The sequence below is a fragment of the Coregonus lavaretus genome (assembly GCF_964263955.1).
Source record: "Coregonus lavaretus genome assembly, chromosome: 5".
Lineage (NCBI taxonomy): Eukaryota > Metazoa > Chordata > Actinopteri > Salmoniformes > Salmonidae > Coregonus > Coregonus lavaretus.
In genome coordinates, this window is record NC_139992.1 from 68,324,571 (window position 1) to 68,567,021 (window position 242,451).

Here is a 242,451-nt window from a genome sequence, read left to right on the forward strand (position 1 = left end):
CTCACCTGGTAACCTTGACCAAAATATACCAAAAACCTCACCAGGTGAGGAACTGAATACAATCAAGAAATATCTCATCCAGCACTTCCAGTGCACTGACACCAATTCAGGAAAGTGCACTGACACCTTGCACTGTGATTTACAGTGTACCTTACTATGGTTACTGTACTGTACAGTATACATTGTGTTCCTCAGAATATATGAAATAGATAAGTGGGCACAGACACAGTAGCCTAGGTCTTACTCCTGTCCTGGCTGTACAACCACATCAAAAAGCAACACAATAGCACACTCAAAAAACAAACATGTACACAGGGCCAACAAAAGGTGATGTTGCAAGGACAACAACAAGCCAACAACCAAATGCAGCCTGACAAGTTTTCAAGGCCTGGTTGAGCTCCAGCAGATTACAGAGATATTTATCTTTCCATAAAACGGAGTGCAGCATTTAAGTGCCAATGACTGAGAATACAATCTGAATTGTAAAGCGTGTCACAGCCGTTCCATGGAGCTGTAGGGCAGTAATGGTGAGAGTAATTGTGTGATGACAGTTTCAATGCACAGTGGTGTTCTCTGGGGCATTGTGATCATCCCTGACAGGTGATACAGCGCCATTGGGAATAGGTATATCTTACAGCAGGAATCTTCCCTTCACAAACACTCTCCCTATCATATCTGCATCTCTGTCAACTCCACTCCACACATGCTATGGCTTTTCAGTACAGCACTTCTGTATAAGTTAATTAGGTATACTTCTCCACAGCAGCTATGTGAAATACGGGAGCATCAGGGGGCAGATACATAGGGAGAAAGACAGAGACAGGACTTCTCTCAGAGTGAAGGCCACAATTGCTAAAAAATCAAAACATGCTGTCAGCGGCTCACCTAAGCAGCAGAAAATGCCCTGACTGTAGAATAAATTGGTGAAGTAATTGCTCTGACAAAATTACCTTCTGTGTGATGAGCTTGGCCACACGTCTCTGAGGCATGGACGTTGATAGTCTCAATGTCGTGATCCTCTGCTGGGCTCAAATCAAGGGCTCTGCATTCAGAGAATAATATGATGTTAATGGGGGGAATCGACAATAAACATGACATGTCAGACAGTGGTGTCTCAAAACAGATCTCTGGTAAGACACAAGTCCAGTGGTTTATCTATCTGGTTGCCTAATCACTTTACCCCTACCTATATGTTCCATACCGAGGTAAAATGTGTTTTATAGTGGATATTCGGTGGATATTCGGTTCTCTCGACAATAGCTCTTACACAAAGCGTGCCATGACTATGAAAATTATATATTATTAATCAGGGGAAGATAAAGAAAAAAGCGGCCAATGACACTAACCACATTTCCATCCACAGTTTTTATGCAAGTAAAGTCAGAGCGAATAAAATTATAATCAGGACAGCTGTGATGGAAACAGGAAGTTTCGGAACAATTTTATGAATGCTGACAGATAATTGGTTCGTTCGACATGGTGGGATTGTTTTGTGTCTGTCAAATGTATTATGCGCGAAATGGCGGTGGAAACGCCTTTATGCGCAAATATTGATATAAAAAACATAATATCGAAGTAAACTTGGAATTACGTGATGGTATGGTGCGTGGTCCTCCCACTACGACTCAGGAAACAATGCAGTTTATTAGGCTACAGATTAAATAATTTATGATGAACTTCACAGGGTGGTGAAAGTGCAAGGTGATCTTGATGCTCCTTTCCAATAAATATTGAGGGTCTGATTCTGGTGAAATGATGATCGATGCTTGACTGCCGTTTGACAAACAAAAATATTCTCGCTCTTATCCATAATAATCTCATCATGTAGACTAGCCTACCCTCACAGCCTTCCCGCACTGTATCTGCAAACTATTGGCTACAGCACACGTGCCAAGAGCAGAGTTGGCACATTTGCTATTTAACACAACAGTTTTTGTAACAAAACCATCAGTAGAGTTGAAAATGCGATGGAAACACATTGAACTTTAGATTTTTATTCGGTAGACCTACCTTAAAACTTAAGCGAAAAAAGTACATTGTGTGTGCACTACTTCATCACGCACAGATTTCCGTTTGGTAGAAACACACCACTGGTGGGAAAATGCACGTTTTCTTTATGCAGATTTTTGAATATTCGCATGAAAATCTGTCAGCCAATTAGATGGAAACCTAGCTTATGAAAATGATATATTTTGAATCAGGGGAGGATGGACAAAAATCCACAGGTTTTTATGGAATTTTTTTGTGGATTTTCGGCTTGCCTTGTGCCATCACCAGGCGGTAAATTAGTTAATAGACAAATAACAAAACCGTTCCAAACCTCTCTGCCAATAGAGAGCTATTTCCATAATCATGGCACGCTTTTTGTAAGAACTACAGTGGGGAGAACAAGTATTTGATACACTGGCGATTTTGCAGGTTTTCCTACTTACAAAGCATGTAGAGGTCTGTAATTTTTATCATAGGTACACTTCAACTGTGAGAGACTGAATCTTGTCAGAGCAAAAATCAGAAGGTAATTTTGTCAGAGCAATTACTTCACCAATGTATTCTTCTTCCATATGTTTGGGGAGTCTCCCACGTGGCTTTTGGCGAACACCAAATGTGTTTGCTTATTTCTGTCTTTGTGCAATGGCTTTTTTCTGGCCACTCTTCCATAAAGCCCAGCTCTGTGGAGAGTACGGCTTAAAGTGGTCCTATGGACAGATACGCCAATCTCCGCTGTGGAGCTTTGCAGCTCCTTCAGGGTTATCTTTGGTCTCTTTGTTGCCTCTGATTAATGCCCTCCTTGCCTGGTCTGTGAGTTTTGGTGGGCGGCCCTCTCTTGGCAGGTTTGTTGTGGTGCCATATTCTTTAAATTTTTTAATAATGGATTTAATGGTGCTCTGTGGGATGTTCAAAGTTTCTGATATTTTTTATAAACCAACCCTGATCTGTACTTCTCCACAACTTTGTCCCTGACCTGTTTGGAGAGCTCCTTGGTCTTCATGGTGCCGCTTGCTTGGTGGTGCCCCTTGCTTAATGGTGTTGCAGACTCTGGAGCCATTGATTATAGAAAAAAATAAGCAAACATGTTTGGTGTTCGCCAAAAGCCATGTGGGAGACTCCCCAAGAAGGTACTCTGGTCAGATGAGACTAAAATTGAGCTTTTTGGCCATCAAGGAAAACGCTATGTCTGGGGCAAACCCAACACCTCTCATCACCCCAAGAACACCATCCCCACAGTGAAGCATGGTGGTGGCAGCATCATGCTGTGGGGATGTTTTTCATCGGCAGGGACTGGGAAACTGGTCAGAATTGAAGGAATGATGGATGGCGCTAAATACAGGGAAATTCTTGAGGGAAACCTGTTTCAGTCTTCCAGAGATTTGAGACTGAGACGGAGGTTCACCTTCCAGCTGGACAATGACCCTAAGCATACTGCTAAAGCAACACTTGAGTGGTTTAAGGGGAAACATTGAAATGTCTTGGAATGGCCTAGTCAAAGCCCAGACCCCAATCCAATTGAGAATCTATGGTATGACTTAAAGATTGCTGTACACCAGCGGAACGCATCCAACTTGAAGGAGCTGGAGCAGTTTTGCCTTGAAGAATGGGCAAAAATCCCATTGGCTAGATGTGCCAAGCTTATAGAGACATACCCCAAGAGACTTGCAGCTGTAATTGCTGCAAAAGGTGGCTCTACAAAGTATTGACTTTGGGGGGGGTGAATAGATATGCACGCTCAAGTTTTATTTCTTGTTTGTTTCACAAGAAAACATTTTTTGCATCTTCTAAGTGGTAGGCATGTTGTGTAAATCAAATGATTAAAAATCAATTTTAATTCCAGGTTGTAAGGCATCAAAATAGGAAAAATGCCAAGGGGGGTGAATACTTTCGCAAGCCACTGTAGGGGTAAAGCGAATAGGCAACAAGATAGATAAACCACTGGACTTGTGTCTTACCGGAGATCTGTTTTGAGACACCACTGTCTGACATGTCATGTTTATTGTCGATTTCCTCTATTAACATCATATTATTCTCTGAATGCAGAGCCCTTGATTTGAGCCCAGCAGAGGATCACGACATTGAGACTATCTACATCCACGCCTCAGGGACGTGTGGCCAAGCTCATCACACAGAAGGTAATTTTGTCCGAGCAATTACCTCTCTAATGTATTCTACAGTCGGGGCATTTTCTGCCGCTTAGGTGAGCCGCTGACAGCATGTTTTGATTTTTTAGCAATTGTGCACTTCACTCTGAGAGAAGTCCTGTCTCTGTCTGTCTCTGTCTTTCTCCCTATGTATCTGCCCCCTGATGCTCCCGTATTTCACATAGCTGCTGTAGAGAAGTATACCTAATTAACTTATACAGAAGTGCTGTATTGAAAAGCCATAGCATGTGTGGAGTGGAGTTGACAGATGCAGATATGATAGGGAGAGAGTTTGTGAAGGGAAGATTCCTGCTGTAAGATATACCTATTTCCAACGGCGCTGTATCACCTGTCAGGGATGATCACAATGCCCCAGAGAACGCCACTGTGCATTGAAACTGTCATCACACAATTACTCTCACCATTACTGCCCTACAGCTCCATGGAACGGCTGTGACACGCTTTACAATTCAGATTGTATTCTCAGTCATTGGCACTTAAATGCTGCACTCCGTTTTATGGAAAGATAAAGATCTCTGTAATCTGCTGGAGCTCAACCATCCCTTGAAAGCTTGTCAGGCTGCATTTGGTTGTTGGCTTGAAGTTGTCAAACCTTGCAACATCACCTTTTGTTGGCCCTGTGTACATGTTTGTTTTTTGAGTGTGCTATTGTGTTGCTTTTTGATGTGGTTGTACAGCCAGGACAGGAGTAAGACCTAGGCTACTGTGTCTGTGCCCACTTATCTATTTCATATATTCTGAGGAACACAATGTATACTGTACAGCAGTGGAGGTTCCTCAGAGGAGGAAGGGGAGGACCATCCTCCTCAGTGAATTTCATTTAAAAAAAAAGTAAAACATGTAAAAACCTTTTTAAATAAAACTATACTAAATATCATCACGTCACCAAATAATTGATTAAAACACACTATTTTGCAAAGAAGGTCTACAGTAGCCTCAACAGCACTCTGTAGGGTAGCACCATGGTGTAGTCGGAGGACAGCTAGCTTCCGTCCTCCTCTGGGTACATTGACTTCAATACAAAACCTAGGAGGCTCATGGCTCTCACCCTCTTCCATAGACTTTCACAGTAATTATGACAACTTCCTGAGGACGTCTTCCAAGCTGTCAGAGCTCTTGCAGCATGAAATGACATGTTGTCCACCCAATCAAAGGATCAGAGAATTAATTTAGTACTGAAAGCATAAGCTTCAGCTAGCCAGCACTGCAGTGCATAAAATGTGGTGAGTAGTTGACTCAAAGAGAGAGAAAGACAATAGTTGAACAGTTTTGAACAAATTAATTTCTTCCAAAATGAAGGAGACGCAAGAGAGAAATATACAGTGCATTCGGAAAGTGTTCAGACCCCATGACTTTTTCCACATTTTGTTACGTTACAGCTTTATTCTAAAATTGATTAAATTGTTTTTCCCCATCATCAATCTACACACAATACCCCATAATCACAAAGCAAAACAAATTTGTGAAACAAATTCAAATAAACTGAAATATCATATTTACATAAGTACAAGACCCTTTACTCAGTACTTTGTTGAAGAACCTTTGGCTGTGATTACAGCCTTGAGTCTTCTTGGATATGACGCTACAAGCTTGGCACACCTGTATTTGGTGTTTCTCCCATTCTACTCTGCAGATCCTCTCAAGCTCTGTCAGGTTGGATGGGGAGCATCGCTGCACAGCTATTTTCAGGTCTCTCCAGAGATGTTCAATCGGGTTCAAGTCCGGGCTCTGGCTGGGCCACTCCAGTACATTCAGGGACTTGTCCCGAAGCCACTCATGCGTTGTCTTGGCTGTGTGCTTAGGATCGTTGTCCTGTTGGAAGGTGAACCTTCACCACGGTCTGAGGTCTTGAGTGCTCTGGAGCAGGTTTCATCAAGGATCTCTCTGTACTTTGCTCTGTTCATCTTTCCCTCGATCCTGCCTAGTCTCCCAGTCCCTGCTGCTGAAAAACATCCCCACAGCAAGATGCTGCCACCACCATGCTTCACTGTAGGGATGGTGCCAGGTTTCCTCCAGACATGAACGCTTGGCATTCAGGCCAAAGAGTTCAATCTTGGTTTCATCAGATCAGAGAATCTTGTTTCTCATGGTCTGAGAGTCCTTTAGGTGCCTTTTGGCAAACTCCAAGCGGGCTGTCATGTGCCTTTTACTGAGGAGTGGCATCCATCTGGCCACTCTACAGTAAAGGCCTGATTGGTGGAGTGCTGCAGAGATGGTTGTCCTCTGGAAGGTTCTCCCATCTCCACAGAGGATCTCTGGAGCTCTGTCAGAGTGACCATCGGGTTCTTGGTCACATCCCCCAATTGCTCAGTTTGGCCGGGTGGCCAGCTCTAGGAAGAGTCTCGGAGGTTCCAAACTTCTTCCATTTAAGAATGATGGAGGCCACTGTGTTCTTGGGGACGTTCAATGCTGCATAAATGTTTTGGTACCCTTCCCCAAATCTGTGCCTCTATACGATCCTGTCTCGGAGCTCTACGGACAATTCCTTCGACCTCATGGCTTGGTTTTTGCTCTGACATGTCAGCTGTGGGACCTTATATAGACAGGTGTGTGCCTTTCCAAATCATGTCCAATCAATTTGAATTTACCACAGGTGGACTCCAATCAAGTTGTAGAAACATCTCAAGGATGATGAATGGAAACAGGATGCACCTGAGCTCAATTTCGAGTCTCATAGCAAAGGGTCTGAATACTTATGTAAATAAGGTATTTCTGTTTATTTTTAAGAAATCTGCACAAATTTCTAAAAACCTGTTTTCACTTTGTCATTATGGGGTATTGTGTGTAGATTGATGAGGATTTGTATTTATTTAATCAATTTTAGAATAAGGATGTAACGTAACAAAATGTGGAAAAAGGGAATGGGTCTGAATACTTTCAGAATGCACTAGAGAGATAGTCATTTTTTTTCAGTTTCACTTACTTAGCTAGCAAATGCAGCTAGTTTAGCATACTGAAACACCCTGCTCAAACAGAGGGATGCTATGTTAGCTAGCTGACTATGACTATCCAACACAACACTGGAACTCTTCCAAGTCAAGGTAAGCTTTTGGTTTTACTAATTTATTGCCACCGGGGCCTGGCGGTGTAACTACTTACTGACTGTACACTGTAACGTTACTGCATGATTGTAGCGGGTTTACTAACGCGTTAGTTCTATTAGCTATGCTGACTATGACGTTACATTAGCTAATATGGTGACAACAATGTAGGCTGTGTGTAACGGTTTGGCTTGGAAAGGTTTTTTCGCCTGGTTACATACAGTTGATGTGTTGTGCATTGAAGTCCACAAGCGAAGGGAAAAGGTGAGAGGAGGAGAGCGCATAGATGTGAGATGGAATACAACGTGGCTGTGTGTGTTTATGCGTGAATAGGGGTGTATTCATTCCGTCGATTCTGTTGAAAAACGTTTCTTAAACGGAACAAAACGGGGATAAACATACTTGAATTTGTCCAATAGAAACTCTTGTTTGCAACTGTTGGACTAATGATTACATCCTACATCAGCTAGATGCAGGCAAGACTGTGCAAGGCGGTATTGAATGTCACTGTCTGTCCATGTGTCACTGTCTGTCACCTCAAATTTGTCTCTCGACCTGTGTGCACCTACGTTGTAAACTTTCATTCATAGGCAAGGTTGTAGCAACCTCATGATGGGTATAGGGACATTTCGAGTATCATGTAGTTGCCTAAACCTATCGCTGTTACATTGAACTGGGTGAATGGAATATGCTGTAATAGAAATAAGGCCATGGTCATGAAAAAAAATCATCCTCCCTCATCTTAAACGGCACTGACCGTCACTGCTGTACAGTACAGTAACCATAGTGAGGTACACTGTAAATCACAGTGCAAGGTGTCAGTGCACAAAAAAAAAAGCTGTGGATTTTTGTCCATCCTCCCCTGATTAAGAATATATAATTTTCATAGTCATGGCACGCTTTGTGTTAGAGATATTGAAGTAAAATGTAATTTAAAAAACAAAAAAGCAGTGGATTTTTCTCCATTCTCCCCTGATTCAGAATATATCATTTTCATAGTCATGGTGTAAGAGCTATTGAAGATTGAACGCTGGAAGAATGTTTTTCTTCTTCAAAATGTATTCGACAAAAGAAAAACCTTGGATTTTGTCCATCCTCCTGATTCAGAATAGACCCTTTTCCAGTACACGACACACTGACGTTACGCAGAGATGCGTACCACTCTTGGCGTCAGTAAGAAGCAATCGCCATCTGCGCCCATTCAACATAACCTAGATTTAAATTTGTATTACTTCTAAAGTCGCTAAGATTATATTTGGTTGTGATCTTTTCAAAATAACTATTTTGGATGCAGCAATTGTTAGCTAGAATGCTAACGCTCATTGATGTAAGCTGTAGCAAAAGCTAGCCAAAGAGCCATTTTACTGGTTGAAGTTGAAGTGTTTTTTAAAAGTATAACGCAGTTGATTTGCGATGATGACACAGACATTATATTAAGCAGGATATTCATACGAGCCTTAAAATCCAATTATAATCCAAAAGTAGTGTGAAATGCACTCATAAACAACATGTAAATAAAGCTGTGGATTTTTGTCCATCCTCCCGATTCAGAATATATCATTTTCATAGTCATGGCATGCTTGGTTAATAAATAAATAGCTTTTGACAAGAGAAAATCGAATATCCACCGAAAATCCAATATAAGACTAATTTTACCTCGGTTATATATACCTCAAATACCTCACACCCCAGCACCTCGAATTGGCACTGGTACCCAGTGTATATAGCCAAATTATCGTTACTCATTGTGTATTTATTCATCATGTTATCAGTAGCGGTGTGTGGGTAAAATCACTGGGGAAGCCAGCAAAAAAGCCATATTACAACCTACAGTGAGGGAAAAAAGTATTTGATCCCCTGCTTATTTTGTACATTTGCCCACTGACAAAGAAATTATCAGTCTATAATTTTAATGGTAGGTTTATTTGAACAGTGAGAGACAGAATAACAACAAAAAAATCCAGGAAAACGCATGTCAAATTTTATAAATTGATTTGCATTTTAATGAGGGAAATAAGTATTTGACCCCCTCTCAATCAGAAAGATTTCTGGCTCCCAGGTGTCTTTTATACAGGTAACGAGCTGAGATTAGGAGCACACTCTTAAAGGGAGTGCTCCTAATCTCAGCTTGTTACCTGTATAAAAGACACCTGTCCACAGAAGCAATCAATCAATCAGATTCCAAACTCTCCACCATGGCCAAGACCAAAGAGCTCTCCAAGGATTCAGGGACAAGATTGTAGACCTACACAAGGCTGAAATGGGCTACAAGACCATCGCCAAGCAGCTTGGTGAGAAGGTGACAACAGTTGGTGCGATTATTCGCAAATGGAAGAAACACAAAATAACTGTCAATCTCCCTCGGCCTGGGGCTCCATGCAAGATCTCAACTCGTGGAGTTGCAATGATCATGAGAATGGTGAGGAATCAGCCCAGAACTACACGGGAGGATTTTGTCAATGATCTCAAGGCAGCTGGGACCATAGTCACCAAGAAAACAATTGGTAACACACTACGCCATGAAGGACTGAAATACTGCAGCGTCCGCAAGGTCCCCCTGTTCAAGAAAGCACATATACAGGCCCGTCTGAAGTTTGCCAATGAACATCTGAATGATTCAGAGGAGAACTGGGTGAAAGTGTTGTGGTCAGATGAGACCTGAAATCGAGCTCTTTGGCATCAACTCAACTCGCCGTGTTTTGGAGGAGGAGGAATGCTGCCTATGACCCCAAGAACACCATCCCCACCGTCAAACATGGAGGTGGAAACATTATGCTTTGGGGGTGTTTTTCTGCTAAGGGGACAGGACAACTTCACTGCATCAAAGGGATGATGGACGGGGCCATGTACCGTCAAATCTTGGGTGAGAACCTCCTTCCCTCAGCCAGGGCATTGAAAATGGGTCGTGATGGGTATTCCAGCATGACAACGACCCAAAACACACGGCCAAGGCAACAAAGGAGTGGCTCAAGAAGAAGCACATTAAGGTCCTGGAGTGGCCTAGCCAGTCTCCAGACCTTAATCACATAGAAAATCTGTGGAGGGAGCTGAAGGTTCGAGTTGACAAACGTCAGCCTCAAAACCTTAATGACTTGGAGAAGATCTGCAAAGAGTGGGACAAAATCCCTCCTGAGATGTGTGCAAACCTGGTGGCCAACTACAAGAAACATCTGACCTCTGTGATTGCCAACAAGGGTTTTGCCACCAAGTACTAAGTCATGTTTTGCAGAGGGGTCAAATACTTATTTCCCTCATTAAAATGCAAATCAATTTAAAACATTTTTTACATGCGTTTTTCTGGATTTTGTTGTTGTTATTCTGTCTCTCACTGTTCAAATAAACCTACCATTAAAATTATAGACTGATCATGTCTTTGTCAGTGGGCAAACGTACAAAATCAGCAGGGGATCAAATACTTTTTTCCCTCACTGTATGTTGTGATAATTGCATTGTTTGCTCTATAACCCATTAGTTCATACGCCACCGTGATATACAATAAGGCTGAGACAACAAAAAGACAACAGACACACAGTGGCGGAATAAATTTAACCACATATAGTTTGTTTCATTACAAAACCGGAGAGCAACATATGTCCGGTGAAGTCCACAAAGCAAATATTGCGTAACAAACAGTTACATGACCTACAACAAGGTCAAGCAAGTTAATGTTTCCGACAGTTTACTAAACAACTACTGATTTAGAACCATGGAGAGTTAGAGCAAGACAGCACAAAGAAAACAGGAGCTCTGCCTTTGCTATTCCATCACCATTTCTATACACTCACTGGACAGTTTAGTATGGGGTCGGACCCCCCTTTGCCTCCAGAACTCAGTTGCTGCAGATTGGACGGCGATACATTTATGCTGCTATCAACCCGTTCAATCTCATCCCAAAGATTCTTTATTGGGTTGAGGTCTGGGGACTGCGCAGGCCACTCAAGTAAAATGAACTCGCTGCCATGTTCCAGGTGATGTTTTTCAACTCCTCAATTGTCCAGTGTTGGTGATCACATGCCCACTGGAGCTGCTTCCTCTTGTTTTTAGCTGATAGGAGTGGAACCTGGTTTGGTCGTCTGCTGCAATAGCCCATCCGTGACAAGAATCGACGAGTTGTGCGTTCCAAGATGCTGTTCTGCACACCACTGTTGTACTGCACCGCTATATGTCTGTTTGTGGGCCGCCTGTTAGCTTGCACAATTCTTGCCATTCTCCTTCGACGTCTCTCATCAAACAAGCTTTTTTCGCCCACAGGACTGCCACTGACTGGATGTTTTTTGTTTGTCGCACCATTCTTGGTAAACCTTAGACACTGTTGTGCATGAAAAGCCCAGGAGGGCGGACGTTTCTGAGATACTGGATCTGGCGCGCCTTGCACCGACGATCATAACATGCTCAAAGTCGCATAGGTCACTCGTTTTGCCAATTTTAACGTTCAACTGAACAGTAACTGAATGCCTCGATGCCTGTCTGCATGCTTTATATAATAAGCCACGGCCACGTGACTCACTGTCTGTAGGAGCGATCCATTTTCGTGAACGGGGTGGTGTACCTAATAAACTTGCCGGCGAGTGTATATGATTAGTCTAATACAGTGAAAACAAACTTAAAGATACCAAAAACAATCAACGATGCTAAATATTATGTGGCTGTCCACTGATTTCTGTGTGTGAGCACACGCACAAGTAGAAAAAACATTGTTGACTGACCCTACTTGTAGACTAGATGAACGCCAATGCCATCCTCCTCTCTTTCATGTTGGCAAAATGGTCTTTGACTGTCATACAGTAGTATACGCGTTTAGTTTTTTATGTCCTAGACTTGGCTACCTGGCTAAAATGCTTGCTAGCCTAACTTCCTCAAATGGGCAACAATAAACCACCCAAATAAGCTAGCTAGCTAGTTAACGTGAGCATACCCCATCTAGGCTACATATTGAACTCTAATTGTCTCAGGCCAGTGGCACAATTTATGAATTTATGGTTAGATCAGAATCGCCATTATAATAATTGGCCTATAGGGGGTCGGAGAATTAGGTAAAAACACAAAGTCCAAATCCCCATCTCCATCCATGGCTTAGGAAAGGGCCGATTTAACTAGCTAGCTACTGCAGGACAACAACACCTCACAATCAGACCAGAAACATTAAAAAAATTCTGACAGTAACCATGTTTCCATCCAACATTTTCATGCGAGTAAAGTACGTTGGATAAGAAATTGAATGACATGCCTGATTGAAACAGAACATTTGTCCTTAAACTTTCTAAATGTCAACAGAACAAAATACTCTAGACAAGGTGGGATCTTTTTGAGTCTGTAAAATTAATTATGCGAGAAATGTCAGTGGAAACGCTTTTATATTTTAAATATTGATATAATAACCATCATATCAAAGTAAACTTGGAGTCACGCGATGACATGTTCTGTGGTCCTCCCACTACGACTCGTTGGGAAAGCATGCAATTTATTAGGCTACAGATTAAATAAATTATGATTTATCTTCACAGGCTGGTGAACGTGCAAGGTGATGAGCGTGATACTCCTTTCCAATAAATATCGGGGGTCTTATTATGGTGACATGATCATCGATGCTTGGCTGCCATTTGACAAATAAAAATAATCTCACTCTTTTGTCCATAATAATCTCATCATGTAGGCTATACCTGCACTGTATCTGCGAGCTGTTGGCTAGAGCACATGTGCCAATACCAGAGTGGGCACATTCGCTATATAACGCAACATTATTTGTGAGAAAACCATTAGTTGCGTTGAAAATGGGATGGAAACCCATTTAACTTGTATTTTTTATTCGGTACCTGGGAATTGAAACATAAATGTGCACTATGTCATCACGCACAGCCTTTTATCTGCAACAAGTACATTTGATGGGAACACATCTCTGGTGGGAAAATGCGTATATTGTTTTTATGCAGATTTTTGAGTATTCACATTAAAATGTGTCGCTAATTGGATGGAAACCTAGGTAATGACGTCAAAGATTTTTGTTCTATCTGTGATGACATTTTGCTTTTGATTTGATTGGTGTGATGCCAAATCCAAACTGGGTTGCGTTCAGTACGTTTTTACGTTCTGGAACGTTCAATTGAATGGGAACGATGCTGTACTAAACAACCAGTTAGAAAACCGGGAGGGGTTGGGTTGTGGGTTGGGAAACGCTGTCAGCATGGCCACTGTCCATTTAAATATGTCACTCATTGCTTCAAGCCACAACTCACCACACCCACCAAATGGGAACAAACCATCGACTATCAAAATATGGACAAAGCCATCGATGACGCCACCCCATTGTTTCCTATGAGAACGCTCAGTGGCGCATTTGATGATCAGGAAGTGTCATTTCAGCGTGTCGCCATCTCGTTACATGGAGGAGTTTTGGAAACATAGCATGCGCAGTTTGAGCTACTCTAGGAAGTGACGTTACAGGCTAGCTCAGTGTTGCCCCCCATCTCATGGAGTAGCTCAAATTGAAGGCCGATTGAGGTACTGCAGGGTGCCATTTGCAACTAAATTACCCTTAACTTCATCTGTGTGTGATTTTAAAGTAATCGTTTCAAGGACATACAGTGCATTCAGAAAGTATATATACCCCTCGAATTATTCCATATTTTGTTTTGTTACAGCCTGAATTCAAAATGGATTCAATATTTTACAAAATCTCAAATTTTTCTAATGACAAAGTGAAAACATGTCTTTAGAAATGTTTGCAAATGTATTGAAAATGAAATACAGAAATATAAGTATTCACACCCAAGAGTCAATACTTTGTAGAAGCACCTTTGGCAGCGAGTCTTTCTGGGTAAGTCTCTAAGAGCTTTGCACACCTGGATTGTACAATATTTGCACATGATTCGTTTTCAAGTCTAGTCATAGGTTTTGAAGGAGATTTAAGTCCTAACTGTAACTCGGCCACTCAATATGCCTTCTTGGTAAGCAACTCCAGTGTAGATTTGTCCTTGTGTTTTAAGTTATTGTCCTGCTAGGATTTTGCCTGTGCTTAGCTCCATTCCGTTTCAGGAAGAACACCTGTATCTTTGTACTGACTAGGTGTATTGATAAATAATCCAAAGTGTAATTAATAACTTCACCACGCTCAAAGGGATATTCAATGTCTGCTTTTTCTTATATACCCATCTACCAATAGGTGTCCTTTTTTTGCGAGGCATTGGAAAACCTCCCTGGGCTTTGTGGTTGAATCTGTGTTTGAATTTCACTGCTCGACTGAGGGACTTTACAGATAATTTTATGTGTACGGTACAGAGATGAGGAAGTCATTCAAAAATCATGTTCAACACTATTATTGCACACAGAGTAAATCCATGCAACTTACTGTATTATGTGACTTAAGAAAATAGGCTTGCTATAACAAAGTGGTTGAATACTTACTGACTGAAGCCATTTCAGCTTTTAATTTTTAATTAATTTGTAAAAGTTTTGAAAAACATAATTCCACTTTGACATTATGGGGTATTGAGTGTAGGCCAGTGACAAAAAATCAAAATGTAATCGATTTTAAATTCAGTCTGTAACACAACAAAATGTGTTTTGCTGTGCCAGGACAACCGACAGTTGAGCTCAGCTCAACGCTAACTGGCTAATTATTATTATTTATTTTTTCTGACGGAGGCCATGTCATACTCATTTTGTCCAGTCAGCATCAGACACATGGGTTAAACATATTGAGACAGAGGGGTGCCGTTTCCCTCACTCTGATGATTTCAGCCAATCGCGAATTGAAGGAAAATTATCAAAACACAGAGAGGAAAGATAAATTGATTTATAACATTTTGGTCCAAAAAATGTGTATCCATGAATACACGCCACTGCGTGTTAATATTTGTCTATTTTTCTCTCTGCATTGTTGGGAAGGGCCCATAGGTAAGCATTTCACTGATACTCTACACCTGTTGTTTACGAAGCATGTGATAAATAAAATTTGAAATAATTTGCATAGAGCCCCAAATACTCACATAAGATCAGAAACAAGACAACTGACATACATGTAGTGGATTATTTGTACATGAACCTATATATATTTTAAGACGAGCACACAACACATCTTTCATAAAGCTAGACATTAACCCAAAAACTATCTTCATTTATTGTAAAAAAAAACAATTATCCAGATAGATGATATTCAGGTAACTGACAAAATAAAGGAAACACCAACATAAAGTGTCTTAATAGGGTGTAGGGCCACCACGAGCCACCAGAACAGCTTCAATGCACCTTGGCATAGATTCAAGTGTCTGGAACTCTATTGGAGGAATGCGACACCATTCTTCCATGCAAAATTCCATCATTTGGTGTGTTGTTGATGGTGGTGGAAAACACTGTCTCAGGCGCCGCTCCAGCATTTTCCATAATAAGTGCACACACACACACACACACACACACACACACACACACACACACACACACACACACACAAGATGAGGGAGGACAATACTTTTTTTATGAACATGGCCTTATTTCTATTACAGCATATCCGATGACTGTCATTCATATTCCATTCATCCAGCTCAATGTAACATCGATAGGTTTAGGCTACTACATGATACTCACATTTTCCCTATACCCATCATGAGGTTGATTACAACCTAGCCTATGAATGAAAGTTTACAACGTAAGTGCACAGGTCGAGAGAAATTTGAGTAATCAAGGTGACAGACAGTGACACATTCAATACCGCCTTGCACACTCTTGCCTGCATCTAGTTGATCTAGGGTGTAATCATTAGTCCAACAGTTGCAAACGAGAGTTTCTACTGGACAAGTTTTGTTCCATTTGCTTCCATTTAAGAACGTTTTTCAACAGAATCGGTGGAATGAATACAACTCTGATCACACGCAAACACAGTTCACTTTCATAGCAGCCACATACAGTATGATCACTTTGATCGTTGTAGCTATAATTCCTTCTCGCATCTACGTGCTCGCCTTCTCTAACCTTTTCCCTTCACTTGTGGACTTCAGTGCACAACACATCAGCTGTCTGTGACCAGGCAAAAAAATATTTCCAGGCCAAACCTTTATATCATAACCGCTAACCACTACACACAGCCTACATCATTGTCACCATTATTAGCTATCGTCATAGTCAACATAGCTACTAGAACTAACACGTTAGTAAACCCGCTACAATCATGCAGTACAGTGTAGTCAGCAGGCAGTTTAGCAGTTACACCGGTGGGCCCCGGTGGCAAAAAATAAATACAACCAAAAGCTTACCTTGACTTGGAAGAGTTTCAGTGTTAGATAGCCATAGGCAGTTAGCTAACATAGTATCCTCTCTGTTTGAGTTGGGTGTTTGATTAGGTTAAACTAGCTAGCTGCATTCGCTAGCTAAGTAAGTGTAAGTGAAAAAAAAGAAATATAGCTAGCTCTCTCTCTCTCTCTCTCGCTTCTCCTTCTCTGTCCAACTATTGTATTTCTCTCTCTTTGAGTCAACTATTCACCACATTTTATCCACTGCGGTGCTAGCTAGCTGTAGCTTATTCTTTCAGTACTAGATTCATTCTCTGATCCTTTGATTGGGTGGACAACATGTCAGTTCATGCTGCAATGGCTCTGATAGGTTGGAGGACATCCTCCGGAAGTTGTCATAATTACCGTGTAAGTCTATGGAAGGGGGTGAGAACCATGAGCCTCCTAGGTTTTGTATTGAAGTCAATATACCCAGAGGAGGACGGAAGCTAGCTGTCCTCCATCTACACCATGGTGCTACCCTACAGAGTGCTGGTGAGGCTACTGTAGACCTTCATTGCAAAACAGTGTGTTTTAATAAATTATTTGGTGATGTGAATATATTTAGTATAGTTTTATCTAAAAAGGATAACTTTTTAAATATTTCACTATAAAAAAAGAAGGAAATTCATTGAGGAGGATGGTCCTCCCCTTCCTTCTCTGAGGAGCCTCCACTGCTTGGTCCTCTGTAGCTCAGCTGGTAGAGCACGGCGCTTATAACACCAAGGTAGTGGGTTCGATCCCCGGGACCACCCATACACAAAAAATGTATGCACGCATGACTGTAAGTCGCTTTGGATAAAAGCGTCTGCTAAATGGCATATTATTATTATTATTATTATTAAACCCCCTATGCTCCTTTGAGACCCCTCTTTCAAAGTTTCTCAAATGACTGCCTCGCCTGGTTCACCAACTACTTCTCAGATAGAGTTCAATGTGTCAAATCGGAGGGCCTGTTGTCTGGACCTATGGCAGTCTCTATGGGGGTGCCACAGGGTTCAATTCTTGGGCCGACTCTTTTCTCTGTGTATATCCATGATGTCGCTCTTGCTGCTGGTGACTCTCAGATCCACCTCTACGCAGACGACACCATTTTGTATACATCTGGCCCGTCATTGGACACTGTGTTAACAAACCTCCAAACGAGCTTCAATGCCATACAACACTCCTTCAGTAGCCTCCAATTGCTCTTAAACACTAGTAAAACTAAATGCATGCTCTTCAATCGAACGCTGCTGGCACCCGCCCACCCGACTAGAATCACTACTCTCGACGGGTCTGACCTAGAGTATGTGGACAACTACAAATACCTAGGTGTCTGGTTAGACTGTAAACTCTCCTTCCAGACTCACATTAAGAATCTCCAATCCAAAGTTAAATCTAGAATTGGCTTCCTATTTCGCAACAAAGTGTCACGGTTTCGGCCGAGGCTGCCTCTCTTCCTTGTTCGGGCAGGCTTCGGCGTTCGTTGTCTCCGGAATACTAGCTGCCACCGTTGTATGTTTCATGTTCGTTTGCTTTTGTCTGTTTGTTGTGACACCTGTTCTCGTTTAGCGTAATTAGTGTCCTATAAGTTTCTCGTTGTGTTTGTCTAGTGTTGTGTGTGATTGATTTATTCCTGTCGTGTGTTGCTTGTTATTTGCATTCTCGCTCGGTTGAGCTTCTCTCCACTGCGTTGGAGCATTTTCGCACATGTTTAGTGCGCCTATATTTTTGTCGCCTTCGTGCGTAATTTCGCCTTCGGGCAAGTGTGTTCGCATTTTCCTTGTTGGAAATAGTACTAAAGTCTTTTGGACTATACTTCGGTGTCCTGCGCTTGATTCCACCACTACACCCACCTACAGCACTCTTGACAGAATCACACACCTTCAAGATGGAATCAGCAGGAGCCGCAGCAGCCCAGGCGACGCTGGAGGACAAGGTCCGGGAACAAAGTGACCAGATCCTGCAGATGGGGTCCGCACTGCAGGAGGTGATCACCACCATCCGAGGCTGGGGGACTCCTCCACCGCCACCCTCCCTGCCAGCACCATCGGCCAGTCAGCCCATTCCTGCTCCGGAACCCCGAGGAGTTCGACTCTCGCTCCCGAGGGCCTACGATGGGACCGCGGCCGGGTGTCAGGGATTCCTTCTCCAGGTGGAGCTGTACCTGGCCACCGTGCACCCGGCGCCCTCGGGACATGAGAGCGTGTCCGCCCTGATCTCCTGCCTTTCCGGGAAGGCGTTGGAATGGGCCAACGCGGAGTGGAGGAGGATCGACGCGGATACCATCACCTACGACAAGTTCTCCCGCCGCTTCAGGGCGGTGTTTGACCATCCCCCGGAGGGGAAAGCGGCGGGGGAGCGTCTGGTCTTCCTCCGACAGGGGAGGAGGAGTGCCCAGGAGTTCGCCCTCGAATTCCGTACTCTAGCGGCAGATGCAGGGTGGAATGAGCGGGCTCTCATCGATCACTACAGATGTAGTCTTCGCGAGAACGTCCGTCGGGAGCTGGCCTGTAGGGACACCAGCCTCACGTTCGACCAGTTGGTCGACATGTCCATCAGGCTGGATAACCTGCTAGCTACCCGTGGACGTTCCGAGGGGGGTCCGTCCATTTCACCCTCCAGCGCCTCCGAGCCGTGCCCCATGGAGCTCGGGGGCGCTGGCGCTAGAGAGAGGAGGGGTCGGCTTACGAGGGGGTCCATCTCCTGCACCAACTGTGGTCGGGGAGGACACACCGCGGCTAGGTGCTGGGGATGGCCTCCTAGGGGAGAGGACGACAGGTCCCGCACTGGGGATTCCTTCCAGGTGAGTAGGCGCCCCACTCACCCAGAGCTCTCTGTTGCACATTTCTGTATACCTGTGCGTTTTCCACAGGTAGCACCTCATTCCCAGCATAAGGCGCTGGTAGATTCAGGCGCGGCTGGGAATTTTGTTGATAAGAAGTTTTGTTTAGCCTTAGGGATTCCCCTTCTTCCTGTTGATGTCCCTTTCCCCGTTCATGCCCTAGATAGCCGTCCGTTGGGTGCGGGCTTAATCAGGGAGGTCACTGCGCCACTTAGGATGTGTGCGCAGGGGGGTCATCAGGAGATGATTCAGCTATTTCTGATTGACTCGCCTGCGTATCCGGTGGTGCTGGGCATGCCCTGGTTGAGTACCCATAACCCATCTATTTCGTGGCAGGAGAGGGCTCTGATGGAGTGGTCTGCCCAGTGTGTGGGTCGATGTTTGGGCGTTTCCGTAGGGGCTACCTCGGTGGAGAGTCCAAACCAGGTGCCCGCATTGCACGTTCCCCCTGAGTTTGGGGATTTGGCTATTGCGTTTAGTAAGTCGAGGGCGACGCGGTTGCCGCCCCATAGGCAGGGAGATTGTGCGATAGACCTCCAGGCAGGAGCTGCGCTCCCACGGAGCCATGTGTATCCTCTGTCTCAGGAGGAGAAGAAAGCTATGGAGACTTACATAGACGAATCTCTGAGACAAGGTTACATACGGCCTTCCACTTCCCCTGCGTCCTCGAGTTTCTTTTTTGTGAAGAAAAAGGATGGTGGTTTACGCCCGTGCATCGATTACCGTGGTCTCAATCAGATCACGGTGAAGTATAGTTATCCACTCCCGCTGATTGCGACCATGACTGAGTCTTTGCATGGGGCGCGTTTCTTCACTAAATTAGATCTCAGGAGCGCGTACAACTTGGTGCGCATCAGGGAGGGCGATGAATGGAAGACAGCCTTTAGTACCACCTCGGGTCATTACGAGTATCTTGTCATGCCATACGGGTTGATGAACGCTCCGTCAGTTTTCCAATCATTCGTGGATGAGATCTTCAGGGACATGCAGGGGCAGGGGGTGGTTGTGTACATAGATGACATTCTCGTGTACTCGCCTACCCGTGTCGAGCATGTGGCCCTGGTGCGCAGAGTGTTGCGGAGGCTGGTGGAGCACGACCTGTATGTTAAGGCAGAGAAGTGTCTGTTTTTCCAGGAGTCGGTCTCCTTTTTGGGGTATCAGTTGTCTGCGTCAGGGGTGAAGATGGAGGTAGACCGGGTGTCAGCCGTGCGTAATTGGCAAACACCAACCACTGTGAAGGAGGTGCAGCAGTTTTTGGGGTTTGCGAATTACTACCGGAGGTTTATCCGGGGTTTTGGACAGGTGGCAGCTCCCATCACGTCTCTTTTGAAGGGGGGTCCGGTGTGTCTGCAGTGGTCTGCCGAGGCGGACAGGGCGTTTGGGAGGCTGAAGGACCTGTTTCCCTCGGCCCCGGTGCTGGCGCATCCGGATCCCTCTTTGCCATTTCAGGTAGAGGTGGACGCGTCTGAGGCCGGTATAGGAGCCGCGCTTTCACAACGGTCAGGCGCGCCACCTAAACTCCGCCCCTGTGCTTTTTATTCTAAGAAGCTCAGTCCGGCGGAGCGAAACTATGACGTAGGGGACAGGGAGCTGTTAGCCGTGGTACAGGCCCTAAAGGTGTGGAGGCACTGGCTTGAGGGGGCTCAACACCCTTTCCTCATTTTGACGGACCACCGTAACCTGGAGTACATCCGGGCAGCGAGGAGGCTGAACCCTCGTCAGGCAAGATGGAGCATGTTTTTGACCCGGTTTACATTTAAGATCACGTACATCCCTGGGTCACAGAACGGTAAGGCAGATGCACTGTCTCGGCGGTATGACACGGAGGGGAGGTCCGTGGAGCCCACTCCCATACTGCCGGAGTCGTGTCTGGTGGCACCGGTAGTGTGGGAGGTCGATGCTGAGCTCGAGCGGGCGTTACGCACCGACCCTAGTCCACCACAATGCCCGGAGGGTCAGAAGTACGTTCCGCTCGAGGTTCGGGATCGATTGATCTATTGGGCTCACACGTCACCCTCCTCTGGACACCCTGGTATCGGCCGGACAGTGCACTGTCTTAGTGCCAAGTACTGGTGGCCCACGTTGGCAAGGGATGTGAGGGTTTATGTTTCCTCCTGCTCGGTGTGCGCCCAGTGTAAGGCGCCTAGACATCTGCCTAGGGGTAAGTTACTACCCCTGCCCGTTCCACAACGACCATGGTCTCACCTCTCGGTGGATTTCCTTACTGACCTTCCTCCTTCACAGGGGAATACCACTATACTGGTCGTTGTGGACCGGTTTTCTAAGGCCTGTCGTTTGCTCCCCATGCCGGGCCTTCCTACCGCCCTGCAAACTGCCGAAGCACTATTCACCCATGTGTTCCGGCACTACGGGGTACCCGAGGATATTGTGTCTGATCGAGGTCCCCAATTTACCTCCAGGGTCTGGAGAGCCTTTATGGAGCGGTTGGGGGTCTCGGTGAGCCTCACCTCGGGTTACCACCCGGAGAGTAATGGGCAGGTGGAACGCGTGAACCAGGATGTGGGTAGGTTTCTTAGAACATACTGCCAGGACCGGCCGGAGGAGTGGGCAAGGTACGTTCCCTGGGCCGAGATGGCCCAGAATTCCCTACGCCATTCCTCCACTAACCTAACCCCTTTCCAATGTGTGTTGGGTTACCAGCCGGTTCTGGCACCTTGGCAGCAGAGCCAGATCGAGGCTCCTGCGGTGGATGAGTGGGCGCGGCGCTCGGAGGAGACGTGGAACGCTGCACACGTCCACCTGCAGCGGGCCCTCCGACGTCATAAGGCGAGCGCCGATCTCCACCGCAGTGAGGGACCGGTGTACGCACCTGGTGATCGAGTCTGGCTCTCTACCAGAAACCTGCCCCTCCGCCTGCCCTGTCGGAAACTGGGTCGGCGGTTTGTAGGGCCATTTAAGGTCCTGAGAAGGTTGAACGAGGTGTGTTACAAATTACAACTACCTGTTGAATATAAAAGTATTAACCCCTCGTTCCATGTGTCCCTTCTCAGGCCGGTGGTAGCTGGCCCACTCCAAGAAAGTGAGATCAGGGAGACTCCTCCGCCCCCATTGGACATCGAGGGGGCACCGGCGTACTCCGTGAGGTCCATCTTGGATTCGAGACGTCGGATGGGGGGTCTCCAGTATCTAGTGGAGTGGGAGGGGTACGGTCCGGAGGAACGGTGCTGGGTGCCGAGGAGAGACATTTTGGACCCGTCTCTCCTGACGGAATTCCATCGTGGGCACCCGACGCACCCTGCTCCGCGTCCTCCGGGTCGTCCCCGAGGCCGGAGTCAGCGCACGTCTGGAGCCGCGCGTCAAGGGGGGGGTACTGTCACGGTTTCGGCCGAGGCTGCCTCTCTTCCTTGTTCGGGCAGGCTTCGGCGTTCGTTGTCTCCGGAATACTAGCTGCCACCGTTGTATGTTTCATGTTCGTTTGCTTTTGTCTGTTTGTTGTGACACCTGTTCTCGTTTAGCGTAATTAGTGTCCTATAAGTTTCTCGTTGTGTTTGTCTAGTGTTGTGTGTGATTGATTTATTCCTGTCGTGTGTTGCTTGTTATTTGCATTCTCGCTCGGTTGAGCTTCTCTCCACTGCGTTGGAGCATTTTCGCACATGTTTAGTGCGCCTATATTTTTGTCGCCTTCGTGCGTAATTTCGCCTTCGGGCAAGTGTGTTCGCATTTTCCTTGTTGGAAATAGTACTAAAGTCTTTTGGACTATACTTCGGTGTCCTGCGCTTGATTCCACCACTACACCCACCTACAGCACTCTTGACACAAAGCCTCCTTCACTCATGCTGCCAAACATGCCCTCGTAAAACTGACTATCCTACCGATCCTTGACTTCGGCGATGTCATTTACAAAATAGCCTCCAACATCCTACTCAGCAAATTGGATGTAGTCTATCACAGTGCCATCCGTTTTGTCTCCAAAGCCCCATACACTACCCACCACTGTGACCTGTACGCTCTTGTTGGCTGGTCCTCACTACATGTTCGTCGTCAAACCCACTGGCTCCAGGCCATCTATAAATCACTGCTAGGCAAATCCCCGCCTTATCTTAGCTCATTGGTCACCATAGCAGCACCCACCCGTAGTCTGCGCTCCAGCAGGTATATCTCACTGGTCATCCCCAAAGCCAACACCTCCTTTGGCCGCCATTCCTTCCAGTTCTCTGCTGCCAATGACTGGAACGAATTGCAAAAATCTCTGAAGCTGGAGACTCTTATCTCCCTCACTAACTTTAAGCATCTGTTGTCAGAGCACCTTACCGATCACTGCACCGGTACACAGCCCATCTGAAATTAGCCCACCCAACTACCTCATCCCTATATTATTTATTTTGCTCTTTTGCACCCCAGTATCTCTATTTGCACATAATCTCTTGCACATCTAGCATTCCAGTGTTAATACTAATTGTAATTATTTTGCACTATAGCCTATTTATTGCCTTACCTCCATAACTTGGTACATTTGCACACACTGTATATATATTTTCTGTTGTATTTTTGACTTTATGTTTTGTTTTACCCCATATGTAACTCTGTGTTGTTGTTTTTATCGCACTGCTTTGCTTTATCTTGGCCAGGTCGCAGTTGTAAATGAGAACTTGTTCTCAACTGGCTTACCTGGTTAAATAAAGGTGAAATATAAAAATAAAAAGTCACTGAGATCTCTTCTTCTATCCACGGTAGCCAAAATAGTGGACAACTGGGCATTTTTATACATGACCCTAAGCATGATGGGATGCTAATTGCTTAATTAACTCAGGAACCACACGTGTGGAAGCACCTGCTTTCAATATACAGTACCCTCATTTACTCAACTGTTTCCTTTATTTTGGTAGTTACCTGGAGCTGTCTATACAAAGTAATACATTAGTGTATGTGAGTGTCAGTTTGTTATAGAGCTCCAGTTTGGGCTGGAGCTTCTAGTTAATAGTGAGCCCCCAGATCCAGTGCCAGTGCTCAATGTGATTTATCTCAGTGTGGATAGTGAGTGTTAAAATGTCTCACATGTCTGTGATCTGATGAGGATCACCTACAGTACCAGTCAAAAGTTTGGACACACCTACACATTCCTAGTTTTGTATTTATTCTTACTATTTTTTACATTGTAGAATAATAATGAAGATATCAAAACTATGAAATAACACATATGGAATCATGTAGTTACCAAAAAAGTGTTAAACAAATCAAAATATATTTTATATTCTTGTTTCTTAAAATAGCCACCCTTTGCTTTGATGACAGCTTTGCACACTCTTGGCATTCTCTCAACCAGCTTCATGAGCTGGGCTCCCGAGTGGCGCAGCGGTCTAAGGCACTACATTTCAATGCTTGAGGCATCACTACAAACACCCTGGTTCGATTCCAGGCTGTATCACAACCAGCCGTGATTGGGAGTCCCATAGGGCGGCGCACAATTGGCCCAGCGTCGTCCGGTGTAGGCCGTCATTGTAAATAAGAATTTGTTCTTAACTTACTTGCCTAGTTAAATAAAGGTACAATTAAAATAAATGAGATAGTCATCTGGAATGCATTTAAATTAACAGGTGTGCCTTCTTAAAAGTTAATTTGTGGAATTTTTTTCCTTCTTAATGCGTTTGAGCCAATCAGTTGTGTTGTGACAAGGTAGGGGGGTATACAGAAGATAGCCCTATTTGGTAAAAGACTAAGTCCATATTATGGCAAGAACAGCTCAAATAAGCAAAGAGAAACGACAGTCCATCATTACTTTTAGACATGAAGGTCAGTCAATACGGAACATTTCAAGAACTTTGAAAGTTTCTTCAAGTGCAGTCGCAAAAACCATCAAGCGCTATGATGAAACGGGCTCTCATGAGGACCGCCACAGGAATGGAAGACCCAGATTTACCTCTGCTGCAGAGGATAAATTCATTATAGTTAACAGCCTCAGAAATTGCAGCCCAAATAAAAGTCACAGACACATCTCAACATCAACTGTTCAGAGGGGACTGTGTGAATCAGGCCTTCATGGTCGAATTGCTGCAAAGAAACCACTACTAAAGGACACCAATAAGAAGAAGAGACCTGCTTGGGCCAAGAAACACGAGCAATGGACATTAGACTGTTGGAAATTTGTCCTTTGGTCTGGAGTCCAAATTTGAGATTTTTGGTTCCAACCGCCGTGTTTTTATGAGACGGGGTGTGGGTGAACGGATGATCTCCGCATGTGTAGTTCCCACTGTAAAGCATGGAGGAGGAGGTGTTCTGGTGTTGGGGTGCTTTGGTGGTGACACGGTTTGTGATTTATTTAGAATTCAAGGCACACTTAACCAGCATGGCTACCACAGCATTCTGCAGCGATACGCCATCCCATATGGTTTGGGCTTAGTGGGACTCCAGGCTGTGTAAGGGCTATTTTACCAAGAAGGAGAGTGATGGAGTGCTGCATCAGATGACCTGGCCTCCACAATCCCCCCGACCTCAACCCAATTGAGATGGTTTGGGATGAGTCGGACGGCAGAGTGAAGGAAAAGCTGCCAACAAGTGCTCAGCATATGTGGGAACTCCTTCAAGACTGTTGGAAAAGCATTCCAGGTGAAGCTGGTTGAGAGAATGCCAAGAGTGTGCAAAGCTGTCATCAAGGCAAAGGGTGGCTATTTGAAGAATCTCAAATATAAAATATATTTTGATTTGTTTAACACTTTTTTGGTTATTACATGATTGCATATGTGTTATTTCATAGTTTTGATGTCTTCACTATTATTCTACAATGTAGAAAATACTAAAAATAAAGAAAAACCCTTGAATGAGTAGGTGTGTCCAAACTTTTGACTGTTACTGTATATCAGACTGAAAGGTGATTTCAGAGCGAAATCGTTCTCCAAACTCACGCTGCTTGAGCCAAGAGCACATTTTACCAGCATGTTCACAAACATGTAATTTCCATAAACACGTCCAGTAATTGACAGCTTGATTTGGGCTCTGCCAGGGAGCGAACAGCTAGGCAGGCAGGCCCGTGGCGCTGCTGGGCTGTTTTAATGCTAACGGTACCGTACCACTAGCGGCTCAGGGCCTCGCCAGGCCATAATGAGCTTCACAGGGCTTTGTATGGATTAGGCCACCTTGTGGTGAATGATGGACGGAGTCAGGCGCAGGAGTAAAATAACCGGATGCAGATTTATTCCTTCCAGACATACAATGCGCCTACAACGGCAATCGAAACAGGTACAGGGGAAACAATCCTCCCTGACCAAACACAGTCTCAGAAAATACAATAAATGTAATGACACAGGGGAAAATCAACCCTGGCAAAATAAATGAGAGAGTATCTCAACCGAGCTACTCTCCTCCCACATAGAACAATCACTCACAAAGACAAGGGGGCAGAGGGAACACTTATACTCAGACTAATTAGAGGATGAGCACCAGGTGTGTGTGATTGACAAGACAAGACAAGTGGAGTGATGAGAATGGGAGCGGCAGTAGCTAGTGAGCCGGTGATGACGAACGCCGAAACCTGCCTGAACAAGGAGGGGAGGCAGCCTCGGCGGAAGTCGTGACACACCTAACACATTGGTGCAAACAAAATCTGATAAAACATCCCCATCTAATATGCTTAATTTTATTGGATTAATGCACCGCTATTATTAATGACATAATAGTAATAGATAAACAGAGTGGAATTCAAAGAGAGGTTTTGAGCTCTGTATGAAGTTACTGAGCTTTATATTCAACAAATCAAACATTGATTAGTGAGTCAATACTCAGAGATTTAGGGATCCCATATATTCATACAGTATGTGATCTTGGTACGATATTCTCCAATAAAGTATGTGAAGAGGGGTTTAAGTAGAAATTAACTTCAAGTAAAGAAGGGGCTGTTCAAAGAAAGCCCATAGAGTGCACGGTAATATCTGGTATCTTAAAGCAAAAGCATGTTGTCTCAATATTAGCACTGAAAGACACGTGTATTCTGTTTGCCAAAAAACCTTCCCGGCTCCAGAGTACAGGGAGACGACTGTGCATACAAGAGGGAAAAATAGAGTCTGATAAATCTGTATTGAACACTGTCTGAAGAGTGTTAATACATATTAATGGTGACAGGAGGATTTGCAAGTGAATACACTACCAAAGGGATGAAACATAACTCTCCATAGAAGGGGAGGTATCATCACTCCCATTCTGGCGTGGGACTCTGCCTTATCTGATGCATCCCCAAGCACACAACCAGCAAACACTAAACCCTTATCTCTCCACTGGGCCTCTCTGGAGAGTTTACAATTTCTCGCTTCATTGGAGCCTGAGCTGAGCTTGTTACCGGGACAAAGGCAGAGAGGTGGCCTGGTTGAGAGCACAAAGCCCCTCTCACCTCTGAACGGACACATTTCCCTCTGATAACAGACGCCTTGTTGGACAGCGCCTCCGTATCCCCTTACCTCCGTATGAAAGAAACCGTTACCTGAGGCAGGGAGACATGAAAAAAAATGACAAACAAATAAGTTGCAAAAGACCAAGGTTAGATACATCAAAATAAGTGTCCAAATGAATGAGTTGACTTTGAGGATGAGAGGTTGAGAGACAGTGTCCTGGTCCCAGGCTGACTGTTGCCTGCTCCACTCTGCCTGGTGCTTGTTATGGTATTAGTCAGAGGTTTGTCTGAGGACAACAGCTGATTCACTTGGTCCCTAATGGCATCATTAACAACAGTCATATAACACATAATTCAATTACTTCTTCACACCCTACTACACAAAAACCAACAGCCAGATAGACTTACAGTCTTTCAGGCCTTTGCTGGAAGTGCACCATTGATTATTTTAGAATATGCTTTCCCTGTGCTTGCCTAGTATGCGCAGGGGTTTTAGTTCAAGGCCCATCTCTGGCTGTCTCACCTCAAACTCTACAATCAATATGCTTTCCTAGTGCGCCATAATGTGCTATCTAAATGATAGAAGTTGTGAATTTGGTTGTGTATGTTTTAACTAGGTAAGCGCATCTTGGATTGATGCTTTCTCCCAACCAAGCGTGAATACCAGTCACAGCAATTTCAGCAGACATTAAAACAGGCTTGCTGAGACAGCTCCGGCTTTGTTTTCTTGTGCTCTGCGAAATTATATTTTCAGTTTTACTTGGTGCAGTAATTATCTGCATTGTTGGGGAGAATAAAGAAAATAAAGTGCATGAATATGTGCCGGTCAATTGGATTCTGTCAGTTCAAGCTGAATTGGGTACACATGCAAGCAGCTTGCCAGCTTGTAATAACGATGGTGTTTGCGTGGAACAATTTCCACTCTAAACAGCTCATCAACAGGAGAGAGAGTCTGTCACCCGGGGTACGGAGTGACATGTCTTCCGCGTCGACGTCTGTTATTAACATGTCTCTTAAGACAAGCTCAATTATCTGACACTGCCCGTAATTTCCATTCCTTTTCTGACACAATGTAAAGTTCCTCTCCTTTCTTTTCCAAGCTGCTCGTTTGGATTCAGAAACACTGATATAAGACATGAGTGGGAGGAAGAGAACTGAGAGAAGGCAAAGTGAAGCAGTTCCAAGCTTGCTCTGTTGGCCAAAATCTCACATCTATGCTGTGAGGTTAGCTGGTAAGCTTTTAAAACAGCATCACTTTGTCATATATAAATGAGCCAACTTCAACAAAATCTGACATTTAGACAGCCACTGAAGCGATAAGAACTACATTATATTTTGCAACACATTTCTACAATCACTAGTACTACACGGTTCTGTCCCTCTTCACAATTTAAATAGGGGGTAGAACAAAACTTGTCATAAACTTTCAATGTGTTTATCATAGAAATAGAATGAATAGAACGGGCGTCCCCATTCAAGTCAATGATGGCAAAATGGGTGGACTGGCAGCCATTGCTAGTGTAAATATAGGAGCAAAGCAGGAAGTAAAAGCAGGAAGTATTTCATCAACATGTGCAGTGATTTTTGATTCAACTCAACTGACATTACAATAAATACATTCCATTGCATGAGCCACATCATTTAACATAATTTGAATTAACATTCTACATTACCATGAAAATTATTGCATCACAATACCAGGCAACCATTGCAAGCAAGTGCACCCATGAGTTTACCAGTTAAATTGCCAGGGTTAGAGGTTCCAGGCCCGTTATATTCATTCTATTTCTATGGTGTTTATTGCATTGTTTCTTATTTGGAGGGAGCATGGACTTACCATGAAAAAGAAGACGTGAGCTTTGCTGCAAATGAGAGTATTAAAACGACAGTGCTACGACACTTTTACATTTCTGTTCTGCATGGCTTTAAGTGGGAGGGCCTGGGTTGCCGTGGGAACGTTAGGGGAAGTGGTAATGATGACAGCTCTAACTCAGTGCAGGTGCAGTAAACCGTGGCAGGTTGGTCAATTGCCCAGAACCCATTACTTCTCCCTGGAGACTAACCATCGACTATAACTAACCACTAACCTAATGTGCTAGGTACCTTCTGTAAAGGAGCGACCTTTTGTCAACATTGAAATCTCTTTCATTTTAAAGACAGACTAATGTAAGAGACAAGGTTACAGGGACAGTAAAGTGCATGTTGGACATAGTCTGAAAAGAAGCTGAAGTTTGCTCCCAAGTATGGTAGTTTACATACAAATGACATAGGCTATTGCTAAACACAGGCCTCTGTGATTTATTCAGACTGCATATTAAAGGAAGAGGTCCGCTGGCAAACAAAGGGCATAGCATATCAGTAAATCAGCATACTACTATTTTTCAGCTGTATTGGGGATTAGTTTATTGGTAAGCGGCTGGGTCAGGATTCTCTGGCCTGTGGGCCCAGAAGAGATCTCAATGCACAGAATGATGAAGATAATGGGATGACCTTGGGAGTACATCAGTGTCATCTGCAGACAGTCAGTGTTTGACCACTATCCACCACAATGCCACTTGTAACAATAGTGTAAATGGGACTAAAATTGGGCTCACCTTAGAGTGCAGTCCTCTCGAAGGCTGAAAGCCGAGGATGAGCCCGGTGCGCAGCGGCAATTCAGAGTTCTTGTTTTGCTCCGAGACGGAGACGTGTGTAATCAGAGAGAAAGTCCAGCACAGATTACGGGCTTCAATCAGCCAGGGAGGAAAATGATATGTACATCATTGTTGCCGGCGCACATATCTGGCTCTGTTAGACTGCATGTATATTACCTGTGTCAAAGCTATCAGGGACATGACGAGAGATACTGAGAGCCATCACCGCACCGCCACTCAGAGGGGTGTCGAGTCTCACCGCCTCCTTAGCCCGAGCCACCCTGCCCATGCGGACTCCACACTGACCGCTGGGATATTGTTGACACTGTCCAATGTACATTTTCACAGACATAAACTGTAATGTTCTCCACTAAAATATTTCTCATCAAGCTGAATATTATTAAAGACCAGCTCTTGTCACTTGGAGAGAGCCTAGCACATATATATAGAGGGCTTCGCTGCTCCTCTGCATTCCTAGTTGAAACAATTTTCATGTTCATACCGGACCTTCAGCATCAAGAATAGTTTAGCTTTAGAACACAGGTCATCACCAACATCAGAACATATTGGCAACACTATGGTAGCAAAAGGAGGAGAGGCATGAATCCACCATAAACCCACTAAAAGGATCATGAAATAGTCTATTTTTTTTTTTTTTTACATTTTAGTCAATTAGCAGACACTCTTATCCAGAGCAACTTACAGTTAGTACCATTCATCTTAAGATAGCTAAATGGGACAACCCCATATCTCAGTCATAGTAAGTACATCTTTCCTCAATAAAGTACTGTAGCTATCAGTAAAGTCAGTGCTAGTAGGAAACAGTTAAATGCGAGTGTTAGTTCACAAAAGGCAAGGGTGGTAGTTGTTTTAGTTTTTCAGTCAGACCTATAATGAATTTTGACAGAATCTATTCAGTAAGAAACTGAAAACACTCACAAAACACAGCTTTAAAATACTTGTGAGATGTCACTTAACAACTGTTAAATAAACAAGGATGACATAGAATAATACTATTGAGATTCCTCCTTCCCGTAAGAGAATAGCGATGCAAACCAGCAATTTCCCTGAAACAAGAAAGCACCTAATTAGACCCTGTGAATAACACACCTCGCACTGCTGGGGGAAGCTAGATGAAACAATTGCAGCTGGGCTGTTCCCCCGACAACCACCCGACAACCACCCCACAACAAACCCCCCTCCCCCTTTCAATTTAACATCCACCCAGACACCTCAGATAAACGTTGAAGACAAATAATGGCAGGAAACAGGAGCAAAACAAAGTGCGGAATATGGCCGCCGCTGGTGGCTACTATCAGGTTTGCATAATAGCCTCCCTGTACCACCCCAGGTATCTGTTCACCTTGAGGAGGCCAACCCTAAACACAATGTCAACACAGCCACTCTCTCCCATAGCCCTGCTGAGACTCCAGAGGGAGGTCACCAAATTGTTTCTGGAATAAATAAAAAATCACTGACCTACTGCAAAATTGGCCATATTCAGTAGACAGGGAATATCAGGTTATTGAGTCGATCCATGCTGTGTTTCCTTGCCAGGGGAAAATGATCTGCTGTCTTTTGCAGTTGATCAAGGGCAAGAGTGTGTCTGGAATGTAAAGTGGAAAGGGACCAAGCAGGAGACTTTCAGAGTTTTCACTTTCATAACTGACTCAGAAAGAGAGTGCCCTATAGAACAAGAGGTACATTGAACAGCACATTGCATGCTACTCATAAAGCAGTCATATACCTATTCATTTTTAAAATAGAAAATAAAAAAATGACTTTAAATGCTATGTGTGTTAGCAGCACAGTATTTCAACCAATATACAATGTTAAATGAGCACAGCTGTTGTGCCTCAATGATTCTAGGCACTGTCCTTTGGTGTTGTTGATTCTTCCCTGTGAAAAGCGGAATAGTAGTGATTTTGTCAAATTGCAGGCAAGTCTTTCAACAACACTGTGGGACATAGTTAGTCAAAGGGCCATGGATAGAGATGAAATGCTCCTCTTTTTGAAGGGTGCTGTATCTTTGGGACGGAATAATGAAATAAGTCATTTCTGCCAACTGTTCTCATTACCTCCCTGTGGCAGAGATCCATAATCCCTATGGTATTTAAAACTTCTATCACAAATAGAGTGGGAAATGTCATTACATTATTATAGCATGTGGCCTTCTTTATAGTTATTTATTTGTTATAGTATTTTATTATTTATTTATTTTTCACATGAATTGGAATGACTGAAGTTGAGCACCATGTACAATTACATTGCAATTCAAATAGAGGAATCGATCACATCAAAGCTATTTTGCACTACAAACAACAAACAACTTAAAGGATGAAGACTTGGAATTATACCTTTCAATCCCAAATCACTGACTAAATTGCAACCACTGGAAAACCTTTCCTTTTACTCTTTAAGTACGCATCTTTTACTTAAGATGTCCCTTGTCAACAGATTCCTAGACTGTTTCACTTCAGCGGTGTCATTCGTTTCATAACATATTTACAGACCAGTATTATACATAGGAAGTTTCATTTGTGTGACTTTGTGCTAGTCTTCTACAGTCAATCAAAGCAGCAGATTGCCCTACCTGCACCAAATGTTCTTCAATGTCAACAGGATAGTAAGTGCCCATCTCTTTAAGTACAATGGTTTCAAATATACTCACAACCGAGGTACTTCAATGGCAGCATCATCTCTCTACAATTTGGGACTGAAAACTCTCAGGGACAATCAGTGGATAGAGCACACACCATCCTGATGGGTCCTGTGTTTTAGGCGAAACAGCTACAGAATACAGCTAATATAGCCTTGAATAGCTCCTGACCCTTGGTGGAAGGTCAAGACTGTGTTAGGAAAACAGCATTGTCTCTCCTCAAAATCTCAATGTCTTTGAATTTCAATTTGATCTAAAACCAGAGATGATTTATTTTTGTAAATGAAGAACCTTCCACTCCTATGATAGAATGAGTGGTTCAGGCGAGGCGAATGAACATCATCTGCAATACCAAGTGAACTTTCACAAGACTATAAATGCTTCTGTAGAAAATGAATGACAGCATATAGTCCGGTGTCATGCTCAGCTACGCATGGATCTCTATTCCTCCTTCACCCTTCTTACTGAGCTGCCGAGGAGGATCGTTCGGTGATGGCAGCTTTTATCTGGGAAGTCCAGCAGACATGTTTTCTCCTCGGTGGCACTGAAGCACTTCCACTTATCAGTGTTGTTGAGGTGCTGGCAAGTGAATACCTACTTATTTTGGGTGAAAGCTGCACACCACCAACACAGGCAAAATGAGTGCAGAACAGAAGGATGAAATTATAATTTATGGTACCTGTAGCGCCTCTCGCCACCCCTGATTTTATAAAATCTCACATAGATTGCCCAAATTCAAATGAGCAATATTGGCCAACTACTTACCAAACTGTGTCACTCAACATTTTACCATCAGATCTCGCATATTCTGTCACTGAATCCCAGACAGTTCCTCTTAGTAGTGAATGAGCATCCCCTCTTTCTTAAGATTTTCCAATAGCAAGCTGTTATAAAATACAAGTTGTATTATACAATGTAGGAAACCAATAATAAAGGATATAGCAGGTAAATCTTCAAGATGCTGTGTGCCATGACTGGAAAGTCTATGATTCTCTAAGCAGATTGCCCTCTCCCCACACCTCGGTGTATCGCATATTTCATTCCTGGAGGGAGCAAAAGATTATTACAATAATTAACATACAAGTAAATGATGACACCGTTAACACATTTCATTAGCTCAAACTTTCATTCTATGTTTGTGGTGCACTTGGTATTGCATTACAATGAATCGAATTCATTAAATTATGCAAATGACAGGTACCACAAAATGGACGTGTCCTTTTAACATTTATAGACCACATTTTCTGACTCCCGTTTGCAGCAAATTGACTCAGACTCAAAACCATATGCGCTTTTCACTCTGATTTGTCGGATATAGGCATTCATACAGCAAGCTTTTAATTATGTTCCTATGGAGCACTGCGATAACGGTGGCCAGGCACAATGCACATGCATTTCTATTAGCTCCAGAGAAAAGGCGCTATGTAACACTATGCTGGATAACTTTTTCACACAAACGAGAAGTTACAAATTAAAACCACGACAAAACAACCTTAAATTGTGGAGCAATCTAAAATAATCATGTCGAGGCATGAGTAATAGTGTGACTGATTGTAACAATGCATACTCTGCTTTCAGAGTTAAATTAAAGTGAGCCTCTTTTAAAACCACTAATCTCATTTGAGAACAACACAGATATTCGGCCAATAGCCTGCATTCTTGCAGGAAATATCTATTGCATTCAATAAAGCACTGTTAATATGTCATTTGTACGACACCTTTCAAACACTTCTTTGCGACAAGGATTGAGAGGAGTGCTGCAAGGATTACTTGCATTTTGATAATATATTCTTAAACTTTCATTCATTTGTATGAAAAAATTTATCTATCCTATTATAATGATTCCTCACGAAACACAGACAAAAAAATACCATGATTTGGGGGATTTTCACAAAATGTAATCCATAGAATATTCCTTTGGAGGAAGCCTAATTGAGAAATCATTCATAAAAGTTGGCATATGTATGACATTTTGGCCTTACCCAGGACACCATTGTTTCTGGGTTTCGTGAGGAATCACACTATACAGAGTTGAAGAAACCTAATATCATGTTCAAAGTCGTGAAACAGGAATTCATATACTAAGAAAGGCTAGATGAGTGAAACTGCAGGGGAGTCTAGGAGGGTCAGAAGGTCAGTTTGTCTCCCCTCCTGCTCCTTTGGCTGCAGTGACATCTACTGGACTGGACTGCCAACAGAGAGAGGTGTCAACACTTTAAGTCCAATGACAATGTGCAGAAACATTTATGAGAACTGCCGGCCCTTGCAGCACTACTCCAATAACATTATTTCACAAATACTGAATTTCTCGTTTCAATATGATTATAACACTTGGATGCCGTCGTAACCCCACAGCTGGAATGCATTTTTGACCAATCAGATTGCCGTTTCATAGTATAAGATACTATAATAATATAATAGTACAATAAAAACAAGACAACTTACTACCAGGTAATGTTTAGTCATTTTAGTATGAAATAATGTGCTGCGCACAAAAAGTGGACAGAATAAAATACGTGAAATGAATACCAAATGTTACAAAATAAAAAACCAAGGATTTATAACATGACAAACATCCAGATTTAAACTTTTTGAGATTGTCATGTTCACTTCAAAATGTGAATCTGTGAGGTATAATAGTGTTTTGTTAATGACCACACAGTGTATAGTATAGTTCAATTATATGATGGTGGGCTTAAAGCTACTCAGGGCCTTATGAGTTCAAAACAACTTTCCAGAACATCACTACAACAAACAATCCCAGCAGCAGATACAATGCACACAATTCACTTTCTTCAATCTCACATTTCATAATCTGAATAAAAACATAGATACGTAGATATATTACTACAGGAAAGGGAGTCAAAACCTACTCCAATTAAAAATATATATAAAACAGAGAGAAACATGTACAGAGATAAAAGAGCATAACCAACACAGTTTCATGGGCAGTATACAAAGAGTTTTATACAAAAAGATCATTATCAAACTGCAGGTGAAGAGAAGAGTGCGATTAAAAGAGTACCGCCTACTGCGATACAGTGACACCATTTCACTTGTCTTAGAGGACTGATTGATTGAGGCGCGGACACAGAATGGATCTTTTTACCTAACTATTTCATAAAGGGGGGGGGGGGTTGTCATCTAAAGACTCTTGACATATACAGTTTATAGAGCATAGGTAACATGGCGACAGCATAATTCACCTTGGCTTTTGGTCCATCGAATAACACATCTTCTACACAACACCCCACAGCAGCCCTAGGGACTACAGGGGAGGATTGCTCTACCGTGCAACCTGACAGTACTGCATGACCAAGTCACCCTGAGATTACAGTCAAATTTGGCAATTCAACACCTAAGCATGGCTTTTTTTTCTCATGAAAATGACTCACCTTTTTTGAAATTGGGAATCATTTAGAAATTGTTTTTACAAAAGAAACACATTTGAATATTACACTATACACATTTCAAAAACCATTTAAAGAATTTGGACCTTGGAATACCACAAAACCAATTTACTATGCAAAGCCTAATATAAAGAGCTGTAACACTCAAAACACTTGATTTGCAAGAAATGCATATTACATCATTAGATCAATTGTAGATGTTAAATAGGAATTATTATACAACATTCTAAATACACTATTGTTTTCTTTTTGCCACCTGCAATATTATTCAGGATGCAACTGAGCAGGGTGGGGGTGAAGCTTGCAGAGTTTTAGGCAAGCACAAATATAACACAAACAATCAGGAAGAAAGTACAAAACAAAATAAAGAAATGCATACTACAAAAAAGTGAATTACATTAGAACATTTACATGAAGACACATCTGGACGTAAGCAAGAAGTTACTTCAGGAAAATAACTGGAATCACACTCAATGTTAACTAACGTTTTGCTTAAATCTGACAGACCTAACCATGGCTGTCATTAAAACACATATCAACAAGGGCTTTAGACTGGCAATATCCAATCGCTTAATTTCTGTAACAATATTTGTATACACATTTAACTCAAACCTTTAAGCAATTGACAGTATCTTAAAAACCACATGCTGTTCCACCTTTTCAACTCCACAATATGATACAAAATAAGGCATTTTAGTGGGTATGTATTGTAACCACATTTAATGCTATCATTCTTCTTAAAAATATAATATATATTCATGTTTGTATATAAAATAAAAAAAAGCGGGGAAAATGAATGATGCAGAAGTTCATGAAGAGTTAATGAGTGTCACTGTGACTCGGCCCTCTCCAGGACTTCTCCGGCTGCTACGGTGACTAGCTGCAGGGGGATCTCAGCATTGGCCAGGATGTCCTGGGCATTACTGGAGCCCTGCTGGATGTTGGTGAGGATGAGGGTAGTGCCGCCCGCCGTGATGATGCTGTCTGACGAGCCCGCAGACTCCATGGAGGCCACCACCGCACTGCTCACAGAGTTCATGACTCCTTTCTTGTTCAGGTGTGTTTTAATGTGCTTGGCCAAGTGGTCGCTCCGCATAAAGCGCTTAGAACACTCCGGGCAGACAAACTTCTTCTCCCCTGTCACAGACAGAGACCAGACTTGGGTTAATAGTAGGACAGACCATACTACACTGAACAAAAATATAAACACTGAACAAAAATATAAACACAACATGTAAAGTTTTGGTCCCATGTTTCATAATCTGAAATAAAAGACACCCGAAATTTTCCATATGCCCAAAAAGCTTATTTCGCTACAATTTTGTGCACAAATTTGTTTACATCCCTGTTAGTGAGCCTTTCTCCTTTGCCAAGATAATCCATCCACCTGACAGATGTGGCATATGAAGAAGCGGATTAAACCGCAGACCACGTGTAACCATGACAGCCCAGGATCTCCACATCCGGCTTCTTCACCTGCGGGATCGTCTGAGACCAGCCACCCAGACAGCTGATGAAACTGAGATTGCAATCAAAGAATTTCTTCACAAACCGTCTCAGGGAAGCTCATCTACGTGCTCGTCGTCCTCCACCAGGGTCTGGACCTGACTGCAGTTCGGTGTCGTAACCCACATCAGTGAGCAAACGCTCACCTTCGATGGCCACTGGCACGCTGGAGAAGTGTACTCTTCACGGATGAATCCCAGTTTCAAATGTACCGGGCAGATGGCAGACAGCGTGTGTATGGTGTCGTGTGGGCGAGCGGTTTGCTGATGTCAATGTTGTGAACAGAGTACCCCATGGTGGTGGTGGAGTTATGGTATGGGCAGGCATAAGCTACGGACAATGAACAAAATAGCATTTTATCGATGGCAATTTGAATGCATAGAGATACCGTGATGAAATCCTGAGGCCCATTGTCGTGCCATTCACCCTCCGCCATCACCTCATGTTTCAGCATGATAATGCACAGCCCCATGTCGCAAGGATCTGTACACAATTTTTTAAAGGTATTCCCAGTCATGTGAAATCCATAGCTTAGGGCCTAATGAATTTATTTCAATTGATGGATTTCCTTATATGAACTGTAACTCATCAAAATCTTTTAAATTGTTGCATATTGCGTTTATATTTTTGTTCACTGTATATCACTTTAAATCACTACAATGTACTGTAATGCTACTGTACTAAATTATATATTTCAGAAGACAGAAGAGGATGCAAGGTGCAAATTGCAACCTACAAGGTAGGTTTTCAAATGTAAAATGTAATGCAAATGTTGATGTGAGTGAGAGTGCACCTGTGTGTGTTCTCCTGTGTCTCTGCAGCTCGTCGCTACGCGTGAACTTCTTCCCACAGTACATCCAGCTGCAGACAAAGGGTCGCTCCCCAGAGTGCCAACGCAGGTGCGCTCGCAGGTGGGACGTCTTCCCGTACACCTTCCCACAGCCCGGAATGTGACAGATGTGCTGCTTCTTCTTGCCCATGTTGGATCCTCTGAGAGAACACATACAAACACACTAATATATCAAAGAAACACACTCATATACTGTACGTATAGCCAAATAGACTTGAATTTGCTCTGTATTTTTGGCCTTTGCGCACCAATGCTGGTGACCGGTCAACAGTCAAGACGTGCAACTTTTCGGGGGCTAATGGAAGACATAAGATTATTTTGAGAAAGGAATGTTGTTACAGTAGGACTGTGTTAGATTGAGGGGGGTAATTGAGGTAATACAAAATATATGAAAACATTTATATTTCACATTCAGACCCCAAAACCTGTAATTTAAACATAATTAGTATAGGAAAGATTCCATCCAGTGATTTCTGACCACTATAAGCTGTTGAGCACTCTAACAGTAGCCGATATAAAATGAATTCACTCACCTCCCCCCAGCCTCTTTGCAGTTGGGACAGGTACAGGCCACCCTGCGTAGCCTCTTGCCTCCCTCGTCGAGCTGGTCCTCCTCATCCACTAGCCTGACACGCAGGTGGGACAGGTCACTGGTGTTCAGAGTGGAGTCACTGCCCAGCTGCCAGTTCTCTGAATCTGGCTCCTCCTTTATCTGGATGTCTGGAGGGAGACCAATCAATCCACACATCAATATGAACACAAGCATTAACAATTGCACGCTAAATGGATTGCAAAAGCCACACAGTGAAAAGTGCTTTTTCGCTAAATGCTTAAAAGATTTTCGGACAGTTTGGCTATGAACAAATTCAAAACCCTTGTTCAAACTTGACAATGTGTGGGATGGATAGCTTGACAAAACCATTTGATAATTAACACTCCCTTTAAATCTTCAAAGAATTAATAATATGCTTAAATTATATCTCACAGATCTATAAAAAGGGTGTTAATTACATGGTCAGAGAATTGTTTAAAGACCTGCAAAGTTTAGTGTTCTATTGTTAAATGTGTGTACATTTACAAGTCTGAAAATAATTTTCTTACAAAGAAAACAACAACGTGACATACAGCTAATAATCTTCACCAGACCAGCGTAACTAATGCCTTATACCTCAGGAGGCTCCTGTCCGATGACTCAATACTGTAAATAGTACTTCCTGCAGATTCTCTTTTTTTTCCAGACCCCCATGGTTTCCTATATACAACCAACAGTGTTCTACACTATAATGGTGGGCATGTCTTATTGATGATTGAGGAGGAGACTATACCTCCAGGGCTATCAGTGTCCTCTGCCTGTTGGAAATGAATGCCTGTCTGGGCCAAAGAGTTGACTGTCACAGTCTGCAGGTTGGGGATCTGTTGCGCTCCTCCCTGGCCCAGAGACAGGGCCTGCACTGGGGCCAGGGTGATCTGCTGGGCTGGGTTGGTGGGCAGCTGGAGGTTCTGCAGGTTCTGGACCCCCTGCACCTGAAAGGTCTGCCACTGGATCTGGCCTGAGGGTGTGACGGTCTGGGCCTGAATTATGAAGGTCCCTGGGTTGAAGAGCTGCACGTTCTGCCCACCTGCTGCCTGCACCACCTGCCCATCGCTGGTCTGGACCGGCACCTGCTGCAGCTGGATGATGGACTGGCCTGAGGACACCTGGATGTTCTGAACTTCGTTTTGCTGAATGTAGCTCTCCTGGAGACCAGAGGGATCCGTCTGCTCTGTGGCTTGGGTCAGAACACCCGTCTCATCTATGGTCTCAGGCAGCTGGGCCGAGGACGTTGGTACATACATTTCTGTGTTAGCATTCGAGTCATTTACAGATAGAGTTTGTGAGAGTTGGTCAGCTGTCTTCTCCAAATTCTCAGAGCTGTCTACAGGCTGACTGGTCATGATCAGCTGGCCATCAGAAGTGACCCCTGTTGCTATAGTCTGAGCACCAGAGAGGCCCAGGGAGTCCAAGTCCACACTGTTAATGGGGACAAAGGTGATGTTCCCTGGCAACCCCATAGGCACATTAGTGACAACCTGACCCTGGTTGTTAAAGGTGGAGCTGCCGATAGAAACTCCCTGGATCTGCTGGACCTGACCAGTCTGTGATATGAGGTTCTGGTTGTTAGTAAGGATGTCTCCAGCCCCTGTCACACTTATAGTTTGAGTTCCGCTGGGCAAGATCTGGATCTGCCCTGTGGCATCTTGGCTCAGAGTGGCCCCCTCCACACAGGAGGTGGAGAAGCTTAGTTGCTGTCCATCAGCTGTCTGAATGTACTGAATGTTAGGCACTGCGTTGGCGGAGGTGTCGCTTCCTGATGTTACAAAGATCGGTTGGCTCTGAAGGTTCTGGAGAGGAAGAACATACTGTCCGTTTGATGTCACAATCCGTTGACTCTGGATTTGGACCATGCCAGGTTCCTCGTTCACTGCTGTTGTGGGGGTCAAAACCTCCCATCTATCTGGGTTCCCTGTTAACTGGATGGATGTTAGGTTTGTAGTCTGTGGAAGAAAAAATATTGTTTTGGTGAATAAAACAATGCATTTGCATAGAAGATGCAGATTGCAATGTTGTGATTCATTATGTAATGTTAATGTTAGACATAGCAGTGAAATATTGACTTACATAAACTGCAAGCCAAATAGTTATTGTATTCAGAAATCTAGCCAGTTGGAAAATACATGGCATTAAGAGTTATTATTAAATACAATTTAAAATATATCATGTATTTGCATAAAAATCAAACGTTTTGAGTTTGGTGCTGCTTGTTCACACGATTTAGCAACAGATTTGAAGATTGGTTTAGAGGCGTTTCATGACCAGATTCATGTTTGTCTAGAAGGTGCATGAGAACCCTAATTTATAGTGTGTGATCAAAATATGAGCACACTGCATGAGTGCCTTTTGGGAATATCTCATTCACAACAGCACACTAGGCTGAACTACAGCTCTGCCGACACCACTCGCGTTCTATTGAAAAAAGATATCTAGATTTTGGGGTCGATTACATACATTCTAGCAGAGCCAGAGGTGGTGACTTACCACTATAGCACCGTTATCCCCCTCTGACGATGGCGACCCGATCTTGCTGCAGGTAGCTGCCAGCAGAGCGAGCGGTGATGGCTGAGTGTCCTACCCACAATGGGCGGGTTTAAAACGAAGAAAGTGGGTGGCCGTTAGTCCGGAGCCACACAGGAAGTTCGACTTTTACTACAAAATTTAAAACGTGTGAACTTCACAAAGCACCACGCACTTACTGAAACCCTGACCGAGAAGCACACGCGGACAATTTCTAAACAGTACCTGGTCTCCTGTGCCACCGTCTTGCTGCAGAAACTCGCGTTGACAGCTGTCTAAGGCAGCCATTTCCTCTTGTTTCACTGGCTGTTCTGGGGCTACACATCACAGAAAGAAGGAATCGAAGCAAAACAAACCAGAGTTAAGTTCAATCTCCACACGGAAAAAGGCAGCACATTGGTTTTTAGTTATTCCACTAACGTTATACACTTCAAGCTGGACTGACCTCCGTTACAGTTGCGGTTGTTGAGTTGATGATCAAACGGAAGCCATTTAGCTACGAATCATAAGTAGCTATGTGATAATTGTTGTGGCTAGCATGCAGGCTAACGTTTACTGTTGGCTAAACTGTTGAAAACGATTAGCCAGTTAGTTAGCTAACATTAGCTTAGCTAAAGGGTACACAGACATACCGATGTTATGTTGAATATTACATACCAGTCATTGCGTGAATTATTTTATTTCGCAGAATCTCGGTATTATCACACGCCAAACATGATTACATTAATCGATGGCAGCTGCAATCGTAGATTCTAGTCAATTTTTTCTGTTTTGATTTACTGTGAGGGAAACACAAAGGGTGGGGCCTCCAAGAGTCACGTACAGGAAATCCCGCCGTTCTTCTTAAACCCAATTGGCTACCGTCTTTTATTCTCTGCATTATCATTCACCAGTGTTCATGTCAGTCATTTTCTGACGAATTCCTTTCCTGTGTATTATTCTTTCAACAATAATAATATGGTGCCAGGAGTTGTGATGATGGCCGTTGATAATCGTTCATGTATTGAAGCCTTCTGCAGCCACAGTGGATTTTAAACATACTCTCAATTGCTTTCACTTACCTCAATTTAGATAACTTATATTGCGCTAAAGTAGATAATTAAAACTGTCATTGCATGGGGATTTCAGAGGCAAGTCGACCCTTCGTTTTTCAGGATAAGATGTGATGGCTACATTTAGCCAGATACTTACCTTGTGTTGGCAGCTGAACAAAATAGATTGGCCCAGTGTATATGTAAATGTTCACTCATAGCTATCGATTTAATAATGTCAATTGTTCATCACAGTGAGGTTTGGACTGTGGTTGTGATTATGTTCAAAGGAGCACCAAAATAAACAAACATAATTGTACACTGTTATACTCTATGTACATTTTATATTTTGCTTTCTCTAATTAATAAACTGTTCATTTATATAATGGAATATGGCTGTGGTATTTTAAATTCACGTTGATTTTGGAATTCTCATTGGGGTGAGCTCATGGACGAAAGATTACCTTTAATACAGTAAGCTGATACATTTTACCATACTTGCCATCATTCCTAAGGAAAGGTAATTTCCACCTTTTGCTTCTATCATTAAAATTAGCACAGAGGTCCTTGAATAAGACTGGTAGGCATTAGGCAAGGGAACAGTAGATAAACAGCTTATGTCCAGTTAATTGCTAGTGCTTTTCTGTAAAGTGAGTTATAACCTGTATCAAATTTCCTCATTAACTATACTGAACAAAAATGTAAACGCCACATGAAACAATTTCAAAGATTTTACTGAGTTACAGTACTTATATGGAAATCAGTCTATTTAAATAAATTCATTAGGCCCTAATCTATGGATTTCACATGACTGGGCAGGGGCGCAGCCATGGGTGGGCCTGGGATGGCATAGGCCCACCCACTTGGGAGCCAGACCCACCCACTGGGGAGCCAGGCCCAGCCAATCAGAATGAGTTTTTCCCCACATAAGGGCTTTATTACAGACATAAATACTCTTCAGTTTCATCAGCTGTCCAGGTGGCTGGTCACAGACAATCCTTTAGGTGAAGAAGCCGGATGTGGAGGTCCTGGGCTGGCGTGGTAACACGTGGTCTGCGGTTGTAAGGCCGGTTGGACGTACTGCCAAATTCTCTAAATCGATGTTGGCCTCCTGGCTTATGGTAAAGAAATTAACATTCAATTATCTGGCAACAGCTCTGGTGGACATTCCTGCAGTCAGCATGCCAATTGCACACTCCCTCAAAACTTGAGACATTTGTGGCATTGTGTTGTGTGACAAAACTGCACATTTTAGAGAGGCCTTTTATTGTCCCCAGCACAAGGTGCATCTGTGTAATGATCATGCTGTTTAATCAGCTTCTTGATATGCCACACCTGTCAGGTGGATGGATTATCTTGGCAAAGGATAAATATTCACTAACAGGGATGTAAACAAATTTGTGCACAGAATTTGAGCAAAATAAGCTTTTTGTGTGTATGGAACATTTCTGGGATCTTTCATTTTAGCTCATGAAACATGGGACCAACCCTTTACATGTTGTGTTTATATTTTTGTTCAGTATATCTTGTACACAGAATACTATATTAGCAAGATTTAATTGAAATATAATATCATTCTGTTCTCCTCTATGTCTGTGATGCCAGGCCCTCACCTCTTCTCCATTATTTGCAGTATGTCAGTTCCTCACAGAGTGTGACCGGAGTGGGGCCATTTCTCTCAACCTTCAACTCAAACTTGGCCCATTACAGGCAGACTACAAAAGCACTTTCCTGGCACTCAGGAGCTCACGCCTGTGAATGGTGGATATTTCCAATCACTCTGCTGTCAATCCATGTGTCAGGTAAACATAGGCCTACGGAAACAGCCTTTAGAAATTCTTGCAGCTATGTCTGTCTGTCTAACCCAAGGAAAGTTATCAGCGATTTCAACAAACACCTCCACGTTAAAAGGAAAAGTCGAATATACAGTACATCCTAATAAGAGGATACATCGAATACAACCTCCTAGAGGGCATAGTGCACAAGACAGGTAATTGCTAGAAGATTTGTCCAAGTGTTTGCTTGTTTGAAACTGCACCTATGATAAGGAACATTAGATTGTATTGGTTTTATTGACTGGTCCTATATCCAACATTCACCTGCTGAGAATGCAATGGGCAGACTAACAATACTTTTCATAGCAATTACCCTGTGGAAGTTTTGATGGAATACAGTTTATATTATTTTTATATATTTGAACAGCATCACATTTTTCACTAATACTGTATTTCAGCACTGCAATAGATTGCATAATCTGTAACAACAATAATAATATGCCATTTAGCAGACGCTTTTATCCAAAGCGACATACAGTCATGTGTGCATACATTTTTACGTATGGGTGGTCCCGGGGATCGAACCCACTACCCTGGCGTTACAAGCGCCATGCTCTACCAATTGAGCTACAGAGGACCACAATAGACCACAATAGGACCACAACAATAGCTAACAAAGGGTTAGAAGTGCAAACGAGATAAGAACAAGGTTAAATGATGCTGGATAAGATTAATCATATTAATTAAAGCAGTCAACCCCTGTACAAATCTGTCATTGTCCAGAATTAAGCTAATCAATGAGGCAGAGCATGTTCTTGGTCAGCCAGGGTGAAAATAACAAAACACACAGGCCATCAGCCTGACTGTGTGTGACAGCTGTGAAGGTGTCATATTGACAGTTGTGTCCCTGAGGGCCAGTCCAAGAGAGAGGTGACCCCATGGTGAGAAACTGCCATGCTGGAGACACCTTTTGAGACACTGTAAATGGGACCTCAGAGGGAAAATTGAAAATGGTGCAGGTGGGAGAAGTGTGGATAGAATACCAAATGGATCTGGATGACAACTTTGAGAAAGGCATCAATATGGACACAGAAACAATATACTGGGTTTCTATGAGGCACTCAGGCTCAGCTTTATTACACGAGCAAGAGCTCTAAAGTGTAGGTACTTATCTACTGTACTGTAGCAGGTTTGACCCTTTATGAAAGTCACTCCCTGATTGTCATCTACGCTCAATGGAACCCAGTTTACTATAAATAGGGCAAACAACACAGGCCTGTAATGTGCACAACAGCCTCCTTTCTTTTAATAAATTGAAAAAGGGCTATATTCTGGAGTGATGTGCCTTTGGAAAAATAATCACATTTCCTTCCATTTTGAGCACCGGTATACAATGTTACTTCATACTTTCTGCGGGAGAATCATATTCAAATTAATTCCATCCCTCTGTCAGATCAGCCTGTGACCTTTGGGTCTATCAATAAACAAACAGCTTTCAGTTGGTTCATGTAAAGGAATTCTTAAAAATGAATAAAAAATGAAAATCACTTTATTTTACATTTTTTACATTTACGTCATTTAGCAGACGCTCTTATCCAGAGCGACTTACAAATAGGTGCATTCACCTTATAGCCAGTAGTACAACCACTTTACAATGTTTTTTTTTTTTTTAGGGGGGGGGGGTTGGGGTAAGCGGGGGGTAGAAGGATTACTTTATCCTATCCCAGGTATTCCTTAAAGAGGTGGGGTTTCAAATGTCTCCGGAAGGTGGTGAGTGACTCCGCTGTCCTGGCGTCGTGAGGGAGCTTGTTCCACCATTGGGGTGCCAGAGCAGCGAACAGTTTTGACTGGGCTGAGCGGGAACTATGCTTCCGCAGAGGAAGGGGAGCCAGCAGGCCAGAGGTGGATGAACGCAATGCCCTCGTTTGGGTGTAGGGACTGATCAGAGCCTGAAGGTACGGAGGTGCCGTTCCCCTCACAGCTCCATAGGCAAGCACCATGGTCTTGTAACAGATGCGAGCTTCAACTGGAAGCCAGTGGAGTGTGCGGAGGAGCGGGGTGACGTGAGAGAACTTGGGAAGGTTGAACACCAGGCGGGCTGCGGCATTCTGGATGAGTTGTAGGGGTTTAATGGCACAGGCAGGGAGCCCAGCCAACAGCGAGTTGCAGTAATCCAGACGGGAGATGACAAGTGCCTGGATTAGGACCTGTGCCGCTTCCTGTGTAAGGCAGGGTCGTACTCTCCGAATGTTGTAGAGCATGAACCTACAGGATCGGGTCACCGCCTTGATGTTAGCAGAGAACGCCAGGGTGTTGTCCAGGGTCACGCCAAGGCTCTTCGCACTCTGGGAGGAGGACACAACGGAGTTGTCAACCGTGATGGCGAGATCATGGAACGGGCAGTCCTTCCCCGGGAGGAAGAGCAGCTCCGTCTTGCCAAGGTTCAGCTTGAGGTGGTGATCCGTCATCCATACTGATATGTCTGCCAGACATGCAGAGATGCGATTCGCCACCTGGTTATCAGAAGGGGGAAAGGAGAAGATTAGTTGTGTATCGTCAGCGTAGCAATGATAGGAGAGGCCATGTGAGGATATGACAGAGCCAAGTGACTTGGTGTGACTGTGTGTGACTTTATTGTACGTTTGTTCTGCCTGAAGGTGACAGCAGTAAATCAAATGTAAGTTATGCTCTTCCTGTTGTAACAACCTCTCAATAGAATGTTACTGTGCACTGGTTTTGACATAATGACCTGTTTGGGGGGTAAATGTCAATGTGTGCCTTATTCAAGTCATTACTTTCATCTGATTTTGACTCCTAGTCTGAAGTACAGAATAACCTGGGCGGATCCGTCATTTGGATGTTTGAAGATGATTTTATTTGTGTGTTAAGTAAAGTATTATTTTTTGTAATTCCAAAACAGACACTGGGATCCCCTCAAGAGCCATTGAATGCAATAATTCTTCAGTATCCATTGAATTTCCAAACATGTATCCCTCGTGTGTCCATTGTTTGTACTCAACATGTCAAAGTTATTTATGTGTTCATTTATCATCCCATAAATTCTTTGTAATTTCTCAAGTTCTTTTGGGGTTAAAGCTGAGCTATTGTGATTTACAATAGCAGGCTTTGGTCTTTCATGACTGCACTTTTTAAAGCTGTCTTTCTACTCTGCCATTCTTGGTTTGGTGCCATTGTGGTTAGCCTCTGGGCGGAGTGGCACCACGTGATTGATGATGCTGACAGAACATTTGTACCAATAGACAGAGGGCCCCACCAGCTACTAATCACTGTTAATATCCCTAGATCCAACTACTGTGTTTCAATCTGTAAATTCATTGGATTTGATCTAGACTTTAATAAATATACAGTGGGGAGAACAAGTATTTGATACACTGCCGATTTTGCAGGTTTTCCAACTTACAAAGCATGTAGAGGTCTGTAATTTTTATCATAGGTACACTTCAACTGTGAGAGACGGAATCTAAAACAAAAATCCAGAAAATCACATTGTATGATTAAGTAATTTGCATTTTATTGCATGACATAAGTATTTGATACATCAGAAAAGCATAACTTAATATTTGGTATAGAAACCTTTGTTTGCAATTACAGAGATCATATGTTTCCTGTAGGTCTTGACCAGGTTTGCACACACTGCAGCAGGGATTTTGGCCCACTCCTCCATACAGACCTTCTCCACATCCTTCAGGTTTCGGGGCTGTCGCTGGGCAATACGGACTTTCAGCTCCCTCCAAAGATTTTCTATTGGGTTCAGGTCTGGAGACTGGCTAGGCCACTCCAGGACCTTGAGATGCTTCTTACGGAGCCACTCCTTAGTTGCCCTGGCTGTGTGTTTCGGGTCGTTGTCATGCTGGAAGACCCAGCCACGACCCATTTTCAATGCTCTTACTGAGGGAAGGAGGTTGTTGGCCAAGATCTCGCGATACATGGCCCCATCCATCCTCCCCTCAATACGGTGCAGTCGTCCTGTCCCCTTTGCAGAAAAGCATCCCCAAAGAATGATGTTTCCACCTCCATGCTTCACGGTTGGGATGGTGTTCTTGGGGTTGTACTCATCCTTCTTCTTCCTCCAAACACGGCGAGTGGATTTTAGACCAAAAAGCTCTATTTTTGTCTCATCAGACCACATTACTTTCTCCCATTCCTCCTCTGGATCATCCAGATGGTCATTGGCAAACTTCAGACGGGCCTGGACATGCGCTGGCTTGAGCAGGGGGACCTTGCGTGCGCTGCAGGATTTTAATCCATGACGGCGTAGTGTGTTACTAATGGTTTTCTTTGAGACTGTGGTCCCAGCTCTCTTCAGGTCATTGACTAGGTCCTGCCGTGTAGTTCTGGGCTGATCCCTCACCTTCCTCAAGATCATTGATGCCCCACGAGGTGAGATCTTGCATGGAGCCCCAGACCGAGGGTGATTGACCGTCATCTTGAACTTCTTCCATTTTCTAATAATTGCGCCAACAGTTGTTGCCTTCTCACCAAGCTGCTTGTCTATTGTCCTGTAGCCCATCCCAGCCTTGTGCAGGTCTACAATTTTATCCCTGATGTCCTTACACAGCTCTCTGGTCTTGGCCATTGTGGAGAGGTTGGAGTCTGTTTGATTGAGTGTGTGGCAGGTATCTTTTATACAGGTAATGAGTTCAAACAGGTGTTCTTACTGGTTGGTAGGTGATCAAATACTTATGTCATGCAAAAAAATGCAAATTAATTACTTAAAAATCATACAGTTGAAGTGTACATATGATAAAAAATTACAGACCTCTACATGCTTTGTAAGTAGGAAAACCTGCAAAATCGGCAGTGTATCAAATACTTGTTCTCCCCACTGTAACTACTTTCAACACATTGCATATGAATATCAATGTCATACAAGATATGATAACACCAATGCAAAGTGTGATATATAGTATGAAAATTGGAAGCATTTTACAGTAAAGCAAGAAGAGAGATCACTGTAACATTGAAGCTGTTTGCCAATAAAGTATAATTGTTAAATTAGACGGCTTGAGTTATTTAGCTTCTGCTAATGGACACTTTTTAACAAGACATGATATACACTGATTTTTGGTTTGATTGATTAGGATCCTCATTAGCCGATGCCAATGGCGACAGCTAGTCTTACTGGGGTCCAACATATAACAAAAAAGACATTACAGACAAAAAAAGACTTTACAATTTACATACATTTAAAAACATTAACATGTAGTGTGTGTGTGTGCATCTATCAGTTACACGTACATGTCAGTATATACACACAACAAGTAGGTCACATGGGGGAGAGGCATTGTGCCGTGAGATGTTGCTTTATTAGTTTTTTGAAACCAGGTTTGCTGTTCACTTGCGCTATATAATATGGAAGAGAGTTCCATGCACTCATGGCTCTATATAATACATTTTACATTTTAGTCATTTAGCAGACGCTCTTATCCAGAGCGACTTACAGTTAGTGAGTGCATAATTTTTTTTATTTTTTATACTGTACGTTTCCTTGAATTTGTTCTGGACCTGGGGACTGTGAAAATACCCCTGGTGGCAAGTCTAGTGGGGTGTGTGTGTGTGTCAGTGCTGTGTGTAAGTTGACTATGCAAACAATTAGGAATTTCCAATACATTAATGTTTCTTATAAAACAAGTGAGGCAGTCAGTCTTTCCTCAGCTCTCAGCCAAGAGTGACTGGCATGCATAGTATTAATATTAGCCCTCTGATTACAATAAAGATTAAGACGTGCCGCTCTATTCTGGGCCAACTGCAGCTTAACTAGATCTTTCTTTGCAGCATTTGACCATAGGACTGGACAATAATCAAGATAAGATAAAACTAGAGCCTGCAGGACTTGCTTTGTGGCGTGTGCATCTCTTTATTACGGACAGACCTCTCCCCATCTTTACAACCATTGAATCTATATGTTTTGACCATGACAGTTTACAATCTAAGCTAAGGTAAAACCAAGTAATTTAGTCTCCTCAACTTGTCTAACAGCCACACCATTCATTACCAGATTCAGCTTAGGTCTAGAACTTAGGGAATGATTTGTACCAAATACAATGCTCTTAGTTTTAGAGATGTTCAGGACTAGTTTATTACTGGCCACCCATTCCAAAACAGACTGCAACTCTTTGTTAAGAGTTTCAGTGACTTCATTAGTTGTGGTTGCTGATGCGTATATGGTTGAATCATCAGCATACATGGACACACATGCTTTGTTTAATGCCAGTTGCAGGTCATTTGTAAAAAAATAGAAAAGAGTAGAGGGCCTAGAGAGCTGCCCTGCAATACATCACACTTTACATGTTTGACATTAGAGAAGCTTCCATTAAAGAAAACCCTCTGAGTTCTATTAGATAGATAGCTCTGAATCCATGATATGGCAGAGGTTGAAAAGCCATAATACTTACGTTTTCTCAACAACAGGTTACGGTCAATAATATCAAAGGCTGCACTGAAATCTAACAGTACAGCTCCCACAATCTTCTTATTAACAATTTACAGAGAAATAGCACTGTATTTGGTCAAACACCATTTTCTCCAACGGTTTGCTAAGAGCTGGCAGCAAGCTGATAGGTGTGCTGTTAGAACCAGTAAAGGCCGCTTTACCACTCTTGGGTAGGGGAATGACTTTGGCTTCCCTCCAGGCCTGAGGACAAAGACTTTCCTCTAGGCTCAGATTAAATATATGACAAATAGGAGTGGCTATTGAGTCAGCCACCATCCTCAGTAGCTTTCCATCTAAATTGTATTTAAGAGCATTGTATTTGGAATACCTATGTAAGAATGCTGTTCATTGACTATAGCTCAGCATTCAACACCATAGGACCCTCCAAGCTCATCATTAAGCTCGAGGCCCTGGGTCTGAACCCCGCCCTGTGCAACTGGGTCCTGGACTTCCTGACGGGCCGCCCCCAGGTGGTGAAGGTAGGAAACAACATCTCCACTTCGCTGATCCTCAACACTGGGGCCCCACAAGGGTGCGTGCTCAGCCCCCTCCTGTACTCCCTGTTCACCCAAGACTGCGTGGCCAAGCACGCCTCCAACTCAATCATCAAGTTTGCAGACGACACAACAGTAATAGGCTTGATTACCAACAATGACGAGACAACCTACAGGGAGGAGGTGAGGGCTCTGGGAGTGTGGTGCCAGTAAAATAACCTCTCACTCAACGTCAACAAAACAAAGGAGATGATCGTGGACTTCAGGAAACAGCAGAGGGTGCACCCCCCTATCCACATTGACGGGACCGCAGTGGAGAAGGTGGAAAGCTTCAAGTTCCTTGGCGTACACATCACTGACAAACTGAAATGGTCGACCCACGCAGACAGTGTGGTGAAGAAGGCGCAACAGTGCCTCTTCAACCTCAGGAAGCTGAAGAAATCTGGCTTGGCACCTAAAACACTCACAAACCTTTACAGATGCACAATTGAGAGCATCCTGTCGGCTGTATCACCACCTGGTACGGCAACTGCACCGCCCGAAAACCGCAGGGCTCTCCAGAGGGTGGTGCGGTCTGCCGAACGCATTACCGGGGGCAAACTACCCGCCCTCCAGGACACCTACAGCACCCGATGTCACAGGAAGGCCAAAAAGATCATCAAGGACATCAACCACCCGAGCCACTGCCTGTTCACCCCGCTATCATTCAGAAGGCAAGATCAGTACAGGTGCATCAAAGCTGGGACCGAGAGAATGAAAAACAGCTTCTATCTCAAGGCCTTCAGACTGTTAAATAGCCATTACTAGCACATTAGAGGCTGCTGCTGCTGCATATTGAAATAACTGGCCACTTTAAGAAATGGAACATTAGTAACATTAGTAACTTCTTGCATTACTCATACTGTATTCTATAATATTATACTGTATCTTAGTCCATGCCACTCTGTAATTGCTTGTCCATATATGTATATACTCTTAAATTCCATTCCTTACTTAGATTTGTGTGTATTGGGTATATGTTGTGAAATTGTTAGATATTACTTGTTAGATATTACTGCGCTGTTGGAGCTAGAAGCACAAGCATTTCGCTACACCCGCAATAACATCTGCTAAACACATGTATGTGACAAATAACATTTGATTTGATTTGATTAAATTATCAATGCCAGGTTTGTCATTATTGATCGATAACAATCATTTTTCCACCTCTGCCACACTAACTTTACAAATTCATATTTACAGTACTTTTCTTTCGTTATTAGTTGTTTATGTATGAATACAATGGCTCACTGTTCGTTGTTGGCATTTCCTGCCTACTGTCACGCCCTGGCCTTGAGAGACCGGTTTTCTTTAGTTGGTTTGGTCAGGGTGTGTATTTCTATGTGTACATTCTATGTTTGTAGATCTATGTTGGCCGGGTGTGGTTCCCAATCAGAGGCAGCTGTCGATTGTTGTCTCTGATTGGGTATCATACTTAGGTAGCCATTTTACCTACCTATGTTGTGGGATCTTGACTCTTGTTTGGCTTGTTTGTGTGTAGCCATTGTGAGCTTCACGTTACGTTGCTTTTGTTGTTTTGTCGTGTGTTAACTTTGTTAATAAACATGTATGCATTCCACGCTGCACCTTGATCCAATCCTGTACTCAACGAACGTGACACCTAAGTTTGCCCACTTTGCCAATAAAGTAAAATAATTGGCAACTTAAAATGGTTTTGTAATGTATAAGCCATCTGATTTGATGAAAGATGGAGTTGAATTTGTCTTTCTGCCCATAATTTCATTTAAAGTACTTATATAATTGATCTTGGCTTCATAATACAGTTTATTCTTCTTTATGTTGAGTTTAGTTTCATCATTTCTCAATTTTCAGTTAGTCAGCCAGTCAGATGTGCAGCCATTAGCCACTCCTTTTGCCCCATCTCTTTCAACCATACAGTTGTTTAATTCCTCATCAATTCATGGAGCGTTAACAGTTCTAACAGTCAGTTTCTTAACAAGTGCATGTTTATCAATAATCGGAAGAAGCAATTTCATAAATTCATCAAGTGCAGCGTCTGGATGCTTCTTATTAATCACATCAGACCAACAAATATTTTTTAACATCATCCACAAGCAAAATCTTTTGTATGATCTCTTAGGCCCAGCTTTTGGAACTTCGGCTTTCCTGGATATGGCCACTATATTGTGATCACTGCATCCAATGGGTACGGATACTGCTTTAGAGCAAAGTTCTACAGTATTAGTAAAAATGTGATCAATACATGTGGATGATCTTGTTCCTGTAGTGTTTGTAAACCATGGAAGGTTGATTAATAACCTGAACCAGATTACAGTTACTGGTTACAGTGAGAAGCTTCCTCTTGAGCAGACAGCTTGATGAAAACCAGTCAATATTCAGGTCCCCAAGAAAGTAGACCTATCTGTTTTCATCACATACACTATCAAGCATTTCACACATATTATTTAGATACTGACTGTTAGCACTTGGTGGCCTATAGCAACACCCCCCAAAAAAAGGCTTTAGATATGCCAGGTGAACCTGCAACCACAACACTTCAATAACACTTGACCTAAGATCTTCTCTAAGCATTACAGGGCTATGGCTCTGAATATATACAGCAACACCTCCCCCATAAGGATGTCTGTCTCTTCTATAGATGTTATATCCTTGTATTGCTAGTGCTGTATCATCAAATTAATTATCTAATGAGTCTCAGAAATGGCTAATGTATTGATGTTATCTGATGTTAGCAAGTTTTGAATTCATTACCCTTATTTCTAAGGCTACATATATTAATATAGGCTAGTTTCAGCCCTTTCCTTGTAGCTTATCAGAGATATACATAATATGGAAAAGAGCAAACAAAGCAAGATAAAAAAATATACATTCAGAAGTCCATTAATCAGTTGGTGTGTGTAAGCGTGTATGTGCCGCGGGGTTGAAGCTACGAACCCATAGGCTTGGCTCTCTCATCCCTTCCAGGTTTTTGGGAGGGAGGGTGGACAATGAGCCTGTCATAGCAGATGTAAGCAATGTCCCCACGCGCTCTGACAGCTTTCATTGCTGGGATAAGTTATTTCCTCTTCTGGTGCACAGCTTCAGGATAGATGTATGTTCCTATCAAGTTCTTGGCTCTTTCCAGAACTGCTACCATTTCCTTTAACCTCAGGAACTTGAACGCTATCGGCCTGGGCCTGTCATCTGGGCCGGTGGTGGGTTTTCCAGTGCTGTGGGCGCACTCCACCTCAATCTTCCTGTGGTCCATCTTCAGTTTCTCAGTGATCATTTCCCTCACTTTGTCAGACTCTGTTCAGGTCTCATGTGGAGATTCTGCAATTCCGCCCACAACAATGTTGTTCTGCCGTGATTGTCCCTCGAGATAATCTGATTTATCTGTAATTGTTATCATGGATTCACATACAGAACTGATGTCCTCTCTCAATGACTTACAGATTGCTGTCATCTTGCCGTTCTCATGTTTAAACTCATCGAGCAGACCCTGGGAGAACTACAAACTGTTCTTCAGGTCCTGGACCTCTCTGGTCAGGTCGTCTATTATTTTATTAGTTGACTTCACCAGTATTTTCTTGTAGTTGTAACAACTGCTTAAAGAACTACGGTAGTCCCGCCGGCTTTGGTCTTTGTCATGGTAGTAACATACGTTACGCTGTTACTCCTCACAGTTCCAGACAGGGCAGTTCTTAGGGAAGATTGGAAACAACAACAACAAACAGCAGGGATCAGTTCTGGAAGTTTGCTGACAACACAGCAGTGGTAGGCCTGATCACCGACAATGATGAGACAGCCTATAGGGAGGAGGTCAGAGACCTGGCAGTGTGGTGGCAGGACAACAACCTCTCCCTCAACGTGAGCAAGACAAAGGAGATGATCGTGGACTACAGGAAAAGGAGGGCCGAACAGGCCCCTATTAACATCGACAAAGCCTCCAGTCACCCAATCATAGACTGTTCTCAATGCTATCGCACGGCAAGCGGTACCGGAGCGCCAAGTCTAGGTCCAAAAGGCTCTTTAACAGCTTCTACCCCCAAGCCATAAGCCTGCTGAAAAATGAATAAAATGGCCACCCTATTTACATTGACAACCCCGGTACCGGAGCGCCAAGTCTAGGTCCAAAAGGCTCTTTAACAGCTTCTACCCCCAAGCCATAAGCCTGCTGAAAAATGAATAAAATGGCCACCCTATTTACATTGACAACCCCCCCCAGACTATTTACATTGACTACCCCCCTTTGTTTTTAGACTGCTGCTCGCTGTTTATTATCTATGCACAGTTACTTTACCCCTATCCAAATGTACAAATTACCTCGACTAACCTGTACCCCCGCACATTGACTCCTGTATATAGCCTCGTTATTTTATTGTGTTACTTTTTATTTAATTTTCTACTTTCGTTTATTTAGTAAGGTTATATTCAACGCATGTGACAAATAAAATGTGATTTGATATGATGTAATCTAGACAGCCACAAGCCCGGGACAAACCGTGGTCCCAGCCACAATGGCTAAACGCATCGCGGGCTGCGTTCAAGCCCTCAAGTTTGATAGGCAGCTAGCTTGCTAGCAGCTAGGCTAGCTGCTACGCCAAGCAGCTCCTCAGACCCGGCCTTGGTCGGCAGGATTACTGGACAGATAGTAGCGGTCCCAGCAACTGATGCCAACCACGTCGCAGGATCCAAACTCAAAAGGTAGCTAGGGATTAACCAAACTTTTTCAATGGACTTTCAAAACAAAAAACTTTCCAACAAACTTTCCAAAACAACTAACCGAACTCTCCCTCGTTCCGAGTTTTGTACTGAGTGTACAAAACATTAGGAACACTTTCCTAATATTGAGTTGCACCCCCTTTTGCCCTCAGAACAGCCTCAATTCATCGGGGCATGGACTGTACAAGGTGTCCAAAGCGTTCCATAGGAATGCTGGCCCATTTTGACTCAAATGCTTCCCACTGTTGTGTCAAGTTGGATGGATGTCCTTTGGACGGTGGACCATTGTTGATACACACAGGATACTGTTGAGCGTGAAAAACCCAGCAGCCTTGCAGTTTTTGACACACTCAAACCGGTGCGCCTGGCACCTACTACCATACCCCATTGAAAGGCACTTCAATCTTTTGTCTTTCACATTCACCCTCTAAATGGCAAACATACACAATCCATGTCTCAAGGCTTAAAAATCCTTCTTTAACCTGTCTCCTCCCCTTCGTCTACACTGATTGAAGTGGATTTAACAAGTGACATCAATAAGGGATCATAGCTTTCACCTGGATTCACCTGGTCAGTTTATGTCATGGAATATGCAGGTGTTCCTAATGTTTTGTACACTCAGTATACAAGCAGATGTGGAGTTCCCTTACAGAAAGGAGATCAAATTAACTCTGCTCTGGCCCTTTGATAGCCAGCTTGTTGGTATTAAAGCCTAAAATGACTACTTGTGACATGATTAAAGACCAGAAGACTTTTATCGTGTTCTGTCTCAAGGGGTACATCTGCATAATTCTAAATAACTTAATTACTGTTCCTAAGAAATGTACTGATACTTCATTATATGAAAAACAATACACTGGAGGCAGACCACAGAGCTCAATTTGCCAATCCAAGGCCCTTATAACTATTAAATGGGCCTCAATGTTGGGTTTGGGGGTTGGTTAACAACAACAACACCACTCTTGCCTAAAAAGAATGGGATTTAATGTCTTTAGCCCTCAGACAATGATTAAAGGGATACTTCGGGATTTTGCCATTTATCTACTTCCCCATAGTCAGATGAACTTGTAGATACCATTCTTATGTCTCTGTGTCCAGTATGAAGGAAGTTAGAGGTAGTTGGAATATAGAACATACAGTAAATGGCGACTATGATGGCTAGTGAGAGTTGTTGATTGTTCTTATTGAAACTACTGTATGAGAAACATTTGTAATGCTGCACGACCTATTTCCTCAACAACAATGATAAATTACGCTAACTCTAACCTATACATTGTGGAATGCATGCCTACATTGCTTTAAGTTATAAAGGTACTTTCCCTGCCCCCAACATCCCCCATCAAACATGATCTTATATCTTGAAGATAGTAATACAATTTTATTTAGATGCCAAACACCATGCTTTGTAGTGTTTGTGAAGTCTTTGTTTCGTTAACAACAACTTTTAAAGCTAGTGCATGCAATACCCTTCATGAGAAATGAAATATTTTATTCAATCTTTATGCCTCCATCTGAAGGCCATTTTGTTCTCTGCAGAGAGGGGGTATTTATAGAGGCAAGATATTCAGGAAGGGAGCTTGATCCCCTCTGTGTTCTCACTCCTGTGGAGCACGCAATCTCACTTTGCAGCACCGTACGCAGCGCCAGCCATACCATTCTATCAGCATAAATGCCTCAAAAACACTTACACACAAAGTATACAGGCAAGAAAAACACTACTTCAGTGGGACTAGGAATGTTTTTGTGGGTTGTGGTTCTGAATTGTGACTTCTGTTTCCTTTTACTTTTCAGAATTTCATATAAATAAAGACTTATGTGAAGACTGGAATGGATATTTTTTGGTTTAGTTGTTGCGTTTTGTCCTCCTATCATTCAGTGGCATGGAGACACAGGGGAATTTGACAAAAACAGCCTTCAGGCATACCTACATTTAGTGATAATAGCTAATGGCACTCTCAATAATAATGGGGTGCACATTTATAAGCAATCTCTTGAAATACAGAACATATCAGAATACCAGGACTCAACTAAGAGCAGGAATAACCATGGAGAGGAAAGGTTAATTCAAACACAATTTCACCTGACCAATTCTCTTGTATGAAATAATCAGTATCCCACACTTAGCCCTCTAAAATAAGAATCACTTTACAGATACAATTATGTCTGTCCCCTCTCTGCCAGAGCCACTGTCAACTGTGTCTTTTAATTCTGTAATCAGTTGCCAGCAGGACCTACTATCGCCGCCTGCATGCCGCGCCAGTCAATACAGACATCCCCAAACACACACCGGCTGGTTTTGTCAAATGTTTTATTGAGTGTAGACATCTGGGCTACTGTAAAACATGCATTATCTCTGGAAGGAGGAGAGGAGCAGGTTGCATTGTCCCTGCTGTCAGCTGTGTCAGGCCTGGCACCAGTGATGGAGATTAATGAAGTATCAAGAGAGTAATACTCTTCTTCAAATGCTCCTACCATTTGGAGAGGGGGCCCATCCTGATCTTAAATAGCAAAGCTGTCAGTGTTTAGTGGACCTGTGCTTTGGCTAGGGGGATTGTATGGAATTCTCCTGGACAGAAAACAAACAGGGATAATGTGGCAGTGTGGCCAGTAGGTAGGACTGAACCGACCTGGCAGGTAGCAATCAATCGGCAGCTTCATTCTGTCTAAAACAAAGAAGATGATTTCTCTAATAGCACGGTCCATTCTGGTAGCCGACAGACGGCGACTGAGTCACTTCTTAGTCTTGGGCTGGTTTGGCGTGTTGAATTTGAAAAATATGATTTCTCCGTCCTCCACAACGTAGGTTTTCCCCTGTTGTCTGTATTTCCCTGCTGCCTGTAAAATAGAGAAACACAACACCTCATTAATGACAGTTATGAAAAATAATAAATAGCAAATTAGCAATGAACACACGTGCAAATCATCTCTCTGTCTTACACACACACACACACACACACACACACACTGACACACACACACACGGTCATGTTTTATTCATGGTGTGTCTAGAATCCCACTGAGTGAATAACCCTCTTCTCTGTCAATTTCCATTCATATGTACAAGTAACATTTTAATAACGCTCTTTCATTATAGCATCCTCATACTTCTCAAGGAAACAAAATAAGTTTCCACATTTATTTTGTATACATTAGATGTGTTTGTTCCCCTTCCCGGGCAAACTCAAAATAATTGACTTGAAGTGCTAATACGGACGGGTTTATGCATTCTGGTTCTGCACAGAGCACAATTAATTAGAAGAATCAATGTCCCTTTAAAGGCTCAGGAGACCATTTAATCCAGACTCAATAGCACCAGAAACACTGCTTGGAGAGGGAGACAGGGGGAAAAAATCAATGGCTATTTGTGATTCCTGAGTATGTATTAAACCAGACACGTCTAACTGGTTCATTTGCACTTGAAAGCAGCCATCTGGAGGAGCAAGCTTGGCTTAAGCAGATATGATTACTAATAGTGTGATATCCCAATACACTGGCCTATTCAAACAGTTCATTCCCACAACTGGCATTAAATAGCATAGGCCTTAATGCAGCAGTCATAAACGCTCCGTGTTCATATATATATATACACTGAGTGTACAAAACATTAGGAACACCTTCCTAATATTGAGTTGCACCCCCTTTTGCCCTCAGAACAGCCTTAATTCGTCGCGGCATGGACTCTACAAGGTGTCCAAAGCGTTGCACAGGGATGCTGGCCCATGTTGACGCCAATGCTTCCCACAATTGTCTGAAGTTGGCTGGATGTCCTTTCGGTGGTGGACCATTCTTGATACACACAGGAACCGGTTGAGTATGAAAACCCCAGCAGCATTGTAGTTCTTGACACACCCAAACTGGTGCGCCTGGCACCTACTACCATACCCCGTTCAAAGGCACTTCAATCTTTTGTCTTGCCCATTCACCCTCTGAATGACACACATACACAATTCATGTCTCAATTGTCTCAAGGCTTAAAAATTATTATTTAACCCGTCTCCTTCCCTTCATCTACACTGATTGAAGTGGATTTAACAAGTGACATCAATAGCTGTCACCTGGTAAGTCTATGTCATGGAAAGAGCAGGTATTCCTAATGTTTTGTACACATTGAGGGAATAAGGGATTAGAAAGAAAGCATGCAGCAGGACCTGAGGCTCTGCTGTCAGGCTTCCATAACATCAACAATCAAACCCCCAGAGCCTGGCACATTTCCCCTCTACTGACACTTTAGGAAGTAGTAACCGACAATACATTACAGATCAATTATATACATTTTACAAAGACCTGAGGTGAAATATTGAATTTCAGTATTGAATGTAATATTCAGATTATTTATTTTGTATTTCCTGATGTGGATCCCTATAGGGCTAGTTACAGTGGGGAGAACAAGTATTTGATACACTGCCGATTTTGCAGGTTTTCCTACTTACAAAGCATGTAGAGGTCTGTAATTTTTATCATAGGTACACTTCAACTGTGAGAGGCGGAATCTAAAACAAAAATCCAGAAAATCACATTGTATGATTTTTAAGTAATTAATTTGCATTTTATTGCATGACATAAGTATTTGATCACCTACCAACCAGTAAGAATTCCGTCTCTCACAGACCTGTTCGTTTTTCTTTAAGAAGCCCTCCTGTTCTCCACTCATTACCTGTATTAACTGCACCTGTTTGAACTCATTACCTGTATAAAAGACACCTGTCCACACACTCAATCAAACAGACTCCAACCTCTCCACAATGGCCAAGACCAGAGAGCTGTGTAAGGACATCAGGGATAAAATTGTAGACCTGCACAAGGCTGGGATGGGCTACAGGACAATAGGCAAGCAGCTTGGTGAGAAGGCAACAACTGTTGGCGCAATTATTAGAGAATGGAAGAAGTTCAAGATGACGGTCAATCACCCTTGTCTGGGGCTCCATGCAAGATCTCACCTCGTGGGGCATCAATGATCATGAGGAAGGTGAGGGATCAGCCCAGAACTACACGGCAGGACCTGGTCAATGACCTGAAGAGAGCTGGGACCACAGTCTAAAAAAAAAACATTAGTAACACACTACGCCGTCATGGATTAAAATCCTGCAGCGCACGCAAGGTCCCCCTGCTCAAGCCAGCGCATATCCAGGCCCATCTGAAGTTTGCCAATGACCATCTGGATGATCCAGAGGAGGAATGGGAGAAGGTCATGTGGTCTGATGAGACAAAAATAGAGCTTTTTGGTCTAAACTCCACTTGCCGTGTTTGGAGGAAGAAGAAGGATGAGTACAACCCCAAGAACACCATCCCAACCGTGAAGCATGGAGATGGAAACATCATTCTTTGGGGATGCTTTTCTGTAAAGGGGACAAGACGACTGCACCGTATTGAGGGGAGGATGAATGGAGCCATGTATCGCGAGATCTTGGCCAACAACCTCCTTCCCTCAGTAAGAGCATTGAAGATGGGTCATGGCTGGGTCTTCCAGCATGACAACGACCTGAAACACACAGTCAGGGAAACTAAGGAGTGGCTCCGTAAGAAGCATCTCAAGGTCCTGGAGTGGCCTAGCCAGTCTCCAGACCTGAACCCAATAGAAAATCTTTGGAGGGGGCTGAAAGTCCGTATTGCCCAGCGACAGCCCCGAAACCTGAAGGATCTGGAGAAGGTCTGTATGGAGGAGTGGGCCAAAATCCCTGCTGCAGTGTGTGCAAACCTGGTCAAGACCTACAGGAAACGTATGATCTCTGTAATTGCAAACAAAGGTTTCTGTACCAAATATTAAGTTCTGCTTTTCTGATGTATCAAATACTTATGTCATGCAATAAAATGCAAATTAATTACTTAAAAATCATACAATGTGATTTTCTGGATTTTTGTTTTAGATTCCGTCTCTCACAGTTGAAGTGTACCTATGATATAAATTACAGACCTCTACATGCTTTGTAAGTAGGAAAACCTGCAAAATCGGCAGTGTATCAAATACTTGTTCTCCCCATTGTATGTAGTGTATGAGTATCTGCCAGACAGAGGATTTGGCTGGCCATTGAGTGAACTGAGGGAGGAGATCTCCTTGGTGATAATAGGAGTCAGCAGGCCAAGCTCTCACTGCTTGCCAGTGCTAATCACACATCTCCTGCACAGGATGTAGAAGGGATTAGTGCCTGATACTCATCTAGAAACTCTGATCTCCACTTTGTCCACATCCCTAATTGTTTAATCCATATATTTTGAAACAAACACACTTTTAGACCTGCTACATTTTAAACAGAACCCGGGACAATTTAACAAGTAAAAAGTATCCAATTACATCATGGTTTGATCTCATCAACAGCTATTGGCTGGTGGTCAAGTTTAATGGCGTTTGAAGTTTAAGTACCAAGACTATCTACATAATAGCCCTGTGAAGTGCTTTGTACACACTATAATAACAGATGCCAGTCAAGGTTCTGGAGGTAAACCAATAGAGGCACTTCCTCCAGACGCGTGCTAACCACTGACACTGACACATTCATGTCCTGCTGTTTCAATGGCAGGACCATACAAGACAAACCAACAGCATCAGACACGCTAAGTCACGCTGGGTGTCGGGAAACTGCTCCAATCCATTGTGTGACATAGAACACTTTGGAATGTTGTTCTTTGCCCCGAGCTTTCTTCTGGGGGAAAAAAATAGAATTACCTCAACCAGGCGGATGAGAGGTGTTACAGATGAGGCCAATGTCTTACAGTTACCCTGAACATTAGCACACACTCACTGAGGGATAAAAAAAACCTTTAAAGCATTCTGTGACGCTACCTGCTGTATTTATCGCAACGCTATTGTCTTCACAAATTCACCATGAAATACAGTGATTATATTTGACAGAGCAGCGCCCATGTAAAAGCCACATCCCAGTAAAAAGGTCAAAACAAACATCAGTAGTAATAAAATAAGATTTGCAGGTCACATTTATGTGCTGTTCATCTATACAACAGTCCTGATGTAAAGAATTTCACACTTTATTTAACTTGCCTCTTTATATCACTGTCACAAAGAGTGCCAAGCTAACGGTCTGCTCTATAGATGTGGGCTGGTGGGGTACAGAGAACTTCCTCTGAGAGGCTGGTCTGAGGTATAAGAAAGGCCTACCATGAGCCTGTTAGAGCAGATTGTGATAAAGATATACACAGCAGGAGTAGAATGGCAGTGTTTAGAGATGGAATCAGCTGGCTTGTCAGGTGTGCTGGCGGAGTGTGTGCAGTAATTTCTTCCCCTGGCTAAAGGTGAAGAGTGTTTGCAGTGCAAGCAGTGTGGTGACTGTCAGCTCCACTGATCACAGGAGACTTCCCTCATCTCCTGGCGCACCCTGACGGCTCACCTTGACAGCGTTCTCACTGCCTCCCTCTTTAAAATCCTCGAATTTCATTACTTCAGCCATAATGAAGCCCTTCTCAAAGTCCGTGTGGATCTTGCCGGCTGCCTGTGGAGCCTTGGTTCCTTTCTGTCAGGAGGAAGAAAGAGAAAGGACACACAAGGTAAATCAATTGTTTTGGAGAAGATGGATTTCAGCACAGGACTGACATGCTGTTTGATAGGGGGATGGTGAAGTGAGCATGGGTAGAGGGTGTGTTGGGGGGTATTCTTGCCTTGCTCCTGATTTTTGGATAGCACGCCACACGGTTGTGCCTTGCTAGAGCAGCCATGAGGCCGATAAGGAGGCAGCGCTGCTATCAATGCCCACCAGCAATTTCTGATTCCGTGGTGCTATTGATTTCTGTCCAAGCAATCTTGCCTCATTGTGGGTTGCTACTCTGGCCTCAGGTCGTCAGAGAGGGAGAGAGGCAGGGTTGCAGTTGGAGACACACTGTATTGACCTTGCTGTATCATACCTGACCATTTTGAAATGGAAACTTTCACTACATTTTATATACAGTGTATGCGGTATATGTATTTGTAGAATTTAATGCCTTTCCCCCCTTTAACATGTTTGAACTTCCTCAAAATGAATTCCTAGCACAGAAGATGATTGAAAGGAAATTTAAAGGATCCCTTTATGGAATATACATTCAAATTTAAACGGAACCAACAGTATAACGGAATGACCATGGAAAATATGAAATTGGTTGTTTTAGATGTCCATTCCAAGAACAAAAAATAACAGTTTATCCCTAACTTGTATAAATTCTTCCTACATTAAATCCCATTTAGCACCAGAAGTCAAAACGGTCTCTGATAAAATTCGCAATTTATATGCATTGAAATAATGCCGGGGAAAATGACAAATGACCCAAATAAGTGACATCCCTGCTCGGCATCATTATGACTTGTGCCTGTTGACCTCCTCTCCCTCTCTCTCTGTGCTCTGCAGCACTGTGCACCAAAACTACTGAGCACTCTTAATTATATATATAATCAGGTTGGGGTCAGCATATTTCATGCCAAAAGAATTATGTGTATTTAATGACTCCAATATATTACCATCCCTGTGCAATCTCATTGACGGAGTGCTTGTAAGTTTAACTACCATTAATCAGCATCAAGGTTTGTCTAGGTAGAGAAAATAGATTAGGGGCTGATTTTGTCCTATGGCGCATTACAAGAGATACACATCAGAGCAGTTAACAGCTATGCAGAGCACCCTGATAGATAATGGTCACCTCGAGGTTGCCTAATAAAGCATGCTAAAGGTTTGGCAGCACTATGTTACAGTGTCGTTTTTACAATGTAAGATGTATTGGGTTAATATAGCTACTCACTGATGCTTACCTGACTAAATGCCTCACACACGATCAAGGCTAGCTGTAATCAGTTATGTCAAAGGAGACAAGCCCATATGAGAGAAAGGCTTGGAGGAGTTCTGTTACTTTCCTAAACACACTGAGGACATCACTCATGGCTTGGAAAAGGGGGCTCATACATTTAACCACTATGATGTCACCCAAATAAAATGTTCTGTTTATTATCAATCTAAAACTTGTATTTTTCTTAATAACATACATACTTTCAGTTTAGTTAGTTGTCATAAAAACTGCTCACACTCCCTACATGCCCACAGATAGACAAGTGCATCAGTATGCAACTCCTGACAGGTAAAAACCGTATTATGACTGCCCTTAATCTTTTTAACATTTGCACAATAACAGTGCGCCGAGCCAACATCTGTATCGATGTAAATCCTCCTGTGATTCAGTGTCACCCAGGCTCTCGGCGGGATCAGTAAACTGATACACAGAGAGGAGGAGCCCCCGGCAAGGCCCACAAACGGTTGAATAAAAAGCCACATCAATTTCAGCACAGACAACCCCCGTCACACAGATTAGGCAGACACAATGCTAGGGCCCCTTATCTCCCACAGCAGGAGGACGGCAGGCAGATCTGCGCGGGATGGAAACATTCTCAGGAAGTAATGGGCAAAATCAATTGTTGCCCTCCTCAATCAAAGTAGCCCCCACTTTCACTGTTCAGCAGCTCAGCAGTAATTGAAGTTATCCTTGGCCTGTAATGACTAGCTAAAGCCGGACCATGACAAAGTTGAAAGTGGCTGATATCAGGCTGGATGCCAGCAGGGTGGAACGGTATGCGGCGCGGCCGGCCGCGGGGGCAGGGTCTTACCCGGATGGTCCACGCACGGACCTCGTCTGGTCCAGCTGTGAAGAAGTACTCCAACTGTAGGGCTCCATAGCCAGCCTTGATGATCCTTCTCAGAACGCTGTCGGAATAAGCAGGGTGAAAACAATTTCAGTTTCCATGTTGTTCGTGGTGCTGTAAATGCTAGTTCTTTTAGGATATTTTAGTGGTGCTTTGATTCGTAGCCAAAGTTCACCTCTGTGGCAAGCCTGCATCAATTCCAATATATAAACTAATTAAATAAATAAAATAGGGTCACTTGGTTTAACATTGAACATTTAATTATCCAGGGATTCTTTTGATTAATTGGCATGCTTGCCGTCTCATTTAGCACCTTTAAGAATTCATCCCAACGTCTCTCTGAGCTCGGGAGAAAAAATCTGCTGTCACGATTTCTCTTCCTCCATAGAGGTTTTCACATACGAACAATACACCCAAAATGTCCAAGTTAGAATTATACCTGTAGATGACAGATGACAGTTCAAAACTTAATTTAGAAGAAAACCCTTTGACTGAGTTGTTCCCGTATAGAGAGGGATTCTTGCTTTATAATGGTAATTACTCTGCCATATATTATTCTATCAGCACACGCAATTAAAGGAGTGCGTGGAGGACACAGTTGATAAAGTGTGGGGAGACTGAATGCTAATTAACCTCTGAGTCTTGTGCTCGGTGCAGTACTTCTGAATCTCCTCTTCACTCATGTCCTGCAGGATACTCTCCACTCCTCCGCTGAAGGGGATGACCAGCGCCCCGGGGTCGTGACTGTCCACCCACTCCTTGATTTTCACCAACCTGGACAGTAGACACAACAACACAGGCACGTTGGAGCTTCATGGTGTTGGTGTTGACTGACAGGACAGAACAGAGCAGCGTTTGTTATCTGTCGGCTGGCCTATGCATATTCATGAGAGAACAGCCGTGCCTGTTTACCGTGCCGTTTCGGAACATTGCCTTCCCAAGGTTGCTCTGCGATTGCACAGTTTCACTTTGTTACTGAGTTTCCCTTATTAACAAGTTGCCAGTTCAGGAATAAGTTTGCCATGTCACGGGTAGGTATGAATACATGCAATGACATCCCATTAAGAAAAAGCAGATTGTTGACAATTATCATGGTTAAAATAGCAGCGTTTAACCCCAAATCCACTTCAAGGTTACAGCTTTACTGTTAACATTTTTAAGCACAAGTATATTTATTTCAAACAGTTAGTGCCCAGTCCAGTAATTTCCCTAAGGCCTGGAGGATGGATGTAAGTATAATATTCCCACTTATGAACGTCTTAGTCATTCACTTCCTTTAAATCCCTTTTAAGAGTGTTTTTCTGCCCTGCGACTCAGCGGGAGACCTGACATTGCAGGACAAAGATATCCTCACAGTTAATGGTAACTCTCTGCCAGAACAATGTGGGGGGGGGGGGGGTCGGATAATTATGAGATTAGCCCAACTCGCTTTCAGATTGGCCTGGGATTGGACGAAGCCCAACGAGCAGCATCATACAGACCCATTTTCACACATTGGGCCTGACAGAGAGAGCTCCCAGGCTTCTGGATTGATTCTAAAGGTTCGTCATTATCTGTAATCCTAGTTTCCTGTTTACAAAACCTATAAGAAATCAAAGGCTGGGAGAGACCGCACAACCTCAATACCACAGCTATTCTAATAACAATGTCACCCGTTTATCATCTAGCTATTGGATCACTGGTTCAGTCATTCAATCTCTGGTGTCTTTCTACCACTTACAACTGAACAATACACTCAATGCTAAATATCGGAGAATAATTCCAACTTCTGGGAAATGTCATAGCAGCTTCATAACAGCTGCAGTTGCTTGGATGCTTTTTTGATCATTTGATTTATCTTACTGAGTGATGCCAAACGTGCTTCAAGGCAGGCCATCAGTGTATTCTCTCTGCAGTAAGCATAACCATATATAACCAATATTTCACTTCCTGCTAACACCGAGGCTGTGATGCACTTAAACTAGAGTTGAGGATTTGACAGGTGCCACTATGAGCTGGTCACCACTTCTCATGAAGGGAAAAATGTACATTTAGTGGAAACTCAAACTCGAAAGCCAAGGAGATGACTGCCTCTCCAAGTAGGGAAAAGAATCCAATCTGGGATAATAACAGCTGTAGTTTGTCACTTTTAGGAGCCCAGCCGTCTATTCGCTGGCAGATTATTTGCATTCCTCAGGTATCACGTTCTCTACAGGCGACTGAATAATGATTCACAAATCACTCTCCCGACACCAGTCAAGGGCTGTGATCCTGTGAATAGGCCATTGTACCTGAGACTGTAATTGGTGAAGACTTGACAGAATCGAGCATTGTCAGCCAAGAAACAAAGAGGCTCTTGGTGGAGCGCTGAGGGATGATTTTAATAATGTGGAAGCCGAGATGGAGAACGTGAGCGCCAAATGAGCATGGGGGTCCCTGGGTCCGCGCACTGAGTGACACAGGAGCAGACAAACACCTTCCCACAGGAACAAGGTACACCCCCTTCCCCCAACAGAGGGAACGCAGCACTGTCAAATGAGATTTGATGTTCTGTCAACATGACTTTCCTGACCAACTTCACTAACTTCACCAATGTCTAGTAACGCCACTTTACAATCGTATTTACATCCTCTCCAATGCATCTCGACAAATGAATTGGGTAAATGTTCATGGAAAAACATCAAAAATATGGCATCTCTCCAATTCAAGAGGCTATTCCGTCACACATACATAGGTAAATAATTACTTTAAAAGTGCTATATTATGTCAGTCCCTTATGTTAATAAGTGAAAAGTTGTCTGCATTTAGATGGGCCTAGGTCCTTTTTCTTAATGTGCTGACAACTTGATTCTGAGTCTGGGCCATCTGTCTCAACTGTGCACTCTAAGCAATCACACACACATACACACACATAAAGATGAGCAAAAATGACTGTATAAAATAAATAATACTGAGCTATATTGTACAGTATACAAAAAAAACCAGGGAAATTATATTATTTTATACTAATACAATTGCTCAGAGAAAGAGATTTGTTGAACAAGTAATACAAAAAAAAATCTCAAAAAGAGAGGTCAAAATGATTAGCACCACTGTTTTTAATACCTTTCAATACCTCACCTTGTGACTTTTTCGAAAATGTTTTATGAGATTGGAGAACTTTTCTGTGCCACTAGAGATCCTGGTTCGAATCCAGGCTCTGTCGTAGCCGGCCGCGACCGGGAGACCCATGGGGCGGCGCGCAATTGGCCCAGCGTCGTCCAGGGTAGGGGAGGGAATGGCCGGCAGGGATGAAGCTCAGTTGATAGAGCATGGCGTTTGCAACGCCAGGGTTGTGGGTTTGATTCCCACAGAGGGTATGAAAAAAAATCATTAAAAAAAATAACAAATGTATGCACTAACTGTAAGTCGCTCTGGATAAGAGCGTCTGCTAAATGACTAAAATGTAAATGTAATTGAGAGGGATCTTAGACCATTCCTTCAAACAGAATCTTTCCAAATCCTTAATGTCCTTGGTCTGTTCTTATGGACTAACCTTTTCAATTCAAACCCCCGGTTTTCAATGGGGTTCAAGTCTGGAGACTGAATGTTGACTTTGTGGTCAATTAACCATTTCTTTTTTAATTTTGATTAGTGCTTGGGGTTATTGTCTTGCTGGAAGATCCACTTGCGGCCAAGTGTCAGCCTCCTGACAGAGGCAACCAGGTTTTTGGCTAAAATGTCCTGGTACTTGGTAAAGTTCATGATGCCATTGACCTTAACAAGGGCACCAGGACCAGTGGAAGCAAAATAGCCCCATAACATCAAAGGTCCACCACCATATTTTAGCGTAGGTACTTTGCTGCATATTCTTCTGTTTTTCAATGCCAAACCCACCACGCAGATTTAAGTCAAAACTGTAATTCGGCCACTCCAGAACATTCACTGTCTTCTTGGTAAGCAACTCCAGTGTAGATTTGGCCTTGTGTTTTAGGTTATTGTCCTGCTGAAAGGTGAATTTCTCTCCCAGTGTCTGGTGTAAAGCCGTTTTTTCTTTAGGAAGCAGGTTTTCCTCTATGATTTTGCCTGTACTTAGCTCCATCCTGTTTCTTTTCATCCTGAAAAACTCCCCAGTCTTTGCCGATGTCAAGCATACCCATACCATGATGCAGCCACCACCATGCTTGAAAATAAGGAGGCAGTTACTCAGTGATGTGTTGTGTTGGATTTTCCCAAAACATAACGATTTGCATTTAAGCCAAAAAGTGCATTCCTTTGCCGTGTTTTGTTGCAGTATTACTTTAGTGCCTTGTTGCATACATATGCATTATTGGTATATTTTTTTACTATATTTTATTATTCTTTTCACTCTGTCATTTAGGTAATTATTGTGGAGTCACTACAATGTTGTTGATCCATCCTTAGTTTTCTCCCATCACAGCAACTGAACTCTGTAGCTGTTTTAAAATCCCCAATGGCCTCATGGTGACATCCCTAAGCAGTTTCCTTCCTGTCCTGCAGCTCAGTTCAGAAGGACGACTGGATCTTTGATGTGTCTAGGTGGTTTAATACATCATCCACAGCATAATTATTATCTTGACCATGCTTAAAGATATACTCAATGTCTGATTTGTTATTGTTACCCATCTACCAATCACTGCCCTTCTTTATGAGTTCCCTGGTCTTTGTAGTTTAATCTGTGCTTGAAATTCAATACTTGACTGAGGGACCTTATAGATGTTGTGGGGCACAGAGGAAAGGGTAGTCATTTGAAAATCATATCAACCCCTATTAATTCACACAGAGTGAGTCCATATAACTTATTATATGATTAGTTAATACAAATTTGACTTCTTTATTTAGCCTTGCCTACACAAAGGGAGTGAATAATTATTCAACAACTATATTTTATTTATTGAATTTGTAGAATTTGTTTTGTAGAATATTTTTTTCACTTTGACATTATGGAGTATTATGTGTAGATCAATGACCAAAAAGTACAATTAAATCTATTTTAATCCCACTTTGTAACGCAACAAAATGTGACAAATGTTCAAGGGGGTGTAGACTTTCTATAAGCACTATACACTGTATATATACACTGAACAAAAATATAAACGCAACATGTAAAGGGTTGGTCCCATGTTTCATGAGCTGAAATGAAAGATCCCAGAAATGTTCCATATGCACAAAAAGCGTATTTCTCTCAAATTCTGTGCACAAATTTGTTTACATCCCTGTTAGTGAGCATTTCTCCTTTGCCAAGATAATCCAGCCACCTATCAGAAGCTGATGATTAAAGGCTGAAGGATTGCAATATTTACCTGGAGCTAATCCTGCTAATGATCTGAAGTCATAGTCAATCGATCAATAATATAATAATACTTTTAGCGAAAATGTTTATTTTCAATTTACAATCTGTAGAAACAATGAGAATAGAATGGTTCAGAACTTTTGTGTAACATCACAGTACAGTTGAAAAATATATGGCAAATAGAAATCCAATATGGATGATGTTAAGAGATACAGTGGGGGAAAAAAGTATTTAGTCAGCCACCAATTGTGCAAGTTCTCCCACTTAAAAAGATGAGAGAGGCCTGTAACTTTCATCATAGGTACACGTCAACTATGACAGACAAATTGAGAAAAAATATTCCAGAAAATCACATTGTAGGATTTTTAAAGAATTTATTTGCAAATTATGGTGGAAAATAAGTATTTGGTCACCTACAAACAAGCAAGATTTCTGGCTCTCACAGACCTGTAACTTCTTCTTTAAGAGGTTCCTCTGTCCTCCACTCGTTACCTGTATTAATGGCACCTGTTTGAACTTGTTATCAGTATAAAAGACACCTGTCCACAACCTCAAACAGTCACACTCCAAACTCCACTATGGCCAAGACCAAAGAGCTGTCAAAGGACACCAGAAACAAAATTGTAGACCTGCACCAGGCTGGGAAGACTGAATCTGCAATAGGTAAGCAGCTTGGTTTGAAGAAATCAACTGTGGGAGCAATTATTAGGAAATGGAAGACATACAAGACCACTGATAATCTCCCTCGATCTGGGGCTCCACGCAAGATCTCACCCCGTGGGGTCAGAATGATCACAAGAACGGTGAGCAAAAATCCCAGAACCACACGGGGGGACCTAGTGAATGACCTGCAGAGAGCTGGGACCAAAGTAACAAAGCCTACCATCAGTAACACACTACGCCGCCAGGGACTCAAATCCTGCAGTGCGAGACGTGTCCCCATGCTTAAGCCAGTACATGTCCAGGCCCGTCTGAAGTTTGCTAGAGTGCATTTGGATGATCCAGAAGAGGATTGGGAGAATGTCATATGGTCAGATGAAACCAAAATATAACTTTTTGGTAAAAACTCAACTCGTCGTGTTTGGAGGACAAAGAATGCTGAGTTGCATCCAAAGAACACCATACCTACTGTGAAGCATGGGGGTGGAAACATCATGCTTTGGGGCTGTTTTTCTGCAAAGGGACCAGGACGACTGATCCGTGTAAAGGAAAGAATGAATGGGGACATGTATCGTGAGATTTTGAGTGAAAACCTCCTTCCATCAGCAAGGGCATTGAAGATGAAACGTGGCTGGGTCTTTCAGCATGACAATGATCCCAAACACACCGCCCGGGCAACGAAGGAGTGGCTTCGTAAGAAGCATTTCAAGGTCCTGGAGAGGCCTAGCCAGTCTCCAGATCTCAACCCCATAGAAAATCTTTGGAGGGAGTTGAAAGTCTGTGTTGCCCAGCGACAGCCCCAAAACATCACTGCTCTAGGGGAGATCTGCATGGAGGAATGGGCCAAAATACCAGCAACAGTGTGTGAAAACCTTGTGAAGACTTACAGAAAACGTTTGACCTGTGTCATTGCCAACAAAGGGTATATAACAAAGTATTGAGAAACTTTTGTTATTGACCAAATACTTATTTTCCACCATAATTTGCAAATAAATCCATTAAAAATCCTACAATGTGATTTTCTGGATTTCTTTTCCTCATTTTGTATGTCATAGTTGACGTGTACCTATGATGAAAATTACAGGCCTCTCTCAACTTTTTAAGTAGGAGAACCTTCACATTTGGTGGCTGACTAAATACTTTTTTTCACCACTGTAGATGGGAGGGGTTGAATGGAGCTGAAGGTTGGGACTAATAACAACTAATAACAACAAAAGAACTCATATTAAACATACTGTGTCCATAATAAGTATATAGGTTATAGGTTGAGAACTTTTGTGAAAGAGCACAATTAGAAAGATATGGCATATAGAAGCAAACCAGATGGACATCATGAAAATGATCGGAGAGGTTGAGGGTAGAGGAAGTTCAGGAGTAAAAACAAACAAAATATAATTATTGTAAAATTGACTGTGTCCATAAAATGTATATAGAATGTATAAGCTGGAGGCCTAAGCGTTGGTGTTTACTAGTTTACTCCAATTAGGGAAGGGGTGGTGGGGTTGGAAAGTAATAAAGGAAAATATATTTTAAAAAAGGATATGTATATATATGTATGTATATGTATTTATATGTATGTATGTGTATATGTATGTACAGTGAGGGAAAAAAATATTTGATCCCGTGCTGATTTTGTACGTTTGCCCACTGACAAAGAAATGATCAGTCTATAATTTTAATGGTAGGTTTATTTGAACAATGAGAGACAGAATAACAACAAAAGAATCCAGAAAAACGCATGTCAAAAATGTTATACATTTATTTGCATTTTAAAGAGGGAAATAAGTATTTGACCCCCTCTCAATCAGAAAGATTTCTGGCTCCCAGGTTTCTTTTATACAGGTAACGAGCTGAGATTAGGAGCACACTCTTAAAGGGAGTGCTCCTAATCTCAGCTTGTTACCTGTATAAAAGACACCTGTCCACAGAAGCAATCAATCAATCAGATTCCAAACTCTCCACCATGGCCAAGACCAAAGAGCTCTCCAAGGATTCAGGGACAAGATTGTAGACCTACACAAGGCTGGAATGGGCTACAAGACCATCGCCAAGCAGCTTGGTGAGAAGATGACAACAGTTGGTGCGATTATTCGCAAATGGAAGAAACACAAAAGAACTGTCAATCTCCCTCGACCTGGGGCTCCATGCAAGATCTCACCTTTTGCAGTTGCAAAGATCATGAGAACGGTGAGGAATCAGCCCAGAACTACACGGGAGGATCTTGTCAATGATCCCAAGGCAGCTGGGACCATAGTCACCAAGAAAACAATTGGTAACACACTATGCCGTGAAGGACTTAAATCCTGCAGCGCCCACAAGGTCCCCCTGCTCAAGAAAGCACATATACATGCCCATCTGAAGTTTGCCAATGAACATCTGAATGATTCAGAGGAGAACTGGGTGAAAGTGTTGTGGTCAGATGAGACCAAAATGGAGCTCTTTGGCATCAACTCAACTCGCCGTGTTTGGAGGAGGAGGAATGCTGCCTATGACCCCAAGAACACCATCCCCACCGTCAAACATGGAGGTGTAAACATTATGCTTTGGGGGTGTTTTTCTGCTAAGGGGACAGGACAACTTCACCGCATCAAAGGGACGATGGACGGGGCCATGTACCGTCAAATCTTGGGTGAGAACCTCCTTCCCTCAGCCAGGGCATTGAAAATGGGTTGTGACAATGACCCAAAACACACGGCCAAGGCAACAAAGGAGTGGCTCAAGAAGAAGCATATTAAGGTCCTGGAGTGGCCTAGCCAGTCTCCAGACCTTAATCACATAGAAAATCTGTGGAGGGAGCTGAAGGTTCGAGTTGCCAAACGTCAGCCTCGAAACCTTAATGACTTGGAGAAGATCTGCAAAGAGGAGTGGGACAAAATCCCTCCTGAGACGTGTGCAAACCTGGTAGCCAACTACAAGAAACGTCTGACGTCTGTGATTGCCAACAAGGGTTTTGCCACCAAGTACTAAGTCATGTTTTGCAGAGGGGTCAAATACTTATTTCCCTCATGAAAATGCTAATAAATTTATAACATTTTTGACATGCGTGTTTCTGGATTTTTTTGTTGTTATTCTTTCTCTCACTGTTCAAATAAACCTACCATTAAAATTATAGACTGATCATTTCTTTGTCAGTGGGCGAACATACAAAATCAGCAGGGGATCAAATATTTTTTTCCCTCACTGTATATGTATATATATGCAAAAAAAACATATGGGGGATTGGAAGTGATGCAGACAATTACATTGATGGAAGTTACAATCTATCTGCAATATTAAAGCTGATCTACCCCCTAAAAAAGAAAAGAAGAAAAAAAAGCTGATTAAACAGCATGATCATTACACAGGTGCATCTTGTGCTGGGGACAATGAAAGGCCACTCTAAAATGTGCAGTTTTTAAACACAACAAAGTGACTGTGCAAATTGGCATGCTGACTGCAGGAATGTCCACCAGAGGGCTTGCCAGAGAATTGAATATTAATTTCTCTACCATAAGCCGCCTCCAACGTCATTTTAGAGAATTTGGCAGTACGTCCAACCGGACTCACAACCGCAGACCACGTGTAATCACGCCAGCCCAGGACCTCCACATCCGGCTTCTTCACCTGCGGGATCGCCTGAGACCAGTCAACTGGACAGATGATGAAACTGTGGGTTTGCACAACCGAAGTATTTCTGCACAAACTGTCAGAAACCGTCTCAGGGAAGTTCATCTGCATGCTCGTTGTCCTCACCAGGGTCTTGACCTGACTGCAGTTCGGTGTCGTAACCGACTTCAGTGGGCAAATGCTCACCTTCGATAGCCACTGGCACGATGGAGAAGTGTGCTCTTCACGGATGAATCCCGGTTTCAAATGTACCGGGCAGATGGCAGACAGTGTGTATGGCGTTGTGTGGGCGAGCGGTTTACTGATGTCAACATTGTGAACAGAGTGCCCCATGGTGGCGGTGAGGTTATGGTATGGGCAGGCATAAGCTACGGACAACGAACACAATTGCATTTATCGATGGCAATTTGAATGCACAGAGATAATGTGATGAGATCCTGAGGCCCATTGTCGTGCCATTAATCCACTGCCATCACCTCATGTTTGAGCATGATAATGCACAGCCCCATGTCGCAAGGATCTGTACACAATTCCTGGAAGCTGAAAATGTCCTAGTTCTTCCATGGCCTGCACACTCACCAGACATGCCACCCATTGAGCATTTGGGATGCTCTGGATCAACGTGTACAACAACGTGTTCCAGTTCCCGCCAATATCCAGCAACTTCGCACAGTCATTGAAGAGGAGTGGGACAACATTCCACAGGCCACAATCAACAGCCTGATCAATTCTATGCGAAGGAGACGTGTTGCGCTGCAAATTGTGGTCACACCAGATACTGACTGGTTTTCTGATTCACGCCCCTACTTTTTTTTTAAAGGTATCTATGACCAACAGATGCATATCTGTATTCCCAGTCGTGAAATCCATAGATTAGGGCCTAATGAATTTATTTCAATTGACTGATTTCCTTATATGAACTGTAACTCAGTAAAATCTTTGAAATTGTTATATGCTGCGTTTATATTTTGTTCAGTGTATATTAAATTGTTCAAACATTTGAGTTTTAGTATACAACTCTACCCAATAATGCATATCAAAGGTTGCTTCAAAGTACAATTTGAAAAAAATAACAAGTTCCTTAATATGCAATTGAGAGTTCAAATGTGTCGTTTGTAAAAGTAGGGTGACCACTGTCAAAGATGCCAAAATATCAAAGTAGTTACAATATATTTTTGGGGGAGAAAAAAAAAGACAGAAAGAAAAAACTGTGTGTGTGTTTTTGTGTGTGAGTGTTTTTGTGTGTGTGTGTGTTTTGTCACTGTCCCATTATGCCTCAGTATAGAGTGTCATCTCTCACAGCCCTGCTAATAGAAAGATTCAGCACTTTCTGTTCCTGATCGCATTTGAACAAATGATGCCTGAAATTTTTATTCTTTTTATAATGGAATTTCAATGGCTTTCGTTGCAAATCTAGTGGAAAGTTTTGCATATCAAGTAGGAAAAATTAAATGTTAACCACGTTTTAATGTGATTAAGGGTGACAAGGACATTATTTCTGCTAATCATTCACCGGCTCAAACAAGACTGGGGAACAAGCCATGTTTATGCTGCTTTTCCTGCTAGTCTCATTTAAAGAAAAAATACATATTTTAAAGGCAAATATAATATATCAGTATTTTCTTTTAAACTTTTTATCTCCATTCAATCTAATATATACTTTAAGGACATTATGCATTTGCTTGAACAGAAAGAGGAGACATTTTGGTATATGCCTACATATTACTGTATGTCATTTTATGTGGTTATGTTGTTTAGATCTCATATTCAAAACAACCAAATCCTAAACATTCAGTTTTTCGATACCCAAATAGCTTTTTTGTGTGTAGCCTACATATTTAATTTCACAATAAGCCGACAATACCTTCACACACAGTACTATACATTATTAGCTCCACAATAGACGCCTGCAGCAATTACAATAAGTATATTCAAGGAAATAACCTATGGTAAAGTAATGACAACCTACTAAAAACAAAAGAGCTTCCAGCACAGAGTAGGCTTGGATGAACACTTCCCACAGGGGGTCTCTCAGTGCCATGTCTATTTGCCTTGTTCTGTGAGAGAATCCTGAAGGGGGAATAATTCCTGTTTTTCCGCATGCCTGGGGCTGCCCTGGGCTTTGTCACAGCTTTGATCTGCTTAAAGGACTTGGGAGGGGGAGACAATGGGAGCTCCTAAAGTACAGATGCAGCTACCTGAGCCTGTGACCTGGGCCTGTGTCTGCCCTGCATTCATACGGACCGGCTTCATTATCACTGCTTAGTCAGGTAAGCCTGTAAAAGGTGGGGACAAAGGGACCCAGCACCTAGGCTCGGAGTGTCTTTCAGATGCAATTGAATGCTGACAGGCCTGAGGAGTAATCTTCTAACAGCCTCTCCCTCTCCATTACTTCACTACTGACCCACCCACAGGTGGACAGACACAGCCAAACAAAGCTCCTCAGCACTTGAACCTGGATATTGCACACGCATACACACGCACACGCACACACACCTTAAGGATTCCCCATCTGTCTGCTGTTGCTGGCTTGCATGCTATGCACCAACTCATCAAATAATAACCCAGAGGCTTTATTCCCCCCCCCCCACCCCTTCTCTGTTTCTCAGTCCCAGCTGAATGCTCCGGAGCACACAGCATCTCGACCAGCTCTCCAACCCCCTCCCTGAGAGGTATGAGCTTATGGTGCTGTTTGAGGCTGGGAAGTCAGGGGCTCTGTGGGACGCTTCTCATCCTCCCAGTGGTGCGTTACTGTGAGGACACAAGTGCAAATGCTCTCTGCTCCCCATGGCCACAGACACAGCCCTGAGAGCCAGGCAGCCAGCACAGAGCCTCAGCAGCCTCTCTCACTGCTTTTCTCACATCACGGTCATATTGTCAACTTGTTTCCCTCTTCAAAGCAGTCACGGCAGAGGGAAACAGAGCGGCACCGGCACAATGGGAAGAGGCTTAATTAAGAGCATCCTCTTGCATCTCTTTTCTCACAAGGCAAAACAAGGGCATGCTAACAACAGGCTTTCGATTACAACTTTCTTCGCTAACAACTTTCTTTCTTGAAAGACAATTCCTTGAAAACAGACATACACTAAATCAATAGTGAATATAGCTTCATAGAAATAGCAAACACTTCATTTAAATATCATCCTTTAAATGACAGAGGTCACACTACAGTAGAATAGCTACATCCTAGCTTACTGCAATTTGTACGGGAGTCAAAAATAAATTCAAACAGTAACCCCCAGGAGTACATACATACTACATCACCTCAAATAATTCTCTATACGGGGCAGCAGGGCTGTCATTCATTGCAATTGACTGCGAGCAAGAAAACGAGGGGGGAGAAAGTCATCAAAATGTGACAAGAGCAGGCAAAGTGTAGCGCAGGCAGCAGAATGTGGCGCGGTGGATTTCTCCATCTCTCCCTCTCTCTTCCTGGATGACAGCTTAATGTGTACCACATGCAATATTTATTCTCATCTTGTGTCAGACTGTCTAGCCATCCAAGGGAGTACAAATAATGTCACTTATTAGAATAAAAGCAGAGAGAAGGTAATCAAGGACAAATGCAACATCAGCCAATCATGCCCCCCCCCCCCCCCCGTATCCTTTTCCCATTCATAACAGTTCAACAATCACTCTGATAACAAGCTTTCAGGAGCTGTATGTTCCAACACTAAATTCATTTCTTTATCTCATTAAAGTTGGCAGGCTGCAGGACACTTGCTGTGACATGTGTGTTTTGTTATAGCCCTTATCACAAAGATAATAAACAACACAACCTGCCATCAAAATATATCATTAGCCTGACTTAAAACACATGGAGATTCTTATGCTCTCAATCTCAGAAAGAAGGCTTCCAAGGGCTTATTTTTTCCCATCACAGAGCTGCTTCTAGGACAGGCAATGTGCTCCTGTATGAATGATTTGGAAGAGCTTAGCATATTGTGTTCCAAAAGAAATGGCCATTCTTATTAAAAGAAAAGGGCCTTAACTTACAATCTGAATGGGGCTGTGATAATGAATAATATGCTGACCCGTGAGAGGATGAAAACCAAATCCAGTGTTGTCACTGCAGTTGATCTAGTAACACAGTGTTGTCACTGCAGTTGATCTAGTAACACAGTGTTGTCACTGCAGTTGATCTAGTAACATAGTGTTGTCACTGCAGTTGATCTAGTAACACAGTGTTGTCACTGCAGTTGATCTAGTAACACAGTGTTGTCACTGCAGTTGATCTAGTAACACAAAAAGTATGACAAAAAGTAGCGATGGATCAATCATTATGTGCCCTTTGAGAGGGTCAAGAGCAAGAGGTAATAGAGCTTTAATCAGCTAAATGAGACCTCTGATCAACATCTAACCTGAACCGATCTGGTCAAGTACATACACAGTTTACCCAATTGGCATTGTCCCCATCTTTATCACACAAGGGGGCCGTTTTGAAGAACTAGTCGCTGTATTGTGAACAAACGAGTGTCTGCTTTGTTCCTACGGCCAGGACGGAAGGCTGTGACACTCACCGTTAGGATCTCATTAGTGATAACAACAACAGAACAGAGCTGTCCCTGCCTTCATGTCTGCCTCACCAAGCCCCATCAGACCCCACCAGACCAGACCACAAAAAGACAGCCAGGCTACCCAATGTCTTGTACTAATCCAACATGGTGAACATGTTGGGCGGCAGGTAGCTTAGTGGGTAAGAGCGTTGTGCCAGTAACCGAAAGGTCGCTGGTTCTAATCCCCGAGCCGACTAGGTGAAAAATCTGTCGATGTGCCCTTAAGCAAGGCACTTAACCCTAATTGCTCCTGTAAGTCGCTCTGGATAAGAGCGTCTGCTAAATGACTAAAATGTAAATGTAACAGTGTGACACAGTGTGTGAAGTGTTCAAATCAAATTGTATTTGTCACGTACACAGTTTACAGCAGGTATAAAAGGTGCAGCAAAATGCTTGTGTGCTAGCTCCCTCAACATTGCAGTACAATAATCAATAATAAAGACAATATGACATAGCGCCACAGGCGGCTGGAATTGGGGAGGATGGGCACATGGTAGTTTTAGTAGAAGCTGTCTCGGTGCCTGTTGGTCCAAGACCCGATGCTCCGATACCGCTTGCCAGATGGTAACAGAGTGAACAGTCCGTGGCTCGGGTAACTGGAGTCCTTGACGATCTTTCGGGCCTTCCTCAAACACCACCTGGTATAGATATCCTGAAGGGTAGGGAGCACACCCCCAGTGATGTATTGGGCCGTCCGCACAACCCTCTGTAGAGCCTTGCGGTTGAGGGCGGTGCAGTTTCTGTACCAGGCGGTGATGCAGCCAGTCAAGATGCTCTCGATGGTGCAGCTCTAGGACTTCTTGAACCTGCTGACTTCGTCGGGAGAGGTTGTGTTTTCTCTAGCAGGAGGTAAGCTTGGCTTCTCATATGGTGTTGAGTAAAGCTTAAACCATGTATTTAGATCGTAGGTAGGTAGTTTATTTAGGTAGTTATTGTAGGTTTCCGTAGGCAATTATTGTAGGTAAGTATTGTTTACGTATTGTTTAAGTATTGTTACGGCGGAGCCCGGCGAAGCACGAGGCTAGCTAGCTAGCGGGTAGCTACTGGTAACGTTTATTGGTAATTATCTGTTTAGTGCAATGGTGGAGAGTGGTTTCCAATGTTAATGTGCTAGCTAATGTGCTAGCTAGCCAACGTTTAATTTTTTTGCTGCGTTATGAAAGGAACTAGACACGGACATGAATTATCTGTTTAGTGTGTTAACACACTCTTGGTATGCTAGCTAGCTAGCGGGTAGCTACTGGTAACGTTTATTGGTAATTATCTGTTTAGTGCAACGGTGGAGAGTTGTTTCCAATGTTAATGTGCTAGCTAGCCAACGTTTAATTTTTGCTGCGTTACGAAAGGAACTAGACACGGACATGAATTATCTGTTTAGTGTGTTAACACACTCTTGGTAGTTTGTTGTAACCAAGTATTGGTGCTAAACTGTGTGTTATTGGATGCTAGCATGCTAGTTAGCTATGGCGTCATAGCTAGGCATCGTGGGCTGTTGTGGGCAGTTACTGTGTTTTTCGGCGGTGCCGGGGGTAGCACGAAGCTAGCCAGCTAGCCGTTCTTCAAACAAGGTCAACACAGTGGCCATTGCTAGCTAGCCAACAGACACGGACACGAATTATCTGCTTAGTGTGTTAACACACTATTGGTGGTTTGTTGTGACCAAGTGTTGGTGCTAAACTGTGTGTTTTTGGATGCTAGCATGCTAGTTAGCTATGGTGTCATAGTTAGCTAGCTGAATAAAGTGGGTTGAGTCTATTCCTTTAAACATTGAACCGCTGTGGTTCACAACAATTCTGATTTCTAAAGGTGGAAGTTGGTAGAGTTTTTGTTCGGGTGGTTCAGTGAAACAATTATAGTTTCTGAGGTAGAAGTTTTTGATGAGGGAGGCCCTGCTCTCTACTCTCCCAGATGTTTAGTTCATTTCATTCCGATCTCCTCTGCATTATTGTAGCCATTTGCTACAGCCTGTCAACTATGCCCCTGCCTATCCCTGTTCTCTCCTCTCTGCACAGGCTACACAAACGCCCCACACCGCGTGGCTGCTGCCTCTCTAACCTGGTGGTCCCTGCACGCACCCCACACCTGGAGTTCCAGGTCTCAGGCAGCCTCTGGAACTGCCGTTCTGCTGCCAACAAAGCTGACTTCATCCCAGCCTATGCTAATCTCCAGTCCCTCGACTTCCTGGCGCTGACGGAAACATGGATTACCACTGAAAACACTGCTACTCCTACTGCTCTCTCCTCGTCTGACCATGTGTTCTCGCATACCCCGAGAGCATCTGGTCAGAGGGGTGGTGGCACAGGAATCCTCATCTCTCCCAAGTGGACATTCTCAATTTTTCCCCTAACCCATCTGTCTATCTCCTCATTTGAATTCCATGCTGTCACAGTCACTAGCCCATTTAAGCTTAATATCCTTGTCATCTATCGCCCTCCAGGTTCCCTTGGAGAGTTCATCAATGAGCTTGACGCCTTGATAAGTTCCTTTCCTGAGGATGGCTCACCCCTCACAGTTTTGGGGGATTTCAACCTCCCTATGTCCACATTTGACTCATTTCTCTCTGCCTCCTTCTTTCCACTCCTCTCCTCTTTTGACCTCACCCTCTCACCGTCCCCCCCTACTCACAAGGCAGGCAATACGCTTGACCTCATCTTTACTAGATGCTGCTCTTCTACTAATCTCACTGCAACTCCCCTCCATGTCTCTGACCACTACTTTGTTTCCTTTTCTCTCTCGCTCTCCTCCCACACTACTCACTCTGCCCCTACACAGATGGTAATGCGCCGCCGCAACCTTCGCTCTCTCTCTCCCACTACTCTCTCCTCTTCCATCCTATCATCTCTTCCCTCTGCTCAATCCTTCTCCCTCCAATCTCCTGATTCTGCCTCCTCAATCCTCCTCTCCTCCCTTTCTGCATCCTTTGACTCTCTGTGTCCCCTATCCTCCCGGCCGGCTCGGTCCTCCCCTCCAGCTCCGTGGCTTGATGACTCATTGCGAGCTCACAGAACAGAGCTCCGGGCAGCGGAGCGGAAATGGAAGAAAACTAAACTCCCTGCCGACCTGGCATCTTTTCACTCCCTCCTCTCTACATTTTCTTCATCTGTTTCTGCTGCTAAGGCCACTTTCTACCACTCTAAATTCCAAGCATCTGCCTCTAACCCTAGGAAGCTCTGCCACATTTTCCTCCCTGCTGAATCCCCCCCCCCCCCCCCCCCCTCCTCTCTCTCTGTAGATGACTTCGTCAACCACTTTGAAAAGAAGGTTGACGACATTCGATCCTCGTTTGTTAAGTCTAATGACACTGCTGGTCCTACTCACACTGCCCTACCCTATGCTTTGACTTATTTCTCCCCTCTCTCTCCAGATAAAATCCTGCGACTTGTGACTGCAGGCCGCCCAACAACCTGCCCGCTTGACCCCATCCCCTCCTCTCTTCTCCAGACCATCTCCGGTGACCTTCTCCCCTACCTCACCTCGCTGATCAACTCATCCTTGACCGCTGGCCATGTCCCTTCCGTCTTCAAGAGAGCGAGAGTTGCTCCCCTTCTCAAAAAAACAACACTCGATCCCACTGATGTCAACAACTACAGACCAGTATCCCTTCTTTCTTTTCTTTCCAAAACTATTGAGCGTGCCGTCTTTAGCCAACTCTCTTGCTATCTCTCTCAGAATGACCTTCTTGATCCAAACCAGTCAGGTTTCAGGACTGGTCATTCAACTGAGACTGCTCTTCTCTGTGTCACGGAGGCTCTCCGCACTGCTAAAGCTAACTCTCTCTCCTCTGCTCTTGTCCTTCTAGACCTGTCTGCTGCCTTTGATACTGTGAACCATCAGATCCTCCTCTCCACCCTCTCCGAGCTGGGCATCTCCGGCGCGGCTCACTCCTGGATTGCGTCCTACCTGACCGGTCGCTCCTACCAAGTGGCGTGGCGAGAAGCTGTCTCCGCACCACGTGCTCTCACCACTGGTGTCCCCCAGGGCTCAGTTCTAGGCCCTCTCCTTTTCTCCCTATACACCAAGTCACTTGGCTCTGTCATATCCTCACATGGCCTCTCCTATCATTGCTACGCTGACGATACACAACTAATCTTCTCCTTTCCCCCTTCTGATAACCAGGTGGCGAATCGCATCTCTGCATGTCTGGCAGACATATCAGTATGGATGACGGATCACCACCTCAAGCTGAACCCTGGCAAGACGGAGCTGCTCTTCCTCCCGGGGAAGGACTGCCCGTTCCATGATCTTGCCATCACGGTTGACAACTCCGCTGTGTCCTCCTCCCAGAGTGCGAAGAGCCTAGGCGTGACCCTGGACAACACCCTGTCGTTCTCCGCCAACATCAAGGCGGTGACCCGCTCCTGCAGGTTCATGCTCTACAACATTCGGAGAGTACGACCCTGCCTTACACAGGAAGCGGCACAGGTCCTAATCCAGGCACTTGTCATCTCCCGTCTGGACTACTGCAACTCGCTGTTGGCTGGCCTCCCTGCCTGTGCCATTAAACCCCTACAACTCATCCAGAATGCCGCAGCCCGTCTGGTGTTCAACCTTCCCAAGTTCTCTCACGTCACCCCCCTCCTCCGCACACTCCACTGGCTTCCAGTTGAAGCTCGCATCCGCTACAAGACCATGGTGCTTGCCTATGGAGCAGTGAGGGGAACGGCACCTCTGTACCTTCGGGCTCTGATCAGTCCCTACACCCAAACGAGGGCATTGCGTTCATCCACCTCTGGCCTGCTGGCTCCCCTTCCTCTGCGGAAGCATAGTTCCCGCTCAGCCCAGTCAAAACTGTTCGCTGCTCTGGCACCCCAATGGTGGAACAAGCTCCCTCACGACGCCAGGACAGCGGAGTCACTCACCACCTTCCGGAGACATTTGAAACCCTACCTCTTTAAGGAATACCTGGGATAGGATAAAGTAATCCTTCTACCCCCCCCCCCCCAAAAAAAAATTGTAAAGTGGTTATCCCACTGGCTATAGGGTGAACGCACCAATTGGTGAGTCGCTCTGGATAAGAGCGTCTGCTAAATGACGTAAATGTGCCCTTGAGCAAGGCACTTAACCCTAATTGCTCCTGTAAGTCGCTCTGGATAAGAGCGTCTGCTAAATGACTAAAATGTAATGTAATGTAATGTTCTTGAGGATCTGAGAGCCCATGCCGAATTTCTTCAGTCGCCTGAGGTTGAAGAGGTGCTTTTGTTGGTGTGATTGGTCCATGTCAGGTCCTCTGTGATGTGCAAGCTGAGGAACGTTAGGCTTTTTACCCTCTCCACTGCAGCCCCGTCGATGTCAATACAGGCGTGCTGCCCCTCCCTTCTTTCCTGTAGTACACGATCAGCTCCTTGGTTTTGCTGACGTTGAAGGAGAAACAGACCAGGGACGGTCAAAAACAAAGCCAAGTGAACTGATCCTCCAGGACTTTATTAGACACCATCTGGTTATGTTTTACTCCTCTCAGAGCCTCTCCAGTCGTTCACACTCATTACAAAGCCTAACTGAAGGCTTCCATTAGGAGTTAGTGTGGGCAGCAGGGAACATGTCTTTCCTACCATGGGAAAGTGTTTTCAGGATCCCACAGTACACAAGGGGAGAGGGAAGAGGGGAGAGAAGTGGACAGCTGTGCATAGAATGAAAGGGGACCCACTGATCATATATCTCCACATCGCTTTGAAAGGCAAACCGTGGCCTAGACAACAGTTCCTAAAAACTTAGATGGAGCCAGTGGTGTTGCGCTTACTGAACTTTCAATTCTGTTTATGGGAATTATGGTTTGGAGTAGCAGAAGTGGGCTGCTGCCACTGCTTTCATGTAACGGTTCTCAGCAGATCACAACAATGCTTTCCCTCATTCAGTTTGTCCACTGTGCCTCGAAATTTCATGGCGTGCTCGCTAGACAGTTCATTAACAAATCATCTGACATTAAAGAAAATATACAGTTATCATTACTCTGCACCTAAATAAAACTACAAATAAAGTACATCTTAATGAATAGAAGACCTCAACAAAACATGGATGAGTAGGTTGTAGAAACCGAGGGACAAATTAAGCACATCCGCTCAGACAGTGGGATCTTAATACTAAACGTGGCTAGACCACCACCCTGCTGAGACTCCCTGCAAAAGCACCACCTACAGTGAGGGAAAAAAGTATTTGATCCCCTGCTGATTTTGTACGTTTGACCATTATCAGTCTATAATTTTAATGGTAGGTTTATTTGAACAGTGAGAGACAAAATAACATAAAGAAAATCCAGAAAAATGCATGTCAGAAATGTTATAAATTGATTTGCATTTTAATGAGGGAAATAAGTATTTCACCCCCTCTCAATCAGAAAGATTTCTGGCTCCCAGGTGTCTTTTATACAGGTAACGAGCTGAGATTAGGAGCACACTCTTAAAGGGAGTGCTCCTAATCTCAGTTTGTTACCTGTATAAAAGACACCTGTCCACAGAAGCAATCAATCAATCAGATTCCAAACTCTCCACCATGGCCAAGACCAAAGAGCTCTCCAAGGATGTCAGGGACAAGATTGTAGACCTACACAAGGCTGGAATGGGCTACAAGACCATCGCCAAGCAGCTTGGTGAGAAGGTGACAACAGTTGGTGCGATTATTCGCAAATGGAAGAAACACAAAATAACTGTCAATCTCCCTCGGCCTGGGGCTCCATGCAAGATCTCACCTCGTGGAGTTGCAATGATCATGAGAACGGTGAGGAATCAGCCCAGAACTACACAGGAGGATCTTGTCAATGATCTCAAGGCAGCTGGGACCATAGTCACCAAGAAAACAATTGGTAACACACTACGCCGTCAAGGACTGAAATCCTGCAGCGCCCGCAAGGTCCCCCTGCTCAAGAAAGCACATATACAGGCCCGTCTGAAGTTTGCCAATGAACATCTGAATGATTCAGAGGAGAACTGGGTGAAAGTGTTGTGGTCAGATGAGACCAGAATCTAGCTCTTTAGCATCAACTCAACTTGCCGTGTTTGGAGGAGGAGGAATGCTGCCTATGACCCCAAGAACACCATCCCCACCGTCAAACATGGAGGTGGAAACATTATGCTTTGGGGGTGTTTTTCTGCTAAGGGGACAGGACAACTTCACTGCATCAAAGGGACGATGGACCGCGCCATGTACCATCAAATATTGGGTGAGAACCTCCTTCCCTCAGCCAGGGCATTGAAAATGGGTCATGGATGGGTATTCCAGCATGACAATGACCCAAAACACACGGCCAAGGCAACAATTTGGCATGGGTCCTCAGATCCTCAAAAAATTCTACAGCTGCACCATCGAGAGCATCCTGACTGGTTGCATCACCGCCTGGTATGGCAACTGCTTGGCCTCTGACCGCAAGGCACTACAGAGGGTAGTGCGTACGGCCCAGTACATCACTGGGGCAAAGCTCCCTGCCATCCAGGACCTCTATACCAGGCGGTGTCAGAGGAAGGCCCTCAAAATTGTCAAAGACTCCAGTCACCCTAGTCATAGACTGTTCTCTCTGCTACCGCACGGCAAGCGGTACCGGAGTGCCAAGTCTAGGTCCAAAAGACTTCTCAACAGCTTCTACCCCCAAGCCATAAGACTCCTGAACAGCTAATCATGGCTACCCGGACTATTTGCACTGCCCCCCCACCCCATCCTTTTTACGCTGCTGCTACTCTGTTAAGTATTTATGCATAGTCACTTTAACTCTACCCACATGTACATATTACCTCAACTAGCCGGTGCCCCCGCACATTGACTATGCAACGGTACCCCCCTGTATATATAGCCTCCCTACTGTCACTTTATTCTATTGTATATATAGCCTCCCTACTGTCACTTTATTTTTTACTTCTGCTCTTTTTTTTCTCAACACTTTTTTGTTGTTGTTTTATTCTTACTTTTTTGTTTAAAATAAATGCACTGTTGGTTAAGGGCTGTAAGTAAGCATTTCACTGTAATGTCTGCACCTGTTGTATTCGGCGCATGTGACCAATAAAATTTGATTTGATTTGATTTGAAAGGAGTGGCTCAAAAAGAAGCACATTAAGGTCCTGGAGTGACCTAGCCAGTCTCCAGACCTTAATTCCATAGAAAATGTGTGGAGGGAGCTGAAGGTTCGAGTTGCCAAACGTCAGGCTCGAAACCTTATTGACTTGCAGAAGATCTGCAAAGAGGAGTGGGACAAAATCCCTCCTGAGATGTGTGCAAACCTGGTGGCCGACTACAAGAAACGTCTGACCTCTGTGATTGCCAACAAGGGTTTTGCCACCAAGTACTAAATCATGTTTTGCAGAGGGGTCAAATACTTATTTCCCTCATTAAAATGCAAATCAATTTATAACATTTTTGACATGCGTTTTTCTGGATTATTTTGTTGTTATTCTGTCTCTTACTGCTCAAATAAACCTACCATTAAAATTATAGACTGATCATGTCTTTGTCAGTGGGCAAACGTACAAAATCAGCAGGGGATCAAATACTTTTTTCCCTCACTGTACAGGCCAGCTGGTGTAGTTCACTGAACAAACATAACTGCTAGTTCACTTTCCATACCAGGAGAGAAATGCACAGACACTCAGTAAGAACAAAGTAACATGTCTGGAGACACAAGACATATGCAGACAGAGAGCAATACATATACGACCATTCCACCGACAGACACGTGCCAGACAGGCACACATGCACACACACTCACTCACTCACTCACTCACTCACTCACTCACTCACTCACTCACTCACTCACTCACTCACTCACTCACTCACTCACTCACTCACTCACTCACTCACTCACTCACTCACTCACTCACTCACTCACTCACTCACTCACTCACTCACTCACTCACTCACCTTTTGTATGTAAAAGCCCCCTGTGAGTAGTCTCAGTGCCCGGCCATTCCTCTCCCCACTCACGGTACTCTCAGAGAGGTCACCCTTTCCAGTTTTCTTAAAGGTCAACACACCTACTTAAGAGGCTCCAATTCACTTTAAAGCACATTATGAAAAGAAAACCCTTCAGCAAAACAGGCCGGCTCTCTAAATGCGATGGCAGTTTGTTTTTTGCTAAAGACATTGGATTAAATATCTAATAATATCAACCCTAATGAAAATATTAAAGTCCAGGAGCTTTTAAATTACCAGCTTGTGCCTTGACAAGTGAAAACACACAAACAGCAGACAAACCACCACATTATCAACCAAGAAGTAATGACCCTCTCTAACACACAAACAGCAGACAAACCACCACATTATCACTGGAGGAGTAATGACCCTCTCTAACACACAAACAGCAGACAAACCACCACATTATCACTGGAGGAGTAATGACCCTCTCTAACACACAAACAGCAGACAAACCACCACATTATCATTGGAGGAGTAATGACCCTCTCTAACACACAAACAGCAGACAAACCACCACATTATCATTGGAGGAGTTATGACCCTCTCTAACACACAAACAGCAGACAAACCACCACATTATCATTGGAGGAGTAATGATCCTCTCTAACACACAAACAGCAGACAAACCACCACATTATCATTGGAGGAGTAATGACCCTCTCTAACGTGTTCCAGGCAGCCTACTGACGCCGAGGGAAGAGGAGGAAGCCTCTTGGTAGACTCTTGTAGATGCCATTCCCTATCACGCAATGCCTCTCAGTCATAAACACATGACAAATGCGGCCTTCATCATTTTTTACGAGCGGGGATGTGCAGGAGGCAGCTCATGGCTGGAGGGGAGAGGGGAGAGGGGAGCGGCGCGAGCAGCAGGCAGCCCCCGCTCCACAGAGAGGGCCGCGTGGTAAAGGCTCCTCTGGAACATCACTCGGCCAGCCAGCCTTTGATCTCCACACCGCAATTACACCAACATCCAAATGAGCATGGAGTCGCCTCCGCAACGGACTTCAAACATGCACATGTACACATTCTCATACACACACACTGTACAGTATGGAATTAGACCCACGTGCTCCTCTTTACAGTAAATGATATACCGTCTCCAGCAGAGAACCTGAGGATGAAAGGGGGCCCTGGTCCCTCTCTGATCCCACCATTAATGATGGCTTCTTGCTAAAGCTAATACTGTTTATTCTTGTTAAAATGGGGTCAGCTTGGTATGTAGTGGTTACACAACACTGCACTCCAAATAGGATAATCATGGTCTATTTCCCTACATTATATAACATGGAAGTATTCTCTGATGTAAACACACACAATTACAATAGTAGGCCTATATCTGTCACTCACAAGGCCTTTTGCGTTCGCAATGCAACCTGACCATTGTGATCAAACAAGACATTCAAATGGAAAGTGTGTCGTTAAAGAGTATGTCTGTGGCTAAATAATGGAAACATACTATTAACTGAAGAGTCTGCCTGAAAGTGAATATGTGATTAACAAACATGGAAAATACTGTACTATGTACATGAATACAGTGATGTACGCTTGCAAAATGGCCTCAGTGTCCTGAACAAAAAAACTCAACACTGGTCTATTTGTCTTATGCTGCTCTTCTTTCTTGTCTGCTCACATTAAAAGCTGCGATTGCAATTTGTCTTGCTGTTTGCTTTGAATAGTCCTTAACCGTATAATCATCTCAACTGTTCTGGGGAAAAACACAGTAGCATGGCGACAGCCAAATGGCAGTCTGGCGTCTCCACAGCAGACTACCTGCTATTAGGGCTGAGAGCAGCATTTAGTGTACATTTAGGGGCAGCCAAATCTACCTGTAATCATCTCCATACAGGTGTAGGCTCCACTCTGGACAAGGGAAGTGACTCCTCACTTGTCAAACATAAACACTTTGATGTCTGCATTGTTCCACACTCAGCCCTCAGGACACCGCCACATTAACGTTTGCCCGTTTGAAAACTCCTGAGATTTATTGCCTTTCTCACAGTTTAAAAAAAACACAGGTAACATGAAAAAAGCCTTCCTGCCCATGACTGATGTTCCGCACGTCATCAATCATCTGATTTATGCGTTTCTGTCGCAACGTTCCCTCCTCCCTCTGACAGACAGACCTTCTTTCGTGTCAGGAACATTTGAACAAACAGTCATCAGGTAAACAACTTCCCTCCTAATCGAACACGGCTGCCAAGCAAAGCAGAGAAAAACAAACCCAGAGACAAACTGTTTGACACCAAATCCTAGAGGGCAATTGAAAAAGTGTGATACCAATCCACAAGTTAGTGGTTATTGACAGTATGTGGCTGTAACGTAGATAAGTGTCCCTTTCACCTGTAATGGATGTCGTCCACTCTGTTATCCTTGCTCTCTCTGTGGCCAGATCACAACTCCACTCTCCCAAAGGTGCTCATGTGAAAAAGTATTCTCTTATCACCCCTCTGGCTGCACTAGCACTGCCACAGCCCACAACTATACAGTTTGGCTCATGTAACTCAGGTACTTTATGAATGGGACATCGCGCCACTGTTTACCAGACCTAAACAAATACATTTGGAGACACTCTGACACCATCTCATTTAGTATGAGGTCGCCTCTTAGAATTTATGGAACAGAGATAAGTCAGGCCGGGCTTAAGATGACAAGTCAAACAGAACCTTACCCCTGACTACAGTGGCGCAGTGGTCTAAGGCACTGCATCGCAGTGCTAACTGTGCCACTAGAGATCCTGGTTCGAATCCAGGCTCTGTCGCAGCCGGCCGCGACCGGGAGACTCATGGTCGGCGCACAATTGGCCCAGCGTCGTCCAGGGTAGGGGAGGGAATGGCCGGCAGGGATGTAGCTCAGTTGATAGAGCATGGCGTTTGCAACGCCAGGGTTGTGGGTTCGATTCCCACGTGGGGCCAGTATAAAAAAAGATGTATTCACTAACTGTAAGTCGCTCTGGATAAGAGCGTCTGCTAAATGACTAAAATGTAAAATGTATAAACAACCTTCTGACCTGTTTAATAGGAAGGAAATACATTACAGTAGGTGATATAGCTTCACAATTTGTTGGGTTGCAGATGTCATTCTGATCTCACTTGAATTCCATGTAAAATATGTATTTGAACATAGAGCGTCAACCCAGTAAGACATATCGTTTTCCAATTTTTCAATGAAGAGCAAACAACATCTGTAAACAGTGAACTCTTCAGACAAAACCAAACATTTTGGGAAAAACAATTGTAGACATCACACTATTTAAAGAGAACCATCCTTATGATTTATTGGCCCTCTTCACACGACATTAATTACTTTTTTGGTTTTCGAGTCTATGAATCTTGATTTATTTTTGGTCATTTGAAGCCTTTCCCCCCTTTGATATCATATGGAAATGAGAATTTTCTGATGGAAAATGGAAACCATATGATTTTAAAGTACTTAATGAAGTGCAGAGTTTGGGGGCTGCTTTGGTTTTGCAGGGCTGGCTGTGACTGGAGTGTCAGATGGGGCTGAGTGCCACCCCCAGGCAGGTCCTGTCACAGAGAGACTATCTTATTGTCTGGAGTCAGTAGAGCAGCGTGGGTACTGTAGTAGTAGACAGACTTACTCTACAGTGACTGAGGGATCACATTAGCATGTGGAGAATGAGGAAGCTTCACAACAGGACTTTACTATGAGCACTGTACAGTAGGCCTATCTAACATCACTTATAACCAGTGGTGTATTGGAGGGTAAACGCACGTAAACATCGTTTATGGACATTTTTTAATAGACAAATGCGTTGAAAGTATAGAAAGTGTTACTTTATTCACTGCGATCGGTGATCAGTGTTAACCCACCTATTTTTGTATCACTACATCACTGCTCATAACTATCTATCTGCAGTTAACTGTTAGAGGGGGGACGTGTTATAAAACATATTGTAATTGAATATTGGAAATTAACAATGGAAGTTCTGCTATAAAATAAACAGAAAATATGAACCATAATTTAATGGTTATGGAGGAGAGAGATGTAAGGGAGTCAACATTTACAGTTTTTCTCAATTGCTAAAACACTAAACCCTATTGTCTGAACCAAATGCTCAGTTGCCTGAACCCACTGATTGAATCAATCACTCGTTTGGCAAAACCATAAGCACTTTTCACCTGTTTAGACATAACTTGCCAACACATTTTCATTGTGATGCACCCGTGCTGCATAATGGTGAGCACAGGTGACAAAAGTCAAACACAATTAGAGCACAGGTGTCACCACTTGAACACAACAACTCAAAATTGATCACACTTGTGGCTAATGATGTGAGGGAACATATACAGTAAGCCAGTTCAGAGAGCACTGGTTTGTGAGGCCCTACAATGGATAGAAATCTGAGAGGAAGAGTTCGTGTGAGAGGAGGTCGAGGTGGTCGAGGTGGTCAGCGAAGACAAAGAACAGTAATATCTGATGAAATCAGAGCTACTGTGATTGACCATGTTCTTGTCCATGGTATGAGCATGAGGGAGGCTGGACAAAGGGTACAACCAAACATCAGTAGATTCACTGTGTCCACCATAATCCGAAGATTTAGAGAAGAGAACAGGTAATTACATTTTTTTGACATTATAGTACAGTATGTAAATGTTGACAGCAATTACTGTATGACATACTATATACTGTACCACAGTATACTGTAAGTAAATATATGTTTCAGTACATCACTGTACCAATGTACTGTAGTATTGTAATGGAGGGTTGGTCTAACTGTTTGTAGGCCTAGTATTCCATGTATATTTTTTGTAACTCCATGTTCTCTTTTTGTAGAATTGAAAGACTGCCACATGGGGGTGGGAGGACAGGTATGTTCTCCCCACACCAAGAGACCCTAATTGTTGATATGGTCCGTGAGAACAATGCCATTAAACTGAGCGAAATTCAGCAGAAGATCATTGAGGACCATTTAAATTTTGAGGGTATCAACAGTGTCAGCCTCTCTACTGTTGATCGTGTCCTCAAGCGCAACAGACTGCGCATGAAACAGCTATACAGAGTGCCTTTTGATCGCAACTCAGACAGAGTCAAAGAGCAAAGATTCCAGTATGTACAGGTTGGCATATATCCAGACACATTCAATGTTGATTACTCTAAGTAGTGATTTACTGTAGTGGCCTAAATCACTTTTTCCGTATCACTTACAAAACTATATCTATTTCTACAGAGGGTTTTTCAACTGGATGCAATGGAAAGACCCCATCAATACATCTACATGGATGAAGCTGGGTTTAATCTCACCAAAAGGAGAAGGAGAGGCCGTAATTTTATTGGCCATCGGGCCATTGTTGGTGTTCCTGGGCAGCGTGGTGGCAATGTCACATTATGTGCTGCCATCAGCAATCATGGGGTTGTCCACCATCATGCCAACCTGGGGCCCTACAACACTCACCAGCTCCTCATTTTCCTCAATCACATGCGAGATGCTTTGTTAGGGCAGCAGGATGAGCATCCCATCTATGTTGTTGTTTGGGACAATGTGAGTTTTCACAGAGCCCTCCAGGTTAGAGAGTGGTACAATATGAACCAAGGTTTTATCAATCTTTGCCTTCCACCGTACTCCCCTTTCCTAAACCCCATTGAGGAATTATTCTCCTCATGGCGGTAGAAGGTATATGGACGCCAACCTTACACCAGGGTAAATCTCCTGCAAGCCATGGGACTTGCCTGTGGTGACATAGGTGTGGAGGCATGCCAAGCCTGGATACGGCATGCCAGGGTTTTTTTCCCCCGTTGCCTGGCCAGACAAAATGTGGCCTGTGATGTGGATGAAGTCCTGTGGCCTGACCCAGTACGGAGACATGATGCTGTGGCTGAGTAATGCACTTATTTGTATATTTTTGTACTTTATTTTTACATGGGCTTACTGTACACAAGTGGCAAACGCATAAGATTTCTGTTTGTTTTTACAAGTGCTACATGTAAATGCACAAGATTTCTGTTTTGTCTTTTTGTACAAGTGCTAAATGCACAGTTTTTTTTTGTTTTGAAACATGCATTTAGCCTACAGTGAACAATAAACATTTATTTCTCCAGCTTCATGTCCTGAGCATTGTGTTTTCTATTTTTCTACGTAGTGTTTAGTGACTGTTCAGTAGTGTTTTTTATTTTGATTGACTCGGGGCACGATTTGACAACATAGTTCAGTTTTGAGCACAGATTGAACTGTTTTGAGGTGAAAGTTTGGTTTTGCAAGAAGAATCTGAGGTTTTGTGAATGTAGCTTGAAAATTGGGTTTTGTGTTCACAGTTAAGAGAAAAGGAGAGCAGCTTTCAAGAAATGTGTCTTAGCAATCGAGAAAAACTGTAATAAGTAAACACCCATTTGTAAAAAGGGAAGGTCCATGGTTGTCAGGTCAGTGGGGTTCCACCCTATTTCTAAGCACTTACTTACCATTTGTTCTTTCTTCTGATGTAGTCTTTCTCTGAGAGGTTAATGAGGTAAATCATTGGCTTGGATGTCAAAAACAAGTATTTGTTCAACACTTCGATCTGAGAGAGAGAGAGAGAGAGAGAGAGAGAGAGAGAGAGAGAGAGAGAGAGAGAGAGAGAGAGAGAGAGAGAGAGAGAGAGAGAGAGAGAGAGAGAGAGAGAGAGAGAGAGAGAGAGAGAGAGAGAGAGAGAGAGAGAGAGAGAGAGAGAGAGAGAGAGAGAGGAGAAAAGAAAAGAACTGAGGACCCAAACTTTCCAAAGTAGCCTTTGAGGAGGACGCGGGGTAAAAAGTGAAGCCAAATCAAATTAGGATCTGGTCTGGACTCTGCAGGGAGCATCTATAAAGCGTTTAGATCAATATCAGGCTGGACAGATGTCATCAGTTTGTTAAAAAAGTAATACAGAAATACCCCCCAAAAAGACAGCATGCACATTAAGTTGTGATTTGCATATTAGACCGTTTTGCTCAAAAGCAGCAGTCTGACATGAAAAGATGAGCCTGATAAATGGCATTAATACATTTGAGTGTAACATCAAAGCCTTACCTCTTTCTCAGTCCAATCGCGACAGTAGCGGACATGTTTCTTTTCATCCGCTACCCAGTTCTTGATTTTGAGCATTACGTCCTGTTTGGGATTCAAAGAGAATGAACGAGAAGCCATTAAAGGAGATGAAAAATAACAGAAACCCAGCAGGGTACAGGGTAATTATTTCCTAAATCCATGGCATCCTGATGCCCAAATGAACAATGCCTGCTCATATTGAAACAGGAGAGACTTTGACAGGGATGGCACGCACAAGGCCCCCCTCACCCCCTAAAGAATCTCACTAAGTTCACCTGTTTGTCACACCTATTTGATACACTTGTATTCAATAAAGACCATCCAATAATAAAAGTACGAGAAGAGAAAGAAAGAGAGAAAAGGTTTGTTAGTGATATGCATATGATTTTCAATCCCCTAGGCTCTCTGCAGTGAGCAGTCATTTTGAATATGCACTAGTCAGGTACTAATTACACACTGTTCCTAGTTCCTACTGGAGAAAATATTAGGCTTTTCCAGCAATGTTTGCCACATTCATTACTGAAGCAGTAGTGGGTTGAGACCACAGGCAAGACTGGGCTATGACAGGATCTGCGAGTGGGAATGGATGGGAACATGGGAGAGAGGCAGTTATAACATTTGTAATAAAGAAATTGAGCCTATTATTGTTGATCCGGCCCCACAGAAATTAGCAGAACACATTATTTTTGTTCCCGTCTTAACTTAACCTCCCCCTTCATATAAAAAACTCCTCCACCCGTGCAACACTCCCCCTACCTCCTCTTTCCTCCCCAAACCCTAGCAGCACTTCACAATCACACTCCCCTTTGAAAGAACAGAGGAAAAGCGCCTGTCAGAGCCTCAATTACACAATGGCAGAAAAAGCTCCACACACTGAACCCCAGCCAGCTGCATTCACTCTCTGCACATCTCTCTCCGCAGGAATTCTAAAGGCCTTTTAGTCAGGCAGCCAGAGTGCAGCCAGCAGGAGAGAGAGCAGGAAGAGCGCCGCACACTCCGCCCGCGCCGGCCCAAGCCTTCACAGAGAGATTAATCATGTGTGAAATGGAAACAGCAAACGGCCAGTGACACAGGCTGAACCCGCTCCAGGTTTCCCTCATCAGCTCTGGGCCTCCGTGCAGCGCTCCTCTAACAGGCAGGTGTTAATAAAAGGCAAATAGGTCCCACAGGGGTCGAACACATACGCCTGCCACCAGGAAACACTGCTGGGGGTCTTAGCTGCTGTTATTATTGTTTGTTAAGGACAGGGAATTCTGGGATTCAGCTTTAAAAAAGCAATGAAACATTGACCTTGTTCAATGTACATTATGATCTCAAATGGATTTAAGTGATCATAACACAACTCTTGTAATATGAGTTTGAATAGCTTATTATGTTGCGACATAATGCCTTTAGTGTTTTACTATATAAGGACATATTTGCTTGTGAGCCCACAATCAGCCAGTTGAATTCATGCTGAATAAATACATGCATGGTTCAATTAGCCAAGTATTCTCAGAAAAAGGCAGATGACATGGTTTCAATCACTCTTGAACTACCACAGATATTATGTCTATTTTGTAACAGGAATAATCAGCTCCAGTTATAAAACACCCCATGTTTGTCTCAGTACTATCAATATCCAATGCATCTTGGTAGCTATAGAATATTGAGTAACATAATATTTGAAAAAAATGTTTTATTGAAATTTGTATGATATGTCACACTACAGAAATGTAAAAAATATCTGTACTTAAATATGTGTTAATTCAGAATTCAGGAGTATTTTCGAAAGAGAGAGGACTGATTGAGGAGCTCTGGGAAAACAAGCTACGGAGATTCGTGCTTAATTCTAGCTTCTCGTTAATTACTCAGTAAATGCCAAATCTCAGGATGTAATTACTGTTTGAGTTCATATAGTTACATGCTATTTACCTGGTTATTTTATGGTACTCCTGCCACTATAAAAGGATGTGATGCTAAACCATTTATTTACAGTAGTACCCTTTTCCTGCAGTCAAATGACCAAATCGCCCTCTAGTGGCCTCATGGGTGGAATGTTATTAATATGTTTAATAATTTCATAATTAATAAACATTCTAATAAACATTATATTTCAAACGGTTTTGTTATATTTCTGTATTCTGTGATGTATATAACGTGTAATATTGGGATGCAACTCTATATATGACATGGTACAGGTGTCTTCTTGTTTTTAAGCCCATAACCATGTGTGTGAGGTGTATACTTTTGTTTCAAAATATATTTGTTTAAGACTACCAAGAAACACTCTGTGACCCTGATTTAGCCCATTGCAGTAAATTAAGGAGAGTCATGGTATATAGTGGCGGAGGGTACTGCCTACATACCCCACCCTAAACCTGGACATAAATACAAGAATGAAGGATACTCTCAGTAACATGCCTTTTCTTTCCCCCCAAAATCAAACTCAGTTGAATGTGTCAAATACCAAATTCAGCCTGTAAGAAATGCATTATATCCCCTGTAAAGCTCGCCACAGCCTTTGATAAGGACCATTCTCTCACTTCTAAAGGTGCCTTCTATAGATTTTGCTTGGCAAGGCATACACAACCTTTGACATGTAATGCAGATCATTTTTATTCATTGCCTAAAATTGTCCGCAATTACGTGCGTCAGCGGCCACCTGCCTGGCCTGAATGGCTGCCCGTCTGCCGGGCTGCTAAGGAGGATTACTCTGAGGGGGACCGACCGGCCGGGCCCCTGCAGCAGGTGAAATGGCCCCGCTCGTTAGTGTAATGAGCGGTCAGACCCTCCATGTGCCGGGGTTCTGAAATTGGGCACGCCACTCTCTCTGAAAGACCAGATTACCTCGCTTACTCGCCCATTCTGCAAAGGGGTCACACTCACTCTGCCCTGCACACTGATAGTACATGTCACAGGCAGCATCACTGCCTGCATCCTGCTTCTATAGCGGTGGAGGGACAGAGCAGAGCACACAATCAAAACAGAAGCAGAACTACAGCAGTAAATAATGCAAAGCTTCCTTATATGTCAATATGATTATGTCGTTTTGGCGCCACATGCATTTCAATATGATATACAGTATATTTGGATGCCCTCTAATCTTACAGTGTATTCTGTTTCTCACTGCGGAAAACCAAAGAATGCTCTGTCAAAGCACATTCCAAACATTTATTGTATTCATATCTAGATGTGGGATTGTAGGTCACCCATTGTATGGCCTCACCCAATTTCCAGAGACTGCTGTGGGTGCGAGAGCGCTGAGCGAGAGCTGTGCTGTGATTTGAGTATTACTTCAGATGAAAAGAGGCTTGTGGAAACACTTTCATTAGCCCAGCACTGTGACCCAGGGTTAGCAGCTGAATACGTAACATTCTATTAATGATTTCTACAGCAGAAAACCCCTGACCCCCGATCACTTTCAATCTCAGAAAAAGAAAAGAAAATGGGGCAGAGTGAGACCCTATGAGGGTTATGTATGTGGCAGTGTGTGTGGGAGGGTTATTATTTGTGCTTCTGTGTGGGGGATGCAGTGGACATGTTGAGACATTGACTCACATATTCAGGTTTGAGTTTCTTGTCGCTTCCCCTCACGGCCACCTTTTCCAGCTTCTCCATAATGGGCCCGATCATCTCCTCATCCTTCAGTCTCAGCTCCTCATGGATGATCTCAATGTCCCTCACTGGGTCCACATTCCCCTCCACGTGGACAATGTCCTCATCCTCAAACGCACCTATAGAGTACAGCAACAGTATAACATCACTATAACACACCACCACATACATAATTACTTAAACATTTGCTGTAGCTATAGAGATACACATGCATACAAACATACACACATACATACACACATACACTACCAGTCAAAAGTTTGGACACAGCTACTCATTCAAGGGTTTTTCTTTATTTGTAAAAAAAAAATTACATTGTAGAATAATAGTGAAGACATCAAAACTATGAAATAGCACATATGGAATCATGTAGTAACCAAAAAAGTGTTAAATAAATCAAAATATATCAAAATAGCCACCCTTTGCCTTGATGACAGCTTTGCACACTCTTGGCATTCTCTCAACCAGCTTCATGAGGTAGTCACCTGGAATGCATTTCAATTAACAGGTGTGCCTTCTTTAAAGTAAATTTGTGGAATTTCTTTCCTTCTTAATGCGTTTGAGCCAATCAGTTGTATTGTGACAAGGTAGGGGGGTATACAAAAGATAGCCCTATTTGGTAAAAGACCAAGTCCATATTATGGCAAGAACAGCTCAAATAAGCAAAGAGAAATGACAGTCCATCATTACTTTAAGACATGAAGGTCAGTCAATATGGACTTTTAAAGTTTATTCAAGTGCAGTCACAGAAAACATCAAGCGCTATGATGAAACTGGCTCTCATGAGGACCGCCACAGGAATGGATACCCAGAGTTACCTCTGCTGCAGAGGATAAGTTCATTAGAGTTACCAGCCTCAGAAATTGCAGCCCAAATAAATGCTTCACATAGTTCAAGTAACAGACACATCTCAACATAAACTGTTCAGAGGAGACTGTGTGAATCAGGCCTTCATGGTCGAATTGCTGCAAAGAAACCACTACTAAAGGACACCAACAAGAAGAAGAGACTTGCTTGGGCCAAGAAACACGAACAATGGACATTAGACCGGTGGCAATGTGTCCTGGAGTCCAAATTGGAGATTTTTGGTTCCAACCGTTGTGTCTTTGTGAGATGCGTGTGGGTGAACGGATGATCTCTGCATGTGTAGTTCCCACCGTAATGCATTGAGGAGGAGGTGTTATGGTGTGGGGGGTGCTTTGCTGGTGACACTGTCTGTGATTTATTTAGAATTCAAGGCACACTTAACCAGCATGGCTACCACAACATTCTGCAGCGATAGGCCATCCCATCTGGTTTGGGCTTAGTGGGACTATCATTTGTTTTTCAACAGGACAATGACCCAACCCACCTCCAGGCTGTGTAAGGGCTATTTGACCAAGAAGGAGAGTGATGGAGTGCTGCATCAGATGACCTGGCCTCCACAATCCCCGACCTCAACCCAATTAAGATGGTTTGGGATGAGTCGGACCGCAGAGTGAAGGAAAAGCAGCCAACAACTGCTCAGCATATGTGGGAACTCCTTCAAGCCTGTTGTAAAAACCCTGGAATGAGCAGGTGTGTTCAAACTTTTGACTGGTACTGTACATACATACATACATACATACAGACATACATACAGTGCATATATAAATACATACATACACACATACACACATACATACACACATACATACATACACACATTCATACATACATACATACATCAGTGGAGGCTGCTCAGGGGAGCACAGCTCATAATAATGTCTGGGACGAAGCACATGGAATGGCATCAAACACCAAGAAACCATGTGTTTGATGTGTTTGATACCATTCCACCCATTCCTCTCCAGCCATTACCATGAGCCCGTGCTCCCCAATTAAGGTGCCACGAATCTCCTGTGACATACATACACGCACACACACCTGCTGCATTGAAATATGGGTATTGAGATACCCAACAATGATACCAAACAATTATTAAATTCTCAGGGGAAAAATGAACAAATAAATACATCCACTTCAAAAAGCACAGTGGGAGATTTAAGGAAACCATGCTAAATGTAATAGCCCATTCACAATAAATGTGACTATTCTACACATTTTCATTTAAGTCATTTAGCAGACGCTCTTATCTACACAATACATACTGTAAGCATGCACATGTTTTGTAAGCACTACTATGACTCCTCAACTTGCAGTGTCATGGTAAATTCCTCTAACAGTTGCCGTTTCCTTACATGGAAAATAGGAGCTCTTTGCCAACTTTAGTACCACAATATGTGAGTGTAGCCAAAGGCATTTCTGTTTTTTATTGTGCTGAGAAACAAAACAACTTTCTGTGCCAAAATGTACATCTGTATGGTGTGTTGTAGCTAGTAATTTCGCTCTGGTTGAGCCTCTTAAAATGGTGAGGTATAAACCAAACACAAGCAGTTAAATAATGCCCGCCTGGAAATAATAATGCATCCATAACTTGTTCAAATGTTACTGTAAATAACAGTACATATAAAACAGGGCCTTCTCTCTGCTAATCAATGGCCTAATTGCCATGGTATTAATGGTGATTAGATAATGAAGCACTTAACCACACAATTTAGCCAGCCACTGATGATGTCCTCCTCCTGATTTTGGAGAAGGGCTGAGGGTTCCGGCCACAGGGCAGGAAGGGAGGGGAAGGGGGATGTGAGGGGCATCTGTCAGATGGGGACTGACAACCCTTTAACACTAGCGAAGGGCACCTCTCTGGTCCACTATCCACCATGTCATTAACTAGAGTCAGCACAGTGATCGTTATCATTTACCCAACTGGCAGCTGACAAGAATCACTTAAGGCTTCTCGGACATCCGGCTGATATATAAACCTGTTTTCTGAAAGTTTTACTTCTATTAAGTCACAGGTAAAACACCATGTAACTAAATACAAAGACGTTGTTTCTGTGTATGGTTCAGCTCATTAGCAGTATAGTCTACATGTCTTCTACATGACAAGCATTAGCTATGAGATTACATCTTTAAAACAGTTTTAGTTAAACACTGACATCTTCAGTTGCACATAAACTTTCCATTGTCATGATAATATGAAGCTTTATCATCCTCCTTTGTGGTGGCTGTCAGGACATTGAAGCTCAGGTTAGAAACATTGCTGTGTTGATGGATGGCACACTCTATGTTCGGCATCTGCGTGTTGGCGAAGACTTTCTTAATCCGAAAAACACTCCTGGTTTAAGTGTTGACACCTCAGTGGAGAGGACTGTTGACAGTTGAGGCCCGGTGAGAAAGTTAGTTATTTGACTGATTCATGCCACTTATCATGGCTGTCATACTGCTGATTCTGAACAAGTTTCAACCATGATTCATGTTGGAAATATTGATGATTCATGGTGCGGACAGTGTTTTAATGGGCAATAGAACACCTCTGCCGTTTCCTAAGTTCTCCTCTACCTGATTATTAAACAAATTCAATGACATGTGTTATATTGAGTAATAGGACTCTTATAGTTCTCAACTATCGGGTTTATATAACATAAACAGTTGTCAGTTCACTTAAGGAAACAGTATGAAACAAGACTTTTATACTCTCTTTGGTCGACTTCATCAAGATTCAACCCACCCATCCACCCAGAATCCTCTCTATATCCAGGTTATTGCCCAGCTGCATGGACCATTACATAGTACCCCACACCCCACTCCCTACTCCCCACCCTTCCCCTGGGGAGGGCCAGTCCTGCACTAAAAACAATGCTGGGTTAAAAACAACCCCATTTTGGTAAATGTTGGACAGAACACAAGTTGGGTTATTTTGACCTAGGCAGTTGGGTCACAAACAACCCATTGTTTTTTTAAAGTTGGGTTGTTGATGCTGGGTTATTGAGCTATGATCCACCGGGTCAGATCAGAAGACTGGAGGTGTGGCTTAGTAGGGGCTTGGCTTTCAGAGTTATTTTTGGCCACCCACGAGAGTAAATGTAATTCCGGTTAATCTGTTCTGTTGTCTTGTCGACACATGTTAAAGTTGAGCACTGACACATTTCTAGCTTTAATAAGGCTTACACAAGAGTATGAGCTCATTAAATAATAATAATAATAATAAGTGCCTATGCATATCCCAATGTTGGAATGGTTACCACTTTGTTATAATATTTATATAATAATGTTATACATTTTATATTAAGATATTAAATGTGCCATAAAATTGAAGCAAAATTGTAATTTGCAGTGTACAAATTTTACTCTCACGGGTGACCAAAAATAACTATATGAAAGCCCGCCTTTGGATTACTCAAACATGGGTTAATTTAACCATCAGTTGGGTTTTTATTCACTTTCATGTGGCCTATTGGGGGCATGGCTTACATATAGCTAGTTTTGGCCACTTGTGAGAGTAAATGTCATTCCTGTTCATCATGTTATGTTTGTACACTGCACATTTAAATTTCCCTTCAATGTTTTTGCACATTACACATTTTAATATACAATTACATTATTATTTACATATCATAACAAAATGGTAACTAACCCAACATTGGGATACACATAGGCACTTGAGGAACTCAACTTGTGTAAGCCTCAATTAGCTACAAAAGTGTCAGTGCTCCACCTTAACATGTGTTGACAATATAACAGAACAGATTAACCAGAATTAAATTTACTCTCACGGCTGGCCAAAAATAACTATCTGAAAGCCACGCCGCTACTAAGGCACGCTCCTGATCTGATCCGGTGGATTATAGCTCAATAACCCATCTAAGTGACCCAAATGGCTGGATCAAAAATAACCCAATGTGTGTCCTGACCACTATATACCCAGCTATGTGTTGTTTTTAACCCTGCATTTTTTGGGGGTGTTCCAGACTCCCTACTGTGCAGGGAATATCAAATCCCTGACTGACCAACAACACCCCTGCTCATCACCGGGAGTCTGAAAGTGGGAAAAACTGAAACAATCAAGAGAAATAGAAACAATCAGCAAGTCCATTCTTTATGTGCTTGTTACACTGGCTTCTTCTGGCCCCTGACAACAGTATGTGGATTTTTTCAAATAACACAAGCAATCTGCAACGGTTTACATCACCATTCAATCATGTTGAACTATGATAGCGTGATGAGATCGACAACAAAATTACAGATGAACATGAAATCAAACTTTCCAGTCTCATTCAAGTCAACAGAAGCTCTACACTTTGGTGCAAGCTGTCATGATCATGCGCGTCGTCGTGCTCATGGTAAAATGAACTTATCCAATTACTCTTTGCCTAATCAGGCTGTTTTGGTTCCTCTCCTCTTCCAGAGGTACTCCACAGTATAAACAGTTCACTTACGCCATACAGAAAGGGGCTAATCAGTGGAATTATTGTTTTACTGCTCCAATTTGCCAGCTCCCAGTTCTACACTGATTGGACTGAAAATGTGCTATTGTGTGCACGGTCCCTCCATGAACTTAAAGTGAAAATAATGCAATGTGAATAATTTGTGAGAGGCACAAATGTATATACTGACAAAGGCTTCTGATTATTTTTTGGGATGGATAAAACAATAGTGTTTGTGAGGGTTTATTGTTCTATAGGCTACATCTCTAATATCCATTTGGTGTTGGACAGTTACCTAATACATTGTTGGAAAGGCTGTACATAAGTGCTATAACTATAATAGCAATATTTTGATACTGTTAATCGTGTAAATAAAAGCCCTCATAACAAAAGGACAAATACTATATCAAGAAAAAGCTACATTAAACCAAAGAGCATAATGCTAACTCACTATTACAAATACAGAATTCATAAATGGATTGTGAATTTGGCCAATATTTGACCAGCATCACGGCAAAATAAATAAGCTCCTCTGTCCGTCTAGGTTTAAGAGCAGCTGATCCACTACCCCTTCAGTGATCTATGACAGTCTTTACTGAACACTACATTTACATTTACATTTTAGTCATTTAGCAGACGCTCTTATCCACTACATTGCAAAGTAATTTACTTTCATTTCCTCTAATTTCACATTTACATCACACCAGGTCCATTCAGGCCTTAGTAACGGCTACTATCCATGCATGAGGAGAAAAAGAAAAAACAGAGGAGGGAAATCTCCACAATTAGGCCTTTAACGACTGGGTCTGGGTAGGCCTCTGTGAAGACGGAGCGAGAGAGAGAGAGAGCCTGGTTTCAGGAGTCAAGTCTATCTTGCAATAAAAATGGTACTACTTTATTTGAAATAGTGCATGTTTTTAAGAGACCATTACCAGGTGTGCCTTTATTGACAGAACAAAGGGCTTTATCTTCTCAGGGCCTGAGTGGCTCAACAATGCCCTGACCAGAGGACAGCCAAGAGGAGTAGAGTCTGGGGAAGCCTTGCCTCAACATAGTCATGGGATAGGACCAGGGCTCTAAAGTGCGACTAATTTTGTTGCATATGCAACGAAATATTTTGCAGTGCGACTAGGAGTTTTATTTTGGGAGCACTGTGCGACTACGAAAAAATCTCGTAATGATTAGGCTACGCTGTACCTTTGCTTCTGAGTGCCCTAGAGAAACAAGCGAGTTCAGTTTCGTTCGCGTCATGGTTGCACCGTTACTACAGCGAAAACGGCTTGATTCTAGCCCAACCAGCCAGGTCAAAAGATCTGACCCATATCACCAGTGCAACATTTTTTATCTTCCTATAGCAGATCGCTGGGATCGCATTTTACATTCATAAACCATGTTGTGGGACGTTCTAAAACTACTCGCGCGTCGACATCGTTAAACATTTGTTTCACATTCGTTTAGTGATGTTACCTCATTGGCTAGCTAGCTAACAACCTGGTAACTTTACCAGTATATCCAAACATTTGGGGGCACAGAAAAAAAAAGAACGGGATAGCTTCTTCAGGAGATCAATGATCAATGAATGAATGACAAATCTCTTGCATGTTGTCGTCACGAACCTGTTATTTTTAAAGAGACAGTGTACAATTTTCAATGTAATGCATCTAAATAGGAAAATAGTGCTTTTACACAATGTAGAAACCTAATATTCTACATTACTTTGTAATTTCAATGACAGGTATTCATATCAACATTTTACCTTTTATAATAAACTCATGTATTTACAGTGTTACAAATTAGTTTCTAGGGCAAATCATGTGCTTCAAATGTAACTAGAATTCATATAGGCCCAATATCGGCTGTATCTCAATCAATTAAAAAAATTATCCTAAATTTGGTGCTCTTAACTTTTTTAACTGAGGAGCACCAGTGCTACCAATGCATTTAAAAAAAAATGTAGAGCCCTGGATAGGACTCTTATGTTTGAGCACCAGTGAAAGCACCAGTCGGAGCACCAGTGAGAGCTAGGGACCTTAGGCTCTGTTGCTCCTTATCTTTTTATTTTATTTATTTGTTTATTAGATGCTCTTATCCAGAACAACTTACAGTAGTGAGTGCATACATTTTAGTACTTTTTCATTCTGGTCCCCCGTGGGAATCGAACCCACAACCCTAGTGTTGCAAGCGCCATGCTCTACCAACTGAGCCTCTAACTTGCTCGGCCTTCTCTTTTGTTAACATGTCTCAATAGATTGACTTTGCCTTTTACAGCATCTGCAATGTAGAGTTCCATTCCCATAGGGAAAATAGTACAGTTCACAGACATAAAAATTACAAATAGGTATTGAGCTAGGTTTGTTACATCTCTAGTTCAAATCATTTGGCACTATAATTGGGCTCATTGTATATATATATATATCTATATATATATATATATATATCTATATATATATATATATATTTTTACACCTTGTTTCTCCTCTGGGGTGCTGACATGTGAGCTTTCAATGAACCAGGGTGAAAACTGTTTCAAGAGGCCATATATATTCCGTTTGTAGAGGTGAAACACTTGAAAACATGCAGCTAGTTTGAGGGGCCGATGTCATTACTTTTCTGTCAAGTACAAAGACAAGGAGAGACAGGAAACAGATCAATACTGATCAAACTGACTCCTCTGATGTTGCTACCTGAAGAGGCTATGTGGTCAACATAATTCAGTCAAATTACAGTATTCACTGGCTGCTAACTTCCTGTGCATGTTTTCACATGTGAGAGGGGGAAGTGCTTGCATTCCTGGCCCCTGCTTTTAAGATGTTCTATACAAATCTAGTACTGCAATTCTCCTGGTATTCAGAGCAGTAAAAGCTACTTTATGAGCCTGTCAGGAAAAGCACATTATGGCCACGTTCCCTGCATTAAAACACTGGCAATGCAGACAAGATTATTTATGTTGATTCTGGGAATATCTTTTTATATATATCATGAAACAAATGAAGATGATAGCAGACTTTCATGTAGGACTCATATCACTTATTTTAGGTTATTTAGTTTCTCAACAGAGAGCAAAAATGGAAAATGCATCTGTATCTTAAAAAAACTGTTTAGACATTAGAGATGGTATGTTTGTATATTTCAAGGACATCATCATTTTTCCGACAAGATCCCACGTTTCAGAATTGATTGTAACGAAATGACAGTGTTTCATCCTATGAATATTAGTCGGCTACCTCATAAGGTATCTTCCATTCCAATTTAAACTCAAGCCAATTGTAGTACTTCCAACCAAACCGATGTATCAAATGTGTATCCTTACAGCAAATATTTTTGTCACTGAAAATGGGTACCAAAGTAAAGAGCTGACATCTGACTGGGAAGATAACCTCTCAGTCTAGTTGGTTATTTATGCAGTTGAATAATTAATGTACAAGGGAGGCTCCAGTTTTCATTAACTCTGATAGACAATAATGGTGTTCATTCCCTTTTCATTTAAGTCCCCTCTGTCATTTATTTCAAGCCAGTGGGTCTGAGGGTGCCTTGATTGAAAGGAACCATCATATGCACATCACTGTTGTCCCACATCATTCAGAGAACAAACCTTTTTAGATCCTTAACTACCATAGCGGTGCTGATTGCACAGGCACCAGCAATTTCCTAACCAACCGCCACCTGAACAATGATGTGTACGGCATTCAGACCCTCCAGCCTTTCAAAGGTGAATCATTTCACAGTTTGGAACGATATCTCCATAGCAACTCCTCTTTGAGGGATTTACAATCACCATCCAATAATTCTATGATCATCGGGCCCAGCCATTCCCAATGGTTCTTTTCACAGTGGACAGAGAAGGAGGGCAGGAGAAGGAAGCAGACAAATTCTACAGTCTATTTAAGGCAATTCATCCAGCCATTAGAATTCAAAATATTTCGACCTTCAATCACCAAGCATGTTATCTGAAGCTGCTGTGATCTCCAGTCAAGATGGGTAGACGTTTTAGTCTAATCACCCACGATGAGTGGAGGCTGACAAAAACTCATTCATTCTGGCAGAATCAAAATGCTCTTTTAAACGGTGTGACAGTATATCTCAACACAGCCCACAAACACAAGGAGGATTCTGGTCTTCACCAGTAAACAGAGCAAAATGCTGTGCATCCGCTCTGTGTCTCTAGGAAATCACATCACTCTGTAAAACAACAGACGATATAAATGCAGGGGCACACACAACAACACACGGGCTGCATTTCTAAAATAAATTATTGTGCTCGTACATAAATAGGAAGTAACTTAACCCATAATTTAATTGCTCTGCTGATTAAATGCAATTGTGGAAAGGTTGCAATAATTTGATATCTGTAGAATACTTGGAAACGGGACTGGGGTCAATTCCATTTCAGTTACTATTTCTCTTAATACTGGAATTATTTTGGAGTATATTGTAATGACTACCGAATACAAATCAACTTGTATTATAACTGCTCAATAAAGCCGTGACAAATGCTCATACATACAAAACATGAGTCGAGTTCAACATGAAGTGCCTCTCCAGCAACGTAAACAAAGACAAAACACAACCACTTCCAGTCTGTGCATTTTGTGGCTTAACCACTAAACAGTCATGTTTGTGAATGCAGTGAGACTAGCTACTAGGACACTACAGGGTGCTGTCAATTCATTATGCTTTCATCACAGTCGTTTCCTTTCCATCATAAACAGTATTTTACAATGTTACCAGTGGATGATTCTGTCAGGCAGTCATTACCCAGGGGACACAGACACTAGTACTGCCTAAAGGTCAGAAGTGGGGAATATCGTAAAACATTCAGAGAAATAACAGGGTGAGTTGTCATCCCCAGAGATTCCTGTCTACAGCATCTCTGTGAGTCACATTATCCCCCTTCACACCAACACCAGAGGGTTCTCCACAGGAAAGCCAGCGTACAGTCTCATTTCCAGACTCCCTTTGCCATCATTTGGCAGAAAATCAGTACCTGTGTTGTTGACTGGAATTTTCTTAAATTCAGAGTTTCAAGTTCAACGTTTTTATTGATCAAATTACAGACAGCAAACACTATATATGACTGTAACCGATTCAATACTTTCTCAATATTTCCACATGTAAGGTATAGTATAGGAATGCCTTGTTTAAACACAGTAGTATACAGGTGTTCAAGGCATTCAATTAAAATGAGAAGGGTGTGAGCCAAGAAAAACTGCTGCTTTCCAATTGATTGACCACATCCAGTCTTGTGGATGAATGTACTACAGTGTATACTACTGCTTTGGCAGTAGATTTCTGATACTGACTTCGGCCTGCTCATGCAACGACTAGGGACTAGTCTGTGAGCATCTTGTTTCTTCAATAAATAGCTGGAATGAAACCACTGTGAATGAGGCCATGTGGGGAAGCATGCTTGCTTGTGAGGGACACAGGAGACTCAGGAGAGTCGGTGAGCAGGAACGAGTTTGTCTGTGTGTCTGTGTCTCAGGAAGAGGATCCAACAGTGTTCTAGTCACTGCAGAAGCACTGGGAGCACTTACCCTTCAAACTACTCCCTTATGAAATCTGGGAACATAAGGCATTTAATAGAACCAGCTTTCAGGATGCCATAATGCCACTTAATAGTTTTTGAAAGGTTTCGTTAAAAGCAAATCCACTGTTTATACAGGCTTTTCTAAACCATTAGGGGTTGAAAAATATTCATAACATGCACACTACTGGGAGAATTGAGCAACTAGGTCTGACTTGACTTCAAAGTTCCAACGCCAGGCTGAAAAGCCTGTTTGACCACTGCCTGGCTTCAATAAGTCTACAGCTGAGGTATGTGAAGTCGGAGGAGGATGCACTTTTTAGAACAGGGTTCCCCAACTGGCGGCCCGCTGGCCGAATTTGGCCCGTGGTTGGGTTTATTTGGCCACCCAAGTTTTCTGACCAATTTTTTGGGGGGAATTGTCATTGTTGGACATAAAATATCTGTTCCCAGGTATTCCCACGCATAATAGAGACACACGTGATCGTATAAAAAAGTAAGTAAGGTTTGATATTATAATGTTTTAGTCAAATATTCAATCTGTTTGGGATTATTGTGGTCAACTTGCAGTCTACAAATTATTTGTAATCATGTTCCGGCCCTTGACCATCCGCTCAAGAAAAAAATCGGCCCGCAGCTGAATCTAGTTGATGATCTCTGATTTAGAACATAACCATGCACATCTTTATGCCAACAAGTTAATGATACAGAGACATTTAAAAACTACAATGTTTGACTATTAAAGGAAAAATTGATTTAAATTAATGTTTTCCAGAATCTTTGGAATAACAACAGAGGCAGTGTAGTTAAATTAAACTGGATTTATATAGCAACATGCAGCTGTTGGGTTGGAAAAGTGATGAATTACAATTTAGACGATATCAATTGTGCTTTACTTCTTATCATCAGTAGAGTGTTTGTAGAGCTGAAGCTGAAACCAGGAAGTGGTCCATACTGTCCAATGAAGTTCTAGCATCCTTCCTCTAAGGTCTGATAATATAGGGACAAATCACTACTGACAAGAATGTATCATTTAAACTAAATGAGAAAAATGTCAAAAATGTATTGTCTAGCGTAGTTTAGTCCCTCGTCTCCAAGGGAAACAATAGCATGTAGGCCTACATTTACAAAGGGTTTCCATATTGGCAATTGGGAATAAACCAAAAGTAAAAAGGTTCCGTTTTACGGCTGGTCTCCTGTAGAGTATGGCTGAGATTTGCCAAACCTCCCCCACTTAATTTGATCAGGATCAGGTCAACCAGTCAGGCACAGGTACTAACAAGCTCACTATTGACACTCACTTAGGCTGAGCGCTATCTCTGCCACGGAGCAGCAGCCCTTTGTAGGATGTTTGGAGAAACCCGTTTCTAATTTTCAGACACAAACATGCCGTTCCAGACAAGAAAAAGTGTGCTCACCCCAACCATATAATCAAGCAATATAAAAGAAGTGCCTGAAATATTGCAGCCTAACTGCCTGACACCAGATAAAACATTTCTATAATTGCAAAACAAAACCAGCAATGTTTAATGGTTAACTTGTGGAACATTCCGCTTAGTCTCTAAGGAGTCCACAGAGGGAAAACAATGGTATGTCAAAACAGATAGTCGTAAAGTGACAGTAAAAGCATCAGCATAATCTCATCCTTATTTAGAAAGCCTGTTTTCTACACACAGAAATAAAAGAGCTGGTTTTGGTTTGAGGATCTGCTTAATTTTTTCTGTCACTATAAAAAGCGAGCACATATCAATTGACGCAAAACATATAACAACATCTTGAAAATACAGGTAACTGCCAAAATAAAGGAAACACCTACATAAAGTGTCTTCATAGGGCAGTGGGCCACCATGAGCCAGAACAGCTTCAATGCACCTTGGCATAGATTCTATAAGTGTCTGGAACTCTATTGGAGGGATGCGACACCATTCTTCCATGAGCAAATTATATCATTTGGTGTTTCGTTGATGGTGGTGGAAATCGCTGTCTCAGGCACCGCTCCAGAATCTCCTATACAGTTGAAGTCGGAAGTTAACATACACCTTAGCCAAATACATTTAAACTCAGTTTTTCACAATTCCTGACATTTAATCCTAGTAAACATTCCCTGTTTTAGGTCAGTTAGGATCACCACTTTATTTTAAGAATGTGAAATGTCAGAATAATAGTAGAGAGAATGATTTATTTCAGCTTTTATTTCTTTCATCACATTTCCAGTGGGTCAGAAGTTTACATACACTCAATTAGTATTTGGTAGCATTGCCTTTAAATTGGTTAACTTGGGTCAAACGTTTCGGGTAGCCTTCCACAAGCTTCCCACAATACGTTTGGTGAATTTTGGCCCATTCCTCCTGACAGAGCTGGTGTAACTGAGTCAGGTTTGTAGGCCTCCTTGCTCGCACACGCTTTTTCAGTTTTGCCCACACATTTTATATAGGATTGAGGTCAGGGCTTTGTGATGGCCACTCCAATACCTTGACTTTGTTGTCCTTAAGCCATTTTGCCACAACTTTGGAAGTATGCTTGGGGTCATTGTCCATTTGGAAGACCCATTTGCGACCAAGCTTTAACTTCCTGACTGATGTCTTGAGATGTTGCTTCAATATATCCACATCATTTTCCTTCCTCATGATGCCATCTATTTTGTGAAGTGCACCAGTCCCACCTGCAGCAAAGCACTCCCACAGCATGATGCTGCCACCCCCGTGTTTCACGGTTGGGATGGTGTTCTTCGGCTTGCAAGCAACCCCCTTTTTCCTCCAAATATAACGATGGTCATTATGGCCAAACAGTTATATTTTTGTTTCATCAGACCAGAGGACATTTCTCCAAAAAGTACGATCTTTGTCCCCATGTGCAGTTGCAAACCGTAGTCTGGCTTTTTTATGGCGGTTTTGGAGCAGTGGCTTCTTCCTTGCTGAGCGGCCTTTCAGGTTATGTTGATATAGGACTCGTTTTACTGTGGATACAGATACTTTTGTACTTGTTTCCTCCAGCATCTTCACAAGGTCCTTGCTGTTGTTCTGGGATGATTTGCACTTTTCGGACCAAAGTACGTTCATATCTAGGAGACAGAAAGCGTCTCCTTCCTGAGCGGTATGACGGCTGCGTGGTCCCATGGTGTTTATACTTGCGTACTATTGTTTGTACAGATGAACGTGGAACCTTCAGGCGTTTGGAAATTGCTCCCAAGGATGAACCAGACTTGTGGAGGTCTACCATTTTTTTTCTGAGGTCTTGGCTGATTTCTTTTGATTTTCCGATGATGTCAAGCAAAGAGGCACTGAGTTTGAAGATAGGCCTTGAAATACATCCACAGGTACACCTCCAATTGACTCAAATGATGTCAATTAGCCTATCAGAAGCTTCTAAAGCCATGACATCATTTCCTGGAATTTTCCAAGCTGTTTAAAGGCACAATCAACTTAGTGTATGTAAACTTCTGACCCACTGGAATTGTGATACAGTGAATTATAAGTGAAATAATCTGTCTGTAAACAATTGTTGGAAAAATTACTTGTGTCATGCACAAAGTAGATGTCCTAACCGACATGTCAAAACTATAGTTTGTTAACAAGAAATTTGTGGAGTTGTTGAAAAACGAGTTTTAATGACTCCAACCTAAGTGTATGTAAACTTCCGACTTCAACTGTAAGTGTTCAATTGGGTTGAGATTTGGTGACTGAGACAGCCATTGCATATGGTTTACATCGTTTTCATGCTATTCAAACCAATCAGTGACCACTTGTGCCTTGTGGATGGGGGCATTGTCATACTATGGGGGCATAGCCATGGTAGCCAAAATAATGGCCTGCCCAACATTTTTATACATGACCCTAAGCATGATGGGATGTTAATTGCTTAACTAATTCAGGAACCACACCTGTGTGGAAGCACTTGCTTTCAATATACTTTGTATCCCTCATTTACTCAAGTGTTTCCATTATTTTGGCAGTTACCTGTACATGTCAATGCATCCATAGTAAAATGTAGACATTCAGGTAGATACAAATATAAGCCTCTGGGAAGGTCTAACTGATAACATAAAGTCAAATAGCTTTTTAAAACACCTGAGTTGTACAGCAAAATGGAAGCATATTTTTTCAACGGTGTCTTTTGAGATATGGCTTGAAGTAACAATGCTCTATTGGCCCCTAGACTGGAACCAGTGTACAATACCAATATTAACATGGCTGCTTCTCCCTGAGGCAACCGCAGACAGAGGACAACATAGCATCACAGGAAGCCTACCTGTACCTTTAACCAGAATATCACACATTTTAGTAGTGATATAGCATCAATATAGTACATGTAGGTTAATATTATACCTGTTATAAACAGTACAACCTCACAAGAACAGCGGTTTCACAGACACAATTGACAAAATTAACGGTTACAACATATCCTCTGTAGGCAAATCTCACCTAGCATGACTTTTTCCTACAGGGTAAATCATTGCTATAGCTTAGTTGTGGTTGGTCCTACAGTGGGTGGTCCTCCATTGCATCAACAAAAACAGACAACCTCCTATCAGACCAATTGTCTAAGGAAACGATATCCTTCCATACCCAACACACCCTTTCATGGAAGTCATCCTGTAGCCTCCACTCGATACTGTACAGTATATTTCAATGGTTTGTTACAAGGAAAGGAGGCTGTGTTTTGATATGCTTCTGTATATTTGAGGAGAGAACACGAATCCCTTCCTGAGAGGTTTCTTAATCACAGGAGAAAAGGATAGCCATGTAGAAGACAAACGACAGTGTTATACCTGTCCCATACGGCAGTATGATAACTGTTCCATGGATGTGCTAAAATATGAAAATGTCATAAGCAACACATTTGAGATAATCATCAGAGTCTTGAGGTAGTTCTAGTCATGCAGTCTCAGTCCGACACAAGGAGTCAGTTGAAAGGCTATTTGAAAATGGCCTCGGAAATGAAATGACACACTTTCCTTGTAGAGAGGACTTGGGAACAATATGAGAAAATGGCTTGTATTGTAACCCTGTCCATTTGGCCACTCTCTGCCTGCCACAGCCCAGTCACTAATCAGAGCTATTTTCACATAATGGGAAAGTCAATAGCTGCTTACAATCAGTAAACAAATTCTGCTATTTTTATACGAGCCTCCATCTCTATTTTAGTAGCAGCAATTTAAATTATTCTAGCGTGTAACACTTTAATTGTGTAAGACAAAGACGATGTCGGAGGCACAAAAGAACTTCAGGCAGAGGGAGACCTATAAGTAATTTCTATGCTGCCACAGTGAGCTAGACAAGTGAGAAGTATTTTGTGGGGGTTGTTTTGCTGATGCACTCACATCTGTGTATTTACTGAGAATACAAAGGCAGTTAGTGGGCATGATAAACCGAAAGCAACAATGGTGAATTGTACCTGTGTTACAGAAATGGCCTTTCAGCTTTCACAGAACAGTTTCATTAACCCTAAAAAGTAATTTATCTGCACAAAAATGAGGGGAACTCATTAATGTTTTCAATGTATTTAGTGTGATGCAGGATGGCTATGCATTGATCTCATATAATCTAAGGGATATTTCAGATAAAACACAGCAAAACAATATCTTAAAGGGGGGGCTGAACCTATTTTCATACCGTTTAGTTGATTAAATGCTTTCAATATTTGTATATTAATTTCTACAATTTATAATTGATTTGAGGTTTTTAAGTCATTGAAATTTGGAGCTATTGACATTTTAAAATATTGTCCCATGTACATTGTGTAATTTACTGATGGTGCCTAACCAGCCCCCCATAGGGATATCGAATGTCAAACCAAATTGACCATGGGTATTACGATCGGTTTGCATGCATCTGCGCTCTGAATTGATGATTACTTGGGTGCTGCCAGCTGTGGGCAGGATTGAAATAAACCCAGCCCGAGGAAAACTCTTACGGTACCCTTCATTCCATGACATACCATTTTTTCCCTAATTATCTCGCAAATCTCAGTTTTGGACGAGACTGACTTTATGACCAAAATTATCCTATTTACACTTTGTAGTCAATTTTGACACTAGAATACATTTTTCTGACTCATATCGATGCCACAAAAGGTGAAGTTTCTTATTACGTTCAGTTGCTCTTTAATCGTACTGTATTTTTGCCATACAGGCTACTTACCTTTGTTGTGCCCAACCATAATCAAACTGTGGCATTTTGGGATCAAGTTACAATAATCTGTGGTTACAGGAAGCCGCTAAAAACGTCCCTCTGAGTCTAGTTTTATTTCCCAACCTCAGAGTAGTGTGCAGTGAGTCTACCAAACCAGGCACAGGCCCTTTCATTCCGTTTTCTCTGATTCCAATTCAGGGAGAAACTCCCAATAGGAATGTGAGTTTTGGGTCTGGCTTCATCTGAATATTGTGTTTATCTTGGAACCCAGCAGACAGAACCATATAGGCCTCAGTAGAAAGCTCTGCTAACTGCTTTCAACAAGATATTACAGGGAAGTATGAAGTACATTTTCAGTAATTGTTCTCTTTACTAACTCATTCTGGGCAGTGCATGTACATTGGGACGCTTTTCTACCCAGATGAAAAGCCTGTCATTTTAGATAGTGATATGCAGTGTGCTATAGCCTGACAGGTGGGACTCACGTGTCATGTGGAAGATGCCATCGCAGGCACTGATGTGGGAAAGGAAGGCGTTGCCCAGGCCCTGGCCAGCGTGAGCTCCCTTCACCAGTCCTGCTATGTCTACCACATTCAGGAAGGCCGGCACCTTGCTGCAGAACAGGTAGTGGGAGTTAGGGTAGTGGAAAGGAAACAGAGGTTATATAGCTCAGTTTAATGTCTAATATAACCAACAGAACACAGAAAAGGCCAAAGTTTGGAAAGTGAAGTTGTTTCTCAGGTTTTACATATGAATCAAGACTGCCAGAAGAGATTATTTGTGATCAAACGTTCTTGTTTTCAATGAAAAATATATACACGTCTTCAAAATCATGTCTGGGGCGTTAGCTATCTATCACTGACTAAGTGACAGTGCTAGGGGCTTATGGTTCTATCAGCCCTCCCACTCAATGCAGATAAAGGAGAATAAAACCAAGCAGCAGCCTGTACACCAACACTGGTTCTACACCATAATCATCCTCCTACTGACAACAGAGGTATGTGCCATACCTTGATTTCATCATCAGGTGCCTACACTCTGGAATATATGGTTTGAGACACAAGAGCTGTGACTAAAGGCTGATAGAGTTTATGTCATATTAGTCCTAGCAGAGTCATAATGAATCATTTCACATTGCTCAGTGCTGAACATGTTATACAGTTGCTATCGCAAAACCCTCAACCCCAGAGAGACAGAGAGACATTGATTCACTGCTGTGATTTATGACCCTCTCACATTAAACCAATAGGATGGTCTTACCTCGCTCATAATGACATATGATAGCCAGCCACTGACACTTAAATGCTATGGCCTCTTACTTAAAAGACCAAATAACATGGAAAACTGCAGTTATCATTATATGTATAGTAAAGGACTGGCAACTCAATGTCAGCAAAATGGTTGTATATTTTCATGTTGCAGTAGTGTACACTTGCTGTGGCCTATACATATTTGCCAGAGAGCCCAAGTCTGAAGTGTGAATAATATGTGAACAGTGAGACCCCATACCTGACAGGCTTGTGGAATTGGCACAGGAAATCATAGCGTTCATCTGGAATGGGCACTCTGCTTTCATTTGGGTCAATGGTGCAGAAGGGGAAATTTTCAGCTGCAGCTTGACTCTTTGTCAGTACGTTGAAAAAGGTTGACTTCCTAGAAAGAAAAACAGCAGAGAGGTCATCCCAGAAACTGTTTGTGGATCCTGATGGCTTGAGAGTATGATGCTGGTTTATTCAAAGTCCTCAGAAAAGCCTACAAGGCAGGAAGAACATTTAATCTCCACTATGGGAAAGAGGTCAATCTAATAATTGAACATTTGAGCTTCCAAATCATAAATGGCTTGATTGAAAAACATTAAACCCATTTACAAGGTCAGATAATCCCATAATAGATCAATTGTGGTTGGAATCCAGGAGAAAATTACGTTCCTGATAGATTTGAGCTGTTGAACGGGATCAGCCAAACACAGCCCCATGTCGTACTCACTGAGAGATTTCTGTTCTACAGCACAAGCACCTCAAGAGTGCTTCAGGTTGCACTGACTACCCAATGAACGCAAGTGTAATAATGGCAAGGCAGTTAAATATCCGGATGGTTCTATCTTTATCCCCTCACCTGATGCTCTCCACATTTCAATGATTGGTTTGTTTAGACGCCAAAACCTACAGGACTCGAATTGCCTGGAGATTGCTGTGATGAAGCATGGATTCCTCACATATCGCAGGATTGTTCCATCTGTTATCATAGATATTTCAAGGATGTTTGAGATCATCCTCAGAAATATACAATCTGCCTATGATTTACAATGGTATATGAGTATATTAGCGGAGCGCTTCCCCATGTCCCCAGACAAAGGGGATTGTTTTTAGTCAAATAAATATTTATATGACTTGACCTTAATGTTAATGAAGACTAGTGTTATTCTGCCTACAGTGGTGGACAAAAACATGAACAGCAGTGCTTGCCAGGTAGGGTGGGGAGCAGGGTGAGGACAGTGGTCATTGTGAAGCCCCAGGCCTACTACTGTTTCATACAGGAGAGATTATCTCCAGTAGACACACATGCTACCATCTCTATCCCTGTACAGTAGAAATTACAGGAAAAAGCCAAACATCATAGTGTGCGAGCTTTTGCTGCTTGGCAGGCTTTAGGATTTTACACCATGGTATCCTTTGTCTTTATCTGGGTAGAATCTTGTAATACCCACTCATCAATCAAAAGCCTTTCGTGGCTGTTGATTCTAATCTATTACACTTAAGAGTCGGTCGATATTCTGAATTATTTAATAAAATTTGGCAAATGTAATCCCAGACATTACTGGTGCAGGGTTTGCGACCTTTAGGTTCACATGTACATTGAAAGGCATGCATACTCCTGTGTCCACTAGTCTAGTGAGAGCCTTATGGCATGTCCTTATGGCATGTGGCCTGAAATGAACTAGTCCAGGGGTTCTCAAAGTGGGGTCCACGTAGCTACTGCAGGGGGTCCGCGGCCAGATCTCAAAATATATATATTTTTTAAGTGTATTATTATTTCTTTATTTACATTTTATTTTATTAATATTACTAAAAACAGCAAATTAAACACATTTTTGCCAAGGGATCCGTGGAATAAGTTTAGAGGGTGTAATACAATACAATGTAATTTTATTAATCTACAATTTTTGTTTTTAAAGGCTCAGTGCAGTCAAAAACTAGATTTTCCTGTGTTTTATATATATTTCCACACTATGAGGTTGGAATAATACTGTGAAATTGTGAAAATTATGATAATGCCCTTTTAATGTAAGATCTGTTTTAAAAGACCACCTGAAATTTCTGCCTGTTTTGGTTGGATGGAGTTTTGGCCAGCCTGGTGACATCACCAGGTGGTAAATTAGTTAATAGACCAATAAGAAAGAGAGTTCCAAACCCCTCTGCATATAACAGCTCATTTTCAGTTTTCTCCTCCCCACTCAGACTTAGGTTGAAGATGACAAAGGCTAAGACAATGAGATTCTAATATCCCATAACTCTTTGCAAAAGCGCTGGTAGTTAGCAAAGGCGCTGGTAGTTAGCACATTTTTATTTTTTTTACCATTTTTATTTAAAACAATCACAGTAAGGTACTTAATTGTTACCCAGAAATGATTTGATATTGAGATAAAAATGGCAGCATTGGAACTTTAACTATGGGCAACATGGGCCTGGGAGGCTCACAGGGATATTGGCACCAATTATACATTTTGTAACTCAATACTTATTTTATTCCCCATAAATGCACAGTAATTTAAGCTTTAAAACTGCCTCATGGAAAAATGTGTAGAATTACAGGATATGTGTTTAATTGCAGGATATTATAGCTTTAAAGCTGCAACAACAAAATAAACTCTCTGCCACATGACAAAATATGTAGAAATGCAGGAAATTAGTATACACAAAAAATATTTCCAATGCCAGGCCTTTAAAATGTTCCTTCCCTGGGCCTGAGACTTGGTTTGTCTGGCCATGCACTGCCGAAGTCATAGTAAAACTCCTATATGCTATTTTTAGTACCCCTGGGGCTACTTGACTTATCCACAGGGGGTACTTGAGAAGACTCATGACACCATTGGCCTACAGGTGGTACTCCTGGTAGAGCAAAATTCAGTTGGTGGTACAGTAACCGAAAAAGGTTGGGAACCACTGCCCTAGTCAATGAATGAACAGAATACCTTTACACTGGCTCATGGGGGCCATATAATGAATTACTTTAAAATGCATAGTCCATGTTTGCTAAGCAGTAAAATGTATATTTCCAGTTTACATTTAAAGACTATAGACATACCCTACATTGGGCAATCCAACGATTCCTATTTTCAAAGAGGTCCCAAACCGTCCAATCAGTGGTGGTGGCTGCTGTCCATCGTCTCCCTTCTGCTAACAAAAACAATGTGTCAATGTCCATAGAGAGTGAGAGCTCATGGCATTATGTAATCTAGGCTACACATTCAGCTTTGGCCTGACCTACTGTAGTATACACAAAACATACCTTCTTGGGAGCCATGTCCTTTTCTTCAGTTTGCGCTGGCTACTAAAACTGCTCTTAATGTACAATGAAAAAACATAAATGTAAGTTTTAGAGACAAGAAGCTAATAGGTGTCTAGCTAACACCACGTTGCTGTCGACCACGTTAACACTGGCTCGCTTACGCCTTGCTCTCAAAATAGGCCATGATTCTGCTCAAAATGTAAGATGACACTGGTAGCTTGCTAGCTGACCCATGTTTCTACATTTAGCACACACTTTATTAGGCCTAGTAGCCCTAATGTACTTGAGCTAAGCTTAATTTTGTCATAGAAAATCGATGCACACATTGGCGCATATACATTGGAACATGTAAATACTTGTCATATGTGCCTGACTGTGTCGTCTGACACAATGCATTTGACTTACAACACATGCACTTACAACTGACTTAAAAAGTACAACACACCATTATGGGTCATGTGGTCCTCTGTAGCTCAGCTGGTAGAGCACGGCGCTTGTAACGCCAAGGTAGTGGGTTCGATCCCCAGGACCACCCATACACAAAAAAAAAATTAAAAAAAATGTATGCACGCATGACTGTAAGTCGCTTTGGATAAAAGCGCCATATTATTATTATTATTATATAGGTTACTACAGGAGTTATTACAGGAGACTACCCAAGAGTCAGGCCTATAACCAAAATGACAGTCTCTAACACAGAATATTACAGTGGCAGGGTGTGCTGGTTAGGCTGCACCTCATATCAGGGAGGGTTAAATCAAAGCAAGTAAGCAGCTGGGGGATTACTGCTCCTTTAACAATGTGAATCTTCTAGGCTATTCCTTGCCACAGCCCTGTTTTTTCCCTAAGGGTTATCTCCCTCCCCAATAAAAAAAAATATGTCATACTGAACACGAATATGATTGTATATCTATCTGCCTGTTAAGCGCCATTGCATAGTGAATATCAGTCTTTCCCACATATAACACTTTTTTTTTTACTCCCTTGACAACCAGAAATGTACAAACATCGGATGAAAAATGTGAAAGGCATTCAGCAATAATTACGGTGCAAGAGCGGGGACGAGAAACAGGTTGAATACTGTACATTCAAAATTCATGGAGAACGATATGGCATGCAAGTCTTTGCATATGCAAATAGCCTACTCACTTCGACGATCTGGTGCGTTAGTCTACAAATCATATAAAAGGAGATAGGCCTACATCTTGACATAGATTTTACAAGTTAAACATTACCTGAGTTTACGAGAAAATACTGTTTTCTACATAAAAATGAAATAGGCTACCACCAGCATGACCCAAACAAGCACCAGCTGTATCTGCTTGTAGGCTACTTTTTTTTTTTTAAATGTCCCTCATTTTTGTAGACTTTCATACATCTGTTTTAAGATGATATAAATTAACATATTAAACTACTTAGAATTGAAGCATGGCATAATTGCACCTAAATTGTTTCACCCCTTGGACAGAAACAGGTGTAGGTCTGTGGATTTCCAACAATCCCGACCATGAGATTACACCGATTAGTTAATTGTCCACAAATATACTTCCCTCAAGGCCAAAGCAAATTAATCAGTGCAGTAACTGACCAGAAAGATTGCTCTAATCCAGCACCCAGCATCGTTTAACCTGCATAAAACGAGCCTCTAATAATCTAGATGAGGCAAGTCAAATGCCTTTTGTACCAAGAATTTAAATGAATAGGTTTGGATTAATCATGTATCTTTTGTTGTTGAACGCCTTGATCGATGCACCGTCACTTAGCCTCACCACAATAGATGCACAACGTTTTATTCTACCAAATAAATCATTCTCATTGTTTAAGGTACATTGATCAATCTAATGACTTGTAATAGGCTCCTAATTGCCACAGAAAAGTGCTTTCGGATGGAATCCTGCATGCGAGATTCAACTTCAAATTCCCACTTGAATGACACTGTTAAAATACTTTTCATGACAAGAGTTCGTCAAGGATGCTGGCATTGGGTACCAACTATTACGCACATCGACATGCTATCATTTCTTTATTATGGTAGGCCTACATGAAATTGTATGAAATGTCAAACTCAAGTACATTTACAATGCCATTCAAAATTACTAAATATTCAACACTGTTTCAAAATGAGTATTGGCACTCATGTGAACCAACATTTTGGCAATAGCTGTCATCTTGAAATCTAATCGTTGTTTTAGTGCTCTGGTGTTCCTATCTGCCTACACCTCTAAAGTTTTGTTCCTTATATATTTCCTTACAACTTCATAATACAAGTGTTTCAATGATCAGTTAGATGTTGAATCATGTGGGAATAATCACTCTAATTAAAAGCGAGAACTCCATCGAGGGCATTATCTTCGCCTAGCTTGTTGATAAATTATTTCTCTTTTATTTAGAGACGAAAACAGAAATACAGTATAAAGAGTTAGATAACACCAGAATATGATTATATATAGAAAAATCAACACCAGATAATCAGAATAATGACATGGGCCTCATTTTAACCAAAATTGCATTACACCAGACAAAACATTTCGAATTGTAATTACAAAACATGCCAAAAACAGTAAGAGAAATGCATCCTTACATGCTCACACACATCTTACCAGGCTGTTCGAGCTACTTTGGCATTACAATCACATTTGTTTATGCAGAATCGACATTTGATAGTGCTAATAGCACTCCACTCAAATTGCCATGATTGCAAAAATCGTTGGATTTGATGAAATTGTTTTATATTCACCTCTCCAAAGGTGGGGATTTAAAGCAGAGAGAGCCTTTGAACAAATTGCGCTTGCCTGACTGGCAGCATTCAAGCTCTATAATGGAGCATTATTTGCCCGTTTTGAATACTGTAATGCACAGCTTTCAGTGAAGCCTTTCTCTGGAAAATTGCTTTAACTTTTAAAGGGATGATGATTCACACCAAAGCAGGCCATTGTTACATTATGTCATTACCCCTAAATGTTTTAACAAGCTGTGAAACACGTTGACATGTATTGCATTGTGATCTTTAAAAAATGTATTCAGAGGAAGAAAAAAACTATAGTCATTTGGCGGAAAAAAGGTTTACGTTGATGAGCTCCCCATGGTTTTTCTATGATTCAATTGTATCTCCAAACGTTATATTTAGTTAGCCTAAATCTTTAGCGTGCAATGCTCTATGGTTTCATTGTACCATATGAAATCAGCCTGCATCGTTGAATGAAATGCATTCGCCAGGCTGACATTAGGGACACAACATCTCATGTGATTATTATGACAATGTCGGCAATATTTTTCAAATAATTTTTATTTTAGTACAGTTTACAGGCTGTAACCCTTTAGAACACCAACCACTCATCAAGTTAATTGTCACTTTTTAAATGACCAAAAATATCCCAGCACACACTCAACATACGCGCGTAAATTGGCACAGACAGGCAGGCTGACTGGCGCGAGCGCACTTCGCGCTCACGCACCTACACAAGTCCACGATACTCTCTTTAACGCACATATGTCAACACTGCTTGAGCCTATGGAAACATTAAGATAATTCACCTGTTGAATGACATACCTTGTATTGCAAGCGTCTTCACTTCAGTCAGCCATTATTCAGTGATAATGGGTCAGCTTATTGTATTTTCTGGCCTCCTGGTGAGTGTATGGGAACTTCTGCTTAAATTCATGTCCATGGACGGTGTGAGCAAGCACATGCCCTGCAAATGAAGACGTTTCCATTCCTTAAAGTGCATGACAGCTTTAGTTTTAACAAATATGAAGGCACCGCAATTCTTATAGGCCTAGATATTTTTTCAATAATCACCAATCCCCTCATGTCATGTCATGAAACATAAAACATTTTTGGCACTCCACGAGGGATAAATGCCAGTGGCAGCTATAGCCTACATCAGAACATTATATCTCACAATAATATGCAGTTAGAGAAAACAATTTCAATTAGAAGCTGCAGATGAAATAAATAAAAAACAATTTGTCAGAAAGCTTTAGGAAATGCAACAGAGTGCGTCTTCTAAATAAAATATATCATATCAAATGCTTACCTCTTTCAGAGGACTGGTTTACACCAAAATGAGCTCGATCTACAATGAAAGGACACATTGAGCCTTGATGAGAGAATACATAAAATGTATAAAAACACCACATCGTATCTTGCTTGACAGTCAGAGCCGCACAATAGTTATTGATTGACGTGAAGCTTTTAGCGTTTCTGTCCTTGGTCGGATCTCTCATTGGCTCACTTCGTCCCCTTACCAAGAATCCAGCACTTAGATTGGCTGCTTGCTCTTGCCAGCTGTACTTCAAAGAACGCGCTCTCTACAACTAGGTAGTGTAGGAGCTCCGAGCCAAGAGAGAAATCGTGTGACTACGGTAAAGCACAGTGCCTGAGTCGAATTGGAAAAGTACACTATTGCAGAATTGTGACCAATTCAACTTAGCAAAGGCCCTGGATATGGCTACGTCTATACTTGGGGTAAGGCGACAAAATATTGGCTTTCAATTCCATGCGTAAAACATGCGTAAAAGTAGGCTTTATACTTTCTCGTTTACTAAAAAGTTTGTGGTCATTGTTGTTTTATCCTTCAGCTTTGTTGGTTATAGGTATGAAAACTGCTTGTTTAGATGTTGTAAATTGTGACTCATATCTGTTTATAGACCACTTTCCTCAATCAAAAGAATTTGAGCTTTTGCCAACTTTCATTATAGGCTATACCCACATGAGCAAACTTTCGAGACACGCAGTAAACTTATTTGTTTCAGTGGATATTTAGGTCACATTTTGATACACTCTTTATGAATAAACATTTTCAGTAAATGTATTTTTTATCCGTTATTACGGTAAATCATTTAGTAGCTTATGCACTTATTGCTATCCAAACAAGCGTGACAACCGAACGGTTGGACGACCACATAGGCAGACGCAAATTATACTTCTAGAAAATACATGTAGGCTATATTATTTACATTGCTTGCAATGTTCTAAAATACAGATATGTATCTCTTTACAGGAAGAACCACGATTTGGAACTACCCCTCTAGCTATGCTGGCTGCTACTTGTAACAAAATTGGCAATACCAGTCCCCTTACCACTCTACCTGATTCCAGTGCTTTTTCAAAAGGCGGTTTTCATCCTTGGAAAAGAACCTCCTCTAGTTGCAACTTGGGATCCAGTCTCCCTGGATTCACTGTAGCAACAAGCCGCGGATCGACCGGATTTACATCAACTACTGGCACAGGCAACAGCGCGTTTTGCTTAGCCTCCACCTCCCCAACCTCCTCTGCGTTTTCCACAGAGTACAGCAGTCTGTTTTCCAACTCAGCGAGCATTTCGTCCCAAGAGTCTGGGCAATCCGCCTTCATCTCCAAAGTCCACACATCAGCAGAAACCCTGTATCCGAGGGTAGGGATGGCACATCCGTATGAGTCGTGGTACAAGTCTGGTTTCCATTCAACCATCTCGGGCGATGTTACGAACGGGGCGTCCGCGTGGTGGGACGTTCATACCAACCCTGGCTCATGGCTCGAGGTCCAGAACCCTGCAAGCTCGCTGCAGACCTCCCTGCATTCCGGGACCCCCCAAGCCATACACTCTCAGCTCAGTGGCTATAACCCTGACTTCTCTACTTTGACACACTCGGCATTCAGCTCAACCGGTATAAGTCCCACGGCATCTCATCTTCTATCAACTAGCCAACACCTGTTAACACAAGACGGATTCAAAACAGTCATTCCATCATACACGGACGCCTCTGCCGCCAACGCTATGATTGCAGGTTCCAGTTCTGGTTCCTCAAGGTCATCCAGGAGGTACTCCGGCAGAGCCACATGCGACTGTCCGAACTGTCAGGAGGCTGAGCGGCTGGGGCCTGCAGGGGCCAGCCTCCGGAGGAAAGGACTTCACAGTTGTCACATTCCTGGCTGCGGTAAGGTGTATGGCAAAACCTCTCACCTTAAAGCTCATTTGAGATGGCATACTGGCGAGCGGCCCTTTGTCTGCAATTGGCTATTTTGTGGCAAAAGGTTTACAAGATCAGATGAACTTCAGAGACACCTCCGTACCCACACTGGTGAGAAAAGGTTTGCTTGCCCAGTATGCAACAAGCGCTTTATGAGGAGTGACCATTTGAGCAAGCACATTAAAACCCACACTGCCGGTGGCGGAGAAGGCAAAAAAGGAAGCGACAGTGACACCGACACCAGTAACCTGGAGACCCCCAGGTCCGAGTCCCCAGAACTCATTTTAGACGGGGTAAACCCCAGAATCACGATCAAGGACCCATCTCCTCATGACGAGCCCTGAAGGCTGTTATTTGAATGACTTCGAAACCAACTTTATAAAGCAAATGACCAGTAGGCTATCAAAACTGGCACATGTAATAAAAACGGGTCTGGGTTTGAGAGACAGTATTGGAGGAAAAAAATATTTTACGCAAAGCATTTGAAAACTAAAAATAATTAGATCTTACCACCATATTGATTGAATGTTCAACTCATTATTAACCATCAAACGAAAAGCAGAATTATTCTATAGGCTATAATATGAAAATGACTATAAAGCTGTCAACTTAAAAATTAACTAGAGGACTTTTTAAACGGATCAGTGCGTAAAAGGGGTGAGCTAACCCAAAAGAACTTGGTTGGCCCATGTGAGTCGCCATCATCTTGTACATATTGGCAACAAACAGTGTGTTATTTTCATGTAACTGTTAATTATGATTGTTTTACTCGTGTTTGGGATCCTGAAATTCAGGGAGTTTACTTTAAACGCACTTTGTGGATATGTATGTACACAGCTTTTTAAATTCAGTTAACAATTTCATTTCTTTGCTAAAAATATATAAATGTTTACTTGTATAAAATCACACGTATTAGCCTTTCATTTTCTCATAATTAAAATGATGTAAAATCTGAGGCAGTAGTCATGTGATGGGAATGTTTTACTATCTTGTGTCCCATATTTGTTTTCATTATCCGAAATGAAAATGAATGATGAAAAAAGGTAATCGATTTGATGGGATAAATCGTAGATAAATACGATTGCCAAACGTAAAATGTAGATAAGCAAGAGTGTTCATTACATAAAATCAATCATACATTGCTGATATAGGCAATCGCACATTGACATGCATTCTCTCTGAGGAATAAATCAATAGCCCTAGTAAATGGCCGGAAAATACATTTCATGCCCAAATGAAAATCTTGTTAAATGGTATTAATTATGACTTGGAGCACATCGCAGCCCCCATGTGTCTTGTATTTGCGATTAGGGATTCGTGTCTTATCAAATATCTAATTAATCGCCGAGACATCATTTGTTCAGCTTTACTTTATCTGGGGGCTTCCGAGGGGGTTTTGATGACAAAGGCTCCCTGAATATTTATTTTAATTGTCCAAATTAACTGCTTTAATTTGCATGTCAAACGGAAAGATGGCAGTCTAATAATAAGGATAAAGCCTCTCTAAGCTTTCCTAGAAACTATACACTTGATTTGATGTTATGGGAACTGTTTCTAAACTTTTCAAAAAAAAAAGAAGTGGTAAAAAGCCATATGCAAATGATACATTTGAAATGCTCTTGTCGCGGTGCAGTCAAATGGTTCCTGCATGTTATTTGAATATCAGTGGCCCCGTACTGAAAGGGTTCAAGGATGCTCTCTGACTTCTTTGTGCTTACCCAGTGCAGCGTCCGATCTCAAAGAAAAACCCAGGGAATAATTACAGCGTGAGCCCAGGCCTGGGAATACATTAGGGAGAGGCATCTCATCTAGACAACCTCTTCCTGAAGAGGAAGTTAAATTGACCAGAAGGCAATAGAGGAAAATTATTTTCATTTCCTTTTGTGTTGGCTGGGTTTAAGGGAGAGATCAGGAAAATAACGACGAAAAATAACATTTATATTTTCTATAATGACCACAAAATTCGAGTTCAAGAATAAACAACTAAAATTGAAGACTAAAAAGCCTAAAAAACAAACAAAGGCATATATCATATATTTAGCATTTAATATCAATGTGACCTTTTAAATATGCAGGCATGATTTAAAATAAAATAGGCCTATTCAAAATTAGGCTACTATAATATAGACCAACATAAAAAATTAATCAATGTAACCTGCAGTTGCAAGTGTGCTTATTTTTTATAAATTAGCTGTTTATTTGCATTGACTTTCTGATGTAATTTTTTCTTCTGGAAAATGTTGTTTCTCATTTTTTTTAATGGGTTATTTGGCCGCTTATGTTTATTGGTAGGCCTACATTACACGGTTTTCATGAGGGCAAATAGGTTATTTTCATTAAACACTTTAGTGAATTTTAATTTCGTCCATTTCCATAAAGACGGAAATTATAAGTATTTTGCTGTAAATCATTAACATAGTTTGCAATTATATGGCCACAAAAGGTGGTTAAAATCAAAACGTTAAGTACGTCCAAATGCTTTTGGGAGAGAGACGGCTGGGGTTGCGGACAGTAAGTGCTGTCAGTTATCGCTTTGTTGCTTTCCCTGGAATGCCCTCTCACTGAGCATTAGGCAGAAGTCATCTTTGTTTTCAAGCCACAATAAAAAGAGAGCTCAAAGAAGAGAATCAGTGCGACGTTACGGGACACATCTCGCTGCTAAAGGGCTCGCGCCATTCTCCTCTTGTCCCCAGGGTAAAAAAAATGTCCATAATTTCACAATGGAAGGTCGCAAAAAATATTTGGTGCACACCTCCCGGCATCATTGCAAACAGTTAAATTGACTACACAGAATATACAAATATGAAGCGACTGAAATAAAACGTGCAAGCAATTCTCGACTTTCCTGATCAGGAATTCTTATCAAAGCATATCATATCGACATTAGTTATCCATCTAAGCTAATTGTTATGGCTTTTCCAAAAATATATAGCTCCAAAACACTGAACCCCAATGACCTCATGGTTTCTTCTGTTTTGTCCATCACGATGATCATGTCATGCAGGTAGCTTACAAGTAATATCTAAAGGCCAATAGGCACGCAGTGTTGCGTAAATCATGCATTGAGTTTTGCACTAAGAGTAAAGTTACACGCATTGACTTGAATTCAGAATTGGGTCTTCAGTGTTAAATATTTGAAACAAACTTGAGGTCTACACACTAATCACTTATGCAGGCCTACTCATATGGATCGCATAAGCTACTGAACACTTAGAGATTGAGTGTCATTAGTCAACCATGCTCCTGTTCAGGGCACTTGTTGCAAAAGACCATTGTGAAACATAATTAGGCTAGACTAGTAACAAGTGTAATGAAACACGGTTACAAGCATGTGAGAACAGAACAGCTTCCCACTGGGCACAGACATCATTTCAACATCTAGTTTTGATTTACATTTGGTTGAGTTGTCAACTAACATGATATCAACAAAAAACAATTCACCATGTCATTGGATTTAGGTTAAAAGCTGGGTGAAAAAAATACGAAATTCCATTACTTTGACGACTTTTTGCAAATCCAATCAGTTTTCCACGTTTTCCAAAAATGACGTGAAAACAACGTTAATTCAACAAAAAATGTTGCCCAGTGGGTTACTACACTTTCACCAAACCGAAGTAAAAAATATATATTTTCGAGGTGCTATAATATTTTTTACAGTATTCTGAAGAGGGTTATCGGGGACTAAAATGACAACCACGAAGTGCATGCAAGAGATGCATTTGTTTATGCATCTGTGGTTCAAGTTATTTTAGGTCTACTGCTGCCCTCTAGCGGAGGAAAATAACTGTATTTGAGGGTCTGCGCTCTCTTTATGCTGTAGCAGCCAAATAGCAGGTAACATCAAAACATGACCAATACTGTGCAGGCTAATAAAACGTTGGTTTCTAAGTGTTGTTTAATGTTTAATAAAGTGAGCACACTTTAAGAAAAAAATGACATTAACAGCAGCATCATAAAACCTTGAAAACATTTCACGTTCGTGTCGAAAAATATTCACTTTGTTTAGGCCAGCAAAATAAAAAGGTAGGCTATCACTGGCCCACTTTGTAAGATTGTCTACTCTCACAGCTCAGCTCTTTTTCTCAGCTCTATCTCTGCTTCTGGCTCTTTTCTGCCTCCCTCTGCCTGTACTCCTGCTTCTACTCCCTTCGCCTCCCCTCTCTCTCCCCCGATCTCGGCTCCTACTCCTCTCCTTTGCTACTTTATCCCTCGCTCCATCTCTGCTCCTGCTTCTATTCCTCGCTCTTCTACTTTTCCCCTCATCCCTACTGTGAACCTTGTCTTTACCTCTGTCCCTGTCTCTCTCACAGTTCCTGATTCTGTCTGTGCCAGGCTGGGAGCTGCTGCTGGTTCTCTGCCTCTCACTGCTGGTGTGTCTGCGTCTCTCCTGACGTTCTTCCATCCTCATCTTTCTCTCTGGACTGTACTTTCTGCCCTCGCTCCTGCCTGGCTCAGCCCTTGTTTGTTTCTCCTCTCTGGTATCGTCTTTGTGCAGTTTCTGTCTGGAGGTTGGGCTCCGTGACCTGCTCCTGTGAGAGGAGGCCTTGGTCTTACTGTTGACTAGTCCCTCACTCTTCGTGTTATCACGACAGGAGTCCTTTCTCTTCTTCTGGCTCTTAGAGTTGCTGTCAGAGTCTGAGTCACTGCTAGTTTCACTGGAGCTGTCACTACTATCATGCTTCTTCTTCTTCTGCTTTCCTTTACTCTTCTTCTTCTTCTGCTTTTTGCCCTTCTTGTCATTCTTCTTCTCCTTCTTTTCTAGACGATCCAGTTTCCTTTAAAAAGAAAGACAATTTATGTTAGTAGATCACGTTTACTTTTATTTTTCAATGAATCATCCTTTGTCTTATTTTACAATAAGCATATTTACATTCAAAACAACTACATTTATGAATGAGTGTTCTACCTGAGGAGCTTCTCTTTCTGTTTAGTAGTCAATGACTTCAGGAATTCAACCTCAGGATCCTCCTCTTCTTCACTGGCGACATACTCCTACAGTATTACAACAATGCACAATAAATCAAACAATTAAAATAAAAAAGCATACATCAAATACTAACTAAATGTGCATACAATTTAATGTAGAAGAGACATCACAAATGGTTAGAGGAAGCAAGTAACACATTAATAGAATCAGCGTGATTGGTTAAACTACACTGAACCAAAATAATGCAACAATTTCTAAGATTTTACTGAGTTACAGTTCATATAAGGAAATCAGTCAATTGAAATAAATTCATTAGGCCCTTATCTACAGATTTCACATGACTGGGAATATAGATATGCATCTATTGGTCACAGATAGGGGCGTGGATCAGAAAACCAGTCAGTATCTGGTGTTACCACCATTTGCCTCATGCAGCACGACATCTCCTTCGCATTGAGTTGATCAGGCTGTTGATTGTGGCCTGTTGAATGTTGTCCCACTCCACTTCAATGGCTGTGCGAAGTTGTTGGATATTGGCGGGAACTGGAACACGCTGTCGTACACATCGATCCAGAGCATCCCAAACATGCTCAATGGGGCTGTACATTATCATGCTGCAACATGAGGTGATGGGGGCGGATGAATGGCACGACAATGGGCCTCAGGATCTCGTCACGGTATCTCTGCATTCAAATTGCCATCGATAATATGCAATTGTGTTAGTTGTCCGTAGCTTATGCCTGCCCATACCATAACCCCACCGCCTCCATTAGGCACTCTGTTCACAACGTTGACATCAGCAAACCGCTCGCCCACACGCCCCCATACACGCTGTCTGCCATCTGCCCGGTACATTTGAAACCGGGATTCATCCGTGAAGAGCACACTTCTCTAGCATGCCAGTGGCCATCGAAGGTGAGCGTTTGCTCACTGAAGTCGGTTACGACACCGAACTGCAGTCAGGTCAAGACCCTGGTGAGGACTACGAGCATGCAGATGAGCTTCCCAGAGACGGTTTCTGACAGTTTGTGCAGAATGTCTTCGGTTGTGGAAACCCAGTTTCATCAGCTGTCCGGGTGGCTGGTCTCAGACGATCCCGCAGGTGAAGAAGCCGGATGTGGAGGTCCTGGGCTGGTGTGATTACACCTGGTCTGCAGTTGTGAGGCCAGTTGTACGTACTGCACAATTCTCTAAAACAACGTTGGAGGCGGCTTATGGTAGAGAAATGAACATTAAACTCTCTGGCAACAGCTCTGGTGGACATTCCTGCAGTCAGCATTCCAATTGCACACTCCCTCAAAACTTGAGATATCTGTGGCATTGTGTTGTGTGACAAAACTGCACATTTTAGAGTGGCCTTTTATTGTCCCCAGCACAAGGTGCACCTGTGTAATAATAATGGTGTTTAATCAGCTTCTTGATATGCCACACCTGTCAGGTGAATGGATTATCTTGGCAAAGGAGAAATGCTCACTAACAGGGATGTAAACACATTTGTGCTCAACATTTGAGAGAAATAAGCTTTTAGTGCATATGGAACATTTCTGGGATCTTTTATTTCAGCTCATGAAACATGGGACAAACACTTTACATGTTGCGTTTATATGTTTGTTCAGTGTATATACTACTGCATCTTGTGTTGCAACACTCCTATAATTTCCAGTTAGTCTCATCACATCTGCCCAATTGACTAACATTAAACTTGCAGCGACTGGAATAGCGCTGTGGTTTACTCTGATAATTGGGCATTTTGCAACAATCACATTTAGACCAGGGACCTGCCATTGATATTGTTGGTATTTTTCTTCAGGGGGGGAAGAGGAACAGAAGATTACCTGCGATGGATCACAAACAGTAGAATTTCTCCCAAGGACACATTTCTTCAGGGCAAACCCACTGTTTCGCATCTCCGCCATTAACTCAGAGGGGTGCATCGACGGACCTGTTAGCACAAATCACAGCCTCAAAGTCCCATTGATGTCTGCCTACATCCACCACTGCCTCCACAGTGGGGAATTCAGGGGCGGCTTTGTTAACAGAAAGGGACACCAAATCAACTCACTCGTCATCTGGTTGAGCAAATCATACAATATCATTCTCCCAAAGCAGCGGTTAGGGGAATCAGAATACACAATACTTGCATTTTTCTCCCGGCACAGGAGGGGCTCCATTATGGCCTTCACTATCAATGCCATGCGCAGGACTGTCCCACGGTAAACATTACTTTACTATTCCACTTCCTGATTGTAGGAGTCAGAATCAGCACCACAGGACACTAGGAACTATGGAAACTATTGCTACAACATGCTACAAGGTACAGACTAGAGCTGGGTGATATTTACAAAAATCCACATTGCGATAAACTGCCTGAATTGATGCGATAACAATAAATAGAACGCTAAGTTTATAACAATGTGCACCACAGTTTTTTAAAATGATCCTTTCAACTACTACTACTAGTTTGATGGTTGTAGCCATCAGTTGTCCCATTAACAATCAACGGCAGAGATAAGTGATCGGTATGGTTGGTGCCGATCATTTTAGGTTTATCGTCCCAGCTCTAGTACAGACTTTTCACAAATATACAATGTAATAATAGTGAATTATATTCTATTGGACAAATTAATATTGCATGTTTTTGGTGCCATAGGTGCATCATAAATTGATCACAAGTTCGTTATTCAAATTATTTCTAAGAAATTGATGCAAAATATAAGGTAATTTGGTTGTTGAGAATGAAAGTATGAAAAAAAAACTTGATAAATTGTTTTTCTTTTTTTAAATAAACCAGTACGTCTGTGAATTATTATTTATAATTATCAGCTAACTTGTTTACCTCTATTTATCCAGGTAGGTCAATTAAAAACAGATCGTTATTTGTACCTGCTTCCTCTGTGGGTGCAGCGCTGGCATTGATCCCAGACAGGCCGAAGAGAGGGCACTCTCTGTCTGTATTCACATGGCCCCATTTGTGACACTTGATGCATCTCACATTGCGAACCTGAGAATAACAGGTGATTAGACGACTTACATCCATTCATTCCATCACTCATAATACCTCCAATAGGACCCAATTGGGATGACGTCAAGCAAAGCATGTACTATGCAGCTATGCATGCCGTAATGTAAATAAACACATTGTAATCCTGAGTTCAACATCATCCTTTTCCTTTAGCACCACGAAGTGTCAAATTCCAACACACAAGTTTGTTAACAGAAGAGTATTTAGCGCTGACGATAATCATATTAAACAGCAGATTGTTATCAATAGGTACGTCATTTGAGTTAATTAAACTGGATCGCTGGTTCTAATCCTCGAGCCGACTAGGTGAAAAATCTGTCGATGTGCCCTTGAGCAAGGCACTTAACCCTAATTGCTCATGTAAGTCGCTCTGGATAAGAGCGTCTGCTTAATGACTAAAAATGTAATATATATATATATATATATATATATATATATATATATATATATATATATATATATATATATATATATATATATATATATATATATATATATATATATATATATATATATATATATATATATATATATATTTATATTTATTTATTCACCTGAATTCCAAATGGTTGATCCCTAATAGCCATGTCATCCTTGGCATACCTAAATAGATGAAAGAGAAAGTATCAACAAATGTACATTTAAACTCAAGTCATCTAAATATTTGTACTGATCAACACAATTAGTGACTTACTTCTCTCGAGGGGCCGTCTTTTGCCACTCAAACTTGTATTCTGATTCACCTTCCTATAAGAGAAGATACAATGTATACAATAATAAACCAACACATGCATTTAAATCTACAACATTTACCAAAGTATACTAAACAGAAATTTAAAACGCAACATGCAACAATTTCAAAGATTTTACTAAGTTACAGAAGGAAATCAGTCAATTGAAATAAATAAATTAGGCCCTAATCTATGGATTTCACATGACTGGGCAGGGGCGCAGCCATTGGTGGGCCTGGGAGGGCATAGGCCCACCCACTTGGGAGCCAGACCCAGCCAATCAGAATGAGTTTTTCCCCACAAAAGGGCAATATTACAGCCTCTGAACAAGAGAGCGATTTTAAACATCAGGTGCTTACCTCTTTGGTCTCTTCTTCTCAGTAGAGTGCAGAGAGGGTGAGAAAGGAGAGCAGAGATCAGTGGAAAGTCATGGTTTGTTTAGCATGGTAAAAATGCCCATCTAAAGCGGCAGAACCAGGATGGATGTAGTTACCTTTGTCTGCCCCAGGTGGAGCTTCATACATGAAGTTGAGACCATTTTTCACACGATCATCTCCCATCAACAGTCTAGGAGAAAGATTTTAACAACAGAAACGTCAGACAATGGGTTTCAATCTGTTATATGATCAATTAGAGCTGTGATTTTACACAAGACAAAATATAGGTATACATTTAGATAACATACTGTAGTGTCGAGTCAAATGTTGCTAATAATGCTGTAACAAAGGAGTCCGCTTATACTGAACTTTGATCATAAGTTTTATTCATATCACAAGATTTCAGCATAAGTGTACAGATGTATATCGCATCCGGAGAGCAGTGTTTCCCAAATTGCAATGGCCGCTCTAACGTTCTTTGTTCAAACCCAGTATTTATAATATTCCCCAAAATATGGGTTGCTCCCTCTACTGTCCAATCCCCTGTCTTCTATGGGGCGTCACCCTAAAAACGGCTCTCTTTGAAACTAAATAAACATCCTCTCAGGTTCCACTTAAAACCTTATCAAAGTCATAATCTTAATACACTACAATACTTAACAAGTACAGCAACCTCCAGTGGTTAAATAATGAGAGACTAATAAGAAGTCCTATGTAAAGGCATAGCCTAATTGAGCTCCAAGTATCTGGATCATGTTGTGCAGCCACAGATCCTCGGAATATCTGTAACCCACCTGTTGTTGTAGGTGTCTTGTTCTTTTAGGTAAGAATTCATGAGGTCCTCCTGCTTCTTCTTCTCGAATGTTAATTTCTGCTCTGCTATCCATACCTGTACGATGGTAAAATGGATAACGTTGAGAATAGCCAAGTCACATTTGTATCCTAGTAAATGTACTGTATCTATGGGACGTAGCTAGTTATCTTTCCTAATGTTACATAATGTAGTTAGCTAGCTACTGTGCTAGCTAACATCTATGTTAGCTAGCTAGCTTCATTCTGGCTTGCTAATGTTAGCTGACTGATTTAGCTAGCAACCGAACCTATAAGCCTAGCTAGCTAGGGATCATTCTTCTCACAACTAAATAACATCTAGAGGTGATATGTTCAAGTTGGAAATACACTTTATTCAGCTATCTAGATAACTGTTAGCTGGCTAAATCCAAATTAGGTTATATAGTTAGATAATTTAGTTACTTCCTGGTGAGCAAACCTAGACCAAAGATTTTGCCACTTACCTTTTTTATATTTGACTTAGATGCAGGGTGAAAATCTTTCTTGCACATAAAATTAGCAAATGACTTCCCCATGATTGAAGAATATTAGTTAGCTAGCTAGGGGATTAAATGCGAAACGTTGGTAAAATCGCGCTGACAAAAACAAAACTGTCGTTACTAGTTACCACAGCCACAAAGTCATACACCCCGCCTATTTCTAGAATTTCTTCTTCTTAAAATGTGATTTTAAACCTAACCTTAATCCTAACATTAACCACACTGTTAACCTTATGCCTAAACATAAATGAAGACCAAAAAGCTCATTTTTGTTTTCATGAATTTTTACGATATAACCACTTTGTGGCTGTGGTAACTAGTGGAAACACCCAAAGCTACGTTATTAAAATCTTCTTCCGAGTCAGCTTCTGCGTGCGTGACCTCTGACGTACAACCAACAACACGGAGGCAGTCACAGCATTCATTGTGCGCACTTGTGAAATCTGGTAAAGAATGAAATAAAAGTGAAAGTAATGACAAAGTTTCTGGTTTAATGAACCAGGGGGACATTAAAAAAAAATCCATTGTCGGCTACAATTTGTGATCCGGTACTTGGCTGCAGTGACAGGTAACATGCCTAGCTGAAATCAGCAGATTATTTCAGATTGTACATCAGACAGGCAATGTCCAGTGTATGGTCAAGTGTTTTGTTTTTGTGTTCATTTAGTAAAATCATCAACCATTTAAGTGTATTTGATCATAGTGTGTTCTTTGTAAATAGCCTTCTGTCACAGTAACTAGCTTCGCACTGGGCACAAACTGGTTGAATCAGTTGTTTCAACGGAATTTGTCAACGTATTGTGACGTGGAATCTAAAAGTAATTAATGTAAACTGTTGTTTTGAGGGTGACATTTCAACCACAGGATTATGTCATCATTGTGACACATTTTCAACATAGGCAAACCTTGTATAAAATATGTTGAATTTGTACCTTTTAAACAACGTCAGATCTTCAACATTATATCCACCATCAGAAGAAAAAAAACTAGTGGGCAGCACCTCCTACTCTAGATTGGAGAGTTGATCTACAACTATGCTCTTTATTTAGTGATTGGGGAAAAAATCGATAGTTACATATCGCAATATTATTTTTGCGATTGTTGGCTTTACCTGCACCAAAACTCCAGTATTTTCCCCTTCATAGCTTGTTCTCCATCTTCTTTTTAAATAGGGAGTCAATTTGTTTTCACTTTTATTTCCATGACTGATCAAAACTCGTTTTCTCATGGCTCTCTTGTCCCTCTGCAGCAGACATACTGTATAGTGAGCAATATGTTTGGAACATTGAATCGCAATAAAATCACAGTATCGAATCGCAATAGATAAAGACTCGTGAGAATCGCAATACATATCGTATTGGCACCTAAGTATCGTGATAATATCGTATTGTGAGGTCCCTGGCAATTCCCATCCCTAACTTTATTGTTTTATTGGGATCTTTAAAGGGATCATTTAAATAAAGTTCGATTTGATTTAGTCCTATTCTTTAACTTTGATTCTTGGTTGAGATGGAGAAGTGAATCCAACATATCAATTATTAATTTGTAGACAAACTGGAATTAAAGCTAGACAAAGATACATCTCCTTCAAATGTTGATATTTGGTTGTGTTGACAACCAAACACAATTAAATTCCACTAGCCTATTTACTTGTCGACAAGTTAACAAATATATGTTGGATTCACGTCTCCAACTAAACCAAAACTAAAAGTTAAAGAATAAGTTTTAAGCCAGTGGCTCAGATGAAACTATCCAAGCATTAGATATCCTTTAAATGATGACATTTAGATGCGTTGTCAACCAAACACAATTCAATAATATTTTTGTAATACAGTTAAGGCTGTCTTACAAACTAATGTAACAGTATTTATTCAACCTTAAAATGAGTAACACATCCATGGCCACATTTTGAGGTTAGCCTACTGTAACTATAAATGTCTTCTTATGTAATCATAGAAAGCATGCATGTTCAAATAACATGCAAAGGTCGCAGTTCTGTGGAGATCTTCTTGCTATAATAATCTGTGCAGAATGTTGAACAGCATTGATCACAATGTCCTTTTTAATGTAATCTTAACTGCAATCCAGTTCATTTGGTTGTGCTATTAGATGAAGCATTGATAACACATTAAGTTGTTGTATAAATACAAAATATCTGACATTGAATTCCCATTTGAACTTTGTTGTGCATTTAAATGATTGAAAGCGCAGTGATAACACATTTAGATGACAACTAAACCAAAAATCTGACATTGTTTTTCCATTGGAATTTGGTTGTGCTTTTAGATGGTTGAAAGGATAGTTATAACACATTGGGAATTCAACGAACTTCTGTCTTTTTGAGTGGGTTAATACATTTAGAAATCTTATTGATCAACGTCTCAACCAAATATTACCCACATTTCCAAGTTGAAATGACGTGGTTTGCCCAGTGGGTTGGTTTGGTTGCTGAATTCTTTCTGCCCACCAGAATGTACCCATCTTCCTGTGACACCTTTGTGGCTCTGCCCCCTGCCACCCAGGGACAGCGCATCATCTTCGGAAAGAACTCAGACAGGCCCTGTGATGAGGTCCAGGAGGTGGTCTACTTCCCTGCAAGAGACTACAATGCAGGAGAGAAAGTTGAAGTAAGTCTCTAAGACCTCCTCTGTGCATGTTTTCAGCATGTACACTACCGGTCAAAAGTTTTAGAACACCTACTCATTCAAGGGTTTTTCTTTATTTTTACTATTTTCTACATTGTAGAATAATAGTGAAGACATCAAAACTATGAAATAACACATGGTAACAACACATCTGACGTGCTGATCCTCAACACGGGGGCCCCTCAGGGGTGCTTGATCATTCCCCTCCTGTACTCCCTGTTCACCCATGACTGCATGGCCAGGCACGACTCCAACACCATCATTAAGTTTTCCGACGACACAACAGTGGTAGGCCTGATCACAGACAACGATGAGACAGCCTATAGGGAGGAGGTCAGAGACCTGGCCGTGTGGTGCCAGGATAACAACCTCTCTCTCAACGTGACCAAGACAAAGGAGATGATTGTGGACTACAGGAAAAAAAAGAAGACTGAGTACGCCCCCATTCTCATTGACGGGGCTGTAGTGGAACAGGTTGAGAGCTTCAAGTTCCTTGGTGTCCACATCACCAACGAACTATCATGGTCCAAACACACCAAGACAGTCGTGAAGAGGGCACGACAAAGCCTATTCCCCCTCAGGAGACTGAAAAGATTTGGCATGGGTCCTCAGATCCTCAAAAAGATCTACAGCTGCACCATCGAGAGCATCCTGACTGGTTGCATCACCGCCTGGTATGGCAACTGCTCGGCCTCAGACCACAAGGCACTACAGAGGGTAGTGCGTACGGCCCAGTACATCACTGGGGCCAAGCTTCCTGCCATCCAGGACCTCTATACCAGGCGGTGTCAGAGGAAGGCCCTCAAAATTGTAAAAGACTCCAGCCACCCTAGTCATAGACTGTTCTCTCCGCTACCGCACGGCAAGCGGTACCGGAGCGCCAAGTCTAGGTCCAAAAGGCTTCTCAACAGCTTCTACCCCCAAGCCATAAGACTCCTGAACAGCTAATCATGGCTACCCGGACTATTTGCACCCCCACCCCATCTTTTTACGCTGCTGCTACTCTGTTAATTATTTATACATAGTCACTTTAACTCTACCCACATGTACATATTACCTCAACTAGCCGGTGCCCCCGCACATTGACTCTGCACCGGTACCCCCCTGTATATAGCCTCCCTACTGTTATTTTATTTTACTTCTGCAATTTTTTTCCTCAACACTTTTTTGTTGTTGTTTTATTTTACTTTTTTATTAAGAAATAAATGCATTGTTGGCTGTAAGTAAGCATTTCACGGTAATGTCTACACCTGTTGTATTCGGCGCATGTGGCAAATAAAATTTGATTTGATTTGGAATCATGTAGTAACCAAAGAAGTGTTAAACAAATGAAAATATATTTTATATTTGAGATTCTTCAAATAGCCACCCTTTGACTTGATGACAGCTTTAAACACTCTAGGCATTCTCTCAATCAGCTTCATGAGGTAGTCACCTGGAATGCATTTCAATTAACAGGTGTGCCTTCTTAAAAGTTAATTTGTGGAATTTCTTTCCTTCTTAATGTGTTTAAGCCAATTAGTTGGCAGAAGGTCGCCCTATTTGGTAAAAGACCAAGTCCATATAATGGCAAGAACAGCTCAAATAAGCGAAGAGAAACGACAGTCCATCATTACTTTAAGACATGATGGTCAGTCAATACGGATAATGTCAAGAACTTTGAAAGTTTCTTCAAGTGCAGTCGCAAAAACCATCAAGCGCTACGACGAAACTGGCTCTCATGAGGACTACCACAGGAATGGAAGACCCAGAATTACCTCTGCTGCAGAGGATAAGTTCATTAGAGTTACCAGCCTCAGAAATTGCAGCCCAAATAAATGCTTCACAGAGTTCAAGTGACAGACACGTCTCAACATCAACTGTTCAGAGGAGACTGTGTGAATCAGGCCTTCATGGTCGAATTGCTGCAAAGAAACCACTACTAAAAGACACCAATAAGAAGAAGAGACTTGCTTGGACCAAGAAACACGAACAATGGGCATTAGACCGGTGGAAATGTGTCCGTTGGTCTGGAGTCCAAATTTGAGATTTTTGGTTCCAACCGCCGTGTCTTTGTGAGACGCGGTGTGGGTGAACGGATGATTTCTGCATGTGTAGTTCCCACCGTAATGCATTGAGGAGGTGGTGTTATGGTGTGGGGGTGCTTTGCTGCTGACACTGTCTGTGATTTATTTAGAATTCAAGGCACACTTAACCAGCATGGATACCACAACATTCTGCAGCGATAGGCCCTCCCATCTGGTTTGGGCTTAGTGGGACTATCATTTGTTTTTCAACAGGACAATGACCCAACACACCTCCAGGCTGTGTAAGGGCTATTTGACCAAGAAGGAGAGTGATGGAGTGCTGCATCAGATGACCTGGCCTCCACAATCCACAATGGTTTGGGATGAGTCGGACCGCAGAGTGAAGGAAAAGCTGCCAACAAGTGCTCAGCATATGTGGGAACTCCTTCAAGACTGTCAGAAAAGCATTCTAGGTGAAGCTGGTTGAGAGAATGCCAAGAGTGTGCAAAGCTGTCATCAAGGCAAAGGGGTGGCAACTTTGAAGAATCTAAAATATATTTTGATTTGTTTAACACTTTTTTGGTTACTACATGATTCCATATGCGTTATTTCATAGTTTTAATGTCTTCATTATTTTTCTACAATGTAGAAAATAGTAAAAATAAAGAAAAACCATTGAATGAGTAGGTGTTCTAAAACTTTTGACCGGTAGTGTATATTGTAGTGATGTGGAAATGTCACCTGTCTTACACTCAGTAGGCACACAATGACAGCTGTGTCCCCTTTCTGTTTTGCTCCTCGGACTAGTGCACATACATCGAAATTGAGCAGGCAGCCCATACCAATGCAGTTGTGTTGAGCAGACCAGCCTGGTTGTGGGGGGCTGAGATGGGGGCTAACGAGCACCAGGTGTGCATCGGAAACGAGGCAGTATGGGGCAGAGAAAGTGCTGAGGACGAGGAGGCCCTTCTTGGCATGGATTTTGTCAGGTGAATATCTGCCAGCTGAATCATACATCATACATATCTGTTCCTGTCTGTAGTTTGTCATTCTTCAACTATGCATTGCTCAGGTATTTGTTAATTATGGCTTGTAAAATAAAAATGCATTGCACTGTAATGGGGACAAGGTAGCAAGGAATGAGGACACATCAATGTGATGGGTATGTCTTTTCAGACTTGGTCTGGAGAGAGCGGAGACTGCTCAGAAGGCTGTGGATGTTATTGCTGAGCTGCTGGAGAAATATGGCCAGGGAGGAAACTGCATGGAGGACCAGTCTGGCTTTACCTACAACAACAGCTTCCTCATCTCCGACAGGACTGAGGCCTGGGTTATGGAGACGTCTGGGAAGTACTGGGCAGCAGAGAAAGTGGGAGGTACATTAATAAGCTATCAGGGTTTAAGTTGACCCAACTTGTAAACTTGCAGAACAATAACAGTTTTTGTTGTTTTTAAATCCTCCATTAGATGGATATCGTAATATCTCCAATCAATACTCAATAACAACCAAGATAGACAAGGAACACCCTGGGATGAGGGAGTATGCAAAGAGCCATGGCTGGTGGGATGGGAAGGCCCCGTTTAGTTTTGCTGAGACATACTCTTTCATGACTACAGCCAGAATAGAGGCGTCTGGCAGCAGATACTGCGAAGGACGTAACCTACTAGAGAGAAGCAAAGGTGAGTTACTGTATATTGGTTAAGGATGTAGATAAATGTAGGCCTTTGTAGGCATTTGCTTTAGGGATTAGTTGTTTGCGTCGTATAGAAAAAATGGGTTTGATCAGATTTGAATCAAAACTGAATAGTGAATCCATATAGGACAGGGCTCACCAACTCTTTTCCTGGAGAGCTACTGTCCTGTAGGTTTTCGCTCCAACACAAGTTGTAACTAACCCGATTCAACTTATCAACCAGCTAATTATTAGAATCAAGTGTGCTAAATTAGGTTTTGTAGCGAAAACCTACAGGACGGTAGCTCTCCAGTAACAGGGTTGTGAGAGCCCTGATATAGGATGACAAATTTACAATGAATTACTTCTGAGTATTTAGGACACATCACAGCTGAGACAATGATGGATATCCTGAGGGACAAGGAGAGTGGCATCAACATGGAGGGGATGTTCATGACAACAGGAAGCATGGTGTCTGTCGTACCAACAGACCCCACCCTGCCAGGGGTGCACTACATCACTGGAACTCCTGACCCTGAGAGGTAGAGTATGGAGCTAGCCACCGCTAACACACCCTACCTAGCCATGTTATTGTTCCATCTACATTTTATGCAAATCAATGTATATTAAGGGTCCTTTCTTACCCAACAGGTCTGTTTTCAAACCTTTCGTCTTTGTGAACGACATTAAACAGTTGAAGCAAACTAGCTCTCCCTGTTACGGCCCTGATGACCCTGTTAAGAAGATACCCCGTTTCCAGAGCAAGCCGGATCGCAAACATCCACTGTTTATCAAACATGAGGTGGTGGCTGCAATCATTGACAGCACCAAGGTACAGAACTTTTCCAAAGCTATACATCTTAACTCTTTAAAGAATAAGCAAATATTTGGCTTAATTTTGTATTGTATTATTTTTAGGACAAAGGAAAGAAGATCATGCAGAATATGAGAGTGGTAGAAAGGGAGAAGATGGCTGAGATGGAGAAACTTTTATCAAGTGGTATTGAAGACCCTACTTCAGTTGTGCACCTGTTTTCTTACTCAGTCCAGGAAGAACTGAGCGTGTACAGTAACATTTAGTGGGATCTTTCATATTGGAATGACAAGGGGTTGTTTCAACACCAACTCCAGCATGCAATACTGTCACTATATTGGAACAGTGAAATGGTAGTTTCACAAATTGCTGCTCATCAGTAGAAAGTATTAATACATCTAGATCAATTACAGCCTGTCATATTTTCTTTGGTTGAATATAATACTTGTTTATAATTTAAACATTAAACAGTATTACTAGAGCAGTTGAGGAGAGAGTTTAGCCTTTAGTTTGACCTTTGAGCTGTTTACTGAGTGATTTGCATAGGTTGATTTAAAGTAAAACAGGACAAATTCCCATTATCACACCACTGCCTTCAGGCATCCTAAACCACCCCGAAAGGCCTTGCAGGTAGAGCCACACCCACACGTTACCACAACATGTATCCATCATTCCTGTTTTAACCCAGGATAAAAGGAATTACATAAACCAGAGGTACAATAGAGGATTATTTTTTTCAGAACAGGCTGGGAATCAGAGGAACATGCAGCATTAGTTGGCTTCAAAGTACATGATACCGTACATTCTCTTAGTCAAGTGACATGAAATAAATACATTGACAAACCATTATTCAAACATTCATAATGCCAAACAAGGTGAATACATGCCTCAATTACCTTATTAGCAACAGTAATAAGCACAACCCCATTAAGGACAAAATAACCCAAATAATAAAGAGTACATTTAATCTGGCACATTCGGTATTGTACTCCTTTTCTTCCAACAAACATAAGACAACCAAAACAAACTGGAATTTAATTGTTGTGTATTTAAAAATCCCAAAAGAAGATAGCTGATCAAAAATGTATATATTTTTTTGCCAAGAATCATTCAAATAAGTAAAAACCAAACAATACAATTCTGCATTAGCAGACAAGTCTGCATCCATAAACATTTGACACCATTCTATCTACATTATTCAAATGTATTAAAAATAGATCTAGCTGCCATATCCTATTTTCAAGTTATAAACAATGGCCAAATTAAGGGTATTTAGAATACACAGCAACATTACAGGCTTCCATTTTTAATACCTGAGGTCACATTGCTAAATACCATTCTTGTCATCCAAACTAAATAAAAACAGGTTAAACCAGAGCCTCATGGTATACGAGTGTCATCAAGGGGATACAAGCTAGTCTGTATAATTTGAGATGATAATGCAAGATATTTGACATCCATAGTTTTGGAAGATTATCCATTATTAGTTCTGCCTGTTAAATCTTGTTATGCATACAGTACCACACAAAGACATTACAATGGACAGTTTAAAAGAAAACAAACAAGTGCTCAATGCTTGTTTATGACTGCATATTTCCATGTGCAAAACAATACGAGTATTTCAAAAAGCAGCAGATTCTTCAATTCACCTCTGTGGGTTAATACTGCTAGTGCTAGGTAGGTAGAGACCTGGATTCAGGTCTGGTAGGTAGCCGATCCCTTTGTCATCCTGTGCCTCAGTAGAGCCCTTGAGACTGGGCCTGTCCAGGGCCCTTGAGACTGGGCCTGTCCAGGGCCCACCTTACGCTGTGAAGCGGTAGTGTAGCTCATCATCTTGGAAGCCGTACTCCTGGGTGATGTGCTGGAGAACCCCACCCTGCTGCAGTCGGCCCCCGTAGAGCAGAGCCTCTCCTCGGTCCTGTGACAGACCCACCTGCAATAGCCACTCCACCAGCTCAATGCCAAGAAAAGTGTCCGCCACCGTCCTCTCCCCACACCTGTGTGTCAGAGGAAGGATTCACCAACAGGCCAGTTATGCACTCCCCACAGCTGCCAGGGCCAAGAGGAACGAAAGAAAGAGGAAGCAGATACACAGGAGGAGGAAGATGGCACACAGACAAAAGCAAGAGAGAAGTGCTCAACACACAACCCATGCACCAAAAGCCAGGGAAAAATCATTTATATTAGGGATGATCAATGGGTATACAAAATGATATGTCAGACTGTCAAATCATAATAAGAAAGTCGTAAAAGACTAATAATAAGAGGCGGTTTTAGTGTCTCATATTTAGTCAGAACAATCTCACCATGCAATAGTAGTTTCAAGAATACTGTAAGCCGTTTTCGCAAATATACAGTGGTTGCACAGCAAAAGCAAACAGTTTCTATTGAATCCCTGAGCAGAGCAGCACTGTAAGGCGACTATAATTGACCCCTCACCTCTTCTTCTGGACAATGTCCCGGACACACTGTTCTTTGTGGTACGTGGTGAATTGAGTGCAGGTCATCATGATGTCGTCAGATACAACCAGTTGAGGCTGCTCCTCTGGCTTCATTCTATGCCACAGATTGGATATCCTGGACAAAAATACATCTCAAGGCTTCTTATTCAATACACAGCTTACTACTAGATCCTATGAAATGCAAGTCCGGGAACCACTTACCTCTTTTTAAATGGCAGTATTATCAAATGTTTGTCCAGCCCAAAAATCCCGAATGAGATGAAGCCCTGAGGACAGAAAACACAGATATGTAAACACCACCACCATTAAATGAATACAGCAGTTGTTAATGTCATTATGTCTAGGCCAGGGAGGCCTATTGTACCTGTCCATAGTTGACCACAGCACAGAAGAACTGCAGCTCTAAGTAGAGTCTCCCAGGAACTCGATTAAACAGCCACCACAGGCAGCTGGACAGGTTCTAAAACCGTGGAGAGAGATGTAATCAAACAGGGATCATCATACTAACCCAAACCTGAAGGGCAGGACAGGGGTAAAACAAATCAACAGACTCTGTTGCATAAGGTAGGCCTAGCTGTGAGGTAATGGCATAATACTCTAGCACAACATTATTACATTAACTGACCCTTGAGCAACAACCCAACCAATTAGGTTTTATCTTATTCTGAGGGAGCTTTGTGTGATGTTGAGTCACTCACAGCTAATAGGCTGACGGTCAGTAGCAGGCACAGGAGCACGTGGCGGGCCACCTGTCTGTCTGCTAGCTGCCTCTGCTGCTCCTCCTGGGCCAGTAGACAGCCTGGGGACTCACAGTCAGTCCCACACTGACCTGAGGGAGGCCACAGAGCAGACAGATGGTGAGTGACCCACAGGGTAATGACTGATAGGTTAGTTGAGTGAATAATTTGAAACCAAGTGTGGGAATAACTATTGCAAGGAGTATTTCCTGGTCTGACCACCTGACCTGACCAGGGAAACTCCTGGCCCTTGGTTTAACAACATTATTTGTATACAGGAAGAGGAGATATCTGACACAATTAATTCAAATGAAGACTTGAGGGATGTAGGTTAGTAGGTTTCTTAAATCACTACCTGGCTCGATGACAAGTGTGTCATTTTTGTTTGTGCTGACAATCATATCAGGCATGGGCTGCGACGGAGCACAGTCACACATATGGCACTCTGACAACACACATAGAATACATTTGATCAGCATCATACAATTGATTAAATGGTATACATGTCATAAATCCAGCTAACATACAGTATACCTCTGTTGATGCTTCCGGTTCCGGCTGGCTCCAACATGTCTGGGATAGTTTGGGTATCGGGGCAACTCTGGGGCCTCAGATCCTCAGTAGTGCTTAACATAGAGTCTCTCTCCAGGACCTGGTACTTAAAATCCCATGTGCCTCGACTGAGGCCCATCAATGAGCCCCCACCCAGCACTATGCTGAAGACAAGCACAACTGAGGTGCAGATGTTCTGCGGAAGTCAAAAAGACAGAGGGTCAGGATGATGAAGTCATGTTCTATGAGAGGTGATATTTCCCCAAATCTTGAATGTCTTCTTTTCCAAGTCTGTCTCACCTGGGGTCTCCCATAGAAGAAAGCTGAGTCGATGGTGTCAGGCATCCTCTCCCCAGTTATGAGGAGCACTGCTGCCACAAGGGCTGGGACTCTGTTGGCATCAGATAAAGACTGTTTGAGCAGCAGATTCAACAAAAGGTCCCTTGGTTTCCAGCTATTTCATTATTCAGTGGAAAACTCATGACTCACCCCCAGCCTGCAATCACCAGGAAGCCTGGTGCAAACTTTAGCTCACCACCCCTTTTCATCAGCACAAGGGAAAGTGCTATCAGACCTAAAACAACACGCACTCTAGGTCGAGATTATCATTGCTAGACACCGCACTATTCACTTTTTTAATCACAGTATGTTAACATACTTTATACATACAACACAAAAGCATACTAGAGGAAAGAATGGTGGTGGTATAATGTTGACGGTTGTGTGGGTGACAGACATACCTGGCCATACATAAGTACTGTACAGTGAGCTGTATAACAGTGTGAACGTCAACACGTGTCCAATGAAGCTGTCTTGTCGCACGACAAAGTTCCACAAGATCATGCCAACACAAGCTAGAATCTGGATGCACAGAGAGGCAAACGTCAATAGACAGCAGCAAGCAATGACAACTTTTAGACAGTGATATTGCACTTACAACTTTTACTATGGACAATATGATATGTACAACATTATTCCTTGGACATACAATATGTAAGTTGATGGATGTTTTGTGAAAAGTAACAGATATTCAAAAGCAAAGCCTTGCCTGTGCCAGGAACAGGTTGAGGGTGAACATGTGAGGTAGTCTCTTGAATTTCTTACTCAGGAACATGACAGTTACTGTCCAAACCTGTAACAAAAAGATAATCTCAACGCTAGATATGCTTGTCTACACAAACCATACAGAAAACGATACCATACGTCTTAATGTAAACCGGAATTGCAATTTCATAAACCCATATCACAACAAACACCACATGCATTCTAGAGCAAGTCAGTGCAATTATATCACAGCATATAAAAAGCATAGATGTCGTCCCCACAGTAACTACACTGAACAAAAACATAAAACACAACATAAAAAAATTGTTGGTCCCATGTTTCAGCTGAAATAAAAGATCCCAGAAATGTTCCATACAATACGCACAAAAAGCCTCTCTCTAAAATGTTGCACACAAATTTGTTTACATCCTTGTTAGTGAGCATTTCTCCTTTGCCAAGATAATCCATCCACCTGACAGGTGTAGCATATCAAGAAGCTGATTAAACAATAAAAGGCCACTCTAAAATGTGCAGTTTTGTCAGACAACACAATGCCACAGATGTCTCAAGTTTTGAAGGAGTGTGCAATTGGCATGCTGACTGCAGGAATGTCCACCAGAGCTGTTGCCAGAGAATTGAGTGTTCATTTCTCTACCATAAGCCGTTTTAGAGAATTTCGCAGTATGTCCAACCGGCCTCACAACCGCAGACCACGTGTAACCAAGCCAGCCCAGGACCTCCACATCCGGCTTCTTCACCTGCGGGATCGTCTGAGACCAGCCACCCAGACAGCTGATGAAACTGTGGGTTTGCACATCCAAAGAATTTCTTCACAAACTGTCAGAAACTGTCTCAGGGAATCTCATCTGCGTGCTCGTCGTCCTCACCAGGGTCTTGACCTGACTGCAGTTTGGCATCGTAACCGACTTCAGTGGGCAAATGCTCACCTTCAATGGCCACTGGCACGCTGGAGAAGTGGGCTCTTCACGGATTAATCCCAGTTTCAACTGTACCGGGCAGATGGCAGACTGCGTGTATGGTGTCGTGTGGGCGAGCAGTTTGCTGATGTCAACGTTGTGAACAGAGTACCCCATGGTGGCGGTGGAGTTATGGTATGGGCAGGCAAAAGCTACAGACAACGAACACTATTGCATTTTATCGATGGCAATTTGAATGCACAGAGATACCGTGACGAGATCCTGAAGCCCATTGTCGTGCCATAATTATGTGAGAATGCTGTTCATAGACCACAGCTCAGCGTTCAACACCATGGTCCCCTCCAAGCTCATCACCAAGCTAGGGACCCTGGGACTGAACCCCTCCCTCTGCAACTGGATCCTGGACTTCCTGACAGGTCGTCCCCAGGTGGTGAGGGTAGGCAACAACACCTCCGCCACGCTGACCCTCAACAAGGGGGCCCCTCAGGGGTGTGTGCCAAGTCCCCTCTTGTACTCCCTGTTCATCCACGACTCAATGGCCACGCATGACTCCAACACAATCATCAAGTTTACTGACAACACAACAGTGGTAGGCCTGATCACCGACGGCGATGAGTCAGCCTACAGGGAGGAGGACAGAGGCTTAGCAGTGTGGTGCCAGGACAACAACCTCTCCTCAACATTAGTAAGACCAAGGAGCTAATCAAGGACTATAGGAGAAAGAGGGGAGAGTACGCCCCCATCCACATCGACGGGGCTGTTGTAGAGCGGGTCGAGAGCTTCAAGTTTCTTGGCGTCCACATCACTAAAGGCCTTTGCAGACTGTACGATTTTCTTATGCCACGATTTTACCATCCCAGACATCTTGGCTCATTCAGTGTGACAGAGTCTAGGTCTGCCGATTAAGTAGGCTCCGACAAAGTTCTGCCAGTGTTCATTTTTTTGCCTTTATCGTTAAATGTAGCTGGTGTTACGAGCCGATCCCGGTGACTGACCAATAGGAACACGGCAGGCACTGAGTATGCACACAATACTAAGATGATTGTGAATTGTCAGATTAATATATCATATTTAAACATTTACATGCTGTGCAAGAAGAACGATTCCCCTAATAATCTTGTTTAGGCTACATGACATCTGAAAATCAGGCTACCTGATGGGATTTGGATAAATGCACAATATCGCCACTCAAAATAAACGTTCTACCACAGAGACCATGTTATTTTAGGGAAGCCTATTTGATTCTGAGTTCGGACATAAAGTTTGTATGCAAAAACAATTTCTAAAAGGCATAGCTACTTTCAATTTTTCCGAACTCACTTCACTTGTGTATAAGCATAGTGAGGCTTGCGCTGCTTGTGCTGGCACATGCACAGATAAATACACCGCTGCAGTTGACGTAGCCTACGTCGGCTGACGTAGCCTCACAAGCCAATTGTACAATCTGGCCAAGTTGATATCAAGATTTTAACGTTGCAGTGTGACGTGATAATTGTAAAAGACTGAATCCGACAGTCTGCAAAGCCCTTAAGGACTTAACATGGTTCACACACACCCGCAGTCGTAAAGAGGGCACGGCAGCGCCTCTTCTCCCTCAGGAGTCTGAAAATATTTGGCAAGGGGCCTCGGATCCTCAAAGTTACACAGCTGCACCATCGAGAGCATTTTGACTGGCTGCATCACCGCTTGGTATGGCAAATGCACCACCCTTGACCGCAAAGCGCTACAGAGGGTGGTGCGGACAGCCCAGTACATCACTGGGGCCGTGCTCCCTGCCATCCAGGACCTCTATATCAGGTGGTATCAGAGGAAGGCTGAAAAAATGCCAAAGAATCCAGCCACCCAAGCCATAGACTGTTCCACTCTACTACTGTCCGGCAAACGGTACTGGAGCATCGGCTCTTGGACCAACAGGCTCGAGACAGCTTCTACCCCCAAGCCATAAGACTGCTAAATAGTCAATTAATGGTACCAAAATTATCTGCACTGACTATCTTGCACTGACCCTACGCATGACACAAGTAATTTTTCAAACAATTGTTTACAGACAGATTATTTAATTTATAGTTCACTGTATCCCAATTCCAGTGGGTCAGAAGTTTACATACACTAAGTTGACTGTGCCTTTAAACAGCTTGGAAAATTCCAGAAAATGATGTCATGGCTTTAGAAGCTTCTGATAGGCTAATTGATATCATTTGAGTCAATTGGAGGTGTACCTGTGGATGTATTTCAAGGCCTACCTTCAAACTCAGTGCCTCTTTGCTTGACATCATGGGAAAATCTAAAGAAAATCAGCCAAGACCTCAGAAAAAAAATGGTAGACCTCCACATGTCTGGTTCATCCTTGGGAGCAATTTCCAAACGCCTGAAGGTACCACGTTCATCTGTACAAACAATAGTACGCAAGTATAAACACCATGGGACCACGCAGCCGTCATACCACTCAGGAAGGAGACGCGTTCTGTCTCCTAGAGATTAACATACTTTTGTGCGAAAAGTGCAAATCAATCCCAGAACAATAAACAAAAGGACCTAGTGAAGATGCTGGAGGAAACAGGTACAAAAGTATCTATATCCACAGTAAAACGAGTCCTATAATCGACATAACCTGAAAGGCCTCTCAGCAAGGAAGCAGCCACTGCCCCAAAACCACCATAAAAAAGCCAGACTACCGTTTGCAACTGCACATGTGGTTGAGTGGTTGAAAAACGAGTTTTAATGACTCCAACCTAAGTGTATGTAAACTTCCGACTTCAACTGTATACACACATACATACATACATACATACATACATACATACATACCATACATACATACATACATACATACATACATACATACATACATACATACATACATACACTCAGCAAAAAAAGAAACGTCCCTTTTTCTGGACCCTGTCTTTCAAAGATAATTCGTAAAAATCCAAATAACTTCATAGATCTTCATTGTAAAGGGTTTAAACACACTGTTTCCCATGTTTTCCCAATGAACCATAAACAATTAATGAACATGCACCTGTGGAACGGTCGTTAAGACACTAACAGCTTACAGACGATAGGCAATTAAGGTCACAGTTATGAAAACTTAGGACACTAAAGAGGCCTTTCTACTGACTCTGTAAAACACCAAAAGAAAGATGCCCAGGGTCCCTGCTCATCTGCGTGAACGTGCCTTAGGCATGCTGCAAGGAGGCATGAGGACTGCAAATGTGGCCAGGGCAATAAATTGCAATGTCCGTACTGTGAGACGCCTAAGACAGTGCTACAGGGAGACAGGACGGATAGCTGATCGTCCTCGCAGTGTTGCAGACCACGTGTAACAACACCTGCACAGGATCGGTACATCCAAACATCACACCTGCAGGACAGGTACAGGATGGCAAGAACAACTGCCCGAGTTACACCAGGAACGCACAATCCCTCCATCAGTGCTCAGACTGTCCGCAATAGGCTGAGAGAGGCTGGATTGAGGGCTTGTAGGCCTGTTGTAAGGCAGGTCCTCACCAGACATCACCGGCAACAACGTCGCCTATGGGCACAAAACCACCGTCGCTGGACCAAACAGGACTGGCAAAAAGTGCTCTTCACTGACGAGTCGCGGTTTTGTCTCACCAGGGGTGATGGTCGGATTCGCGTTTATCGTCGAAGGAATGAGCGTTACACCGAGGCCTGTACTCTGGAGCGGGATCGATTTGGAGGTGGAGGGTCCATCATGGTCTGGGGCGGTGTGGCACAGCATCATCGGACTGAGCTTATTGTCATTGCAGGCAATCTCAACGCTGTGCGTTACAGGGAAGACATCCTCCTCCCTCATGTGGTACCCTTCCTGCAGGCTCATCCCGACATGACCCTCCAGCATGACAATGCCACCAGCCATACTGCTCGTTCTGTGTGTGATATCCTGCAAGACAGGAATGTCAGTGTTCTGCCATGGCCAGCGAAGAGCCCGGATCTCAATCCCATCTGGGACCTGTTGGATCGGAGGGTGAGGGCTAGGGCCATTCCCCCTAGAAATGTCTGGGAACTTGCAGGTGCCTTGGTGGAAGAGTGGGGTAACATCTCACAGCAAGAACTGGCAAATCTGGTGCAGTCCATGAGGAGGAGATGCACTGCATACTTAATGCAGCTGGTGGCCACACCAGATACTGACTGTTACTTTCTGTTAGTCACATGTCTGTGGAACTTGTTCATTTTATGTCTCAGTTGTTGAATCTTGTTATGTTCATACATGTTAAGTTTGCTGAAAGTAAATGCAGTTGACAGTGAGAGGATGTTTCTTTTTTTGCTGAGCTATAGATAGATATACATACACACACTACATTATCACTCCCACACAAAACCCATCCACTATATACACACACGCATACCGACAACACAAACACTCACACTTTTACACTCATCATTTGCTGCTGCTACTCTGTTCTTTATTTTGCTCTTATTATTATTATCTATCCTTTCATTTTACCCTGCCTTCATGTACATACAGTGCATTCGGAAGGTATTCAGACCTGTTTACTTTTTCCACAGTTTGTTACGTTACAGCCTTATTCTAAAAATTGATGAAATCGTTTTTTTTCCCCTCATCAATCTACACACAATACCCCATACTGACAAAGCAAAAACAGGTTTTTAGAACAGTTATTTTCAGGTCTCTCCAGATATGTTCGAACGGATTCAAGTCCGGAAACTGGCTGGGCCACTCAAGGACATTCAGAGACCTGTCCCGAAGCCACTCCTGCGTTGTTTTTGCTTAGGGTTGTTGTCCTGTTGGAAGGTGAACCTTCGCCCCAGTCTGAGGTCCTGAGCAGGTTTTCATCAAGGATCTCTCTGTACTTTGCTCCGTTCATCTTTCCCTCGATCCCGTCCAGTCTCCCAGTCCCTGCCACTGAAAAACATCCCCACAGCATGATGCTGCCACCACCATGCTTCACCGTAGGGATGGTGCCAGGTTTCCTTCAGACGTGATGCTTGTCATTCAGACCAAAGAGTTCAATCTTGGTTTCATCAGACCAGAGAATCTTGTTTCTCATGGTCTGAGTGTCCTTTAGGTGCCTTTTGGCAAACTCCAAGAAGCTGTCATGAGCCTTTTACTGAGGAGTGGCTTCCGTCTGGCCACTCTACCGTAAAGGCCTGATTGGTGGAGTGCTGCAGAGATGGTTGTCCTTCTGGAAGGTTCTCCCATCTCCACAGAGAAACTCTGGAGCTCTGTCAGAGTGACCATGGGGTTCTTGGTCACCTCCCTGACCAAGGCTTTTCTCCCCCGATTGCTCGGTTTTTGTCGGGTGGCCAGCTCTAGGAAGAGTCTTGGTGGTTCCTAACTTCTTCCATTTAAGAATGATGGAGGCCACTTTGTTCTTGGGTACCTTCAATGCTGCAGAAATGTTTTGGTACCCTTCACCAGATCTGTGCCTCGACACATTCCTGTCTCGGAGCTCTACAGACAATTCCTTCGACCTCATGGCTTGGTTTTTGCTCTGACATGCACTGTCAACGGTGGGACCTTATATAGTCAGGTGTGTGCCTTTCCAAATCATGTCCAATCAATTGAATTTACCACAAGTGGACTCCAATCAAGTTGTAGAAACATCAAGGATGATCAATGGAAACAGGATGCACCTGAGCTCAATTTCGAGTCTCAAAGCAAAGGGTCTGAATACTTCTTCAAATAAGGTTCTGTTTTTTATTTTTAATACATTTGCTCAAATTTCTTAAAACCTGTTTTTGCTTTGTCATTATGGGGTATTGAGTGTAGATTGATGAGGAAACATTTTTATTTAATCCATTTTAGAATAAGGCTGTAATGTAACTAAATGTGGAAAAAGGGAAGGGGTCTAAATACTTTCCGAATGCACTGCATCTACCTCAAATACCTCTGCACATTGATCTGGTACTGGTACTCCCGGTATACAGCTCCATTATTATGTATTTTATTTTATTCCTTGTGTTACTATTTTATTTTAGAAATCTGCATCGTTAGGAAGGGCTCATAAGCACGCATTTCACAGTAAAGTCTACACCAGATGTATTCAGCGCATGTGTAAAATAAAATTGGATATGACCAGTCTAGAATGTAAAAAAATAAAATAATGGCCAGCCGAATGGGAACAGGAACAGAAATTAAACAGTCCTAAATTTAAAGCTGCTCTCTGTGTATCAAATCAAATTTCAAATCTAATGTATTTATAAAGCCATTTTTACATCAGCAGATTTCTCCTAGCAATGTGTTCACGGTTCGTTACAGAAGTGAAACTGAGGCCACATTATAGGAGGAAGTAAGCCTCAAGTATCATATCATTGGCACCAGACAGAGACATCCTGCTGATGACTTTGAACTGCCTGGTTTCAAGTCATATCCCCATCTCTGCTGTTCATAGACTCCCTGCGCTAAGCTTTTCAATATCATTGTTTCCATTTTCAATACTGAATCAATGTAGCCCAGTCTAGACAGTATCACCTGATACCACACTCAACTACTGTCCCCGAATTCCACAACATAAATGGGATTAGGTACAAAGAAGCTTTAGTACAATCAACACAGCACCCTGCTTGTGGGTTATCATTTCCTGAAATCCGACCACCCTGTCTGAAATAAAATAGGCTAACCAGCACAAAGCCAGTTAAGAGATAACGATTACAGTTAATGATAGTTCTTCGTTCATAATGGTTGGAGGCAGTCAAAACTCACCAGTGTAACTAAGCTGATGATGCTGACATTAAAGCTGACATTCTGCAGTGAATCCATCAATGGTTTAGGGTCCATCCATGGTATTGTCAGCAACCAAGCAGAAACATACATTATGGGAGCTGAGAGGAATGTGCTTAGTACCATCCCTGATGTAACCTGTTAGAAAACAATACACAAAGAAAACAATTATGACACTGTCAATGTCTTCCTATGGCATACATTTCGATCCATACAGGAGAGGGTTGATGACTTACGACTTGTAGCTCCATGTTATAGTGAGCAGCATAGATGGCCACACTGGGGGCGGTTGGGAAGACTCCATAGAGGAAGGCATAGTTGGAGAGACTGGAGTGGTTGAGACCAGAGTTGGTGTGGTCGGCGTCCAGTAGCTCTACCATTTCTCGACAGATCAACGGCATCACCAACCTCCAGAAGAAAAAACATGTTATTAAGTTTAATGTTACTAAAGTTTACAAGAGAAATGCTGGATTCATTCACAATGAATCAATCATCAGGTGAGAAGGAAGATACTTTATTGTCAAGGGTTATGAGAATAAAGAATGTTCTGAAGGTCAAAACACTGAAATGTGGGTGGGTGCCAGCATTGAAGAATGTTGGTATTACACAATACAATGGCAGTCATGTGCCTACGGTTGTAACAGACCTATATGGATGTACAGTTACGTATGAGTCAATAACATGTTGTTGTCAGCTCTCCCACAGGCCCAGACCTGCATGGCATTACACTAACACAGAAAATGTCATTACCAGCAGGTGTGGTGTGGTCTTAGGTCCTGACACTGTATGATTACAACTAAAGCTTTAAAGAACAGTATGAACATATATGAACTGTAGTCCTATATGAATATGAAATTGTAGCACAGTTCATGTATGCTCAAGTTGGTATTAGGTAAAAAAAAAACACAAAAAATAAACATACTATACACGTGTAATAATCTACCCTAACATTCTTAAACTCAAACAATCCCTCCTAAATCCACCCCAAATACTCACAGTTTTGCAGTGATGAGCAGGATTAGGGCTACAACAGTAGACCCGGTGAGCTTTCCCAACTGGCCCACCATGGAGAGGCCCAAGTAGAACAGGGCCGCTCCTCCAAAAGAGTTAGCCAGGCCATCCACAAACTGCTCCATGAAAGCAGGGATCTTCTGATCAAGGATGAAGTGGAAGATAATGCCTATAACAACCATGAAGACGATGGGGTTCTTCAGAACCTGAAAGATGACCACACCCACTATCTGGAGTTTGCTCTGCTGCTGGTCTCTCTGGTCCCTCCACTTCTGGATCTCACAGAAGGCAAAGCCAATGGGGTTGAGAACCATGAGGGACACTGGTGCCACCAGGTAGATGTACTGTAGGTACTCTGAGTGAGTGTTCTTGTACAAGGCCTCAACTGTGAAGAAACAAAAAGGTACAGTTCAGGAAGTTATCTTTTAGGGAGGGGAGGAGAGCAGAGTGAATCAGACTCTTTGTCACAAACCAACCAAACAAGATTTAAAAGTATGAAAGACATTCAAGACATCAATTTCATTTGTTCTGAGGTTCTGCCAGGAGGCTCTCAATTTGGAAGGAGTGAAACTGAAAGGATGGAAAGAATAAGAATACAACACTCACCAATAGGATATCCCAAAGCAAAGTCATTGCTTTGAGTAGCAAAGATAGAGAAGAGACCAGCTTTGCTGAAGCGAGTGTCAGGACTGGCAACCAGTAGTGTAATCAGACACACAATGAAAAACACAGACACTTTGGCGATGAGAATACTCCACAAAAATGACCAAATGACATTGCCAAAGTCCAACAGTACCATGTTCTTAAAGAGCAATGCTGGGAGGGCAAACTTGGACACAAAGTTCCCCAATCCTTTGGCCTGTGTGGATGTGATGATGTTTGCACGTCCAGCAATGTAGCCACACAAGATGATCCCAAAACACTCCAGGAGTGCTGGGAAGAGCTTGTCAATGGACATGGTGGGAGGGGTTTCAGGGGGATCCACGTCCCCATAGGAAATATTGAGGTTGGCAGGGACCTTCATAGTGGCGGTGGTGGCTTAAGTCCTCAGATAGCAGCTCTCATGACTGGCCACGCTGATGGGGTTGCTGGTTTCACTACCAGTCACTGAAAATCGAAAATACATGGAGGTCAGTCAACTGCTACCATTTCAATTTAGAGTCCCTAAAACAGCAGTCATGAAAATGTTACACAATTGTAAAATTTCTGTAAAAATGTCCTCGTCTGTACAAGTAATACAATTTTGTAGTTTTTTCACACGCATGTTCCTGAAAACTGAAGAATCACTAAGCTAGCTAGATAATAACAAAGTCTATATTTATCCACTGATGAAAACCAGAAAATGTGGTACCACTGACTTTTCATGACAACAACATAGTATTTACATAGCAGTTACAGTGGGGGAAAAAAGTATTTAGTCAGCCACCAATTGTGCAAGTTCTCCCACTTAAAAAGATGAGAGAGGCCTGTAATTTTCATCATAGGTACACGTCAACTATGACAGACAAAATGAGCATTTTTTTCCCAGAAAAACACATTGTAGGATTTTTTATGAATTTATTTGCAAATTATGGTGGAAAATAAGTATTTGGTCAATAACAAAAGTTTCTCAATATTTTGTTATATACCCTTTGTTGGCAATGATACAGGTCAAACGTTTAGTGTAAGTCTTCACAAGGTTTTCACACACTGTTGCTGGAGACTGGCTAGGCCACTCCAGGACCTTGAAATGCTTCTTACGAAGCCACTCCTTCGTTGCCCGGGCGGTGTGTTTGGGATTATTGTCATGCTGAAAGACCCAGCCACGTTTCATCTTCAATGCCCTTGCTGATGGAAGGAGGTTTTCACTCAAAATCTCACGATACATGGCCCCATTCATTCTTTCCTTTACACGGATCAGTCGTCCTGGTCCCTTTGCAGAAAAACAGCCCCAAAGCATGATGTTTCCACCCCCATGCTTCACAGTAGGTATGGTGTTCTTTGGATGCAACTCAGCATTCTTTGTCCTCCAAACACAACGAGTTGAGTTTTTACTAAAAAGTTATATTTTGGTTTCATCTGACATTCTCCCAATCCTCTTCTGGATCATCCAAATGCACTCTAGCAAACTTCAGACGGGCCTGGACATGTACTGGCTTAAGCAGGGGGACACGTCTTGCACTGCAGGATTTGAGTCCCTGGCGGCGTAGTGTGTTACTGATGGTAGGCTTTGTTACTTTGGTCCCAGCTCTCTGCAGGTCATTCACTAGGTCCCCCTGTGTGGTTCTGGGATTTTTGCTCACCGTTCTTGTGATCATTTTGACCCCACGGGGTGAGATCTTGCGTGGAGCCCCAGATCGAGGGAGATTATCAGTGGTCTTGTATGTCTTCCATTTCCTAATAATTGCTCCCACCGTTGATTTCTTCAAACCAAGCTGCTTACCTATTGCAGATTCAGTCTTCCCAGCCTGGTGCAGGTCTACAATTTTGTTTCTGGTGTCCTTTGACAGCTCTTTGGTCTTGGCCATAGTGGAGTTTGGAGTGTGACTGTTTGAGGTTGTGGACAGGTGTCTTTTATACCGATAACAAGTTCAAACAGGTGCCATTAATACAGGTAACGAGTGGAGGACAGAGGAGCCTCTTAAAGAAGAAGTTACAGGTCTGTGAGAGCCAGAAATCTTGCTTGTTTGTAGGTGACCAAATACTTATTTTCCACCATAATTTGCAAATAAATTCATTAAAATTCCTACAATGTGATTTTCTGGATTTTTTTTTCTCAATTTGTCTGTCATAGTTGACGTGTAGCTATGATGAAAATTACAGGCCTCTCTCATCTTTTTAAGTGGGAGAACTTGCACAATTGGTGGCTGACTAAATAAAAAATTTCCCCACTGTACATAGGTAGAAGTTAGATGGGTAACTGGTAAACACACACCAAATGCAACCCACAGACTATCAGTTAGCTAGTAGTTACTTTGTAGCATAATGTAACCTTCTGACAGTGTAAGCTACTTTTAAACTCGGACAAAACAGAGATGCTAGTTCTAGTTCCCAAGAAACAAAGAGATCTGCTGTTTGATCTGACAATTCATCTTGATGGTTGTACAGTCGTCTCAAATAAAACTGTAAAGGACCTCGGCGTTACTCTGGAACCTGATCTTTGAAACATTGCAAAGAGCTGAAACTTTATGTCCAAAAATTATGCAGAAAAGTCGATGGGGTTGAGGACAGGGCTCTGTGCAGGCCAGTCAAGTTCTTCCACATTGATCTCGACAAACAATGCGCTTCAGCACTCGGCGGTCCCGTTCTGTGAGCTTGTGTGGCCTACCACTTCACGGCTGAGCCGTTGTTGCTCCTAGACGTTTCTACTTCACAATAACAGCACTTACAGTTGACCGGGCAGCTCTAGCAGGGCAGAAATTTGACCAACTGACTTGTTGGAAAGGTGGCATCCTATGACGTTGCCACGTTGAAAGTCACTGAGCTCTTCAGTACGGGCCATTCTACTGTAAATGTTTGTCTATGGCGATTGCATGGCTGTGTGCTCGATTATATACACCTGTCAGCAACGAGTGTGGCTGAAATAGCCGAATCCACTAATTTGAAAGGTTGTCCACATACTTTGTAATGTACCTACACATACGCAATGGTCACAAGACGCAGGCCTCCTTATTGTCCCTAGAATTTCTAAGCAAACAGCTGAAGGCAGAGCTTTCTCCTATAGAGGTACATTTTTATGGATCAGTCTGCCTATCCATGTGAGAGACGCAGACTGTCTTGACCTTTAAGTCTTTACTGAGTAGGTCCTATGATTGAGTGTAGTCTGGCCCTGGGTTGCGAAGGTGAATGGCAAGGCACTGGAGTGACAAACCACCCTTGCTGTCTCTGCCTGGCCGGCTCACCTCTCTCCACTGGGATTCTCTGCCTCTAACCCTATTACGGGGGCTGAGTCACTTGCTTACTAGTGCGCTCCCATGCCACCCATAGGAGGGGTGCGTCACATTGTACCCCCTCAGCTCGTGCGGTGGAGGAGATCTTCGTGGGCTATACTCAGCCTTGTCTCAGGGTAGTAAGTTGGTGGTCTGTTGATATCCCTCTAGTGGTGTGGGGGCTGTGCTTTGGCAAAGTGGGTGGGGTTATATCCTGCCTGGTTGACCCTGTCCGGGGGTATCGTCGGACAGGGCCAGTGTCCCCCGACCCTCCCCATCTCAGTCTCCAGTATTTATCCTGCAATAGTCTATTTGCCAAGGAGCTAGGGTCAGTCTGTCCTATCTGGTGAAATTCTCCTGTCTTATCTGGTGTCCTGTGTGAACTTAAGTATATTTTTTTTCTCTCTCTCTCTCTCTCTCTCTCTCTCTCTCTCTCTCTCTCTCTCTCTCTCTCTCTCTCTCTCTCTCTCTCTCTCTCTCTCTCTCTCTCTCTCTCTCTCTCTCTCTCTCTCTCTCTCTCTCTCTCTCTCTCTCTCTCTCTCTCTCTCTCTCTCTCTCTCTCTCTCTCTCTCTCTCTCTCCTCTCTCTCTCTCCTCTCTCTCTCTCTCTCTCTCTCTCTCTCTCTCTCTCTCTCTCTCTCTCTCTCTCTCTCTCTCTCTCTCTCTCTCTCTCTCTCTCTCTCTCTCTCTCTCTCTCTCTCTCTCTCTCTCTCTCTCTCTCTCTCTCTCTCTCTCTCTCTCTCTCTCTCTCTATATATATATAATTACATAACAAAAGAAATGGATGACCATGCTTTGTATTGTTTCTAAAAACAAGAAATATATTAGCAATAAATAATGTGGTATATTGCTAAATTTCATTTCATTTTTTGTGACCTGAGTCTTTTAACCAAAATATCAGATAATACAAAATGTTCTGTTCAGCTGCCCCTTTAAGGGCAGAGGGTTACCGTGGTAACGGGGCCACTCAAGTAGTGTAATGTGTCTGTGTGTAAGATTTCGGATCTGATTAGGGCGTCTCTTCACTATCAGCTGAAGCAGCAGACTCAAACTAAGTTGAAAAACATCAGAGCTTGTGAACAAAACAATGTAAATAGTCAAGAAACACGAGGACAAAGTCTCACTTTGTAGACTTTAGACTAAATTAGGCCAACAACTTTTATGCCTGTGCGCAGCTCCTCCAAAAATGAATCTAACAGCACTTCACTCAGTGCGCACAGCTCTCCTGCCAGGCAGTGTTGGTGCGTGATGTGGGATATAGGATTTATATTTATTTGTGTGATTAGCATCTATGAAACAAAACAGAAGACATACTTTGAAAACATCTACTGCAGCATATTTCTACAATAAATCGCAACTCGCACATGTGCTCAACTTGACTTTTGACTATTTTTATTCGCAAATGTAATGCACTGTAGAGCTCTGCAAATTGACCACCCGCCAACGTGGCTGGTGAAATAGACATTCTTACCCGCCAATACCTAAATCTAACCGCATTTGGCGGGTGGCAGTGTTAATTTTATGCTCTGGGATTAGGTCAATTCCATGGTAACAGAATGACGCAGAGACTGATTTTTCACTTTAAAAGTATGCTAAACAAAAACCATTGATTGCAAAGTTAAACAAACCATACAACTCAAGGACTAGGCCTACTTTTAACAATTTCCACATAATTTTTTTTGAAAAACACATTTACTTGAAGAACAGTGCAGATGTAAAGTTAAGTAACAGAATGACGGTAAAATCTCCCTCAGTTTTTTTATGTGACCACGTTTTCCAAACACTTGGTTAAATATCTACTCCGAATTAAGATCCAAAGATGTCTGCAGAAAGAATGGGGTGTCAGCTACCGTATATGACACCTTGAGTTTGAGCAAATATATTTTGGTTATTGAACTACAGTAAGTGAAGTGGATAAATATCCGGTAACAGAACGATGGTAACAAAATGACATCATGGGTCCCTGATCTGTACTATAGAGAAATGTATAAAGTTGAATGTCATTCGCTTCATGGCGATGTATCCTGAATAGGTACACAAAGGCCGAAAATGTGTATATCCTCCTTTACATGTCTGGGTATTATTCTACACACTAGCCCTGTCAAAATACCCATACTAGCTTACTACATACTTAAACTGCACACGACGTTTGATCTAGTAGAATTCACTTGTCTTTTCCAACTCAAGTGTTTGACAACAGCTGATAATCAGATAAATTGACGTGCTGTACCAAAATTAACGAATGGCAGGGGTCAACGCAATCTCGTATTACATGACACATTTGGAGTACTATTTTAAAAATGTCACATACTATAAAACATTATATTTTTTTTACATACTGTTTAGTACGCTAGTATGAGGATTCGCACACTACCACTTCTAATGAGCTCCGCCCCAAAACAACACCAAATTTGGTTGGTCTGGATCAAGCATAGACATCTATGTTTCACAAGTACAACTACTTTCCAACGTCCATGGACGCCTGGGGTGTCAGTCAGTTCTCAGTGGGGGAGAGGGCTGGTTACAGTAAATGGAACGAGGGGGTAGGTCTCAGTAAAAGCTGGGAGAGGTGACATTAACTGGAGAGAGAGAGAGCAGAAGAGAGAGAGAGAAAGAGGAAGAGAGCAAGGGCTTTGACCACCACACCACAGACAGAGAAAGAAAATAGTTATGATCTGAACATAACTGTATGCGAGTGGAAGGGAGGACAGTACAGTAGCAGGTGACCCAACTGAGGTTTGTGACTACTATGAGTTCCCATTGTAGACCATTTAGTAGCAGTCAATCTGTTCCTGATTTATTGGTCATTCTGTTGTGTTACCTATTTGGTAGAATAATAACGCATTTAAAAAAATTTTTTTTATAAACTCTTAGCTTTCATTTGACACCAAATGTAATGTGCTCTTATGAACTTCACATGTTAGTGCTCGTGAGTCATGGGGCGTTTTACATGGAAATGCCCATGATGAGCTAAGTTAGCTAACGTTAGCTAGCTATAGACAGCCAATTAACCTTGCTCTAGCCAGATAATATGTGCGCTATTTAGAAATAGGTGACATGCTAGCTTGCCAAAGGCACTGAATGTACCGGGTGCTATTTTGTCTAGTCTACTCCAAGTAGCTAACTGTTAAAAATTAAGACGACAAGACAACTTACCGATACCTCTCTCCATGTCAAGCGCACCGTCTGTGTCTGTCAGTTCTTGTAGCTAACGCTACACTCCTTGTTTTGACTGCAGTGAAAACTACTTCACCAATCAAATGACATTGGGGCGGAAGGGACCAATGGCTAGATTCGATTATGCTGAACCGTGGGGCACCGGTCTATGGCCCGTGACATGAACGGGCAAAAGCGGTGAGGGAGGAGCGCACTTCTCAAATAGAACAGTAATCTGCGCCACTCGGTCATGTTGTACACAAGGCAGCACGGTGGAAAATCCAGAAACATACAACATATCTTTTGCATAAACTAAATGTTTGCATTTTCAAACTAGTCTTCATTGGGAAGGCAGATACAGCGTTTTTATCAAAAGCAATCACTTTCTCATGTATAAACACAGAATCCTACTGTCCACATGCTTAATTACGTCACTTAACGTTTGTTTTTAGCCGACTTCGCAGTGGGCTTTGAACAAGGCACCTGGCTCACGCCCGGGAGGCAGCCCGGTTCCAAAACAAATGCAATCAACTTTCACTCGATGCGAAACATGGCTACCCGCGGGCGCCCGGGCCAGATTAATCGAAACCCCTTATTGTTGGCGAATGTTCTTCTTCTTCTTCTTCTTCTTCTTCTTCGAGGTTTACTGGCGGACTACAACCTATAAAGTGTATTGCTGCCACCTACTGTACGAGGTAGTGAACGATATAAAAAAATCTATTGCAGGAATATTCAGATTTAGATAGACATCGCATCATTGTATCTGTCCCATTATTGCGTCTGTGAGAGCACAGAGAGAGGGAGGAGCTATAGGAGGACGGGCTCATTTTAGTGGCTGGAATGGAATAAACGGAACGGTATCAAACATATCAAACATATGGAAACCACATGTTTGACTCAGTTCCATTCATTCCGTTCCAGCCATTGCAATGAGCCCATCCTCCTATAGCTCCTCCCACCAGCAGCCTCTGATTTTGAAGTAGTCCATTTTCTTCTTCTACTACTTCTTTGAGTTGGCAAACAAATTGAAAGGGTGCACACTGCCACATTGACTGCATTGGATGATCCCTCCTGGTGACCTGGATGGAATTATGTGATCCTTCCTTAACCCATATGAAGTGCCAGTTGACTACTTAAAAATGGTGAAAGTCCTCAATGGGGCTGCCCATGCCAAAACAGGCTTTTGGGTACTAGACTCTTCTACAGTGCCTTGCAAAAGTATTCATCCCCCTTGCCGTTTTTCCTATTTTGTTGCATTACAACCTGTCATTTAAATTGATTTTTATTTGCATTTCATGTAATGGACATACACAAAATAGTCCAAATTGGTGAAGTGAATGAAAAAAATAACTTGTTTCAAAAAATTCAAAAGAATAAATAATGGAAAAGTGGTGCGTGCATATAATATAATAATATGCCATTTAGCAGACGCTTTTATCCAAAGCGACTTACAGTCATGCGTGCATACATTTTTTTTTGTGTATGGGTGGTCCCGGGGATCGAACCCACTACCTTGGCGTTACAAGCGCCGTGCTCTACCAGCTGAGCTACAGAGGACCACATATGTATTCACCCCCTTTGCTATGAAGCCCCTAAATAAGATCTGGTGCAACCAATTACCTTCAGAAGTCACATAATTAGTTGAATAAAGTCCACCTATGTGCAATCTAAGTGTCACATGATCTGTCACATGATCTCAGGATATATACACCTGTTCTGAAAGGCCCCAGAGTCTTGGTCAGAATTGAAGGAATGATGGGTGGTGCTAAATACAGGGAAATTATTGAGGGAAACCTGTTTCAGTCTTCCAGAGATTTGAGACTGGGACGGAGGTTCACCTTCCAGCAGGACAATGACCCTAAGCATACTTCTAAAGCAACACTCGAGTGGTTTAAGGGGAAACATTGAAATGTCTTGGAATGGCCTAGTCAAAGCCCAGACCTCAATCCAATTGAGAATATGTGGTATGGCTTAAAGATTGCTGTACACCAGCAGAACCCATCCAATTTGAAGGAGCTGGAGCAGTTTTGCTTTGAAGAATGGGCAAAAATCCCAGTGGCTAGATGTGCCAAGCTTATAGAGACATACCCCAAGAGACTTGCAGCTGTAATTGCTGCAAAAGGTGGCTCTACAAAGTATTGACTTTTGGGTGAATAGTTATGCATGCTCAAGTTTTCTGTTTTTTAAAACTTATTTCTTGTTTGTTTCACAAGAAAAAATATTTAGCATCTTCAAAGTGGTAGGCATGTTGTGTAAATCAAATGATACAAACCCCCCAAAAATCCATTTTAATTCCAGGTTATATGGCAACAAAATAGGAAAAATGCCAAGGGGGGTGAATACTTTCGCAAGCCACTGTATCTATCTCTATAGGAATGTTGCACATGGGCCTCTCACAATACAGTCTGTTGTAGTGTTCAGGACCTCAATGTTCCACAATGTTTCACCTGCAGTACTTTTTAGTAAATGTTGCCATTTTTGATGGCATTGATTATTATCGCACCGGTTCAAATATGATTTACTTTGATCGCACAATATCCTTAGTAGCTAGTAGACACATATAGAAAATAGTCAACCAGTGTCAAGTAGGCCTATCAATTTTATTTAAATACTGTATTAAAGATTAATGAAAATATATAACAAAACAAATTGAGTAAAGACAACAAATATTTTGATTACAAAAACTTGATTAGAATGGATAATGTAGATCAACTGTTCTACAATACACATGAGTGAAAATATGGATAAACATGCATGCACCCAGCGATCTGAAGTAATTGCAAACCACCCAATAATAATTAATGTATGAGGGTCAAAAACACAGCCCTCATACAGCAATCTTTGACTTTAAGGTCATAGGGCCAAGAATCACTAGGGCCCAGAGTGTTACCTGGTCAGTTCATAAGGTGAATAAAAACGTCTGGCCCTACTCAGGACACCCCGCAGACCTCTAAGGCGTCATGCTGAGCTCAATGAGACGGCCTGCGAACACTCCTAGTGTGCCAATGATACACACTGCCATGAACACACACAGCAGAATGTGATCCAGCACCATGGCCACAAACTTCCACTCTTCAGCAGCCTGGGAAAAGAGGAGAGCAGTTAGAAACACTCAAACCGAGATCTTTAAGGAAAGAACTGTGGGAAGGATGGAAATTAATTCCATAGTCTTACGCTGTTGGACTCCTCATCAGATTTCATGGTCTCAGCAATGTACTTAACCCCCTCAATAGCACTGCGTACATCTGGGTTCTTGGTCATGGGGGACTGGTAGGTGACTGCAGTAGGGGTGGGCTTTCCTGAGATGTCTGAGATGTCAAAGTCAGCACCATAGATGCTTTTATCCTGTTTCTCCTTTGCAGGACGCTTCATTGTTGAGAAGAACATGAGGTTGGGAATGGTGTCAATAAAAATCTGGGAAGCAAAAAATATGAAAGGAATTAACTCCGTAATTAATAATATGCAACAACTTTGTGTAAAAACAGACAATGATAAATAGACTGGTAAAATGCATACAATGAGATAAAAGGCTAATTAATAAACATATTCATTCAGATATTGTCTAGCTCCTGAATCACAAAAGTAGGTTTAAAAAGCGGTAATATAGTAAACAAGTTCAATCATCTATATTCTGTCACTAGATGGCAGTACTGGGCAAGACATTAACAGGGCAAAAACAATGTTGAGACTACTATTATGTAGACTTGATACCACACACAGGAGGTTAGTGGCACCTTGATTGGGGAGGACAGGCTTGTGGTAACGGCTGGAGCGGAATCAGTGGAATGGTATCAAATACATCAAACACAAGGTTTCCATGTGTTTGATGCCATTCCATTTTTTTCATTCCGGCCATTATTATGAGCTGTTCTCCCCTCAGCAGCCTCCACTGACACCACACTATCTGTCATGTTATTTTATGAAGAATTTGTAAATACATATACAAAAATACATACATTTCTAAACTGTCAAACACATAACATTCACAAACCAGAGTGCACAAGTCATCCTTTGCCATGTCATTTAAAATCCAAATGAACCCAAATACTATTGTAAGTAAAGCACCATGGTATAAAGTTCTTAACTAAGTTCTTAAAAAAAAAAAAATTCATTGGTAGAAATGTGCCAGCTTTGCCCACCTTGCGAACCCAGGGAGACATGGTGTGAGTGCTGGGGGAGCGGTGGTGGGTGTTGATGACGATGACAGTGATGATAATGGAGGCAATGACGAAGACCATTGTGAAGAGCATGTACTTCCCGATGAGAGGCACAGCACTGGAGGTGGAGGGGATGAGCTCAACGATGACCAGCAGGAACACAGTCAGAGACAGCAGGACAGAGATACTCAGAGTCATCTTCTCACCTGAGGAAACACATGTCCACAAAACTCAGGTAAACAAAAGTAGACGCATACTGAAGCATTCATCTATGGAGAAAGGCACAATTGAAGCATGCAATAATGCAAATTATCTGCCATTGTCACATAATGTCATACATTTCATAATCAGTCAATCACACAGCACGCAGACAGATTTGAGCAGTTCAGTGGAGAAACGAGGCTCATGACAAAGACTGAACATATGCTCATAGGGAGGCCACTGAGATTCATAACAATGGATTCAATGTTAAACACTGTGAGAGCAGTTAATAACTGGGTACGAATGGGCTAAAACAAATATTACAGGTACAGCAATGCTCCAGTGCAACTCAACTGTGACACCCTTTACAATTTAATTAAACAAATCAATGAATATCTCATCAAAGTGAGCTGGTTTGATAGTAATTTGGTCTCAATACATGGTGACCTAATCCCCACTCTGGTTTGTCCCCAATCTCTCAGATTAATTACAAGAGGGTTTGACATGATTATTGTGATAATTGATCAGAGAGAGAGAGACTGATAGTGAGAGAGAGACACACAGTGCCATAATTCACAGTGATGAATCGACACTGACTCACAGAGACACAGGAGGGTCATAATGTTAGAGGGTAGCAGTGACATTGTTCCTCTAGCAGTCAGCATCATCACACCCTTTAGGGCACCAACTCATTGTGACCACAGGGAGGAGTAGCCTGTGGTCCAATTGACCTCCTCCGACCTCTCTTTCAGCCCTCCACTAAACGGAGGGCTAGCGGAGGGCTGAAAGATCCTGCTGCCTAGTCACCTTACCCCTATACAGTGGGGGAAAAAAGTATTTAGTCAGCCACCAATTGTGCAAGTTTTCCCACTTAAAAAGATGAGAGAGGCCTGTCATTTTCATCATAGGTACACGTCAACTATGACAGACAAATTGAGATTTTTTTTCTCCAGAAAATCACATTGTAGGATTTTTAATGAATTTATTTGCTAATTATGGTGGAAAATAAGTATTTGGTCACCTACAAACAAGCAAGATTTCTGGCTCTCACAGACCTGTAACTTCTTCTTTAAGAGGCTCCTCTGTCCTCCACTCGTTACCTGTATTAATGGCACCTGTTTGAACTTGTTATCAGTATAAAAGACACCTGTCCACAACCTCAAACAGTCACACTCCAAACTCCACTATGGCCAAGACCAAAGAGCTGTCAAAGGACACCAGAAACAAAATTGTAGACCTGCACCAGGCTGGGAAGACTGAATCTGCAATAGGTAAGCAGCTTGGTTTGAAGAAATCAACTGTGGGAGCAATTATTAGGAAATGGAAGACATACAAGACCACTGATAATCTCCCTCAATCTGGGGCTCCACGCAAGATCTCACCCTGTGGGGTCAAAATGATCACAAGAACGGTGAGCAAAAATCCCAGAACCACACGGGGGGACCTAGTAAATGACCTGCAGAGAGCTGGGACCAAAGTAACAAAGCCTACCATCAGTAACACACTACGCCGCCAGGGACTCAAATCCTGCAGTGCCAGACGTGTCCCCCTGCTTAAGCCAGTACATGTCCAGGCCCGTCTGAAGTTTGCTAGAGTGCATTTGGATGATCCAGAAGAGGATTGGGAGAATGTCATATGGTCAGATGAAACCAAAATATAACTTTTTGGTAAAAACTCAACTCGTCGTGTTTGGAGGACAAAGAATGCTGAGTTGCATCCAAAGAACACCATACCTACTGTGAAGCATGGGGGTGGAAACATCATGCTTTGGGGCTGTTTTTCTGCAAAGGGACCAGGACGACTGATCCGTGTAAAGGAAAGAATGAATGGGGCCATGTATATATATATATATATATATATATATATATATATAAATTATTTTTTTTTTTTTAAATTCTACCATATGTTATTTTTAGTACAACATTGATATTGATTACTGCATTGTTGGGTTTAAAGCTTGCAAGAAAGGCATTTCACTGTATTTGTGACATTAAGACTTGAAACTTGGACAGGGATTCTGCTTATAAAAATAACTCAAAGCTGAGTCTCTATAAATTGTTACCTGAACAATATTGCCCTACAATAGCTAGATAGAGTAAAGGAATTAGTGATTTAATTTGTCCCATCCCATGTTGCCTTCCATACGTATAGACCTATACACAAACAACCTCATGTAAGCAAACAGACGTACAGGCAAACAGACAATAGAATTTCAAGTATGTGTTATTTTCAGTTGAACACATTCACACCCAGACCTCGTTCACACAGACTCTAGAATGTGAACTATGTGTTGTTTGTGAACTTTGTGTTGCTGTTCAGTCAAATCAGTGAACCTAGAATACTTCCATTTGGCATCACAGCCCATCCACAGCATCATACTGTAACAGCAGCCATATCAGAGCTAGGCAGCCAGTGATGCATTATACATTAAAGGAAAGGCCTGTTCGCAGACATGGCAGCACACAGGGTCTCTGGGTAATGAGGTAGGCCTCCACACTGGGAACAGGGCCAAATGCTAGCTGAGACACAGCACTGGTACAGCTAATGTAGCTACTAAGAACTTCTGAGGCCCAGAGACAGATACAGGTGTAGGATCATAATTTTACCAGTATTGTCGTAGAAAAATAATCCTGCAGCAACAGGTTTTTAACGTTTAGTTCATATTGTTGTTTGATTGGTGGTTAGGCTTTTAGCTGGACAGAAGAAGGCTACATGAAAAGTGCAGTACTGTTAATATAACCGTATGTAAGTGCAGGTTTTCAGTGAATGTATGTAAATCACGAAGCTCATCCTCATTTCCTGTGTCGCAGGAAAATTCTCAGCAACAAAAGAGTGATCAAATTAAGATCCTACATCTGTAGGAGGACAAGCGTGTAGTTGAAGCTACCAGCCGATGCAGGTACAGTACTTCACAACCACTTCATAAGCCATTAACCTTGCAGCTATGATGCAGAAACTGGGAGACAAAATATATTTCAGTTAATCTTCAGCCAATAAAAGGGATTTAGAACTGAAATGATTGAAGGGATGCTATACTAACCAGAGTCAGTGGGCAGATAGAACACTAGGCCAGTGAGGAAGGAGAAGAGCATGCAGGGGATGATGACGTTGACGATGAAGTAGAGAGGTAGCCGCAGCATCAGGAAGTGGTAGGTGATGTCCAGGTAGGGCGTGTCAGGGCAGCAGGCATAGTACACCCAGTGTTTCCAGCTGCGGTAATCCTTCATCACCCACTCTCCACTCTCCATGAAGTTACTCAGGTCAGGACGGTCGCTGTCCTGGTGGAGACAGGTAATAAAGATGTCATGAAGACTCAACAGACCAGGAAGGGCTCAACCTAATTGGTAGGTTTTAGGACTGGTGGTATTTTGTAATGCTTTTAGAATCATGTGTTAAATCAGTAATGGACTGTATGTGTTTGGGTAACACAGGAGTTACACAGGGGATCAATAGAGAAAAATGTCAAAATGGTGATGATTATTACGGGATTGACGACAACCAAGTTGCCATCATAGGTCCAGGTACCCAGCTTCATGCTGCAGTTCTGCAGGTCAAAGGGGAAGTGCAGCACGATGATCTCACAGTAACTCTTGAATATGGCAGGGGGGTTCCACGTGATCATGCCAGTGTGCTCCAGCAGCACTTTGGTCTCGTGAACGATGGCAAAGTCACCGTCAGCACTGCAGGCATACACAAACACAGGCATCAAACACAGGAAATAATGTTAACACAGAGGGACATCACTGCCTGGGGCTTGGCATGGCCCTGCCATCACAGGCCAACCAACCAGAGCTGAGACTGGTACAGGTTGCTGTGGCATAGGAGCTGGTTGTCAGGGAGAAACAGCAGTGTGTCAGACGCAGCATATGGTGTGGGTGGAACCTGTGATATAGAAGCCAGATTTAGCCTGATGCAATCTGAGCTCTCACCCACTCTGCACAGAGGGAAAAGAGAGGGAAACGTCATATAGTTTGAAAACATAATCACACCCAGAGTCAAGGAAAGTATCAGTGAGAGAATGGTAAAAAGAAAGACATTTGATGCAAATATGGCCTGATTCTTACTTGTTATAGAGAACGAGGTCAGGACGCCAAATGTCAGTGGAGGGCACTCTTATCTTTTTGATTCCACCATAATCCTCAGGATTCCATTGCAAGTTCACATCCTTCCATTGCTGGAAAATGACAGCACAAAGTACAAAGAGCATGAATAGAAAATATCAGATAGATTATTTGAAGTTCCTGACTTGAAGTCTGATTCAGAGAGGAATAATTTCAATAGGGAATTTTTCAGAGAACGTTTTATTACAGTTTATCGAAAATAAATATAATTCAACGGTTTATAGGGATTTTACACTATTTTCAGAAATTATGGTTAAATTCATTGTAATTATTACCCATACTTACATTTTCCTTGTAATTACTCTCTTACAAAATAGCCAGAAAGAAAATATTTTGATCTCATATTTACTGTATATTGCAATGTTGATACAGGAAACGGCAGAAACAAACCTGTTTCAGTCTAACATTGCTGTTGACAATCTGGTTGACCTCATCCTGTAGAGAAAGGGAATTGATTTTAGTTTCTACTGTTATGAAACCAATAATTAGCCTATGGATATTGTTGCACTCGCTCAGTCTAGGGGTCTTAGGCCTAGTTAACTGGTCTGTAACCTTATTTAAGATGTGAATCAATGTGAGAAATCAGCATATGCAATGTATGTACTCCATCTTGACATCTTGGTCAGCCAGTCAAAGAGGATTACCATTTGTTCAGATCGTGACAAAATAAATATGTACAAAAAGGAAAAATATAAAAGGAATGCCCAAACGAAAAACTTCAAAACAAACGAAAAGACTCATGGCCACAAAACAGAATCAGCAGCGTCACAACTCTGCCATCTGGGAACTGTATCTTGGTAGAGTGTGCCTAACTGTGTGCTAGCACTAAACTACCTACTACATAACACCTCCCCCATCAAGAAAAGTAAAGAAAAAACCTCACATAGTCACCAGTATCTATTTTCCTGAATTTTCCTCAACTTTTCCCCCCTATTTCTTTTCCATAAAACTTCCTTAACTGAAGAGACCAAACTATGTACACTATAAACACCAGAGCTGCAAAACAATAAGACTTGGCTTCAGAAAACCTCACCTCTGAGATAAAGCCATTCTAGAAAACCAGACAAACCAAAACCATCAAATTCACTGGTCTGCATTCAGCTAATTTCTTCCTGCCAAAAGTCTCTGACTTGAGCAAACCAAGGGACAACATGTAACCCCTATGGTTCTAAACGGAGAGATCAATTCCATTCCCTAGGCCCATGGTCACAAGCACCAAGCTCCATCTGATATGAGACTTAGAGCACCCACCACCAGGGACAAGTGAACGTTGACCACAACTTCAGCAAACTCACTAGGAACACCATCCCCGTTCCCCAACACCTCTTTGCTCCCGCACTGGAGGGGAACTGGAGGGGAACTGTTAGCCTCCTCACTTTCCTCCACCTTAACCGGAGACACACTAGGCCTACATGCTGCAGGAACATTCAACCGCTCCTTAACAACAGGAAGGGACAAAACCGGTGGATCTGGCTTTTCCACCAAACTCACTTTGTCACAGATTCAGCCGAGGCTGCTCCTCCTCCTTGCTCGGGCAGGCTTCGGCGTTCGTCGTCCCCGGAGTACTAGCTGCTACCGATCGATGTTTCGATGTTTGTCTTGTTTGGTCTTTATTGTTTACACCTGTTTCCCATTATGTTACATTGTATTCCCTTTAAAAAACCCTGTCTCTCATTGTTTGTTGTGTGTGATTGTTTTCCGTGAGGTCGGCAGTTGTTGTTGTATGAGAATAGTGTTCCTCCCTGTTTGGAGGTTTTGTTTTGTATGTTCTTTTACTGTGCAAGTAAAGTACGTCTGCCAGTAGCTCGGTGTCCTGCGCTTGACTTCGTTCACCGCATACACGTCACCTTGACAGAATCACACACCACACATGGAGTCAGCAGGAGCGGCGGTGCCAGCTGGATCAATGGAAGAACGCGTCGAACAACAAGCGGCCATGATCCAGGCTCTCGGCACCTCCATGGAACGGGTGGTGAGCACTATGGAGCGATGGGAAAGAGGGGGTCTGCCTACACCTCCTCCGACGATACCACCACCATCGGCGATGCCCATCGCTTCACCTCCGGGGTCCAGTGGGATTCGGCTCTCGCTCCCGAGGGCTTATGATGGCACAGCTGCCGGGTGTCAGGGTTTCCTGCTCCAGGTTGAACTCTACCTGGCAACCATCCACCCGGTGCCCTCGGGATACGAGAGCGTGTCCGCCCTCATCTCCTGTCTGTCCGGCAAGGCGCTGGAGTGGGCCAACGCCGAGTGGGGGGGAATAGACGCCGCTACTGTCAACTATGCGGAGTTCACCCGCCGCTTCAGGGCAGTATTCGATCATCCACCAGAGGGTAAAGCGGCGGGTGAGCGTCTATTCCACCTCAGACAGGGGAGGAGGAGCGCACAGGAGTTCGCACTGGACTTCTGGACGCTGGCTGCCAACGCGGGATGGAATGAGAGGGCCCTCGTCGACCACTACAGATGTAGCCTGAGGGAGGATGTGCATCGGGAATTGGCCTGCAGGGACACCAACCTCAGCTTCGACCAACTGGTGGACATGTCAATTCGCCTGGATACCCTGTTGGCTACCCGTGGACGTCCTGATTCAGGGCCGTCCATTCCATCCCCCAGCACTTCCTAGCCGACCCCTATGGAGCTCGGAGGTGCTGGTGCTAGGGAGACCAGGAGAGAGACCAGGAGAGAAGCCGTCCCCTGCACCAACTGTGGCCGCAGAGGACACACTGCTGGTCGGTGCTGTGGAGGGTCTCCTAGGAATCGAGGCAGTAGGCAGCACACTGATGAGTCATTCCAGGTGAGTAGGCACCCAACTCACCCAGAGCTCTCTGTTGCGCATATGTGTATTAAAGTTGTGTTTCCCGAGGTTTCTCCTCACTCCCAGCATAAGGCGCAAGTAGATTCAGGCGCAGCTGAAAATTGTATCGATCGCCAGTTCACCTATAACTTAGGGATTCCTATTGTACCAGTTGATGTGCCCTTCCCCATCCATGCCCTAGATAGCCGCCCTTTGGGGTCAGGATTGATTAAGGAAGTCACAGCGCCTCTCAGGATGAAAACGCAGGAGGGCCATGAGGAGATAATTTGTTTGTATTTGATTGATTCTCCTGCGTTTCCCGTGGTGTTGGGGCTTCCCTGGTTAACATCTCATGACCCCAACATTTCATGGCAACAGAGGGCTCTCAAGGGATGGTCTGATCAGTGTTTCGGGCGGTGTGTAGGTGTTTCCGTAGGGGCAACGACGGTGGAAAGCCCGAACCAAGTTCCCACCATGCACATTCCACCTGAGTATGCCGATTTGGCACTCGTCTTCTGTAAAAAGAAGGCGACTCAATTACCACCTCATCGACAGGGGGATTGTGCGATAGACCTCCAGGTAGGCGCTGCACTTCCTCGTAGTCATGTGTATCCTCTGTCTCAGGAGGAGACGGCGGCTATGGAGACATATGTCACCGAATCTCTGAGACAGGGATACATATGGCCGTCCACTTCCCCTGCGTCATCGAGTTTCTTTTTTGTGAAGAAGAAGGATGGGGGTTTACACCCGTGTATTGATTACCGTGGTCTCAATCAGATCACAATCAAATACAGCTATCCTCTCCCTCTGATTGCTAGTATGACGGAGTCATTACACGGGGCGCGATTCTTCTCAAAATTGGATCTCAGGAGCGCGTACAACCTGGTGCGCATTAGGGAGGGAGATGAGTGGAAGACAGCATTCAGTACCACCTCGGGTCACTATGAGTACCTCGTTATGCCATACGGTTTAATGAATGCTCCTTCAGTCTTCCAATCGTTTGTGGACGAGATTTTCTGGGACTTGCATGGACAGGGTGTAGTGGTGTATATTGATGACATTCTAATATACTCCGCTACACGAGCCGAGCATGTGTCCCTGGTGCGTCGGGTGCTTGGTAGACTGTTGGAGCATGACCTGTATGCGAAGGCGGAGAAATGTCTGTTCTTCCAGGAGTCCATCTCCTTCCTGGGACATCGGTTGTCCGCGTCAGGGGTGGAGATGGAGATTGACCGCGTTTCAGCCGTGCGTAATTAGCAGACTCCCACCACGGTGAAGGAAGTGCAGCGGTTCTTGGGTTTTGCCAATTACTACCAGAGGTTTATCCGGGGCTTTGGACAGGTAGCAGCTCCCATTACCTCCCTGCTAAAGGGGGGTCCCGTGCATCTGCAGTGGTCGGCTGAGGCGGACAGGGCTTTTAGACATCTGAAGGACCTGTTTACCTCGGCTCCAGTGCTGGCACATCCGGATCCCTCTTTGGCGTTCCAAGTTGAAGTGGATGCGTCCGAGGCTGGGATCGGTGCTGTACTGTCTCAGCGCTCGGGTACGCCACCAAAACTCCGCCCCTGTGCTTTCTATTCTAAGAAGCTCAGTCCGGCGGAGCGCAATTATGACGTGGGGGACAGGGAGCTGTTAGCTGTGGTTCAAGCCCTGAAGGTGTGGAGGCATTGGCTTGAGGGGGCTAAACACCCTTTTCTCATTTTGACTGACCATCGTAACCTGGAGTACATCCGGGCAGCGAGGAGGCTGAACCCTCGCCAGGCAAGGTGGGCTATGTTTTTTACCCGATTTGTATTTAAGCTCACCTATAGACCAGGGTCACAGAACGCTAAGGCAGACTCCCTGTCCCGACTATATGACACAGAGGAGAGGTCCATTGAGCCCACTCCCATACTCCCGGAGTCTTGTCTGGTGGCACCGGTGTGTGGGAGGTTGATGCGGACATTGAGCGGGCGTTACGTACCGATCCTACTCCCCCACAGTGTCCAGAGGGTCGGAAGTACGTGCCGCTCGAGGTTTGTGATCGATTGATATATTGGGCTCACATGTCACCCTCCTCTGATCATCCTGGTATTGGTCGGACAGTGCACTGCCTTAGTGGGAAGTACTGGTGGCCCACTTTAGCTAAGGACGTGAGGGTTTATGTTTCCTCCTGCTCGGTGTGCGCCCAGTGTAAGGCGCCTAGACACCTGCCCAGAGGGAAGTTACAACCCCTACCCGTTCCACAACGGCCGTGGTCTCACCTATCGGTGGATTTTGTCACGGACATTACCCCCTCCCAGGGGAACACGACGATCTTGGTCGTTGTGGATCGGTTTTCGAAGGCCTGCCGTCTCATTCCTATGCCAGGTCTCCCTACAGCCCTACAAACTGCTGACGCTCTGTTTACACACGTCTTCCGGCACTACGGGGTACCTGAGGATATAGTGTCTGATCGGGGTCCCCAGTTCACCTCTAGAGTCTGGAGGGCGTTTATGGAACGTCTGGGGGTCTCGATTAGCCTTACCTCAGGTTTTCACCCCGAAAGTAATGGGCAGGTGGAGAGAGTGAACCAGGAGGTGGGTAGGTTTCTGAGGTCCTATTGCCAGGACCGGCAGGGGGAGTGGTCGGGATATATCCCCTGGGCAGAGATAGCCCAAAACTCACTCCGCCACTCCTCCATTAACCTTACGCCTTTTCAGTGTGTGCTAGGGTATCAGCCGGTCCTGGCACCTTGGCATCAGAGCCAGATTGAAGCCCCTGCGGTGGACGAGTGGTTTCAGCGCTCGGAAGAAACCTGGAACGCTGCGCATGTCCAACTGCAACGGGCTATCAGGCGGCAAAAGGTGAGCGCCGACCGCCACCGCAGTGAGGCTCCGGTGTTTGCACCGGGAGATCGGGTCTGGCTCTCGACCCGAAACCTGCCCCTTCGCCTGCCCTGCCGGAAGCTGGGTCGGCGGTTTGTGGGGCCATTTAAAGTCCTGAGGAGATTGAACGAGGTATGTTATAGGTTACAACTGCCCATTAATTACCGCATTAACCCCTCGTTCCATGTGTCTCTCCTCAGGCCGGTAGTAGCTGGTCCACTCCAGGAGAGTGAGGTACGAGAGGCTCCTCCGCCCCCACTGGACATCGAGGGGGCTCTGGCATACTCAGTCCGGTCCATCTTGGATTCGAGGCGTCGGATGGGGGGCCTGCAGTATCTCGTGGAGTGGGAGGGGTACGGTCCGGAGGAACGGTGCTGGGTCCCTAGGAGGGACATTCTAGATCCCTCCATGTTGAGGGATTTCCACCGGAGTCATCCGACTCGCCCTGCTCCGCGTCCTCCTGGCCGTCCCCGAGGCCGGGGTCGGCGCACGGCTGGAGCCGCGCGTCAAGGGGGGGGTACTGTCACAGATTCAGCCGAGGCTGCTCCTCCTCCTTGCTCGGGCAGGCTTCGGCGTTCGTCGTCCCCGGAGTACTAGCTGCTACCGATCGATGTTTCGGTGTTTGTCTTGTTTGGTCTTTATTGTTTACACCTGTTTCCCATTATGTTACATTGTATTCCCTTTAAAAAACCCTGTCTCTCATTGTTTGTTGTGTGTGATTGTTTTCCGTGAGGTCGGCAGTTGTTGTTGTATGAGAATAGTGTTCCTCCCTGTTTGGAGGTTTTGTTTTGTATGTTCTTTTACTGTGCAAGTAAAGTACGTCTGCCAGTAGCTCGGTGTCCTGCGCTTGACTTCGTTCACCGCATACACGTCACCTTGACACACTTCTTCAAGCTCCTGATTCTCATCACAATACACAATACAAAAAAAGTGTCAGCTACATCGACCCCTGACAAACAACCTCATGGTCAGCCTGTGGTGGCACCACAACCTCTACTGGGAACCAAAGAGTCACTGACAACCACTGAATCCAACAGATCACTTGGGGGAACCAAATCATTACTCAGACCACAAAGAGAAACTAGTTGTTCATTGTTACTCAACTCAACGTAGAACATCGTCCTAAATTGACACCTGAATTAACCTCATCCTCAAACTGCAGAGGGCACACTACATCACATATCTCTGTCCAGAAGGTCTCAGCTAGAGACACAAGAATCTCCTTCCTCACTACGGAGAACCATTTCCTGGGAGCCACTGTCTAGTTTGGCAAATAATGTTTCCTCTAAGTCCCCACACACATCATCCTCCATGTCTGGTTTGCCATCAGTACTCTTCTGAACCCGATTAACTTCACAAACTGGGGATACCTCAAAACTCTCATTGAAAGACTCCACCCCCTGAGACACCTGACTTTTAATTTGGCTTACCCAAACCTGATCACTTGGGAAAACTAGCTTATCACTCTGATCACTGGAGAAACCTGGTTTAGAATGTCTGACTGTCTGACTGACTGTCAACACAAACTTCCTCACCTGTATGCAGCCCTTCACTCATCTGCTGTTTCAAAACTGCCATTTCCTGTTCTAGTCTCGCTATTTCCAACAAATATTCTTCCTCCTGGCTGCTATCCACCAGAACTCACTCCACTGTTCCCATAACAGCACTGCAACATCTAACTTGTTCAACTCCTCTGCTATTTCAACCTCCAACATTTTTGCCACCTGACCTAATAGATCCCTCGTTGGCATGAGAAAGCCCCAACTATCCTCTACCTCAGCACAAAACAATACTGGCTCAAACGCCCCAATAGTCAAAATCAGTAGGCCAAACAGAACCAACTCATTGACTGACAGAAGTCACAGTTAGTCACTAGCTCACCGCTAACCAACCAATACATGCACCTACTACATAACACTGCATAGTGTTGACAGTGATGTGAATGCATGATTGCATGATTAATATTGGTTTTTCTTACCACACTGATGAGTTGAATGAGCTGCAGACCAACTGTAACCACCACTGGGTCCCTGAAGTGAGCGACAGGACGCACCACCTTGTTGTAGCCAGTGAACAGGGTTTTCACCAGACGGGTTTCATCATCAGAGCTCCAGGCAGAGCCTACAAGAAACACAGAGACAGCTTGATGTGTTGCTCACATGGCAGAGATTGAGAGATGTTGTGTTTACAGCACCAGCAGACTGCTAAGTAGTGGTTAATGTATGTGCAAATACAGTAGTATTAAATGTATTAAGTTTCTTCCCATCTTCCTCCCCTCAGATTTCCCTCCCTCCCTCCCATCCTTATTTCCCTTCCTTCCTTCCTTCCTTCCTTCCTTCCTTCCTTCCTTCCTTCCTTCCTTCCTTCCTTCCTTCCTTCCTTCCTTCCTTCCTTCCTTCCTTCCTTCCTTCCTTCCTTCCTTCCTTCCTTCCTTCCTAACTACTTATTTCATACACTGTTATATACCAGTGGTATACTATCATTGTGGAATGCTGGAGGTGATAGAGATGAGAGATCCATCAATACAGATAGTGTTTCAGACTCGACATCCGCTATTTCCGTTACATATTTGACCCATGCCAGAGCGTATCCCATTTCATTTTCCGCTTGACCTTGAAACGAAGCCTAGTGTGTGCAAGAACATACTACGAAAGCATGAATGACGTTTTGAGACATTGAAAACAGTAAAATTGTCTGAAATATAATATATTATATGAAACAATTGACTCAATCATTCAAGCACAAATAGATGGAGGTTAAAAAACTAAGTGCACATGCCCCTGTCAATCAAGAGAGCCTAATGCTGGATGCCTTTTTAAAAATTCCAACATTTCCAACAGGCACTAGCTTAGCTAGGATATACCTCATATAAGATTTGAAATCTTATAGTTAACTAATGGATAAAGCATTACCAAGAATCCATGCGAAATGATCTAATTATGTAGATATCCCTTGATTAATGGGCTAGATTTGTAAGATATGCAAATATTGGTTTAGGATAGACTATCACCTAAAATATCCTGGCAAAGGTATGTTATAACCGACAGAAGAACAGAAATGGCAAACTCATTTTATCAGTCAGCCAACATGCATGTTTAGAATATGGCTTACCTGCTAGAATGATAAGGAGATGAGAAACAAAAAGTAGACGATTCATTCTTATGTTCGTTTCCCATAAACTCTGGGGTATCCAATGTCCTGAGTCTTCGAGGGTAAGCGGCTAGTTAATTAACAACATTATTTCTGTCTACTTTAAAATGAGGTCAGAATAATTGCAACACTGACTTGCTGCTTCAAGTACTGTATTACGGAACAGTATTGTTGTTTCCTGACAGCATATGTTATGAGCCACCACCAATAGCTGTCATTTGAGAGGGCCACATTCTTTGTCGTCCCTCACATGTTATAAGCACTACATGCCTGGCTAATCTAGCACTAAAATATCTCACAGTGCAATACACTTCCCATATTGAAAGACAGTAATAGCATATGGCTGCTTTCCAAAATGAGCGCATTTGTTGTGATATATTTACAATTAGGCTACTCATGAACAGAGAAAGGGACATTTGATACTGTTCCCATTGGTAAACTTGTGTTCCATTATGATGTCATTTCCATAATCATTATTTGGGAATCCTATGTGAGCAGTTGATTACATGTCAAATACAGTAATCAAACTGCCACCAATGTTGTCCTCTTTGATGATCTCACCCCTGATGGAGATGATATGTCTCCCTCTTAGGATAATGTTGGACTGCAAAATATCCACAACATCTACCCCATCTAGCCACTGCAATGAGTTTCCAGATGGCCAGGTATAAAACACCCCATCACTGTACACCTGCCCCTCCCCACCAAGGCATTGATGGGACCAGGCAACTCAATTTCCTTACAGCCTCGACCCGTTCAATCAGCCAGTCACTCAACCAGCCGCCTCATTCATCTTATTTAGGGGCAAATTGCAATTTTGGCAATGTCTGAATTAAGAGAGATCTGTCTCTTAGCCCCTCCACTTCTCTCCCCATTCCTATCATAGACCACCTGAATCCTACAGCGCGTAAGTACCTCCTGCCTGGACCCAACCCATGTGACCCTGGAGAAACCCATTGAATCTGCCCATTCAAGCTCATCAAGGTCAGGCAGTGGGACTGTGTCATCCTGCCGTTGCGGTTGAGACACAGTTCTTTCTTTCAGCAGGAGTCAGCCCTTCTATAGCCCTGCGGGAATCTCTCTCAATCAGACCTATTTTACTCCCTATTCTACATGTGATTAAAATGCTCTCTTAACCTGAATCTGAATAGTAATAATGTGGTGTCTGTGGAACATCTGCTGGGGATGGCAGAGCATTGAGCATCTCCTGCTGCATGTTTGTGCGCCCTGCCAGATTATGTGGATTACACTTTCCATGGTAGAGATGATTATGTCTGTTACTTGGATATTTTTACATAATATTTCACCTAAAAAATAGCAGTCTAGTGTTACGTGTATTGTTTATGTTCTGAAGATAACATTATATTTATAATCACTGTATTCTATTATTTAACATGAATTTCAATTAAAGCTCTTCTAAGAGCTCTTTGATGTTGTAAATGTATTTTACAGTAGATCAATTGTTTCATGTACATTTTGATTTATTGGTATGATGGGTGGGGGAAGGGATGGAATGGCTGTTTAGTATGGGATATTGGTGTATGGTGATGCAATTTTATTCACTATAGGCCTATGCAGTTTAAACATTGTCCCCAAATTCCTACAATATGATGGTTACATAGGCTTTAGCAGAAATATAGCACATTTCCACATTCAGAAATCAACATGTTACTACTTTAGCTGTCAACAATCTGAAAAGAAACAGTAATATCTACACGACAGGTGTTGCATCTACATGCAGCATTTTCACTTCACATGTCTGAGCTGAATATTTCAGTATATATTTTGCAATTGGAAATGTAGGTCAGCCTCTGCAGGAGGAAATGTCACACAACTTCATCCAATCAACAAAGAAAGGTCAGTTATCTCATGGATCAGAAGCACTAAAACCTTTAGATTCATTAATGTGAATACAAATCAGCCATCCCATGGTAATTGTAGCAAATATTATTTGATGTGCATGAAGAGAGGTCTGTCATGACATTATCACAGCAGTCATCTGAACATTTAGATGAGTTTCTTGGTCTACTGGCTGCAGCTAATGTAGAAGGATTTATAATAAATAGCTAAAAAAGCTGTATGAATTACAATAAATCACATTTTTATTGACCAATCAACCCAAACTAAATATGAATTCATTCACCATTAATTCAACCTAATGTAAATGATAAAGCCCAGTGATAAAGATGTAAAGAATTCCTGAACAGGTATAAACCATACTAGAGCATGAAGCCACAAAAGGCCGACTACGAAATGGGAAAGCATGAGGTGTTAAACACAGAAAAGCTTGGGGCAGCCAGGTCAGATTTTATGGCTTTTAATAATCCAACCTAAAAGCGTAGTGTTTCCACAGTTACTACTGAGAACAATGGCAGAGCATTTAATGGGATTTCACATTAAATTAGGAGAGGCCAGCTGCTGTCATTCGTGATGGCTGTGGTTCTCCACCAGTAAACACTGCCCAGTAGGATCTCCAGTGGAAAGTGTCTGGAACTCAATCAGGACAAACACATGAACCAAAATAACAACAGTTTTTGTTCACTGGCAGTTTAAATGCAAGGGTACACTTTGATATTATAATGAGCCGCTAGTGAAGAAGATAAGGCATGACAGGTTTTTGGAAATTGTGTGTAAAGAAATTGCTTGTGGGGTAATTAAACATAAAATGCATAAACCCCAAGGGACAATGTTTGCATATGTATCCAGCAATTAAAAATCTCCTGAATGCAGACAGGGCCGTGCCTAAAGGTATTGTGGGTTTTGTGTTAATCTCAGAGCGAATCAGTGTGATTGACGCAGAGTTGGAGGGGATGCTGCACACGGTCACGTTGGCCCTGGGTTGTCTATAGCACTGCCTGTCACTCTTAATATGCAGACTGAGAGGAACTGCCCCTTTTGTCAAGGTCATTTTGCAAGTGCACGCAAATGTAGCATGCCATGTACCTCAATGATAGGTGTCTGGGCACATTTACCATATTCTAAAATTAACATGCACGGCACTAAATGCTTATTCAATAGCTTCATTGTTACTGGAACAAGATGACTCAGAGCAAACCACTTCATTTTCAGCAAGCAAGGTTTAATAAATTATAATTTACATGCGCAAATTAAGTACAAAAATATTACAATAAAAAAAATATGAAATGCACAAATGTAACAGTTTGAATGCAACACAGTTTTGACTGTCAGGCAAATGTAACAGAACATTTAAAAGTACACTGATCGTTTTCTGATTGAAAGAGGCTTTGAATTTCCCCTAAAGAAGACTTCTAAAACAGCTGAAAAGGCAAAAAAGACAGGATCAGTCAAAGATAATTACAAAGGTTAAGAAAAGATACAGTAGTCTATTTCACATCCAGGTATACAATGTTTCACAAAAATAATTGCCCAATGGGCAACCGGGCAGGAGAGACTGTAAATCTACAGGACAAATAGCAGAGTAACTATAGCTGGGTTTCCATCCAATTGGTGACAGATTTACATGCGAATATGCTAAAATACGCAAAAAACAATATGCACATTTTCCCACCAGAGATGTTTTTCCATCAAATGTACTTATTGTGGATAAAAGGCTGTGCGTGATGACGTAGTGCACATAAAAATACCTGCATGCTTTCCCAACGAGTCATAGTGGGAGGACCACACAACTTGTCATCGCATGACTCCAAGTTTACTTCGATATGATGGTTATTATATCAATATTTGCACATAAAAGCGTTTCCACCGACATTTCTCACATAATTAATTTTACCGACACAAAATGATCCCACCTTGTCTAGCGTATTTTGTTTTGTTGACATTTGGCAAGTTTACCGACAAATGTTCTGTTTCCATCAGGCCTGTCAGTAAATGTTTTATCCGACATGTACTTTACGCGCACTAAAAGGTTGAATGGAAACCTGGTTAATGTTTCACAATCTTCATCACATGCTAGGTTACCGCTACAAAGTTAAACAAAATAAAGACACAGACAAAATCTGGTCCATCAGTGTTCTACACAAGCCCCGACAAAAATGGGGAGACAGACATGCAAGTTTAAGGTACATCATCATCCACACCCATTACAGGGGAAGAAAAAGTAAGGTTCAGCACTGCTCAACTGGGAGTGGAAACGGATGTATCTCAAATGTAATTACAAAGATTCCTTCATATGTAATACAAATGCAATACAAAGGTTCCTTCAAGTCTTTGCACAAAAAGGTGTTTAGACAGCATCAAGCTGTTTTACAAAAAATCTGGCTCTTTCCTTCCGTATTTGAGTAGAATGGATGTGTCTGTTTTCATAAGAGGATGTCTTCATTTTTGATGAGGAACTCCACCACCTGCCGTTGGTAGCGGATGTCGTTGAGTGCCGTCATGGCGTCCAGGTTGGGGGCACGCAGGAGAGTGGGCCCGAAAATAATGCCCAGGTTCTCCGCATTCATCAGGTTGTCCTTTTCATTCAACGTTACCCTGAAGAAGAGACACATCAAGGACAGACAATTAACAGCTGAATGTTGAAAACCCAATGAAAATGAAAATCTGATCATTCAATTACAACCATGTCTCAGACACACAAACATGATCTTACGTATCACCAGGGTAGCGAATCGCTTTGTTGAGAAGCTCACCTCTTTAAATGGGCCATGAGGTACCTCAGGGTTTCACTGTGTGCTACAGGCAACAGTTCCAGAGCCTCACGGAAGGCCTCTAGCCGCTTCTCTGGGTCTTCCAGCTCTGAGAAGCAAACAGAAGAGCGGCCACAAGACATGCTCTCAGAACCTCCGATATAAACATCTGTGCTCAATGGTTCTCACTGAAACTATTCACTAGCATGAAGAGATCAGAGTACAGTCAAGATGTGCTGTTGTTGAACTCTATATAACTGACTACCAAACAATAGTCATTTTCTAAAACGGAACCATAAGAACTTCAATCGTAAAGGAGGATCTGATGCTTGTTTTATGTGGACTGCATGAAAGCACATTCTCCACTGAATGCCCAGGATTGTAAATAGCAACACATAAACAGTGGAAATGCGGTAAAGCACAGCAATGAAAACAATTTTTTCTTTTATTTTTGCAGAATCATCTTTGAGAACTCAAAGAGCAAAAGGAAGAGCTGGATAAATGTTCACTGAACACTTCCATCACTTCCTTTCATGTTGAGGGATTTACATAATTAAACCACAGATATGAAAACGCACACCAATGGCATTTATTCTTGCATGGTACATTCTCCATGGTGCTGGTGCGTGTCTGAAACAATTATGCATCGTTTTAACTGGCAGAGAAGAGGAAAAAGCTGCTTATGTTTGACTCACTTGCAGCCTCAATGAACCTGGGGTAGGCGTCGTATGAGATGACAGGAATGGGTAAATCCCTGAGGTACAGTTTAAGTGCACCCGTGATGACATTGATATCTTCATAGGCATTGGCAGAGATGTCCGTCTTCTCACCATCTGTGAAGAGATAAAACACATTGTTAGACACGAGGAAATAAATAGTTGGATGTGCATAAGACACTGTTACATTTTTCTCGCTGATTGAACTCAAGGACATTGAGCGTAGTGTGAAGTGAGGAATAAAGGGATCGTGTCACTGTGGGGGATGAAATCTAGGCTGCTTCTCTGGACTGGCCTGGCCTGTTTTACTCAGACTTTTCCTCAGTTCTACATCCAGAGCAGCCCATGGCCTAATTCTGCTGAGGATCTACATATCACAGTGTTGTGAGTTGGAATGACACTCTGTCATGGGTGATCTCCCACACACTGGTCTAGCTAAGGTTTAGCCCATAGCTCCAGGGTTCCCCCTGGTCCATCTCTAAACTCACACTGCACTGGGCAGAGAATGAGGCAGACTATGGGCAGAGAATGAGGCAGACTATTTCTAACTACATCTTTAACTGTAGTAGCCAAATGAAGTTGGAGGTTTAATTATACGTTAAATTACATTTCGGTCAGCTACGGTTGTTGGACTAGTCTCATGATTTGCCATCCCCAGAGCTGGCCCATGGCCCTGGCTATATATCCTGTAAGTGGACCGTGTCAGGACAAGCCGTGCTCTCCCAGATGGAGATTAATCCCTCCTCAAATGTGTCACCTTCCCATTAATTCCAAATACTGTCTCTATAAACACATCACATGGTCAACATTTAGCTCAAAGATGACCTAAAACCATCACATTGAGTACACATGGAGGCGCTCAGTACTGTGAGAGGCACCCAAGGGGTTTGTTAACACCCGAACAGAATTATAGGATGTCAAAAGAAGACATACCTCTGTCAAATGTCGACTTGACATCTTCGACTGAATCGCTGAATCCAGATATTCTGTAGAGCCCTTCAGTCTTCAGCCCTATGACAGAGGGATAGAGAGGTTTAATAACAAATGCCGCATTTACATAACATAACATAGGACTGAAGTGGGCATCCAACACAGATTCAACTCAAGAGCAGAATAAATACAGCCAAATTCACCTTCAGCGGTGACCTTGGGCAACAGAAAACGTAATTAAGCTCTTCCATATGCATGAGAAATGTAAAATATCTACAATAGCACACAGGGAATAACATGGACAGATGCAAATAGTTTTCTGCATTATTGGATAAAATAATAAAGACATAAATCAAATATAGCATTAGTTACTGATGTAGATTACCGGGCTAGACAATACGGTAGAAATGATGCTTCTACATCATTGAGTGATTCAACTGGAATGCAATCAACTGAAGCAGCAGCAACACAGTAATCTATTCTCCATTACATGTCTACAATTACCTCCCATCAGCTCTCCACATCATATTAATGGAAAGGACCAACATTAAAATCATCCATCCTTACATTTCTGTTACCTGCACTAGATTGGGTTTTCCCTGAAAGGGAAAGAGGGAGTGCGATTTCTAAGAAGGGTGTGATTTTCAACTATTTCAATATGGCCATGGCTATCTATCTTCTGCTCACCTCTTGATTCTATTTCCTGTATGCACATGTCCACCACCATGGGTCGCTTGGTGTTGTGAGCTTTCACCAGGGTTGTTAGCTCACAGCTGTACACTTTCTTGACATGTTTCAAGTCCGGCACGCAGTTGCAGGGTACCATAGTGGAGCAATGCTTGTGGACGTTCAGGCCACAATCTGAAAGAAAACAGGAAGAGTAGAGTCAGAGTGGAGAACCTAAGAGGCATATCTTCCAATGATATCGTCTAATGATATCGTCCAATGACATCTTCCAGAGAAATAATAGACCAGAATTAACATTGAAGTGTAGCAAAATGAATAGCCTGCATCCCCCAGATTGTTAATTTCATTTTTGTCGACTGGCTTGGTTTGTTTTTGCTTGCTAAGGCCTAAATGCTCTTGATCAATATTTGCAGTCAGAATGTCATTGGACCACTGGAGAATTCTCTCTTAGCTGATGACTTCACTCTTTGGTCAGCTGCCAGGGGTGTTATTGAAGTCACCTTGAACACTGGAGTGGAACACAGGTCCACAAACCATCCCTCATCCAGATGGCGTGCCATTCATGCATCAAAACAATTAATAACAAATTAAACAAAGGTTGGTCTTATAGCTACCAAATGTATATCTACCTAATTTATTCTGGATTTTACTATGTGGCTTGGTTTGTTTTTCATCAGCACAATAAAAATAATAATAACACAAATCGCAATGACCCAAACCTTTAAAAGACGTATTTTGTCACAGAGATTCGTATCACAACATGAACCTTATTTGTGTTCTTCTAAGCAGTGAATATGTAGTTTCAATGATCATCCCTAGTGATTTTGTCTTCAGTGCTAGTGAGTGGGGCCTGAGGCGCATCTGCCTGCCTCAGATTCAGAGCAGGTTTCACCTTGCAGGGAGCACAGTACAGCAGAGAGCCAACACAGCGACTCCTGCTCTGCTTTGTAACAGAGGCTTTTAGAGGGAATTAGAGGCGCACTGAAAACAATGTGGCCTGGAGGAGGGAGAGTCAGGCCTGCACGCTCCATTCTCCTCCAGAATCTGGGCTCGCACACAATGGCCGTGAAGGCAGCGATTCAGCCGCTGCGGGCTACACTAGACCTAGTTTCCCAGACTTAAATGGGCCAGCTCCTTCAAGCTTTAAGCAGTTCTCTGCCTTCTCCCAGTTTGGAAGAGGAACTTTGACAAAAATGTGTGCGTTATAGTATTCCGACTACATCTCGATATAAGCATTTTGTTCACTGAGGTTTTTTTCTATGAATATTTGGTGTTTCAGAGGAAATATGTCATAATAGTTGCTCCTCAAATATCAAATCATAAAAAAATTACAAAAAGGCACAAAAAGAGTATGATGTAGAGATATAGCTACACATATTTTGATTAGTATTGGCCCCAGAGAAATTCCAGAAGGCTTTATTCATATGCATTGATGCAGGAATGTAATTACCTTCAAGAGATGATTCTCTTAAGGGTATGAGACAGGCAGTGTAATAGAGGGCAGCCTCTCACCAGACACAGGGCTGTTAAACTGGTGTTGTGCATGTGAGCACACACACACACACACACACACACACACACACACACACACACACACACACACACACACACACACACACACACACACACACACACACACACACACACACACACACACACACACACACACACAGATGGCCCCTGGGTTCCAGGTGGGGTGGGAAAGCCCAGAGGGAGCCTGCAGACAGACACTGCTTTACTGCACTGTCAGCTCTATCGCCATGGCGAGGAGAAGACACTCCACTGAGGATGGGCTCTGCCCTGATTTGGCTAAAAGGGTCTGACACTGGAGGTGGGGTGAGGGGCTGGTCCCGCTGGTGGCCAATCAACACATTATCATGTTGTCTAACCTTTCCTGTGCCTGAGATCCCCAATGCTTCTCTATTTTACCATCTCTAATGGCAGCATTATATAGACAAACATATTGTTCTGTTGCTAGCTATTCTATGTTGTTTTCCACCATGCATAGAATGGGCTGTGTGACCTAGCTCTCTGGTTGTGGCTGCTGAATTTTAATGCGGTTGGAAATGGAGCTCCTTCCCAGCGCTCGGAGCCCCACTCCTCATTAAATAGACATGCCAGCTTTGTTTTTCTTCACGGGCATGATGGTATGAGGCTGGGGGGGCGTCCTCTGATGAGGAAATGTGGCACAACAAGCACTGGCAGGGGCTGACTTCCTGGCGCTCGCCCAAAATACTTCACACATACAGAAAGAAAAGGGAGCACATTTTTGGAATGCAAATTCAAACATCGCATGAGACTTCACTGTCCTAGATTCTGGTCGCCATGGCTTTAGTCTGAAGGAATGGCCAAAAAAAATAAGGAAAATAAAAGCCACTTTTCATCCGATTGTCAGCTGCTTTCTAAAGCAACGCATAAATTATTCATGGGTCGGCTTCCACAGACATAAGTGTAGCTCACTTTGTCCCATCAATAATACATTAAACACAGACATCAGTCTATGTTACTGCCTTATTCAGGAATGATGAACACCTGAAAACTACTGCTTTATAGAAAACCATGATAAAACATCTATATTTTGGTGTGCCCAAATAACAACACCAGAAATTGCAGTGCACAGCTTTTGCTTTTAAGCCAATTAGTTAATCATTTCTAGAGATCAATAATATCGCAAAGCATGCAAGCACTGCAGCAATATGATCCCATGAAAGCCTTTTACATGCTAAATTCATGGTTGCCACAATTATTCTTTATTGTTGTTACCCTAGCATTATGAAAGCCTAATATCCGGTGATAAAAATGATATAAAATCACTAAAATACCTTAAATCAATTGAAAAATAACCACTTAGATGGTAACAAAATAATTTCATGACTATACTGTACATTCACTGTAAATGGCTGCTACACAACATCAGATCGTTATTGTTCACAGGGCAGCAAAATCACTCAGCTGCCCTGATTGGATAGATAGGCCTAGGAGTACGCGTGTTTAAAAATGGGAATCTATTCAGAGACCATCAAGTGAGAATTTCAGCATGAATCCACAGAGGCATTCTCAACCCCCCACTTCCACTTCCACTGCAACTGGAGCACAGAGAGAGGACGCCAGTCTGAGTCTGGACGCCATTGTGCATTATGATAATGGACTGATCAATATATAGATTGCATATAGACTACATATAAGTCTGCCGTCGAGTGGAGAACAATTGCTTTGACCATAATGTGGGAATATGGGAGCTACATCAGTATAAAACATTAGCATTAAAGCTGGTCATTTGAACAGTGGGATAGTAACGCCATTAGCAAACTCATCAACTGTGCTGAAAGCACACTCATCAACTGAACCACTCATTCATTAGTACAGTAACACATCATTTGCTGTTAAAGCAAGGCATTCACATTAGTGAGAAGTACGTACTACAGTAAATCCTCCATATTGAGTCCCCATTTTACTCCATTACACAACTCCTCTAATCTGTTCCCAAATATTGGTGGGATTTTAGATTAAGGGACGCAATATGACACACACTTACACTCACATTAAAAACCAGGTTCCCCACATACTGGGGTGAGAAAAACATCAAAGTCCATTACATAACTAAAGAACAGCATGGTGTTCAGTAAAACCAGCTGCAGCTGTACAGTGGCTGTCTACTGTAAAGTATAGTACAGTACGTACCTGCACATTTGACTCCCTGAGCCGTCAGCCCCCACATGAAGTTGGCACAATATTCACACCAGTGAGGTCCCCGGAACGTGTGGACCTGGAGGATAGAAAGAGACAAAGAGAGAGGATGGTAGTCAGATGCTGCAGTCATGTACCACATGGGTACCACACCTTCCCCAGGTTGCCCTGGAGACACCACAATGCTGGCGTCTTAAACTAGACAGATTGTGTGTGTGTTGGAGATGAGGGGTGTTTAGAGCCCAGTCAAATCTGACAGGATGCCTAATCGAATAGTGTTGGTGGTGCAGAGCAGGGAGGATGGGTGGACACTGTTGATGCCGTGCCAGTGTAAGGGGGCATGTTGTCATGGAAATGTGCTACGGCAACGGGTTGCTCAAGCAGGGAAGGGAGCTCCCTCTCCGCCAGGTAACATAACAACAGCTCAGCCAATCAGGGGTGCCTGATCCAGACCTATGGGGAGGATGCAGAGCGGGATCCCTCTGAGGTGTTTTCCTACACGACGATGGGAATAATGGCCCTTTTAAGTGAGGTGAGAAATACTAGGACCATCACCAATACACTGTGTTAACTCATTATGGGATCAGGGATGGCATGAGAGGATTAGCAGTAAAACAGTCCATTACGGTATACAATGGAGAAGATGGTATCAAGGCTGATGAACTGTGAGTTCATCCGACTATACTATTGGCAGGATGGACTGGTTAGAATATATATTTGTGATTCACAGGAAAATAAAACCTTATTCTATTGAGTATTTAAAGAGCGACTGCCTTTAAAAAGCAACAAATCCCTTTGAAAATGGCCTATGTGGCATTTCATTTGTTCGTTTTTTTTGCCGAGGATGTTTTAGTTGTGCAATTTTACATCTAACTAAGGTGTTTGGTCCAGTATTTCTCAAGTAAAAAAAATATGTAAACAAAGTTGGGCTGCTGGGCAGGTCTGTCTCACTGTCTATGTTATTGGATAGAGAGCAATCACTGCAGCTGTTCACACCATGTTAGTGGGCAAATGGACATCGTCAAATCAAAACCCAACCTTCATTTGTCCGTTGTTACCCGATGTTCCAAACTCTGTTTTAGACGAGACTGACTTTATGACCAAAATCATCCTATTTACACTTTGTAGTCAATTTTGACACTAGAATAACTGTTTCTGACTCATATCGATGTCACATAGGCCATTTTCAAATAGATTCTTTGCTTTTTAAAGGCAGTCGCTCTTTACGTAGGAACAATGAAAATTGAATTAATTCATACAATTTAGCACTGGTTGTTGTGTCTGGCTATTTGGTGAATCTTTTCTCAAATTAATTTTTTTCCGTCATATTTTGTAATCATAACTTAAAAGAGATATCTTGGTTAGTGTGTACAAGGTTCAGGATAATTATTCATTAAAATGCTCTGTCAATAACTATTACACACTAACCATATCAGCCCAGATTGCTTCCTCTGAGGAGGGAGCTTGAAACATTTGTGCTAAATGCGTGACAGACCCTTAAAATGGTGAAACGGAGCATTCAGTATGGACTGCCTGGCATAGTAATACATACATAAATAAGGAGGGAAGCCGGAAGAATGAGTCCTGTGAGTGTCAGCAGTTCTAGAGTCTTTGAGGGAATGTTTCTGCCCCAGCTCCCCACTTCATTAACTTACCCAAACAAGCAGAGCAGAGCAGACCAGAGCAAGTCTGATGACTGGAGCCTAATGGGAATAACACTCCTCCACTGTTCCACCCCCCTTCATCGCCTAATCTTCCCATCTGGTGCTCAAACCAACAACAGTGGACCACAGACCGCCCAACAGATTTCCTTTTGAAAAAAGCTCAGTGGACAGACCCAAAACAGTCCTGTTCTCTCACGCTTTCTCTCGCCCCATAACCCCCTGAACAGGCATTCTGGTGGCCAACTGCCAGTATAGGAACCTAATACAAAAAAACGCCACCTGTCCACAACATGCTGAAAAATAAGCTATATTTTATAGTGGAATGGCATGACGAAGAGATGCAAATACTCTTCCTGTGGCAATTTGTGTCTCACCTTGAAGTTGTGGACTTTCACGTACTTGGGCGGCAGGCTGTTATCCTTCAGTGTGGCTTTGCGGACCAGCGAGGTAAGCTGTGAATAGGCAAACAGTTTGAGAGGCTGCCAGATAGTGGCTGGAGGTTTCTGGGGTCCTGAGATCCTCATCCCCAGAGCAGCAGCCAGTATGTCCTGCTGGTTGGCCTCCTGCTTGGCCTTGTGCACCAGGGACTTCTCTCCCTTCCGGACCTCGTAAGACTCCCTAGATGGCATTCTGACACTCAGGTTGACCAAATCAGATGAACAAGCAGCAAACCCTATAGAGCAGTCTAAAAAGTTAGAGGTCCTCTGGAGAAAAAATAAAAACGGGATGCTTAAAAACGGGATGCTTAGAACTAGTCTAAACTATGTAATATGAATTGCATTGCTCCAATTTGACAAGCTTAAACTTAGTGAAGAAACACACACAAAAAAAAAATTCTGAAAGATGTGTCCTCCTTTAAATCCTCTCACAGCAGAGAGAATTGGATGAACGATGCTCCAACGATGAGAGTGTCAAGTCCTGTGATGGTTGGAGTTGGATAGAGAAGAGAAGAAGCCTTGGGTGCTTATGTGTTCCCTGGGAATATGCAGATGAGCTGATGTTGTATTAATCCTCTTCTCCCTGTGCAGAGCTGATATAGTCTCTCTGGAACAGAGACAGCACAGTGTGTGCACTGTGGATGGATGCTGCCAGCACTACCAGAGTGAGGGGGAAGAGGATGGGGGAGGACCCAGTCAAAACGGATTAGATGGATCACACTGGCCAATCAGAGCGAGGCAGGAGCCTGCTCACGCTTCATCATTGCCGTTTCCCCGCCCCCACAACCCCCCTCTAAGATCCAATGCAGGAGAGCTTGTGTAGGAAGAGTCTGAGTGAGTGTGGGTTGATAATGAGTAATGAATGAGTAATGCATCATCACTGGGCTACTGCTGCCCACAGCTAATGACACCGGTGGGCCGTTGAAGAAAGTGCTATTTTCAAAATCTGGTTACCAACCATTTACTGTTCCAGGGACCACACTGACCTGTCCCCACTCTACAATAGGATATACAGAACACATAAGTAAACATTTGAACCACATATTATTTTCTCAAAATGAAATTCACAAAATATGAATAATTTTGTTGGATGCACTATGAAAAGGGAGAGATGATGCAAGGACATGTTTTTTCTTTGCAATAGTCTGCCTGTAAGCCTATATTTCAGTCACCACGCAGACAACCCAGAGAGAATTAACCTAGGTGTGCTCATTCCACACAATTACAAGCGCTTTATGGTACATTTGAGCTTTGTTTTGTTTCCTGGCTTCAAATACATAAACAGATTAAAGTAATATGTAAATTAACAGAAATATGAAATACAATTTGATCTACCTAAATTCACTTGAAGAGCAATCTGGCTTTATTTTTACAATATGGGCAATGGAAAAACACCATAATTTACAGAATCACAGAATTACATTGAACAAATGTACATTTCTCTAATACCTAAATTCACAGAGAGTCAAGTAATTCATTTTACATTTCAAAATTCACAGATGACTTACAGTGGAGAGAACAAGTATTTGATACACTGCCGATTTTGCAGGTTTTCCTACTTACAAAGCATGTAGAAGTCTGTCATTTTTATCATAGGTACACTTCAACTGTGAGAGACAGAATCTAAAACAAAAATCCAGAAAATCACATTGTATGATTTTTAAGTAATTAATTTGCATTTTATTGCATGACATAAGTATTTGATACATCAGCAAAGCAGATCTTAATATTTGGTACAGAAACCTTTGTTTGCAATTACAGAGATCATACGTTTCCTGTAGGTCTTGACCAGGTTTGCACACACTGCAGCAGGGATTTTGGCCCACTCCTCCATACAGACCTTCTCCAGATCCTTCAGGTTTCGGGGCTGTCGCTGAGCAATACGGACTTTCAGCTCCCTCCAAAGATTTTCTATTGGGTTCAGGTCTGGAGACTGGCTAGGCCACTACAGGACCTTGAGATGCTTCTTACGGAGCCACTCCTTAGTTGCCCTGGCTGTGTGTTTCAGGTCGTTGTCATTCTGGAAGAACCAGCCATGACCCATCTTCAATGCTCTTACTGAGGGAAGGAGGTTGTTGGCCAAGATCTCGCAATACATGGCCCCATCCATCCTCCCCTCAATACGGTGCAGTCGTCCTGTCCCCTTTGCAGAAAAGCATCCCCAAAGAATGATGTTTCCATCTCCATGCTTCACAGTATGGGATGGTGTTCTTGAGGTTGTACTCATCCTTCTTCTTCCTCCAAACACGGCGAGTGGAGTTTAGACCAAAAAGCTCTATTTTTGTCTCATCAGACCACATGACCTTCTCCCATTCCTCCTCTGGATCATCCAGATGGTCATTGGCAAACTTCAGATGGGCCTGGACATGCGCTGGCTTGAGCAGGGGGACCTTGCGTGCGCTGCAGGATTTTAATCCATGACGGCGTAGTGTGTTACTAATGGTTTTCTTTGAGACTGTGGTCCCAGCTCTCTTCAGGTCATTGACCAGGTCCTGCCGTGTAGTTCTGGGCTGATCCCTCACCTTCCTCATGATCATTGATGCCCCACATGGTGAGATCTTGCATGGAGCCCCAGACAGAGGGTGATTGACCGTCATCTTGAACTTCTTCCATTTTCTAATAATTGCGCCAACAGTTGTTGCCTTCTCACCAAGCTGCTTGCCTATTGTCCTGTAGCCCATCCCAGCCTTGTGCAGGTCTACAATTTTATCCCTGATGTCCTTACACAGCTCTCTGGTCTTGGCCATTGTGGAGAGGTTGGAGTCTGTTTGATTGAGTGTGTGGACAGGTGTCTTTTATACAGGTAACGAGTTCAAACAGGTGCAGTTAATACAGGTAATGAGTGGAGGACAGGAGGGCTTCTTAAAGAAAAACTAACAGGTCTGTGAGAGCCGGAATTCTTACTGGTTGGTAGGTGATCAAATACTTATGTCATGCAATAAAATGCAAATTAATTACTTAAAAATAATACAATGTGATTTTCTGGATTTTTGTTTTAGATTCTGTCTCTTACAGTTGAAGTGTACCTATGATCAAAATTACAAACCTCTACATGCTTTGTAAGTAGGAAAACCTGCAAAATCGGCAGTGTATCAAATACTTGTTCTCCCCACTGTATATGACATTTTCAAATTAATATCCTAGTTAAAATGAAAGAGAGATAAAGATTAATTGAGCCTCTCATCTCAGTAGGATTCTGTCTGAAACTGTGCTCATTTGCTCTGTTACTGATGCCAGCACGGATGGTATGCTAATTCTGCATCACATATAGAGCACAATTAAAGTGCTGTGTTGGGAATGATCTGAAACCTGCTACAATCCACACAGCGAGTCAAATGTGATTAAACTCCCCCATCCCAGAGGCTGATTTGGGCTCAGCTGTTAGAAAGCCATCTGAACAGAGACTGGGGGTGGAGTAGCCTAGTATGAGTTCACATAGACTCACTCTTCATGCAATCAATAAGGGAAGAGCTTATTGACGGTTACTGTAGCCCCCAACAGAGAGAGATGGGGTAAAATGAGAGCTACTAGAGGCACGCTCCACAAACAAACACTGGCTTTGAAGATCACTGCAGGTATGATGGCATTCAATAACTGCTGTGTCCATAACTGAAAGGGCTTTGGACTGGACATGAAAGACATGAAACAGAGGCGCCCAATGGAGCGCTCCTCTACCACGCTGTAGAACCCTCTCTCTTCAGGAGGGGTAGCTAGCTACCAGTGAGAGGCAGATAAATTGCAGCCAAAGCCTTTCATATGCATCCGTCTACCCTCACAGACCCTGGGTGCTTTAGGAAGCTGTGCAGAGTAATTGCGTTGCCTGCTGTTAAGTGTGGAGCGAGCATCTGATACCCAGGATGTGGCTTTCTTTACTTTGAATGCTCCTCTAATTGACACTGATTGATTGGACTCGTTTGTCAAACATGTCCCAAGTTGGTCCTCTTGAAGAAAGGATGAATGCAAAACCAGTTAACTTAATACCTTTTGCTTCTCCATCTAGACACGTGTCCATCTGGACAAGTCTGGGCATCTGGGTTCATTTGTCTCCGTATGCAGTTTCCATGTCTCTGATGATTTATTAAAATGTGGTCTAAACAAGATTTATTCACAACCATCCAACAACAAGAATTTTGTGTGGTCTCTAGAAATACTGTACATTTCACTCAAATACAAAATACATTTCTGTTGCATTAAAATTCAGTTGGAATTTCTGGTGCACTAATACACATTTTACAGACAAACATGTTTCTAATTTTATCTTTCATAATATTATCTTTAAAAAATGAGGGTAGGCTAAACCATTTGTGAGTTGGGATAGAGGTTAGGTAATGACAGTCGTCTGTGGCGGACAGCGAGGTTGTTATACAATGTAATGTTCTCTTAATGCGCCTCTCTGACCTAGCATCATCACAAATGGGCCATTCAAGTGGACAGGGTTTTTCTCTCTTATTCATTTTACATTTTTCTCTCTTATTCAGGTCGTAAACTCTTACTGGGCACAACTACATAGACTATAAACAGGGAATAAATGTCTTACTTTGGGAACATAAATTAGGGGTTAACACATTGCTAAAAATGGGCATTTAGAGTTATTACACTCTAAATGTGTGTAAGTGTGTTCTTAAAAAGGTATTACTGTATGTAAATGAGGAGGAGGAGTGGTACTGGCAGTAGCAGGATGAATGCACACTAGAAGGCTGATATGAGGCTGAATCTGAGAGGACACTCGTACATTTCTACTCAGCCTTGACAGAATGAAGGCTCATTCAGAGTGTTACATGACTGATTAAGTCATCAGTGATACATGATCAAGTTTTGATCAGAAGAGCAGAAAGTGTGTCATTCTGATAATGGATTCTGAGAGGTCAGTAGATTGATCCCATAATAACTAGGCAGTCCAGAATTGGCCAAATATCCTATTTTCTTTTTTTTTTTTAGAAAGAGGCTCAACATAAAATGCAGGTCCTAACAACCTCAATGGAAGAGTGGATGTCTGAGTCTACAGTTCTCCATACAGGGTTTCAAACCGAGCTGTACCACTCCAAACTGGGGGTTATAAAACACCAATCAAATGAAAATAATAGAGGGGGGATCATTCACTGTTTTGATAATGAATGCCATCATTAGGAACTGTGGCCTAATGGCTAGTGGACTGAGGCACATGGGAATGCAAGCTGTACAAGAGAACAATCCACTGAACAATATAATGGAACCATCCCTACTGTACCTACTCATTATGCATATGCATCCCCCCACATGTTTCCATAGAGGGGAACACTAGAGTTCAGTGTGGATATCATTACAGCTGTGGCTTGGGCAACCTTTCCCCCAAGATGTGGTACTGTGGCTGAAAATCGCTGCATTTTCTGCTTGCCTTGCAAAAACGAGAAACCATTTACACCGTATTTTTCCAAGACAAATAGATTACCTGGCTGTGAATGTGGCTGTTGCCTCGACAGTGATGCATTGTATGTTGCTACCACACTTTGCCATCCACAGTGGATTCCACACAGCAAGGTTACACAAGGACACATCCATGTGGCTTATGGGATGCATAGGTACTGTACTGAGTGTTAATTCACATTACACTGGTATGTGGGGTTTAGGGATATAATAATAATAATAATATAACATGCTATTTAGCAGACGCTTTTATCCGAAGCGACTTACAGTCATGCGTGCATACATTTTTTTTTTTTTGGTGTATGGGTGGTCCCGGGGATCAAACCCACTACCTTGGCGTTACAAGCACCGTGCTCTACCAGCTGAGCTACAGAGGATCAGCTCTAAATGCATGTTGGTTTGGTTTTATGAGAGAAACTATTCCAGTCTCTCATTAAATGTATTTAATTGAGAGGAGTTTATAACCAACAAATGTGAACTTAGACTGACCATTCTCTGGTCAAAAGTCTACTATGCATAAAATACTAACTTCACCCTGAAATAGCATAACCTTAGAACATTGATGCTGTCTCTGAACAGTGGATGATGATCAACATATGCTAGCAACATTAATCTTATCATGCAATCAAAAGCAATCAAACATACAGTACCAGTCAAAAGTTTGGACACACCTACTCATTCCAGGGTTTTTCTTTATTTTTACTATTTTCTACATTGTATATATAGTGAAGACATCAACACTATGAAATAACACATGGAATCATGTAGTAACCAAAAAAGTGTTAAACAAATCAAAATATATTTTATATTTGAGATTCTTCAAAGTAGCCACCCTTTGCCTTGATGACAGCATTGCACACTCTTGGCATTCTCTCAACCAGCTTCATGAGGTAGTCACCTGGAATGCATTTCAATTAACAGGTGTGCCTTAAAAGTTAATTTGTGGAATTTATTTCCTTCTTAATGTGTTTGAGCCAATCAGTTGTGTTGTGACAATGTAGGGGTGGTATACAGAAGATGGCACTATTTGGTAAAAGACCAAGTCCATATTATGGCAAGAACAGCTCAAATAAGCAAAGAGAAATGACAGTCCATCATTACTTTAAGACATGAAGGTCAGTCAATTTGAAAAATGTCATGAACTTTGAAAGTTTCTTCAAGTGCAGTCGCAAAAACCATCAAGCACTATGATGAAACTGGCTCTCATGAGGACCGCCGCAGGAAAGGAAGACCCAGAGTTACCTCTGCTGCCGAGGATAAGTTAATTAGAGTTACCAGCCTCAGAAATTGCAGCCCAAATAAATGCTTCACAGAGTTCAAGTCACAGACACATCTCAACATCAACTGTTCAGAGGGGACTGTGTGAATCAGGCCTTCATGGTCGAATTGCTGCAAAGAAACCACTACTAAAGGACACCAACAAGGACTGAGCACGCCCCCATTCTCATCGACGGGGCTGTAGTGGAACAGGTTGAGAGCTTCAAGTTCCTTGGTGTCCACATCACCAACGAACTATCATGGTCCAAACACACCAAGACAGTCGTGAAGAGGGCACGACAAAGCCTATTCCCCCTCAGGAGACTGAAAAGATTTGGCATGGGTCCTCAGATCCTCAAAAAATTCTACAGCTGCACCATCGAGAGCATCCTGACTGGTTGCATCACCGCCTGGTATGGCAACTGCTTGGCCTCCGACCGCAAGGCACTACAGAGGGTAGTGCGTACGGCCCAGTACATCACTGGGGCCAAGCTTCCTGCCATCCAGGACCTCTATACCAGGCGGTGTCAGAGGAAGGCCCTCAAAATTGTCAAAGACTCCAGCCACCTTAGTCATAGACTGTTCTCTCTGCTTCCGCACGGCAAGCGGTACCGGAGTGCCAAGTCTAGGTCCAAAAGACTTCTCAACAGCTTCTACCCCCAAGCCATAAGACTCCTGAACAGCTAATCACGGCTACCCAGACTATTTGCACTGCCCCCCCACCCCATCCTTTTTACGCTGCTGCTACTCTGTTAATTATTTATGCATAGTCACTTTAACTCTACCCACATGTACATATTACCTCAACTACCTCAACTAGCCGGTGCCCCCGCACATTGACTCTGCAACGGTACCCCCCTGTATATATAGCCTCCCTACTGTTACTTTATTTTACTTCTGCTCTTTTTTTTTTTCTCAACACTTTTTTTGTTGTTGTTTTATTTTTACTTTTTTTGTTAAAAATAAATGCACTGTTGGTTAAGGGCTGTAAGTAAGCATTTCACTGTAATGTCTGCACCTGTTGTATTCGGCGCATGTGACCAATAAAAATTGATTTGATTTGATTTGATTTGATTTGAAGAAGAGACTTGCTTGGGCCAAGAAACACAAGCAATTGATATTAGACCGGTGGAAATCTGTCCTTTGGTCTGATGAGTCCAAATTTGAGATTTATGGTTCCAAACGCCGTGTCTTTGTGAGACGCAGAGTAGGTGAACGGATGATCTCCGCATGTGTGGTTCCCACCATGAAGCATGGAGGAAGAGGTGTGATGGTGTGGGGGTGCTTTGCTGGTGACACTGTACGTGAAATAAAGGCACACTTAACCAGCATGACTACCACAGCATTCTGCAGTGATACGCCATCCCATCTGGTTTGCGCTTAGTGGGACTATAATTTGTCTTTCAGCAGGACAACGACACAACACACCTCCAGGCTGTGTAAGGGCTATTTTACCAAGAAGGAGAGTGATGGAGTGCTGCATCAGATGACCTGGCCTCCACAATCACCCGAGATGGTTTGGGATCAGTTTGACCGCAGAGTGAAGGAAAAGCAGCCAACAAGTGCTCAGCATATGTGGGAACTCCTTCAAGACTGTCGGAAAAGCATTCCAGGTGAAGCTGGTTAAGAGAATGCCAAGAGTGTGCAAAGCTGTCATGAAGGCAAAGGGTGTCTACTTTGAAGAATCTCAAATATAAAATATATTTTGATTTGTTTAACACTTTTTTGGTTACTACGTGACTCCATATGTGTTATTTCATAGTTTTGATGTCTTCGCTATTATTCTACAATGTAGAAAATAGTAAAAATAAAGAAAAACCCTTGAATGAGTAGGTGTCCAAACTTTTGTCTGGTACTGTATTGTCCACAAATGTTAACCTATCCAATCCCAGTCATCAGATAACATCTTCAGCCTTTTCATTAATCTTCATGACACCGATGAAGTATAGCACGGATTACAGAGCACACATTACAGTGCGACACTGTACATACTGGCCTTCTATTAACCTGCATTCACTGCGGCCACTCTGTCCATCTCTGTCAGTGTTCTGTGGTTATGCAACTGTGCTGCTGCCTGTATAACACTCCCCCGCATGACCAGAGAGAAGCCCTTAAAGCAGCTCCCTCCAAGGAAACACATTCAAGTTACAAGGAACGTTCAGAACCGATAGGGCTGATAGTGCTTCCGTAGGCGGTTTTGCCATTTTCACATAGAGACAAGATGTGCATTAAATTGTAAAGAATATAGAGCACATTAGAGAGCTCACCAACTCAAAGCTAGGAAGGGACATGATAAATCGCTGTTAAAATCATACGTTAGGTTATGAGTTCACATTCTCTAGATATTGTTCAAACAAAGATGCCTTTCAAGACTTGAAACTTGTATCTCATTATGGTGTATGGTGAAATAAGTATAGCCAGTTATAATTGTAATGGCTTAGCTGATAATAACAAAAGAAGAACATTATTTACATGGCTCAAAGAGAAGGAATATAATATCTATTGTATACAGGAAACTCATTCAACAATTCGAGATGAAGTTGCGTGGAAAAAATAATGGGGGGGGGGATATACTTCTCCCATGGGCAAAGAAATTCAAAAGGGGTGATGATATTAATTAATAGTAATTTCGGTCCGAATGTGCAAATTGTCCAAATAGATACGCAAGGTAGATGGATTATTTTAAATATGTTATTGGACCATAAACAGATATGGCTCATTAACCTTTACGGACCAAATAATGATGATCCACAATTCTTTGACAATATATATAATAAATTATCAACCCTGCAAGCAATTCAAGACAATATTATTATGGTGGGGGATTATAATACTGTTTTAAATAGCTCAATGGACCGTAAAGGAAATCACACCACAAACAATCACCCACATGCTCTTAAGGAAATTGTGAATGTCATGGATACATTAGAACTAGTAGATATATGGAGGCTTAAATATACTGATCTAGTGAGATATACATGGCGGAGACTGAATCAAGCTAGTCGTCTTGACTTCTTTCTTATCTCATTCTCGTTGGCACCAAAAGTAAAAAAAAGTGTTGATAGGGGACAGAATGCGGTCGGACCATCATATAATAGGCATATACATTACTCTTACTGAATTTCCACGTGGGCGAGGATAATGGAAATTTAATCAAAGCCTATTGGATGATTTATAACTGACTTTTTCCAACATAACATAGGTACAGCAAATCCCCTTATTGTATGGGACACCTTTAAATGTGCCTTTAGAGGCCATGCAATTCAGTACTCATCTCGAAAACAAAAGCAATTTAGGTCAGTTTATACTAACAAAGGAAATAGAAAGTCTAACAGAACAGATAGATGGCAATAAAAACTGTAACATAGAGGCTCAGAATAAATTAGAGGAAAAACAAAAAGAAATGGAGAAACTTATTCAAAAAAGATCAAGTGTAATATATTATAAAAATAAAGCAAACTGGATGGAATATGGGGAAAAATGCACAAAATTATTTTTTAATCTTCAACATAGGAATGCTACCAAAAATAACTTCATGAAACTGGTTACAATTGACGGAGTCACCCATGATTCACCAAATTATATTTTGAAGGAGGAAACAAAGTACTTTAAGCATATGTTTTCTTTTCAGTCGCCTCCATCTCCTCTAACTGAAGCTAATTGTAGAGAATTTTTTTCTATTGATAATGTCAAATTAACAGCCATACAGAAAGACTCATGTGAAGGTGAAATTACAGAGGAGGAACTTCTGGATGCAATTAAAGACATTAAGTCTGGGAAAGCTCCAGGGTTGGATGGCATACCAGTCGAGGTATACCAAACCTTTTTTGATATACTAAGAGGACCGTTATTAGCATGTTTTAACTACCCCTATGTAAATGGTAGATTATCTGACACTCAATAAGAAGGTCTGATCTCATTATTACTGAAACAGGATACAAGTGGAAAATATAAAGATCCAGTCCATTTACAAAATTGGAGGCCCCTTACACTTCAGTGTTGTGATACAAAAATTCTAGCAAAATGTATAGCGCATAGAATTAAAAAGGTATTGTCGGATATTATTCATTCTAATCAGACAGGTTTTTTACATGGAAGATACATTGGAGATAATATAAGGCAAGTATTGGAAACAATAGAACACTATGGAAAATATGGGAAACCAGGCCTGCTATTCATAGCAGACTTCGAAAAGGCATTTGATAAAGTACGACTGGGGTTTATATATAAATGCCTGGAGCATTTCCATTTTGGAGAATCTCTTATAAAATGGGTGAAAATCATGTATAGTAACCCTAGGTGTAAAATAGTAAATAATGGCTATTTCTCAGAAAGTTTTAAACTGTCAAGAGGAGTGAAACAAGGTTGTCCACTATCGGCATATCTATTTATTGTGGCCATCGAGATGTTAGCTATTAAAATCAGATCCAATAATAATATCAGAGGATTAGAAATCCAGGGCTTAAAAACAAAGGTGTCATTGTACGCTGATGATTCATGTTTTCTTTTAAATCCACAACTAGAATCCCTCCACAGCCTCATAGAGGATCTACTGTAGATACATTTTCTAACCTCTCTGGATTACAACCAAATTATGACAAATGTACTATATTACGTATTGGATCACTAAAAAATAAAAAATTTACATTACCAAGTAGTTTACCAATAAAATGGTCTGATGGTGATGTGGATATACTCGGAATACATATCCCAAATGAAATAAATGATCTCACTTCAATACATTTTAATAGAAAGTTAGCAAAAATAGATAAGATCTTACTACCATGGAAAGGAAAATACCTGTCAATTTGTGGAAAAATCACCCTGATTAAGTCTTTAGTATTATCCCAGTTTACCTATTTGCTTATGGTCTTGCCTACGCCTAGCGAACAGTTTTTTAAATTATATGAGAAAAAAATATTCAATTTTATTTGGAAAGGCAAGCCAGACCAAATTAAAAGGGCATATTTATAAAATGGATATGAATTCGGAGGACAGAAATTATTAAATATTAAAGCATTAGACCTATCACTAAAAGCTTCAGTCATACAAAAGTTATACTTAAATCCGAACTGGTTCTCAAGCAAATTAGTAAGATTGTCTCACCCAATGTTCAAGAAAGGCCCCTTTCCCTTTATTCAGATTACAACAACTCATTTTCAGTTATTTGAAAAGGAAATCATCTCCCAAATATCACTATTTCTAAAACAAGCCATAGAATGTTGGTTGCAATTTCAATTTCATCCTCCAGAAACGACAGAACAAATAATGCAACAAATATTGTGGTTAAATTCAAATATACTAATTGACAAAAAACCTTTATTTTTTGACAGAATGTTTAAAAAAGGTATAATCTTCGTAAATTATATCATCGGTAGGACTGGTGGAGTTATGTCGCACATGCAGCTAACAAAAACATATGGAAACGTCTGCTCTACCGAAAATTACAACCAAATAATTGCAGCCTTACCGCAAATGTGGAAGAGGAAAGTGGAAGGGGGAGAAAGTAAGGAACTTGTCTGTCGGCCTTGCATTAAAGAACATAATTGGTTAAGGAAAACTGTGATAAATAAAAAAGTATATCAGTTTCACTTAAGGACCAAAGGATTGACAGCCGTCCCATATAGATTGCAAAATAGTTGGAAAGAGATTTTTGACGTACCGATCCCATGGCATAGTGTTTATGAACTGACAAGCAAAACGACACCGGATTCAAAAATTTGAATCTTTCAATTTAAATTATTATATAAAATTCTTGCTACCAATAGAATGTTATTTATATGGGGGATACAATCTTCCCAGCTCTGCAGATTTTGCTGTGAAGAGACAGAATCATTAGATCATTTGTTTTGGTTCTGTCCATTTGTAGCTTGTTTTTGGACACAGGTCCAGGAATGGCTAAAGGATTGCAATATTTACCTGGAACTAACCTTGCAGATAGCATTACTGGGTGATCTGAAAAGTCATAGTCAATCGATCAATAATATAATAATACTTTTAGCAAATATATTTTTTTTAAATTCACAATCTGTAGAAGCAATGAGAATAGAAAGGTTCAGAACTTTTGTAAAACCTCACAGTACGGTTGAAATATATATGGCAAATAGAAATCCTATATGGATGGTGTTAAGAGATAGATGGGAGGTATTGAATAGAGTTGAAGGATGGGACTAATAACAAATAACAACAAATAATAACAAAGATAGCTAATAATGTAAGCATACTGTGTCCATAATAAGTATATAGGTTGTATGTTGGGAGCTTTTGGGAAAGAGCACAGTTAGAAAGATATGGCATATAGAAGCAAACCGGATGGACATCATGAAAATGATCGGAGAGGTTGAGAGTAGAAGAAGTTCAGGAGCAAAAACAAAAACAAACAAAAAATATAATAGAATTATTGTAAAATTGACTGTGTCCATAAGGTGTAGATAGTAAGTATAGGCCGGAAGTAGAGGCCTGGGCATTGTTGTTCACTAATTTACTCCAAGTAGGGAAAGGATGGCGGGGTTGAAAAGTAATAAAGGGGAGTATATATATAAAAAACATGGGCGATTGGAAGTGATGCAGACAATTACATTGATAGAAGTTACAATCTATCTGCAATATTAAGCTGATCCATCCCCCCCCCCAAAAAAAAATGTTTTAATAAAAAGAGAAAAACGATGAAAAAAAACAATAATAAAACAATTAAGATGCCTTTCAAAATGATTGAAATAAAGAAAAGATGGCCTATTGAAATGGCCATAACCTGTGCTGAGATGTTCTCTAACTTGTTTGTCTGTAAGGTACAGGACATAAACCTGTACTCTACTGGCCATATTGTGGTTGGCTGTAACAACATCTGTTCAGGAGTACAAGGTTCCCATGGGAACAGCACTGGTGTTTCTTCACTTCCTCCATACACCAGCGCTTATCTTGTTTGCTGAAATAAGCCTGCCACTCCCGTGAGGGGCCAAAGATAATGTACGCTTCGGAGCTAATGTCTGAATAATTCAATTTGTGTATTCCATACACTGAATGGATATTACATCCTGACCAAGAAAAACAGTTGAGTGAATTTGTACAATGCAAGTGTACAAATGTCAGCACATTAAATATTAGTCCCATTATCACTAATGTTATGCAATAAATAAGCAATCCACCATAAGCATACAGCTAGCATTGTCCGTTGCTGTACATGGGAGACCTGTATGTGTTGTTAGCTTGAGGCAGTGCCCCAACCAACAGACACCAGGCCATGAATATCAAATCATTCAGATTGACAAATACCAGACTGGCTGGTGAACATCTGGTCATCTCATGTCTCAGAATGATGATGTCTCCATGTTGTCTGCTTGTTAGCATATCAAAGGCAGAATAGCAACCAGCTACATTAAGACACCATAAGGAGAAAAACACACACCAACATGTTTAAGAAAAAGCATTGAGCATCGAGAGATAAGAACATCTGGTAAAGGTAGTAGGGAGTTGAGTGAGAAAGAGATGGCACAGAAAGGCAGGAATTCACAGCAGTCTAACTCTTCCTGAGAAGTAGTTTTTTGATTTTACTAAGACATCATTTCCTTCCATGGTGGCCGATAGATAAGCGTTGTGCATGGAGGCTCTATGCAGCTATAGCAAGATTACACAACACAACACGCACTGAGGCAAGTTTGCTGTAGCAGCAAATCAGCAGTAAGGAATTTCCTGGACCAAACTCTTGTCTCTCAATTGTTTTCAGAGCCATTTGCAATTGTCAGTTACAACATAATCACATTTTGGACTGATAAACAAGGACAATCTCCCCACTGACTAATTCAATTGACCTGCCTTTCCCTGGCTGACAGTCAATAATTGTGAGAGAATTATGTTTTCCTCTAACTGTCTTATTGGGAGCCAGGCTTCATTTACTGTCCTCGTCTCCACTGGATGAGTACACAACCCTCTGACCAAACCACTCACACACACACTGGCTTGGCCTACTGTCCTCGTCTCCACTGGATGAGTACACAACCCTCTGACCAAACCACTCACACACACACTGGCTTGGCCTGGGAGTTTTGTGATCTGCCTCACGGTATTATTTTAAGGAGTAGTGCCTGGAGTCATTGCAATCCTGCATGATTCGAAGTTAACAAAACATTTCTTAATGTGTAACAGTTTAGAGAATAACTTGTATTGCACAACTAAATGGCTATCCCTTATGGAATGGACTTAATGCCTTGTCATTTTTAAATAACAACAGCACACATAACTTATATTGAAATACTTCAGAGGTATATAAGGATCACAACATGCTTCATACCTAATGGGGATAAATAACAATAGCTGGTTTAGTTGGTTTCATTCTGCACAGGGATTCAACAAATTAACTTTTATATTCTGACCATAAAACCAATGCTGCTCTCTCACTTTTCCAATTTCCTGAAACATGGTTCCAGTTTATGGGTAAAGAGAAAGGCTTTCTAATTAATACAATTTCTCTCAGTCCTGGGGAGCGATGGTGCTGTGCTTAAACCAGCGTGGAGCCACACAGGAGAGCATGCCTCTGTACCTTTATGATTTTGACCTCACAAACACAGACCCCCACGTTACTGAGAATACAACATAGCTGCCTTAACATTCCAACATGGGTCAGAGTTGATGACGAGAGGTAAGGCTGGAGCCCCTCCTTTATACAAGACCATGAGAGACAATGGCCTCTGCTGTTGTGCAGAGAAATAGAAATCTAGTCGGTGTGGTAAGCAAGACTAGGATGGACACTCACCTAATCCCCTGTTATTGCTTTTCTGGTCAGAACATAGTGGTGACAGTTGGTTTGTTTGCAATGGGCTATATTTTCAATAACTATGTGACAATATCAGTGTGTACACTACAGAGCCACAGTCCCAGCCCGACAGAACTGTCAGAGACTAAAGGCTTTGATATGAGGACTTTCATTTCTAATTACAAGGGCTTTAAGATATTAGACCTTCCCAGAAACATAACAACTTTCTGGTCTACCCAGTCCACCTTGTGGGAGCAAACCCACAGAGGCCATTTACACAGAAGCTTCAACAGAACATCCTTATCCTCCTACGCTCACCTTCAACCACCTCACATGGTCTGTGCCCCACAACAAGAATTCCATAGAAAACATCCAAAGCAATGTACCCCGTGACTTGCAATATCCGGGCCCTCACAATATTGTACCTCTGAACATCAGAAATCTTATATCATTAGATTCTAGATTATATACGCTCCCTTCTCCTTGCTTTTGGTTATATATTCGTCCTCATTAGGCATAAGGTTCTTCAATTACTGCCCAGTCACAGCTGCAAAAGTCCCACATCTAAGAACAATGACATAGGCACCAGTTAGCTGTTAAATGGTTAAATTCCAAATGAAATATGAACATCTCCAATAAGATTAAATGCAAATATTACTGACACCAGGGGGATGTTTCCATGTCTCTAAAAGGTCTAATCATTTCTAGATGCAAACACAAATTACCCATCACTTAATGTAATGGCTGGATGTTAAAACAGTGATTACTGTGTCTTTGTTGCCCTGATTAATTCATTGGCAGACACCAGACGTGAATGTGAACAGCTGCATGTCTTCTCATCAGTTGGAACAATCCACACTAGATTACAATCTTGACCACAGACTGGAGTTGGGGAAGACAACTGGTACATTTACTAGCCTATAGAAAAGGACTAACCTCCCTTACTGTCCTTGTCAGTGAAACTACGGTTTTAGCTACAATTAATTATTCCTTATAAACATAGGCGTTTGCAGTGTGCGAAATGTAAATGCTTATTTACCATATTGATACTGATACTTGCCATGATCGTGATTGCTGTGTGCCAATGCCAGGAGGCGCTCTGCAGATGCATTCTATACACTCTAGTAAATAGTCATCCAAGCACAAAATTGAAAACCAGCTGCAATGAACTAGATATTATTGCAACAATTGCTAGAAGATTAACAACACTGATTCTAAAATGATTCTAAAATGTGTGCAGTAACGAAGACAAGTGAACCAAAGACAGCGATACCATTTGGAGTTCATAACATTGTCACGCCCTGACCTTGAGAACCCTGTTATTCTCTAGTTTGTTTGGTCAGGGTGTGAATGTTGACAGATCTATGTTATATATTTCTATGTTGGCCGGGTGTGGTTCCCAATCAGAAGCAGCTGTCGAACGTTGTCTCTGATTGGGGATCATACTTAGGCAGCCATTTTGCCTACCTTAGTTGTGGGATCTGGTTTCTGTTTGGCTTCACGTTCTGTTGGATTTTGTTATTTTGTCGGTGTTTATTAAATGAACGACTATGTACGCATACCACGCTGCACCTTGGTCCGATCCTTTGCACAACGAACGTGACAGAAGATCCCACCACCAACGGACCAAGCAGCGAGACCAGGAGGAGCAGACACCCTGGACACAGGTGGGGAAGACATTTTGGACATGGGAGGAGATATTAGTCGGTAAAGGACCCTGGGCGAAGGAAGAAGCCCAGGCAGGAGAGGATCAACGGCGACGCCGACGGTGCCGACCGCGAAGGAAGCACGAGAGGCAGCCCCAAGAAAATGTTGGGGGGGGGGGGGGGGGCACACAGAGCAGAAGGAGGCCCTGAAAGGGCTGACTGTGGAGGAAGAGGAGGCCGCTATTATAGAGGCCCTCCAAGACATGCAGCTCAGCACTCTGAGAGAGGAGATAACTACTTTAAGGGGGCTGTTAGCTAAGAGAGAGCAGGAGAGCTCCCTTCAGAGGGAGGCGCTGCAGGAGGCCCAAAGGGAGAAGGAGTCAGTGTATGCACGGAGAGAGGAGCTGGCTAGGCAACAGGAGGAGCTGAGAGAGGAGTTAACCCTAGAGCAAAAGAGAACGCAGTCCTTAGAGCAGAGGCTGGCGGAGCCAGGTTTCAGAAGAGAGCCAACTCCCCGCACTCGCTTTGAGGAGCGTGTGACCGTGCAGGCACCAGGCTATGCGCCGGCTTTACGCACTGTGCCGCCAGTGCGCCTTCACAGACCAGCACGGCACGTGCCTGCTCCTCGCACCAAACCAGTGGTGAGTGTCTCCAGTCCTGTACGGCCCATACCTGCTCCTCGCACCAAACCAGTGGTGCGTGTCGCCAGCCCGGTATGCCCCGTACTTGCTCCTCGCACCAAACCAGTGGTGCTTGTCTCCAGTCCTGTACGGCCCGTGCCTGCTCCTCGCACTAAACCAGTTGTGCGTGTCGCCAGCCCGGTGCGCCCCATACCTGCTCCTCGCACCAAACCAGTGGTGCGTTTCTCCAGTCCTGTACGGCCTGTACCTGCTCCTCGCACCAAACCAGTGGTGCGTGTCCCCAGCCCGGTATGGCCCGTGCCTGCTCCTCGCACCAAACCAGTGGTGCGTGTCTCCAGTCCTGTATGGCCCGTACCTGCTCCTCGCACTAAACCAGTGGGTCCGGTTGTCTACTCTTCCCCCATGCCGGAGCCATCCGCTCCACCAGGGTCCGAGCCGGAGCCAGACGTCAACCCCTCTCCAGGGTCGGGGTCTCCCACACCAGGGTCCAGACAGGGCTTGGTGCATCGTGGGAGGACTGAGAGGGGAAGCATCGCGCCGGGGTCCAGACTGGACCAGGTGTGCTACGGGGAGGCAGGAAAGGAGAGGAGTGTACTGCGTCCGGAGCCGCCACCGAGGCTAGATGCCCACCCGGACCCTCCCCTATTGAGTCAGGTTTTTGCGGCCGGAGTCCGCACCTTTGGGGGGGTGGGGGGTACTGTCACGCCCTGACCTTGAGAACCCTGTTATTGTCTAGTTAGTTTGGTCAGGGTGTGAATGTTGACAGATCTATGTTATATATTTCTATGTTGGCCAGGTGTGGTTCCCAATCAGAGGCAGCTGTCGATCGTTGTCTCTGATTGGGGATCATACTTAGGCAGCCATTTTGCCTACCTTAGTTGTGGGATCTGGTTTCTGTTTCTGTTTGGCTTGTTTGATGTTTAGCTTCTTGAACTTCACGTTCTGTTGGATTTTGTTATTTTGTCTGTGTTTCTTAAAATTAAACGTGTACGCATACCACGCTGCACCTTGGTCCAATCCTTTACACGACGAACGTGACAAACATGACAAACAAATAGCGTTGCAGGACCTGTATTATAGAGTGGAGAAGCTTTAGATAAAAGCAACAGTTACACAACATAGAAAATACGATAAATAATGTATTATCTCCTGACCTCCTCAGATCTTTAAGTGGTAGACACACATGACTGGTTTATGATAGAAGAAGAGAAACCACCACAGAGTGACTCGTTTCTGATAGAAGAAGAAGAGAAACCACCACAGAGTGACTAGTTTCTGATAGAAGAAGAGAAACCACCACAGAGTGACTAGTTTGCTTGTTACTTGTTATTGTCATGAGAAATCCATTCATCTTTTAGCCTAACCACACAGAGTCAGTTGATGCCATGAGAAGCTTACTGAAGAGGGTGTTTGAAGATACAGTATGTCATTTTTTTGACGTCACTTAAAACAAAAGAGCTACTCAGAGGACTGATCATCACAGGGCAAATCAACCAGAATCCCACGTTAGGGACATACTGTATACATGGTAAAAAGTTAACATCGTTGCAACCAACTCCCCAGGAACAGGTCAGTTCTGTTATTGCATGTCACCATGTGTCCATTATATGAAAAATAACTAGCCTATACTCAGTGCATACAGATAATACGCAAATCAATCTACATTCCATCCAACAAACAGGTGTATGAATAAATCACCAACACTAAACAGTATGATGCTAAAATGTTATAACCAGGAAAGGGACATTTAAAGGCCAGAGCAATTAGCCTTTTCCTGAATTAATTAGGGTTAAGTAAGAGGGAGCACGTACAGTAGAACTGCATCTTAATGAAGACGCTACTTAGAAGATGAAAGTGTCTCACCCTCCTCTCCCACTGGTTCCCTCACGTCTGGGAGCTCTCTGAGGGTGGCACGTGTCTCTTCAGCGTGTCCTCCCTGGTGAACCAAGTGGAGCTATGGGGTTGATGGTCATCTTCGTTTCAATATCGGGGAGAGGTTGTGAGTGGACTCAAACTGCTTCTTGACCACAAAGTGCTTTCTGTCATAGTAGAGATGAACATTTTAGAGTTGGTTCAGTGAGTGAAACAGAGGAGAGTGGAGGACATAAGATGAGGGACATGAGGACAGCTTTCAATAGCAGTAAAACTAAGGACTTCCACTGTAGAGGGAACAAGGAGAGGCACATCCTTGACAAATGTATTCAAGCTGACTAAAGAGTGGCTGGTCTGAGATGGAATGACCCTTATTTTACCAGGTAAGTAGACTGAGAACACATTCTCATTTACAGCAACAACCTGGGGAATTGTTACAGGGGAGAGGCCCTGAGGCCTTGTGTGCTATCCTACAGCAGGGGCAGATCAAAGCAAAGTGCAACAATATGAATTGGAGATTATGACAGTAGCATGTACTGTATATCATATTACCAGATGTTACACTCAGCTATTCTATCTCAGAACTGATCAATATTGCAATCTAATGCCATTGTTGACCCTCATGTACTGTGTACATCCTAGATGGGCCATGGTACACTAACTGCAGTAAAAAAAAGAAGCACTGTAAACCACCATGTTTTAAATCCACCCCTATCACTAAGTCAGATGTAGTAGGGCTTGAACTCAAGTTTATTCACTTTAGAGGACAAATCAGAGCATGGATCAAAGACAGCAGTCCTCACTCTCCATTTGTGGAGACCAACTCATCCAGCACTGCTAGGGTCTCAGCCTTCTGTGGTACATTTCCTCATTGTATTGTATCCAATGTCTGGGCTCTAGTGTGAACCCCATAACACAGTCTGGGAGCAGGAAAAACATACGTCGGACTACTAGAGGCACTTTATTTGAACCGGGTGACATATTGAAACCAAGTCTATTTTTCAATTGAGCCCCGCACAACACACACATCAGTACAAAACACAATCAAATACTAAATTGCAAAACATGATCATTAAAAAAAATAGATATCTTCACTTAGAGCATTCCCCACTAATGTTTTAAATTCCCTAAAGGGCAACAGGCATTCAAGCCTGAGCCTCCCCTGCAACACATTCCACATCTGTGGAGTATAAAAACCACAGCAGCTCTCCCTAAATCAGAAGCCATCCTTAGAACCTCTAGCACTGTCCTATCTTGTGCTCTTGTACGGTATTCTATTGTTTTGACCTTGACGAGTGTCATCAGATACATTGGAAGTTTCTGCAGGAGCGCTTTGTAAATAAACAAAAGCGAACGCAGCTCTCTTCTTGCATACAGAGAGGCCCAACACACCTTTTGATACAATACACAATGGTGAGTTCTAATTATTATCACCAGTAATTAATCTAAGGGCACAATGGAAAACAGCATCTAGAGGTTTAAGTGTGGAAGCTGCTGCGTGCATGTACTGTAGATTATATCCCCGTAATCTAAAACAGACATAGGAGTGGCCTGGACAACTTCCTTTCTAGTATCAAAAGACAGACATGCTCTATTTCTGTTAAATAATCCAATTTTGATCTTCAATTTCTTTACCAGTTGAGTAACATGCGTTTTAAATGCCAATTTATCATCTAGCCAGATACCAAGATATTTATAAGAGGGAACTCGTTCAATATGTGTTCCGTTCAGGCTAGTAATTTCAAGGTCACTTAAATCTAAGTTATGGGACCAAGAAAATAGAATGCATTTTGTTTTGTTTGCATTAAGTACTATCTTACGATCCAAGAGTGACTTCTGTAGCGCTTGGAAATCAGACTGCAAATGTGAAAAGGCTTGGTTTACAGATGGTGCACCAAAGTACAATACTGTATCATCAGCATAAAAATGTATATTACAATTTTCACAGTATATCCAATGTTATTTATATAAAATAGTGGCCTGGGGTACCCCTTTATGTATTCAGATTTGACCCCCTCTGTCACAATAGCTTGAGTTCTATTACTGAGATAGTTCTGAAACCACATACAGGCATCAGTGCCCAGACCTTTTGAGGACAACTTACTCAATAAAATAGAATGATAAACTGTCCACAAACACGGCAGCACAATTCATTTTGGCATCTAAAGCATTGACAATATCATTTAGAACTAATGTTGTTGCAGCAATAGTACTGTGCCCTGGTCTAAACCCTGATTGATGTACATTCAGAATACAATTCACTAAAAGCCGTGACCTCACGGTCCCTAGCGTTGCCTTAGGGAACACACTTCATGTATGAGAGGAGCCCTCATTAACACAGGGCTGGCTTAAACATTTTATACTTAAATCCTGGGTTAGCAGCCCTTTCTCTAATCCCATTAAGTCCTCCAAGCAGAATCCTTAGCTTCATTGTTGGAGAAATTGGGTCTGGGACTGAGAGCCCAACTCACCCAGACAAAACAAATTCTGTGTGCGTCAACTTCTGTGTATCTTGAACAAATTGACAAAATCAGGCTAATTCTGCTTTTAATAAACCCACTTGGCAGATTGATGGAAACCTAGAATAAAGAGACTAAAGCAGTGTACAAATAAAAAATGGAGAATTAAAAACAACTGCAAAAAACTAATTTTTCAAACCAATTCTTACAAATGCTTTTTTATTTTTGCAAATAACCCAGCGGTCTGTGCAAAACCTCTGGTACTTTCAACACGAATTACCACCTAAAATAGAAGTGAGAGGTGGATGATGCTGTCACATACTGACTCACTCATATGACTCACACTGTATAACAACCTTGACAAGGCTAGATATTCAACAGCCCCTCCATTTTGAAAACTGCATTTATGTCAAGCCCACATCATTTCCCACATCAACAGGGTTGTGTAATTGGCGTTGATGTGTGACGAATGACCATCTAAATAAGGCCCTCTGAAACGCTAGACAAAAAACATTGAACAGATTCATGTATTCTGTTAATTAGAATGAAAGCCAGTTCTAAAATCAATCCTGAGAAATAAACAAAAGAGGAATATGTCTTCTTTTAGATAACGTTGATATCCTCCTATGTATGAGGCCATCAAGAGAACTGAATGATCACATTATTCTTATGAGCTACTGACCACACACAATTATGATGTAACTGAGCTTCACCATTAACATGGTGCTGGCCAACAGAGAGGGCTCAGTGTAGGAACAAACAAAGCAGAATACTGTGAAAAAGCCCTGTACAATAAATATTTCGAAGAAGACTAGTATGTTAGAATGCCGAAAACAAAGCAGGCAGGACCTTGCATTTAACCTTGAGATGGCTGACTGGGTGATGGTGTTGGTAATCAGTGAGCTCCATGAATGGAGAACTGGGCTAGATTAAAGAGGCATTAGGTAATTTGAAGATGTATTGAAAGTTTCTTGCTTTGCATTTACAACAGACACACAACCCCTCCCCCGAGTCCATACTAGGCCCTGCTGTAAACGATTAGCTAAATGAATATCGAGGGGGTTTGACTGAGCTGGTTATGGTTGATGGGATTGAGGGGGTTTGAACTGGGATGCAGTTTGTAAACAACCCACAAGACAAACCTGCAGTATCCTGCTACAACAACAGCCCCCAAATAATGAAGACACCACTATCTAGTTGTACTCATTAGATATGGGTAGGAGATATCCTATCAGTGAAAAAAAAAACATCATATTATCTATCAGTCAGTTTGTAACTGTCAAATCAACGCAGTTCTATATTACAAAAGTAATTAAAACCAATGGATAAAAAATGTGAAGACGAGGTATCTATCACAGTGGCCACACACAAGCACTCCCAGCACCACCGGCTCGATAAGAGCCCTTGATGTTCAATATGGCAGGTGATGAAATGACCAACAGGGTAATGAACAACCTAATGAGGGGAATCAAGACTGCTGCAGGGCCAATAAATCAAAGCAACTGTGCCTGCAATGATATAGGAGCAATCTGTAACAATGGCCAGAGCAGGGAGCAGCAAAGGACAGGAGGGAGGAGAGTATCACAATAATGCATGTCAATGGCAAGGTCTTGCTGGTGGTTTATGGCTTCTAACATAGCGCACAATCAAAGCCTTGTTTTATGTATGAAATGATCTCAAATGAAGACTTCAGGGCATTTCCTTTACCAAATAAAAGTGCATAAAGCCATCTTCTATAAATCTGTCTCTGTCTTACTAAACAACATAGACTGAATTAAATGTATATGCGTGCTCAACAAATTAGTTTGGGAAAATTAGTTTGAGAAAATCTATAAAATGTATCAATAACATCAGAGATCTTCGAGCTCAACGTCATACTATACAAACAATTAGAATTATTCCAGTATACATTAATAATGTTCAAAAAACCGAGATATGGTAATAATGAAATTAGTAAAACAATTACAGTGATATGTGGGGAAGAGATAATAACATCATAAAGGTTCATTGTAGCCAAGAACCAGGAGGACATATCCATGGAGAGGCTTGACACATAATAACCTGAAACTGCATGGCTATGACATTATCCCCACTAAATCCATTGAAATTTGTGAACTTCATCCTCCAATAATTCTGTCAGTTGCAATGTGATAACAAATCGATGCTACGATTCTCATGAGTTTACTAAAGTGTCTGAACGATCAATATGGCTTTGCAATCATCAGCATTTTACTCTAGATTCCCTGCTGTAAAGCAAGGTTAATTAATGCTAATGTATGAAGGGTTATCACAGTTTTCAATTATGAGACTATTTATAAATGCAGCCTTCTTGCAGTTAGGAAAGCAAATGATAATTCCACGATGCACATTCATCTATTAGTTCATTTCTGTCTGGGGTTAGAGCAGAATGTAAAAGAAACGATAGCCTAGCTTATTCTCTGAAAATAAATATCAAAACAAAGTCTGGCACTCATTTTCTGACTGAGGACCTTAAGAACATGGTCACCTGGACTAATTATGTCTAATAATGGATCCTACTAAGTAGTTAAGGGTCTGGACAAAACAAGGCCTGAGTGCAGATAATAGCCTCTGTCCTTCCTCTTCATGCCAACGTCGGTAGTACAGTACAGTTTTCTAACCAAAAATACCTTAACGTTTCTATTAGGTTAATACCTAATGATAACCTAACCTTAGGTGAGGTTGAGGATAAAAACTCAAAAGGTGCTACTCCCATGGCTATTCAAATATGTGGGGGCTGTGTAGCTGTATGTGATATCTGGAGATGCTCCAGCCAGGGATAGTATGCTCTGGGGATGGATTGGCGGGGATCAGCACAGCCTAGGTACGTGCCTAGTGGGGATTGCCTCTACTGCTGGTTGGCCTGGCAATGGCACTAAGATGATACGCTCTGAGTAATACTGTTAAATAGATGCAGGTCCTGGGTAATAAAGGTCCTGGGTAAATAAGGTCCTGGGTAATAAAGGTCCTGGGTAAATAAGGTCCTGGTAATAATGGTCCTGGGTAAATAAGGTCCTGGTAATAAAGCCAGACGCAATGCCCAATCACTCTCTGATCAAGATTATGGGGAACAGATCCAGTCTGACATTATGCCCTAGTAGTAACCAACTGAAAATACTTACTGGCTACTGGCTATCGCTTTATGTAATATGGAATGAAAATACACTTCAGTACCAGTGATAATATATGGATTTTGTATGGGGGAGGAAAATCAAAGGAAAAAATCATATTCAACCAATTTAAATGACAATGCAGGTTATCATTGGGGTGTACTGTGAGTTGCATTGTGTCTTGTACTGAAGGTTTGGACTGGGACACTACTAGCATACAATATTAGCATATTCTGAATTAAATGTAAATCAAGCCCTTTCATCTTGGTTTCTTTGGATTAAACATGGTTAAAGTCTGTGCCCACAAAAACAGCACACACCTCCTAGGGGAATAGGGCTTTCTGGTGTGAAACCTCAAGCCAGAAGCCTAGAGCAAGTATTTTTCATGGAGCAGCCTGGAGATTCTTAATACTTACTCTTAATGCTCCCTCCAAAAGCAGGCGGCCAGCTTGTATTTATGATACAATTAATGTAAATTAGTCAGTTTGGCCCTTAATAATCCTTGCCTAATTAAGTGAGCACCCAATCTGCTGAGGCAGACTACTGAGGGCCATGGTGTAATACCTGTCCTATCACGGGAACAGCAGGAGCAGCCTTCTCCCTGTCAGCAGATCAGCCATATATTAACATTCCACTCAGCGGGCAAAGAGAGACAGCAGAGAGATCTGGTTTAGTTTCCCCACTAACATCGGTTTGGTTTATTTCTGTGCTTGTGGCCATTTTCCCCTAGTGCTATTTGACTTTTACACAGCCACAGATAATTCAGTGCTATGTGTATACATATACCTACATGAATATACACTTTGTGCAGCCCCCTTGCTTTCAGGGTCTTGACAAACAATCAAACCATTGCGCCTGGGTTGCGGTCTTTCTGACAGACAGAATGACTGAGTGCTTCTCTCCATCCTCATCACAGCAGACACATCTGTCTGTGTCAGAGGCAGAGGCTTCCTCCTAACACAATGAGAACCTGACAAGAGAACGCTAGGCATGGATGCTCTCAGCTCTCATAAATGCAGCCTCCAGCAAATTAACATTTACATCATTAGATGAATAATGCACAACTATTACCTCAAGGTTTTTAATTAATGCAACAATCAGAATTAATAATCTGCATTTGAGGGGAAGGGAAGGTTGGCGATGAAGCATATTTAATTGATATGCTAGTGCTTGTTTGTTGATCCTGTTGATATACTTTATAATTGCATCTCAAATAAACCGTGCTGAGCGCTAACTAGGCTAGCCAGTCTCAGACTTTAAATAGCCACAGAAAGGCAAAGGGGGTACATTTTTACATTTTAGTCATTTAGCAGAAGCTCTTATCCAGAGCGACTTACAGTTAGTGATTGCATACATTTTCATACTGGCCCCCCGTGGGAAACAAACCCACAACCCTAGCGTTGCAAGCGCCATGCTCTACCAACTGACCTACAGGGGTAATTGTTATTCATCAGCGTTGTGTGACCTACATCTTAACATTTACAATTCAACCCTCTGTGATCATCAGCTTATCAAAGCTATGTTCTGCCCAATATAAATTAATTGTAAATAATGTATTGTGTAATTTTGGAGTCACTTTTATTGTAAATAAGAATCAAATATGTTTCTAAACACTTCTACATTAATGTGGATGCTACCATGATTACGGATAATCGTGAATGAATTGTGAATAATGATGAGTGAGAAAGTTACAGAGGCATAAATATCATACTCCCCCAAAAAACGCTAACCTCCCCTGTTTTGTAATGGTGAGAGGTTAGCATGTCTTGGAGGTATAATGATCAAGCTTGATGTAATGATTGAGTGCTAGGAATATGGGACCAAATATTACACTTTTGACTACTTTAATACACATATAAGTGAATTTGTTCGAATACTTTTGGACCCCTAAAATGGGGCGACTATGTACAAAAATATGGATGAAAAAAATAACTCAAATTAAAGCTGACGGTCACAGTCATTGTATTATTTCAAATCCAAAGTGCTGGAGAACAGAGTCAAAACAACAACAAAAGTGTCACTGTCCCAATACTTTTGGAGCTCACTGTAGCTCAAATCAGAGCTGCTGTGATGCCACTGTGAGGGCTTGTTGTTGTGCTGTGAGGGCAATATGAACACTCCCACTGGGCAAACACTGGTTGAATCAACGTGGAATAGATTGTAAATAATTGACATCTGTGCCCAGTGGGTTGGGTACATAAACCCCCCCCCCCCCCCCCCCCCCCCCCCCCCAAAACATAAACAAATGAAATACAACACAACATTGACCAGTAGGTTGATACATCCATCCAAAATTGTGCAATACAACTGTCAAATCTGACTTATTGACACATTTGGTGTCTCTGTAGTTATCGAGTGCAGTAGCTCCTCAGTCAGGAGCAGATTTTTAGGTATGGATGTGCCGCCTCCTGCTGGATCTGCTACGCTAGTGCAGAATAGACAGCAGGGAAAGCATGGTAAATGAACAAAAGTGATCAAAAGAAACATTTGCACTAGAGGTTTCATTACATGGACTGTCTGGATGAAAAATACATGGCTATACATTTTTTTTTTGTCAGCACAGAGTGAATGGAAGCCTGTAGGCTACTGGTGATCGGCTTTAGTGGAAAATAAACCACTGTATGAAATTAAACTACAGGGATAAATACTATGATACATAAAAAACACAATGTTAGCTGCATTGTTACAATTGTCTCTGGTGGAAGTTCTGCTCTCTACCGTGATATAGCTTACTGGCTATGAAGTTGATCTTTGCAACCACATGCTAAAGTAACAGGCAGGCTAGCTAGCTATACCTTGGCTGAATGGATGGACTAGTTTTGCAAGTGCAGAAATGGCCAGTACATATAGGCAACCTTAAATACATAACGTTGCAACAAATTACTGACGTGTAATGGCAACGTTAGCAAGTTACGTTGTAGCAACCGGAGCAGAAGCAGGAGGAGGGTCAAAGGTCAGAAGGCATCAACATCCTGGGTCATCCTAAACCTGTGGGCACAAGGAACAGTATCATAGTCAGCCCCAGACAGGTAAGAGTGATGAACATTGAAAAAGGTACAGTTAAAAAGTGTCATGTGTCTAGTTACGTGATTGGCATTTACACATTACCCCTCAGTAGCATTCTTACCAACAAAATCATTGAATTGAAAGTATGTGTTCAGAAATACATACTAATAGTGTAAGCAAGCTCAGCATTGTTGTGTTACTAATGTCTGTGTATCCTTGCTGTTATATCCTTTGCAGAGAATAAATCCTATTCTGAAGTTTGTGAGGAGTGTGCCATGAGAGTTTGGAGAAGTGGCTCCTGACTATGTCCTGGGACAGACTACCTGCGCTCTCTTCCTCAGGTCTGTGTGTGTGTGAGTTTGCGCATGGTGTGTGCATGCATGACCTAACTTGGCTATTTCCTCATTTTACTTGGCTACAAGTACAGTGCTTTCGGAAAGTATTCAGACCCCTTGACTTTTTCCACATTTTGTTAGGTTACAGCATTATTCTAAAAATGATTACATTGTTTTTTTCCCTCATCAATCTACACACAATACCCCATAATGACAAAGCAAAAACAGGTTTTGACATGTACATAAGTATTCAGACCCTATACTCAGTACTTTGGCACCTTTGGCAGCTATTACAGTCTCGAGTCTTCTTGGGTATGATGCTACAAGCTTGACACACCTGTATTTGTGGAGTTTCTCCCATTCTTCTCTGCAGATCCTCTCAAGCTTTGTCAGGTTGGATGGAGAGCGTTGCTGCACAGCTATTTTCAGGTCTCTCCAGAGCACTCAAGGACATTCAGAGACTTGTCCCAAAGCCACTCCTGTGTTGTCTTGGCTGTGTGCTTAGGGTTGTTGTCCTGTTGGAAGGTGAACCTTCACCCCAGTCTGAGGTCCTGAGTGCTCTGGAGCAGGTTTTCATCAAGGATCTCTTTGTACTTTGCTCCTGACTAGTCTCCCAGTCCCTGCCGCTGAGAAACATCCCCACAGCATGATGTTATCACCACCATGCTTCACCGTAGGGATGGTGCCAGGTTTACTCCAGACGTGATGCTTGGCATTCAGGCCAAAAAGTTCAATCTTGGTTTCATCAGACCAGAGAATCTTGTTTCTCATGGTCTGAGAGTCTTTAGGTGCCTTTAGGCAAACTCCAAGCGGGCTGTCATGTGCTTCCGTCTGGCCACTCTACCATAAAGGCCTGATTGGTGGAGTGCTGCAGAGATGGTTGTCCTTCTAGAAGTTTCTCCCATCTCCACAGAGGAACTCTAGAGCTCTGTCAGAGTGACCATGGGGTTCTTGGTCACCTCCCTGACCAAGACCCGTCTCCCCCGATTGCTCAGTTTGGCCAGGCGGCCTGCTCTAGGAAGAATCTTGGTGGTTCCAAACTTCTTCCATTTAAGAATGATGGAGACCGCTGTGTTCTTGGGGACCTTCAATGCTGCTGAAATGTTTTGGTACCCTTCCCCAGATCTGTGCATCGACACAATCCTGACTCGGAGCTCTACGGCAATTCCTTCGACCTCATGGCTTGGTTTTTGCTCTGACATGCACTGTCAACTGTGGGACCGCTGTGCGCCTTTCCAAATCATGTCCAATCAGTTGAAATTACCACAGGTGGACTCCAATCAAGTTGTAGAAACATCTCAAGGATGATCAATGGAAACCGGAATGCACCTGAGCTCAATTTTGATTCTTATAGCAAAGGGTCTGAATACTTATCTATATAAGGTATTTCTGTTTTTTATTTTGAATACATTTGCACAAATTTCTAAAAACCTGTTTTCGCTTTGTCATTATGGGGTATTGTCACGACTTCCGCCGAGGCTGCCTCCCCTCCTTGTTCGGGCATGCTTCGGCGTTCGTCGTCACCGGCTTACTAGCCACTGCCGCTCCATATATCATCATTCCTTTTGTCTTGTCTTGTCAATTACACACACCTGGTTCTTATCCCCTCATTAGTCCGTGTATAAGTGTTCCCTCTGCCCCCCTTGTCCTTGTGGGTGATTGTTGTTTGTGAGAGTAGTGTAGCTCGGTGGAGCTACTCACACTTTGTATTGCCGGGGTAGATATTTCCCCTGTACCTGTATATTGTTAGAGTATCCCGTACCGTGTATTGCCAGGGTACATAGTTTCCCCTGTGCCTGTTTTCGTGTGTCGCTATCCAGCGCTATTGTGTACGACGGAATAAACTCTGTATTCAGTGATTTACCCTCCTGCGCCTGACTCATTCTATCACACTCATCACAGAATCACATTTACATTTACGTCATTTAGCAGACACTCTTATCCAGAGCGACTTACAAATTGGTGCATTCAACTTATGATAGCCAGTGGGACAACCACTTTCTTTTTTTTCTTTTTCTTTTTTTTTTAAATGGGGGGGTGGGTGAGGGGGGCTAGAAGGATTACTTTTATACTATTCCAGGTATTCCTTAAAGAGGTAGGGTTTCAAGTGTCTCCGGAAGGTGGTCAGTGACTCCGCTGTCCTGGCGTCGTGGGGGAGCTTGTTCCACCATTGGGGTGCCAGAGCAGCGAATAGTTTTGACTGGGCAGAGCGGGAACTGTGCTTCCGTAGAGGTAGGGGGGCTAGCAGGCCAGAGGTGGGTGTAGGGTCTGATCAGAGCCTGAAGGTAAGGAGGTGCTGTTCCCCTCACAGCTCCGTAGGCAAGCACCATGGTTTTGTAGAAGATGTGAGCTTCAACTGGAAGCCAGTGGAGTGTGCGGAGGAGCGGGGTGACATGAGAAAACTTGGGAAGGTTGAACACCAGACGGGCTGCAGCGTTCTGGAAAAGTTGTAGGAGTCAGCGGAAGAGGAGCGCATGCCTGGAGTCGTGGCACGGCTCCAGGACTATTCCACGATGCTGGCCAGCTTGGGGGAAGCGATGGATCGGGTTCTTCAGGTCATCCATGCCTGGAGAGGAGAGGACCCGATCTGTCGAGACCAGCTGGCCAACCGGATTCAGCCACCTACACCCCAGCACCCGGAGGGATCCAGATATCCCGACCACGGGCGTTCGACGGGACGGCGGCGCTCTGCCAAGGATTCCTCCTCCAACTGGAGCTCTACTTCTCCAGCATCAGGCCGGCCTCATCGGAGTGGGAGAAGGTGTCCGTCCTCGTTTCCTGCCTCTCGGGGAAAGCCCTGGAGTGGGCCAATGCGGTTTGGAACGAAGGAGGAGCCGCGTTGGAGAACTACGGGGAGTTTGCTCGCCTCTTTCGGGCGATCTTCGATCACCCGCCTGAGGGTCGAGAGGCGGGCGAGCGGCTGGTCCACCTGAGGCAGGACACGAGGACCGCGCAGGACTTCGCGTTGGAGTTTCGGACTCTTGCAGCGGGATCCGGGTGGAACGAGCGGGCCCTGATCGACCATTTCCGGTGCCATCTGCGGGAGGACGTCCGACGGGAGCTAGCCTGCCGGGACACCATGTTGTCTTTCACGCAACTGGTGGACATGGCCATCCATTTGGACAACCTGCTGGCAGCCAGAGGACGTCCTGGTAGAGGTCTGCCCGTTTCCACGCCGGACGACTCAGATCCTGAGCTGATGGAGCTGGGTGGAGCCGCCGTCCGAGAGAGCGGAGGACGACAGCAACAGTGCCACTCTGGTGGTACGAAGGGACAGTACACCACACGTAGTCGTCAACGCTCTTTTGGGTCTGGAGGCGGCAGGCAGGGCACTCTTGCATCACCCCAGGTATCGAACACCCACACTTGTTCAGAGCCCTCTGCTGCGCACTGTACCCTACCTATCTACTTTCCCGATCACATAGTAGTTCCCCAGTCGATTCAGGCGCAACTGGGAACTTTATGGACTTGGCATTCTCACGCCATCAAGTCATTTAATTGGTTCCCCTATCCATTCCACTCCCCATCAGAGCACTTGATAGTCGACCATTAGGGTCCGGGTTTGTTAAGGAAGTTACTGTACCAGTCACCATGATCACCCAGGAGACTCATTGTGAGCAGGTTACTTTTTCTATTATTTAGTCTCCTGCTTTCCCTGTGGTATTAGGTATCCCTTGGCTAGCACTCCACAACCACAACCCCACCTTCTCATGGCCACAGAGGGTTCTCACGGGGTGGTCGCAAGAGTGTCAGGGTAGGTGTCTAGGTGTTTCCGTTGGTGCAACCACGGTGGAAAGTCCAGACGGTACCTCCACCGTGCGCATTCCCCCCAAATACCTCGATCTGGCGCACACGTTTTCTAAGACGCAGGCGACAAAATTACCACCTCATCGGGCGGGGGATTGCGCGATAAACCTTTGGTAGACGCTGTACCTCCCAGGAGTCATGTGTATCCCCTGTCGCAGGCTGAAACGGAGGCTATGGAAACATACGTCACCGAGTCCCTGGGCCAGTAGTATATACGTCCCTCCACTTCACCCGCCTCCTCGAGTTTCTTCTTTGTGAAGAAGAAAGACGGCGGTCTGCGCCCATGCATTGATTATCGATCACTGAACAAGGAGACGATAAGATTTAGTTATCCTCTCCCCCTCATTCCTTCAGTGATTGAGTCAATGCATGGGGCGCACTTCTTCACCAAATTAGATCTCAGGAGTGCATACAACCTGGTGCGTGTTCGGGAGGGGGATGAGTGGAAGACAGCACAACCACGGGGCATTATGAATACCTGGTGATGCCCTATGGTTTGATGAATGCTCCATCCGTCTTCCAGTCCTTTGTGAACGAGGTGTTTCGGGACATGCTTGGTCGCGGTGTGGTGGTCTTCATCGATGACATCCTGGTGTATTCCGCCACGCGCGCCGAGCATGTGTCCCTGGTTCGCAAAGTGCTGGCCCGACTGTTGGAAAATTATCTTTATGCCAAGGCAGAGAAGTGTATGTTTTTCCAGCAGTCCGTCTCCTTCCTCGGATACCGCATTACCACCTCAGGTGTGGAGATGGAGGGAGATCGCATTTCAGCCGTGCGTAATTGGCCGACTCCAACCACGGTTAAGGAGGTGCAGCACTTCCTTGGCTTCGCCAACTACTATCGAAGGTTTATCTGGGGCTTTGGCAAGGTCGCAGCTCCCATTACATCCCTGTTGAAGGGTGGGCCGTCACGGATCCGCTGGTCTGCTGAGACTGACCTGGCCTTCAGTAGACTGCGGGGTTTGTTCACCTCAGCCCCGGTACTGGCCCACCCCGATCCATCACTACCGTTCGTTGTGGAGGTGGATGCGTCCGAGGTAGGGATTGGCGCTGTTCTATCTCAATGCTCGGGCACGCCACCCAAGCTCCGCCCCTGTGCCTTCTTCTCTAAGAAGCTCAGCCCGGCGGAGCAGAACTACGACGTTGGTGATCGGGAGCTGTTGGCTGTTGTCCGAGCTTTGACCTTGTGGAGGCATTGGCTCGAAGTGGCGAAACACCCTTTCCTCGTCTGGACGGACCACCGTAACCTGGAGTACATCCGGGTAGCGAGGAGGCTGAATCCTCGCCAGGCCAGGTGGGCCCTATTCTTCACTCGGTTTGATTTTACACTGTCATACATTCCGGGTACGAAGAACGTGAAGGCAGATGCACTGTCCCAGCTGTATGACACAGAGGAGAGGCCCAGAGACAACACCCCCATACTCCCGGCCTCCTGCATTGTGGCGCCGGTAGTATGGGCGATGGACGCGGATATAGAGCAGGCATTACGCACAGATCCATCTCCACCTCAGTGTCCAGCTGGGCTGCGGTACGTGCCTGCTCTTATCCATGATCGTCTGATCTACTGGGCACACACGTCACCCTCCTCTGGTCACCCAGGTATTGGTCATAAAGTGCGCTGCCTGACCAGAAAGTACTGGTGGCCTACCTTGGCTAAGAACGTGAGGGTGTACGTCTCTTCCTGCTCGGTGTGCGTCCAGAGTAAGGCACCTAGGCACCTCCCAGCGGGTAAGTTACAATCTTTACCAGTTCCACAACGACCATGGTTTCACCTAAGTGTTGATTTTTTGACTGATCTTCCCCTCTCCCAAGGTAATACCACCATCCTGATCGTTGTGGACCGCTTTTCCAAGTCCTGCCACATCCTTCCTCTGCCCGGTCTCCTCACGGCCATACAAACTGCGGAGGCCCTGTTTACTCACGTCTTCCGGCACTACGGGGTACCAGAGAATATAGTGTCCGACCGAGGTCCTCAGTTCACGTCCAAGGTCTGGAAGGCATTCATGGAACGTCTGGGGGTCTCGGTCAGCCTGACCTCTGGGTTCCACCCCGAGTCAAATGGGCAGGTGGAACGGGTAAATCAGGATGTGGGTAGGTTCCTGCGGTCCTACTGCCAGGACCGGCCGGGGGAGTGGTCGGTGTTCTTGCCATGGGCAGAATATGCCCAGAACTCTCTCCGCCACTCCTCTACTAACCTAACACCATTCCAATGTGTTTTAGGCTACCAACTGGTTCTGGCACCGTGGCACCAGAGCCAGACCGAGGCTCCTGCGGTGGATGACTGGTTTCGCCGCGCGGAGGAGACGTGGGACGCTGCCCACGTTCACCTCCAGCGCGCTGTGCGTCGTCAGAAGGCCAACGCTGACCGCCACTGCAGTGAGGCCCGGTCATCGTACCGGGGGATCGGGTCCTGCTCTCGACCCGGAATCTGCCCCTCCGCCTGCCCTGCCGGAAGCTGAGCCTGCGGTTTGTGGGGACGTTCAAAGTCCTGAGGAGAATCAACGAGGTCACTTATAGGTTATTACTTCCCCCTGATTACCGTATTAACCCCTCGTTTCATGTGTCCCTCCTCAAGTCGGTGGTGGTTGGTCCGCTCCAGGAGTCTGAGGTGCGGGATGTTCCTTCACCTCCTCTGGACATCGAGGGGGCCCCGGCGTACTCTGTCCGTTCCATCCTGGATTCAAGGCGTCGGGTGGGGGGCCTTCAGTACCTCGTGGAGTGGGAGGGGTCCAGAGGAACGGTGCTGGGTCCTGGTGAGGGATATCGAATTGCTCCTGATTTGTAATCTCGTTATTGCATTTCTTTTGAAGCAATGTTTAAAAAATGTACAAGTGAATAGGTTGGTTTACTTTTAAGTTTAAGTTTCCCACGTATCATGTTAAAGTTTTGACCAATGAGGTAACTTGTTAAGTTGTGGCCAATGGGAGAGTGGACTGGTTGCTGGGAAAGAAAAGAAAAGAGAGGGAAAGGTTGAAAGAAGAGAGAGGAGAGACGTTAGTGGGGTTGGTGAAGGAAAACGACTAAAGGAAACAATAAAGAGAACAAAACCATAGAAAGGTTTTGAAGGGAAATCCTGATTTTATTTCTAGAAGAGAGTGTTATTATTTCGTTAAGAAAGACCTAGTGGAGACTGAAGCTGCCTTCGCATTGTGGAGACATTCGATGTCCTAGAGCAGGGGTGTCAAACGTCCGGCCCGCGGGCCGGATCAGGCCCGCAAACGGGTTTAATCCGGCCCGCGAGATGATTAAAAAAATAAATAAAAAAATAAATAATAATTAATAATAATTTTGTAAAGTATACAAATGCGCTGCAATTTTTCAATAAAATAAACTGCTGTTCCAATTGCGTCCACTGGATGGCGCAATAGCAATTGTGTTAAGCAAGCAAACTGTTTATACCGGGGCAGAGCAAGTTGGTCAAGCACGTGCAGCCAATGAGCTACTTTGTTTTGCCCGCGATATTTATTACGGCTTCTACTTTTAACATTATGTGCTTTGGCACCCTCATTGCCCCAATATGTCTCTGTCAAAAAAGAGAAAAGTGGACGCAGAGTGCAGAGTGTTCCAAGAAAAATGGTCATCCTATTTATTCACTGAATTGAATGGGAAAGCTGTATGTTTGGTGTGTTCACAGCATGTTGCAGTGCTGAAAGAATATAACCTTCGTCGCCACTATGTGAGTCTTCATGCCGACAAATATGACAACTTTCAAGGACAGCGGAGATGAGAGAAGGTGAATGAACTGTTGGCGGGTCTGAAGAAACAGCAGTCTGTGTTTACTCACAGCCGAGACATCAGTGAGGCTGCAGTGAAAGCTAGCTACCTCATTGCTAATGAAATCGCAGTGGCTTCAAAACCATTTAGTGAGGGTGAATTTGTAAAAACATGCATGATGAAGGCAGCGGAGATTGTTAGAATTTCATTCCGCAGAATGGATGCAGGACCTTGCATTTATGGTGGATGTTACAGAGCACCTGAATAACTTGAACAAACAGCTGCAAGGGCGCAACAAAGTTGTCACGCAGTATTATGACAGCATACGTTCTTTCAAGTTGAAGCTGTCATTGTGGGAGACGCAACTTGCCGGTGGTGATGCAGCTCACTTCCCCTGTCTGAAAAATGTGTGCGCGACCCAACATGTGGAAGACATGAAGCGGTTCAAAGATAAAATAACGGGACTGTTACGGGAGTTTGAGCAACGCTTTCAGATTTATGTTTATATGTTTTTATGTTGATGTGCTATTGTTTTTAATTGATTTTATTTTATTTGTATATTTAACCTATTCTTGACTCTGTGGTTCTTGCACTTGTTTGGGGAACAGGATTTCATTATTTTTATCTACATTTCTGCCTGAGAAATGACACCCTGATATAGTTCTGTGATCTGTGATATACTTCTGTGAATCACTGAGGCATTGTGTGTTTGTGTGTTCTTTGTCCTCAGAACTTTCAAATAACTTGAGGTGTTTTATGATTAATAGTGATGTTGTGCTTTTGGACACTGTCCTCAGGCTCCAGCTTTATGTTTATATGTTTTTATGTTGATGTGCTATTGTTTTTAATTGATTTTATTTTATTTGTATATTTAACCTATTCTTGACTCTGTGGTTCTTGCACTTGTTTGGGGAACAGGATTTCATTATTTTTTATCTACATTTCTGCCTGAGAAATGACACCCTGATATAGTTCTGTGATCTGTGAAACAGTTCTGTTAATCACTGAGGCATTGTGTGTTTGTGTGTTCTTTTTCTTTAGAATTTTCAAATAAACTTGACGTGTTTTATGATTAATAGTGATGTTGTGCTTGTACTATTTTGGACACACTGTCCTCAGGCTCCAGCTTTATGTTGTATGTTGATCGTATTAAAACAAAGAAAACAATCTGAAGTTGTTGTTTTTAAGTTATATATACCATGATTTTTCCGGTCCGGCCCACTTGGGAATAGATTTTCCTCCATGTGGCCCCTGAGCTAAAATGAGTTTGACACCCCTGTCCTAGAGGTTAGCCTAGCATTGTGTGAGACTTGGAGAGAATTGCTTGTGACGATCAACGAGTTCGGGTTTCCACGGGATGTCTGTTGCTGCTACGGAGTACTGGCTGCATTGATAGCTGTGTTTGCTGTGGATCTTGTGAGGACACCTGCACGGAACTGCTATACTTTGCTGAGGCATTATCTACGAGTAGTGAGTAACTACAAATGTGGGGAGAACTTCGGGACTTTATGTATGTCGTCTTTTTTTTTTTAGCTCCAACGCGCGCCCAGGGTTTAAGCAAGCTTGCAAATAATTTGGACATGGGTTGTGGAGAAATCATTGGGGTTTATTATTTTTATTTCTTTTGATGTGGTACATTGAAAATGTGATAATATAGATCTTGAACCTTTATGTCTGTTGTATTGGTGGAGTCATTTACTGTTTCAGTTTCATTTAATGCATGGGAAAGCATATCCTTATAATAATAACCAAGTCTACAATCATTTTATCTGAAGTTAATACCCTATTTGTCATTCACCCTAGCGAGTTTACAATAGGGATTCTTATTGGAGATGTCCTTCTCACCTAATATCCCATGCTGTTCAGATATTCTAAGTAAGGTAATATCGTGAGAGTCAAATTCGAGCCTGGTGAGAGGGTTACAATTACATCAAGCTTGTGACTCTACAACCTTGTTGGATGCATTTGCTGTTTGTTTTAGTTGTGTTTGAGATTATTTTGTACCCAATAGAAATGAATGGTAAATAATGTATTGTGTCATTTTTGAGTCACTTCTATTGTAAATAAGAATATAATATGTTTCTAAACGCTTCTATATTAATGTGGATGCTACCATGATTACTGATAGTCCTGAATGAATCGTGAATAATGACGAGTGAGAAAGTTACAGAGGCATACAGTGCCTTCACAAAGTATTCACACTCCTTTACAAAGTCCACAATTTGTTGTGTACAGCCTGAATTTAAAATGGATTACATTTTGATTGTGTGTCACTGACTAACACACAATACCCCATAATGTCAAAGTGGAATTATGTTTGTAGAAATGTTTACTAATTTGTTAAAAATGAAAAGCTGAAATGTCTTGAGTCAATAAGTATTCAGCCCCTTTGTTATGGCAATCCTAAATAAGTTCATGAGTAAAAATGTGCTTAACAAGTCACGTAGTAAGTAATATGTGCAATAATAGTGTTTAACATGATTTTTGAATCACTACCTCATCTCTGTACCCCACACATACAATTATCTGTAAGGTCCATCAGTCGAGCAGTGAATTTCAAACACAGATTCAACCACAAAGACCACAGAGGTTTTCCAATGCCTCGCAAAGAAGGGCACCTATTCGTAGATGGGTAAAACATAAAACATTTTTTTTTTGAATATTCCTTTGAGCATGGTGAAGTTATTAATCAATACACCCAGTCACTACAAAGATACAGGTGTCCTTCATAACTCAGTTGCTAGAGAGGAAGGAAACCTCCAGAGTGGCGCAGTGGTCTAAGGCACTGCATCGCAGTGCTAGCTGTGCCACTAGAGATCCTGGTTCGAATCCAGGCTCTGTCGTAGCCGGCCGCGACCGGGAGACCCATGGGGCGGCGCACAATTGGCCCAGCGTCGTCCAGGGTAGGGGAGGGAATGGCCGGCAGGGATGTAGCTCAGTTGGTAGAGCATGGCGTTTGCAACGCCAGGGTTGTGGGTTCGGCCAGTAAGAACAAATTTAATAATGTATGCACTCACTAACTGTAAGTCGCTCTGGATAAGAGTGTCTGCTAAATGACAAAAAAAATAAAAAATAATCCTGAGTGGCCTAGTTACAGTTTTGACTTAAATCGGCTTGTAAATCTATGGCAAGACATGAAAATGTCTGTCTAACAATGATCAACAACCAACTTGAAAGAGCTTGAAGAATTTGTTAAAGAATAATGGGCAAATATTGTACAATCTAGGTGTGCAAAAGTCTTAGAGTTGTAATCGCTGCCAAAGGTGATTCTAACATGTATTGACAGAGGGTTGAATACTTATGTAATGAAGATACACTGAGTATACCAAACATTAGGAACACCTTTCTAATATTGAGTTGCCCCCACACGGGAAACTTTTGAGCTTGAAAAACCCAACAGGGTTGCATTTCTTGACACAAACCTGTGCGCCTGGCACCTACTTCCATGGCGCGTTCAAAGGAACTTCCATTGTTTGTCTTGCCCATTCACCCTCTGAATGGCACACATACACAATCCAAGTCTCATTTGTCTCAAGGCTTAAAAATCCTTATTTAACCTGTCTCCTCCCCTTCATCTACACTGATTTGAAGTGGATGTAACAAGTGATATCAATAAGGGATCACAGCTTTCACCTGGATTCACCTGGTCAGTCTTGTTTTGTATTAGTGTTTAATTTTTCATAAATGTTTTACAAATGTTCTAATTTTTCTTCCACTTTGACATTAGAGTATTGTGTGTAGATTGCTGACAAAAGAAATTACAATGAAATCCATTATCCCACCTTGTAACACAACGTGGAAAAAGTCAAAGGGTGTGAATACTTTCTAAAGTCACTGTATATATCATCCCCCCCAAAATGCTAACTTCCCCTGTTAGAGAGAATATACAGTGGGGGAAAAAAGTATTTAGTCAGCCACCAATTGTGCAAGATCTCCCACTTAAAAAGATGAGAGAGGCCTGTAATTTTCATCATAGGTACACGTCAACTATGACAGACAAATTGAGAATTTTTTTCTCCAGAAAATCACATTGTAGGATTTTTTATGAATTTATTTGCAAATTATGGTGGAAAATAAGTATTTGGTCACCTACAAACAAGCAAGATTTCTGGCTCTCACAGACCTGTAACTTCTTCTTTAAGAGGCTCCTCTGTCCTCCACACTCGTTACCTGTATTAATGGCACCTGTTTGAACTTGTTATCAGTATAAAAGACACCTGTCCACAACCTCAAACAGTCACACTCCAAACTCCACTATGGCCAAGACCAAAGAGCTGTCAAAGGACACCAGAAACAAAATTGTAGACCTGCACCAGGCTGGGAAGACTGAATCTGCAATAGGTAAGCAGCTTGGTTTGAAGAAATCAACTGTGGGAGCAATTATTAGGAAATGGAAGACATACAAGACCACTGATAATCTCCCTCGATCTGGGGCTCCACGCAAGATCTCACGCCGTGGGGTCAAAATGATCACAAGAACGGTGAGCAAAAATCCCAGAACCACACGGGGGGACCTAGTGAATGACCTGCAGAGAGCTGGGACCAAAGTAACAAAGCCTACCATCAGTAACACACTACGCCGCCAGGGACTCAAATCCTGCAGTGCCAGACGTGTCCCCCTGCTTAAGCCAGTACATGTCCAGGCCCGTCTGAAGTTTGCTAGAGTGCATTTGGATGATCCAGAAGAGGATTGGGAGAATGTCATATGGTCAGATGAAACCAAAATAGAACTTTTTGGTAAAAACTCAACTCGTCGTGTTTGGAGGACAAAGAATGCTGAGTTGCATCCAAAGAACACCATACCTACTGTGAAGCATGGGGGTGGAAACATCATGATTTGGGGCTGTTTTTCTGCAAAGGGACCAGGACGACTGATCCGTGTAAAGGAAAGAATGAATGGGGCCATGTATCGTGAGATTTTGAGTGAAAACCTCCTTCCATCAGCAAGGGCATTGAAGATGAAACGTGGCTGAGTCTTTCAGCATGACAATGATCCCAAACACACCGCCCGGGCAACAAAGGAGTGGCTTCATAAGAAGCATTTCAAGGTCCTGGAGTGGCCTAGCCAGTCTCCAGATCTCAACCCCATAGAAAATCTTTGGAGGGAGTTGAAAGTCTGTGTTGCCCAGCGACAGCCCCAAAACATCACTGCTCTAGAGGAGATCTGCATGGAGGAATGGGCCAAAATACCAGCAACAGTGTGTGAAAACCTTGTGAAGACTTACAGAAAACGTTTGAGCTGTGTCATTGCCAACAAAGGGTATATAACAAAGTATTGAGAAACTTTTGTTATTGACCAAATACTTATTTTCCACCATAATTTGCAAATAAATTCATTAAAAATCCTACAATGTGATTTTCTGGATTTTTTTTCTCATTTTGTCTGTCATAGTTGATGTGTACCTATGATGAAAATTACAGGCCTCTCTCATCTTTTTAAGTGGGAGAACTTGCACAATTGGTGGCTGACTAAATACTTTTTTCCCCCACTGTAGTAGACGGTTGCTGTCAAAAAGTGATTGATGTGTTTTGCTGTGTCCTTTGGTTGTCCTCTCATTGACCTCATTATGACATCCTCTCCTGATGTTCTCACAATATTTAGTGTGTCATTAGGTAACTTGATGTGTTTGAAGTTTGAACTTGTTGACCTCTTAGTGACATCCTTTCAGGATGTCATTAATAGTTTGAACTAAATGAATGAAAAATATGTTTTGTGTCAAATCGGCAGTTGGCAATCCATCCCTTATGGGATTAATTGACACATAAACAAACATTACAATAATTATATCCCTAGAGCAGTAAGAAATATACATCCATACATACACTACCGGTCAAAAGTTTTAGAACACCTAGTCATTCAAGGGTTTTTCTTTATTTTTACTATTTTCTATATTGTAGACTAATAGTGAAGACATCAACACTTTGAAATAACACATATGGAATAATGTAGTAACCAACTAAGTGTTAAACAAATCAAAATAGATTTGAGATCCTTCAAATAGCCTTTGCCTTGATGACAGCATTGCACACTCTTGGCATTCTCTCAACCAGCTTCACCTGGAATGCTTTTCCAACAGTCTTGAAGGAGTTCCCACATATGCTGAGCACTTGTTGGGTGCTTTTCCTTCACTCTGCGGTCCGACTCATCCCAAACCATCTCAATTTGGTTGAGGTCGGGTGATTGTGGAGGACAGGTAATCTGATGCAGCACTCCATCACTCTCCTTCTTGTTCAAATAGCCCTTACACAGCCTGGAGGTGTGTTGGGTCATTGTCCTGTTGAAAAACAAATGATAGTCCCACTAAGCCCAAACCAGATGGGATGGCGTATCGCTGCAGAATGCTGTGGTAGCCATGCTGGTTAAGTGTGCCTTGAATTCTAAATAAATCACAGACAGTGTCACCAGCAAAGCACCCCCCACACCATAACACCTCCTCCTCCATGCTTTACGGTGGCAACTACACATGCAGAAATCATCCGTTCACCCACACCGCGTCTCAAAAAGACAGCGTTTGGAACCAAAAATCTCAAATTTGGACTCCAGACCAAATTACACATTTCCACCGGTCTAATGTCCATTGCTCGTGTTTCTTGGCCCAAGCAGGTCTCTTCTTATTATTGGTGTCCTTTAGTAGTGGTTTCTTTGCAGCAATTCGACCATGAAGGCCTGATTCACACAGTCCCCTCTGAACAGTTGATGATGAGATGTGTCTGTGACTTGAACTCTGTGAAGCATTTACTTGGGCTGCAATTTCTGAGGCTGGTAACTCTAATAAACGTATCCTCTGCAGCAGAGTTAACTCTGGGTCTTCCATTCCTGTGGCTTGATGGTTTTTTCGACTGCACTTGAAGGAACTTTCAAAGTTCTTGAAATGTTCCATATTGACTGTCCTTCATGTGTTAAAGTAATGATGGACTGTCATTTCTCTTTGCTTATTTGAGCTGTTCTTGCCATAATATGGTATTTTACCAAATAGGGCTATCTTCTGTATACCCCCCCTACCTTGTCACAACAAAACTGATTGGCTCAAGCGCATTAAGAAGGAAATAAATTCCACAAATTAACTTTTAAGAAGGCACACCTGTTAATTGAAATGCATTCCAGGTGACTACCTCATGAAGCTGGTTGAGAGAATGCCAAGAGTGTGCAAAGCTGTCATCAAGGCAAAGGGTGGCTAATTGAAATATAAATATAAAATATATTTAGATTTGTTTAACACTGTTTTGGTTACTACATGATTCCATATGTGTTATTTCATAGTTTTGATGTCTTCACTATTATTCTACAATGTAAAAAAAAGTCAAAAATAAATTAAAAAACTTGAATCAGTAGGTGTTCCAAACTTTTGACTGGTAGTGTACATTGTTTATCAGGATTGCCTGCTGCAGTTGTTTGAGCGATTTCCATTGCATCTGAACATACAACATAGAGGAAACCAGCAAGGGGACCCTCAGCATCACGCAGACATGTCCTCGCTGTGAACACTCCTATAAATGGAACAGGGAGGACACTTAAATAAGGGTGGTTTTGTCCCAATTCAACTTCATAACCTAGCCTGGTGGAACCAGCCTGATCGCTGCGTTTACCATTCTATTTCACATATCATGATATCTGAAGTGAAATAGAAAGGTGAATGCAGCGATCAGGTTGGTTCCACCATGCTAATCATAACCACCATTCATAATGTAATCAATGCTCTGTGTGTGTGTGTTTGTGTGTGACCGACCAGTATCTTTGATGAGGGGCCAGGAGCGGATCTATGCTGCCATGCCCATCAATGGGGCGCTTTCAAAGACCTTACCTCCAAGCCTCACCTCTTGCCTGCTCACCAACGGCAGTCGATGGGGAGACCAGAATTAGGTAGGTTTAGTCTGACCTGTTCAAACTTCAACATAGTATATGTTTGTTTGTCACCTATCCTAACTGCCATTGGTAATAGAACAGTGACTCTGTATGCATCTATGGAGCCAGCACTTGGAGACTTGCAAGATGATGTGATGGAGTCCAGGCCGACAGACATGCTTGATACTGATGTCTCTAAATGGAGAGATACCTGGCACTCAGCATTAACTTTTACTTGTATTGTCTTTTTGTATTATTGAATTGAATGTTATAATTCAATATGGGGAGGGAGAAACCCTGTGTATTCTGCACCAGGATCTGTATCGGCTAGGAATGACAGTGAAATGTGCACATTGTTATATTAGCAGAGCACTGCTTCTATGGTATTATGTAAAGGGTTGTTTATGCAACATGGACCTGTTACTACATATGAACGTGATCAAAATACTTAGTTTAGAATGTCTACATAAATTCAGATTCTGACAGACCACACCCCCAAGCCAACTCAATTCTGTCATGGCCGTCAGCATTTCTTGAGGAACAACCCAAAAAACGAGGCCAAATCAGTGGGTGCAGTTCCCCTTTAAGCCCATATTTTATCATAATTATTTATAAAAATATCTGTCAGCTGTATTTTGCAGAGGGGGCACACTGACTGGACCAGGCAAACAGTACCCCCCAACCGCCTTATTAATTGTAGTGGCAGGTGCAGTGATGACCGCCGAGAAGGAGCAGAGTGTAGAGGGAAGCGGTGTGGTGAGGAAGGTTGGCGTCAAGTGCAAAAAGAGGGATACGTGCTCTTGTATCTAAGAGATGGAACCTGACGAGAGTATGGATGTAGTACTCGTAGTGAGGACCGCCAAGTTCGGGCCTCGTCCCGAGGATGATTCTGGCCTAGTGGCAGTGAAATTTGTGAAGAGAATGTATTCTTGCATTTTGGCTGGTCCATATGTGGTGTCAGGTTGGGTGGAGAAGAGGTTGGGTACTGTTGAGTTGCTGAGAATAACTCTGAGTGGACTAGTGATGATTTATTGTGTTTCTTCAGTCCAGATCACACAATTAGGGACAAGAAATGCTTTGCTCTCCGGAGCAGGGCACCGTTGAAAGGAGTGATAACGGGGGTGGCATTAAGTGTTGAGGAACAGTTGAAATTGAAGATTCCCTGTGTTTGTGATGCCCGCCGTTTGGTGCGACAGATCCGGTGGAGAGCGCGGGGAAACAGAGAAGACATTGTCTGTCCTGCTAAATTTTGATGTCGAGTCTTTGCCCGACAAGGTCAAGTTAAGAAGTATAAGGTATCCCGTGAGAGCTTTTGTTCCGAAAATACTACAGTGTTTTAGGTGTCAGGTTGTTGGGCATGTTGCAGCAGTTTGTAGGAGGGAGATTCCTAGATGAGAGAAGTGTGCAGGAGGGCATGAGACGAAGGAATGTGTAGTATCGGTGGAGAAAGTTGTGTTTGTTAGTTGTGGGGGTGCCCATGGGACTGGAGATCAGAGGTGTCCGGTGAGAGAATGGCAGGTTGAGGTTGCCAGTACTGCAGAAAGTGCCGTATGCCAAAGCAGTGAAGAGAGTGGTAGAGGATGATGGTTACAGGGTGAGGGATATTGAGACGATTCCTGTGAGTAGGCAGAGACCAAGAGAGAGTGATGGGAAGAATATGTGCTTCAGTAAATTGGGCTTTTTAGCATTCATAGCCATGGTTGTCAATTGTCCTGCAGAAATGGATCGGAAGTCACAGAAAATAGAGGTTGTGGTGGCAGTGGCAGAGTACTTGGGATTACGAGGATTTACTGCAGAACAGTTGCAGGGGTGTTGAATGGTAGTGTTCTGTCCTCTCAGACCGTTACGGGTCTGGAGTAGGATTAGATAGGGTTAAATAATGTAATGGGGTGGTGTTTTCTTTTTATAGAGGGCTAATAGTTGGAAGGGCAATTTTCCTTTTCCCCAATTTTGTTTTACCGTATCAAGAATTTAATGTAGGTAGGCCATGAATGGCCTCACACACCAGTACAGTAGGTGGCGGTGTATGCGTCTAAAAGTTGGATGCGATTTGCCAACCAAATTGTAAAGAAGAAGATACTCTAGTGCATGCAGACAGTACTGTCAGTGGAGGAGAGAGAATGTAGAGTGGCACACAGTGTTTGATATGATTTTAGCTGGCGGTGATGGGCAGGACTCGCAGAAGGTATGTTTGTAAATGAATATGATCAAGCTATGTAGCCTATTGATTCCTTCTTGATGAATAAATAAAATAAACATGTTTTGTTTACATTTACATTTTAGTCATTTAGCAGACGCTCTTATCCAGAGCGACTTACAGTTAGTGAATACGGTGGTCTAGCATTTTTTTTTTTTTTTTATACTGGCCCCCCGTGGGAATCGAACCCACAACCCTAGCGTTGCAAACACCATGCTCTATCAACTGAGCTACATCCCTGCCGGCCATTCCCTCCCCTACCCTGGACGACGCTGGGCCAATTGTGCGCCGCCCATGAGTCTCCCGGTCGCGGCCGGCTGCGACAGAGCCTGGATTCGAACCAGGATCTCTAGTGGCACAGTTAGCACTGCGATGCAGTGCCTTAGACCACTGCGCCACTCAGGAGACAGAGGTGTCCGGTGTTTCTCTGTAATACTAGCCACCTAGCAATTTTATGAAGTTGGCTTTAGCTAGCTAGCCAGCTACTGTAGATAGGTTCCCAATCTCCCCACTTCATAACTAGCTACCAAGCCATTTCAGGCTATCAATCAAGTTAGAGTAGTTTGTCTATTTTAGCTGGCAAGGTTGCTAGACTTTAGAAAAGCAAGCAATTACTAAAACCACTGAATATCACTCACATAAGAACCACCAGTCAGGAGGATACATACAGTTCAAGAGGTATGCGTAGATATGCAGAAATATACTTGGTTTAAATGTAATCTGGCACATTTGTGTATTAATTGATGATGCGTGTTATGATCCCATGTACTGTGTTGCAATTTGGATGTAATATCCTAGGCATGTTAGTGCAGTATATTGAGATGTGTGATTTACAACAGTCAGAATGACACCCTCATTAAAATGACAATTGAACAGGTAAAGAGGTATGCTTAGATAACCTATGCAGAAAAATAGGCATATTTTGACATAGAATTAGGAATAATGATTATGGCTCTAGATTGCAGGAAAAAGCTGTTTCAGGTGTTTGAAAAATACATCCTAACATACTTTGTGTCCCCTCTAAAATAATGACGCCTCTACAGCAGGGATAGGTAACTAACATTTTTTGTATTTGTATTTTTTTAACAAACAACGGCGGCTTGGCCACAATCAGCAACATGCCATCAAAGGACCAACACAGAACCATTTTCAATAGGTGGCTTGCCATGACAGGACTGCAATCCGCAAATGCAAGGCCACCAACCAGCCGCCTACGAAGGCTTTTCAGCGGGCTAAGATTGGTGTCCTGTGTGGTTGCTAGCTAGGCAGGAAATCATAGCATACATCCTCTGCTCCGGGGTGAAGTTCCTCTCCCCAAATCCTAACCTTAAGCGTTAGTGAGGAAAATGCAAGACTGACCCAAGATCAGCGTCTAGGGGCAACTTCACCCTACACCACATCCTCCTGAGGCTGTACGACACTTCACCCTACACCACATCCTCCTGAGGCTGTACGACACTTCACCCTACACCACA

The 242,451-nt window shown here is 42.8% G+C and overlaps 8 protein-coding genes across 10 annotated transcripts; 2 read left to right on the plus strand and 6 right to left on the minus strand.

Moving 5' to 3' along the window:
* Window positions 1–35,357: 35,357 nt before the first annotated feature.
* LOC311130109 (transcription factor Sp3-like) lies at window positions 35,358–43,092 on the minus strand. 2 transcript variants are annotated; one of them, XM_084162788.1, is made up of 7 exons: window positions 42,448–43,092; window positions 42,016–42,107; window positions 41,755–41,844; window positions 40,004–41,213; window positions 39,212–39,398; window positions 38,622–38,818; window positions 35,358–37,459 (listed from the first exon to the last, which is right to left on the minus strand). In XM_084162788.1, exons 1-7 carry the CDS (start codon window positions 42,452–42,454, stop codon window positions 37,152–37,154), a joined length of 2,091 nt encoding a protein of 696 aa, XP_084018914.1. In that variant the 5' UTR covers window positions 42,455–43,092; the 3' UTR covers window positions 35,358–37,151. The 2 variants fall into 2 exon arrangements, with proteins under 2 accessions (XP_084018914.1, XP_084018915.1); XM_084162789.1 differs by lacking the exon at window positions 41,755–41,844.
* Window positions 43,093–58,560: 15,468 nt separating this feature from the next.
* Window positions 58,561–126,204, minus strand: LOC311130119 (obg-like ATPase 1). The gene is made up of 14 exons (XM_084162803.1): window positions 126,021–126,204; window positions 124,967–125,005; window positions 124,480–124,621; window positions 120,930–120,982; window positions 120,726–120,814; window positions 117,930–118,073; window positions 116,906–117,033; window positions 99,421–99,596; window positions 95,863–95,943; window positions 95,280–95,377; window positions 66,513–66,653; window positions 65,844–65,940; window positions 63,610–63,732; window positions 58,561–59,104 (listed from the first exon to the last, which is right to left on the minus strand). Exons 4-14 carry the CDS (start codon window positions 120,942–120,944, stop codon window positions 59,000–59,002), a joined length of 1,197 nt encoding a protein of 398 aa, XP_084018929.1. The 5' UTR covers window positions 120,945–120,982; window positions 124,480–124,621; window positions 124,967–125,005; window positions 126,021–126,204; the 3' UTR covers window positions 58,561–58,999.
* Window positions 125,377–127,829, plus strand: LOC311130117 (transcription factor Sp9; the record flags this gene model as incomplete). Its single annotated transcript, XM_084162801.1, has 2 exons — window positions 125,377–125,397; window positions 125,933–127,829. The coding sequence occupies 2 exons, from the start codon at window positions 125,377–125,379 to the stop codon at window positions 127,223–127,225; spliced, it is 1,314 nt and encodes a 437-aa protein (XP_084018927.1). The 3' UTR covers window positions 127,226–127,829.
* Window positions 127,830–130,770: 2,941 nt separating this feature from the next.
* On the minus strand, window positions 130,771–137,632 carry cirsr (corepressor of RBPJ and splicing regulator). 2 transcript variants are annotated; one of them, XM_084162794.1, is made up of 10 exons: window positions 137,234–137,590; window positions 136,733–136,827; window positions 136,055–136,128; window positions 135,921–135,934; window positions 135,525–135,577; window positions 135,385–135,433; window positions 134,692–134,809; window positions 133,644–133,750; window positions 131,788–131,873; window positions 130,771–131,656 (listed from the first exon to the last, which is right to left on the minus strand). In XM_084162794.1, the coding sequence occupies exons 1-10, from the start codon at window positions 137,303–137,305 to the stop codon at window positions 130,951–130,953; spliced, it is 1,374 nt and encodes a 457-aa protein (XP_084018920.1). In that variant the 5' UTR covers window positions 137,306–137,590; the 3' UTR covers window positions 130,771–130,950. The 2 variants fall into 2 exon arrangements, with proteins under 2 accessions (XP_084018920.1, XP_084018921.1); XM_084162795.1 differs by lacking the exon at window positions 135,921–135,934 and having other exon boundaries at window positions 137,234–137,632.
* A 22-nt stretch (window positions 137,633–137,654) lies between these two features.
* scrn3 (secernin 3) lies at window positions 137,655–145,784 on the plus strand. Its single transcript, XM_084162816.1, has 8 exons — window positions 137,655–137,837; window positions 139,740–139,896; window positions 142,728–142,909; window positions 143,097–143,296; window positions 143,388–143,600; window positions 143,973–144,135; window positions 144,245–144,425; window positions 144,512–145,784. Exons 2-8 carry the CDS (start codon window positions 139,741–139,743, stop codon window positions 144,671–144,673), a joined length of 1,257 nt encoding a protein of 418 aa, XP_084018942.1. The 5' UTR covers window positions 137,655–137,837; window position 139,740; the 3' UTR covers window positions 144,674–145,784.
* On the minus strand, window positions 145,356–165,010 carry LOC311130132 (lysosomal cholesterol signaling protein-like). Its single transcript, XM_084162815.1, has 16 exons — window positions 164,924–165,010; window positions 158,467–158,967; window positions 157,846–158,245; window positions 157,086–157,257; window positions 156,832–156,987; window positions 149,207–149,290; window positions 148,899–149,019; window positions 148,648–148,732; window positions 148,459–148,549; window positions 148,141–148,354; window positions 147,962–148,051; window positions 147,568–147,698; window positions 147,234–147,329; window positions 147,071–147,135; window positions 146,847–146,984; window positions 145,356–146,404 (listed from the first exon to the last, which is right to left on the minus strand). Exons 2-16 carry the CDS (start codon window positions 158,882–158,884, stop codon window positions 146,209–146,211), a joined length of 2,457 nt encoding a protein of 818 aa, XP_084018941.1. The 5' UTR covers window positions 158,885–158,967; window positions 164,924–165,010; the 3' UTR covers window positions 145,356–146,208.
* A 2,863-nt stretch (window positions 165,011–167,873) lies between these two features.
* LOC311129975 (acetylcholine receptor subunit alpha-like) lies at window positions 167,874–182,199 on the minus strand (the record flags this gene model as incomplete). The annotated part of the gene is made up of 9 exons (XM_084162546.1): window positions 167,874–168,005; window positions 168,098–168,337; window positions 169,063–169,286; window positions 172,322–172,559; window positions 172,766–172,961; window positions 173,346–173,455; window positions 173,793–173,837; window positions 181,021–181,163; window positions 182,154–182,199. 9 exons carry the CDS (start codon window positions 182,197–182,199, stop codon window positions 167,874–167,876), a joined length of 1,374 nt encoding a protein of 457 aa, XP_084018672.1.
* Window positions 182,200–185,258: 3,059 nt separating this feature from the next.
* On the minus strand, window positions 185,259–195,554 carry LOC311128746 (N-chimaerin-like). Its single transcript, XM_084160996.1, has 7 exons — window positions 194,858–195,554; window positions 192,814–192,898; window positions 189,133–189,306; window positions 188,449–188,526; window positions 187,495–187,632; window positions 186,803–186,908; window positions 185,259–186,644 (listed from the first exon to the last, which is right to left on the minus strand). The coding sequence occupies exons 1-7, from the start codon at window positions 195,110–195,112 to the stop codon at window positions 186,473–186,475; spliced, it is 1,008 nt and encodes a 335-aa protein (XP_084017122.1). The 5' UTR covers window positions 195,113–195,554; the 3' UTR covers window positions 185,259–186,472.
* Window positions 195,555–242,451: the final 46,897 nt, after the last annotated feature.

Coding starts and splice junctions, on each gene's coding strand:
- LOC311130109 (XM_084162788.1), bottom strand. Junction 39,399..40,003: donor GGACACTGATAGCCCTGGAG/GTATAGTCTCCT, acceptor GTCTCCCTCCAG/ACATCCAGATAAAGGAGGAG. Junction 38,819..39,211: donor TGCAAAGAGGCTGGGGGGAG/GTGAGTGAATTC, acceptor GTGTTCTCTCAG/AGGATCCAACATGGGCAAGA.
- LOC311130119 (XM_084162803.1), bottom strand. Junction 63,733..65,843: donor TCCGTGCGTGGACCATCCGG/GTAAGACCCTGC, acceptor TCCTCCTGACAG/AAAGGAACCAAGGCTCCACA. Junction 59,105..63,609: donor GCAGTGAGAACGCTGTCAAG/GTGAGCCGTCAG, acceptor TCTATTTTACAG/GCAGCAGGGAAATACAGACA.
- cirsr (XM_084162794.1), bottom strand. CDS start 137,305: ATGGGGAAGTCATTTGCTAATTTTATGTGCAAGAAAGATTTTCACCCT. Junction 136,129..136,732: donor CAAGACACCTACAACAACAG/GTGGGTTACAGA, acceptor TCTTTCTCCTAG/ACTGTTGATGGGAGATGATC. Junction 133,751..134,691: donor TGCACCCACAGAGGAAGCAG/GTACAAATAACG, acceptor TTGTGCTAACAG/GTCCGTCGATGCACCCCTCT.
- scrn3 (XM_084162816.1), top strand. CDS start 139,741: ATGTACCCATCTTCCTGTGACACCTTTGTGGCTCTGCCCCCTGCCACC. Junction 143,297..143,387: donor GGCAGCAGAGAAAGTGGGAG/GTACATTAATAA, acceptor ATCCTCCATTAG/ATGGATATCGTAATATCTCC. Junction 144,136..144,244: donor GGAACTCCTGACCCTGAGAG/GTAGAGTATGGA, acceptor CTTACCCAACAG/GTCTGTTTTCAAACCTTTCG.
- LOC311130132 (XM_084162815.1), bottom strand. CDS start 158,884: ATGAAGGTCCCTGCCAACCTCAATATTTCCTATGGGGACGTGGATCCC. Junction 149,020..149,206: donor TCAACCTGTTCCTGGCACAG/GCAAGGCTTTGC, acceptor CTGTGCATCCAG/ATTCTAGCTTGTGTTGGCAT. Junction 148,355..148,458: donor TCTTCTATGGGAGACCCCAG/GTGAGACAGACT, acceptor TGACTTCCGCAG/AACATCTGCACCTCAGTTGT.
- LOC311128746 (XM_084160996.1), bottom strand. CDS start 195,112: ATGCCATCTAGGGAGTCTTACGAGGTCCGGAAGGGAGAGAAGTCCCTG. Junction 187,633..188,448: donor CAAGTCGACATTTGACAGAG/GTATGTCTTCTT, acceptor ATCTCTTCACAG/ATGGTGAGAAGACGGACATC. Junction 186,645..186,802: donor CTCATGGCCCATTTAAAGAG/GTGAGCTTCTCA, acceptor TCTCTTCTTCAG/GGTAACGTTGAATGAAAAGG.